Source organism: Leptinotarsa decemlineata, unplaced genomic scaffold (assembly GCF_025532065.1).
Source record: "Leptinotarsa decemlineata unplaced genomic scaffold, Ldec_3_MD MMD2_tig00001393_RagTag_RagTag, whole genome shotgun sequence".
NCBI classification, from domain to species: Eukaryota; Metazoa; Arthropoda; class Insecta; order Coleoptera; family Chrysomelidae; genus Leptinotarsa; species Leptinotarsa decemlineata.
Genome location: NW_027412562.1, coordinates 1,172,679 through 1,436,461, shown reverse-complemented (window position 1 = coordinate 1,436,461; position 263,783 = coordinate 1,172,679). Strand labels below are relative to the sequence as shown.

The window sequence follows — 263,783 nt, the reverse complement described above, 5'->3', positions numbered from 1 at the left end:
CCATTTGTGTGTTTGGAATTTGAACAATCAATGATGTATCCATTGATTTATTGTCTTCTATTGATAAATGGCACATATCTTCACGCCGGCAGGCTCTATATATTCTGAAAATAGTAGCAACTTCCATCATGAAATATTTTTTATCTGGCGCCTCATTTATAAACCTGTAGCCTCATTCAAACGTGGAAGTTTTTGAGCCTACAACTTTCATTTTCCGCTTTAAAAATCCTGTTACCTTGAGTGATTCGCTTGTGTACCGCTGAGCCGACTTTTTTGCTAGGAATTTAATTGAAGCTCTTTTGTAGCCTTTTCAATATCGTCAGGGACCCACAATTCTACAGCATTGTTCTCCATTATGCAAGACATTAAACACCAGCAAGAACTTAAAATGACGCTCTAAATAAAACGCGTGAGCTGTAGACAATACTGATTGTAGGTAACCAGGTTATTCGGCGTCACCAGACACGGTCACTTCACAGCAAATGCGATAACATGAAAATAGTTAATTGACAAGAGATTTCAAAATGTGTTTTTATAGAAATAATAAATTCATCTATTTCCTTACGAAAACAGGACAGTTGTACAAAATAATTTGTATGAGATATGTGTTGAAAGTAAATTTTATTTTGTTCGAGAAATTGCTGCACTCGCTACGCCCGTTTCGCAAACTTTTTTACTTGCCAAATAAAACCTCTTCTTTTAACACCCATATCACTGGAACTGAAAATATGAAAAATATATAGATCTGAAACTTTTCTATGAACCATTTCGACACTCCTACGAATAATATTTGTTTCTCACAATATCTGGAAGACACTCTCCATTTCATATTTCCAATAAGCCATAATATATTTGAATTGGAATATTCAATAGAACAATTCATTATAGATAGATAGATAGATAGATATATAGATTTTATTTGACTACGTTATGTAAAAAGAAAAAACATTTGTAGCAAGTCATATCATTCAATATAAAATGTAAAACTAGGAAGAATGTGTCAGTTTATAGTAAAATACCGACTTAAATAAATATAACTGAAATACAAATTGCCTAAAACGCACGTACAGTCGTGCAATATTTAAAATAGAGGAAGAACTTCTTCATATATATATAAATACAATAAATGTGTTCTGTATATCAACGTACAGTGTTCTATATGTCCATGTGGGAAGATGCAAATTCTTCCACAGAGTAGAAACAATTTTTAAGAAGGTAACATTTTAGTTTTTTTTTGAAATTCTGTAGTGGAAGCTGCCTTATTCTCTTCGGTATTTTATTGTAAAGCCCTAGGGGAAGGGAGTTGTTTTTTGATTTTGTAAGTCGAAAAGACTGTGTTTTCAGGAGATTAGATGATCGGGTGTTATAGGTATGGGACTCTGACATTAGTGTAAAATTGGTTTTGTGTTTATGAATATCAATCATAGAATAGTATATGAACAGACACGGTAATGGCATTATTCCATATTTAGCAAACAAGGGTTTGCAGTGATCATTAAAATTTGCTCCAGTTATTATTCTGACACTTTTTTTTTGCAGTGTAAAAATTTGGTTGGCGGTGGATGCGTTCCCCCAGAGGATCACACCATATGTTAGGTGGGAGTGCACCAGTGAATAGTAACTAGAGAGCAGTGTGTCAATGTTCAAAACCTTTTTGAGTTGTCGTAACAGGAAAATATAACTGGATATTTTTGAGCTTAATTGATATACGTGTTCCGACCAGTTGAGTTTGTCATCTAAGGTTATACCCAATAATTTCGCGTGGTTTCCGTTTGCAACTTGGTTGTTTGTAGAAATCGTGATGTGTTGTGTTTTCTCTCGATTCAGTTTGAGGTTGTTGGAATTGTACCACGTTTCGGCTTTGATTTCTGCCTCTTCCATAGCAGTATTTAGGCTCAAAGTATCCTTGTCGAGGTTAACCAAAGTAGCGTCGTCTGCAAACATAATTAGAGTTCTTGGAAAAAGGTAGAAGAACAGGTCGTTTATGTATATAATGAACAGTAATGGGCCTAAAATAGAACCCTGTGGTACTCCATGCTTCACTGTTCTAAATTCTGATAGCTCATCCTCAACATTAACGCACTGTTCTCTGCCAACTGAATACGAACTCAGCAGCTGGAGTGGTGGACCTCTAATGCCATAGTATTCGAGTTTTTTCAATAGACTATTGTGTGAGACACAGTCGAAGGCCTTGCTAAGATCGCACATTGTGATTCCTGCGTGTTTACCAACTTCGAGGCCCTCTACGATGTTCTGTACAATCCTACAGATGGCATCAATTGTTGAACAACTCCTCCTGAAACCGAACTGATTTTCGTGTAGAAGAGAATATTTCTCAAAATATTTAATTAACCTTTGTTTCAGAATTATCTCTATGATTTTGGAAAATACTGGGACTAACGAGATAGGTCTGTAGTTATCAGGTATTTTATCGTTACCTTTTTTTAGTATAGGAATAATTTTTGAGATTTTCAGTGCGTCCGGAAACACTCCTTCACTAAAACATGCATTTATCAAAGTTGTCATAGGGGGGATTAAAAATTCTATTGACTCTTTAATTATTATACTATTTAGGTCATAAATGTCGAAACTTCTAGTTTGCTTCAAAGAACTGATTGCATTTCTAACTTCAAACGGGGTCACTGGTTCTAAATAAAAGCCTGTTATGACATGTGGAACATATCTAAGGAAGTCAGTCGCTTCCATATTCGAGGGCTGTAGAGAGTTTATCACATTGTCCGCTACAGTGGTAAAAAAATCTATAAATGTGTCTGGCTTCACACAAACGGTCTTGCATTTATTTTTACCAGAATTCCTCTCATAATTAATGAGTTTCCAGCTATCTCTAGGTTTATTGGTTGAGTTATGTATGAAGTTGCTGAATGCATTTCTTTTTGTTTGAATCATAGATTGCGAGTACTTTTGCTTATAGTAGTTGTAAGCGGCCTTATCAATAGGGTGTTTGGTACAATCATATATATTTTTTATCGTAGCTAGAGTATTGCGCATGTTACGTAGTTCTTCATTGAACCACTTCACCGGAGGCTTCATAGTTACCTTGGTTCTTCTCTTTGGAAAGTGCTTTTTAACGAGAGATTGATAGGTACAGATTAAAAAGTTCGTAAGTCGATTTACATCAGAATAGTTGGAAATTGGAAAATGCTCATAATTTATCTGCCCAAGGTCGTCCCGGAACTTTTTTAGACTATGTTTGTTTATGAACCTCTTCCAAATGAAGTTTTCCTTGACGTTGGGTATACAAATAGCAAATGTTATGTATTGACCGTAATGATCTGATAAGCATGGATCAACAATACCCGTATCATACGTATTTTCAGAGAGATTGGTCAATATATTGTCAATGCAGGTTGATGATGAATCAGTCACCCTAGTATATTCTGTCATATTTGCAGTTAGACCAAATGTTGCCATCAAAGATGCAAGATCGGTATAGTTTTTTGATTTCTTGAGAAAATCAATATTGAAGTCTCCCATAATTATAATTTTATCTAAAGAACTAGAAACTTTCAAGAGCAATTGTTCAAATTTATCGAGGAAAATGGTAATGTCTCCATTACATGATCGGTATACTGTTACTACTAAGGTTTTTGTCGAGAGAATCTCAATTGCGCAAAATTCGGCATGGTAAGCTACACAGAATTCGTTCACCTCGATGTATTTAATATTAAAATTATTTTTTATAAAAATGGCAACTCCTCCGTGCCTGTTCATATCTCTACAGAAAAAAGAGGCTAGCTCATATCCTTTTATATTTACTGTCTGAATTTGTGCTTGATCAAGCCAATGTTCGGAAATACATAGTATGGTGTAGCTTTCATCCTCAAGAAATAATGACAGATGGTCAATCTTATTTGAAATACACTGTATATTGATATGTAGGACACTTACATTCTTTGTTTGACTAATGCTTGACTTTTCTACATATTCTACGTTTTTTGTTCCAACTCTTCCTTGGTTTGAAAATTTTTTGGATGTCGAACCAAAAAAAAAATGTTTTCATTCTAAAGTATCCATATTCTGGGCGGGTTGGCTATCCTTGTTCATCTTTTACTGCCTGAACCACTGTGCATGTTGTTTAAGGCGACTGCATTGGCTTGTTGGGATGTGGGGTTGAGCAAACCGGCCATAGGATGCCTGCTTCCACGTAGCCCCGCTGGATATTGGGATGAACTAATCACTTGTGGTTCTGTTATTCCTTAACTGAATGGCATCCCAACGATGGCCTAATCCTAAGGTGTGTGTATCCGTGCCGAGAGGATGAATGACACTAAGCCTATCAGCTGTCTCTACTAGGCGTCCCCTCGTCGAAGCATCGCCTTGTCACGGTAATTCAGGACTCTGCCGTGGTTGAACTTCTTTCTCTAGCTACTCATGGGACTTTCATGAACAGAGTTAACCTAAAAATTCTTTCTGACGCTGAGTCTACAGAGGAGATTGATGTTGAGCTTACGACTCCAACTGACCCTGTAAATTCAGATCGAGAGCGAGAGCTTCTCAACTCTCCAACTCCTGATCCAATAACTGAACCTAAAATGAAGGTTTGGTGCTGCAGCCAGAAAACGACTGAGTTGTCTCCTCAAGAGCGGGTTACCCTGTGAATCCGTCTCAGGTGGAGGAACAAACCATCCATGAGGAGTTTAGCAAACGTTTGCGTTCAAATGATGATTCGCCAGAACAAGAACAGAAAACAAGAACTTCTGAAAAACTCAATTTTGAAAAGGTTTATCATCTTTCCATTCCATTACTAATACCACTGCAGATTGCTAAAAAAATGTTTCTGAGCCATTGTATTTTTTTCAAATTTAAATTTTCATGAATGTTATCGGGATCTGATAAATTAGTTTCATATTTGGAAATATAATTCAGTGATATTTTTTCCTACCCGATACTATCTGAAACCTGTGTCTATACTGTATAGATACTCCTGAAGGAACTATTGTGCAGCGAAACACGTGTTACGGTTTTGTGAATTGCTCAGTGATAATCCCACAATGAAGTATTTCTTGAATATATTTTGTTGTTGGTATTAATCAAAGTTTTTGATCAAAGAACTACTACGTGTTCTTCATGTAAAGCCAGTCACAGAAAATACCTTTGCAAAATCTCATCTTTCACACGTAGAATAGGTTTCAGTTCAGAACCCAGGCAATATTACTACCTACCTGCTCTATCAGTCTTTTCAGGCATATACAGACATATACAGAGGTTGCCCACCGATTCTATGTATGACATTCTCGCAAACGTAGGTAAATATCCTTGTCTCTACAACACTTTCCACTATGACCGAATGAAAGAAGAATAATACTTTACATTAGTGTGATTATCTAACCGTGAAATTGATAATGAATCGAACAATTGATATGGATTTTAAATAGTTGTCAAAATTTTGGCTTTGATTCACGTAGCATCCCTCCAGACTCCTCAGAGGAATCCTAGATATTTGAAAATAGAAAATACAAATTAAAATAATCCGAATTTTATAAGCTACGAGTTGAAATTGATACGAAGGGTTTATTTGCGATCGGATTGACTCGCAAATAGTATAAAATTAAAATGGGTATACCTCCAGGAGAGATTATTTGTAGAGAAAGAGCTTTTTAATTTTCCACTTCCCAATCACTATACGAAACAGTGAAAAACTCCTGGATAATGGAATGGTTTCGAAGTGTTCGAAGACGTATAGAAACATAAACGTTTCTTTCAGATACAAACCGAAAAAAAATCCATTCTGAACAAATACTTTCAAATACGTGAATATTAAATATTTCTACTACTTCAATCTTTTGTGAGACATCCTAATTTTAAAATTTGAGGAAATCCAAATTTGAAAGAAGTAGGCAATATAAAGATCTACATCTTTTGTATGAACAACTACTTTTGAACACATAATTGATCAATGTTAGGAACAATTGAACTCCTTGTATGACATCCGTGGAATATATTGAAACATTGAAGATGAAATGTCTTCCAGATATTATCAAGATATTATAGACAGATGAAAGTTATGAAATTTCCGAATAAAACTGGACCAGAATGAAGAGTTACATAAAATTTTTGATATCGTAATACAACAGTCTCATGTTTCTATTCAAAATGTCACTATCCCTCATACATGTAGAGTATTTTTCTGTTATGCATTTGGCTCCCGTTAATGTTCATCAAAAATTCATCTCACGCTCGAAATTGTACCACACAAGAGTAGAAATACTTGTAAAATTCAGAACAGGACAGTTTAATTCCCATCCGTGCAACTGCGCCACGCTAGATTCAGGACAGGACTGGGGCTTAGGGTAATACTCGTATTTATATGTCGGTTTTATTACCATTTTTCAATGTTTTCCATCGCTTTCGAAAGAATAAAATTTTAACGGTTTTTTTTCCTCTAGACCTCCTCTCTTCCATTTATTCTGTAAGTTCATATATTCCAGTCGTCCTAGCATATAATTCATATAGTTGGTATCTTAATTTTTGTCCAGTTTTCTCCGGATAGATCATTATTCAATAACTGTTAATTCTCGCGTGGGTTGGGCTACCTATAGGACGCGTTTCCAGGGAAATGGCCAGGGGACTGGAGGCCCTATCCGGGAAGCTAATGTGGCCTTATGCCATTGCAAAACATGTCACCGTGGACCAGCCTACCCAAGCTGAAGTGTAAGGAATCGTGCCGACAGCTGAATGGCTGCAGGGTGATATACCGTCACTAATGATCCTCTTGGGGAACTGGACGAAACCTCATGGTAATCAGCCTACCTCTGGTAATGCGGGGCTCTGCCAGAGGTGACCAACTCTTTCCTCGCTACTTTTGCTACATGAATGAAACACCGCAGAAATGTCCACTCCAATCTACTGATTGGAATGAGGCTGGACACAGCAGATCACCTCCAACAGCAAGGGCACTTCCTGCGGCGGGTGCCAAGAGCTTCGCGTTGAATAAAGGCAAAGAACCGGCTGCCCCTGCAGGAAAGCTCTGTCACTTGTGCACCTCCATGGAGGAAACCCCAAGAAGGTTGAAGAAGCCGCGCAATGACAGTAATATCGCCGCACCTTCTAAAATCTTCGCGGAGGCCACCGTAGGACACCTTAAGGTTGCCAAAGAGAGTGAGGGTTCAGCGAGTCTTGGCCTACACCTGCCAATATAAAGAAGATGTCTTTTAGTGACATGTTCACTTCCCTGGAAAAGACAGGATGGACAATGACCTAGGAGGATAACTCCTCAGGAGCATGTACAATGGGTCACATGTGGCCTAAGTGCTGTTTAAATCTGTCAAAAATCAGTTTGAAATATGTACTATTGTAAAAGGTTAATGATGAATGTTTCGAAAACGATTTGCATTGAATACCATACAGCTCAAAAATTACCATCAGATTGCTCAATATTATTGAATAACACTCTAATCAGTACATTGAAGTCTGCAAAATTTCTCGGAACCATATTCGACTATAATCTATCTTGGGAGGCACCAATTAGTAGTGTCTGTAAAAAAACAATCAGTGTTTCTATCTATTGACTGTTTTGAAATCTATGCTAGATGAAGATACTTTATTGGGTGTCTATTATTCGTATGCTCACTCTGCGATATAGTATCATAGTACGGGGACAAGGGCGTGATAAACAAGGGGGGTTTGTTTTACAAAAAAAAATATTGCGATTAATTTTTGACCTACCTTATCAACCTTTATGTCACGATGTATACAAAAACCAAAAAATTCTTAATGTTACTTCTATTTACTTATATAAATTTCTGAGTCATATCTATCGAAACCGAAATAAACTGCCAAAAAATTCTGATATTCACAACGCAAGGTATAAAAACGACTTGTTGCAAAAAAATTGAATCACACTTTCCACAAAAAATCATCTCTGATGATTGAAGCGTCTAGCTTCACTAGGCTTCCTGATAATATAGTACGGAATTTTCAAAAGTAGGTTACAGAACATTTTAAGGAATCATTGTTTTTATAGCTTAGGGGAATTTGATGAAATCTTTTCTAGCAGTGTTAACTGATTTCATAGTATTTATTGTGCGTTATGATTTTTTATATTCATATCAAGATGTATATTTGTTTTTATGTGTCATTGAGTAATATTAGGGTTACATCCTCAACAATGTATTATGTCCATGTACGTATGGGTATATACTCTATTTTGTGTACCTAACCTGTAAACTAGTACTTTAGGAGTAGTTTTTTTTGTAGTAAGTGTGTGGGTTTTACACCTCACCAGACACGTCCAATCCATTGTATAATAGTGAAACGGATTTAATACAATTTGATTTGATTTGATTTTGTTTTTCCGTTAATCAGCTGTGAGTTTACACTCAACATCCCTGCTCTACAGATACAGATACAGAAATGTTAATTCTGTCTCGAATTCCAAGTAACATTTCTGATCCATGCTTTCAACCTGTTTTTATGAATGTCTCAATATTGGAATTTTTCAAGTGCACTGTTCTCTCTCATTGGTTGAAAATGTAAGAAAACGGAAACTGGCCTTCTTTCGGAAAGATCGTTAATTCACTCAAAAATTAATAGAGTATCATTGTCAGTTGAAAGAATGTTTTCCAAATATCAGTTGGAGTATATCTCAAAGTCCTATGAAAAAAATTTTTTTAAAAAACTTTTCGATCTGTTTCTTACATTTGTTCCAACACAATTTTCTTTGAATTGAAGGGGTTATATTTTTAGGAGTGATTAATTTAATCAAATAAATTATTCACTCCTTAAAATATAACCCCTACAATTCAAATTAGATTCCTCTTGGCTGGGATTAAATCAAATAGGTGAATGAATGTCATTACGATGTCATCGATGACATAAACAGATCAAGCTCATTCCGTGACATTGAAAAATCGTAATTCATGAATGAATAGTGTGTATTTTCTATAATGTTATCCAATTTGGTACTGAAGAGCCGTAGGGCAAGTGTCTTAAGGCGAAACATCGATGTATACCAGTGAGGGTGACAGTATTCCATGTAAGTGAAATTTGTTACCATTCATTCAAAGTAGAACTCATGTGAATGATATCTGATTTTTATTCCACAACGAATATTCGAAATACAAACTGAGTAGAGAAAAGTATATTCTGTATTATTTAGTGTTCATATAGAAGTATTCGTTTCAAAAGAATTTTTTTTTCTTTCGTGTAATTCAATGTTTATATGAAAGTAGCTGTTTCAGGAGGACATTCTTTCAGTTTGTGTCTGAAAGTTACTTCTTTGCATAATCTACACATCCATGTATAGAGTTACTTATTTTCAAATTGATTACTTCCTTTCTTTCTTTGGAAGATTCCCTCATCCTGTTTTTGTATCAAAATGGAGTAGCAGAAAGCCAAAAACTTTCTTTCCCAACAATTTCCTTGTATTGAAACATGTTTTGAACCCTTATCGTTCTGAATGATTTGTCATTGTTTTTGTTATTTGACGATATACTTGAATATTTGGAAGGCTTCAAAATCTTGAGCGATCATCAATATGGCTTTCGGAAACAAAGATCAACAGGCAACCTTCTGTCGTATGTCACCCATATTTGGAATAACGCAATCAAGAAACATGAAGAGTCAAAAGCTGTTGCGCTTGATATTTCTGAGACATGTGACGGTGTGTGGCAAGAGGGTTTGCAGAGCTGTCACGCTGGAACCCGCTTTGAAAAAAATCTACCTTTTTTTAGCCTACTTTACCTACAAACGATACTTATAAATGTAGTAATGTTCATTTTTTTGTAGTTTTATCGGTTACTGAGAAAGCTATTCGGGAGGACAGCAATGAGAAAAAGATGTCAAAATCAAGTTTCGATTCTTCTTGATAATGTTAATCTTAGTTTGTCTGAGCGCACTAAAATCTTGGTCTCACAATAGATCAGTCTCTCAGATTTTCATCTCATGTTTCTAATCCTAAAGAGGGGATATTGCAGCTTGAAAACTATATATTCAAATAGGGAGATTCTCAATAGACAGTCCAAGAAATTGCTATGTGATGCCTTGGTACTATCTCACGCAAACTACGCGGATACTGTATATGGCCCAAGTTTGTTACAGTCTGACAAAAAAAAACTACAAACTTTGCAGAATTCTTGTTTGAGTCTAATAACTGGAACAAAAAGGCGACAACCTATTTCTCATCATTTGAGTAGTCTAGGATGGCTGAATATGGAGGCCCGAAAGATATTCCACTCTTGCATTTCATTTCATAATATAATCTCTACGAAAATACCGAGTTATCTTTATGAAAAGATCAGCTTCCGAACCGACGTTCATCACATGAACTTGAGATTCAAACATCATCTAGCCACTCCATCCTATAAAACTTCATTATTTCGATGCTCCTTTTCATATAATATATCTCGGCTGTATAATCGACTCCCTGACTCATTGAAGTCACTGTCGCTTGCAAAATTCAGAAAAAAGCTGAGAGTTGATTTACTTTTAAATGAATTTCTTCTATCAAATTTATTGTCTAGCTGTAAATAATGATCCACTTATATATGTGTGTATATGAATGCCTATGTATATATACAAGCAAATATCTGTTTCTAGGTAAAATAATTAGCCAACATTTTTCTGTTTCTTTACTAGTTTTCATTATCGTTTTGTAAGTAAAACATTATTGTTTTTTCATTGTCGTTCATTGAACGAAATAAGGATAGGTGATAGCATAAGTGGTTAATGATTAGAATTCATTTGTAATTATTGTTATAAAAACGGTTGAATGAAAGAGCAAGTTCTGATTGCGTTACTCATATATCTACTATATGTTGTACTGCTTTTTTTCAATGAAAGCAATAATTATTGTTATTATTATTATTATTATCATTATATTATTCTAACTACGAAGGACGAGTAATAATGTGCCAATAAGTTCTGATATAGGGTCTAAATGGATTGTAGTTTATTGTAGTAACAACAAAATATTACTATATTCCATATTCTTTTGAATATTCAAATCTTAAAATAACAATTGTCCTCAAACTACAAACGATAGAGTTGATTGTAGCTGAAATTAGATGTTTGTAGTTACCATTAAACACATCAAAAATGAATGAAATAAAATTGAGTATTTTTCAACTAAACTAACCTAACATAACCTATCCTAACCAAATATGTTACCTGAAATCTGAAGTATTTTAGAATGCTTTATTTGGAAAAAAAGCATCTACCCTCAACATCAAACCTGACTTCCGAATTCAAAAACGAACTCATGTTAGATGTTCAGGATTGAGAATTACTTTCAACATACTACCAAGAGCTCGTTTTTGAGCTGGCCAAACTTTCATGCTCTGGCTTGTCGGATCATTTTTGTGTATGGCTCTCGAGCTTTTTGAAAGAAAGTTCCCTGCAAATGGCCATTCATGAATATCTCTTGAATTATTCTACCATCAATGTTGGTATTCCCATTGGTGTTATTATTGTATGTGGAAAAAATCAAATATTTAGGAGTAGTCTTAGATCAATGCACGCGCTGGTCAGATCACATCACAAATGTTAATAACCATTTAAGAGTCTTGATGCACAGTTTTTATATCCTAAGAGACGTACTTACCAGAAGAAATCTCCTTTTACTTTACAATTCCCTAGCTGAATCTGTAATGACCTACTGTATTACAGCATGGGGTGGGGCCTTCAATACTACACTTGATTCTCTACAAAAAACACAAAATATTCTTCTAAGAATTATTCTGAAAAAAAATAAACGCTATTCCACTGACATGCTATACCAAGAATCACAGGTCTTGAATATAAAACTGTTATTTACTCACCAGTGTTTAAAAAGAATGTACATCAGACACGAAACATCTATCCAGAGAAAAACTGGAATAACCAGATCCACTAGTAATTATTTGAATCTCAGTATACAACTTTACAGAAAATCTTTAACGCAAAGATCTTTCTTTTTCTTTGGCCCTAAATTCTTCAACTGCATTTCGATTGAATTGGAATGTATTCAAAAACTAGAACAATTCAAAAAAGAAACAAAGAAACATATTCTACAATTTTCAAACAAATTTTATAATATAATAAATAATAATTTAAGATGAACCTCACCTTTAAAAACTATCTGTTCTCCTTTGTAACTGACTCTGCTTGAAACGATTTGGAATCCTCACCATTTGCAACTTATATTATATAATTATTTGTTATCTTTCAAAAAAAGAAAAAAATTCATTGAATCTATCATGTTAATTTTTCTACTAAATTTTTTCTCTACTCACTGCTCAATTATAATCATAAAATGTACACTTTTATAGAAAGTCTATAGATCTAGTACATGGCAGAACAGATAAACATATCTAGGCCAAGTTACTGGATCTGAGACTTTTGAAAAACACGATATGTTACATGTAAATATATAAACTGTACTTCAATATATCAATATCAATCAATATCAACAACTTATTGGATAAAACAACAAAATCCAAGATACTGCTTTGCTGACGACAGCACACTTGTCTCATCATTCCAGTTAGATTCCAGGACATCGCCTACGGAGGCACATCTTCACCGACACCAGGAGGTTGCATATCTCTTTACTCACCTCAGCAACTTTTGATGTTTTATAAAGCTCAGATTAGACCTTCCCTGGAATATTCCATCCAGAAAAAATCATCCGCCTGATTGGAGACTTGCAACCTTGATAGTCTGGAACATCGAAGAAAAGTTGGAGATTTGTCTCTCTCTTATAGATACTTTCACATAAGGTATTGAATTGGCTTGGCACATCTGATTCCACCAATAGCAGTACATATCGGAAATACGCAACGGGCTGTGACTGCTTATCGTTTTGAGATTCAACTCATTACACCTCGAACTCAACTGTTCAAAAAATTTTTCATCTCGATAATTGCATTTATGTGAAATAAACTTACTAATAACGTTTTTCCAAATGTATTCAATCTCCACCGATTCAAATCCAACGTGAATCGCTACTTTGGCATAGACATCGCTCTTAGAGCGCCTGAAGGATTTTCCTGTAGTGCTTGTGTATTCATCTTGAAGAAAAATCAATTTTGATTTCAATGGGCTTGAAAAGCTCAGGTATTTTCTTCGTCCCTTTCATGGAAAATCTGAAATTTGTAATCATCTATCCCATCCCGGTCCTGTTGTTATCAGTCTGGATTAAAACAGATATAAGAATTCCGTAGCAAATATTTGCAGCAGTCGCCCGATATCAATTGAGCAGTTGGTAAATTGGCCACGTATGCCGCTAAATGTCCGTGTCGTAGTCGAGTGATTCCGATAAAATCCATTATCTGCGATGTTCCGAGAACGGAAACTGGAAGTAGGACCTTTTCGGCTCGATTACGTTAAGGTTCGAGGACGGTGGAATGTTTGGTGGAAGATTCGATCGAAATTCAATCGTTCAATTATGTCGATACGCAGGGTTGGCTGATCTTGGATGTACCTTGATTGGGTTGGTTCATATGTGAGACGAAATTGATATTTTTCAGAAGGAAAAAGTATAAATGGCGACAAAGGAATGGGGGTTGGGAGTATCCAAACGGCTAGTTTGAAAAATTCTGATCGACATTTTGAAATGAATGAAACCTTTTTTGGAACCCACAGTAAGGGTGAGTGAATTATGATTCAATAGGCTGAGAAGTCCGGGGCCTATACCACTATACCACTTTTGTGGTATTCATCTATTGCCTCAAAATGGGCCTCTATTTGAGCAATAACCTCTTTATTTCAGCGAAACTTCTTGCCGGTAAGCATTTTTTGAGGTCTGCGTATTGCCAGTAGTCGCTGGGAGCCAAATCTGGTGAATATGGTGGATGTGGAAGAAGTTCAATTTATGTAGTTTTGCCGTTGTTCTGATTGACTTATGACACGGTACATTGTCTTGATGAAACAATGTTTTTCTCTGTCATATGCCAGTCGTTTCTTTGCAATTTTGGTCGTCAAACGCTACAGTAATGCTGTATAATATTCACTGTTTAAGGTATTACTCTTCTCAAAATAGTAGATGAATATTATACCACGCATATCCAAGACCATAACCTTTCCATGATTCAAGGAGGAACTCATCCACAGAGTAGTATGCTTTCTGCAATAGAAAAACCTTGAGCTGCCTTTTAAAGATATTGATGTTTGAGGACTTAATGTCATCACTAAGCTTATTATATAGTTTGATCCCACAGCACATGGGGTGCTATAAGGCTGATAATGTTGAGGGTTATTTTTGGTGAAATGTTCATGGATTTGCTCATTTCTAGGAATAATTGAAATATTGTTTCTTATATATATCAGAGTTTCGCTCTGCGAAATCTCCGATTTTTTTTCGATTTTCCCCGATACGTTCAACAATATTTTTCCAATCTTGAAATTGATGTGTCAGTTGTTTCATTTTTTACCATATCAACTCCACCTCAGACTGACATTCCATTCTTTTTGGGCTTTGTGTGATATATTTTCAGTGATCTATAATTTTGTCTGTTGAACTTTACATTATGAACACATAGTCTTTCAATATTTTTATATTCCATTTGAGGGAACTTTTTTCATTCGATACTTGATGAATGAATTGATTTTTCCTGGCCTAACTACAGAAGATTATTGAAGTTCAAGTTACTTTCAAAAGTATAGTTGAACCCTTTTTGCATGAAAAAATTGATTTATAACTGATTATCGTAACTTTCACCCAATAAACACAATTTACAGTCCATAATTCGGTATCTCTGCTTTTCTGTCGAGTATAATTTCCGTTGTTTTGCTGGAACATAATGTTTCGTTGGATAATTGCGTGCAATGTCAACTGAAGTTATATATGACTAAATTTCTGTAATCGTTCACATTTAAACACGATATATTTCATAGTTTTTATCGGAAAGTATAATGACTTGGAGCATCCCGCTAAACTTTCACGATAAAACTTCTCTGGCATCAGTTAAGTTGACAACCCTTGATCTAGTTTGAGTGGTAGTTTTAATAACTTTCAGGAATCTTTGGAAAGTAGCACTGATTGGATATCGGTGGCAAATGAAATTTTTACTACAGATTGCTAAAACATGATTTGTTATGGAAGAAATAGAAATGTCCCTTTCAATTTCAGATGGAAGTAGTTTCGAATAACATATCAAATTGAAACGAAACACCAGTATAAGAAAAATAATAGGTGATCAAGGCACGCATTGAAAGAATATAAAAAAAAAAGTTTTTGGCTTTCTACTACTCCATCTGATACAAAAAAATGGATGAGAGAATCTTCCAAAGAAAGGAAGGAAGTAATCAATTTGAAAATAAGTAACTCTATGGAGTAGTAGAAAGCCAAAAATTTTCTTTCCCAAAAATTAATCACTCCTAAAAATATAACCCTTTCAAATCAAAAAAGATTCCTCATGGCTGGGATTAAATCAAATAGATGAATGAATATCATTACGATGTCATCGATGACATAAGCAGATTAAGCTTATTCCGTGACATTCAAAATCGTAATTTATGAATGAAATGTGTGTATTTTCTATAATGTTATCCAATTTGGTACTGAAGAGCCTTAGGGCAAGTGTCTTAAGGCGAAACACGGTGTATACCAGTTAGGGTGACACTGTTCCATGTGAGTACAATTTATTACCATTCATTCAAAGTAGAACTCATGTGAATGATATCTGATTCTAATTCCTCAACAAATGTTCGATATACAAACCGAATAGAGAAAAGTATCTTCTGTATAATTCAGTGTTCATATAGAAGTATTTGTTTCGAAAGAATTTTTTTTTCTTTCGTCTAATTCAATGTTTATATGAAAGTAGCTGTTTCAGGAGGACTTTCTTTCAGTTTGTGACTGAAAGTTACTTCTTTGCATGATCTACACATCCATGTATAGAGTTACTTATTTTCAAATTGATTACTTCCTTCCTTTCTTTGGAAGATTCTCTCATCCATTTTTTTGTATCAGATGGAATAGTAGAAAGCCAAAAATTTTCTTTCCCAAAAATTAATCACTCCTAAAAATATAACCCTTTCAAATCAAAAAAGATTCCTCATGGCTGGGATTAAATCAAATAGATGAATGAATATCATTACGATGTCATCGATGACATAAGCAGATTAAGCTTATTCCGAGACATTCAAAATCGTAATTTATGAATGAAATGTGTGTATTTTCTATAATGTTATCCAATTTGGTACTGAAGAGCCTTAGGGCAAGTGTCTTAAGGCGAAACACGGTGTATACCAGTTAGGGTGACACTGTTCCATGTGAGTACAATTTATTACCATTCATTCAAAGTAGAACTCATGTGAATGATATCTGATTCTAATTCCTCAACAAATGTTCGATATACAAACCGAATAGAGAAAAGTATCTTCTGTATAATTCAGTGTTCATATAGAAGTATTTGTTTCGAAAGAATTTTTTTTTCTTTCGTCTAATTCAATGTTTATATGAAAGTAGCTGTTTCAGGAGGACTTTCTTTCAGTTTGTGACTGAAAGTTACTTCTTTGCATGATCTACACATCCATGTATAGAGTTACTTATTTTCAAATTGATTACTTCCTTCCTTTCTTTGGAAGATTCTCTCATCCATTTTTTTGTATCAGATGGAATAGTAGAAAGCCAAAAATTTTCTTTCCCAAAAATTAATCACTCCTAAAAATATAACCCTTTCAAATCAAAAAAGATTCCTCATGGCTGGGATTAAATCAAATAGATGAATGAATATCATTACGATGTCATCGATGACATAAGCAGATTAAGCTTATTCCGAGACATTCAAAATCGTAATTTATGAATGAAATGTGTGTATTTTCTATAATGTTATCCAATTTGGTACTGAAGAGCCTTAGGGCAAGTGTCTTAAGGCGAAACACGGTGTATACCAGTTAGGGTGACACTGTTCCATGTGAGTACAATTTATTACCATTCATTCAAAGTAGAACTCATGTGAATGATATCTGATTCTAATTCCTCAACAAATGTTCGATATACAAACCGAATAGAGAAAAGTATCTTCTGTATAATTCAGTGTTCATATAGAAGTATTTGTTTCGAAAGAATTTTTTTTTTTTTCGTCTAATTCAATGTTTATATGAAAGTAGCTGTTTCAGGAGGACTTTCTTTCAGTTTGTGACTGAAAGTTACTTCTTTGCATGATCTACACATCCATGTATAGAGTTACTTATTTTCAAATTGATTACTTCCTTCCTTTCTTTGGAAGATTCTCTCATCCATTTTTTTGTATCAGATGGAATAGTAGAAAGCCAAAAACTTTCTTTCCCAAAAATTAATCACTCCTAAAAATATAACCCTTTTAAATCAATATAAAAAAGTTCTGGATTTGAACTTCTCCAACTTCAAATAAAAAATCTAGAACACTTCTGATAAAAAACAACTTTGAAATGAACTCTTTACAGTGATGAAAAAATACCATACCTGCTTCCACATGAAAACTGTATTACACAAATTCAAAACGTCTTTTTGAAATAACAATAATTTCTGTATCTGTATCTGTAGAGTAGCGACGGTGAGTATAGACTCACAGCACTTAGGCCACATGTGACCCATTGAACATCCTCCCAAGGAGTTGTCCTCACAGGTCATCGTCCTTTCCAGGAAGGGGAACAGGTCACTAGAAGACATCTCCTTAATTTCGGCAGGTGTGGACCTTGGACACCTTGAGGTGTCTCACGGTGGCCTCCGCGAAGGTTTTGGAAGGTGCAGCGATATTACTGTCGTTGCGCGGCTTCTTCAACCTTCTTGGGGTCCCCCCCTTGGAGGTGTACAAGTGAGGGAGCTTTCCTGCAGGGGTAGCCGGTTCCTTACCTTTATTCAAGGCGAAGCTCTTGGCGCCCGCCTAAGGAAGTGCCCTTGCTGTTGGAGGTGATCTGTTATCTCCAGCCTCATTCCAAGCGGTAGATTGGGATGGACATTTCTGTACCATTGTTATTTATAATATTATTATGTTGACTCATTTACACAGGCATCTAGATGCCTGTTGTTGATAACTTGTCTATTTATTCTCCATGAACTAGAATCTACGCAATGGTTTTGTTGCAAAATATGGTAGGCGACTGCTGATTTCTCTGCTATTCTATATTTCATATGTGCTAAGTGTTCCTTAAATCTAATTTTGATAGATCTTTCTGTCCGTCCATAATATTTTGCATCGCCGTCCATACATTCAATTTCGAAAATAGTCATACTTTTCCGAATTCTCGACATTATCTTTTGGATTTCTTGAAATTGTTTTAAAACACACCTTCATGCCTAGTTCCTTGAAAATATTTTCAGAGTTCTTCGTGTATTGAGGGTATGGAACTAAGATATATTCATCTTGGTTTTCGTCGTTTTTAAAAGTCGAGATTTCGTTGATTCTTAACCTAAACTTTTTTTTCTTTATAATATCATCTATTTATAATAACATCTACAATAGTCCTCGAGAAACCGTTACTGAATGCTAATTCCTATATTGTGCGTTTTTCTTTTGTGAACCTCTCATGTGTGAGAGGAATTCCGATGATTTTCGATAATTAACCTTCGTAAGAACTGTTATGGTGAAGTAGAGAGCCAAAACACATTATTTCCAAAAACGTATTTCTCCTCAAAAATGTTTTTTTTCTGATTTGGAATGGAAATCAAGTGGTAATAACATCATAATGAATAGTGAATAATAAACAGTGGATTCACCAGCGACTTCGCCAAATTACAGTATCGCGTCTCTGGAACCATTAAATAAAACACAAGTTTGAATATGATAAACGATAACTTGATGAAAAGTAGTAATACCATTCAGGAAAATATGTTTTTTTTCTGATTTGGAATGAAAATCAAGTGATAATAGCATCATGATGAATAGTGAATAACGAACAGTGGATTCACCAGCGACTTCGCCAAATTACAGTATCACGTCTCTCGAACCATTAACCAAAACACAAGTTTGAATAGGGTAATCGGTAACTTGGTAAAAAGTAATAACACCATTCAGGATTTTTTTTTTGGAATGAAAATCAAGTGGTAATAGCATATTGATGAATAGTTTATAATAAATAGTGGAGTCACCAGCGACTTCGCCAAATTACAATATCGTGTCTCTTGAGACATTCGCCAAAACACAAGTATGAATATAGTAATCGGTAACTTGTTAGAAAATAATAACACCATTCAGAAAAATATATTTTTTTTCTGATTTGGAATAGAAATCAAGTGGTAATAGCATCATGATGAATAGTGATTAATGAACAGTGGATTCACCAGCGACTTCGCCAAATTACAGTATCGCGTCTCAAGCCATTCGGCAAAACACAAGTTTGAATAAAGTAATCGGTAACTTGATAAAAAGTAATAACATCATTCAGGAAAATAAATTTAAAACTTGAGCATGCATTTTATCAAATCACAACCATTTAAATCGATAATTAGTGATTCATTTCTAAGAGGGAAATCCAGTTCTTTGGAATGTTGATATGTGTACTGGAAATATTCATTTCTGTTTTGAAGAAAATGATTCTCAAAGTGGAAATGCATAACAAATAATTATTTTAACTACAAAAGCACGCTGATACAAAAGCACCCTGGACGAATGAATGATAAGTTGAATTAGATGTTGAAATTGATTATTCTCTGATGTTTTTCTCCGGGACTCAATCTCTTTTTGAGAAATGCCAGGACATTTCTAACAGTTTCAATACAATACGATTCATTTTACACATAGCACATACACATACATACACATCATAGCACTATCCTTGATTTCTTGAGGGTCGGTCGGTAGCCAGGCGGTTCGACGTGGGTGTTTTGTTCACTCAGTCAATCGGACGATATGTGAGTCGCTTGTTTAACCTCCACGCTGAACGCTCGATTTTCACTTGATATCGTCCAACCCGAAATCACACTTTAAAATGTGAGACCTTGTATGAGTTTCGACTTCTGAGGGTTGTCGTTTGTAGGGGTGCGACAGCGGAAAAAACATATTTCGAAACCTATTTTTTATTCCATTGAAAATTCGAATTCCCATCGCCTCTGGAGAATTTATTTCATTTTTAACTTCGAAAATGGAATATAGTAGTTACTTTTTCATGTATGGTGTTCATATTGGTGATGTCATCGACTGTTCTGAATTTTAACTTATTTTGTAATATATGTATCTCAGAAGTGTACAAGAAAGTTAAAAGGCATCACTCCCAATTCCACAAGGAAGGTTCCCGAACAAAAATGTGATAGAGAACAAATTGAAGATGAGTGCTTAACAATAAATTTTCCATGTGAGACAGTCATCAACTTACACATCCAATATATGTTTGAAGTAGCCCAACTACTGAAACAATGTTGTCTTATGTTGAATGTCATAGGTTGACCAATCTCAATGTTTGAGTTTTGCCATTACTAATATTCATTTTTGTTTTTTGCTTTTTGTTTTCATCTGATATTCACTTTCCTCCGATTGAATAAGGCTGTTGTCATCGGTATTTGGCACATTGACATTCGTATTATCATTTATATTGCTGAACAGGACTGGGGCCATCACTGAACCCTGTGGTATGCCTAGGTTCATTTGTACTTACCTCTGATATTGTATAACATATATTGTTTTTGGTGTAGTATTGCAGTGGTTGTTTTCTATCCAACATTCAATATTCAACTTGGTGGTTTATCCCGTAAGATATAGTTTTCCAATTTCATCAAAATTGAGGCAGTTGAATGTCCTACTGAGATCACAAACAAAATGTCAAAGGGCATTCGGAAGCGTCAAAATATGCAATGAAATTAAGGCAGTGTTAGTGAAATTTTTACAATAAAAACCATGCTGATTACTCTGTATGTTACCAAAATCATTTGAAAAACCTGTGAATCTGTTAATGAGGAAGTATGAATCAATTTTCCAACTGTTTTCCATGTGAATTGTTCCATAGTGTGAGATGTATCGTGTAAAAAATCAAAACTTTTGAATATCAGTGAACTAAATGGCCATGCCTACGATCATGCTTGATTTATCCAGGGATTTTTATGCCATCTCAGTTGGAATATTGTCGCTTCAGTCTGAAGTGTGATGATAGTCATGAATTGCAATTCAGTATCGAAGAATTAACGATTGGCATCCACCCTATGGAAGAACTTCACTGATATCAAGTGGCAAAAACTTAAGATACTTATGAAGCAGTAGGTGTATAATGGAAAGTCTCATAAAATTTGCCAAAAAAAATACGTTCAACATTTGAATGTTTTTCATTTTGCTGTACTCAATGCATTATTTTCTTCACAAGCACAATCTCAATATTCTCTTGAACATTTTCTAATTCTGAAACAAAAAACAATTTGATTTATAAAAAATTCCATAGTTTACAGTTGGTGAAGAGTCGTATAGTGAAATTTTCCCAACTATCTTTCCTTACAATTTATCCACGTCTCAGGTTTGATTTCCTTTCAGAAAAGCATGTTTTTGACAAAAGCTGATTTTTCCTGAAAATTCAACCAGATATGAGACATACATGTCTCAAACACCCCGGAGAATGCACCGTTATCAGTGTTCAGTTGATGTTTATAACTGTCATAGCAAGCCATGTTGTGCGCGCGGCGTCTCCAGAGGCCGTCGCGACGCTCCAGACGCTCACTCCGCATCGCGACGCGTTCGTGGAAGCACACTCAGTATACCCTTCACGCGTTTCTCCGGTTGACGCAAGGTTCTCGCTTTCGGAAACATATGTCTCGCGATAGTTTCACTTTTACTCGTTATTATTATTATTGAGGTTTTTCTGTGTGAAAGCTTGTTGAAGTGGTCGTGAACAATGAAGTTTTGAATAGTAGACCGTTTACTTTTGGATAAATTCTGGATTTTTCTGTGGGGTGAGTGAGGGTCCTGATATTGTTTTTGTTTTCATCTCGTGACGTGAATTGCACATTAAAAGGTGAGATCTCGTTAATCCTCAGTTCGCAAAAGTTATGACTTCTGAGGGTTGTCGTTCGTAAGGGCCACAGATGGTAACCGATGAATTTTTATCTCTTCGTCATCACGATATGAATTGTTGAGGTGTCAAGTACTCGATTTGACTTATTTTATTCATTGTGTGATATACAGAAAACAATCATAATGAGCGATTACGATCATATTGAACATCACCAATTAAGTAGCAAATATTGTCATGAAAAAATATATCACTGAGGAATTACAATGTGACGTTTGCGTCTAAGTGGATCACAATAACCTTATTCATAAATTTGGTGGTATTGAGAAAAAAAATTCGTAATAATAAAGTTTGCCAACGAATACGATATATCTTGAAACATTGATTAATTGGTAGATTATTTTGTGTGTTGGTGCTGTGTTTATACGCAGATTGGTTTTTGGTATTGGAACTGTCAGTAATAACATATTTCTATTTCTATAGAACGGACTTCTCTATGAACGAGTTTATGAAAGTTGCATTTGCTATCTCTCTTCTATATTCTAATTTATTCGATTGATCAAAATTTTGTCAGTAATATTACATATGACACATCAAAAATGTTACTATATTCTTCAAAATATACGAGTAGATATTTGAACTTCCTCTAAAGTTTCTCTTTGTAAATCGAGACCAAATTGCCCATGATTATTCTCCTCACATAAGTATCGAACAAAATCGAAACTTTCCGTATCACCTAATTGACATAATTTCCTAGTAGCCCAATAACATTTCATATATGCCTTATTTGTTATATTATATCTATATCAAGTTTCAGTTTATTGTCAAATAGTATTACTAGATGACTTCTCTATCATTATAAAGAGAAGAAGAAAAAAAATTCAAAATAAACTCTCCACAAAGATGTGTAGAACAGACAAAAATTGGAAGGAAAATTTCTCTTGAAACAAATTTTCATATGAATACACGAAAGAAAAAATTCTTTCGAAACAACATATTTTATATGAACATTGAATTATACAAAAAAAAAATTCTATACAATTTATACTTGTGGAACTGATTATGAAAGAGTTGAAATTTCACTTACATTGAACTTTGTGATTCTCAATGATGGACATCCGGTGTTTCAAAATGAGACACTTGGCTTTTTGCCTCTTTAGCACCAATCTGAATAACATCCGGGGTAACACTCAATGTATTCATAAATTTACGACTTTATGTCACGAGTTGAATATGCTCATGTTGTCGATGACAGAATGTATAGAATATAGTGAACTCACGACATCTGACACACATTTCTCTGGACTCTAGCGACTCTAAACCACTCACACCAAATCATTTCTTGAAATGATTGGACCTTCTTATGCTGCAATCTCTTTCGTTGACTTGGAAAAAAGAAATTTCAACCTACTCTCAAAATGGAAAGCATCCCAAAAACTAACAGATATATTTTGGAAGAGGTGGACATATGAATACCTTACATATAAAACGAAGCAAATGGCAACACGAAACACAAATTATTCGAGAGAACGATGTGGTTCTCATAGTTGACCCCAATGGTCCAAGAAATCATTGATTCAAAGGAAGAGTTTTAAATTTTTATACTGCGAAAGTCAACCGAATCAGCTTTCAGTTAGCTACCGAAGTCATTTTAAGAAGATCTGTTTCAAGACTTTGTGTATTGGATGTTAAAAGAAGACATGAAGATTTAGTAATTGTTATTTTCTGCCCTAGAACAATAACTGGGGAAAGAATGTTACTATTTGACTTCCTGGACTAATTGACGTTTATTTGTATCAGTTCTAAGATAAGAATATTAATAAACGATTGTTTTTGACTCTCTGAAAATCGAATTTAAAAAAATTATCAAAACTCGGTCATTCGGCCTGATACAAACATATGTTATACATTTTAGGTGAGATTAATGATTAACAATGACATTCATTCACTTATCTGATTCAATCCCAGTCATAGGAATCTTGTTAGGAATACTTTCTGGAAAAGAAACATTTTGGCTTTTTGCTTCTTCATCTCCATGCAAACCAAATCAACCTTTTCTATAAATATACCCCTTTCAATATATTCCTAGATCTTGCACGTTTTATTTCCCTAGATTATACATTCATGGAATAATTGAAAGATAGGAAAATTTCTCTTTTTGATTTCCCTGAGATGCATTAGTCAATATTGAGAAAAAGTTTATTTTCTTCAGTCCGAAACCAACCGTTGTCCAAATATCTTTGTAGAAGTTTTTCTTCAGAAATATCCTCTATCATATGGAATACCTTGGACTCATTCGCGAATATATTGCAGTTAACAGAAATCAACAATGTTTGGTGATGAATTTGTCATACATAGAAAAAGAGTGGTCCCAAATTAGATCACTGAAGAATTACTGTTCTTGCATGGAAATTATTCGTAATGCCTGTAATACCTGTGAACTACATATACTACGATAACTCATGCACTTCTTCAATGTACAATTTTTGAAAAATATTTATTGAATCTCATTTAGTTTATACAATAAAAGTTTCGATCGAGAGAAGAAATATTTGAGTCAAAAAACATATCAATAAATTTCATTTGCCAAAATTGCAACAACATGAATCGATAATTTAATATCAACTGATCTGGTTTGAACTGTAAAACTGAATGATTATTAATAAAAACGAATTCCAGTAGATAAAAGCATAAATTCGAGTGACACTAGTAATGGCTAAAAGAATTCAGAAATAAGGAATTAACAAAGTCAAAATGAACGTTCATCAATATTCTGGAATTGAAATATCTGATTCTACTAGTTGGAGTAACCTTCTTGTTGGCCCCGTATTGATACCTACTTGGTTGGTGGAACAAGAATATTGTTTTCAATATTTATAGATTCTAACTCCTATAAAATCAAAAACTTTCAGATTTGAATAAAATTATGACGGGGAAATCTATTGAATTCCACCTGCGATATTAGTACGTTTTATTAAAATTGAGATGCGGATTTTTCCAAGTCATAGTGCAAAACTATTAATATATAAACTATACGTGATGATATTGTTATTCCTGAAAATGATTATTTTATTGAAAATTACGGAATCAGACATAGGCCGTGTTAGGAATCACACGTTAAAAGGTAAGGTCTCGTTAGTCCTTAGCTCGCACAAGTTTCTCAACTTCTGAAAGTTGTCATTCGTATGGAGGCGACATCTGATTGACGGAAAAACAGATGATATGAGTGTTAAAGGTGATACGAAAAGGTGAAACATTAGTTATTACAGCTTCCAATGTTTCGGTTGGACGAACAATTTCAAAAATATGAACTGATGACCAAAAAGACGTACATAATCTGAAATTGGAGGGTATCAATTCGAAAACCTTCCGCTAATAACATGAAAAAAAAAAACGAAAAACGTAATTTTTGTTTAGGAAACAATGTGAAAGTATATTTCAGTATGGAATAGCTTCTCTCTCAGAATGTCAAAAAAGATTGAAAAGGATTAAAACTGAACAAAAAATGTTGTACTGAAAGAAGGATAGAAATTGGGTTGCGCCGTTTCAACTCCCAAATAACATAAATGTAGTATTTCGTTTGTTTCTTCGCTGGTTCTTTTCCCTTCACAAAATACCTCATAATGAAAAAAACAACCCGAATCTACCAATCATCTCATGAACTTCTTTAATGTGCTATAAACAGTGACAAAGTCGAATAAAGAACTCATAAATCCATTTCCAGAAATACCAGCTGATACGTTACATTTTTCATTCGTTTATATTGACTTGATTTGTATAAGTGAACATTCTGGCGTGAAATGAATCTGATAAAGGAAACACTTTTCTCAGACCGGAACAAAAAACAGTGCCTCTAGAACTACGTTTCGCTCACCACATTAGCATCATCAGTAGATGATCAAAAGTCAATATCACCGCTGCGTTATACAGCTTGGCTCCAGTAATGGGGGTATTTGAATGAGTGTCATTGAATTGATGCCACTTAACGGCTAGTTGCCTTTATTTTTACTTCCCCAGTTTCGTCTTCTCGATTCCCAAACTTATCAAGGAATTTGAAAGCCTCAATGAATGGCCTCAACAATTTCAAAATTCCCCATTATTTTCTGGCCGTTCTATAAGGCATGTTGAGCGACAACAAACTTCTCTGATCTACGCAACCAAATATGTGAATTGAGTTTCTTGAAACGGGTCATTATCCTCCATCTAGTTTGACCAACGTACTTTTTGTTGCAATCGCCACAGATCATTCCAGAATTTTTCCTTGTCCTGAATTCCTATTTGTGGTTGCATAACGTTTGTTGATGTTTGCGTTTGAAAGCTAATAAATGTTCAGCCTACTAAATTTTGTAACACTGTTATTGGTGTATTTTGGCGCATGAGAGAAGTGTGAATTATGAGTTATGTATAACTTTCATCATGTGGAAGATATTTGAGAAGACCTGACGTTGGGGTCTTTATCAATGCGGAAGAACCCAAAACAATGACTTTTAGATTTCATGTCTGTTTGTCTGAACATTCGTACCTGCTAATCTTTGAATTGATTCAATCGAAACATTGGCTAAGTATAATAGCTGGTTGGAGAACAAATCAGAAAATGATACTTCTCCATGAAAGAAATACATTACTTTTGTCTAATATGATATAGAAATTTGAAAGAGAGAGAAATAGATTTGAAAGATAAGACATATCTAATCTTGCTTTATTGGTGGCAAGATATTTGAGAAAACTTAAAATAAAAAAAAAACAGGTCTGGAAAATGGGTTTGTGAGAAAATGTGTTTGTACCGGATAGATCATCTGCAACCCCAGTTGCCGTCCCTGCTTTACCACTGAAGACGACTGCAGCAGCTCTGGCTGAAACATCTCGGTGTACTACTCAAAAAAGAAAATAATTTCGTAGTCCCCAAACTCTGAAATACTCCTTTTATCTTTAAGAAGTTCAATTCTGTACACTCGCTGTTACGAATTACCCTGTATAAAAAACCACCTGTATACTTGTTGTTTTCTCCAATTCTAATAATGAACCTCACAACCTGAGAATGATTTGTAGATGTCTTAAATCTTGGATAATATTGTACTTTATGTCGACGACAAGGAAAATGTGGGGCCATTTATTTTCTTTTTCAATTTAGATAGAAGTTACGATAAACCACTGGGGATTATACCATTTCTGGATGAACGGTGGAGGTCCAGAATAACAATAAGCTTAAGAATCTCCTTCGGTAACATCATATTGATAATGTTGTCCTTTTTATGTTCATCTGTCTTAGAAAAGAAGAGAGATTCTGATAGCTGATGATGGATCATGAGACTGAAACTATTGAAATGACTTAAATTGTAATTATAATTGAAAGATATATATATATATATATATAATATCCATTATTCGTTGAACAATAAAATCGAATTCCATATGAATTTGAACCTCAATATTTACACTCTCAAAGCGGTGCCTGTGCGAAAGTAGCGAAGTTCTTGAATAGTGAAGTTCGAGGTGTACTGAGGTGAATCTCATAACGATGAGCAGCCACAGTCCGTCGCATATTTCTGATATGTACCGCTCTTGGCTCTACTCAAACAGTTTGAGTAGAACGATGAAGATGATAGCACAGCCTGCTATCGAAAGCGCTCGCATATAATAAGTAAATGTTATCAAAGCTTCAAATCCTTTTTGTGAACAAATGTTAACATTAAAATACTGAAAGTAAAGGACAATTAGTTGCATCAAAGATATATATATATATATATATATATATATATATATATATATATATATATATATATATATATATATATATATATATATATATATATGTTAACTCGAAGATTCTCACGGATGAAGTATGATGAGCTGTTTTCTCGGGTTTCGCTCCGTGTTCTGTGTATTTTCTCCCCATAAGGATTATTTTTCACAACGTTTCGGCAAAGTCTCATTTGCCATCTTCTGGTGATGTCTGGTTGAAAAAACCAGACATATATATATATATATATATATATAATATATTTATATATCTTCTGGCACTCCTCAAACAATATATATATATATATATATATATATATATATATATATATATATATATATATATATATATATATAGTGATATAAGGTAAAATAGATTAACAGGATAGCTCAGTCAAAAAATCAAAAATCAAACTCTGCTTTACTTTGCCAAGCTTTCGCTTCAAATGGAAAGCTTCTTCAGGGCCTATAATTTAATGAGTTGTGAATATTTTCGCCATTGAATAACATTACTAATCATACTTACAGTAGAAATGAGCGAAAAACAATAAATTGAACATTCAAATTGACGAGAAAGTTATACATGTATAGGATTTTTGTGGGTTTGACAAATGGCATACCTTCACATAAATGTCATTTTTCAATGGGTATGATGATTTAATAATTTTTTACTCTGAAGAAAGAATTATTGATTGATACAATTTTCATTATTATTATGTTTTTGATGTAGTTCCAGCAAGTTACTGTATATACTGCTGAGATTATCAACTTCAGTTTTCTTATTCAAACAATCAGAAGACTTATTAATTTCAACTATTTCAAGAAAAAGGCGTTTGGAAATAATTTTTTCTGTATATAAAACTTTGATATTGGAGTAATTTGGTTTATGTCCTGCTTCTATAGAGTGTTATGCTAATGCACATGATTTCTCATTAAGCTTTATATCACTTTTATGTGAAGTTACTCTATCATTAAGAATTCTATATGTTGTTCCAATATAATTCAAGTTACAATTGTTACAAGGAATGACTTTTTTGTAATATCCGTTTTATCTTTCAAATTAGTATTCAAATTCTTTATAGTTTTAATATTTTTTTGGCATATTTTGATATTTTGTTCATTATGAAAAAGTTTTATGATATTTGAAGATGAATTTCCAAGGTTAGGTATAGATTTATAAGAAATATTGATAGGTGAACTAGCATTACATACATTTCCGTTAATTACATCGAAATTTGTATTACTGCCAGTATTGAATATTATTTTATCAAGAAGTTTTCTGATATAAGAATTTTCGATCAATATATCTCTAAGAAGTCTGAGATTTTTTTGCTAGAGGGAAGGGTGTACTAATTTTTCAATTCTTTTTTCAAACAGAGTATTGAATTAATTCCAACTGATTTTTTATGAAAAGAATAGTAATTACTATATCTTTCTGAATTAGTAGGTTTGACATACCAATCTGTAATCAACGAATTATCAGTTTTAAGGACAACTCTTGTATAAAGAAAAGAAAGGGTCTGATTATTTTCAATTTCGATAGTGAATTGTAACTTTTTATCATCTATTGACGACATCAATAATTTCATTAGATTTGTCATAAGGTATTGCACATATGACAGCGTCAACATATTTCTTTGAAAAAGTAATTTCAAAACTCAATTTAGGAAGTATGTTTTCAAAAAGAACGTCCATTACATATAGAGCTATAATAGGATAAATAGTAGCTCCCATTGGTGGACCAAGAATTTGTTTATAGTATTTACCTTCGAAAGAGAAATAACTTGAGTTGAAGATGAAACCAATTATTTCAATAATTTTTTTTTGGTTTATTGAACATTTTTTATTTATATCATTTCATCTTTTGATAATACTTTTCTCCACTAGATTCATAGGTATATTGCTAACAAGTGAAATCACATCAAGGCTGATCAGAATATAACCTGGAGGTAGTGATTTTTCATTTATAAGATTGGAAAAATCGAAAGAATCCTTGATATAGAATTCATTTTCAAAATTATAAGAATCAGTGAGAATTCAAATCAGGTTTATGTATTTTAGGTAGTCCGTAATATTTGGGTGATATGGAATTATAAATCATGTATATTTTTGCTTTATCTTCTGTTATCATTCAAGAATTTTTTAAATCCGTAATGATTTTGTTTGCCTTTCGTTGTATTGTTGAAACGGGATCTCTATTAAGTTCAATATAAGACTCACTATCATTAATAATCTCGAAGGATTTCTCAATATAATCAGATTTTTTCATAATAACTGTCACGTTACCTTTTTCAGATCTGGTAAGTATCAATTCTGGATAATTCTTCAAAAACTTTTTTGTTTTTGGATAATTTTTATTATCATGAGGTTTTTGGAAAAGGTTAGTTACGATATTTGTTATCTTCGCTCTGAAAATATTCTTTTTACTATCACAAAACCCAGTTATCAAGTTTTCAATGTCTGAGAGTAAATTTGGTATATTTACCTCTTTGGTAGTTGGTGGTAAGCTGAAATTGAATCCTAAGGCGAGAAAATGTTTCATATCTTCTGGTATAATGATATCTGATAAATTTTGTATCCAATTTTCTTTACTTTTAATATCTGATTTTGAATTACATTTAAGTTTATTGAGTTTTCGATATTTTTCTTTTTTATATCATGAAAATTTTATTGTATTTAAGAGTTTGTCTCTTTTCAAATTCCAGCCAAATATTGATAGGAATTGATTCTGTAACAAATTTTGTTTGTTTGTTTGGAATGTTCTCTAATTTTTTTAAATCATTATGTGTGATTTTAATTTCAAGATTTAATTTTTTTTTCCAAGTTGTCATTGGAATTATGAATGTCATAAGAATTTTTCCCATTTGTAGAATTGAAAAGGATATTTAAATTTTTGGTATTATTTTCTATATGTGAAGGTACCACATTGTTTTTTCTGCATTGAAGGAGGAAAACTCTTTTGTTCCGATAAGATGCCAGTTTCGTGTTTGTATTACTCCATTCCTTCATTGCTCTGCTGATCTGAAAACCGTAGTTGCGTTCGATCTCTTCGAAGAAGAGTAAAGCAGAGTTTGATTTTTGATTTATTAATCATAATATTCCGGTCGACAGATGGGTTACCCCACTCATGCAATATACATTATATCATATATAGAGTGTTCAGTTTGTTCTGAAACATTGTGAAATGATCAGGAATACTCTGGAATGTTCTAGAATATTGTAAACATTTCTAGAGACCGAAACTTCAGGCCCTTCAGATCAAAACAGAAATAATTTTCTTGGATGGGAGACACAGATCTACTATACCATATGACTTCCTTGACCGTTACATATTCCAGACCATATTCCATAATGTTTTGGAATTTTCTGGAATGCTGTGGAATACCCTTGAACATTCTTGAATGTTCTAGACTATTCCGAAATGTAATAGATTTCGTACTAGAACTAATGTCTATATCTTCATGAGCACAATTCCTAGGTGAAAATATAAACGCCATGGAAAAGCTGTCGAATTAAAAAAAATATGGTGATATATTTTCTACTACCCGTGCAGAGACAGTAACCAGATTGTTAACGGGAACATTTTCAATATTGTTTCGCAGGTGTTACTATAAGTTTTATAATCTTTCAATAATTCTGAGGTTTATTTTGTTAAGTAGTGTCATCTTTCATTCGAATGTGATTGGTTATCCACCGTTCAAATCGTTTCAAATTTCCATATTTCTCTCTTTCAATATTGAATAGTGTAATAGGCAGCATGTTTATTCGTCTGTTAAATTGTAAATGACTGCAATATTAATAATATGCGAAATAGCATATGTTCGATTATTATTATTCTCGTAGGGCCCATAAAAGTGATAATTCGCTAGTAATCCGTGCTGATTGAATTTACGCTGCAGCTATAAGACTAAATCACATAATGAGAATTGAAAATTTCACCGACATGATGAACAATAGAGTATTTCATTGGAAATATTATCTCTATGATTTTCTGTTTGGAAATTCTTTGAACAGTTGATTATATAATATCTTGACAAAAATAATCATTCCGAAATATTTGATATGATGATGAAGAATCAATAAGGCAAGGGCTGAAGTCAAAAATTGTTTATTATGATCTCGATTCAAAGTCAAAATTTAATGATTGAAGCCGAAATTTTGATTTCAGTCTTGAGTTTAAAGCCGGAATTTCGATTTTAAACTTGGGATTGAAATCGAAATTTCGACTGTGATTCCGAATTAAAGTCGAAATTCCGATTTCAAGATTTCAATTCATAGTTCGAAGCCAATATTTTGAGATTGAAATCGAAACTTCCACTATAATCTCAAAACTTCGACTTGAATCTCAAAATTCCGGGCTTGAATTCGAGATTGAAGTCGAAATTCCAACCTTACTTTCGGATTAAAGCCGCAAAATTTGGACATAAATCTCGAATTTGAAATCGAAATTACGACTTCAATTTTGCGATTGAAATCGAGACTTCAAGTTAAATCTTGAAATTCCGGGCTTGAAGTCGAAATTTCGACTTCACACTCGGGTTGAAGCCGCAAAATTTCGACTTCAATCTCGAATTTAAAATCCAAATTACGACTTTGATCTCAAATTGAATTCGAGATTGAAGTCCGATTTCAATCTCCTCTTGAAGCCGAAATTGCGACTTTAATGACGAATTCAAAATCGAAATTCCAACTTCATTCTAGAATTTAACGCGAGATTGAAGTCAGGATTTTGAATTCAATTCTTATTCTAGTAACAAATCTAGTGGCGTTTTGTAGGAAAATAGAGACTTCTCAGGCAAATATGATGAATTTTTGGTCAAATCTAATGCCTTTTCAAGAAAAATCTAGTTACTATTTTGTAAATCTATTGACAAAATTAATATATTGGACTTGCTATATATATTAGAAAATGTCCATGGAAGTAATCAAGGAACATGGAACTTGAATTGAAGAAAACATCACCATGATGAATAACAACAGTACTTTGAAAATTGACACAATTCATCAGGATTAGTACAAAAATGGCGGGAGATTTGAAAAACGTATCATCAACAGCTACAACACAATTAGATCAGTGATACATTCTTCAGTCAAAACCCTTGGGCTTCATGGGTTGAAAAATATTGGCAACACCTTTTCATTGGTTCGGACTTCCATTGACTAAAACATAAAAAAATTAAAACATTAGCTGAAAAATAACAATTATATCAAGCAAAACAAATTGAAATTACATTGAAATCAAATACAAGCAACAATAAAAAAAGTGAACTATTAACACGAGACAAAAATTAAAAATTATTACCAAGAAATGAAAATTAAAAACTGAAAGATTCCAAGCCGTTACTTCACGACGTTCCGATTGTTGGTATCCACAATCGTCTTCGGGTGATAACTGAAATTATTCCTCCGAAATCTGACTATTTACAGGCTCCAAAATCTGACTACTTATAGGTCATTCGAGAGCTTTCACCTATCGCTTCTTTCATCTCTCCGCTTCATCGGTTTTAGCGGAGGCTGATCGTTTAGCGGGAGTTGGTCGTGTTCCGCATGATTATAGATTTCCATATGTTGCGTATCTCTACGCTGGCTTTGCACAATTGGACAACTTATACGCGGCTTTTTTGAATTTTCTCCTGAACCAGTGTGTCTCCTTGTGGATGATTTCAGCTTGAGACCACTTGATGTTATTTCTGATTTGCTATTCCTGATTTGCTGGTTATTCCTCGATTTGTGTGTTTCATGTGCTCCGCAATGCGAACTTTCAATGGTTTATTAGTTTCATCGATGTATAATTCTCCGCACTCGCAGGGTATCCGGTAAATGCAACTCTTGGAACTGGATATTTTTCAGCTGAACTTTTCAACTTTCTATTGATTTTTCCAGGGAAAGTGTCTAGTTCTGCATTCCCATGGTTCCATATTTTGAAGGTGTCGTCAACGTATCTCAACCAGACTCGGGGTTTCTTGTGGGCTTCTTTATCTTGTATTATTAGTTAAATTTTTTGATTTTTTGCTTGTTTCTTGTACTGCATTTCATTGTTTTCAGTTTTTTTGCTTGATATGATTGTTATTTTTCAGCTAATCAATTTCAAATCAATTTATATCATATTAGACAATGGAAGTCCGAAACAATGAAATACACCACGAACATTATCAACCACCTTCAAACAAATTGGCAACACCAGTTTCATGAACAGTGTAATCCAATGTTCATCAAATACGAGATGGTTTCTGGAATATTTGAAAAAGGATGAGTACATGAAAGATATCAATTAATTTCAATTCAATTCAATTCAATTTTATTTTCAGAACAATTTTACATACAATCATTAATATCAAAAACATCAATAATGTGAAAATAAATATTATAAATAAAATAATGGATATTGATTAGTTGTTTGAGTTTTTTTTTGTTTTAATGACTCACTGAAGTGGACTCACGTTAGGCAATGTAATTGTATTAATATGGTAAGTGAAGCTTTCTTAAATTTTTTATAAAATAGAAAGAGAAAGTATAAAAGAGAGAATTCAAAATTAGGGTTCAAATGAGATTGGATAATTTGAATCATTTCGATTGGGGTATAACCGCTTATTGTGGTATTATGGTTAAATGTCGGTAGTGTATGTGTAGTGCTTATATACAAAATATATACAAAACATAAGTGAGTATTTATTTCACTATGAAGTTGAATACTGATATTTTTAGTATGGTGGGTGATTTAGTCAAAGCTTTCACAGAAGTTATCAAGGAATTGTGTTTAGAAGATTCATGTGATAGAGCAATGAACACAGTCTCCTTTGAAAGTCAGATTCAGAGTTTTGCTCCTTGATTCATGGGTCATGCGCATCAAGACACCCAGGATTTCCTCCGTTATCTTTCAGAAGAAGGTTTACATGATGACGTTGATAGAATTAATCAGAAATCTGAACCGATCTCAACGGAGATTAACGAAAAATTGAGCGGCAGTGGAAGAGCACGAGAGTCGTGGCTGATTTGTTTGAGTGCATGTAACTCTGAAAATGTAGCTTATTTCGTTGGTTAATTGAAATCCATGATGAAATGCGAACACTGTGGACACTTATCTGTAACCTTCGATCTTTTCTGGAATGTGTCACTCTCCATACCACAAAGAACTGGCCAATTGTGTCTGTCACAATGCTTGCTTCTCTTCACAAGAGAGGAAACTTTGGTTCAACATGAAAAACCGACGTATTCGAGTTGCAGAGGAGAAGGAAAGTGCACAAAGTCTCAGGACAGAAAGACTTAGAGAAAAGTTGAATGTTGCCATATAATTTCCTCTAGATGGATTAGACTCCTTGTCCTTATAATCTATATGCACTTTCGAATGACTGTGGGTCTACTTACAGCGGACATTATACAGCATCCTGCAGACATTCTTATACTGACACGTAAACAATGATTCACACGTGTCACAATTTCACCAGAATCGCTTGGGAGTGGAGATGCATGAATACTCTTTCATGAAAAGAAGGGAACGAGTTCGTACCTTTGAGCGTTTTGAGAAGTTATTGTTGAACTGTTAATTCTAATGTTATGTTTTAATTAATAAACTATGTAATAAAATGCACTGTTTGGAACCTTTGTTGTAGTAAGGATTAGCACTAGAGTTCTATCTTAACACCAAACCGTTATTTTCAACACCTCAGCACGTGTTTCAATCACCAAGTGATCATCTCCAAGAGAAAGAATGAACTGTTTCACTTTACTTCACCACTTGGTGAATGAAACACGTTTCGAGATGCTGAAAATAACGGTTTGGTGTTAGGATAGAACTTCTGTGATATCTAAGTAACAAGATGTTTGTATTCAACGAAAGTCATTTTTTGTGGAAGAAAAAATCAGTTTTTATCGACCTTTTTTTGGGTAATGGTTACCTTCCACAATCTGAAAAAATATAAAAATTGTAATGGAGAACTTTATACAAGTGTAGAAGGGCAAACTTTTTAGTTTACCCCGATAAGTTACTGCGTAAAAATCAAAGTATTTTTCACAAAGAAAAATCTTCTATTTATCAGTAACTTGTCGTATTTCACAATTTTGCCTATCAAAAAAATATTAAGAAATTATACTTATCTTTACGTTTCGGAGGCCAAAATCTGCCTCCGTCTTCAGAAATGGATAAAAATTCGAATAAATATGCAGTTATTCCTTTTTTGAGAGCTTATTTCTTTACTTCTTCGACAGATGTCAAAGAAGTTTTGAAATATGAAATTATGTCAATGTTGTTGATTGACAACTGAAATATTCGATGTAATACAAGGTACTCTCCGATATCAGTTTGTTGCCATTTCGCCACTATCCAAAGTTTTCTTCAAGATGGGTAGCCAAGTACGATCTATTTCTAAGGAGCTATTCGAGATACAATTCTCTCCAGACATGAGAATATACGCTGATTCTTTTAGCTTACGTCTCTTAGAATGAGGCTCATTGGTAATCTTTCTTGTCCTATTCCATTCCACCCGATGTTCACCGTCTGATTTTAAAATGTGTTCTGATAATTTTGATCCTGTCAATTGTCTATTTTTTATATAATCTCGATGTTCATTCCCACGCACTTTCAATGGTCTTGAGGTTTCACCAATGTAACTTTTACCACAAGAACAAGGTATTTTATAAATACAATTTTTTGTTTTTTCTTCAGTGTTGTTGGGTTTTGTATGTGTGAGTATAGATCTTAGTGTATTTTTTGTTCTGAAAGTAGTTCTAACATCATATCTATTTCCAAGTCGTCTTATTTTTTCAGATAGTCTTGGAATGTAAGGTATAACGTTAGTTGTAAAAGGTATCGTTGGATGTTGAGTCGGTAATTGTTGAGTTGGATGTTGTTGAATTTGTGAAGCTGTTTGTATGTTCGTTTGGTTTTCAATTGACTCTTTATTTTCTATTGAATTTATCGTTGAATTTATGAAAGAATCTGGATAAGCGTTATCTTTCAAAACAGATTTAATTAATGATATTTCTTTATTGAGATTTTCAGTTGAGTTGCATATCATTTTAGCTCTTTTGTAAAGGCAATTTATTATACCTTTTTTAACACTCGCATGATGATTTGATGTATAGTGGAGATATCTATTTGTATGTGTTTTCTTCCGATAAACATTTGTATCAAGTTGATCTGATGACTTCTCCAACATTACATCAAGAAAAGGGAGTCGACCATCTTGTTCAATCTCTATTGTGAATTTCATTGTCGGCTCCCGCTCGTTGATATAATTCAAAAAAGTATTCAGGTCATCGTTGTTTCTATTCCAAATAGCAAAAATATCGTCAACGTATCTCCACCAAACTTTGGGACCATTCTGATAAGTTTCAACAAAAGATTCTTCAAAATACTCCATATATATGTTACTTAAGATGGGAGATGAAGGGGAACCCATAGCTATGCCAAATTCTTGTTGATAGAAATCATCTCTATATTGAAAATAGGTTTTGTCTATACATAATTTTAAAAATTCTAATATAGAATTAACATCCAACTTCGTTCGATGTTTCAAAGTTGAGTCATTTTCCAACCTGGATTTGACAATTTGAAGAGTTTTATCAACAGGAACATTCGTGAAAAGACTTTCAACATCAAAACTCATCAGAACATCACCATCACTGAGTGTTATGTCTTTGAGTTTATCTATGAAATGGGTTGTATTTTTTAGGAAACTATTACTGTTTCCTGAAATTGGTTTCAAAATTTCCAAAAGGTATCTTGCTAATTTCTGACAGGGAGATGCAATGGAACTTACAATTGGTCTTAAAGGAATATTAGGTTTATGTATTTTTGGTAAACCATAGAAATGAGGAGGTTTACTAAAATGAGAAATTAGTTGAGTGCGTTCTGTTTTGGTTAGCATGTCTTTATATTTAGCCAATGTTCTGTAAATTTTTTGTTCAATTGATTTTGTTGGATCATCCTTTAGTTTTTTGTAAACGTTTTTTGTTATATTATGTGTTCGGTATGTTGTGTTCGAAATCAACTGAGATAATTTATTTTCATAATCGAGGGTATCCATTATCACTGTGGCATTACCTTTATCAGCTGGAAGTATTTTGATATTAGTATCCGAACGAAGGGATGTTATTGTAATTCTCTCATACACATTCAATTTTTATATTTTTTCAGATTGTGGAAGGTAACCATTACCCAAAAAAAGGTCGATAAAAAGATGTTTGTCATATTCAATAAATCTAGTGACAAAGTCAACAAGACTTTAACGAATCTAGTAATGGAATCAATAGGAATTCGATGAAATTCCAGTGAATACAATGAATTTCTGGAATCTCTAGTAAGAGAATCAACAGGATTCCAATGAATCTTTTGAAAAAATCAATAGAAACTCAGTTAAATTCCAGTGAAAATAACGAATTATTGATGAATCTAGTAACAAGGTTACCGTAGAACGGGGCTATCCTAGAATTTTTTTGCATTATTTTCTATTTATAAAAAAAAGTATTTGGAAATAATTTATTTTGATAATCGGTTTGGATGTGTTTATATTCAACCAAATATTATCCTATGACAGAAAGGTCACCTTTCTTACAGGGGACCTAAGAAAATTTTTTAGGCCCGTCTAAGATAGCCCCATCGGTAAGAATATCGCATAAATTATAGTTATATCGTATGTGGGGGCTAAATTGGAAGAAAAATATACGTATTTTTCCATTCATAGGTACGCTAACGACAATTTTGGACATCTATTACAGAATATAAGGAAAAAACAACACAATCAACGAGTTTGATTGTTTTTAATAGGTACAAAAATATAAAAACCTCAATTTCACTCTGGCTTCTAAGTAAAATATTACCTCTCATGAACTAAAAGTAAATCACAAACAGAATAAAGATAATTATATCTACCAGTCGAATTTACCACCTTTTCCGGGTGTTTTGTTCCCTTTTTGAAAATGATTTTTTTTGCTCCTATGTTATCCGTCAAATTAGTCTCATCAAAATCAATTATTAGAGATGGATCTGTAGTGGTAAAAGCTTCCCTAGCGTTGTCGAAAAAAACGTCTAATTTTTGTCTATTCATCATTGCCCTCTTGGTGGATATATTTGCTGAAAGGCGATTAGATATTCAACGAAAGTCATTTTTTGTGGAGGAAAAATTAGTGTTTTCATCGACCTTTTTTGGGTAATTGTTACGATTAGATATTTCGTTCTTTTGATAAAATTGGAAGCCCAATCTGGACTGGGCAAATTATTCTTCAGTCTGCTCTCATTCAGACCCTTTTTATAAAGATACGATTCAACCAACAATCTTAAGTCGAGTAAATCAAACGGAAAGCCCCAGGAAGCCACCTTCTGCAAGTGTTCAATTAGCACCCTTTCTTCTTCGACAGATAAGAGATAGGGCCTTCCTACTGTCGGGTACATGCTCTTCTTTTTTATCCTCAATGCCAAGGTAGACCTAGGTACTTTGAAATTTTTTGCCGGGTCATCTAGTGTGGGTCATCTAGTCGGTCTTACTTTGTACGGCTCTTATAGCATTTTCCATAGCTTCATTAGTTTAAATTTTATATGGAGTTTAGTTTTTTCCGTTACGCGACTGGCTCATGGTCTTTCTATAATTGCGAACCATATTCTCTGGAAACAAAAAAAATGTAAATTTACTCACACTAAAAGGTAGGTAGCATTTCAGAAAATGGGGATATTTTAGAAGACCAGGGATATTTTGGAATGATAAAATAAATTCGTCCAGAATAGCCCCGACCTTCATAAAGGTCCGTAAAAAAATTTGGGGCAGCTTAATTTTCATAAATTTATTGCACAATAGTACTAACATCCACACAAATTTTTACCCAAAACTTACCTGCTACAAGTCTCACCTACGATGCACTAGCACTGAAAGTTCGACAGGCTCAAATATTGATTGATTTCCCGCCTCGCTCTCAATGCACAATAGACTACAACCACGCTCTTACGAATACTAAAATCATCTGCTGTTTGATAAGTAAGGTTCTGCACTCTACAATTACAGTGTAGTTCACGCGGGATTGTGTTGTGTGTAAACAGATTTGCCAGATGAAGCTACAGGTTATGAGTTCTAAAATATCCCCTCATTTCCAATTTAGACCCGTTCTACGGTATTATGATTTCGAAAAATCTGGTGACGGAATCGAGAGAAATCGAATGAAATTTCAGTGCATAGGATGAATTTTGGATGAATCTAGTAACGAAATTACCAGAAACTGAATATCTTCTCAGAGAATCTGATAACGAAATCGACACGTTGATTCTGAACCTACCACTACATGATTCATGGGAAAAATCCAGTGACTTTTGGAGGAATATAATGTCTTTCTGGTCAAATCCAATTACTTTTTGCAAAAATTTTTTAATTGTTTTGGATGTCTATTGACAAAGTCAATGTGTTAGATCTGCCATTTGCCACGAAAGTAAATAATAAACATGGAACTCAATGAATGACCTACTCAGAAATGAGCTGAATGCACTTATGTTTCTTGAATTTTTGAATTATTACTCAGAAATTTTGAAACTTTCCACAATCTACAACAGCACTGTTCCTACGTTTTCCCAAATTTCAGTATATGGGCATTGTGCTCTCTTCTGGGCTTGTTGGCCGTAGTTCCCAGGAATTGGTTTCGACAAATTGACTACCAACTGCGAAATCTTACATTCTGTAATCGGTCCTAGTTCACTGATCATTTCTCTAGTTTCCATACTGTATATCAGTCGCGTGACTGCGGAACTGAAGGAAATTTTCCGAACGAATTTTTTCCAGTTCACTTGGAAACGTTTCCAGAGAATGAATAAATCTACAATCATTGTTTTGGCTCTGCTAACCCCAAAAGTGGTTTCAAAAGACTTCACGAAGCAATTTCCATGTTGATAAATTCAAAAGCATCCTGCATTTGTCATATCCCACGAGTCAGCAAACTGCATCAAACCCTTTTGCTCTTCAACAAGCGACTTCAGCCGCACTTTGAAACGATGAAAAATCGCTATCAGTGAGACCAATTCATGAAGGATTCAGGGAGATATAAAACCAATACAGTGGACTATAACATTGCGTGTATTGCGGTAGAGAGACTCTGTGTTGTGAATAATAAAAGTGTTAGGAACTTTATCGGTTTACCTGTTTGCCTGCAAGTTCGTGTCGTTTTGAAATATTCATTACAGGGAAGATGCAAAAAGGAAGCTATGAAACATTTAGTTTTAATCTTTGATGTGTGGCTTATGGGGAACGGAGCAATTCCATGAGGCTTACTCAGACTTCTCAGAATGATGTATTCCTTATGACTGTGGCCTATGTATGAATATTGTATTGTTCAACTGGCGAGAAATTTGCCTGTGGAGAATGGGAATTCAATTGTGATAGGTTGGTAGAAATTTTAAAATAGCTGAAGTGTTTCTCAATGGTCTCAGAAAAAAATCAATCCCAGTGAATGACCTTGATGCATTATTGTACTATGAACTGAACCTTACATGGGAAATGTTTTTCTCCGCTTCTGATTCACACGACATATTGTTAATTTTTGAGAGGCCTACGCAATGGCATATGTCTATCTTTCAAGGATAGCTTATTATGTTCAGAATGTTCATATATACCGTGGTGTTCGGAAATTCATTCGAACGAATACGATATTAATCCTTATCAAATTGATACGTTAGCAATTCATGCACATTTCATATGTCCTTCACACCATACAATCCACTTTATTATCGCAAACTTGGAATTATCGCGCCAGAGATACATAAAAGAATGACTCAACATCGTCTGTATTTATTTGCCACTTAGATGAAAATAATAAACTTTGAACCCGCTTGTTACATGATTCACTGGTGAAAAAAGTTATTCTGATACACATTTACAATTTATACAATTTTGTTACTTCCTGTGACAATTAAAATAATCATCTTACTATTTTTTGGAGCAAATTCTATTATGCAATGACAAATACTGTTGTTATTAATAATAATGAGTTTCTCAATTATGATTATTTTTCAAATTTGCCGCCATTTTGGTGTCAGTCCTGGTGGAAGATCTGTCAATTTTTAAAATAAGGTTAGTATTTATTATGGTGATGATTTATTCAGACTGAGTTCCATGATCCTTGGTTATTTTCATGATAGCTCTAACATACTGATTTTATCACTGGAGTTACAAAACAATTACAACATTTTTGCTATTGGATTTGACTGGATTTGACCAAAAAGTTATTATATTTCCCGGAAAAATCACTGAGTTTTCACAATGATTCATGTAGTAATAACCGAATCAAACGTGTCGATTTCGTTATTAGATCAATCGAAAAGATTTTCAGTGTCTGATAAATTCGTTACTAGATTCACCTAAAATTAATCCTATGCCCTGAAATATCGTCACCAGATTATTTGAAATCATGTTAATAATTCGTTATTTTTACTGATATATTATTGAGTTTCTATCGATTTTCTCAAGAAATTTATTGGAATCCTGTTGATTGTGTTACTAGAGATTCCAGAAATGCTTTGTATTTACTAAAATTTCATCAAATTCCATTGGTGAATTCATTGAAATCTTGTCAATTTTGTCACTAGATTTTTCTAAAAATAATTACATTTACCGATGAATTTGGGACCAAACCGATAAAAAATAAGTGGAATTTCACGAAAATGAAATGGATGATTGGAAAATCTAGTACAAAAATTAATCAAAACGAGTACCTTTTCAATCATTCTAGTGACGAAATTGATAAGTTGGATAGGAATCAGCAAGACAATGAAGTAGCTTTGTGGAATAATCTACTTACTATTTAGGCGAATCAAATGACTTTTTGGTGACTTTTTGGTGACTTTTTGGAGAAAGCGTAACTTTTTCAGAAATCTAGTGATAAAATCCACATGTTGGACCTGCTTTTTTCTCATAGACATTCTCATGGAAAAATGGCCATTTTGGTCCTAAAACCCTCATAGCATATCTTCTTCATACATATGACAGAATATTAGCCAATTCGAATAGTACATAAAAAAAATTCAATTTGATGAGTTCAACATTTCCAAAGGTCCACTTGCTATGGATTCTGGAATGACGAATACTCATCACTTATAATTTTTTGGAATAAATTGTTGTGTGATTACTTTTCGAATCTTTTGCCGCTTTAGTGATGGTGGAAAACCTATATTCAAATCTCAAACATTTACGAGAAATGAAAAACATATCCGACTTTTGTTTGAAGGTGGTTGACAATGTTGGTGGCCAAACCGATAATGAAACAGTGGAATTTCACGAAAATCCAATGGATGATTGGAAAATCTAATACTAAATTTAATCAAAACTAGTACCAAAATTTAATTTGACGTGTTCAACATTTCCAAAGGTCCACTTGCTATGGATTCTGGAATGACGAATACTCATCACTTATAATTTTTCTGAATAAATTGTTGTGTGATTACTTTCCGAATCTTTTGCCGCTTTAGTGATGGTTGAAAAGCTATATTTTAATCTCAAACAGTTCTGAGAAATAAAAAAACATATCCAACTTTTGTTTGAAGGTGATTGACAAGGTTTCGTGGTGCATTTCATTAGTTTGGACTTCCATTGTCTAATATGATATAAATTGATTTGAAATTGATTAGCCGAAAAATAACAATCATATCAAGCAAAAAAACTGAAATTACAATGAAATGCATTAAAAGAAACAAGCAAAAAATCAAAAAATGTAACTAATAATACAAGATAAAGAAGCCCACAAGAAACCCCGAGTCTGGTTGAGATACGTTGACGACACCTTCAAAATATGGAACCATGGAAATGCATAACTAGACACTTTCCCGGAGCACATTAAAAACGTAAGCCCTTTCATTACTTTCACAATGGAGAAGTAGGTCCACAACGAATTGCCATTCTCAAACGTATTGGTGAAGAGGACCGACACTAAACGGGAAACATCTGTATATCGATAACCCACTCACACGGAATCTGAACCAGGAATCGAATCACCATCAATCGACTAAGAGAAGAATCATCGAGACTCTACTAGACCGTGCTTTCGGGCTCTGCTTTTACAAGGGAAATTCTCGAAAAGGAACTGGGCATCATCAAAAATGACTTTCAACGGAATGGTTACTCCAAAGTGATGGTGGAACAGGTTTTAGCTAGAAGACAGCAAGGGCTCCACAAGAAATAGAAGCCGCCACAACCAGTATTTGTAGTTCCCTACATCATAGGATTGTCGGAAAAGATATGAAGGATTGGGTCCAAGTATAACATCAGAACCTGCTTCAGATCTGAGAACACTATCAGTAGCAGTCTCACAAAAACTAGGCCACCAAACGCGGACTGTAATTCCAAGAATTGCATTTACCGGACACCCTGCGAGTGCGGAGAATCATACATTGGTGAAACTAAGAGGCCATTGAAAATTTGTATTACCGAGCACAAGAAACACACACAGCGAAGAGAAACCAGGAAATCCGGAATAGCAGAGCATGTTTGGACTCATCAATATAACATCAAGTGGGCTCAGGCTGAAATCATCCACTGGTTTAGGAGAAAATTCAAAGAAACCGCGTATGTGTTGTTCGACAAGGCATTTAGCCAAGATAGCGTAGAGATACGTAACATATGGAAACCTCTAATCAAGCGAAACAGGACCAAATCCCGCCAAATGGTCAGCTCCCGCCAAAAATCAATGAAGCGAAGAGGGAAAAAGGGATAAGTGAAAGTAGTTGAATGATCTATACATAGTCAGGTCTAGAAGGAATGAGTTCAGTTATCACTTGAAGACGATTGCGGATATTAACAATCGAAACGTCGTGGAGTAACTTGGTTTGGGATATTTTAATTTTATATTCTTAATTTTCATTTCTTGTTAATGATATTTTTGATTTTTCAGCTAGTGTTAATAGTTTTTTTAGGTGTTGCTTGTATTTTATTTCATTGTAATTTCAGTTTTTTGCTCAAAAAAATGTTTTCAGTTGATCTTTTCAATTTTTTACAGATTCTTTCGAGAATTTCAAATCAATTTATATCATATAAGACAATGGAAGTCCAAATTGATGAAATTCCCATACGAGTTTTATAGATATCTGGGAGTGCATTACATAATTTTCCCATTGTAATATGTGCAAAATTCTCTTTTGCGAAGTTATGATAGTCATTGTTATATCACCTCGATTTTCTTTTCCTTCCTCATCGAAAAGTTTTCGACAAAAATCCCCACTTGGGGTCTATTCAGACAACTTCTTCACCAGTAGAACTTCTCCGAAGTTTTTAATAATAACTTGCGGAGTTATTGTATTCTGAGGTCGGCTCGGTCAGCCTCATCCTGAAAAAGGCTGAATTGAAGAAAACTTGACGGTGAAGGAAACGTGAGTCAATTTTTTGCTATCTCCGTACTTCCGAAGTCAGATTAATATTTCAAAGTTGTCTAAGTTCATGTGAGAAATATACGAGAAATTTCAATGATTCACGGCGTTACTTAGCACGGTGTTTCGAGTGATGATAATAGAAGCGTTTATTAACATTATCAATTATAACTTTATCAAAAATATAAAAAATTAAGTGATAAGAAAATAAATATTACGGAATGGAATCTCGTTATATTCATATCCCACAACGTTCCTACACAGTGGATTCTCGTTAACTACTTCCCGGTTAATACCACGCTGGACATTGAATGATATCTGACAGGCAGTTATGCATGATGCATTACATAGGTTAGTTTCTTGTTCATTTAACAGCAGACCATGCTGAAATAAATCGAGTCGATCACCTAGAGACCGGTTTCGCGGTATTATCTCCAATCGGAACAGGAAAAATTCAACCGAAACAGCAGTGTGTCTAAGATTTTTTCGAGAAGGTTATTTGAGTTGAAAGTCTAAGTATCATATTTGACTCAAATATCAGATTCGATGAACATTCAAGGTGTTACAAATTCGATCCTCACCATTGGGATCACGAAAACAATGAGAGATACGAATATGGTTAAAAAGGGACTAAGTTGCTGACTAACAATATGCCGTTGAGAAACATCTGGAATTCCGGGTATATTCGGAGATGTCTGGAGAAAACAGAAACTTCGAAAAACGGTTTTTATTTTTTTCTGGCTTTATTTTTTTCTGACTTTATTTTTCGAAGGATTCGAAAATAAATTGCACTTCCACAGTGACACTTTTTCCCTGCTATATAATGGTGTTTTCAGATTTGCAATTCGACGTTTCGTCGTCTGGCCACCACAATCACTTTATTTTTTCTTATGGGCGCTACATTATATTCTTTCTGTTTTGAATAGAACCATATTTTACCTTTCCAAGGATGTATCATAAGTTATCATTTTTTTTCGAAAAATTGAAGATATTAAAAACAATGTATTCTAAATTTGACTTTCAATTTATTACACTCGATGACATTTTGTTATCTGTTTAAAATCTGTTTTTCCGGTAATCAGTTGTCGCCCTCATACGAACGACAACTCTCAGAAGTTGAGAAACAGTGTTAGGACATCGGAAATGTATTCAAACTTGTATCCCGAAAGACAAAAACCACATCGAACTATGTTCAAGTTATTGATTCGAAATATCACCGAGTTTGGTTCGTTTGAAGAGCCAATGAAAAAATACAACGACAGAATCAACAATGAAAATTTGATGAATGAGGTAAATTACACATTGGGTCCTTGTCAATGAGAATAGAACTTTGAACAAATAATAGTAATTGATATCACTGGAGTTTTTCCCCAACACCAAATCGTTATTTTCAACACCTCGACACGTGTTTCGATCACCAATTGATCATCTTCAAACAGGAAAATTAAAACTAGAAACTAATGCGAGCTAATCCTATTTATGTTATATAGGTAACCCATACAGGTAAACCATCCAGGCGTACCAACCATACAGGTATACCAACCTAAATTAATTTTACAATTTTGCCTTATCTATTATTTTACAATATATGTTTATATAAAACAATTTTCAGCTATATAAAAATTAATTTCACAATATTGCCTATCCAAATTTATTTTTGCAATGTGTCCTTATGTAGTAATCAGTACACCCAACAACATATATATAGTATGCTCTTTTGTATAAGTCCGTCATCGTTATTCATAATATCATTGTGTTTACTTATTTCTACACTCCCATAGGCATCTAGTTGCCTGTTGTTGTTAACTCGTCTAACTAATCTTAATGAACTGAATATGATGAGCGACTGCTGATTTTTCAGGTATTCCATATTTCAAGTGTGCTATGTGTTCCTTATATCTTACTTCAATATATCTTTTTGTCTGACCATAATATTTTGCATCGCAGTCCTTACATTCAATTTTGTAAATTCCAGACTTTTCCGAATTCTCGACTTTGTCTTTTGGACTTCCCAAAAGGCTCTGTTGTGTATGACTTGTTTCAAAAACCACCTTCATACCTAGTTCCTTGAAAATCTTTCCAAAGTTTCTCGTACATTGGTGGTATGTAACTGAGATGTATTTATTTTGGTTTTTGTCCTTTCTGAAAGACAAAACAAAAGACAAAGACAAAAACCAAGATGAATATATCTCAGTTCCATACCACCAATATACGAGGAACTTTGGAAAGATTTTCAAGGAACTAGGTATGAAGGTGGTTTTTAAAACAAGTCATACACTACAGAGCCTTTTGGGAAGTCCAAAAGACGAAGTCGAGAATTCGGAAAAGTCTGGAATTTACGAAATTGAACGTAAGGACTGCGATGCAAAATATTATGGACAGACAAAAAGGTCTATTAAAGTAAGATATAAGGAACACATAGCACACTTAAAATACGGAACACCTGAAAAATCAGCAGTCGCCCATCATATTTTGCAACAAAACCATAGACTTCAGTTCATTAAGATTAGTTAGACGAGTTAACAAGAACCGGCAACTAGATGCCTATGAGAGTGTAGAAATAAGTAAACACAATAATATTATGAATAACGATGACGGACCTTTACCAAAGAGCATACTATATAGCACGTTCAAATAAAATAAAATAATGTTGTTGGGTTTACTTGATCACTACATAAGGACACATGAATTTGGATAGGCAATATTGTGAAATTAATTTTTATATAGCTGAAAATTGTTTTATATAAACATATATTGTAAAATAATAGATAAGGCAAATTTGTAAAATTAATTTAGGTTGGTATACCTGTATGGTTTGTACGCCTGGATGGTTTACCTGGATGGGTTACCTATATAGCATAAATAGGATTAGCTCGCATTAGTTTCTAGTTTTAATCTGCCTCTTTGAAGATGATCACTTGGTGATCGAAACACGTGTCGAGGTGTTGAAAATATCGATTTGGTGTTGGGGAAAAAACTCCAGTAATATTCATTACTACACCAAAGGTTCCAAACAGTGCATCATAAATAGTAGTTAACTAAAATGTAAAGACAAAAATAAATCACAGCAAATGCTCAAAATGCTGGCCTTGTTCATGATAACACATGTGTGCCCTTCTTCTTCATATATATGATCACTGCACGATTCATTTCCCTCCTCCTCAATCTTCCGAACTCTCTAACAATGCTGTGTTGAAGGTCCTCAATATTTGGGTATTTCCTCCGACCATAAACTCTATTTTTCAGTGTATCTCATAAGAATATTTCCATAACACTCAAGTCTGGAGACCTTGCTGGCCACCTCACCGGCCCATTATTCTCTATTCATTCATCACCAAACCTTTCAGTCAGGTAATTAGATAATCGTCTGGTAGTATTCGGTGATGCATCATCATGTTGAAACCAGATGTTATAGTTATTAAAAGATAGATCATCAAAAAAGTCTTCAAGAATCGACATTAAAAGCTGGTGATAGGTTTTTCTATTCAGAATTTCGTCAAATAAATGAGGACCCAAAATTCTATCTTTGTAAATTCCTGCCCATACGTTAATACTAAATCGCACTCGAGGTCGAATTTCTTGGAACTGCCTGGGGTTGTTCATGCTCAAAATGTGTTCGTTGTTTCGGTTGAATATCACAAAATTTGTGAAAGTGCTTTCATCTGCCAAATTACATTTTCCATGAGAACAGGAAATTTGACGGGTAGCTTTCCCCGGGCTCATGTTTATCTGCAAATTATTAATTTTTATCGAAAAGGACACAATGTCTAACTCAACTCATACATACCTCATTTATCAATTTTTTTTAGTTTCCTGGTCCATTCTGTCTCAATATTTTTTCTTCGGTTTTTCAAATGAACCAAACTCGGTGAAATTTTGATCCAATAACTTGAACATAGTTAGATGTGGTTTTCGTCTTTCGGGATACAAGTTTAAAAACATTTACGATGTCCTAACATTTTTGCTAATGTATTTGTAATGAATTTGTATCATGTTTTTTTTTTCATTCGTGAAAACCATTTTTCGCCAAAAATTCAATGACTTGTACGATAACAAAATGTCATTGAGTGTAACAAATTGAAAGTTAAATTTAGAAACTTCAAATTCAAAGCCAATTATAATTAGAATTATTTTGTTTCAATTTCTCCAATTTTTCAGAAAAGAATAACTTATGGTACAACATTGGAAAGGTAAAACTGGTTCTATTCAAAACAGAAAGAATCCAATGTAGCGCCCATAAGAAAAAATAAAGTTGATGGTGGTGGCCGGAAGACGAAACGTCAGATAGCAAATCTAAAACACCATTACGTAGCAGGGAAAAAGTGGCACAATGGAAGTGCAATTCATTTACGAATTCTTCGGAAAATAAAGCCAGAAAAAAATAAAAACCATAAACCGAAATTTCTGTTTTTTCCGGATATCTTCGGATATACTCAGAATTTCTGAACTTTCTCAATGGCATGTTGTTAGTCAGGTAAATGCGCAACTTTGATTGAATTTGACCATCTTCGTATCTCTCATAGTTTTCGGGTTTATTAGAAAGATCCTGCTCCATGTTGAAAATTATTCACAAAAACAAGTTTAAATCCTGATATTATCTTCTTCAATCAGGGAGAAACTCCTTATGGGCCAGATTCAATAAGCTATTTTGAAAAAATTCTGCCTCAACCACCATACTCCTCAGACCTCTCGCCTATCGGCTACCACTATTTCAAGCACTTCGATAACTTTATCACCGGTAGAACCTTCGCCAATTAGGACCAGACATAAACGGCCTTCATCGACTTTGTCGAATCCAGAGCACACAAATTTCATGCTGACGGAATTGATCTACTTGTGGAACGTGTGAAACTGAATAAAATGGCGCTCATTTCGATTGAATTGAAGAAGTGTCAACTGATATATTACAGTTTGAAGTTGACTCAAAAAAACGTTTACCACTTTCTCTTCGGTAGGTACCTCAATTTTATCCATTTATAATTCTTTAAGATGGGATTATTCTGGAACGTTTACATGACCGGCGGACTGTATAAAACCATGATTCTCCCCAGGTGGCTCGTTGAGTTATCAACATTGCTTACCCGGACACGAGGCTGATGACCGAAGCTGTTGATGCCGTTGATATAAAAAAAAAATGAATATCCATCTTCCTCTTCACGAAACGAGTATATGTTTTGTACATTTAATAGTTTTAGAGATATTTCAAAGTTCAGAACCGAAATTTCCGAGGAAACTCCATTTTTATTCAATATGGGAGGATTAATTTGATATTAACGGACCGAAACTGTTGGGATAAATACATCGTTACAAACTAATCTGAAGTGCCTTAACGGCTTTGAAGCTGTTTATCCAATAACATGGAGAGTGCTCTCCTTTGAATGAGGTTTGGAAGCGATGTACTAAGATTTTAATGAGTGGACTTCAAATCTGAAACAACATTCTCGCCCCCATAATTTCTGATTCTCTATCAGTGATGTAATGAAAAGATGCAATTCACAGCCGATTTATTATTGAATTAACAAGATTTTCTTAGCAATACTCAGTTTTTTCAATTTGTCTGATTGAAAGAACGAACAAGAAAATAAAGTTTGCCTTTGAAAGAAGCCAGTCGCAATTGTGGGCAAAATGTTCGACTTTTTTGATACACCACAATTATACTGAGTAACAATATAACAATATGTGGACTGTATTTCCCGTGCCACTGCATCTGCATGAACAATTGTTTGAGTTTGGTGAATATGTAGGAAATATTCTCGTTCTCGTTCATCGTTAGAACCTCGTTCTTGAAATTCTTCGTCACGAACAACACTTGTAAAATGCTACTCATGATTTGTATTACTTTCTTTTTCATTATATTAGATACATTTTATGAAATATGATGCTTTATTTGTAGAAATGGTATATAATAGAAGTACTAATATTATTATTATATCGTTTCCACGCTGTATAGTCGTGGTGCTTCAAATAAAATATGGTACAGCTTGTCAAATGTAGTAAGAGCTTGTTTGATTTTGTAGCTATGTTACCGCAGAGTCATGCAGTTTGAGAAAAATGAAATTAGCCAAATATGGAATGGAAAACGGAATGTACCCCGTAAGAGAATTATAGGGACAAATAACATTTTCCTCCCCAACTGGTTGAAAAGATCAAATTTCTCGCACCTTTTACCGTATTGCCGTAACTTCTTTGCAAATGCAAATTCCGAACAAAAATCCCCTCCCAAGGGGTGTCATTAAAACGGTATATTAATAGGTATGAAATTATATATTCCCTCTTCGAGATAACTTCTGTCTGTATTATTGCACGGTTAATCTTCACAGTATATATAAAACCTGCGACGATTTGCATTTTGGCGAATTAATTCTAAACTCTGAATATTTAAAATATTTTGAGTTGTCAACTCTTGGTTTAATTTCCAGGTTCGCAATATTAAAACTGGAAAATATTGTTTTCTTTCATCGCTAACTCCACTTTGGAGGATGAAAATTTCATTTCCATAAATCTTGGTTGTGTGAGGTTACTTTTCAAATTCTTTGTTATTCTACACAGTGAAACTATTTCATGGATACGCATGACAATCAGTCATAAGGAAGAGAAAAACAAGACAGAGTGGAAATAAACTTCAGAAAACAATGTGCCTGTATAATGAACAACAGGAAACAAACGATATTATAACATTCATCAAAAGACAAGCAAATTAGAAATATTTTCATCAGTTCCCAAGCGCTATTTCATATAATCATTCCAATTGCCTTCATTGGAAATTATGACTGAGGTATCAATTTATCCGTAATTTACGATTGCAGTCGAATTACGCTTACAAATAGTATTCAATTTATATAGAATTCAGTTGAATAAAAAAAAAATTGTTTCTTGCAAATACTTTGAAAATTTGAAATAAAATGGGTATATTTTTGAAGAAGATTGATTTTTAGGAAAGAAAAGTTTTGGCTGTCTTCATCTTTTCTTTATGTGTGAGTCTTCCAAAGAAAAAAAGAAAGCAATTAATTTTAAAATGAACTCTTCACAAATATGTGTAGATCATGTAAGGAAGTACCTTCCAGACACAAAACTGAAAGAAAAAGCCATTTCAAAACAGTTACTCTCATATAAATCATGAATTACACGAAAGAAAAATACTAGAGAAACTACTACTTTCATATGAACATTGAATAGGTAATATAAAAAAAATCTCTATTTTCTTTGTATTTCAAAAATTCGTTATGGAATTGATCCTGATTCACAGAATTGCTATACAATTGTGTAGAGAGGGATTTTTCCTTCAACTATAAATTTTTCTGAGGAAAGGTTGGGTGACACTATCAACTGTTTCTTGAAAAAACTATTTTCTTTCCGCCAACGTTTCGAATCTAATTAAATTCTTTCTCAGAGCTCTGCAAGAATGAATTTTCATAAACATACCTCCCACAAAACGTATACGATTATTATCTCTCAATTTCACAAACAACCATCCTTTTTTCAGAAAAGTTATCGTGAATATTCAAGGTTTAAAAAAAAAATATTCTCGATGACTGGGAAAATTCCCAAAGTAATGTCTATTTTCTGAAATTGTAGCATCAATATCAATAGTTTCAATGGAGCGCTGAAATATGTGAGAATCTTTTACTTCTGATAATATGAAATTATATTTTTCTTTCGTGTAATTCAATGTTCTTACGAAGGTAGTTGTTTTGAGTGGGTTTTTTTATCAGTTTGTGTCTGAAAGTTACTTCTTTGCATGATCTTCGAGTAAACATCTTTTTGAAGAGTTAATTTTGTAATCAATTTAATTCTTTTTCTTTGGAAGATTTCCACACTGTTTTGTATGAAAATGGAAAAGTAGCGAGCCAAAACTTTACTTTCCCAAAAATTAATCTTTACGAGAAGTACACCCTTTTAAATTTAAATGAATATCGATATTTCAATGTTGAATTTATGGAAGAATAAACAATAATGAATGTCATTAGTTCGGACATCCATTGTCTAACAATATATAAAATGGTTTGAAATCCCTAACAGAACGAATACAAATTAAAAATAGCCAAAAGTAACAATCATATTAAGCAAAAAACCGTGAAATGAACTGACAGTGGAATAAAATAAAAGTAAAAAAATAGAACAGTTGAACAAAAAATAAAACGAAAATAAAGAGATTCCGAGCCAAGTTACTTCACGACGTTTCGATGTTAGTATCAACAATCGTCTTCGGGGGATGACTGGACTAATTCCTATTTATAGGTCATTCGAGTACTTTTATGTACTTATCTCCTCTTTCCTTTTTCCGCTTCACCGGTTTGCCGGGGTTTCCACAATATGTTGCATATCTCTACGCTAGCTTGGCTAGCTTGGCTTGGACAACATGTATGCGACTTTTTGAATCTCCTCCTAACCAGTGTTTCTCGCTGTGTATGATCTCAGCTTGGGACCATTCGATGTTATGTTGATGGGTCCAAACATGCTCTGCTATTCCTGATTTGATGGTTTCTCCTCGCTGTGTGTGTTTCTTGTGCTCAGCAATGCGAATGGCCTCTTAGTTTTACCGATGTATGATTCTCCGCACTCGTTGGGTACGTTCCTTTATGACATCCTTAAGCGAAATAGTTATTTTTGTATCAAGGGTGCATAATCAGTATTTGTTTTAATAAAATTTGCAAGAAATGTCAAATTTTTTTTTCAGGCAATTTTGAATATGTAGAATAAACTAAAATAAACGAAACTAAATTGTATTCAAATAAATTATTGGAAGTGTCCACCTTCAGCGAAGATACAGGCAGTCAGTCGTCTAGTCATTGAATCTCGTACCCGCTCAAAAATTATTGGTGTATTTCTTATTGTTTCACAGGCGTCTACTATTCGTTTCTTAGATCTTCCTCGTTCACTACTGGAGTCTTATAAACTAGTGACTTCAAATGTCCCCAAAAATAAAAATCCATTGGGTTTAGATCTGGGGACCTTGGTGCCCACGCCTGGTTAGGTTCTTCTACACCCCTATCGATCCATCGATTCGGATAGACTGTGTTGAGGAATTCCCTGGCTACAACGCTAAAATGGGCCGGAGCCCCATCATGCATAAACCACATGCGGGAACGAATTTCTAATGGTACATTCTGAAGTAGCCCCGGCAATTCATTTTCTAAAAAGTGTTTATAAGTTGCGCCATTCAGTCGGAGTGGAAGAAAGGAAGGACCTATCAAGTAATTATCAATTATTGCCGCCCATACATTTACAGAAAATTGATAATGATAATGCCTTTCACTAACTGCGTGCGGATTTTCGAAAGCCCAAACATGGTTGTTATGAAAGTTTGTGATAGCATTTCGGGAGAAGTTTGCCTCGTCCGTGAAGAGTACATATCTCAACTATTGAGGATTTCCAGCCAATTTTCTCAAAAACCATTGACACATAGTAATGCATTGGGGAAAGTCTGGTGGCAAAAGAGTTTGTACCCTTTGAATATGGTATGGATAAAACTGTTGATCGTGGATAATTCTCCAAACTGTGGACTGAGTAGAATTGACAGCTTCAGCAATTACTCTTGTGCTTGTTTCTGGATTCTCCTCGAGAGCGTTCAAAACAGCTTCTTCCAATTCTGAGGTTCGGACTGCTCGTGGTCTTCCAATAATATCAGCTGCCCTCTTAAAGCTACCTGTTTCTGCCAAACGACGGTGGAGACTAGCAAATGTTGGAGCTGAAGGCAGTACTCGATTAGGAAATCGCTCCTGGTAAATACGTCTTACTTCGCGCGCATTGCCATCCACAAGGCCATAAACGAAATGCATATCGGCTAAATGAGCATTATTGTTTAAATAATCCTTTTTTTCAAAATAAGTGTTTTCTACTTCTACTTACGGAAACTTCAACAAAATATGTCATAAAATATGTAATTACCAAAACTACTCACAAACGTCAAATTTATTTCCAAAGCATTCTTGTGAAAAATGCAAAATATTCGTAATAACTCCAACATGTATCGATTGTCAAATAATCGACTTGAAGTTTTCAAGTCCAAATACTCAGAAAGTATTTGAAAATATTGTGAGGAATCACCTCCTGAAGTTTGTCAAAGTTGTCCAACTTTGTAATCGAATCATAATTGGGAAGCCTATCCAACTTGTTTCTGATTATTCAATCGGCTGACTAGAATCGCTTAGATGTGCGGACTCACATTACGATTCTATACTAATAAGCATCCAACTAAACTATCGGCCAATAGAAAGTCTGTAGTGTGCGGTTGCCCTTAGGTGGTATGATTTTCGTGAGGTTGCTACAAGTAGTGTTTCCGTATCTGAAGCAGGTTCTGATGTTGTACTTGGACCCAATTCTTTTTATCCTTTCCGATAATCCTCTGATTATCGGAAAGGATAGTTCTTTCTCGAGACCTTTCTTCATATTACAGAGCCCGAAAGCAAGATCTGATAAAGGCTTGATGATTTCTCTTTTAGTAGACTGATGGTAGTTGGATTCGTGGTTTAGATACTGTCCCATGTGAGTGGGTTTTCGGCATACAGACGTATCCCACTCAGTGTCGGTTTTCCTCACGTCTAACGCTAGTTGCACACACACCGATTTTGGACGGCCGATTTTATACCGGTCGTCCAAATTCCAATAGTGACCCACATGTGGCAATGGGACCTTGCACACATGCTTACCGGTGGTTCACTATTGGAATTTGGACGACCGGTACAAAGTCGGCCGTCCAAAATCGGTGTGTGCAACTAGCGTAAGGATAGCAATTCGTTGTGGACTCCCTCATACATTGTGAAAGTGATGGAAGGTCTTATGGTGTTGAGGTGTTTCAGGAAGGCTTCTAGTTCAGTATTCCCATGGTTCCATATTATGAAGGTGTTGTCAACGTATCTCAACCAGACTCGGGGCTTCTTGTGGGCTTTTTTAATGGTCAGAATTTCGAACCACTTCATATATATGTTCGCTATAACTGGTAGAAGTGGGGATGCCATTGTTAGTCCCTCATCTTGTGTAAAGAATTCATCCTTCAGTTGGGAATAACAGTTCCGTACAAAGCATTCTAGTAATCTAATAATTTTGTCTGTGGCAAAAAAACCGGAAAATAGTTTTCACACAAATAATTTGAATCTTTCTAGATATCAAAATTGAGTTTGATTCACATAAATTCAATGAGAATATAGGGATGTGTCTTTGTTGTTTCCAAGTGTCCCTATACCAAAAATTATTGGATATTATAGACATCTCCTGAGAGTCAGCGGTCTCAGTTGTGAAGTGATCAAAGACTGTATACAATTTTTATTTGAGGTTTTCGTCGAAAAACTTGAAGCTACTTTGAAATGTGATTGATGAACTGTTTATATTGAGGTTTCCACTGATGGCTCTTTCCGTAGTCGATATGTGGAATTGAATAACAAGTCTTCGAGTAGTTTATTATTATATTGTTCTTCAGACAACACTGGTCGGATTGATTCATTACGTTTTTTGTTTTACCTACTAGTTTACCTCTGTTAGGGCGAGATATGAAAATTGAGGAATTATCTGCGAACATGTAACCCTTTCCATCTTTCACATGTTCGGGACGGTCATTTATAAATAAAAAAAACAGTGGACCTAGGTCACTACCCTGAGGGACTCTTGATTCCACTGGGAATTCATCACATGTTTTTTAGTTGCCTTGCTTCTGATTTCACCATTTTTACAAAAAATTTTTCTTTTGTTTCAGAAATGTGACACATTAACACTCGCCAACACACTAACATTCTCCAAACAACGAATTACTGTCCTCGATCTCACAACTCATAAAAACTCAATAAAAAGTGCCAAACAATGTCCGAAAGCGCCTATAACTCGCCACTTTTCACGAGAAGGCTGAACGATTCATGCTGTAGCTCTCCGGCGAGGAGCATCAGGAGTCACCACGGGGACGACCTCACGGATTCCGACGGGGAAGGTGACCAGTTGTTTACGGAAACTCCAGGATCCCCTGACCAAACCGTCATTTCCGGGTGGCTCAAATTCAGGGACAATAAGAAGGTGAGTTTAGGGTAAATTTTATGATTCAAATGTGCGTGGTGATCACGCATCTATCATTATTTGGTTCACTTTGTTTGTTTGATGGACAGTGTTTAGACAGTTTTTATATGAAACACTGAAAATAGCACGGAATATCACGTGTAGATCGTGAAAGCAACTATCTATCAAAGACTAAAAGGGGTCGAGAGAATTCATTGAATTTTTCGAACTGTCTCATAACTTTTGGTAACTTAGTTCCTATGGCACTAGACAAATTGAAAGTAAATTCATATTTGCAAACAATCTTGTGAAAGTTATCTTTTGGGCATGTTTTTCTACATATGGAAGCTTTCATTGGCTATACTGAAAAGAGTCAAAATAATCAAATATATTTGTGGATGAAAACCTTTTTGAAACTATATGATGGAATTGGCCGTTACTTGATGAAAATCCATAACTGACGTATTCTAAAAACACTTTATTTTGTGATTTTCACTAGATAGTTTTACAAAAACGCAACACGTGTTTCGACATACAATGGCTTCAACGGGTGGGTCTCAATAACTAATTCTACACATTGAATGCTATATATACCTTATTCTACAATTTGAGGTACTTCAATTTCAAGTACCTGATTTTTTACCTATGTTTGTAATGAATTTAATTACCTGAGCTCATGTTCCATTTTCCACATTTGAAAAAGTATTCAGTAACGGAAAGTTATTCAATTCTAATTGATCATTCAGTAAATTACCCGAATTCCTGAATCTATTGATTTCTAAACATTCTAGAAGATTGAGTTTCAAACTCTTCTCTTCTGAATGTAACACATCGTATTCCTGATTGAACTCATGTCCTTCTGCTAATAGGTGGTTTGCAAATGTGGAATTGGTCTTTCTATTTATAAAACTGCTTCTATGCTCTTTAATTCTTTGGGAAAATGTTCTTCCAGTTTGGCCCATATACAGTTTTGGACAAGAGCCACAAGTCAGCTTATATACTCCTGATCTATCCAACAACGAAGTTTTGTCTTCATTGTTTTTAATAAATTTATTCAGATTATTATTCGTTCTGTAAGCTACGTTTACGCCTTCTTTCTTCAAAAAACGGGCAATATTCCTGGTTGGTTCACCCAAATATGCCAATGTCCTATAACTGACGTTATCGCATCTTGAATATGGGTAGACCAAGTCCACGGCTTGCTTTTGAAGTTTTTTTGGTAAGAATGGCGTTTATAATATCTACTTTGTAACCGTTATCAACCGCGATTTGTTTGATCAAATTCAGCTCTTTCTGGAACTCCCTATCAGACAGTGGAATATTCAATAATCTGTGAAGCATACTATTGAATGCAGCAACTTGGTAAGGGTATGTGGAGGAATTATGTTTGATAATGTCTGAGTACGATGGTTTGTGAAAAATTGCAAACTCATGTTTATTGTTATTTTTCGTAGTGGTTAAGTCAAGGTAATTTATTGAATTATTTACCTCCCTCTCAGTGGTGAATTTTATTGACGGGTGGATGGAATTGGCATATTCAATGAACTTGCTTAATTGCCTATCCGTACCAGTAAAACATACTTAGATATCATCTACGTATCTGTACCAGTACAAAAAACTGTTAGCTAACTGATTATTATAGATTTCATACTCTATGCTATCCATGAAAATTTCCGCCAGCAAGGACTGAAAGGGTTCCATTATTAGTCCTTCATTGCATGAATAGAATTTTCCGTCAAACTGGAAATAATTTTGAGTTAGATAAATGGTGAGTAAATCTACAATTTCCTGTTTTATCAGTGGATTCACGTGGTTTTTGTCTAAGAGACACTCAACTAGTTCAATTGTTTCAATTGGCGGAATACTGGGAAATAAATTTTGGACATCAAATGATATTAATTTTGCGAAAGAATTACGTTTTCAATAGTATCCACTAATTGGCTTGAAATTGGTATACGTTTAAATCAATTTAATCAAGATTTCTGAAATTTTTACGGTAGGTGCCGTTACAAACGACACCACTGGTCTAATCGGGAAATTGGTTTTGTGTAATTTAATAAGAGAATAAATACAGTTTCGTTGGTTGTGGATTCATGATCAATGCTCTACACTTATCCTTTCCATTCACAACCAATTCTATTGTGTTGAGAGTTTCCTTAACCTTACACTTTTCATTCATGAATGTATTTAATATTTTTACATTATTGAAAAATGTAGGTTATAGTTATAACATAATAATACTTTTCACCTCGTATTTTCTGAAAATGTCTCAGTATCAACCTATAGTGGCCGTTCGCTTTCAGATCGAACCTAGAATACGACAAGAATCAAATTTGGGCCCCTTTCCCTTTTTCAAAAGTCATCAACGATATCGTTTCGAAAGTCAACTGCACCTTCTTACTTTATGCAGATAATTTGAATATATTAAAACTTAGACAAATGTTTCATATTTTCATATTATTCTGTAATGCATGATTTTTGGAATCATCAGATAGATGAGTTCAACGTGGTTTATGAGTAGATTCTCAAATTCTTTTCTTATTCGAAGGAAACAATCGAGAATCCCACAACCGCTGGCTTTGCGAAAAAACATTTTTTTTTTATTCACAAACTGAAACGAGAACTGTTGATTCCTGCAAATGGTACTTATACTTAAAATTGGGCTTTGAAATTTTGTGAAAGCTGATTATTGGGTATACTGGTCGTGACCTTCAGGCTTTCAGAAGTGACGTTTCGTCTACGACTGCGGTAGTCATTATCAAAGGCAATGAGACAACGGAAATAATGTTCTTGTTGTCCTCAAAACACATACTACATCATTGGTATAGGTCTTTAGTTCCAATCCGTTGGTGGTGAGCATGTCCCGTTCTCATTGGTTGGATTAAATAACCAGATGGGTAGCCACACCTCATTAATGTTGATAGGCCATATCGGACGGGGATTTCATTTGGACACATGTATTTTTCCTATGTTGGCTACTGTGTTCATTCGTCATAATTGTCAGTAGTCACATGTGATTGGTGTTTATATTTTCCATTTCTGAGATAACTTGTGTTTTAATCGTTTTCATTCTTCAATTGGTTTTCTTAGCATTGATTTGGAGTAATTTTGGGAAACTTGTGAAGAGGCTATGTATACAGGGTGATTCAAAAGTACTTTGACAAACTTCAGGAGGTGATTCCTCACAATATTCTAATAAGAATTGTCCAATACTGAAATACTGAACTTGGTAATAGGAGGTTTTTGAGGTGTCGAATTCGAACCTGATGTTATTATTGCTCTTACTTGTAGGGGGCGCCACCTACACGCCTTTTTCGTTTTTAAAGATTCATAACTTTTTTGGGCGTACTTCTAGCCCATTCTTCAGTAAAAAAATCGATTCCTCTATCATATCTACGTAAATAAGCTACTCTTGTTACTAGTCGCTGTAAGCAACCGTTTTCTAAATATTTGGACTTGAAAACTTCAAGTCGATTATTTGATAATCGATGCATGTTGAAGTTATTACGAATATTTTGCATTTTCCACAAGAATGCTTTGGAAATAAATTTGACGTTTGTGAGTAGTTTTGGTGATTACATATTTTGTGACAGTTAGACGCTTTGTTGAAGTTTCCGTAAGGAGAAGTAGAAAACACTTATTTTGAAAAAATGAATTATTTAAACAATAATTCTCATTTAGCCGATATGCATTTTGTTTATGGCCTTGCGGATGGCAATGCGCGCGAAGCAAGACGTATTTACCAGGAGCGATTTCCTAATCGAGTACTGCCTTCAGCTCCAACATTTGCTCAATATTTGAGATATGTACTCTTCACGGACGAGGCAAACTTCTCCCGAAATACTATCACAAACTTTCATAACAACCATGTTTGGGCTCTCGAAAATCCGCACGCAGTTAGTGAAAGGCATTATCAGTATCAATTTTCTGTAAATGTATGGGCGGCAATAATTGATAATTACTTGATAGGTCCTTTTTTTCTTCCGCTCCGACTGAATGGCGCAACTTACAGACACTTATTAGAAATTGAATTGCCGGGACTACTTCAGAAAGTACCATTGGAAATTCGTATCCGCATGTGGTTTATGCTTGATGGGGCTCCGGCCCATTTTATCGTTGTAGCCAGGGAATTCCTTAACACAGTCTATGCAAATCGATGGATCGGTAGGGGTGTAGAAAAACCTAACCAGGCGTGGGCACCAAGGTCCCCAGATCTAAACCCGATAGATTTTTATTTTTGGGGACCTTTGAAGTCACTAGTTTATAAGACTCCAGTAGTGAACGAGGAAGATCTAAGAAACCGAATAGTAGACGCCTGTGAAACAATAAGAAACACACCAATAATTTTTGAGCGGGTACGAGATTCAATGACTAGACGACTGAATGCCTGTATCTTCGCTGAAGGTGGACACTTCCAACAATTTATTTGAATACAATTTAGTTTCGTTTATTTTAGTTTATTCTACACATTCAAAATTTCCTTTAAAAAAATGTTGACATTTCTTGCAAATTTTATTAAAACAAATACTGATTATGCACCCTTGATACAAAAATAACTATTTCGCTTAAGGATGTCATAAAGGAACGTACCCAACAGTAATGACCTCTTCAAACGAGTAGAATGTCAAACTCATTTCCAAAGCATTCTTGTGAAAAAAGCAAAATATTCGTAATAACTTCAACATGCATCGATTATTAAATAATTGACTTGAAGTTTTCACGTCCAAATATTTAGAAAACGGTTGCTTACAGCGACTAGTAACAAGGGTAGCTTATTTTCGTAGAAATGATAGAGGAATCGATTTTTTTACTGAACAATGTGCTAGAAGTACGTCCAAAAAAGTTATGAATCTTCAAAAAAGAAAAAGACGTGTAGGTGGCGCCTCCTACGAGTGAGAGCAATAAGAACATCAGGTTCGAATTCGACACCTCAAAAACGTCCTATTACCAAGTTTCGTTTAATTAAGTTCAGTATTTCAAAAGTTATTTGAAAAAAACGAAAATAAAAATAAAACTTCAACGTTCTATATCTTGGAAACGAAGCGTTTCCAGACATTCATTTTTTGGGACAATTCATATTAGAATATTGTGAGGTATCACCTCCTGAAGTTTGTCAAAGTACTTTTGAATGTGAAAATTATATTTTTTATGTAGAATCAGAAGTTTACTATATATATATATATATATATATATATATATATATATATATATATATATATATATATTCTAACAATTCTTTTTCGCATAGTAAAATACCGCAGAATATCAACAGGAATTATTGGATTCGCAATGAAGAACCGAGATGAACTCCCAATTCACCTTGATTGAGGAGAAAAGGAATCAGGCTGGAGTTACCCCAATTTCAGAGAATTAAAGATAGGAAAACGGCTGAAAATTTCCACTTAATATTTAAATACGATCTTGATAATCCCTCTACCGGCAGTCTGATATAACTAATTCATCGTATCCTGAAATACTTTCGCTAAGTTTATCAGTCTTCTTAGTGAACACACCATAAAATCTACTTAGCGAGAGGATTAACTTGAGTCTGGAGAGTAAAAATAAAGGATTAGCGAGGGAATCGATATACCGCTCTTGTAATACTTTTTTTCCCATTGTCCTCAGATATAATATCACTGGATGCTTCAAACAGAATGAGAAATTAGTTTTTCTTCATCGGAAACAAACCTTCGTAGGATTATCTAAGATTATGACGGTATAATTCAGGGGAGTCTCCAGGAAGCCCGAATTGGTCTGTAAATTACCGTACAGTGGCGGGGCAGAAGTATATGGGGCGAGGAAGAATAATATATTTTGGTTAAGTAGTTGTTGATTGATCTATTGACACTTTTCCTACACCTGAAAAATAAAATGTTTCTCGACGCTCGTTTCGCCGTTAGTATCATCAGAATATGGATTTTTCCAGCTATATTGACATGAAATGGAGACATTTTTTTATCATGTGCAATGTGGTTGATTGCAAAAAATGGTACGCTTCTGATAGCAAATCAAAAAAGAAAACATTGAAAATATGTATCTATTTCCTCTGAAATATTCGAAATGAATTCAATATGAATATATCTATATTGCCACGAAATGCTGAATTTTCCGAAGAGATGAAAATATGAGTGATTTTTTATTTATTTCTTCTTTGAATTTGCTCCTGAACTAATATTTCTCCGCAAGTATTATTGCCTACAGATCACTCGATGATCTAGATTTGATTAGCATTATGTGACATTTCAATTTCTCCTCATTGGGTAAGTGTGTTCTATGATCCTAGGGCTAAATATCTCCTCACTTTCGCTGATGTATTACATTATTGTTGTATTTGGGATCAACCTTTTGTTAACATAGATGTTCATCATCCTGCAGTTTCTATTTCGTTGAAGTGTCGTACTCCTCATATCAATTACTTTGCTATCAATACAAAAGATGCTATTGAGCAATTCAATTTTCGCAAAGCAAACTTTACAGCTATGTATGAACTGATCAGAACAACCGAACGGTGTGAAGTTTCTGGATGTACTGACATTGACTTGGTGTGTTTATTATATTTATTATATCAAAAATTACACAGCATCTTTCTTCAAACAGTTCCACTGAGAATAGTAAAAACGCGAAAATTTTCCTCATGGTTCGACGCCCATGTCATATAAAGAAAAATGAATTAGCATATAAAAACTATAAGAAATATGAAACAGCATTTTATCAAAATCAATTCTCGGATCTGAGAAAAACTGTCAAAACTAAAATAAAAGCAGCATATAGTCAATTTACAAACTTAGCTGAAAATAATATTTTATGTGACAGCTCGACATTCTGGTCTTTCATACACTGTTGAAAAGGATATTCGCGTATACCGGGTATAATCAAACGTGGTGATGAGTTATTTGATAAGCCTGGGGATATTGTCAACGGATTCGCCAAGTACTTTAGAAGTGAATACTTGGTTTCGGACGACAATATGCTTCGTGAAAATTCTCATGATTCTGATTTAGATACACTAAACATCCCTGATATCTCTAAAATCAATATTGTTATTGCTTCAAAAAAATTAAGAAATAAACTCAGCGCAGGCGTTGACAATGTTCCTAGTCTTGTGATAAAGGACTGTATCTGCGTCCTCTCTATACCTCTAATAGGCATATTCAACTTAATTTTAACAACTTGTGCCTTCCCTGAGCAGTGAAAAACGGCTTGAATTTGTCCGATATTGAAAAAAGGCGACTTTAGTGATATCACAAACTACAGGGCAATTTCAATTTTATGTAACTTTTCTTAACTTTTCGAGATATGTGTGCAAAATGTTATGTACTCCTGTATTCAAAAAATTATTTCTCCTACTCAGCATGGTTTCATACAACAAAGATCATGTATGACAAATCTTGCATGTGTAAATCAATCCCAACCAGCAAAGTAATTTTATAATTCGATGGTGTTGCAACAGTTCTATTTTATTAGTATTTCATAATTACATCCAAAATGCTAATTGATTATATTAGATGATCGGTGAACACAATACAGTTGCAGGCAATAAAAATGTTTTATTAGTTTGTCATAAAAACATTTATGGAATAAAATTAAAAAACCATCATAAAACAGTCAGGAAATCATTACAGAAACGTTTTTGCAACTAACTTATAAAAATTATTTTTCTATAAAAGTAAATTGTTATGTACCAGTTTTATAACACTTTTCTGCGAGATTTTTATGATAGTTATGAAACGATTTCAAGCTTATTTCATAACTGTTTCCTGTAGCTTCAATGAAATTATTCTATTAGAATGCTTTCAGATACTATTTTATTTTCATTACCATATTGTCACTTCAATGATAATTTCCCAACTATTTTATAGTATGGTATAATAACTACAATTGAAAAACACTAATATAACTTTTATAAAATCGAATTGCTTTTGCTAATATATATTTGCTGCTACAAAGAATAAAATGCAGCTTTAAAAAACTGAATTATATTTTATAACGCTTACTTGGAACTACTGAAAAACTCTTATAAAACTGTCTTCTGATTATTTTATAGGTATCGCTTGAATATGTTGCAAAAGTGCAGTAAGGGAAGTCTTCACAAAACTACTTTTTGAGAGTGTTAGACAAATTTTATAGTAACTGCCAAAATTTTTATAAAACTGTTTTGTAGTGTTTGTAAAAGGCCTTACAAAATATTGATAATAACTATAATGTTTTATAATACGGTGCCAATTTCCTATTTATATCAGTTATATAAACACATTGAAAACGTTTCTAGAATTAATGTAGTTTTATAAGTTTTTTCTCTAAAACGTTTCCACAACTATTATAAAATACGAAATTGCTAGTTGGGATATATCTGTACGTAACTGCAGAAACAAAAACAAGTCGATGTTGTTTATTTAGACTTTCAGAAAACCTTCGATCAAATATACCAATATGTTCTTCTCAGCAAATTGACAAAATTGGAACTCTCTAACCAACTGCTTACTCTGATTGAATCATATCTAGTTAACAGAAAACAATTCTTTGAATATGAATCTTTCAAATCGGCTCAGTACGTAGTTACATCTGGGTACCACAAAGTTCTAATCTTGGACCTTTTTTACTGCCTGCCAACGTGTACAAAATGAACTAGATGTAATCAAACTTTGGTGTAATAATAATCGTCTACAACTGAACGTATCCAAATGTAAAATCATATCATTTACAACAAAAAAGCGAACTTAAATGTATGATTATCAACTCAAAAATACTACTATCAACCACGTACACGAGATAAAAGATCTTGGTATAACATACGAGAGTAAATTAACACTTACAACACATATAAGGAATATGACTGCTGATGCAAATAGGATGCTTGGATTCATTTACATGAATGGCAAAAACTTCAAAAGTGATTGCCACCTTGAAATTGGTATATTTTGCAAATTCATTCGAATAAAATGAAAACGACAATAAAAATTAATTAGCGCTCTGGCAGCGTCATTGATGTCACAAGGATCGGAAAAAATTGCTGGAAACTAAGACCCAAAAGTTCAGAATTTTGAAGGTGTTCAATCTGTCGATATGGCAATAATTTCGGGACATGCATCTCCATTACCAGGACCATCAAATAAGGACTAATGCTCTGAATCTGTTTCAGCAGGTCCTTGTAACAAAAAACTTGTTGATGAGCAAAGAACCACGGTATCCTTTGATTCTATAGCAACAACACCAACTATTCTTCCAAGCCATCTCAAAGAAAACGAAAACAACATGGTACTGTATTAACTGCGACTGCTATGAAAACTAGTTTAGAGGATAATGAAAAGAAAAAACTGGGAAAACCCAAGAAGACTGAAAAAGATGATAAATCAAAACCAAAGAAAGGTGTCAAAGAAAAGAAGAACAAACAAGTCAAACAGAAATCTTACAAGAGAAAAATTTTACAAGAAAGTTCTTCAGAGACTGAAGATGAAGAACATCTTTGTGATGATAACAGTGATGACGAAATGCATGTAGACGACGAATATTATAACAAATGTAATATCTGCGAAGAATTTGGAAAAAATAACGAGCTGTGGTATCGCTGCACCAACTATGCAATGTGGGCTCACGCTATATGTTCAGGGTGGGATTCGCCGAATGGATATATATATGTGATTTATGTGTTCACTAATTTGTTTTACCTTTAATTTTCATCATTATTTCATACTATGTTATAATAATTGGAGTTTATTCAATTTTGAAGAGTTTACTATATTTGTTGAATTGAAATATACTATTAATGAGGGTAATTGAGGTTAATTGATACTAGTTTGTGATTGTAGACTTAACTTTTATTGTATAAGGTTGATCTCATAAATAGTTGTTTAATAAAAATGTGTCTTACCAATTATATTCCTGGAAAAAATGTGTGAGAGAGTTGTTACCCGTCCCCTGAGCAGCATTACCCAAAGTCCGGGGGAATGATGCTCAAACATTTTTTTTAATGTTTTCCTACTAGTAGTAATTCATAGATTTATGCTTTTGTTGTTGATTTGTATGTAACTCGATAGTTGAAGACTTTGATACTTTTCTCATTTTTTATTTATATTGAATAATTTGAAAAATAAACCATGTTTTCCTTAAGTGAACGTCATTACCCCTGCTTACCCTACTAGATGACATCTATTTGCATACCTCACCGTAACATGAACAAAAATAACCAAAATTAGTAATATGAACTTTGAATAGGTGGCGGCTTTCTGATTATGATTTATGTGTAGTACTACTGTAGACTGCTTAGGAAAATCTCAGATCTGTGAAAATAGAATGTAGAAATTTCAAATAATTAGTATGCTTTCAATCTACAATTCAAAATTGGCAAAATGGGTTTTTTTGTGATCAGATTGTTTCGCAAACAGTATTGAATGAAAAGTGGAAAAATGAAATGTTCCGTCTACCCGTATTGAAATGCAAGTTACTAACCCTTCGATTGAAAATGAGCCATAGTGAAAACAATGTGTATCCACAGTTTACGTTGTCACATCATTCATACGCCAGCACTGCGTTGACAAATTCCGAGTATTTTTCCAGTTGAGGTCGTTGATCCGAGCTTTGCAGAAGCTTTGAGCTAACGTAATTGCTATTGGCACATCGAACAACGGCGAAGTTAAATATAATTAATGAATGATTCGTGATCAAAAGCGATTTCCAGCAGTTGCTGAAACTTTCTAAAACGTGGAGGATAAGCATAATCGTATTATTTATTGAGCTGGAATCACTTTTGTATCCATTTACTGTTGTAACGTAAATGTTCGAAGCTGTAGGATTTTTCAAAATTCTGAGGACGTGAAGAATTAAAACTGTATGAGCGATTAATCATGTGTACAACCAGTATTCTCTATAGGAGGAAATCCTAATATATGAGTACAAAAAAGATCATGTAATCTGAAAGGAATTGTTTTTGTGGAGGAATCGTTTTTTCTTGATGTTTTTCACAATGTGAAAAATTATTGATCAAGATCACCCATTCATTTTTAGTCAAAATACAATAAGTTACTAACTAATTGGGCACCTCAAAAGTTTATATCTCGCAGTAACTTCACAGTTAGATTATTTTTAGGAGTGTTTTGAACACACCTGAGTAATGAAACAGGTTTTTGTGAACTGTTCAGTAAAAATCTATTGAAGTCACACTATATTGTGATATTTTCACTGAACAGTTCACAATATTGCAACACGTGATCCACTATACAAAAACTTCCTCAAGCGTTTTGCAATCTGATTAGTGGTTTATATAATAAAAATTCGAATGATATGACCTTCTACCTACGCAATGACCAATAAACTACGTGAAAATCACTCTAGGTGGAAAAAAAAGGAATCGCTTGGTTCATAGGTTTCCTAATGCAATATTTTTGCACATTCGAACACGAAAACTTCAATGAAGAATATGGATTGTTTGGAGGAATGTTTCATGATGAATTCCATTAGTTCGGACTTCCATTGTCTAATCATATACAGGGTGTAACTGAATAAGTGTAAAACATTTGAGGAGGTGATTTCTCATCGAAAAAAAGATAGGATCTTCCATTTAAAGAAACTCCATTGGAGCATCCCTTGTTAAGATTCAGCCCCTTGAAGGGGATACATAAAATTTTTATTTTTTTCACAAGCACTAGAAAAGTTACAATATTGATATTAACCTGACGTTTTGTACTACCAAAAATACACTCAGCCAGAAATTTATTTGGTTTACCCCGTGGTTTCAAGGGGTGGAAAACGCAACCCCTAAAATTTATTTCCAATGTAACTTCTTGTCTTATCATTTGTTTACCATTTAAAAATTCATTTCCGATAACCTGTTTCATTCGGAATAAAAAATGTCTCTTGGGTTTTTTACCCAAAATAAACCAGTTCGCAGCAAAAAATTACTTTAAGAACAACTACAGAAATACTTCGTCATAAATGCGAAAATACGAAACTAATCTATCTAGTAGGTCGCTATTAGCGACCTACTAGATAGATTAGATAGATTAGTGCTTTCTTCCCTAGCAACTGTGTTTGTGTGACTGCAGACACAATTCGACGTCACCTCCAAGGGTGTTCATCTACTTCCATTTCACTTTGTATCAATGGAAAAATGAACAGGACATTTTGTTTTGTCAAAATTGAGTGAAATACTCATCTCCAAATGTTTCGCAACACAATTTTTTTCCATGAAAACTCCTAGGGCCATTTTTTCATAATTTGATGCGGATAACAAAATTGTACTTTTTTCATTTTGCCAAATTAAGTTCGAGTACAAAGTATTATCGTCTCGCATCTGTGGTATTAATAATACATCAAAATGATTGAGCCAGTAGAATGTTATTAATGGATTTTTGTCACGGAATAGGTGGAAATCAATAGCGGTATACGAATTTGTTGGGTTGAGGTATGCAATATTGAAATGAATCGAGTTTTTGTTTTTGTAACTATCAGGGTGAATTTTTCATTCAACAATGATAACCTTTGCTTATAAATTAATTACTTTACCTATAAAATATTTGAAACATTTATATTAGAACTAGTTGTTGTCCGCGACTTCGCCCGCGTAGAATATGGTTGTCACATTGAGTTTCGTAACCATTTTAAACAAATAGTTACAATATTTTTTCAATAACCCAAAACATCAAATTTTCAACTTCAAAACTGAAGAAATTCAATACAATCTTCAAACTCCTATTATCCCCCTCGGGTTATAGAAGTCCTTGAGTCCCACGGGTTCTCGTATCCAAATTCTCAGATAATATACGATGTACCGCACTTTTTGAAATACCAACTAAGTCTATCACTCAATACTGCCTTGTTGATTTTCTTCACCGTTTCTGGTGTCGTCACCTCATTTGGTCGACCACTGCGATGCTCGTCTTGGCAGCTTGGCCTCGTTTGAACTCTGCTACCCAATATTTCACTGGTGTAAACGAAGGAGAATACTCACCTATACTGGAATCCAGTTCAGCTTTTATGTTGGTTTGATGGCTGCTAAACAAATACTGAATACCGCAGCATCTTCAATCTCAGTATCATTTGCTCAATAGTTCGTGCTCTTTCTAATAAAGTAATATATTTCAACAACTTCTGCCATTTCTAGGTCAGGACGGCTACTTCCGGGACCACCCCCGTATGATAAATTCTGATGTTTCCCCTCAAAACTTCTTTCGGTTAACAAAATCTGATACTGAATGCAGATTTGTAATTATAGAGTTGTGAGTTCCTCTTTTGTATACTGGTATTCCCAACTTGTTGTATGAGTAACATAAATATTGTTCAACAATACGTGGTGTATTCATTATCATATGTTTTCTATCATTTGGACTTGTGACCTTTTTCAGTTTTTTAGAAATATTCAACACTTCATCATGAGCAGAATGACGTTTCTAGTAACCTTCAACAGAAACGTCTCACGTTCATGAAAGAAGTAACGATCGGAAATTAAATCATTTCTCAATCATACGTGGTGAAAATTCATTCAGAAAAATTATTGAATTTCCATGAAATACACTTACCATAGAACGTGTCAAATAACAAAAACTTGTTCTTGCTAACGCAAATCAAATTTGGGATGAGAAAAAGGCGCTTCACCATAAAGCGGAGAATATAATTCAAAAAAGACGAAACACTGACAGCAATCCCACGCATCATGTCAAAAATTCTCTGAACTGACACGAAACATGCGAAGGTGGATTGCTTTGGGTGTTTTTGTAGAGAATCCTGATAATATGAGAAATTGGTTTTTATTCAACCCTTGACACAGTACGCTTCCTTCCATTTCGAGTTTCTTTGAATGAATTATTTTGTTCTATGGGATGATTCCTTCCAGAATATGAGTTTGATAAAATAATATTAGGTTGTTTCAGAAGTATAGTCCATATTTACTAGTCTACTTCGAACTGTAAGTCTCAGTGAACACTTATTCAATTGAATCGAAATAGGTGTCATTTGAGTCATTGCAGTTGTGCCAACGTGACACAAGTCTATCAATTTCGTCGGCATAAAAATTGGGTGCTCGGGATTTGATGAAGTCGACGAAGGCCGTTTTTCACCTGGTCCTGTTAAACGAAGGTTTTACCGGTGAGGAAGTTACCAAAAAGGCGGTAGTCGGTTAGCAAGAGGTTTGCGGAGGAATATGGTGAGTGAGGCAGGATATAGCCCAGCTACCAATTTTACATTTTACAATAGTTGTGAGAACGTTTTGGAAAAACAAATTATGAAACTCTATTTCTCCCAGAAATATTTTCATTGTATTTATAAAACAGGTATAGGTTGGAAATATGCATCCTTTTATAAAACATTATAGTCATTACTAATATATTGTAAGGCCTTTCACAAATACTCGGTAGGCGAGAGGTCTGTGGAGGAATATAGTGGGTGAGACAGAAAATCGACCAACTAGCAATTTTATATTTCATAATATATAGCATAATATTTTTAATGTGTTTATAAAACAGCTATAGGTAGGAAATTTGCATCGGCCTTTCACAAATAGTTGGTTAGCAATAGGTATGCGAAGAACTAACCATTTTATATTTTATAATAGTTACGAAAACGTTTTGGACAAACAAATTATGAAACCGTATTTCTCTCTAAAATATTTTCAATCTGTTCATGAAACATCTATACGTAGGAAATTTGCATCGTTTTATAAAACATTATAGTCGTCATTAATATTTTGTAAGGCCTTTTACAAACACTCGGTTATCGAGAGGAATGTAACATGGATCAATAAGTCCCGAGACTAACAATGAAAACAACATTTTTTTTACAATTTTTTTTTTATTCATCAACATAATCTCCTTTTAGGGTGATACAATGGTTCCAACGCTTTTCCAATTTTTCAATACCATGTTTATAAAAAAATGTATCTTTCGCTTCAAAATAAGTTTCAGTTTCAGCGATGACCTCCTCATTTGAGCCAAATCTTTTTCCCTGGAGCATTTTTTTAAGATCAGCAAAGAGCCAGTAGTCACTGGGGGCTAAATCTGGTGAGTATGGGGGGTGGGGAAGCAGATCAAAGCCCAATTCGTTTAATTTTGCCATTGTTTTCATCGACCTGTGGCAAGGTGCATTGTCTTGGTGGTAAAGGATTTTTTTTCTCTGCATGTGCGGTCGTTTTTTTGCGATTTCCTCCTTCAAACGTACCAGTAAGTCAATATAATAATCACTGTTGATCGATTTACCTTTTTCGAGGTAGTCAATGAAAATCACGCCATGCGCATCCCAAAAAACTGACGCCATCACTTTGCCAGCTGACTGCTGCGTTTTCGGACGTTTCGAACGGCTTTCGCCAGCTGTGCGCCACTCAGATGACTGCCGCTTTGACTCTGGAGTGTAGTGATGTATCCATGTTTCGTCCATGGTCACGTAACGACGCAAGAAATCTTTTTTGTTGCGAGTAAATAGCGATAAACAGCTTTCTGAATCATCGACTCGTTGCTGTTTTTGTTCCATCGAAAGCAATCGCGGCACCCACTTAGAAAAAAACCTTTTTCATGCTCAATTTTTCATGAAGGATAGTAAATACACTTCCATATGATATCTGTGTCATCTCAGCAATCTCACGGAGCTTCACTTTACGATCTTTCATTACAATTTTTGTCACTTCACTCACATTTTCCGGTGTAACAGCTTCCACAGGTCTACCCGAGCGTTCTGCGTCATTTGTGTCGGTACGACCACGTTTAAACTCGGCAAACCACCGACAAATCGTTGCTTTCGATGGACAAGAGTCCGGGTAACATTTTTCAATCCATTCTTTCGCTTGCACGGTGTTTTTACCCATTAAAAAACAATGTTTTATCAGAACACGAAACTCGGTTTTTTCCATTTTTAAACAAACTACAAAACGACTTCACTCTAACCTCGATAACTCAGCTGTTTCTGGTCCGATCGACTTAAAATTTCGACACGTTTCAAGCAAAGGTTAGTACTCTAGAAAGACGTGGTTACTGGTTTACTAAGAGCGCCATCTCTGGGTTAGTCTCGGGACTTATTGATCCATGTAGTAGTGGGTGGAGCAGGACATCGACCAACTAGCAATTTTATTTTTTATAATAGTTACGAGAACGTTTTGGAGAAACGAATTATAGAACTGCATTTCTCCCAGAAATATTTCAAATGTGTTTATTAAACAGCTATAAGTAGAAAATTTGCATCGTTCAATAAAACATTATAGTTTTCATTGATATTTTGTAAGGCCTTTTACAAACATTCGGTTATCGAGAGATCTGCGGAGGAAAGTAGTGGGTTAAGTAGGACATCGACCAACTAGCAATTTTATATTTTATAATAGTTACGGAAACGTTTTGGAGAAACAAATTATAAAACTGTATTTCTCTCAAAAATATTTTTAATGTGTTTATAAAACACCTATAGGTAGGAAATTTGCATCGTTTTATAAAACATTATAGTCGTCATTAATATTTTGTATGGCCTTTCAGAAACACTTGCTTAGCAAGAGGTATGCGAAAAACTAACCATTTTATATTTTATAATAGTTACGAAAACGCTCTGGAGAAACAAATTATGAAAATGTATTTCACGGTTATCGAGAAGTCTGCGGAGGAAAGTAGTGGGTGGGGCAGGACATAGACCAACTAGCAATTTTATATTTTATAATAGTCACGAAAACATTTTGGAGAAACAAAATGTAAAACTGTATTTTGTTTCAAAAATATTTTTAATGTCTTTATAAAATAGCTATAGGTAGAAAATTTGCATCGTTCAATAAAACATTACAGTTTTCATTGATATTTTGTAAATCCTTTCACAAACACTCGGTTATCGAGAGGTCTGCGGAGAAAGATAGTGGGTGGAGCAGGACATCGACCAACTAGCAATTTTATATTTTATAATAGTTACGAAAACGTTTTGGAGAAACAAATTATAAAACTGTATTTCTCTCAAAAATATTTTTAATGTGTTTATAAAACACCTATAGGTAGGAAATTTGCATCGTTTTATAAAACATTATAGTCGTCATTATTATTTTGTATGGCCTTTCACAAACACTTGGTTAGCAAGAGGTATGCGAAGAACTAACCATTTTATATTTTATAATATTACGAAAACGTTTTGGAGAAACAAATTATGAAACCGTATTTCTCTCGAAAATATTTTCAATCTGTTTATAAAACAGCTATAGGTAGGAAATTTGCATCGTTTTATACAACATTATAGTCGTCATTAATATTTTGTAAGGCCTTTTACAAACACTTGGTTATCGAGAGGTCTGCGGAGGAATGTAGTGGGTGGAGCAGAACATCGACCAACTAGCAATTTTATATTTTATAAAAGTTACGAGAACGTTTTGGAAAAACGAATTATAAAACTGTATTTCTCCCAGAAATATTTTAAATGTATTTATAAAACAGCTATAAGTGGAAAATTTGCATCGTTCAATAAAACATCATAGTTTTCATTGATATTTTGTAGGGCCTTTTACAAACTCTCGGTTATCGAGAGGTCTGCGGAAGAAAGTAGTGGGTGGAGCAGGACATCCACCAACTAGTAATTTTATATTTTATGATATATTTAACGGAAACGTTTTGGAGAAACAAATTATAAAACTCTTTTTCTCTCAAAAATATTCTTAATGTGTTTATAAAACAGCTATAGGTAAGAAATTTGCATCGTTTCATAGAACATTATTGTCTTCATTAATATTTGGTAAGGCCTTTTACAAACACTTGGTTAGCGAGAGGTCCGCGAAGGAATATAGTGGGAGAGGCAGGACATCGACCAACTTGCTATTTTTTATTTTATAATAGTTACGAAAACGTTTTGGAGAAACGAATTATAAAACAGTATTTTACCCAGAAATATTCTCAATGGGTTTATAAAACAGCTATAAGTAGGAAATTGGCACCGTTTTTTAAAACATTATAGATTTAATAATATTTTGTAAGGCTTTTTACAAACACTTCAAAACAGTTTTATGAACATTCCGGAACTCTTAAAAAAGTAGTTTCGTAAAGACTTCTTTTACTGCACCTTTGCAAGATATTCAAGCGATACTTATAAAATAATTGGAAGATAATTTCATTATAGTTTTTTAGTAGTCCCAAGTAAGCGTTATGAAGTATAATGCAGTCTGAAATGATAACGGTAAAAAGAGTTGAAAATGGTTTCTTGATGGCCCAGGAAGAAATTTTGTTTTGGACACTAGAAAAATATATTACATATATCACCAACTGAAAACTAACGTATAGAAAGATTCAAGCCATTTTAATGATTTCACTTTTGTCTTTAGAAAACTGTTAAAGATATTGTTTGAGCTTGGCGACAATAAATACATATTCTCGGGAGAATTTCAATAGAAGATAGCTTTCACACAGTTATCTGTGGTCGTGAAAATTCACATTATTTGATTACCTTTTACTCTCCGTTAAGAAGCTGGGTTTATCTGGCCGAGTGTGGATGGGTGTGAGCCACAATAAATTTTTACGGGTGGCGGTGGAGGGTCGAAAGGACCCACTCACTGTTGACCTAACCTAACCCAACCCTTTACTCTATATATCCCCAAGCTTCATATCAATCAATGATATATCTTTTACACCATGAATTTTCTCCCAACTTGACAAAGTATTTAGGTTGCAACCACATGAGAGTTGCGATAGAATTAATCCAATGTGTCGGTCTGAACATGAAAACTATCGAGATCTGCAAGTTTCGCCGAAACGAATATGTGACGTGTGACGCTCGCCGTTCACATGGCATTAACAAAGTTGCAAATCCCACAAACTACACGCTCCAAATGTATCGAGAGAGTGGGAGCAAACCGCAATAAGTTGGCACACCGTGAGACTGATATATGGGGCACAGTCTTAATGGAACAACTTTCGACTGAAAAATAAATAGTTTGAAACTGGGGGACTGGGTAAAGTTTGGATTGTCTCAGGATGAAAATTTAATGAAAATATAAAATTTATTCAAGAAGTTCCGAATGCTAGAATTGGACTTGTTTGGAAGCTAAGCTTCAACAACGGTAGCCAGTCGGTTCGACGTGGGTACTTTGTTCACTCACTCAAATCGAATGCCGTGTTGGTCGATGGTTTAAACCCCAGGCTGAACGATCGATTTTCACTTGCTATCGTTCAACCCGTGTTAGGAATCACACGCTAAAAGGTAAGACCTCGTTAGTCCTTAGTTCGCACAAGTTTCGAATTTTGAGGGTTGTCGTTCGTAGGGGTGCGACAGCTGGTTGACAGATTTCAAACATCGACCGTTGAAAGAGACTTATTCTATGTCTTCCCCTACAGCTTTCGATGCAAACAGCACCGTTTTGACCCATGAAGGTCTCGTCAGTGCTGCTAAGCTAAACCATTCAACTGTTCCAAAAAGGACTAGCCTGAATGAGAAGGTTTGGGAATTATGAAATCAAAGCGTGTGAGACTGGTCACGAACTCACCTGAAAACGATAGAAGTCTTCCTGAAGAGATTCTCTAAAATGATTCTGCAGAAAGATCCAAGATATTCTGGCGATCCTTTTCATTCTGAAACATAGGTGATGGTAAAAATCCGTACTCCATACCATATGAAGCAGTATCAAAACAAAGAAAACTTTAAAAAGGTACCTATATACCCATTTCTATAGATTGAGACGTATATAAGTAGTGAGTAGGATAAGAAGCCAATTACCCACGAGCGAAAAATTTTGAGCATGAGGCTTTAGTCGGGTGCGATAATTCGTGAGTGGACGTAATTGGCCTTATCCTTGAGGTGCGTACTATACTTTTTCTACGACTGACTGTAGAAGGGAATGGTACAAGTAATATATCTATAGCAGTTCAAAGCCATTCCTTATGTAAAAACACGTGTGAATTCGAGTAGATTCATTCTGGACCTTTCCGAACCTCAGCCCCACTTCACACGAAAGGGGCAAAGGTCAGCGCCTTGTTTCTGTCAGACGTTCATTATGTGTAAACTGAGCCTTAGCCTTCAAATCCCACTTAAGACCACCTCCACTTCTTCACTTTCACCGTCATACAGTCGACCAATCAAAAGCTACCGCGCGTACAGCGGGAAATTCAAATCCATTAGATGAACAAGGCGGGTTCCGGCCCAGTTTAAGGTTGTGCGTTGCTGGTAAGTGTTTCAGAGAGAAACTTTAGTGAGTGGAAGAGAGAAACGTGTGACGTAATCGATGCAGAATGGAATGAGTATCGAAGAGGTTCAAAGACTTTGATCCTAATCAAAAAAGGTTATTGTTATGAGAATCGAACCCAGGACGTCGGCGTGGTAGACGTTCTCTTTAACCTCGACATCAATGTAAGATATTGGATATGACTGCGAATGGTTGGTATCTATAGCGTTTGTTTTGTCGGGACTGAAATTGACTCATTCATTATACTTGATCAAACTTTTTCATTTTCGTAGAATGTTAGAGAAATTGTAATCGTCATTTCCTTGTAGAAGATAGGAAAATATACTTAGATTTGGAAAATAATTAATATTTCATATAAAGGTGTGTGTGTGTGTGTGTGTGTGCGTGTGAGAATGGGTGACACGTGTGACGTAATCGATGCAAAAAGAGATGAAGATGGTATCGAAGTTATAGGTTGCTAACGTGGTTTCGGTGTTTTAAAATAAATCGTTGTTTATGGGGCAATGTAGCGTTGCCGGTTTCAAACTTAGGCATGCTATCCAACATGTCAGAAGGAGAAACTTTGTTAGAAGTCGTATCTTTGTTAAACAAGTTAGCATCTTCAGGAGAAAGAGGAGATAACACCCAAAAGTTTCAAGGGTTCACGAGTTGTGAACTCAACGTGGGGCAATGGTAAGTTGAGTATATTCGACAGTGACATTTCAAAATATGTTGTTTGGCATACGTTTCAACCGTTTTGCGAGTGTTTCGACCGTTTTGCGTGCGACCGTTTTTGGTGCATTTTCGACTGTTTTTGTTGGAGAACTAAGGGGGCCCACGCTCTTTGAATCTCTCTGATACTCATTCCATCCTGCGTCGATGACGTCACAAGTTTCTCTCTTCTACTCACTAAAGTTTCTCTCTGAAACACGTACCAGCAACGCATGACCTTGAAGTGAGTCAAAACCCGCCTTGTTCATCTACTTGATTTGAATTTCCCGCTGTACGCGCAGTAGCTTCTGATTGGTCGACTGTATGACGGTGAAAGTGGAGAAGTGGAGGTGGTCTGAAGTGGGCTTTGAAGGGTGAGGCTCAGTTTACACATAATGAAGGTCTGGCGGAGACAAGGCGCTGACCTTTGCCCCTTCCTTGTGAAGTGGGCCTGAGGTTCAAAAAGGTTCAAATTTACACTTGTTTTTCCCTAGGGAATGACTTAGAACTCCTATAGCTATATCACTGGTACAATATGTTGTTGCTTCAGATAATAAACTCATTCAGTCAGTCAGTCAGACCTGACACCCGTTACTGCTGAGCTACTCTGGCTATTGTCACTTTGTGAGTGAAGGAATGAAGTGGAAGAGTTTTAAATAATATGATAATGTCAAATACAAGTGCCAGCAGGTATTTTTTGGTTTGTAAATATTTTTAAATCCTTTTGCTTGGCTGTTATACTTCATAGAATTAAGGAAGTACGCTTTGTTTTAGAGGCGTCCGGCAAATAAAATATGACTGGTTTTGGCTGGTGAGGTTGAATAATTCAGTTTTGAAGTTTATGTTGTGACTCAGTATTTCAAAAATTGTAGCAAAAAGTTCATAGAAAATGAATAGAAGGAAAAAGCGGAGGTGTATTACCTTCGAAAACAAATGAATTGATTCATTTCTCCAGTGGTAAGCGTCGACGATTTATTCGGATTATAATTAGAGAGAGAGAGGATTATAATTTGAATTCCCACATTTTTCAGAGTAATTCTCAGCATGGAGTAAATTGCACATAATGGCGATGTTTTTAAAGTTTTCGAAATAGACGAGAAGAACGTTTTCGGAAACGAAATTATGTTTTTCTTCTCTCTTCAACTCATAAAATTTCAGAAATTATAGTCGTATTTTTCTCTTCATTTGTTGGCAGCAAATCAGTCATTTTTAATTTTTACGAGATACGAGATAGATAATGGTTACAATTAAAACAAGTGGTGCCCTTTCAAATAATATATCACTCGATCCCACTTTCCATTTGAAATTTTAGGGTTGTTACTCACCCTCGCTAGGGGGTTGAAGGCACAGGTAGAAAAATACATCTAAAATGTGGCCCCCTCAAAAGCAAAATTGACCTGTCCGAGCATTTTTGCGTTAAGTTACAAAAAAAGGAGAAAAGCAAGGTGCATACATTTCGTTGGACCACTCGATATATTGTTTCATGAACAATAACTATTAACAGTTAACATATAATTTATTTTTCAACCAACCCAGTCAAACACAAGTGTTTATTATACTTAGCAGACTGTTTTGAAATATTATACATGTATTACCAATTTTTCAATATTTATAGACATTCATTTGATATTGTGAATTGGTTAATAAATTTGAATTTGAATTTGATTCGTTTCATCGAAGTTGACTTTGAGTTCGTGCTGTCAAAACCAATTGCTAAAAATATGAATGAATCAACTCTTTTCTCTTCAAGCTCTCCTACAAATCAGAACTGCAAATAAGAATGAATTGACGTCAACTTGATTAGTGGAACGACCGTCAAGAAAAGTATTGCAGTTTTGATTATACAAAAACTGTTGACGATTGTTGACAGAAAGTAACTTTCTACGGAAATGACAGCAACCCCAGTCTATCATTTAATTCATCTAGAAATTGAAATTCCTGCCATGAGTGGCAAACCAAATTCGCCTTGGAGTTATCCACAATCTCAAACGACGTCAGGAAGTGATTACCACTCCCGATGCCAGGCATACTCGACACTGGATATTATGAATTCTGGAGTCCTGCGATTCAACAGTGCCGAAACACGTGACGTGATTGTCCCACTAATTCAACAAGAAAAAGGTGCCCTGGCTTTAGGTAACAACTTCCGCACTCCGAAGTTTGTGTTTAATCGAGGTTGTTTCCAAAGCCAACTCCTAATGAGCTCATGATTATTATTGACTTAGATTTAATTGCGCCCGTCTGCCGAATGTTTGCAATCGCTTTCCTGAATGTTACCAACACATGAGTGGGTGATTTGTATCACAGAGTATCGATGTTTTTGGTGGAATACGTGCACAACGATAGTATGTAGGTGAATTATTCTGGAATGTTCTGAAGTTTTGACGCTCCCGATTCGTTTATGGGATTAGATTTGGAGCAAGGTTTGCAGGAGGAGTTGAATTTTGTTCCCCACCATTAGTTTCTGAAAGATTGGAAAGACCATTTCTGGATGTAGTGAGGTAAATCAGTTGATCAAATTCATTTATGTCTAACAAGTTTCAAAAGTTTACATTCGCCATTATTGAATGTGAATAATATTTAATACTCTTTTCAGGACATTGCAATGTTCTGATTGTCAATTAAGGTTTGGAAGGATCGATTGCAGCTTGAGAAATGGTTCCGCTGCAGATTCTGTGGAACATTTCTTTCTTCCGAATCAGTAGACAGTTCTTCTGAAAATCTTGCGAAGAAAGCTGGATTAGATAATTTAGGAAACACTTGCTACATGGATAGCATTTTACAAGTGTTGTTCATGACGAAGAATTTCAAGAACGAGGTTTTCACGATGAACTAGAACGACAATGTTTCCTTCTTACTTACAAGAAATAGCAACACTGTTTTACCTAATACTAATGGGGACGGAGTGAATTTACTAAATGATTTTAATGTCCATTTTGTGAACTCTACACCAGCTATCGAGAGATTTCATAACAGGGAAAATCTACCCCTAGCAAAACAAACCACAACTCGATATTTCTTTATCCAGTGAGTGAAGAAGAAATAATCCAATCCAGCTATAAACTCACAAATAAAATAAACAGTGGTGTAGACAATGTGCCATCAAAAATTCTAAAAAAGTGTTTTCCGTCCTTTTATCAGTTCTTTGCCACATTTTTAACGATTGCCTAGTATCCGGTACCCATCTCAAATGAAACTGGCCGTAGTTATCCCCATATATAAAAAAGGTGAACAAAATGACATGAATAATTACAGACCAATAAGTTTGTTAACAGCTTTCTCCAAACTATTTGAAGTTATTACATCAATGAGAATTATGAACTTTTTTGGTACATGGTTTGTTCGATGATTTCCAACATGGTTTTCTTAAAGGGAAAAGTACCGAAATAACCTTGTGCAACTTTTTGGATGAAATTCAGTATTTCACTATTTCACGCTCAGTAAAGCGTTCGACTGTGTTGATCATTCCAGTTTACTTCGAAAGCTTTTCAATTACGGAATAAGAGAAAATGCCTTGGAACTCTTGAAATCGTATTTGACTAACAGGGAGCAAAAAGTACATAGTAAGCAACGAAAAAATGAATTTTTGTCAGACTTAACTGGAATAGAAAAAGGCGTACCACAAGGAAGTGTACTTGGACCTTTATTGTTTATGAAATACATAAATGATTTCACTGAAATTTACAAACAATCAAGTACTAAAGTTGTGAGCTATATAGATGATTCCAATCTCATTGTACCAGTAAACAGGAACCTTAACTTGGAAAAATCCATTTCAAATAGCATTTCTATAGCATCCACATATTTCAAAACAAGAAGTTATTGTTAACTACATCTAAAACATACTGCATTTTGTTCAAAACTGTTCACATGAATATTTCTATTCCGGAGTGTTCTCAGGAATTTATATAGATGATAAACTTAATTAAGAGGTACATATTAACTATCTTGCAAAAAAACTAGCAAATGAATGTTATGCAATTCGAGTGTTGAGACGTCACTTGAAAATGGATGCACTGAAAACGGCATATTATGAAACTGTTTATCCTCTGCTGAAATATGGAATATTAGTATGGGGAGGGAGAACACAACTGGAACGTATTTTCATAATGCAGAAACAATGTTCAAAATGAATTACACAGACACTTGTCGTGGTACCTTCAAGGGTAACAAACTGCTTACTGTATATATGTATCGTTTATTTAGCACAAGCTAATGCAGTTACAATATTAGTCTCAATCTAGGTTAAAAATTTAAATGTCATAATTTAAATTTAAAATTTAAAATCATGTACATTGAAACATATAAATAAAAACAGCACAATAAATAAAATAAAAAGAAGAAAAAAAAAACTGTATTAGAAGGTTCCTGTACTAAACACTTTGTAGGTCTAAAAGGTGCACTTTTAATTTTCTTTTAAATATATTTAGAGAGGTAGCATTCTTAATATCCTCCGGTAGTTCGTTGAATGCTTGAACTCCTTTAATGAAAACTGTATTATTTGAATTGACATTACTAGTCTGACGTATATGAAAGTTATTGCGACTTCTTCTATTGTATTCATGATATTCAAAGTTATACTTTAATTTGTCACGTAGATATACAGGAACATCACCAGTTTTAATTTTAAAAATAAATATTAATGCTAAATAACGAAAGTAATTTTTCACTGATAACCATTTTAATGTATTCAACATTAATGTTATATGTGTTCTTCTATCACAAGATAATATTACTCTATATGCTATATATATATTTATGTTTGTGTACTTTTTGTAAACGAGAACAAATCGAATTTTGAAGATGACAAATATAGACATGAGTATTCCACCCGACTGAAATCCAATTATATTGTTCCTAAATATAGATTGAAAAACACAGAGCATGGGCCGCATTACGCATCAGTTAAATTCTTCAACCATTTACCCTTGAGTATCAAAGAAGATCGGACAAGACAAATTTTTAAAAAACGTGTTTTTGATCTGTTGTGTGACATTGAGCCATATTCATTACAAGAATTCATGGAAAAATAACCATTTTCAGTCTGTATCAAATTTAAGCTTCCCAGTAACTTCAATATTACATATTACATTCTACTCATCAATCTTTATCTCTGATATTTACTTATTTGTTTCTGTCATTTTTATATACTCATTGTATTTACCTAACCACGTGCTTTTTTATATTGATATTAAGTGACATTTGTAATGTTAATGTAATCATTTTTATGATTTGAGTTCTCTCTCTGTATCTGTAGAGTAGGGAGGGTGAGTGTAAGTCTACAGTACTTAGGCCACATGTGACCCACTGTACATCTTCCTGAGGAGTTGTCCTCCTAGGTCATCGTCCACCTGTCCTTTCCAGGAAGGTGGACAGGTCACTGGGAGATATCTCCTTCATATCGGCGGGTGTGAACACACACTCTCTTATTGACGATAACTCCGAGCACTCGCACAGGACATGCCTGACAGTCTCATCTTCCTGTTAACACATCCTGCATGGAGGTGTGTCCACCAGCCCCATATTATGGAGGTGTTTCCTTAGTTGACAGTGACCAGTCAGAAATCCTACTGTTAGGCGTATATTTTTCCTGGTCATTGCCAAATATTTCTTCGGCGCCAGCTTCCCAGGGTCACCCAAGGTGATTCTGGCAAGATTACATCCTTTGGTTTCGTCCCATCTCTTTAAGGATTGAGCATGGATGAAACACTTGACTAATTCTGCAATTGTCGAAGTCATCAGGCCGTAGGTGTCACTGGGTCCTAAAATTCTCAGTCCAGCCGCTTCCTTGGCTGAAAAGTCGGTAATGCGATTACCTTTACTCCTGTCGTACCCTTTAACCCACCTCAGGATAATGTTATTATCTACCGAGGCTCTGGCTAAATCTTGGTGACACTGTAGTACTAGCCCTGAGGTTATACGTTGTCTGTTCAAGGCTAATAGGGCTTGTCTGCTGTCAGTGCAGATTGTTATGTTTCTGCCAGAAATTTCTTTCTTGGTTAATTCTTTCGTGGCGATTGAGATACCAGCCAGTTCTGTTTGGACCACGCTGGTATTTCTTCCCATTCCCCACTTGATTTTTAGGCTAAGTGATCTGGAGTACCTACACTCCACACCCTGAACCTTCTTTGGTTTTTGAGCCGTCTGTGTAAATCCGTTTTCGATCTTTTGTATGACATTGAGCCATATTCATTACAAGAATTCATGGACAAATAACCATTTTCTGTCTGTATCAAATTTAAGCTTCCTAGTAACTTCAATATTACATATAACATTCTTCTCAACAATCTTTATCTGTGATATTTACTCATTTGTTCCTGTAATTTTTATATACTTATTGTATTAACCTAACCACGTGCTTTTATTTATATTGATATTAAGTGACATTTGTAATGTTAATGTTATCATTTTTATGACTTGAGTTTTATCAATGATTGAATTGAAAGCTTTAATAAATCTATGTGTCTATTCATCAAACTCAAACAATTGTTCATGCAGTTGCAGTTTCTCAAGAATGTATCATCTTTCCACCAACCGATTTCCTGGAGACTTTGAAGTCCACCAGATACTCGTTGGGACAACAAGCGGATTGTTCCGAATTCTTCGGTTTCTTATTGAATACTCTTTGTGAGCAGGAAAAAAGCAGAATCAATACTCCTGACCGTTCGTTTACTTTGTAGTAAATGTTCAAGAGTTAGCAAAACCGTATGTAACTTTCTGGAACTCCAACTAGCGTTTCTTAATATAACTGATTACCTGTCCGTGTAAAGCTTATTGTTGAATCATCTGAAAATAGCACTTTTAACGGATGATGATCGACTGTATTGCGAAATATGCGTCAAACTAACTGACTATTATAAGACAAGTATATCTGAGGCACCAGTCAATCTAATAATAACACTGATGATCTTCAAACATGACTCAACCGAAATAGATGAACACTTCAGTCTAGCAGACCAATATTTTGATCTCCATGCAGTCATTGTTCACTGTGGTTCTAGCGTTGACTCCGGTCATTATTACGCATAGGTCAAAGACGAAACTGACTGGTTTAAATTTGACGATAGATATGTCACTGAATATTATCTGGCGAAATCTTGAAATTATTGGAGCCCATTCTATGAAAAAGAAGAAAATGGCAGATCAAGATCTTCAGATGATGTGGTGCTGCAGATTTTTCAGGGTTTTCCTGTATAGCTACAAAAGCTAATGCGCCACTGTAATCAATCAAGTCACCCCGGTGCGTAAATTAATTTTTGTTGTTGTTTCATAATTTCTATTGCTATTGAGAATGTAACATATGCATCTTCAGAGACCTTCTTCATCCGATGATGGAAAAATTCGTAATTATTTCAGTGATCAGCTCTATGGTTTCCAAGAAAACAGTGAACTACTGCCTTGAAACTGTCCCAGTTGATATTTTAACAAAGGCGGAGCAGTTACAATATTTTTTCATCTTTGTTATTGAAACAGATGTCAATAGTAAATCAGGATAATATGTTTTCTTTGAATTTTTACTTTTTATTGAATTCACAATGCAAAAATAACAGTCTCTGTGATGGGTTTTATTCTAATTCTTGGCACTGCACACTTTCTTTTTTACACCTCGGTACCAACTTACAATAAAACTTACCGTATAACCTAATGAATGTTATTATAAAATAGTTATTCGATGAAAAATGAGAAAATGAATTCAACGTCCACAATGTATTTGCGAAAGTTTCATGAGATATGTGGTGCCCATTTGTTGTCTTGATTTTTAACAGGTAGATGGAAGTAAGCTTGATATTTAATTTAATTCAATAAATTAACGAATAACACTCAATTAAGTTCAACAGGTTTCACAATGAGCTACATCACATCACAATTAACTTACTTGCTGAAAGTAAAACTGATTTATAGATAAAAAATAACAGCGAGAAATAAATTTTCTGAAATGTGAGAATTGAAATGAAGATCAAATGAATGATGAGAATATGAAGGTTCAAGATTTGAGGAAGTTGATGTATATTTCCATTTATAATTGATTTCTGAAAGAGCGCAATGCAAACTCGAATTTAGTTTTGTTTAGCGAGGATTCTGACGGGTCAGCAACATTTAGTATTCACTATCAATTTTTTCACTGGTAATACTTTTTTCGATGTGTAATTTGTACTCATGAGTAGAAAATTTCCGAAAAATTATTAAGGAATAGGGGTCTCTACGTCTTTATTGCCGCAGGGCCTTCAGACTTCCAAATTCGGCACTGCCTATATGTCTTCAATGGTGCGAAACTGTACATTTACATGTACTACAAGGGATAATTGAGAATTATTATTTAAATAATCGGTTGAGACTGAAGATAAATTTTTGTTATTCTCATTTTTCATATTGTGAATCATTGTTTTCAAAATATTCTTGTCGAATAATTTGGAGTGGGGAAGATATTTTTTGTTGAATTCTTGTCATCAGAATAAATGAATCGTAAGCTACCAGATCCACGGACGAGAAAATAAGATTTTTATTGTGTCGTTTTCTCGCTCCTCAAATAATTCTCCGAGCCTCTCACGTACTTGGTGTAAAGCACTGAAGCAAAACGACCGAAAGAGTGAGGAAGGCAATGTAATTCTACTTGAAATATTTACTGTCGAAAATTACGACGCAGAAAATCAATGAAACTGGTTAAATGGAACCGTCCTAAATTCGAAACTACTTTGGAAGGTGACTTACATTTATTTCTACCTCTTTGGAAATCGGTTCACATTCTGACCGTGAAAGCAGTTTCACGTGTGCAGAATGAAAAAAGTGTGTACGGCAAAATTGAAAAAACATTACTATTTCTGAATTCCATCCCGCTGATATTTATTTTTCATTTATATTGACGAAAAAAATCGTAATTATGAACGAATTGAGTGTTTGTTCTTATAATGTTATCCGTATTTGCTACCGAAGAGCCGATAAGACGTCTTACGACGAAACATCGGGTGTCTAGCAGTGAGTATTCCATGTAAGTGAAATTTCACTTCTTTCATTGAATACATTGTGAAGGAATCCTGTGAATGATATCTGATTCGATTCCATTACGAATGTTTGGAATACAAAAAATGTTTTTCGTATAGTACAGCGTTCTTATAAAAATATTTGTTCCAAAAGTAAATTTATTTCGTGTAATTCAATATTTACATAAAAAAAGCTGTTTCAGAAGGGCTTTTTTTCCAGTTTGTGTCTGGAAGTTACTTTCTTGCATGAACTACACATCTTTGTATAGATTGCTCTTATTCTTTCCGTTGAAAGATTCTCTACATTTTTTGTATGAAAATGGAGAAGTAGGAGGTCAAAAATTTCCTTTATCAAGAAATAACATTTGAAATTCATCTAAGAAAATCTGACAGTACCACTTCAAAAATGATAATTACAGAAAAAATGAATGGAAAATCGAACGAAACATCAATTAATACAGATGTGACATCATAAGATTATTTGTATCTGTAGAGTAGGGAGAGTGAGTCTAAGCCCACGCACTTAGACCACATGTGACCCATTGTACATCCTCCCGAGGAGTTGTCCTCCTAGGTCATCGTCCATCCTGTCCTTTCCAGGAAGGTGGACAGGTCGCTGGGAGACATCTCCTTTATTTCGGCAGGTGTAGGCCAAGACTCGTCGAACATACACTCTCTCATTGACGATAACTCCGGACACTCGCATAAGACATGCCTGACAGTCTCATCTTCCTGTTCACACATCCTGCGTAGAGGTGTGTCCACTAGCCCCATATTATAGAGGTGTTTCCTTAGTTGACAGTGGCCAGTCAGAAATCCTACTGTGAGGCGTAGGATTTTCCTGGTCATCGCCAGATATTTCTTCGGCGCTAGCTTCCCAGGATCGCCCAAGGTGACAATGGCAAAATTACATCCTTTGATTCCATCACATCTCTTTAAGGATTGAGCATGGGTGTAACATTTGACTAGTTCCGCAATTGTCGAAGTCATCAGGCCGTGAGTGCCACTGGATCCTGAAATTCTTAGTCCAGCCGCTTCCTTGGCTAAAGAGTCGGCAATGCGATTACCTTTACTCCTGTCGTGCCATTCAACACACCTCAGGATAATGTTATTTATTATCTACCGAGTCTTTGGCTCAATATTGGTGGCACTCTAGTACTAGCTCTGAGGTAACACGTTGTCTGTTAAAGGCTAATAGGGCTTGTCTGCTATCCGTGCAGATTGTTATTTTTTTGACAGAAATTCCTTTCTTGGTTATTTCGTTTGTAGTATACATAATCTCAGGTAATTTTATTTATTACAAACCCAGGTACTCGAAACCCAGAAATTCCTTTCTTGGTTATTTCTTTTGTGGCGATTGAGATACCAGCCAATTCTGTTTGGACCACGCTGGTATTTCTTTCCATTCCCCACTTGATCCTTAGGCATAGTGAACCAGATTACACTCCACATCCTGAGCCTTCTTTGGTTTTTGAGCCGTCTGTATGAATCCGTATTGTATTTGTAGCATCTGACTCTGTGTTCTGCTTGATTTGTATTTTGTAGGGTTAATTGAACACAAACCTGGGTTCAATTGCATCACTTGTTTCCTGCAGCAGAGGTTGCGCAGTGAGCGCTTCCCGCCATAGGCCCAGCCTCAATTGACCCATTTCTACTTCGAGGTTTACACCAGCCGTGCGCAATCGTACCATGACCGTTAACGCGATATCCTTAACGAACAGATCCAGAGGGGTCAGACCCGTGAATAATTCCATTGCCGCGGTTGATGTTGTTCTCATGGCTCCTGTGATGTTTCAACAAGCCAGTCGCTGTATTTGATATAATTTTTGGATGGCCGTTGCTTGTAAAACTTTCGGTCCCCATGCAATGGTTCCATACGTTAACATAGGTCTTATTATTGCAATGTAGATCCAGGTAACCACACGTGGTGAAAGACCCCTCGCGCGTCCCAGTGTCCTCCGACATTGCTCATAAGCCACGTATGCTCTTTTTGCTCTACTCTGTAGATGAGACTTCCATGTTAGCAACTTGTCGAGGATAGTACCAAGGTATTTCACCTCTTCAGAGAAGTTTAGTTTGCTTTTGAAGATTTCGGGAGGTTTCAAGCCCGTTAAACTTCTTTTCCTGGTGAAAATGACCATCTCAGTCTTCTTGGGATTGATCGACAGTGAGTGTTCCTTACACCATGTTTCTATTAATTTAAGCCCATCCTGCGCTCTATCGCACAGTGTGTTTTCAAATTTGCCGGTCTGCAAGATAACTATGTCATCTGCGTATGCAATTGTGTAGAATCCATTTTTGTTGAGGTGATTAATTAGGATATCCAGAACTATGTTCCAGAGAAGAGGTGATAAGAATCCTCCCTATGGACATCCCCTCATGACCAGTCCTTTCACTGTTATGTCTTCTACAATAATACTTATTACTCTACTAGAGAGTATCTGGAGTATCCATTCTCCTACTATCAGGGGTACATTCCTGAAGTGTAGTTGCTGGGTAATTGTTGGAAAGGTTGTTTTATCAAACGCTCCCTCGATATCTATGAATATACCCAGGGTGGATTATTTGTTGTCCAATGATCTTTCGATTCTGCCAACCACATGGTGAATGACTGAATCAGTAGACCTTCCCGGGGTATATGCATGCTGATTTGGATGAAGTGGGTTGTTAACAAGTACTCCATCTCACATAGCCTCTCCATGGTTTTTAAGAAAAACGATGTGAGATTAATTGGTCGGAATGCTTTTGGTAGGGTGTAGTCCATCCTACCTGATTTGGGTATAAATACTACTCTTACTTCTCTCCACTTACTGGGACTATACCTCAGAGCTAATCATAAGATTATTCTCAATATTAGTGAGGAGAATTGTGTTTTGTTTTTTCGAACGAAGAAAAATTTCATCATTTTGTCTATAGGTTTTCACATTCTGAGGCAGAGAATATCTATAACATGTTAAATATCAGTTGAGTTATAAACATATATACAGTCTGACCAGTAAAGTTCGCATCGTGTGGATTGTTTTCATTGATAGCTTCATTCATAATTTGATTTTAGTATCAATCTCTTCTTCAAACGAGAAGAAAAGTCTCTGTTCGATCCAAATCCAAAGCACGAATTCCAAAAGTACCATATTTTGAGAAATCAAGTGAAAAGAATCCTAAATAAAATTTTTAACCCTGACGTAAGATTTCTGTTGAACAATTTTTTTATGTTAATTGCGAAATGAAATTTGGCACAATCTACATAAAACATTGACAATGCCTCATTGGATGTGTGTTTGTAAACAAAATTGAAAAAGGGTTTGAAAAAAAATTGATCACAGTTGAGTTCATTGGTTTTTGACACTGCCAAAGTAATTTCATCAAATAACTATCTAATGAAAAATCATAATATCTATAAAAATCATCTGAATTGACTTCCTCAATTAATAACGAATTTTTCGAACTCCAGTCGGTTGAACTACTTTTTCAATATTGATGTACTACTTGTCGAAACAAAATACATTTTCAAAAATATATTTTTCTTGAAGTTACCTTAATATGATCAAACACAGTTGAAGAAACACACATTCAATATCGCGTTACTTCAAATAAAACATTGCCGAACATTTTTTTTCACTTTAGATTGCATTTACTCCCATTTTGTAACAATGGAACAATTTACAAGATGTGAAATAATTGAAAACATATAAAAAAATTTGTACTGACTGAAAATTGTTTTTCAAAAATCTTGTTCAAACAACTTTCTTCTTTATTTTGAGAAGTGACCCCGCCTTTGTGTTCCTTTTTAAATTGAAATTTGACAGATACTGCATAAAACTTCTTGAGTTATTTTACACCTTAAATAATAATATCAACATGGACTATTTCCCATGTCTCAAAAAATATTTATTTATTCATCAATTTCGATTTTGTCCCTTTCAAAGTAGTCCCCCTCAGATATAATATACTTGAGTCAGCGTTTTGAAGTAGTTCTGAAGTAGTAGATCCCCCAGCGATTCCGTTTTTATATCCCCAATCATCGCAAAACGCCTTTTATAGATATCTACAATCTTGGAAATAGGTAAAAGTCGCAGGGGGCAAATCTGGTGAATATGGTGGCTGAGACATAATTATGATGGTATTTTTGTCCAAAAAACTGCGAACAGGCAATGACAACTGAGCAAGTCCTTCATCGTGATGTGAAAACCAGAATACCGAATTTTTTCTTCGTATTTCTTTTCACAAGCGGTGCGGAACTCCAAGATAATATACCTCACTGACCGTACGACCATGTGGCATGAGCTAGTGACGTATAACGCCATGGTAATCGAAGAAAACAGTGAACAAAACCTCAAGGTTTTGATCAAACTTGGCGTATTTTTTAGTTTTGACTCTCCTGGATCCTTCCATTGGGACGATTGGACTGTGGTTTCGAAATGGTAAAAATTTATGACTATTTCAGACAAATCTGAATCGCCGTTGATGTCATTCACCAATTTCTGAGCAATGCTCATGCGACGGTTTCTTTCTGACTGACTCGGCCATTACTTCATGGAGATCCATAGTAATTTCACAAATTATACCTCACGATTTGAATCAAACTTCATTTTCGAAAATGTCACATGCTTCATATGTTTATATGCTTTCTTCCAGTTTGTGGCTGACAGTTACCTTCTTGCATGTAGGACACATCTATGTATAGAGTTTATCTTGGAAATAATTGCCTTTCCTATCCTTTGGAAGATGCCCACATTTTTTTGTATAAAGTTGAAACAGTATGAAGCAAAAACCTTTCTTTCCTATTAATCTATTTGGATTCACTGCTGATCTGATTGAGCTTCTTAGATCCTACACAATTAATAGGTATTATGATGTGTTGAAATTGATTGCCATAAACTATCAATGAGTTATTCAGCTATATCACAGGGTTTCAATCTTAGCCATAATAGACAGGGAATCTGAATGTTTGCATCTATGAAGTGATAGTCATTCAATTTTTCAGTAGGGTCGCCTTGCTATCAGTGATATCAAAAATTATGGAGGAAGCCGAAACCACCATATCTTTGAATATCTGGAAGACTCCAATATCTTGAGCGATCATCAATATGGCTTTCGGAAACAAAGATCAACAGGCGACCTTCTATCCTATGTCACCCATATTTGATATTCCTAAGGCTTTTGACCGTGTGTGGCATGAGGGTTTGCTGACCAAACTTCGATGCTATGGCTCAGCTTCCAGAAGAAACGTTCCCTGCAAGTGGCCGTCATAGGATATCTTTTACCATCAACGCTGGTGTTCCCCAGGGAACTATATTGTCTGCAACCCTCTTTCAATTGAATAACAATGACTCATTGGAAAAAACCAAGAATCCAATATATTGCTTTGCTGACGACAGCACACTTGTTCCTTTTGGATTCCACGACATTGACGGAGGATGCACATCTTCACCGGCAGCAAGAGGTTGCATATCTTAATGTAAATCTAGAAGTAACTTTGAATTAAGGTGAGAATAATCAGGTTCAATTCAATACCACAAAAACCCAGGCATCGGTTTTTCCCAAAAAGATAAATGTCTCCGAACTGGATATGACAATGTCAGGTCAGACAATTCCACTATCTGCTTCGATGAGTTTGTTGGGGGATGAAATGGACACCAATATGCTGCTTTTCAAGAACTTGGAACACTTTTCCGAACCAAAGAACTGTACACAACTCAGCAACTTTTGATGCTTTTGAAGCTCTAATCAGACATTCTTTGGAGTATCGTTCTCATGTATGTAGCTCCGCCCCTAAGCATATCCTGAAGCTGCTGAATTTCACGCAGAAAAAAGACATCCACCAGATTGGAGACGCGAAAATCACTTGCAACCGTGATAGCCTGGAACATCGAAGAGAGGTTGAAGATTTGTCTCTCTTCTATAGATATTTTCACTAGAGTTGTCCAAGTGACTTGGCACATTTGATTCCACCAAGAGCGGTACATATCAGAAATACGCGACGGACTATGGCTGCTCATCGTTTTGAGGTTCATTTCAGTACACATGAGTGGCGCCAGAATTAAAATGCCCATTTATCGCGTTGGGAAGATGAGATAATATGCTTTAGAAATATGTCCACGAAAGGAATGCATCTATATTCAAATAAAATGCATTCAATGTGTAGTCCTTGAAAAACAGAGACTGAAAATATACTGATTTGTATTCTCGACAATGGAATCCTCTTTATCCTCTTGAATATTCACATTCAATGTGCTTCCAGAAAAAGCGATACATAAATATTCCCGGGAATCCCATTATTCACACAATTTACCGAAAATAAAAAAGCGAGGAAGACTTTGGACGTACTTCGGCAATGTGCAGGCTATAAATTCAACTTCATATCCCTAACGACTTCATTTATTCCAACTTTGGAATGTTTGGTTTCTACAATATGCAAGGGATTCCTGATGAAGAATGATCGATTTCAAATGTACAAGAAGACCAGAAATTTTCATTCTTGAAAAAATTCTGATATATATATATATATATATATATATATATATATATATATATATATATATATATATATAATATATCTTCTGTTTTACGGAAATTGATCGTTTATCCAATTGAGCTTTGAAATTACCTAATGATAGATAAAATAAATTGTAGAATTCAATATCAATTCTACTGAAAAAAACATGAAATTCACAATGAAACTAGAAACCAATAATTCGATGAACTTTTTAGACCTCAGAATTATGTGAATCAATAACGAACATGAAAATATATGATGGAATTGGACGATACTTGATGGAAATATATAACTAGATGGAAATATAACATATAACTTCAAAAAAACACTTCATTGTGAGATTTTCACTGAACAGTGTTACAAAAACGCAACACGTGTTTCCCCATAGAATGGCTTCTTCGGGCATGTCTACTAATTGTATTCCACTACTACACTTTGATCTCAGCCAAGGGCCGAGAAGCTATTCCACATACTAAATGCTTTATATACCTAATTTTACAACGTGAAGTACCAACGTTTCGAGTACCTGGGTTTGTAATAAATAAAATTACCTGAGATTATGTATACTACAAACGAAATAACCAAGAAAGGAATTTCTGTCAAAAAGATAACAATCTGCACGGATAGCAGACAAGCCCTATTAGCCTTTAACAGACAACGTGTTACCTCAGAGCTAGTACTAGAGTGCCATCAAGATTTAGCCAAAGCCTCTGTTTACGGTTCACCTTATCATATTATTTTTTGAGTTTAGTATTATTTTTGTTTTTTTTTTACCTTTCCTAAATTCAAAGGTTGAGTGAGGAAATTTTCACTTTTATTTTTTGGGTATTATTATTTTTTTCCCTGTAACCACACGGGATTCTTTCACCGCGCAAATGCAGTTGGGGAAAACTCAGACATGCGCGGGGAGAAGCAGAAGGAATACGGCCATTTTTTCGCTCCGCAAATTGGTACTCCGCTTTAAAAGTATTTTTCCCGCATTTTGTGATTAGCTATATGATTGCTATATGTGTAAAATCGAAACTCTAGAGTGTTGTGCAGCAGAAGAACACACATTCGAAGCCTTGTGGACATCCTATCCGTCGACAGAACAACAGGTGAGTGGACCCAACTGTTCGTCGTCATTCTGCATTGATTGGGAGTGATCTCCCTGGTCCTTTAATTCTTATTATTCTTATAATTGAATGAACCAGCGCCATTAAAGATTTCACAGCCTCGGTAGATAATAACATTATCCTGAGGTGGGTTAAAGAGCACGACAGTAAAGGCAATCGCATTGCTGATTCTTCAGTCAAGGAAGCGGCTGGACTAAGAATTTTAGTAATGAATCGAAGAGGTTTTTTTGTATTGAAGTGTATAATTTTTGAAATTCTTGCAAACCGCTTTCGACTTTCGTCATCATCAGAGCTCACCTGAAAGTAAATGATTTAATTGAAAAGGAAGTTTAGTGGAAATTGAAGTTGTAAAATTTTTTTAATAATCTTTAAGGTTAAGAAATTTGGAAAAATTGAATATTACTCACTTGTCAGGCAACAGAAAGTATCAAATTAAATACATTGCACATTTGTAATATTTGACTGTGCTGTTTGCAAACACTATGCCAAACTAGACCGTACTAATGTGGACTTGAAAATTTGTTATGACAATCTTATCTCCAATAATTCTTCATTTTTACAAAATTTATTCAATGATATTGCAGACCAAGTAGCTTGTCAAAGTGATTTGAAATTTAAAAAAGGAAGCAAGAAGCTTAACTCTCTCATTCTCACTAGGAACCAACTTAACTCTCAACCTTCAGTTGAAAAGTTTTCTGAATTTAAATTTCATGAACGTATTAAGAATCTTTCAAGTGCTTCTTTCAATGATGACGAGATAGCCCTTCTATCTTTAGGTCTTAAATTCTCCTTGAATTCAGACTGGTCTGAGAAAGAACTCACTTCCTTTTCCATTGAACTAAATGTCTTGTCACAAAAAAACCTCTTCGATTCATTAATTCAACTAAGTGTATTCAGCTTTTCCAAATCTGTTTAAGAACTTTAGGACCCAGTGACACCTTCGGCCTGATGACTTCGACAATTTCGGAACTAGCCAAACGTCACACCCATGCACAATCCCTAAAGAGATGGGATGAAATCAAAGGATGCAATCTTGACAGGATCACCATGGGCGACCCTGGGAAGCTGGCGTAGAAGAAATATCTGGCGATGACCAGGAAAAATCTCCGCTTGACAGTAGGACTTCTGACTGGCCACTGTCAACTAAGGAAACACCTCCACAATATGGAGATGGTGGACACACCTCTACGCAGTATGTGTGAACAAAAACATGAAACTGACAATCATGTCCTATGCGAATGTCCGGAGTTATCTTCAATAAGACAGTGTGTGTTCGGCGAGTTTCGGCATTCACCTGCCGATATAAAGGAGATGTCTCCCAGAGACCTGTCCACCTTCCTGGAAAAGACAGGACGGACGATGACCTAGAAGGACAACTCCTTGGGAGGATATACAATAGGTCACACTCACTCTCCCTACTCTACAGATACAGATGTACTAGTTTCAACATTTGAAAACATACTTAATAACGCGGAAATATTCTATTTTGATTGATCACTCTCTAAATTACCCGAATCCCTGAATCCATTGTTTTTAAACATTTCAGAAGATTGACTTCTAAACTTTTCCCTTCTAAATGTAACACGCCGTTTTCATGATTGAGCTTATATCCTTCTAAAAGGTGGTTTGCAAATGTGGAATTGGTTTTTCTATTTACGAAACTACTTCAATGCTCTTTAATTCTTCGGGAAAATATTTTTCCTGTTTGACCAATATACAGTTTTGGGCATGTGTCCCAAGTTGGCGATCATCGACATATAGTGCTCGCCGTTGACAGTGATAACTTGACCAACGTCGTTCTTGATGAGATATGGACCGATGACGCTGCCAGCCCAAAATCCACACCAAACAGTGATTTTTTCGTGATGCATTGAACGCTTTCGGCTCTCATGTGGATTGATATCGTCCCGAATTCAATAATTTTGTTGGTTCATACAACCATTCATGCAGAAATGGGTTGAGTTGTCATTTGCTTTAGAGTCCTTTCAGCGAATACACGTCCATTCTCTATGGTCGTTTATCTTCAGTTCCTGGGTCAGTCACGACGTAAAATTCTCAAAGTTGTGGCCTGCGAAAAGTCGAGTTCTTGTGAGCGACGCGAAATCGACTGCTTTGGATTCTCCTGCATACTCTCACAGACAGCGGCAATATTTTCGGCAGATATTGCGTATTGTCGATGTGCTGGTGTTGTTCAATCGTTTACTGAACCAGTGGACTTGAATGTATCCACCACAATTCGAATAGTCCTTTCCGGAGGACGAATATAGCAACCGTAAAATGGGCGAAGCGTGGGATATGATGCCCGAATAGAACACCCATTTTGATAAAACCTTTTTAGTATTTGCACGTGTTGTTGAATACTATATCGTTTCATGGTGAGCAAAAAAGACTGAATAAATGACAAGTAATTTTAGAGATGAAGCTTCAACAAGGAGACCGTTATCAATCGTCAATGTTGGGAAATATCCGTTGGAAGACCCTTCATTTTTTATACTTCGAATAATGATCAAAATATTTCTTTGGGAAACTCACATGACAGTAACTCAGTAGCTCAATAATATACTGCATAGTTTCTTCAATCACATGTATTCATTTCTCTAAAAAATATTTCGAAAACTCACTGAAAACTCAGTAAATGTTTTTGGTAAAGTAAATTCAATTGTCAGTTCAGTTTTCAAAGGATGTATCGTTATTGATACTACAGGTTTTTCATTTGGAAATCCTAGATAAATAATTATCAGCTATTCATTTTTGGCGACGTTTCATGAAATTCATTTGCATGCTCAGGTCACGGAAAAACGAATTGTCTGAATGAATCAAATCACTCACACGGTTACATAAGAAATTTGATGATTATTCATGTCTATAGACATGAGAGAGAAAATTAGTGTCACCAAAAGATCCGATCGGTACTGAAAATCTACAATATAAGGGATATACCTCATCAGTGAAAAAAAATTTAAAAACTCGTAACAATGACAATCATCGAAATATGAATTTATCTTATTGGAATTGACAAAAATCACTTAAAATCTTTTCAGTTCCTTCAATGTTTCAGTCCACTTTTTTTTTTCGTAGTATTGGTACCAACTGTCGCCAGGACGGTACCTGGGGATGTCTGTTAAAGATGACACCCGGCTGGGCGTGGAGTCCTGAGACATCAGGACAACTGGCCACCACGATGGCACTAGGCCGGGCCCGAGGGTTCCCTACGATCCCTACTCCCTAACCGACACACACTTCGCACCTTGACCTACCTAAATTCCCTATCCCCGAAGATGAGAACGGCCTCCGGAGGCACACCGGCGGTTTTAAGCCCCCAGACAGCAGTGCAATGGAGCAACTCACGTGAGCTACTCCGTAGTTGTACTGGATCGGCGTACCTCCAGATGTATTCGGGCCTGGGTAGGTCGAATACGTCGAAGGAGGCCGGCTAGTTAGTCCCTCGATGACGAGGCGTTGGAATCGAATTCGTTTTATTGAAAAAGTCCTGAAAAGGACAGGTTTGAACTGAAAAGTTTAAGTTTTATTACTATCTGCAGCTCCTGGTATACGTTATCTCCTCAGTATAGTCCTGAACAGGACGATCCACAGAACTACGTCGTTCTATTATAGTATCACAGCAGCGTCCACGTAGAAATGGTATACACACCTCCAATACCTCTGAGATGTTCTCCTTTGCAATTTTATTAATGGCCTTTGCCTTGAAAAAGACAATTTTTAGCTTTGATTGATAAACGAATCCACTTAGGAAAGTATCTTGGGGATTTGTTTGTACTTCCCTAATCTCTGAAAAAGAAACTTGCATCAGTCAGAGCCCGAGTCTCAGACTGAGTTCCTGTCCATACGATGGACAGATCACCTGGTAGACTAGCACCAGCCAGCTCTGATATTGGTGCGACAGGCGGCCTGGGACTCGATGGTGTTTGGAAACTCCACGCCCAGCCGGGTGTCATCTTCAACCGACATCCCCAGGCGACAGTATACAGAACATTGGTGTCTAACTGTGAATATTTTTTCAAAATGTGAGTTATATACATATCTATGTAATTTCCTAGAGATACGAAAATTGCAATTCCTTCAATTATAAACATAAATCTACTAGATTCAAATTACTTTTTTAATTTTAGATCATTTATTGTGATGATTTTTGTCACTGGATAGTGAGGATGGAAAAAGCTGTTTTTTATATGAACGGCGACCCTCAGGAATCTTCATAGGATTTGTCCGAGCTTTGACGAGATCTGACTTCGATTCGGACAACTGATTCAACATTATACTTGTTAATTGTGAATAGTACTTTAAAATCCAATACACGTTACAGAATTTCACTTGAGAAAATCCACAACACCACACATTCATTTCTAATTTATTTTTACATCAGACCTGCTGTACTGACAATTTTTGTACGTGCCCTCATATTTCCACTCATCAAAGAGTTCCCTTTCATTCTGTAAGATATACGGCTAAATTCGGCGGATGAAAGTAAAAAGATTTCGCAACAGCCGCTTTTTTCCTTTTTGGTGCTTTCCCATTCCTCTTTCAGTAATACCGGAACCGAACCGAAGCTATTTTCATGAAAGAAATTGCCATTTCTGCTCATTTACTTCTGCTGGTACGGATTGGATGAGAGGCTTAATTGGCAATTCTTGACTTACACTACACGATTTTTCACTTATTTCTTACTCTCGTGGAGAGTGGTGATGTAGAAAGTCAATTTAAAAACTTCAGGGTTATATTCCTTTGTTTGTATGTAGGCTCCAAACTGGAATATTTGTTTTGTTTTGTTTGTGATTAGACGGTTATGATATTGATTTAATGTTGTTGTCGAGTGTCAAACATCAGGGTTTTTTCTCACTTCTATTTCTTCAAATCTTTCCTTCATCCATGCCGGTAATGTACAATGTCAATTGAAAACTGTAATTGATAGAGATTATTAAGATTGGAGACTATATAGGGGAAAGGTGTACGAGATGATCCATTGAGGGAAGATGATCCTTTTATATTGCAACGAAACTAGTAGTGCCATCTAGTTGTGTTTATTGGTAAAATGTAGTCCCCGATATTCTCCCGCCACAGTCAATCGTGATGGCGTCTTGAGCGACAGTTGAATTTTTTGAGGAAGGAAACAAAATTTATGTGACTTTAATCTGAGGTGAGGTTGACTAAATGTGTTCTAACGTACTTTAGTGCTGTGGCTGATGTATTAGTTCGCTTTGTATATTACTCTTTTATGATTTTTTAACAGTATGGAAACAGTTGAAACCACATAGGGTATGTTATCGATCATTGAATAAAAAAAGGTTGTGTGTGGGGCAAGATGATCATGTTACCGGTGTACAAGACGATCCGTGTGGATCAGATTGTTTCAGATTATGCCTCGTAATTATAAAAGAAAAACTAATCGCGGGTCGTGGTTGGAAGACTCCATGATGAAAGCGCTGGATGCTGTAAAAAATGGCATGGCATTTAGAACAGCAAGTGAACAATTCCGAGTGCCTGTCAAGTCGCTAATAAGGCGAATGAAGTAACTGTCGGTGGAATTGAATATTTAGGTGGGAAGAAAACAGTTTCCACGGCAGAACAGCAAAATAAGATCGTGAAGCATATTAAAGATATGGAGATGAGGATGTACGAATTAACACGACAAGATGTTTTATTTTTGGCGTATCAACTTGGAGAAAAAAATAATATTACCAACCCTTTCAAAAGAGAAAAAGCAGGATATGATTGGCTGAGAGGATTCCCTCAGCGGCATCCAGATATAGGCCTTCGTGCACCTGTATCCACTTCTGCTGCTCGAGCACGGGCCTTTAATAAACCAGTTTTATTCCACATTGAAATGTATTCAAGAGATAAAAAACCATCCGTGCCACCGTATCTATAACGTTGACGAAACTAGCATTTTTACGGTGCCTACCAAAAATACAAAGGTGTTTGCAGGAACTGGACCTGAACAGGAAGCTCGAGTTATGCTAGTTGCACACACACCGATTTTGGACGGCCGATATTATACCGGTCGTCCAAATTCCAATAGTGAACCACATGAGGGAACGGGACACTCACTCTTGCATACTCACCGGTTTTTTACCGATCTTTCCAGTCTCGAATGCTCGGTGAAATTGTAGTTACTACGCATTAACTTCGTTTTGGTAGTGCGTGCTAATTACGACAACAGAGCAACTAATTGTTTGACCGATAAAAATCCGGTGAGTGTGCAAGCACCCGCTACCAATAAAATATCGGCCGATTTTATACTGGCCGTCAAAATTCCAATAGTGAACCACATGTGGGAACGGGACCTGGCACACACGCCGACCGGTGATCGTCACCGGTAAAATACCGGTGAGCAGCCGTCCACTGCCACTGTATCGCCGGCAGTACCGGGAAGTAGTAGCGTACATGATTAAATACACTCTTGCATACTCACCGGTTTTTTACCGACCAGTCCAGTTTCGACTGCTCGGTGAAATTGTAGTTACTACGCATTAACTTCATTTTGGTAGTGCGTGCTAATTACGACCACAAAGCAACTGATTGTTTGACCGATAAAAATCCGGTGAGTGGACAGGAACTGGACCTGAACAGGTAGCTCGAGTTATGCTAGTTGCACACACACCGATTTTGGACGGCCGATATTATACCGGTCGTCCAAATTCCAATAGTGAACCACATGAGGGAACGGGACACTCACTCTTGCATACTCACCGGTTTTTTACCGATCTTTCCAGTCTCGAATGCTCGGTGAAATTGTAGTTACTACGCATTAACTTCGTTTTGGTAGTGCGTGCTAATTACGACAACAAAGCAACTGATTGTTCGACCGATAAAAATCCGGTGAGTGTGCAAGCACCCGCTACCAATAAAATATCGGCCGATTTTATACTGGCCGTCAAAATTCCAATAGTGAACCACATGTGGGAACGGGACCTGGCACACACGCCGACCGGTGATCGTCACCGGTAAAATACCGGTGAGCAGCCGTCCACTGCCACTGTATCACCGGCAGTACCGGGAAGTAGTAGCGTACATGACTAAATACACTCTTGCATACTCACCGGTTTTTTACCGACCATTCCAGTGTCGACTGCTCGGTGAAATTGTAGTTACTACGCATTAACTTCATTTTGGTAGTGCGTGCTAATTACGACCACAAAGCAACTGATTGTTCGACCGATAAAATTCCGGTGAGTGTGCAAGCACCCGCTATCAATAAAATATCGGCCGATTTTATACTGGCCGTCCAAAATCGGTGTGTGTGCAACAAGCGTTGCATCAGTTGAAAAATGGGAGACTACAACAGCTGTAATTTGTATGTCTGCTTCTGGAACTTTTGTACTACCTATGTTTATCTTTCGAAGAGTTCGTATGAAGATAAAACTAATAGATGGTGCACTACCAGGGTCCACATGGGTATGTAATTCCTCTGGATAGATGAATTCGGAAGTTTTCACAAAATGGTTTGACCATTTTACAAGCTACACGGAACCTTCTGCAGAGGACCCTGTTCTGTTGATTTTAGATGGCCACCTTTCACACACAAAAATTTGGAATTGATATTGAAAGCCTGAGAAAACCACGTCACTACTGTCTGCGTGCTTCCACACTACACCCATAAACTGCTGTCTTCAGATGTCAGTTTGATGTATCCCTTAAGTATCTACCACAATCAGTCACTCGAAAAATGGATGAACAACAATCCTGTCAGGCCAATAACTGTATTTCAGATTGCAAAGATTTTTGGAGGGGCAAAAATCTTTGCTATCTGAAATACAAAGCAGCGGCCCCTTTAAATGCCATCAATGGATTTGATGGCATTAGAAGATGGATTAGAAGAAGAAAGAAATAAAAAGACAGATAAAGAAAATAGAACCAATAAAACACAACAACATCTGAAGATCAGATGTTGTTGTGTTGTGTGAAGATCATTTTCTCAATGACAAAATTGCACTCACTTTTTTGATTGTTTTTGTCATTGATACTAGTCTGAAATTTCATGTAGAACTGAAGAAACTAACAAATTGGAATGAATTTACATAATATTGGGTGCTGTTATATGGAACATTTACTCCATATACGAATCCTATACTAGAATCTTTGATACATAGCCAGACTCAGAGCCATCTGGAAGAAGAACAAAAGAATTTGCTCATGGAATTGGTGATCATTTCAGAATAATTACTGAGCTACTGATACGACATTCAAAAAACACCTGAACAATGGTAAAAACTGATCATACATACGGATTATTGAAAGTTAGTTGAGGAGTACCCCAAGGATCAGTTTTAGGTCCATATCTATTTCTTCTGTACATAAATTATCTCTTCCACTTAGATATATCTGGTTCCTTCACCTCATTTGTCGACGATACTACTATTTTATGACACTGAAGATGTTACTTTGCTTCAGAAAAATGTCGCGAGAGACCTCCAAGAATCAACTCGTGGTGCGAGGCAAATTTTCTGTGTTCAAATTTCAATAAAACATAATTTTTTACATTTGAATTTCTTCTTCAGGATATAGAATTAGGTGCTGACTCTTTATCATCTGACAACAATATAAAATTCTTAGGACCTAACATAGATACCAATTTGAAATTCACGAATCATATTACCATTATCATCCGGCTGTTATGCCCTCAGGTCCACAGCTTGAAAGTTAGGTTATGCTGCGGCAGAAAATGTCTATTTTGCTCTCATTGAGTCAAACTTGAGGTACGCAATCCAGTTCTGGGGTTCGTGTAGTAATGAACTCTTTGAGAGTGTATTTTTTCTGCAAAAGCGAGTTGTGCGGTATCTGTGCCAACTAAATAGGTTGAGTTCCTGCACACTTTTTTTTCTGGAACATGGAATTCTGATACTAACCCCAATCTACGTTTTAGAAGCTACATGTCTCATTTACAAGAATACATCTTCAAATGAAAATAACAATCGCACTGCACGGAATGCAATGAATTTATCATTAGTCATCCCTAAATCCACACTGATCAAAGAGTCATTAATTTACGTCGATGTCAAAATGTATAATAAACTTCCTGAAGATATAAAGAACATGGATTCTTTTGAAACTTTTAGGAGAAAGTTACATGAAAGACTGGCGTCTAAAGCCTATTACAATCTGACAAAATATTTTAATGACGAAATGATATGTAATTGACGGTGCTCATATGTAATAATATATGTGTACTTTTACGTAGATGTGATCATTTACATGTATTATTTTCATGTAATTGTATATTTATCTGGATGTAGTTATTTATATGTTCTCTTTTTGTGTTTTTTGTGTTTGTCAATAAGGTTCTGTATCTTGGAAAATTAACACATACTCTCTCTCTCTCTTTCTCTCACAAAATTATGCTGTCCGAGGAAGACTTAAGCGCAGGCTATGAAACAAAAAAAGCTCGAGTTATATTCAATGCGCATGTGTCGCATAGATTCACGGGTGCCAGGCAGTTTATTGACAGTCCAAATTATATCCATTAGACATCAGAAACATGTCTTAATTTAATACGTTTTTGCAGAGATAGGTAAGATATAAATAAGCAGCCAGACTGTCAGATAGAGATCGTGAAAATAGCCTCTTGGAAATTTGGGGAAAATGAAAAAGGGACCGCTTCCGAAAAGAAAATGAAAATTTTTTTCGAGAAATTCGAAACCACTGAAACAAGTCCTATCTTTACATTTGTAATTTCATGGTGAATATTTATTTTTTCTGCATACGCTGAAGAAACTCTGATTTATTTGAAGGTTATTGACATGATAAATTTCACTAGTTTAGACTTCCATTGTCTACTATATAAAATGATTTGAAATCCCTGAAACAACTGAAAAAAAATAATTAAAAATGAATATTTGAAAATAACAATTATATGAAGCAAAATAAACATGAATTGAAATGATAATGAAATAAAATACAAGTAAAAATAGAACAATTGAATAAATAAATAAAAAAATAAAGAAATGAAAAAAGAAAATAAAAATAAAAAGTGGAGAGTTTCCAAGTCACGTTAGTTCACGACGTTTCGATTGTTAGTATCTACAATCGTCTTCGGGTGATGACTGGACTGATTCTTCCGAAAGATGACTACTTATTGGTGAGGCTGCTACGGATAGTGTTACCGGATCTGAAGCAGGTTCTGATGTTGTACTTGGAACCAATTCTTCTTATCCTCTTCGATAATCCTCTCATGTAGGGAAGTGCAAGCACTGGTTGTGGCGACTTCTCTTTCTTGCGAGGCTCCTGCTGTCTTTTAGCCAAACTCCAATTTCTTTTCTGAAAATGATGGACAGCATCACTATGTTGTTGCCATGATACCCTTTTCCTAGTGAGTCCCAATTTTCGGGGTTGTATAAACGTAAAATAACCAAAATCATATTTACGTCTCGGAAAGTACGTACAAAATATGATGATTTTAAGTATAGTGAAAGACGTCATACCAACATCATGAAAAATATGAACAGGTGAGGAAAAAAAGCATCCATATATATCACTGAACTAATGTCGTTGAACTCACAATACCACTCCCCACCTATATATTCACATTATACACTACCTTGCTACGAGTATGCGAAGGGTCGAAAAACAATATTTGAAAATCAAACTCCTTCTACTATTATGGAGCGAACGCTCAGTATAGTTTTATCAATTCCAAGGAGAATTATTGAATATGACAGATTACTAACTTTCCGGGGTGAAATTTTCAGTTTGCCCTTCATTACAATTCAGCAGATTGTGGAAGGTTATATATCCAAAAATACATTAAGAAATATTGAGTCCCTCACGAGAAATGTATCCCAGCAATTATCAAATTTCTCAAATATTCCACATCTTCCACTGAAGTAGTAAAAACTGATGACTTCAAGTGGCCCCATAGGAAAAAATCTGGGGGATTTAAGTCAGGTGATCAAGCAGGCCATACGTGAGGTCCGCCTCGACCAATCCAGCAGTCTCCCTATGTTACTGTTAAAAACTCTCTCTGGGCAATATGCTGATATGCACTGGTGCACCATCGTGCATAAACTTCATTGCATTCCTTGTAATCAAAGGTAAATTGAACCAATCTGCGCAAAAGCCATTGACAAAATGCATGAAAGAAAATCTGCAGGAAGAAGTGCCTGCACTCATTGTATGTGGTATGGGTACAACAAATAATCTCTAAGAATCTTGCAAACCGGGTCGTTACTTACATTTGGAGTATTTGCAATTTTTTTATTAGAGGTACCTGAAATGAAGGTACCTTCATTCACTGCAATGCTTCTGGAAGGTTTTTCTATCAGGCACATTACGATTAGGATATCGTTCACTGTACAACCACTCAGCTTTCAATGAATTGCCATCAGCAAGTCCATAAATGAAATGCATGTCAGCCATCTCTGACTTACTATAGCCATTCATGATAGAGGACTTTACTAACAAGAGTTTAAATATGGAAGACAGAAAATGCACGTCAAATATGCAAAATCAATCAGTACTGTTATCTTCAGATGTATGTAATCGGTCATATTACTGAAATGCAATATTACGTTTCTGACGTTTCCAATTCATCAGCTGATTGAAAGAATATTTATTTTCATCAGCTCAAAGATAGTGATTTGATGTGAGACATATTGATGAAGTTCAGTATTCAAGCAAACATTTCAATCGCAAAAAGAGTATATGACATCCAATAACATACATATTTGATTGAGTATTTGAATTTGAAGTTGCCTACCACTATACTTTGTCAAAGCTATTTTCAGATTCATTAGTCAGAGTCTGCAGGTTTCTATACTAGACGTTTCGTTCATAACTGCGATATACATTATCAGAAGCGATTACATCTCTTCACCGACAAATTGTCAGCAGTTGTATCAAACCAAAATTTGTCGAATTGTGTTAGTTTTGTGAAACCATTCACACCTATTGAAATGATGTACAATGAAAAAATACTGTCGACGGAACAAAAAAACTAATATTCTCCGAATCTGTCAACTGTTGCGCGAAACGACTTCTTTGTTTCCAGTTCCACATTTCACTAATACACATCTCCTCATTCTCTCTTTCCGAATCCAGACAACATAATGGACAACGGCTCTCTGCATGAATGTCCACTTCAGCAAATCTCTGTTCTTGTCAGGGAGGGCGGGATTATTTTGCACTGTCGGGAAAAGTCTCACCGAACACTTGAGGGATGCGCGATATAAGAAGATTGTGTTGAAGAATAATTGCTAATGGCTCAGTGGGAAAGAACGTTGGAGAATAAAAACCTGAAGCATTCGACTGATGGATCGGTGCGTATGTTGAACAAAAGTGTTGATGAGTTGGAACACAGAAATTATAAAAAATACTGATAGTTGTCGAAAAAGTTTGTTGAAAATAAGAATATTCCTAGGAGAAGTTGTTTTTTGGAAATACTTTTCTTGCTGTCTACTTCTCCATGTAGAGGGGGGAATTATTGAAGAAAACTGTTCCGATGTAGAGATTCCTTATAAACTAAATTTTGATAGTGTCAAAATGTCAAGGTGAGACAAAATTTACGTCAAAGGTATAGTTCAAATGAACGATATAGTGCAACCTACCTTTCAACAGTTCCCCTTTAATAATATAGCTAAGAGAGACTGAGGGACCCAGTTATTCCATTTTACTGTACATTCCTCCAGTCGCTAAGCATTTGAAGCTTTATAACTTCTGTTCAAATATCTGCGAGCGCTTTCAACAGCTGGTCGTGCTGTCATCCTCTAGACCTGGGGTCTCCAAACTACGGCCCGCGGGCTAAATCCGGCCCGCCAGTGTCATCAATCCGGCCCGCGACAGCCAATGATTTACTGTCATTAATCTGGCCTGCGACAGCCAATGATTTACTGTCATTAATCTGGCCCGCGACAGCCAATGATTACATAATTGTTGTTACTATTGCTGTTATAAGTTGAAGAAGAACACACAGAATGATAATCACTCGGTTTTATTTACTTGCAAGGTGAAAATTAACGACAGAAATTATGACAAAGAAAACTTAAGTATCTAAGTTTAAGCGTATTAATAACCAACAAATAATTGAAATGAATCACAGTAAAACAAAAACACTAATGAGATTAATGTAATTGTGATTTTCCACCGACAATACTTTGTAGTTGTGGATCAATTTTACTTGTACCAATTATCAAAAGATATTTGAGATGCTCATCGGTTAATTGAGATCTGTAAATATTCTTTGTGTACTTTATCTTGGAAAACGTTTTCTCACACAAGTAAGTAGTACCAAAAACAGAAAACAACTCACGAGCAAATTCATGCAAATTATCAAAGTGTTCCAGTGGAAGACTCTCATAAAATTCCAACAAAGATGAATTTTGATATTTGTTCTTGAGCATATCACTGCACCGTAAATCAATAATTTCCATTTGGACTTCCGAAGCCAGGGTTTCAATATCAGAGTCAAAAGGATTTTGAAAAAGCTTAATTTTATTCGTAATGACATCAAAATCTGAAAAACAAGTATCAGAATTTATCTTCAAAGCACTCAAAGTTTCGATTGCAAAATTGACGGGAAATTCAGTCTCTGTAGTGTGGCTGAATATTTCACATGTTTCAAAATGTGGGAAACACTGTTTACGTAATTGCGATTGAAATAGTATTATTTTCTGCCTGAAGGATTTGATATTGGTGTATAAATCAGGGAGAAGCTGATTTTCTCCTTGCAATCTCAAATCCAGTTCGTTCATATGATTTGTCAAATCGACGTAGAAGGCTAACTTCCACATCCATTCACTATTTTCTAAATCGGCAAAATGGCGCTGCTTCTCATTCAAGAAAATTTTTATCTCTACCCGAAGTTCAAAAAAGCGCTTAAGTACTTTTCCGCAACTGAGTCAGCGTACGGCAGTATGATATGGTAAATCATTTTCTCCAATCTGTTGAATGAACTCGCGGAATTGTCGGTGAATCAGCCCAGTGGATCTGATGAAGTTAACAAGTGAGGTGACTGGTTTTAGAACTTCAGGCATATCCAACCATTTTCCGCATAAGGACTGTTGATGAACGATACGATGTAAGACTAATGGTTTTGAACCACCATCAACTTTTACAGCCTTCGACGCAAGTGCAACCACTCCTTTATTTTTACCATACATATTTTTGCCTCCAAAGAATGCCCCCATAACCATTTTCATCTGAAGGACCTTTCATGTTCAGCATACTGTTTTGAGAAATTTTGGTCACATTGTCCCTCATAAATGCTATTACACTCCGGACACTTAAGCTTATTAATTCCATATTTCTCCATCTTGTCCACTTCATCTTTGACATCGGGGAGGAAAATAGATAACCCGGCCTAAATGCCACTTTCACAATTTTTTTCTGAAGAAAAACCACCAAAACATGTCACACTAACAACCTCTTGATCTATGAGTGTTTGATCTGGGTGTATATCAATCTGTATCTTCTAACTGACTTCTGGATTATGTCTGCTGAAACCACTATTTTTCAGATTGTTAGCAGACAAAGGTAACAAGAATGCTCTATAGGCTGCTAATTCATGACTGTCGACAGTCATAGTTATTTTCTAGTTACTTTTGAACTAACCCGAACTTCATTTTGAAAGCTCACTGGGGTATGTCAATTATTTAGACGTGGTCCCTCAGAAAGGCCTTCAAGATCACCAGTTATGACACCACTAGATGTTTTTCATGTTTTTCAAGGGGAATGTGACATATGAAGTATATGATACACAGCCGCAGCTGTCAATGAAATCATCCCAGAAACATAACAAAATCACTACAGGAAAATCTTGAAGGCATTCTGAAAGCGGTGCTTGTGCGAAAGTTGCGATTCACGTCAGATTTGGATTGCTGGAAATTAAAGTCATTTGGAAAAACAGAAAGTTCACAGGAAGTTTATTTCACAGGATCGCAGTACTCCAAATGAAAGAGTTTTTGAACAGTGAATCCAGGTGTACTGAGTTGAATCTTAAAACGATGATTAGCCACAGTCCAGAGGGGAATTTCTGATACGTACCACTCTTGGTGGAATCAAATGTTCCAAGTGCCTTGAACACGTCCCGTGAAAGTATCTATGAAAGAAAGATGAACCTCCAACCTCTCTTTGATGTTCCAGACTATTGAGGTTGCAAATAATGTTCGTGTCTTCAAAGAGGCGGATGGCTTTTTTTCTGGATGGAACCCAGTAATTTCAGGATATGCTCAGGGGTAGAGTTCCATACATGAGAACAATACTCCAAAGAAGATCTGATCTGAGCTTCATAAAGCATCAAAAGTTGCTGAAGAGTGTACAGTTTGCTGGTTCGGAACAGTGTTGCAAACTTTCGAGAAGCAGCCTTTGATATCTGTTCTGACATTATTATGTCCGGATTGGAGATATATACCTTTTTGGAGAAACATGATGCCTGGGTTTTCGTATAATTGAATTGAACTAAGTTACTTCCACCCAAATTCAGAATCGTCTCTAGATCCACGTCAAGATATGCAACCTCCTGCTGTCGTTCAAGATCAATTTTTTAGGATTAAATATATTTGTAAGAAGAGAGAAGTCACTATTTCTTGAATGTTCTTGATATATTTACTCTTCTTAAATCTGGGAAATAAATAGAATCAATAGATAATCTGCGCAAGTATAATAAAGGAAGTTATCAATGGGTAACTTGTCTTATATCTATGAATCTTGTATTCACAAAATTGTAATATTCGTTTATTTTGAGATATCGAGGAACTCATCAACTCGAGCGACTGTTGATGATTTTGGAAACAAAAAAAAAATACTGAACACGAGAATTTTTCAAAAAATCTGATTGCACACACAGAAAATTAGTTTTTCTATATTTTGGCCAAATTTTTTGAAAAACTTTTCTACACAGATGACTTTCATATATGGAAAAACTCAATATGTCCTTAAAATAACACTTTTTCTGATCACAAGTGAATCACCGAATTGGGAAAATGAATATTTAAATAACATTCACTGTTGATGATGTGAATTTTGATTTTCTCTTTCCATTTCATTAAATAATAATCATTTTTCTATTCCTCATAATTCTTTTTCAGCAGGACAATCCAATGCATATTGAACAAGAATGTAAATCCACTTATGCATTATACATAATCGTATTTATATTTTCCATGCGTTACTATCTTGTTTTTGCACTCAATCCTGTCTATTCGAATAAGATGAAAGTTGGGGTCGGGCTATGTTGGAATGAATATTTTAGTATTCTCAGAGACTCTCTACGATGAACAGTTCCACTTCTAAGATTATAATCGATTTCAAGCCTAGGACGTGAGGAAACAGGAGTTTTGGATTCGAAGTGACATCGAACATTGGAGAAGGATGAAAAACGTCATCCAGTGTTTCATTTGATGAAGAAAAGTGGTATTGAATAACCGTGTCGATAATAATATTCAGATTAATTTTACTAGTTGGGACTTCCACTCTAATATGATTTGAAGTCTATGGAAGAAGAAATTAATGAAAATGAATTATCAAGGAATAATATGAGCAAAATAAGAAATAAAACGTGAAATTAAAATACATTGAAATGAATGAAATTAATAATCAAGATGAAAGATGAAAAGTAACTTGGTTTGAAAATTTTTAATTTTCCTTCCGAAGTGATAACTTCTTATGACAGGATGAACCACTCCGTTACGTAACGCGTTATGGCGCCAGTCTGTCTGGCTTCTCTTTCCCACGCATACGTCAGCGGCAGGCAAGCTCCTCCTTTGTCGTCTCCTCAAAATTGCATGGCAATTTTTTCGAAAATTGTTATTCAATTCAATAACTGATAGTTTGTGTCAATATCGATGCAGGCCGCAGAGAATTTTTCAAAAAATGATCTATGTTTATACCACTCGGATTAAAAATTTTCTCAGATGAGTTGGCATTGAGACTGGTCTCAACTCTCTACACTGTAGGTTAATGGACTGACACCTATCAGAAAACAACTACTTCCCTGGCTAATACCACGAATGGCGTTGGATAATATCAGATAGGTGTCAGTGCAGTATTTTTCACTGAAGTTATTCCTGCATATGCTGCTGGAGATACAACTGCTGCAATAGATTTTCAATTATTGGAATACATTTGTAGCTGTTTGGCCTCACGTCAGTGCAAGGTATGTCTATCGTCAACATGAAGTCGATTATTTTCGATTATTGAAAATCTAATTCGTTCAGAGTATCATTCCTCGAACTAGGCTGAAGTGAACAACAAACAACAGATTTGTCATCGCCCCATTTGCCTGTGAACGAGGTAACCAACCGCATATCTATATTTGAACAATGCCAATCGAGCAACCAGCAGAAGACAAAACTACTCGTGCTACCAACTCGTGATTTGAGATAAAGTATTCTTGTTTTAAAAAGGCCACTTTAACTAGTTTGTTACTACGTAACAGGCCGAGTTTTCCAGATAAATTTTTCACATATGGGATTTTATATTTTGTGTTTGCCATGGTATTTCGTGAACATAATATATTTCTTCTTCTCAAGGAAATTCTCGATTAGTAGGAGATTTTTGTCATGGAATTCAGGATTGGAATTGGTAATTGCTCTCGATTCCAAGTTTCCCTTAATGTTAATATATGTTTCATAAAATTCATTGTTACAAAGTCCTGAAAAAAAAATTAATTGAATTTGGAATGTTCCTAACTGTCTCTGATACACTCCACTTGGATCCCCAGACACTTTTTGGTATATTGTCAATCAATTCGCTTCTATTCGATTCAATCTTTCCAAGACAAAACACAACACAAGCACTATAGGAAAATCCATAAGGCACTCTCAGAGAGGTGCCTGTGCGAAAGTAACGATTCACATTCGATTTAAAGCACTGGAAATCAAATTCATTTGAAAAAACGTTCTCAGGAAGTTTATTCCACCTAAATGCAGTTCTCAAAATGGAAGAGTTGTAAACATTGAAGTTCGAGGTGTACTAAGTTGAACTCGAAAACGATGAACAGCCACAATCGCGTATTTCTGATATGTACCGCTCTTGGAAGAGATGACAAATCTATAGAAGAGAGACAAATCTCCAACCTTCCTTCGATGTTCCAGGCTATTAAGGTTGCACGTGATGTTCGCATCTCCAATCAGGCGAATGGATCTTTTCTGGATAGAATCCAGCAACTTCAAAGTATGTTTGGGAGCAGAGCTCCATACATAAGAACGATACTCCAAAAAAGGTCTGATCTGAGCTTTAAAAAGCATCAAAAGTTGCTGAGGTGTGTACAGTTTTCTGGTTCGGAACAGTGTTCCAAACTTTTGAGAAGCATTCTCTGCAATTCAAGCAACATGTTTGTACCAAGACATATTGATGTCCAATTCAACCCCCAACAAACTTATCGAAGCAGAAAGCGGAATTGTCTGACCTGACACTATTATATTCGGTTCGGAGACATCTATCTTCTTGAAGGAAACCGATGCCTGGGTTTTTGTGACATTGAATTTAATCTGGTTGGTTCCACACCAATTTGAAATCATTTCTAGATCCTGATTAAGATATGCAACCTCCTGCTGCCAGAGAAGATGTGCATCCGTAGTCGATGTCCTGGAATCTAAATGGAATGACGAGATAAGTGTGCTGTCGTCAGCAAAGCAATATATTGGATTCTTGATTTTTTCCAATAAGTCGTTGATAGTGAGAATATTCGAGAGATATTTATCGACGGCCACTTGCATGAAACGTTATTTCAGGAACCTGAAGAGTCATACACAGAAATGATCAGAGAAGCCATAGCATCGAAGTTTGGCCAGTGAACCCTCATGCTACACAAGCTCAAAAGCATTAGAAATATCTAGCGCTACAGTTCTTGACTGTCCATATTTCTCGATGGCGTTATTCCGAATATTGATGACATACGATAGTAGGTCGCCTGTTGATCTTTGTTTTCGAAAGCCATATTGATGATCGCTCAAGATACTGAAGCCTTCCAAATATTTGAAGATATGGTGGTTTACGAATTTCTCCATGACTTTTCATATAACTGATAGCAAAGACGCTTTGTCTGGCCCTGATGCTGTTTCAGAATTCGCCTGACAAGACACTGTCGAAAAGTAATTTCCGGCATTGTGGATTCTAGTGAGGAGAAAGTGGGTGGTACCTTTCCCAGGAAATCGACTGTGGAGAGGGACACAAATTGTTCAGCTAGTAGATTTGCTTTTTCTATGGCTGTTGTTGCAATTGAACCGTCCGCTTGTGTTAGTGGTGGTGAAAACGTAGATTTCGTAAAGTTTTAATCAACAGCTTCAGCTACCGACCAGAATGATCTAGACCTGTTACAATTGGCAAGCAGTTCATTCCTAATCCTCTGATTGTGAAGTCTTGCTCTCATTTATTTTGCAGTTGTTGCGAGCAATAACAAACCTAGTTCGGTTTTCGGTACTGGGATTTTTGCGCCACTGCCGGTAGGCAAGATATCTAATAACTACTTGATGGTAACCATAGAATTACAACAACTAATTTGATCCTATTTAACGTCTTTCTTCAATAACTGAATTTTTTTAAATTGGTGTTGAATAAATTGCCCTAGAATGGATAGAATATTATCTGCACGCTCGTCGCCAGTACGACATTCTTCCAGGGATTATTGAAAGAACGGCAACTACTTATAATTCGGATCATCTTGACATCAGTGTAGGTGTTCCTCAAGGGTCAGTAATGGACCCAATAATGCTCATAATATGATATGTAGATGGCATAGTTAGAGCGAACCCATTTATATATTTCACACTGTATGCGGACTGTATACGTCCATACTTATTTCCGAAAAATCTAATTATTCTCTAGAAAAAAGATGCAATAAAGTTCTTTCCAATATCTATGACTGTTTCTGCATGAAGTGGTTGCATCTAGATGCAGAAAAAAGTCAGTGAATACATTTTCATGAAAGGTGAAAACCATGCCTACCATTCATGTAAATATTATCAATGAAGTTTTGGAAAATGTATCATGTGTAAAATTTTTGGGCCTATATATCGATGAGTGTCTTGAATGGAAGAGGCACTGTGGGTCAGTAATTTCGAATCTTGAACTTTGTCAGATATCTATTCAGAAACCTAAGATCAGTTCTGATGGAGAAAGAACTGATAATGTTATATTATACACATGTCGAATCCCGACTAGGGTACATAATATGTTTTTGGGGGTCATCCACTTGTTTCAATGAAGTGTTTATATCACAGAAAAAATTGATACGTTGTATAGCTGGTGTCTCTCGTACCACTTGTAAAATGTCTTCAAAACTTATCAAATCTCAACCTTGCCGTCTGTTCATATATTCAAAGTGTGTGTTTTTGTAATCAAAAGAAAAATCTGCGAAATAACCTACATGTGCCAATTTTGAAGAGTGATATTTTATATAGGTCAACCCTTGTCGACGTCGGTCGAAATAAAATCATGTGTAACATTGAAGTCATTCAAACAATGTCTTAGTAAAAACCTGTTGAAAGGTAGATTTTACTTCCTGGAATAGTTTTAGTTTCAGTTCTCAATTGATAATTAATTTTTTCTTCTTATTGACAAATTCTGTACATGTTTCTACATGTCACTAAGAAAATAAAGTATTATTATTATTATTATTGATGTGATCTCTCGATACTTAGTCATTTGATGATGCTAACTTGGCAAGCGAAACGCACATTGAGAGACAGTACTTTTGTTCTATATGAGAAAAATAATGAAAGGTCAATTTTCCACCTCTTCCCAAATTCATCTATGACTGTTTCAATTCAAAGTGCTAGTTGAGTGATGACTGATATATAAAAATCTCACATTACACAATACCATTATCATTCCACCGTTCTTATTTCCTTCCAAAGATACCAACTAAAACATTCTCTGCTGATTGTGTAACTTCTCTAATCTCCAGAGACCAGAGTTTCTCCGCCCCTGTACTCCCCCATCAAAACGTAAGAAAGTTTCTGAATTCCAGTATTTCAACATAAAGACGAAATCCTTTCAATTCGTCTTCAAGAAATACGTTCTATTGTTTATTCGAGGATAATTGGAAATCTTAACGTAGATAACTGAATAATCTCGACTTTATTTACTTAACGTAACAACGTCTTTAATTTTGTGTGCGTAAAGGTTAATGAATATGAGTTTCGAGAAATGAATTTGATTTTTTGCGAAGCAGCATTTCTGGGAGTGATTACTCTCCTGAACTGTCTGGCGCTGAAAAGAAAATACATTGAGGGAGTGGATTTGTAATTGGTTTCGGTTCGGTTGAATGTATTTTGTTTTCCGAGTTCAAAAAAAATTTATAAAAGAGTGATTCGAAGAGAAATAAATTATTATTCAAGAAATAATCTTCCTCAAATATCTCTTTCTGTACCCACAAAAATTTCAAGTAAGAAAAATGGATAAAAAGGTAGATAGATAGATAGATAGATAAATAGATCTGTTAAAAAAAATCTGTTTAAAATCTGCTTTTCCGTTAACCAGCTGTCGCACCCCTACGAACGACAACCCTCAGAAGTCAAAGCTTGGGAGAGCTAAGGACTAACGAAGTCTTACTTTTCAACGTGTGATTACCAACAGGATTCATAGATAGACAGATTCATTTGACAACTTAACAGTTGAATATTTGGTTTCAAGTCAGTTAAAATACAGAAAGAAGTCACAAGTTGGAAATATTAAAGTATAAATTACAAAACGGAATGAAAGATAATTTGGTCTGAAATTTTTAGAAAGTGTCAAAAAACAAGTATTATGTATTGTAACGAATTAAGGAATTAACTGTCTTAATCAAATTTATTTTCAACAATATTCCACTATCACAACTAATTTATATACAACACTTAGTAACTAACGCTTAATTAATCTTCACAATTAGATTCCTTTCCTTAAACGCACGATTCGCTTTCTAAGTACAGACTGCTCCCGGACGGAGAGCGACCTTTTTAAATCTTCAACGAACGCTCCAGATTTCTCTGCGGAATTCGGGACCCATCCACACCTTTCCCGCTGGTTCGCGATCAGACATGCGTTTGCTGACTGGGACATCGGTCAGGGCCGGCTTCAGATTCATTACATTATGAACATGAGCTTCACATATCTGATGAAATGAAATTGAAATCTAAATCGCTATACTTGAAGTATTTCAATAATCCTGAATAATATTAAAACAGTTATGCAGGAGAATGTTTTTGAAGGACCTTCTACAATCATCTTGATAGTGCTCAATTTAAGATGATTGTAGATATTGACATCCAATGTATTTTTAATAGACCTTGTAAGTTTTCATAGGGGCTGTATGAACAGATCTGCATTTCTTGTATCATGATGATGAATATTATGGTGCTGCGACTAAACTAATTTCTTTCTATAGATTTCAAGTAATTAACTGTATACAGTGTGACTCATTTATGATGGAAGCACCCTTATAAAATCTATATTTCTCAACCGATTTGAATGATTCTATTTCCATAAGGCAGACATTCAAAAAGTCTATTAGGACACCAAATTCCATGAATCATTCGTCATTTTTAGGGCCAACTATTTTTATTTTTCAAGGCCGAAATTTGACTACATCACTGGATTTGTGCCGTTTTCAAATGTACCATGTTGAAGTTACAGAGAAATGCTTCCAATAATGAAATAGTTATAAGTGAATGAAATTTGAAAAATATGTTGTTTAATCAACCCAACACTTCAATTTCAGAAGTTTCATTTAAGTTCTGTCTTCACCACTGGATTCAGAAGGTCTCGAGATATCACTGTTGGAAATTCCAACAAAATCTGTTCATCAATAAAAAATTATAAGTGAGAAAAATTTGAAAAATTTGTCGTTCGATAGAAGTTTGACTACACCACTGGATTCGGAATGATATTTAGCAAAAAAATATTTTATTAATAAACTTTATAACAAACAAAAATGACAATACTCTTTTCTATGAGTCATATAACTAACCATAAATTGAATTTGTAACAGTATAGCTACACCGGCAAGGACCCATTTTAGCGCTTTTTCCTTAGTTTTCAAATTGAATGTCCATACAAATGTAGGACCCTCATTCTTGTTTTATAAACCGGACAATCATACATATTTCTGAGATCTTGTTTATCCTGGGTAATAGCTTTGATGAAAATTACTGGTACAACAGGAAATAGTTCCTTCAGTTTTGAGTCAGCTAAGCTATTCAGTTGAACATCCCACCTTCCTCCTTCCATGAAAAGACCGTGTACATAGGCACCCTCTCGGGGTGCAGAAGTAAAATCATCCTTCTGCTTCTTCGTTACATCAGTCATTAGACACATTTTGTCCAAAGGCCATTCGTTCTTCCTAGCGGTTTGTTGCATAATTGCTGTCAAGAACGACTGTGGATTGAAAAATCCTTCTAGCCAAACTGTTGGAGTCATGGAAAAATCAGTTGTCCACCCTTCTAGTTCCTTAATCCGTAAAGTAAGGTCACCAACCCACTGACCCAGCGGTAGTAAACTAGGATAAGCTTTTGCCGCCCAAGAGTCTGCTACTTGATCCATGAAGATGGACTGCTCCAAACTCTCCATGTCGGATGTTATCGTTAATTCTCCTTTCATTCCTAAGTCTAATTCATGCAGGGATCTTCTCATTTCTGATGTTAGTATGTTCATCCACTCACATTCCTGGAAAGCAACTATGATGTAGGAAGTTCTATCTTCAACTTTGGCCATCATTTCTGCTACAGGAAACTTTTCTGGAAGTTTGTCCATTATTTCTTCCAAACCACTTCGAACCTTTTCTTCCCGTGACATTCCGCTACCAGCAGCAGAATCAGAATCTCTTGGTTGCATCTCAAATATAGTTCTAAACATGACTTCCGACGTATTGGCTTCTCGGCGTTGGGGTGCAACCCGTATAGATACGGACTCTCGGGCGGTAACCTCTCATCTATGTATCGATGGTATCCCTGGTAATCAGTATTCGGCGGGGCTTGGAATCCTTGGGCGTATTGCAAGTCTCCTTCAACGAGTTCCGGCTGCATATAACTCATCAAGTAGCTGCGGCACAATCTTCTGTCCCAGTCATCGGTAATGTGCCCTCCATACATGATTTCACCAAAGAGATATCTCAGATCTTCCCAAGGTACCTTCTGATTATTTTCCAAGTAGTTGTAGAGTACACTAACACTGATTGTTAAGTCTCCAACATTGAAAGGGTAGTTTCTGTTCCACCCCTGCGGTCCAAATTTTCTTCTTTCAGCTACAACTGCATGAAAATAGCACAAGGCAAAAAGGATAGCCTTGAACTCCGCTTCTTTGCCGCTCATCTCTAGTGTTTCTTGATTGAAATTATCCAGAGCTTTATGCAAGTTAGCAAACATGCCCGTAGGAGGTTCATTTGTGATTTTTATAGATGATTCCAAAATTCCCTGCGGTATCACACATTCTTGTGGATCTGCAGATGGTTCCGCGCTCAAATATAACCTGTAATTAGCATTGCCAGTATCAGCGCACTGTTCCATCTTCTTTTCTAAAGTTGCCAACCATTTTTGCACCAGATGGATATTCTGCAAGATCACCCACTGGCCTTCAGCGGCAGCTTGATCCATTGCATTTTCCGCTTCAATTTCTTGGCCCTGTCCAAGAGATATACTATGGAAATTACCTTTATCGAACATAAATCCCAATTTCCTTCCTAATTTCTCTACATCTTTCAGAGGATTCACTCCTGGAGATAATATGAAAAAAGTTGGTGTGGTAGAACTCGTCTCTTCATAGGATTTTTCGAATTCTACACTTCTTGCAGTTATGTATTTATTACCAAGCTTCTCGTCAATGAAACCGCTGACTGCATACGTCATTCTATCCGGCCGTAAACAACGCATGATACAAAGTCTTTGTAGAGTGGTTTTGTTTTTCCATTCTCCAGGAAACTTTTCTTTCTCTGGGCACTCACTGTCCACAAATTTTCTCCATCTCTTAGCAGACCCTTCCAAATCTTTGTCCAAGCTTTTGAATTCATCCATTTGTGACAAAGCTTTGATTCCACCCCAACATACGTTGTTCAAAAAATCAACTGGAGACGTTAAATTAGCAATAGAAGGAAATCTCAAGAGGAAATCCAGTTCCTCTGGGTTGATTTCATTCAGTTGGCCAAGAACTTGGAAAGTTATCTGGGCTGTAAATATCAATTTGTCTCTCTCGAACAAACCTCGGGAAGTGTACATAAAAACAGAAAAAGATATGCTATCCAATAAGTTCATCACTCGTTCTTTGAGTTTCTCTGCTGGCAATGCTTTAGATAAAGCATCTTTGAATACTACACTGAAAGCCTTCAGAGAGAATTGGTATATGGCATTTATTCTATTCAAATCATTCAGCATGAAATATAAAAGAGATGCTCTTGCGGCGCATGGACGGTATTGTTCTCTTGCCTCATCGATTTTCACCGAAGTAACCTTAGCTTCCTCTACTTTGACAGCTATTTCATTTGCAGTCTTCTTAGTTGTTTCCAAATTCAATACCAAATCAACATCTTTCAGTATGTTTCCTGTTGCTGACGATAATTTATATAGCAGGTTAGCCTCACATGTCTTGAGGGTGATTTTGAAATCGTTCTGTTGTTTCGTTAAAGAAGATTTCAGAGTTTCCAAATCAGGTCTTTCAGCTTTGACAACAGCTGCCAGAAGTTGTTCTTCCAAACCGTCACGAGTAACAGTGAAGTTTATCAAAGTAGTTTGTGCCTGTATCTCTGGTTTGTAGTGAGGATTCGCCAATTTCGTGTGAAGAATCAATCTGAATGCAGGATTATAATCAACATCTTTATCCCCTATTTTTATAGCTCTTCCCTTTTTTATGAGCACCCTTCCAAGTACTGGATCTAAAACTGCGTCCAAAACCTCACCAATATTTTCCAATAATACCACCAGCCCTTCTGAAATACACCTATCAATAGTATCCAGATAGGTTCGCTGCGTTAATCGTACAACGTTCAAGGAATCACCATAACGAGTTTTGATCCATTTGATTCCCTGAATTTGCGGATCAATCATTAGAGGCCATCGAGAAGAATTATTCAAAATGCAAGCATTTTCTGTAGACATGCGATCATTGGGCAGTACTTCATTATTCCATTCAGCAATCTTTGCATCATCAGTTAGTAAAGATAGGGGATCCAAGCTTTCCGTCATAGGAATGGGTACTGCTAATGTGGTGAGAAATGGTTTCCAATATTTATGCAACAAATCTATACGATACCTTCTCGTGAAGCACCCTACATAAGAAATAAATGCTGTCACCAACAATATATCACCAGGTAAAGTAACAATTGACGCTTTATATTCTTTCACTAACTCTCTCCATCTCACGTTTTCTGAAGCCAAACCGTTAACCAGTCGATTCGCTATATCTATTTTTTGAGCAGTTTCATCTGCCTGTGCTTGGCACCTCAGTTTTTCATTAATAACATCGTCATACTCGCTCTTCAGAATAGATAATTGCTTCTCCAGTGCTTTCAACTTCTCATTCAGCTCTGCAAGTCTACCGCGAGCTTCTGCCAAGTCTCTGTTAGCTGCTGCTAAGGCTTTTCTTTTGGGCTCTACTACAACAAAAACTTCGTTATATTTCAAAATATTTATCACCCAAGCGCATAGTCCAGCAGCTGCGAATGATTTGCTGATCACTTTTTCTGGAGTGAAATCTGGTAATTTTGTATATTCTTGAGTTGCTTTCACTACTTCAGGTAATATATTATCTTTGTCATAGTTGATAAGGTCATTGAGAAACTGATCAACCCTTGACATCATTTGTTTAGACTCCTTCCAACCCCTATCTTTAGGAATTTTTCCCTTTTTGGAAAACAGAACTAACACTGCAGCACAAACTGATACTACTGCATCTGGAGGTGTGGCGAAAGATTTCAACTCTGTTAAATTATTTTTGTTTAAAGTATTCAAGGCAGCCTGTGCTGCTATCAATGCAGGTTCTGCTTTCATTAAATCGTCCTGACAGACCTTTGCTTTCAAAGTTACATCTTCTTCAATAACTTTCACTTTCGCCTCCTCCTCGCTAGCTATTTCTTGTTCTTTGCCAACTTTCTCATTTTCTGCTGATAAAACTGCAATAAGTTCACTTGCAGCTTTATTTTTTTCTCCTAAGACTATCTCTAGTTCAGCTAAAACCTCCTTCAATCCATCGACGTCCTCAGAGGTAGATGCAAGCTTGGTTATTCCATTTGCAAGTCGTTCGATATTGTCCTTGATATGGGCAGTTTTTTCCCCAGAAACTTCGAATACAGGTCGATTTGTTCCAAAAAGGACTTGGGAGTCGTGTAGTTGTATCGTTTTTCATTCGTTAAGTGAACTTGTGACATTTCATTCACTAAAGTGTGAACATATGACATGAACAAAGATACCGATTGCATGAGTTCCTTCTGACGCCCAAAGGAACTTCCTCCAGCAGTCCTGGATGCACTTCTCTTAAAAATTTAACGTATGCCTTTCAATGGCTTTCTGATCGAGCAGCGATGAGATATTTTTTGTAACAGCACTTACATGAAGAAACCTTACTAACTATATATTTTTGTGGAGTATTATTATACAAACTATTATATTATAACTGAAGGATCGTTGATGTCCCGATGTCCCTAATTGATTTATCTACAATATTGTACAATTTTTTACCGAGATAATTAAAATTGTATCTAGTCAACTTATAGTTAAAGGATGCAACTTGTATGTTTGTATTAGACACAGCTCTAGTTGTAACACCATCGTAAGATAATGCATTAGATGGATTTCGAGTTTTGTGGGTAAATATCAATAAGTTTTTGAGGTACAGTTCTGTAAATGTTAGGACTCTGAATCCTTTGAAGAGAAGATCAGATGGATATCTTTTAGGTTCCTTAGGAACTACGAGGAACTTTACGTCAGTTCCTTTGATGATACCCTGTATATTCCTCTTTTTCTGAGACAGCAATTTGAACAGAGAGCTTGCGTGGTTATTATGTCACAATGGAGGACATTGGATCATATCCGTAAGATATCCATGACAGATATCTCACAGAGATTACAGTCTCGTAGATGTTCCTTTCCATTAAGCTGATCAGTTTCAAGGTATCATCTCTCATCAGTACAGGAAAATTCCGAGCCTGATAGCAATCAATGTCTCTGGAACTCTATACTGACTCCCACGCGGCTCAATTGCGTGTATATAACTTCCGTCCAAGAGGAAGATTTATTTATTATCCACACAAGCTATTAGAGCCTAATTACATGGATAAAAAAATTAAAGTTCATATAATCTTTGAAATACTTATGAATATATAAAAATAAAAATATAATAAAATATGTACCAGAATTGTAGAGGGAAATACTGCTAAAATAGGTGAACTCAACATATTTTCCAAGAATTTTTTGCTGAATGCTGATTGGAAAAGTGTCCAATCAAAATCTATTGATATATTCAAACTATTAACTAACTTCAGTGAGGATATTAGTGGTGCTTTCGTTGCGGTACTTACGGTTGGAATATTGAACATGAGCGAAAATCGGGTGTGACGGGGAGGTACGTGAAATGGTAACATACTGAGAATTTCTGAAAAATCAATGTTGTTATTCAAGAGTTTATGCATGAATATCATAGCTGATGATTGTCGTCGCTGTTCTAAAGTTAATATTTTAAATTCATGTCGTAGGTCCAAAGACCTTGTTGAGTTATAGTTTGGCCACCTGTGATATCGTTAAAAAAATAGATACCTCAAGAATTTGTTCTGGATTTTCTCTAGTTCTTTCATATAGGTTTGGTACTCCGCTAACCAAATAATAGAAGCAAACTCCAATTTCGGTCTTACGAAAAATAAAGTAATTTAATAATGTCTATATTAGAAAATAAAGAAGTTTGTCTGATTACAAAACCCAACATTCAACTACCAGATTTCATGATATCTCGTATATGATCATCAAATGAGAATTGTGTATTATACCTCAATCCAAGATCTTTAGTATCAGTTTTTCTTTCAAGAACCACAACATCAATCTCATAACTAAATATGATTGGCTCTTTTATGTGAGTTATTGAGATGACTGAACATTTATTAAGATTGAAGTATAATTTATTCTTCAAACTCCAATCTTAGATGTTATTTATATCCCTTTGCAGATATGTACAGTCTCGGACTGTTTGGACTGATTTATAGAGTTTCAAATCATCAGCAAAAAGAAGACGAATATTTCAGAGTTGATGGTAAACAACTAGCAGCTCCATCTCCTGAGCAGTGTCACAAAAGTGGAGAAGAAACATCCCTTGTTTACGGAGCTGTAACACATTTCAGATTGGTGTTTCATAGATGCAGTTGCAGTTAGATGCAGTCAGTAGAGATCGAGACACATTGATGTTCACTGTGTGGTCCACTCACTTGATTCCAGCGTGATCCTGCTTAGATGAACAAGAAACATCTGCAAGATTAACCTTTGTGAGGTATACTGCATGGTTATTTGTCGGATATGGTTCAACGTCCATCGTAATATTAGCTGGAACGTCCTGTTTTTACCATTAAAAATATACCATTTAAAAATATTCATTTATCTGTAAGGCTGTAAGGCTAAATGATTTGCTTGAATTTCATCGCGTGAAACGCGCGTCGGAAAGACTGTGTTTTTGAGGGATACCAAATGAGTGTTTTTTCCGATTTCTATCCACGTAATAATGAGCTGATGTATTCAATTCCGTTCCACTCCACATTATTCCACTTTGTCGACTCCACACCACACGAGCGAGACTACTTTAAACCGAAGAACTTTCACGGAAGAGAAACTGAAACAGAAGTGAAGACAATGAGATGCCGCCTGTGCGGGGGAAATGAGTTTCTCGAAACGAAGGCTGAGTGGCAAGAGTAAATTATGAAATCCCAAGGCCTACGTGATTATCAAGCAACAATGACAGACTTGAGGACTTTTGCGTTTTCAGATGTTTGCGGAAATGTGGAGTAGTTCTCAAGCCGTGTTCGTTTCAATTTATTTTATGAAATTAATTCCGTATATTATTGTAATGTTACGGGAGTTCGGGGCGGTGGATGTGCGTCGTATTTTGCGGAGACGGTGTAATTTTAATCACAATGGATTTGTCAAGTTTGTGTCGTGAATTGGGCGGAGGAATTTGATCAGGAAAGAGATAAGCGTATGAAATATTAATTTGAATTTGTCATCGTAATTCATTTTCTCATAATACAGAATATTCTGACGTGAAACATGTTGGGAGATGTCTTCCCTGCTGTGGATTTGCAGATTCGTTATTGGATTATTCTGACACCTCGAAATAAATCTTCAATCATTCCAGATATAATAATAATAATAATAATATGTCTTTATTCACACTTAATTATAATACGATACTACAATACTATATCCCATAATAGTGTGTAAGGGCGGAATTCAGTCGCCCCTATCCAAGGATACTGGTGACTGCTCTTCCATTCAACCCTTAAAACAAAACTGAAGAGAACGAGAAAAGAGAGAAAAAAAATAAGAGAAGAGAAAACAAATCTAAATCTAGAGGTTCACAGGCTTTACAAGTGTAACTTGAAGTCATGAAAAAATATATATTATTTACAAATCAAAAATAATAGTAATATAAATGTTTTTAACTGCGTGAATGAGAATCAGATTAATGCTAGGGTGCTAACAGTAATTAGATCATGAAGGTTCCAAAGGAAGTGATAAAAACAAAACAAGAAAACAAAGGGAGAGGCTTGAAGGCAGAAAGCACATCAATTATTATTGATCAGACTTTTAACTCTTGCTTTCGTGGCACAACACTTATATTTGAAGTCTATCCTCAAATAACATGTTTCTCAGTGAGTACTTGAAAACAGATTTATTCATGGTTTTTAACGAGTCAGGAATGGCATTATAGATCTTTGTTAAATTATAAAGAAACGATCTTTCGTATAGTGAAGTATGGTGTATTGGAGGGGTAAGGCGGTATCGATATCTGGTATGAAATGCGTGAACGTCGTGTCTGAATAAAAGTTTGTTGTATAAGTAAATAGGTACTTTCGTTTGAATTACATTATGTATAAAACAACTTGTCTGTAGTAACCATTTTTGTTTCATAGTTAACCAATTCGATTCTTTAATTTTATGAGAAATTGAATTACGTTTCCTTATTCCATAAATGAACCGGGCACATGCATTTTGAACAATCTGAATACGATTTTGATCGTGATTGGTTAAACTAGAGTAATACACCATATTTGCAAAGTTAAAGTGGCTCAACACTAAGGTTTCACACAATATCTTTTTTGTTTTAACATCTAAAATTTCTGAAAAATTTGATACCAGTTTGAGGTTACGATATGCATTTTTGATGCATTTCGTTACATGTGCACTGAACCTCAACTCTGTGTCCAGAACTACACCTAAGTTTCTTGTTGAGCTCACGGCTTCAATGTCTTCTGTACCAATTTTGATGTTAATTTGATCAAGTTTATTCTTGTTGTTCCTGTTACCAAAAATTAATAACTTGGACTTGACAGGATTGATTAGCAGACAGTGATCCTTTGATATGTTATTCAACCTATTAAGGTCTTCATTGAGAATAGAGCATGCCTCATTTACGTTTTCTGGATGAAATGTGTAAAAAATTTGCGTGTCATCTGCATAGTAATGAGATTGACAATGAGATAGACATGCTGACAGATTTGCAGTATACATCATGAATAATAAAGGTCCCAAAATGGAACCTTGAGGGACACGGTCGAGAGACTTAGAGGTATAGAACATTTATCCCCAGATTTAACTAGCTGAATACGATCTGTTAAGTAACTTCTGATCAACATTGTTGCACTATTGGTGAAGCCATTAAAGTGTAAGATTGCTAATAGTAGTTGATGGTTGATGCGATCAAACGCCTTCGAATAATCCAGTAAGACAAGAGTAGCCGAGTTGTTATTGTCAAGAGCAGTAAATAAGTCATCTGTAACTTTAAGAAGTGCTGAAGTACAACTGTGATTGGGTCGAAATCCGGATTGATTATCTGGTAGAAGATTATGGTATTCTAGATATTCTCTTATTTGTACGTTTAAACTTTTTTCCAATATTTTTGAAAGTGTAGGCAATATACTGATAGGTCTTAAGTCCTTCAAATGTTTTGGCTTATTTATTTTCGGAAGGGGAAGTACGTGTGCGATTTTCCAACAATCTGGAAATATAGAATTTTCTATACAGTAGTTCACAAGATGGGTGATGTATAAGATTAAGCGGGGACAACAAAGTAGAATCATTTTCAAATTTATATAATCTGCTCCTGTAGCATTAGATTTAATTTCGAAAAGATATTTTTTTACTGTATCAATATCAACTGTGCTGAAATAAAATGTATCGGAAGCTGCCTTGATATTATTGTTGTAAAATTTCAAAGCATCTTCATTTGGTTTATCATTTTCGTGGGCAGATTGTACGAAATGTCTGTTGATAATTTCGACATCATTTAATTCTTTTATAACTTTTATATTTTTGATAATAATAATATTTATATAATTACTAATGATTGCTTTATTACTCAGCAGTAACCCTTTTATAGGAAGGAGGATGCTGGAACTCATGACTAATAACCGTATCGAAGACGAAACTTGGTTACAGGCATCACTTCCAGTTCCTAGAGGAGGATTAGGGATTATTTCAGCCACTTCACTCGCTTTGCCATCGTTTCTGTCCTCGGTTTGCATTGTTTCTAATGTGATAGAAATCATCTTACAATACCCAAAGCCAATATCTGATTGTGTTATTGATCGGGGCAAATCTCTTTGGGAATCTGGAACTGGCCAAACAATGAAAATTGAAGACATGAAAACCCAGAGGGCATGGAATAAACCATCACTAGATCAAGCAACTAGTATTTTACTGAAGATAGCTTCTGACAATTTGAGAAATAAGGCTCGTCTTCACGCAATTACTGTGGAAGAATCTGGTGCTTGGTTAAATGCTGTTCCTGTAAACTGAAAACTTGGGACTCTATTAGATAACGACTCTTTCAGACTTGCGATTAGATTTCGACTTGGTACACCACTGTGTGTTCAATCTTCCTGTAAATGTGGTGCTTGTGGATGAATCAGGTACTCCTGGGGACGTTTTAGCGCTGGTCGTTTATCTCGCTACTGTGCAATAAATTGTCTAATCAAGAAGGCACTGATTTCAGCAAAAATTCCAGTGATTTTAGAACCCATAGGCACAAGTCGAGACGATGGAAACTGGCCGGATGATACTTGTTCCGTGCAAAAACGGTAAATCTGTTGTTTGGGACTTTACTTGTGTGAATACATTAGCAACTTGCCATCTGCCTGCTACTTCTGTGAAAGCCGGTGCTGCTGCATCTTTGGGAGAAAGTTTCAAAGCACGAAAATATCAGAATTCATGAAATGATTATATCTTTTGCCCGATAGCTGTCAAAACTTTTGGTGTATTTGGCTCTGAAGCCTTATCTTTCATCAATGAAAGGTAACCCACGAATCAAGAGCCACATCTTTTCTCATTCAGAAATTAGTATAGCCCTCCAAAGAGGAAATGCGGCTTCGTTTTTTGGAACTCTTCCTGATTCTAAAAAACTTGATGAAATTTACATGTTTCCTGGAAACCTGGTCTCGAAACAGAAGCAAATGGTAAAAATACTTTCCCTCAGCAAAATTCTGAAATGAATTTCGAAGATATTTCGAATTTTTCAGTGATACTACAGTCAAAACCTTTAGGCTAAATGGGTTGAAAAATATTGGTAACACCTGTTTCATGAACGATATAATTCAATGTTAATCAAACACGAGATGGTTATTGGAATATTTGAAAAAGGATGAATTCATGAAAGATATCAATACTATTATTTTGCAAATGCTTTAATCAAAGGAAGTCCAACCAGAAAATGGATTCGATGACGAAGAGGAATTAGATGAGGAAGATAATATTGAAGAAAGGTCAGAGGGAGGCGAAACAGAGGAAGAAGTTGAGGAATTAGAAGTTAGGGAAGAATTATCTTTCATTCGTGGACCGTACTTTATTGGAAAAAACCACAAAACAAAATGGGCCACACATAGAGGACCTGAAAATGTTAGAACTCGAAGAGAAAATATTGTTTTGCAACTTCCAGGATCAAAACCATGTGTTAGAAATATAACCAATATCTGAGATATTTGGAATAATTTATTCGATTCGAACATGTTACAAATGATCGTTGATAACACGAACACTAAAATTGACGCTGAGAGGCACAAGTTTAGCTGTGAACGAGATATATATCCAACAAACATTGACGAAATTCGTGCATTGGTAGGCCTGTTATATTTTGCAGGTGTGAGAAAAGCAAGTCATTTGAACACCCTTGATTTATGGAAAACAGATGGCACTGGTATAGAGGTATTTCGTTTGATAATGATCGTAACCAGGTTCGATATTTATTGAGATATATAAGGTTTGACGACATCACTACTAGGGACGATCGACGTATTCTAGATGAATTAGCTCCAGTGAGATGTCTGATAACAAAGTGGAATGATAATCAGAAAAAATGCTTTTTCCATTCGCAATATGTAACGGTGGATGAGAAACTAAAAGCATTCAGAGGTAGATGTTTCTTCCGTCAGTACATTCCCAGCAAACTTAACAAATATGGAATAAAAATATTTGCCTTATCCGATGCAAAATTATTCTATACCAGTGTACGTCGGGAAAAATCGAGCAGAAGGCCCCTATTATCAAGATACTAGTACCAAAGCTGTGACTGAACGAGCCTGCCAACATTTTTATGGTTCTAATAGAAATGTAACCACTGACAATTGGTTTACTAGCACTGCGCTTGGTTTGACTTTGAAACAGAATGGTTTGACCCTTCTGGGAACGATAAAAGGCAGAAGAAAAAAAATACCAATTTTTTTCTCACTAAATTCAGGACGGTTTATTGGTTCTAGTATGTTTGGCAGAATCAATTATTAGATACTGCATTACAGCATGGGGAGGCTTGAGGAAAACTTATCTACATAACCTACAGGTCATGCAAAATACGTTATTAAAAATATTACTTAAGAAAAACAAGAGGTACTCCACGGAAGCAATTTATAGGGAGACAGGATTATTTGATGTAAGAAAACTATATACCTACCATTGCTTACTATGGATGATGAAATCTCAATTACCAGCTTTACCACACTTTCACAATACTCGTGCTAAAGCCAAGCGAAACACAGTGGTACCATTATGTAAAAAAAAATCATACTCAAAGATTTATGAGTTATTACGGTCCCAAACTCTTTAATATGTTGCCTCCACATATGAAAAATATCACTGAGAACTATAAGTTGAAAAAAGAACTAAAGTGCTTTATAGAACAAAATCATGAAAAAATAAAAGACCTATTTCTAAATACATATTGACCTAAACAACGTAGATTTTGTAACAAATCCTCTAGACCTGCACAGGGTTGCTACTAACTATATCTCGTCATTCTATGTAATACGTGTTATAGAATTTAAATTAGACGTTTGAATACTGTACTATATAAATATTATATATATATATATATATATATATATATATATATATATATATATATATATATATATATATATATATATATATATATATATATATATATATATATATATATATATATATATATATATATATATATATATATATAGTGATCTGACAAACTCTACAAAAACAAGAAGACAATTTCTGACAGAGTTGTCTTTCAGTCTTATGTATAACCATCAGAAATGCCGAAGTATGAATGCAAATATTCCAAGGACAATAAGGATGCGCTTGAAAGAGATATGCCATTTGGACGATGATTCAGTACCCGTTCAAAGAAATCCAGGAGAAATTGGGAGATGTAGCTATTGTAGTTGGAAAAAAAATCGTGAAACAAAATATTTCTGTGCGTTACGTAAAAAATATTTATGTTTAGAGCATGTCATCCCGATATGTGAGGATTGCCACAAATAACATATATACCTAAATTTAACATGTAATTTCATACCCTTCTTCTAGTTCTACATGTATAATGCAGTTGAATCATTTTCTATTGGTGTCGATTTCAGTATATTTCAGAATTATATGTTCGTTTTTTTTCTGAAAATTATGTCGTAGGAATAAAATAAATAGTGATCAAAAAGTCGTTTATTTTTATACTTTTGCAGAAAATCAATATCTAAATGAACTGTTGAATAGTAAAAAAAATGTGGAAAAAATGATAATAAAACAATATCAATTGAAAAATTTGAAAAAATTATTCAATAAATATACCTATATTATTAAACTGGTCTTGTGAACCATGTGCGACTATTGCTGTGTAAAATGTTACTGCGTCTACTGAAGGGTTAAAAAATCTGATTCAAAGTTTGCTCCCCAATTCATGGGCAATACCCATCAAGACGCCCAGGAATTCCTTCGTTATCTTTCAGAAGGTTCACATGAAGACGTTAATATAGTCAATGAGAAACCTGAACCAACCTAACCTAACCTAACCTAACCTAACCTAAACCAATCTTAACGGAGATTGACGGAAAATTGAGCGACAGAGGAAATGCAACAAGAGTTGCATTTCCTCTGTCGCTCGAGATTGTAGATAATTTCGATGAAATTCACACACTGTGGACACTCATCAGTAACCTTTGATCCTTTCTGGTTTTTGTCTCTCACCATACCACAAAGAACTGAGTTTGTGGTAATGCTTGAATTCGTTTACAAGAGAAAAAACTTTGGATGGAAAAAACCAACGTATTTGAAATGCAAGTAAAGGAGAAAATACACAAAGTCCCTATCCATTAACAATTTTCCTCATGTTTTAGTAATACATTTGAAATTATTCTCTCAAATGTAAAGATTTAGAGGCAAATTGAATGATATCATCCAATTTCCTCTAGAAGGATTGGATATGGACAATTTTGCAGCAGAAAATGTGGTTACTTGTTGTTATGATTTTTGAGATAACTAAGGAAAAGCTTCTTCATGCTCCTGTACCAATATATTTGATATTCATATTCTAAAATGTAAATGTATTTGTGTACCTGATAGGTTTAATTCATCTTATTTCAAAGTAATTATATATCATCGAAATGAGACAAAAGAGACCTCATTCGCGATAAATATGTTCTTCATATATCTGTCCTTCATTCATAGCTGGCGCTGCAGATAATATCATTTCGAAAAAAGGAGGGTGAAAGTTGAAATGTAACTGAACCAATTTTCAAATTATTTTTCCTCAAAGCTTTCTTAATCTACCAAAAAACCCTAATCTCGCGATGGGGTGTCCCACCCGGTTCACTCTAATTAAATAAAGATCGTTCACGTTTTCACCTTTCTTTTCAAAGTATCTCTCCGCTCGTAAAAAGCAACATCTTTCCGCTCATCCCGTTGCCCTTTTACGTACTTTTTATTTACGTTTGAAGTGAATAATCCGAGCGTGCCCTTCAAGTTTTCAGGCTTATAATTCGGGCTAGACCCTAGGGCATACGCTGTTATTATCGACTGAGTTACAGACCACAGGTCAGAGGGCTCGTCCGCCGATTCAATGCCTCGTTTAGGGCCTTTCTATAAATCAGCGCCATTCTGTGCATGATTTGAGAGGATTTTTGGATGACGAGGTCCGAAAGTGGATGGAAGGAGGTCGGCGGAGGTGACAAGAGTTTTGATTATGCGACAGATCGGATGAGGTTAGTTTAGATCGGTACGACATTGGCCGATATACGGTGTCTGTCCAAAAAAAGACGGATTTTCATTTTTCCCTATGAATATTTATTCAATAATCAACTTTTATTTTGTTTCTCTCAAAGAAGTCCCTCTCAGATTCAATTCACTTGTGTCCTCCAAGCGATTCTGACAGGCACTTTTTGGTATTTCTTTGAGCTTGTAGCATTTAAATTTGAAATGACATAAAAGTGGAATGCTATTCGTTTTTTCTTTCTTGATATGTGCATTATTCATGTTGAGGAATTGGTTGCAGTGGTAGTGCGCCCGACTCACGATCGGAAGGCCGTGGGTTCGATTCCCGCCTCGATATTTTTCTCGAAAGAATTTATCTGGTTGAAGCTGGGATTATTCTGCAACCGTGTTAGGAATCACACGTTAAAAGGTAAGACCTTGTTAATCCTTAGATCGCACAAGTTTCTCAACTTCTGAGAGTTGTCGTTCGTATGGGAGCGACAGCTAAATGACGGAAAGAAATCTGTTGAAAAAAAATCTGTTTAAAATCTGTTTTTACGTTAATCAGCTGTCGCCCCCATACGAACGACAACTCTCAGAAGTTGACAAACTTGTGCGAGCTAAGGACTAACGAGGTCTAACCTTTCAACGTGTGATTTCTAACACGGTTGCAGAATCATCCCAGCTTCAACCAGATAAATTATCTCGAGAAAAATATCTGGTCGAGGCAGAAATCTAACCCACGGTCTTCCGATCGTGGGTCGGGCGCACTACTACCGCAGCCAATTCCACAACAGATTTCAAACAGATTTTTTAAACAGATTTATTATCATGAAATTGAATTCAACAGCATACATTTCACAGATTTATTTGTGAATTGATACAATGTCACTATGTTTACCTCAATGTAATCAAATAGTTGAATGAATGTCATTACGATGTCATAGATGACATGAGCAGATCAAGCTTATTCCGTGACATTGAAAATCGTAATTCATGAATGAATTGTGCGTATTTTCTATAATGTTATACTATTTGGTACTGAAGAGCCTTAGGGCAAGTGTCTTACGGCGAAACATCGATGTATACCAGTGAGGATGACAGTGTTCCATGTAAGTGCAATTTATTACCATTCATTTGAAGCAGTTCCCAAAAATTATTCACTCCTTAAAATTTAACCCCTTCAAATTCAAATAACAACATATTTTTATGATCTTACTGAATCCCAAGTAATCTTTCCGGAGCGGTGTTAATTGTTTACATTTGAATCACAGGTTATTTACATTCAAGGTTAACCCAATCTAGTTGACAACAATTATCTGTCCCGTGAAGAGTTGTGCAGTATCTGTTGAGAGATGGATATTAATCCATCTGTTTATTTGTTTGAATATTATAAAAACTGTCAGGTGAGTACTAAATATACGCAGAACTTCATTAACACAACGATAAAAATGAAATTAAACAACAATAAAAATGGATTGGCGCTCCGGGGCGACTTCATTGATTCCAGTGGCGCATTTGCTTTTTCAGCTGCAGGAAAACCAGGAAAAACCTGCAGTACCACATCATCTGAAGATCTTAATCTGACAATGTCCTCACTCTTATAAAACAAAATGTAAGGTGTCTCCAGAGGCTCCAATAAATTTAATGCATCGCCAGAACACTTCGTGACACGACTATCGTCAAACTCAGACCAGTCCGTTTCTTCTTTGACCAAGGCGTAATAATGACCAAGTAGGTCAAATTAAACTTGCAAGGTTTGTTAACATACATACAAGTCAAGTTAAATAAAAGCTTCAAAAAAAAGAGGTGAGTCAGTATGGGGAGAATGAAAATGAACGAGAAAAATAATAATTCGGGACATGATGCTCATACAGTACAAAGAAGATAAAGTGCTAGAGTGAAACGCATTTAATTTGCAGTAAATTGCAAAATTCATTTATATATTTTTTGGGAAAGTAACAATTGTGCAGATTTTCATAGTGAGTAAATAATATAAATTTTGTTGAGTATTTCTGTTATAATTTTTCTACACATAGACACTTCACCATGTTTAATGGAACGAACTCAACGTTTTTCATTACGGTGTGGCTTTAAAGAATTTTTTTTTTCAAAAATCTTTGGAAAAATAATTTTACCTAGAGTCCAAAATTTACTTGAAGTTCCGATCCATCTCGAATTGATTGGATAACATCGTCATAAATATCTGCAAAACTTCAAAAGGGTACATTTTCACAACCCTTTTCTCTAACTCTGAAATTCCCGGAAATTTTCAGCAAACCATAAAGTCAACAGGATAAAGAGTTTTGGCGTTTGTATATTCGGCAGCAAAGTTGAAATTTCAGGAATGCGTCCTATAACATTGACATAAGCTTGGAATTCAACTCGAGTTCGTTTTAGATGTATAAGTTTTCAGGGAAATCAATTGGATTCAATAAAGGGCTGTTTTTTCGAATCCCAAGATGAGCTTTAAAACAAGTTTGGTTACGATGTATGAATGGAATATCATATTCCTTCTGGTAAATATATTTTGGGTACGATGAAACTGATAAAGGTGGTTTTTTCAATGTGAATTCTTGGTAACTACACATCAATCATATAATGAACGTAAATCAATACATTTTGTCGTTATTGGGGGTGATTTTTACTACGAATTAGTTTATGAAGGAAGCATATTTTACGTATGCTCAACTTTTTCCATATTTGACATATATCAATGAAATCAACAAGAAACTTCGGAAAATTCGTGTGAATTCTGAAGTTGGTGATTCTGAACTTGGTGAAATGAAGGTTATTGTGCTACAGGAGTCTTTTCTAGGGCCATTATGTAATATGAGTAATATAACAATAGTATATTATGCAACGATCATGTAATGATGGTTATTAAGACACGAGTTTCAACCGGGATACGAAACGAGCCGAAGGCGAGTTTTGTATGGTTTATGCGAGTGTATTAATAACCATTACATGAGAGTTGCATACGCTATTTTTTTTAAACCCGATAAATAATGAAAAACTATGAATATTATATTTGTATTGAACACATTTACAGTAATTAACTCATATTTAAAAAAAAAACACAAACTTAATGGTATTATCATGGATATATGAAAACTATAAAGATTCTAATTATATTTATATTGAATATAACAACTGTAATCAATCTGATCTTATAAAAATATTAAGGTTATTAATTGTGCAATTTGAAAAGTTCATTCCAGGTACCACTGATTTGGAAGTGGAAGGAATATTTACATTTATCTCATTGTTGTTACTCTCAATAGAGTTCAATATTGTATTGGAAATGCTGATTTTATTTTGAAGCGAATTTTCAATGTGGCCTTCCGCCACTGAATTGGATTTCCAGCCACCATGACGTTTTAATGCAGTAATATAGCCTCCGGCATCAACTAATACGGTTGCAGATGTCCTTCGAAAACAATGTCCTGTATATAAATTCGGATCAGGCAGATTTAAATATGTTGCTATTTTCTTCCCTAAATTTCCAAATTTATTAATACCTATGTTTTGAATTGTGCATTTACCATTAAAATAATTAACGAAAAAAGATGGGGTGGGGCAAAATTTTGGCCGTATATTCATATATTTTTTACTAATTTCGTAATATTTGCCGGTAATTGTGAATGTTCTTTGTACTTTTGTTTTAGTTTCTACCACATTAACAATTAAGATTCCATTCATATCTTTGACATTTTCACATTTAAGGACATGTAGTTCATGCCTTCGACATGCTCCCATTATTCCAAAAATCATTGCTACCTAAAACAAAAAAAAATAATTATAAAATAAAGAAAGAAATGAAAATAAAAAGATTCGAACCGGCGTCTTGCAAAGCCGTCAAGATCGAAGTCAACTCCTTACTCGCTACGCCACGAGGTACCTTAATAAGTTTCGCGAAATTAATTAAATACATCATGCATATGTCAAATAGAAAAAGTAATTATGACAAAATGAGTATTTAAAAATATAATGTTAGGTAGATATGTACTTACTTTTATAAATAAGTATATTTCATCGGGTGCTTCGTCGATAAACGTTTTTAATTGTTCAGGTGAAAATATTTTTGATTTTTTTCCAACATATCCTTCGGACTTTCGCTTTAATAAAGCTTGTAGCTTCTTATATTTTGAAATGTCTATATTATGGTTAATGTTTATTACCGATTTTATTATTGAGTAATGTGTCCATATACTAGATGATTTCATAGTTTCCATCAATTCTTGAAAATAGGCAATCAAAACATTTTCCGAGAATGTCGAAATATTATTTGTATTTCTCCAGTCCATAATATAGTTTTTCGTACACTTTCTTAGATTTTTGGGGTAAAATATTTTTTGTTGCATTTTCTGCTGGAGGAGTCGATGGTATTCCTTCTATATCGTTGTTTTCAGACATTTTGATAATATAGGTAGGTAATATGAAAACTGATTTTGACAAATAAAGCAATTAGTTACTTAGGTTAGAATCTAGGACAAACAAAGGAACAGGATTCTTGATTGAAAAATTATGGGTTTCTATTGGTTGATAATCTGTATCGTTATGAAAGATCTGTATCATAATGGATATTATTATTGTAACGTGCCTTTTCAGTTACGGGTTTATACAATCACGATTTTTATGACAAGCATCTATCGGTTCACCACACTGGAGACGGGGTGGGTTCAAAGTATGTTGATAGCAATATTTGGGCGCCAGTTAAATTTAATTGCCGATATAGAATGCCTGAGTATTAAACTATTCCCCAATTTACCAAGTGGAATAAAAAAAAACAAATGACAAAGTACCAGTACCAAACTTGTATTACAAGATCTCTTATTATGGCTTTGTACAACGGTGTGACCGATTGATAACATTTGGAAACAAAACAAATAAATTCACCGGAATATAATTTCTATAAAAAAAAATAACAAATGAGCAAAAAAAAAATTCACGATTTCTGCACATCAACTCTCGAAGGAGTTCTCTCAAAATAAATAAACTCCCGTTGACAAAAGAACTAACTCAATATATATACACAAGGACATGAAAATATAGGTTTCAATACCGTACAACCTATATAGGTTTACACGATAATATTGTGCATTAATACGTCAGAAGCTTTGGGCTCAGAGCGCAGACGCCGCAAAAATGTTTAAACACACATGTATAAATACAACTATTTATATAGGTTGAACACAAAAGGTTAAATTCGATATTTCTCTTAAAATGAATAAGTAACAGTAATCTATAGGTGTCTAGCTTTTCCCACTACTTGCGCGTCTTGATGCCTCCCTGGTCGTTGAATGAACTGTCGTGAAGGCTGGTAAGTTCCCAGATTCCCTTTCTGTCTTCCAATAATCAGTGTCATCCAAAATCTAGCCGTACCAAACAACCCTTATGAAGAACCAAAAACAATGTATCAGATAAGTATCGAACGTTTGCAAAACAAACAAAAAAACTACTGGAGGTCAAATCTCCAGAATTATTGATAACCAATTTTGAACTATTAAGATTTATTGAGATGGTCTGGTCTTCCTAAATTTATTAAATTTTAACGTTAACGGAATATAATAAGAAAAGCCGAAAGTGATTGAATGTTTATACTGCCCCCCGTATATAAAAACGAGACATTATGATCTATATATCGGTTACAAGTAAATTAAGAAGCTAATAATGATAGTAGCAGATCGGTCTAGATTGGAGTCCAATCATAACACTCCTGAGGTCCATCCGGTATATTAATGCATTAGAAATAATAATAAATGGGAACGAACGAATATAAAGGCCATTGAAATGAATTAGATAAAGTAACTTTCTCAATCAATTCCTTAATTTTTTTTTCATGGCAAAACAGGTAAATCTCTTATTTTCAATATATTTTATGATAAGAACACATCGGATATCCAACTATACAATAAAGTACCACCGTTTTACTAAAGCCTGATTTTGGAAATATTACTTGAAAAGAAACACAATCATGAAATTCATGTGTACAAGCAACCATCTGTCTACCAGAAAGAAGATGTTGCTTTACACTTGGAAATTCTTTGACGAGTTTACAAATTCCCTCTTTAAAGTGATTACAATAACTATGTCAAGGCAAACCGAGAGTACTTCATCATATACGTGACCTACCTTCTTTTCAGAAGAGTTGTTTTTTTTTTCCTCCTTTCTGTTTCTGATCGTATACGTAACTTTGTAAATGTTAAGAGGCAGAACCTTGCGCCTTTGTTTTGCTGATCTTCTTATGATTTTATGTAAACGTTAGAATTTCGATAGCCACTAAAATTTAATGAGAAAATTAGTTTGAAGCATTGTTTTTTTCATTCGGGAGGTAAAATGGCTTCATTAATCCTCCTATGAGTGCGGAAATATGGGTCATCCCTTCCAAATTCGCAACGATATATTTGGAACAATACCCAATACACACTTTCCACTTATTATTTATCCAAATGAACCTACTCCCGTCAGGATCGACTACGTTAACAACTTTCTGTCACTATTTTGGACCAATAGGGTAGCAAGATAGAAAATAAGTATTTTTGATCGTAGGAAAATCTAATAGAATAGTTGGATATCTGTATAATACACGAGATACAATAGAAATGGCGGCGAAAACACCGTTGTTTTTAGAGAAAAATCACGGAAACTCTTTGAAAATGTAGGTTGGGCACACTGGCAAACCAGGTGTGTCCCTAGCTGTGACGAAAAGTTCGTCATCAATAAATGACAATTCTGTCGATTCCATAATAAATAAACGAACAATATCTACAATATTTACAAGTAAATTTAGACCGTTACATTATGAAACGGATCATGGTCATATAAGTGTATTGTTAGAGTACGGGTGTAGAAAAAACACGATACGATTTCATGTACAAAGTCGCATCTGCAGAAACTGATGAGGGTATTTTAAGTAAATTGAATTCGAAACCTATCAAATTGCAATTTTGCCAAAATTTATTGGCGTCACATGAAAATTCAGTAACAGTCATCAAAAGAATTACTAGGATTCATAGGTACTCAGTTAGTAATAGGTGAATTACGTTCGGAAAAAACCGTTTACAAATATTTTGCAAAATCAATATTTACTATAACACAATGGACTCTGTACCCATTTCATTAAATCAACAAGAGAAAGATGCTGTCAGTGCCTTCAAAATATTTCTCAGAAGCGTATAATGCGTCAGCTTCTCAATTTCAATTATAGCTGATTTTGAAAGATATCAAATTTATTTCAAATTTATATCGAATGAGAAACATGGAAAAAATTTATCCAACCAATCAGAAACGAACATCATATTTAGATTGTCAAAGCACTGAACTGCATCATTGAAAACTTATCTAGTTTACGTTGACAGAGAGCTCTACTTTGTTGCCAGGTCAAAAAGAGTGCTGCATTTTTGAAGCTGGAATTTGAATGCCGGAGAGAGATGCTGGGTAGAAAAATTTCCAAGTGAGAATTATATAATATATTCTTTGGGAAAGAAAGTTTTTGGCTTTCTACTACTCCATCTGATACAAAAAAAAGGGATGAGAGAATTTTCCAAAGAAAGGAAGGAAGTAATCAATTTGAAACTCTATACATGAATGTGTAGATCATGCAAAGAAGTAACTTTCAGACACAAACTGAAAGAAAGTCCTCCTGAAACAGCTACTGTATCGTCACCACCTCCCTGTATAGTGTGTTTTTCTGATTAAGTAGAGTTTTTGTTTTCATTTTTTTTGTTTATATTCTTATCGCGAGGAGACTGTGGTTTTCTGTCTGCCGCGAGAGGAAGAACATATAGACAAAAGGTTCGATTCCGGAGAAAGAACCGAAAGTGCTCGAGAAAACTGCAGTTGTACTGGAAAAGTGCAGTTTCTTATCTCTCTCTCTCTCTATTCACCGATTCCTCAAGTGCCGTTGTGACCAAAATCAAGGTAAGGAAATCACAGACACGTTAAATTCTCTCTTTTTGATATCATTATTATTGTTAGTTAATTCTCATTCATTAGCACCACTGAACAGAACGAACTACTCGATAATTTTCAAAGACCCATTAAAACAGTCCACTAAGTTACCCAATATATAACAGCTACTTTCATATAAACATTGAATTACACGAAAGAAAATAATTCTTTCGAAACAAATACTTCTATATGAACACTGAATTATACAGAAGATACTTTTCTCTACTCAGTTTGTATTTCAAACATTCGTTGTGGAATAAAAATCAGATATCATTCACATGAGTTCTACTTTAAATGAATGGTAACAAATTGCACCTATATGGAACACTGTCACCCTCACTGGTATACACCGATGTTTCGCCTTAAGACACTTGCCCTAAGGCTCTTCAGTATCAAATTGGATAACATTATAGAAGTATTTGTTTTGAAAGAATTATTTTCTTTCGTGTAATTCAATGTTTATATGAAAGTAGCTGTTTCAGGAGGACTTTCTTTCAGTTTGTGTCTGAAAGTTACTTCTTTGCATGATCTACACATTCATGTATAGAGTTTCAAATTGATTACTTTCTTCCTTTCTTTGGAAGATTCTCTCATCCCTTTTTTTGTATCAGATGGAGTAGTAGAAAGCCAAAAACTTTCTTTCCCAAAAATTAATCACTTCTAAAAATATAACCCCTCCAATTCAAATAATATATTCCCTTCGACACGGTGGTCACTACAAGCTTGTAGCCCAGAAGTATACTTTTGGGTTAAAGTGATAAGATAGGTAAACCTTAGTTGGTCGCAAACTCATGAATTACTCACGGTCTTCCTTTCAGCATCCAAGTTCTACCCTTTATTGACGGGGACAGATTCATTTCGGTTTCTGGGTTCTATGTATGATTCTTGACGAGTATAAAAGAGTGATTTTTATTCATTGAAAACTAGGAATTTTGCTCCTAGGTTGAGCTTATCTAAATCCCCTTGAGAACTTGACATCAAGAAATGATCAACTGAAGAATTGCTATGAATTTATTGTACAGAGTAATTGTACTTATTATCAGTATTGGATACAATTCAGTTATTGGTATATATTTTGTGCAATATTAGAATGAATATACTGAAATATGGTACGTGTGTTGGTATTTTATTTTGAAATGATACATGAAACTGTAACACACGGCCATAAAACTCAGAAAATTTCCCAGACACAGCCGGTAAAATTCACACTCGTTACAAGCTGCTCATATGTTCGAGTATATATTTTGACTTTTCTACATAATGAGAAAATATAAAAAGTTTGAATGAAAATATTGAAATCATCCAACATGATAATCTTTACTGAATCCCTGAAAAATTTCTTTGTGAGGAATTGATTGTGTCATTCCCGATAAGCCAATATTCTCTTCAAAGTGGTAACTTCAACTTCTTCACAAAATTGACTTGTATGTATCGTTAATTCATGAAACAGGTAGATTTCAACTCGTAAATACAAAAACACTACGAATTATCCACACGTAACATCCACTATGGGGAAAAACAAACTGGCGTTTGTATGCATCTCACCCTCAGAAATATTTTATCAAAATTGTGCAGTTAAACAATTGATTCAAGTTAACCGCAACGAAAATACCTGATAAAACTCCTGCGGGTACTGTGAGACATGCAACTTTGGTGTATCATGATACCAGCAATTCCACGTTCAAAAATTCACCGACTCTTTGTATCTGTTAAGCCCAATTACCGTTTTTTACGTGAAAGAAATGCGGGTTACCACCGTCTTGGAGACTATTCATTAGACAATATGGTTTAGACTTTCGTTTGCTGAGAAATTTGTGAGAGAAATTGCAACCTGTACCGAAGTGAATTTTAACATTCAATATAAATCAGTTTGAACAGAGATGTTTTTACTTGAAAACAAATTGGAATCATCAAAATAATCAACATACAAGCGGTGAATCAGAAATATCTGAATATTCTGTAGTTTTTTCAAAGAATACAAAATCGCAAAGTCGCAAAGTCTTATTATATTTCATGAAACTAATTTTCCAATTGGACATGAAGTGTCGTCTTTGAGGGCTCTATTCGTGGAAATTTCAGAAATGTTCATACAATCTATCGGAACTTTCACTAATTGCAAACGCTGATTTGATATGGATAGTAGATGCCAATCAGATTTCCATGAAGGATCATGAAAGAAACTGCAGACTAGGCCAAACGGACAAATCGGCTGTGAAAGAACACGCACTCAGTGAAAGAAAACCACAGGTTTCTGTTTGGAAACACGGAATTTATTTTCCCCGACCAGAGATACTACTTGTTATAGCCGACTGGTTGGGGAGGCGATAGAAATCCACACACACATGGATAATTTCAACAGAAAGGAAGAAGCTGTGAACCTCAGTCGAATTTGGAATCCCATTCTGAGAGGTTTAAGAAACAGGCAATCTACTTACTTGTTGGCCTAAACATTAGTTTCACGTCGTGTTTCACTATCACTAAGACTCTACCAATCTGGGCCGTGACATTTTTGACACAGAAAGGAAAGCTTTTCCCTGACTGGCCCAGCTGGAGTTGCTTTGGTGTTCTCTTTCCTGGGTCGTATGGCGCGCTCGAATTCTCTTTCTCTGTACCAATTACATTCAAATGCATCCTTCAGGTGATTGAGTTCTTCAGGCAGACCTTCAGGTTCACAGATTTGTCGTGCTCTCTCAACCAACGTTTCAATCACCCATTTCTTCTGTTGTGGCCGATGGTTCAAGTTTTTGCATTGGTTTTCTGTACATTCGATGGCCCAGTGTACCGTCTTCATATCTATCCCCAAGAACATCCAAGAAGGATATAGTCCCACGGATTTCTAGTTCCATTCTGAATTGAGTTTTTGGGTTGAACGAGTTAAGCTGTTAGTGTATCTTCCCCATCTCGCTATATCACAAATGTGTCGTCAACATAACGTAGACAGCAATATGGTTTCAAGGCCTCTTGCTTCAAAGCCCGTTGTTTGGAATTCTCCATAGAAAAGTTTGCCACCGCCGGACTTGATGGATTGTCCATTGCTGTACCGCCCGTTCATTTGTAAAAACTCCATCCCACTGATAATAGGATGATGATTCGCAGTATGTGAAGATGGCGGTGATATCTGCTGAAGAGACCTCGTTAATGAGCCGTATCGTTTCCTTGGTCGGCACCATCGTGGATAAAGAGACCACGTCGTAGTTCACTAGTATGTCTTCAGGACCTAACTTCATATCTCTAATCTTTTCGATGAAGAGCCCCCAGTCCTTGATAAATGATTGTGACATTGATAATCTCAGCAATATATATATATACAGTAACTTACTGGAACTACATCGAAAACATGATAATAATGAAAATTGTATCAATCAATAACTCTTTCTTAAAGTCAAAGATTATGAAATCATCATACCCATTGAAAAATTACATTTATGTGAAGGTATGACATTTGTCAAAACCAAGAAATCTTATACATGTTCAACCTTCTCCGTCAGTTTAAATGTTCAATTTATTGTGTTTCTGGCTATTGGCCTCATCAGCGCGGTGCAGCCAAGTGTAAAGATAGGCAACACTAAAACAGGAAACAACACATATGCACAGAGTCAACAACAGGAGCCAACCGCACATTTGTGGTTCCAGTTAGAAGACCTAGAATTCCCAGGCTACATCTAATATGACTCCGTGCATATGTGTTGTTTCCTGCTTTCGGCAAACAAGTGTTGCCCATCTTTACACTTGGCTGCACCTAGAAAATGTAAATATCGAAATCCATTGAGATTTTCATTGAAAAAGTAAGGTCCTATGATGCGGCCATTGAACAATCCACACCATACATTAATACCCCAAGTAGTTTGAAAATTACTTTCGCGGACCCAGTGGGGATTTTCTTAAGACCAATAGTGACTGTTTTGTCGATTCACAACTCCATTATTGTGGAATCGCGATTCATCGCTCCACAAAATTGACTGAATATGTTAGGACTTTCATGTAATATTACCTGAATACAAGCAATGAATTCAAGTCGTCGTTCAAAGTCCGTGGGTTCAAACCTTGTACCAACTGAATTTTGAATGGGTGGTATTTATTTTCTTTCAGAATTCTCTGTACATTAGATTTACTCACACCGACTTCTTCTGCAAGAGTACGGATAGAAACATGTGGATGAATAATAATATAAGCCAACACATTGATCTCTAAATCTTCAGTTCTAACAGATCTCGTATGATGACGATGCTTTATAGTAGAAGGAAATGACCCAGTTCGCAATTTTTCTACAACTCTCGAAAAAGTCATGCGTGACGGAATGGGTCTGTCTGGGAAACGTTCTTGGTATAGACGTTGTGCTTGACGGCAGTTTTTCTGACATTCCCCAAAAATTAATAACATATCAATGCAATCACTTGGACTAAACGCGAAAGGCATACTGGAGTTTTCGCACAAAGGACACAGTTACTGTTTTGCAAAGAATCACTGAATCGAACTGACAAGTAGATACAATTCAACAACATTTGTTACTACGGCATATATATATATATATATATATATATATATTATATATATATATATATATATATATATACTTCCATGGTTGCCATGAACGAAGGAAATAAGGAGTCATAATTCTAAAACACATCAGTTCATAGGCTGGCAGAGTCGAGTTTCCATTGAAACTGTAACAATACCCGTTCGACATACATATGTGAACAGTTAGATAACTCAGGTTAGTGTAGAATTCGATCGAATCTTTCACATTGCATTATTATCTAGTAATGGCCTAATCTGAAACACTTCATTAACTAATAACTTTCGCCATTTCATAGAATCCAGTATTCTCTATGAATCAATAGTCCATCATTGTTTCCGAACCAACAATAGAGAGACGTTCGTTTGGAGTTACGATGACGCTAAGTTTGAATTGGGTCTCAAAAGTTTCACTAATCTTTACTGACTTACTGATTTCCCTGAAGTTTGAATATTGTTGCCAACCTGGACTTTGGTTGAGACAATGAGGTGTGCGCCGATTAACTTTATAGAAACTTTTGTCAGTTTCAAGTGCAGCTAACGTGGTAATGTCCTTTATTTTTTTGGGATCTCATGCTTTAGTTTTCTTTTTATAAACGGTGAAAGGTTATTCGAGTCATATTCTTCATCAGTTATAATGACATTTATATGTTATCTCGCTTTTTATCAAGTGAGGTAACATATAAATGTACTCAATTCATGAGGTATCATCGAAGATATGTTGAAATCGATCAGCATGTTACATCAGTGTGGAAACAAGCATTTGTACTTCCCTTGACAAAGTATGAGCCTTCCACAGAATTGTCCCACTTGAGACTTTAGATAGCTAATTTAGTAGTAAAAATTTCGACATTTATATCTGCTTTTGTGTTATTGATCACATCTTTAATTTTTTGTTCAGTGTTTCGATTCGAACTCTCATGAAACTTTAATTATTAGGATTAATTTCCTTCTGTATGAATATTTCTGTAATTTGCTTGTTGATGGTTGGTTTCATGGCAGAACAGCGTCAGAACAACTTGGTTTGATAATCTTGGCTTTAAGTTTAGATTCGGAATGGTTAGGCTCATTTGATTCGAAATATTGTCTAGATCATCGTGGTAAAAATACTAATTGTTGATAAAAAATTAAAAAAGTTATAAACAATTAAAGACTCTTAAAAACAGTGTTCGGTTTTGTTGTTCATAGTTCGTAAACTATAATTAAAAAAGATCCTCGAAGAGGGGGAAATTTACTGAAAAAAAGTTGACTCTAGAAACGGTATCTCTATTATTCATAATTTTAATTTAACGCTGAAAATAGCCGTCCGTGCGCCATTTTTAGGTTGCGCGCACGGTCTCTAAGCGAATACGTAACTTGAAAATATTTTTTTAAGGTATTTAAAGTGAATAGAGAGATTCAATAAAATTATGATATAATCTAAACACCATAGAGAACTGATACACGTTGAAAATTTTCATTAAACTCAATTTTTCAATAATATAGACAATTGTTAATTACCAAAATTTTCTTAAACTTCCTTTTTCTTCCAAAGTAAAATGAATATTCAAATAATCAGCGTAAAAATGTTTCGCTCCGTGGAGCCCTTCTTAGATACATACAAAAGAATAATACAATAATGTAAAAAAATATTTTTCTTCATTTATCATTATTTTATCAATTTAATGTCAATGAAAGACATTTATGAACTAAAACAAATAATTTTTATTTGTTTATAAAAATTTATAAACAAATGTACTATTTCAATATTAGAAAAAATATTTCTACAACTTTATAGAGAACTGTCATTTATGATTAATTTTTTTTTTTCAATAAAATAATATTTAATTGTTTATAATAAATTTTTTTATATATCTACTGTTTAAATGATTAGTTAAGACATTTTTTCTTTTCTGAAATCATAATTAGTAGTTCTACAGAATGAAAAACAATTATTAACAATTTGTTATAAACAAATTCTCAAGTGAGCTTTATTTTTTCTTGGAAGTTATAAACATTACAAAAACAACCACGAGCATAAAAATACCGATTTTTTTTTTCATTATTTATTCAATTTGGAAAATACACGTGTCGCAAAAGTTGCGGCACGTGTATTTTCATTTGTTGACTTTATTGCTTATATAAATTTTAAACTATTAGAGATACGACAATAAACATTTAGGTCATTTTTGTAGATAATTAAATTATATTTCAAGTGTCATCTTGCATATGTTTTTTAGTTAATGTTGATTTGTTGTTTTAGGCATTTGTTTATAAGAATTAACGATTTACCCAGGTTTCTCCAACTTTTCAGGCTTACAGCTCAGTAAATAATTCGAATTCGGATGAGCAATTTTGTTAAACTGTAGATTATCTTACAGTTGCAGTTGGTTATTTGTTTATTTGTTCCGTTTTTTATGAGCTATTAATGAATTTTACTGATACATCTCCAAAAAGTTCATAGATTGTTAATTATTTTCTATTTCCATATGATATTAACACTGTTATGTTTTTACAAATCATTAAAAATTAATGAAATGAATTGACTGCTTCATTATTCTTGAAATAATAATGACGAATATTATCGACGCTAATTGTAATATTACGTAGTGGTAATAAACTTCTTTCAGTTAAATAAATATCATATCTACTCAACAACATTATTCTAACCTGGTGTGCTTATAGTTTTCAATGAAATTATTGCATGTTCAAAGCATTTTTTTCAATTGTAAACTAGAATACAGTGAAATAGTAGTATGCAATTAGGTGGGAATATAATAATTCCCAAAATTTAGCGAAATTCGTTAATGGCTTATAAAAATATTAACAAATAAACAATTATCCAACAGCAACTGTGAGATACAGTTTTACAGTTTAACAAGCATTTGTATTTTCCTTGCCAAAGTATGATACTTTCACTTGTGACAGTAGATAGGTAATTTAGTAATACAAATTTCGACATTTATATCTGCTCTTGTGTTACAGATCCCATCTTTATTTTTTTGTTCAGTGTTTCAATTCGATTTTTCGTGAAACTTAATCGATTCATTTCCCTCTGTATGAATTTCTTTGTAATTTGCTTGTTGATGGTTGGTTTCATGGCAGAAAAGCGTCAGCTGAATGATGCGAATTAAAAAAAATCATACAGAACAACTTGGTGTGATATTATTGAAGTGAAATATCACCTATGAGTTTCTGATCAATTTATTTTTATATTTTCTGTGTCCTAATAAACCAAAACCCAGTTCGCCAACCAAATTATTGATACCCATTCTCATCGCATTGGATGAACCTAAAGAGAAATTACTCAATTACGACCTGTCATGAACTTTTCAGTTCAACTTTCTGGAATTTGAATAGCTTCTGTTTGAGAATAATACACAGTTCTCAACATTTGTGGCAATCCCATACCATCTAATTTATATTACCTTCATCTGCTTCCATTCTGTCCAAATCCCGTCGAGCATATTTCACTAAATCCGAATTTTGATAGCATCTCAGAGCGGCGTATATATAGTATATATAATGTATAACGCGATGTTGTCTCGACCTCGCAATTCAAGTTCAGAACTCTGCGCCACTCCAGCAAAAAGGAATTTATTGCTCTCAAGCTGACATTCTCCCATGAAAGGAGCTACGTTAGCGTCATACTGAACACTTTACTGATCGCGAGGGTTTCCAACTCCAGAATTGTACAAATGCAAGAACAATGTCGGGTGCAAGCAGTTGGAATGGAAGTGTAATGAAAACAGTGATAGCTGAGCTAGTGAACTATTTATTTATAACAACAGCATAGGATTCAACCCCAACAGATATTATAACATTCACGTCACAGCTATCTTTATTTCAGTTATGGGTATATAGAGAACTGTCACCAAAATGTCATTAATTCTTCTTGAAGCTTGACGCATATCAGTAGATATTCAATGGAGGTTCTGTGCCAAATTCCGGTGATCTACAACCAGCATAGGGCTTTTTGATTATCTTATCATATCAATTTTTTGGTAGTCTCTTGAGAGGATTTATTATTGGTGAACTAGCTGTTCCCCGAATTGGAATGGAATATTGTACATTTGAATATACCAAACAGAAATATATACATTTGAGAATCAAATGAAATTTCTAAGCCTAAATGATATTCTTAAAATTGGTCAGATTTTCTGTTTCAACATCTCAATATGATTATTCCAGCAGAGACGTTCATCAAGTATAGTCCAAAATTTTTTTATTTTGACATATTTTTTCATTTTGTTTTTGAAAGCCAAACTTTTTGTGAGTTTGTTCTTAGTTATCGACATTAAAGAAGAATTTTCATATTTCAAACTTAATTTATGATAATTGAACCAAAAGGTTGGCAATATAATGTCATTAATCATGTTATTGTAAACTTCTTTACTATTACTAGAAAAATCAAGTAATGTTGTGACATCCGCTTATAATTTGATATTTCCTTTCAACACATCAATGCACTTTGTCGAAACCAATTCCCCTGATATAATAAAAATATTTTATTTCCCCAATTTTTCACAAAAGGAAAATTCAACAGGTGTCAAGTTTTCGAATCAACTTCATGTGTAAACCACTTTTGATCACAAAATGCCTTCGAACGACTCAAATATCACTCCGAATCGCGATCCCTAGAATATTCCATCCATCAAACCCCTCCCCAATCAACATTTCATTTCCTGATAATTATTCAATAATTCTACCCATGAATCATGATTCTCAATGAATAACAAACAACATTTGATATCCCTATATAACTCCATTCATAAATCAAGGCAGAAGCGATGGTTATCGATTGAACCCTGAATTTACTAATCTTTGAACTCTTCAGTGGAGCTGTTAAACTTTAATGACATTCTGCATATAAAACTAATAGCTTCTGCCGTTCATTTATCACAGTTATTGGACGTCGTTTGTTTTCTCTTTTTTGATAATGAAGAATAGGCCCATTAAGGGGTTGAATGATGAGTATTGCAATATGGGAATCGAGTTGAGGGCAAAAGTTTTTAATGTTCATTGAGAATTGTGATAATGTCTGATTTGGTTGCAATATTTTATGTTGAACTTTGCTTTTGTGTTACTTTTTTTAACGTTGAAGAAAAAGTATAGTTTCCAACAATGAGCTGAAAGTATCATATATAGAGGATGAGAACTATAGAACTGATTTTTCATCAACCTCTTCTGTCAATTTTCGTTTTTCAAAAGCTGAAAAAAAATCAATTAGCATTAAAGTCAATAGCAAGGTCTATATAAAAATACAGTACCAATATTCTATCTTTCTATTTTTCAACAAAAAATTATTGTAATTATTCTTTCTCTGGAGAATCCTTTGAAATATTTTTTCATGAAGGAATCAATGTCTTTCTGATATTCATCGAATAAAAATACATCTATTTCAGATCAAGGAATTCTTCAAAAGTGATTGTTTTTGTTTCGCCAGAATTATTGATTCATCTAATCTAGTTGTTTTGAATTGATTTTATGAATTGTCTGTTTTCTTAGAAGTGAAATTGTACTGTAAATATTCTTTTATGTATACCTGTTTCATCAGAAAAAATCGTTCATCATATTGAGTTTTTCAATTACCTCCTGTATAAAAAAACCTTGTAGAATAGTTTGATGCGCCTGACCACAAGTGATGGAGATACCGTGTAGCAAAATTTGTCCTAAATAAAATTTATTGTGGAAATTGTTCAATAGATTATTGATATATTCAACGAAAGTAATTTTTTGTGGAGGAAAAAATCAGTTTTTATCGACCTTTTTTTTGGTTAATTGTTACCTTCCACAATCTGAAAAAATATGAAAATTATAATGGAGAACTTTATACAAGTGTAGAAGGGCAAACTTTTTAGTTTACCCTGATGAGTTACTGCGTAAAAATCAAAGTATTTTTCACAAAGAAAAATCTTCTATCTATCAGTAACTTGTCGTATTTAACAATTTTGCCTATCAAAAAAATTATTAAGAAATAATACTTATCTTTTACGTTTCGGAGGCCAAAATCTGCCTCCGTCTTCAGAAATGGATAAAAATTCGAATATATACGCAGTTATTCCTTTTTTTGAGAGCTTATTTCTTTACTTCATCGACAGATGTCAAAGAAGTTTTGAAATATGAAATTATGTCAATGTTGTTGATTGACAACTGAAATATTCGATGTAATACAAGGTACTCTCCGATATCAGTTTGTTGCCATTTCGCCACTATCCAAAGTTTTCTTCAAGATGGGTAGCCAAGTACGGTCTATTTCTGAGGAGCTATTCGAGATACAGTTCTCTCCAGACATGAGAATATACGCTGATTCTTTTAGCTTATGTCTCTTAGAATGAGGCTCATTGGTAATCTTTCTTGTCCTATTCCATTCCACCCGATGTTCACCGTCTGAATTAAAATTTGTTCTGATAATTTTGATCCTGTCAATTGTCTATTTTTTATATAATCTCGATGTTCATTCTCACGCACTTTCAATGGTCTTGAGGGGTATAATCGTATCTGTTATATTTAATTTTGATTAAACATATATATGGAGTATTTTAAAGAATATTTTGTTGAAACTTATCAGAATGGTCCCAAAGTTTGGTGAAGATACGTTGACGATATTTTTGCTATTTGGAATAGAAACAACGATGACCTGAATACTTTTTTGAATTATATCAACGAGCGGGAGCCGACAATAAAATTCACAATAAAGATTGAACAAGATGGTCGACTCCATTTCCTTGATGTAATGTTGGAGAAGTCATCAGATCAACTTGATACGAATGTTTATCGGAAGAAAACACATACAAATAGATATCTCCACTATACATCAAATCATCATGCGAGTGTTAAAAAAGGTATAATAAATTGCCTTCAAAAAAAGATAAAATGATATGCAATTCAACTGAAAATCTTAATAAAAAAATATAATCAATTAAATCTGTTTTGAAAGATAACGCTTATACAGATTCTTTCATAAATTCAACGATAAATTCAATAGAAAATAAAGAGTCAATTAAAAACCAAACGAATATACAAACAGCTTCACAAATTCAACAACATCCAACTCAACAATTACCGACTCAACATCCAACGACACCTTTTACAACTAACGTTATACCTTACATTCCAAGACTATCTGAAAAAATAAGACGAATTGGAAATAGATATGATGTTAGAACTACTTTCAAAACAAAAAATACACTGAGATCTATACTCACACATACAAAACCCAACAACACTGAAGAAAAAACAAAAAATTGTATTTATAAAATACCTTGTTCTTGTGGTAAAAGTTACATTGGTGAAACCTCAAGACCATTGAAAGTGCGTGAGAATGAACATAGAGATTATATAAAAAATAGACAATTGACAGGATCAAAATTATCAGAACACATTTTAAAATCAGACGGTGAACATCGGGTGGAATGGAATGGAAGAAAGATTACCAATGAGCCTCATTCTAAGAGACGTAAGCTAAAAGAATCAGCGTATATTCTCATGTCTGGAGAGAACTGTATCTCGAATAGCTCCTTAGAAATAGACCGTACTTGGCTACCCCTCTTGAAGAAAACTTTGGATAGTGGCGAAATGGCAACAAACTGATATCGGAGAGTACCTTGTATTACATCGAATATTTCAGTTGTCAATCAACAACATTGACATAATTTCATATTTCAAAACTTCTTTGACATCTGTCGAAGAAGTTAAGAAATAAGCTCTCAAAAAAGGAATAACTGCGTATATATTCGAATTTTTATCCATTTCTGAAGACGGAGGCAGATTTTGGCCTCCGAAACGTAAAAGATAAGTATTATTTCTTAATAATTTTTTTGATAGGCAAAATTGTTAAATACGACAAGTTACTGATAAATAGAAGATTTTTCTTTGTGAAAAATACTTTGATTTTTACGCAGTAACTTATCGGGGTAAACTAAAAAGTTGGCCCTTCTACACTTGTATAAAGTTCTCCATTATAATTTTTATATTTTTTCAGATTGTGGAAGGTAACAACTACCCAAAAAAAGGTCGATAAAAACTGATTATTGATTTATCTTTCTGCTCAGAAAACCCGAGTCATAGGTTGGAAACAGTGCTTAAGAATTTCAATCTAATCTTTTTTTGTCCTCGTGACATTTTTGCCGAAGGCACCAAATGACAAACGTTCATGATTCACTACAAACACGTTTCTCATGATGAACAGCTAGTCTCAAGGAAATTTCTGCCATTTTTCTCGTTTTACCTTCCGCTGTTTTACCCCCATTCCTCCGCTACCCTTCCTGCAACCCGTCCAAGCATTTATATCCGCGCAACAATTTCTCTCTGGGAAATTTACATATAAATATGCACAGTCAAAATTTACATTTCTATTGAGTACATAACTCTTCTTATAGATGTTTTTGCTCGCGTATGGGGCCTGCGAATCTCTGCTGCCGCGTAGACTTGGTTTCGGGATACAGTGAAATCTGTGAGTGCTGCTGGCTAATGGATCTGTAATGTGCTCACCGAATTCGTGTGGTGGGTAGCAACCATTTTCAGTTCGAAATGCACAGATATAGGGAGAGATTGGTGCATAAAAACGGTGCAGACTCATTTACGAAATTGCTCCAACTACGTGAATGGCGATGGGAAGTGATATTAAGTAACAAAAAAGGGTTTTTGATGTAATCGACAGTGTGTGCATATGTTATTAGTAATGATAATGATGATAATATTCATGAAAACTCATTGATCAGATAAGCCAGAAAAAATGCCTTTTTGGTCAGCGTTATTCTTTGTATAAATAGTTACTGGACTTGCGTATTTTTGTCTATTGATAAGAAATTTGAAGTGAAAACTTGGCACTAGGGTTCGTTCCCAGAAAAACGGCCTTCTAAAATTAAAAAAAAATACTTTTTTCATGAACTACACCTTGAGATCTGATCTTCAACTATATTATCGAAAAATATATCACGACATATTCCGCTGTCACTAAAGCTTTTTCGTAGCTCTACGAAACATGTCGTGCTATATTTTTTGAAAAATAAGTTTGTGAAGATCAAATCATGAGGTGAAGTTTATAAAAATTGCTATGGATCTCCATCGAAATTTGTACTTTCCTGTTCAGACTGCAAGTCAAACAAATATAGCTTTTGTCCAGTTGTCACAGGAAGAGTTCATACATCACGTCACAGCTATTGAGATGTGATAGTACTAAAGTATCACAAGCCACTATTTCATAACTTTAATTTTCCAACTATCAGTTCGCAAATATTTCATCAGGTTGTTGTAACCGTGGCGTAATATTCTGGAAATATGGAATGGATATCTTGAACTTTTTTAATAATTGAATAGAACTGGCCGATATTTGATGAAAGTCCATATTAAAAAAACTAATAAATAGAGTTTATAGAACCTCAACCTACTTAGGCCAACCCACTACAGATATTTCAGATTTTCTGCACAGCTAAGGTGTAAATACTGCTTTCAAAACCAATGACAACTTGGGCATGTACATTGAAAATAACAAAGATAAAAATTCAGTTTCAGAAAAATCGGGAGTGTATAAATTATCGTATGGGTCACGTCCGATGTTTTATATAGGTCAAACTGAAAGAACGTTTAAAACCCGCATGAAGGGGCACAAATATAGTTTTCAGAACGGAAAAAATAAATTCCACATATGCCAGTCATCTAATCTCAGAGGGACATGAGTTCGACCATGAATACAAACCCCTCCATTTCCAGAAGAAAGGTTTGACACTTAACCTGTTGGAGAGTATGGAAATAAACAAATTCAAAAACTTTCACCATCTTATGAACTATCAAACTAAATTGAATAATTCGCCTTTATTGAATTTGTTCACACGCAGGTAATAATAGTTAGGTATATTTACAGGTAGACTTTCGAAAAATATATTGATACCTGACTTTTTCAGGTATATTTTTTCAGGTAGATTTATTACTTAGGTAGACGAATAGTTACTAGGTAATAGTATATGAGGTGTAATTCAGAAGTAACTTTAGTTATGCTTGAAGAAGCTATTGTATAGCGAAACACGTGTCGCGGTTTTTGTAAAACCCTTATAGTGAAAATCAAAGAATAAACTCTATTTATTAGTTTTTTAAACTTCTTTTCAGATTCATATCCAAAAATTTCCATGTTCCACTGACTTCCAATATTTATTTCTGCAAAATTTCTCGATCTTTATTTTGACAACAGTTTCTGAAGCCTAGTCTACCAAATAACGTAACGTAACCTATAATCTAAAGGCATTATTATTCGAATTGATTTAATTTGATGTAGTAGGTAGATACTGCAGGTTATCATTTACATGCGCAGGTGCAGTGTCGAAATCAAATTCTTCGTAGGCTTTATAAATTTGAGACATTTGCATAGAAATTGTAAGGGCAGTGATTTGATGCCTTACATAAATCACTAGTGTATATAATGAACTGGCAACTCGCCCCTGCTCCGCATGGACGCCCCTTTCAACACCGTAGCTGACGCCCCAGTTGGAATATTTGAGAATCCTTTTTTATTGCACATCTACAACATAAAACGAACCCACATACAAAATTTCAGCCTACGAAAGTATAACGGTACGAAGAAACAATGAATGCATTCCGAAAAAGTCACTGATTGGTGTGGATTTTGAGATGGCCGCGTCACCGATCGATATTTCTTTGAGAACGACACTGGCCATCTGGCCATTCCTTTCAAAGGTGAGCACTATAGGTCGATGATTACCAATTTCTTTGGTCTGAATTGGATGATCTGGACACCAATAACATATGGTTTCAACAGGACAGCGCTACGTGCCACACAGCTCATGTAACATTTGAGGTGATTAGAACTGGCCACCGAGATGATGCAATTTGACCCCGTTAGACTTTTTCCTGTGAGGTTTTCATAAGTCGCAGGTGTATGCGAATGAGCCACAAACCATAGCGGTCCTCAAACCCTACATAACCCATGCCATCTGTCAAATTCAGACTAATTTATGCGTTTCGGATGTGCTCCAGCCAGAGAAGCTATTGCGGACATTCGAACGATGTTATATTCCACACATAATGGCATCAAAAGGCCATTCAAATGAATAAAAAATTTCAGTGATATCTTACACACACTTTGTTTTATTATTCTGGTGCCACCATGTTGAATTTCCCAATTTTGACATGGGAATCATAATCTCCTACCCCAAAAACCCTTAGATACCAAATTTGATTCGAATCGGACTATAATCACAAAAACTCGTTCGCCATATGAAGCCGCCGTTTTGTTTTTTTTTGTTAACAAAAATTTCATAATGCATTGTCACCGGGATTATGTACACCAGCAAAATTTCAAATCAATCGGATGATTAGAACTGGGTCAAATTCAACTTGCAAGATTTCTTACATTGTTGTTCAGTTTGTTACCTGCAAGTGAACCTTGCGTATAAATAAAAAGCTTGTCTAAATACACGTTATGAGCTCTAACCCGTGATTATGACTTTGACCACTTCCTGTGAAATATCCAGTCCTAAATATTCATTCCCAATAATTTCCGAATATTCCATTTACATTTTATTGGAGAAATATTAAAATATGTAATCGCGCGCCACTTTTCTAGGGGCGTGACTACTACCACAAGTTTCTTTCATTATTCTATCGCGCCTGAATTCAGTCAACTAGCGATGATCTGATGTGAATAATTTGCCTAACTAGTGGCGTTTGTATAAATTAAATTTTGCAAAATATGATCTTACAATTTATTTTTTTTGAAAACTGAGTGTTTTATTGTAAGCTACATAGGCATTGTAAGGTTCGGACTGAGCCATTTTTAGTAAGCATTACCCTGTGCAGAAGTTCAATAAATCTCCTTCAAACAAGACATTTCACACAATAATATCTAGAAACGTATTTTATTTTTTCAATAGTATATGAGGTGTAATTCAGAAGTAACTTTAGTTATGCTTGAAGAAGCTATTGTATAGCGAAACACGTGTCGCGGTTTTTGTAAAACTCTTATAGTGAAAATCAAAGAATAAACTCTATTTATTAGTTTTTTAAACTTCTTTTCAGATTCATATCCAGAAATTTCCATGTCCCGCTGACTTCCAATATTTATTTCTGCAAAATTTCTCGATCTTTATTTTGACAGCTGTTTCTGAAGCCTAGTCTACCAAATAACGTAACGTAACCTATAATCTGAAGGCATTATTATTCGAATTGATTTAATTTGATGTACTTGGTAGATACTGCAGATTATCATTTACATGCGCAGGTGCAATGTCGAAATCAAATTCTTCGGTTGCTTTATAAATTTGGGACATTTGCGTAGAAATTGGAAGGGCAGTGATTTGATGCCTCACATAAATCACTAGTGTATATAATGAACTGGCAATTCGCCCCTGCTCCGCATGGACGCCCCTTTCAACACCGTAGCTGACGCCCCAGTTGGAATATTTGAGAATCCTTTTTTATTGCACATCTACAACATAAAACGAACCCACATACAAAATTTCAGCACCTATACACCAAATTTTAGCTTCCTAGGAGTGTAAAGTGACTTCAGCATTTATAAATATAGATAGGAGAGGGCCCAAAATGGACTCTTGAAGCATACTTCAATTCACATCCAGACATTTAGAGCTATCTGTGACGACATTAACATCCATTTATAGTTTTTTTTCTTTTCAATATTTCCTTCTTTCCCAAATGCATCCTTTCAATCACTGAAGTGCATCCACTAAATATGCATATGCAAATCCGTTTTGTTTCGAATCCCAACTCCCGCAGTCCTCCTGCTCTTAAAACTGTTGCTGACAAAAGATCCATCGATATTCTCCATCCCTACTAAGCTTGCCGCTCTTCGCCCTTCCTGCTAGCAGGTCAGTGAAGAATGTTCCTGGCATGACGAATATGTCCTTTGTTACAATCCTTTCGTGATCTTGTCTATGACCTCTTTCACAATGTCCCTGATATGCGACACGGAAACTGACAAATAGTTTGGGCGGAACAGCAGATTTCTGGAAAGGATATTATAATGAGTTCTCTGTCGGCATAATTGGTTTTTGTGCAGGATTTACTGTTATATCCCGGTGTGCAGCTGTAAGTGCCATTACTCTCAGTTGCCAATTTACTGGCGCGGTTTTGTGTGATATTTTTTCGTTTTTCCTCATAAAGAACGAGCGGGTTTCCGCATTATTAGCAGTATAAGGATGTGTCGAATTCCGCAGGATGAGGAATTTCAGAAATTAAAATTGTTTTATTGGCTATCTATGGAGAAATATTGAATGGCCTTCGAAAAATACAAACAACATTATTGTCGGTGTGCAATATAATTCATTCAAGGGTGAGAAACAATAATTCATCAGAAATCAAAATCAGACAAAATGAGACACAAGCGAGACATGAGTGGAACCAACTATTAATTGGTGTGACATCCAAGTCAACTTGCCAAATTGTTATGTCAGTGTTGGTGGTTTGACCAATCAACTGACAACTGCGGTAGCAGGAATTTGGGAAGCTAACATGAAATGCCAACGGAAAACACGTCCATATGTTTCTAGAAATGATAATGCAGACAAGTTGCTGGAAAATAATTCCATGAAAATGAAAAGATAAGTAGATAAATACTATTCTGGTCACTCCCATATTGATTTCAATCTAAGATCCACCGGTAGACAGCTATTTCAGTCTATTGGGCATCGTCAGTACCGGGCAGGCGGTCCTCGATTGAAGACAAAATGTGAATACCAAGAAAAGTACTTAATACACGCATCAAAGTCAAAATTTAACAGTAGTGTAAACGTTGATGTAAAAAACAAGCGTCTATCAAGTTCAATATTCGATTATCCTCGTTATTCCGTTCCTGCGTCCTATTAAATTTCAAAATTGATAACTCATTTTAAATAATGACTGAACGTTTCGGGATTTTTTTTATAGTAACTCAATTTCAATCTGTTACAGGAATTGTATTGTCAACTTGACCAAAATTTTTTGTTGTACGTATAATAATAATAATAACGTTTATTGTGCAAAAACAAGTTTTATACAGAAAAGGAAAAGGGTTAGCCAGAGGCTATCTTCCACCGCTCCTATAATTAAGTGAAAAAAAAAAATAAGCATACAGTAAGACTATAAGTAACAGTTACAATAGACACAAAAATAATATAAAAAAAAACTCTTATGAAGATAATATAAAAGATTACAATCATTTTTGAACATCAAAGAAATGAATTTTCAAAGTTTTTTTGAATTGATATATAGACAAATGAATATACGGAAATAAATTATTTAGATACTTCGGTCCAAAGTAAGAAAAACATCCCTCAAATTTGGTGGTAACATGATATGGAATGGTAAATGTATCTTTTCTTAAATTGATAGAATGATTATCAGATCGCTTACTAATTAATCTGAATAAGTAATTAGTTTACATCAATTACTAAGTAATTAGTAATTGATGATTTTTCCCCAATTTCCATACAACCTCGTGAACAATGGAAGTAGTTTTATCGAAACTAAAACATTATGTGAATACACATTATTACACATGTAGTTTCCCTGATGATGACAATAAAAAGTGTCGAAATATTGGAATAAATGTTCTAAGAGTATTCTTTTGCAAGCTGCGTACCCCAATAGTTTAGTAAGTTCGCGACATACGGAAATTGTTTTTTATAATAGATCTAATAAAAATTTTATCATGCAGTTAATTTGTGCTAGAAAATTTATTGAGAAAGAGCTTCCTTACTTCTGTCATATTCTACCCTGAACCTGTCAAATTTGACATTTTTTTTAAAATCCTCAAAACATCTGGTTGTTTTTGGAAATTTCGAAAAATGCCAAAAAAAATTGATCAGTTTCCAATTTACGGAAGCACAGCAAGGCCACATATTTTTATTATTTGTTTCTTGGAAATTACGACTTTGAATCTCGAAATTCCAACTTTTATCTCGAAATTTCTAGTTCAATCTCAAAATATTGACTTTCATTTCGAAATTTCAATTTTAATCTCGTTATTTCGAAATTACGACTTCAAATTCGAAATTTCGACTTTGAACTCGAAATTTCGACTTTTATTTCGGAATTTCGACTTTAATCTCGTAATTTCGAAATTACGATTTCAAACTCGAAATTTCGACTTTAAAGTCGAAATTGGGATTCCAAACAAAACGGATTTGCATATGCATATTGAGTGGATGCACCTCAGTGATTAAAAGGATGCGTTTGGGAAAGAAAGAATTGTTGAAAAGAAAAAAAAAAACTATGAATGAATGTTAATGTCTGTTAATGTTGTCACAGATAGCTCTGAATGTCTGAAAGTGAATTGAAGTATGCTTCAAGAGTCCATTTTGGGCCCTCTCCTATCTATATTTATAAGTGCGAAAGTCACTTTACACTCCTAGGAAGCTAGTTGCTTTTTAGGTCTAAAATGCGGCCAAAAAAAGGATTTTCTGATATTTCAACTAGGACGCCCCGTGGGGATAGAAATGAGCGATTTCATATGAAAATCACCTGTTTATCACTGTTTTTCCTTACCGTTATGCTTTCGTAGGCTGAAATTTTGTATGTGAGTTCGTTTCATGTTTTGGATGTGTAATAAGAAAGGATTCTCAAATATTCCAACTGGGGCGTCAGCTACGGTGTTGAAAGTAGCGTCCATGCGGAGCAGGGGCGAGTCGCCAGTTCATTATATACACTAGTGATTTATGTAAGGCATCAAATTACTGCCCCTCCAATTTCTATGCAAATATCTCAAATTCAAAGTCGAAATTTCGTGATAAAAGATTCGAAATTTTGAGATTGAAGTCTAAATTTCGAGATAAAAGTCGAAATTTCGAGATTCAAACTAGTGATTTCAAAGAAATAAATAATGAAAATATGTGGCTCTTCTGCGCTTCCGTACTAATTTAACACCTTGCTCGAAATGTGGACTCTCTGTTGTTATAATCCGACTGTTACGGGCTTTTTCCTGGCTCAGAAGGAGTCCTTATATACTGTGTAAGAGTTTTATCAGTTGTCACTCTGAAGGGTGAAACCGTATCAAAATTTTATAGTGCTCTACCGAAAGCCAGTATTTGAGGTAGGGTAGAGCACTGGTTAGCTCAGTGGAGACGGGTGGTTCGTATTTCCTAAGAAGTTCAATTAATGCAACCTTTTCTTTGGAGAGAGAGAGAACGTCTATATTGAGTGACTTTACAAAACTCACTTTCTAGTATACTAATACCTAGCACAGTACATAATAGGGGTTGAAACAAGTCTAATTTATTTATATAGTTAAACAAGTTAGCTTGAAAATAATTACAAATAATTTGGCTGGTGACGAAATTGAGTGTCAGAAGAAAAAGGCAATGATAAAAGAAATAACGGTGGTACTCATCCGATTCGTTAGCTTTCCTCCCTTTTGGCTGCAACCTGGGAAATTGAAACTGCACTCCCCTAACTTCCAGTAAGTAGTAGAACTGTCAGGCTTTCGAATTTCAGAAATTCCTTTATTACGTTATCCAACGGCATAAAACGAAAAAGGTCTTTGATGAAGGGTGGCCTTAGAGTCTGATTTCAGCTTTGTATCCCCTTTAAAAGAGGTAATAACAACTAAGCTCACAACACTAGTTGTTAAAAAAAATGGAACACGGCAATTCAATCCCCAATCGTAGTAATGAAAAATAATCCAGAACTCGTATTTTCACATTCACTGAATAAACACACTGTGCTCCTGCCTGAAATCTTTTACTACTGATTCACATTTTGAAATGTTGGAAAGGGTCTAAGCTCCCGTTCACGAATCAAAATATTTAATATCATTGTTGAACTTCTTTGTCCCACTCATGAGAATATTTCATCTAATTTTGCAGCTAATTGTCGGTGATTGATGCGGAGCGATATTTAAAGTTGAAGAGACAACGAGAAAGGTACCTAGTTGCGAACTTTGCAGAACAATGACCTTGATATAATTTATCGAATATGCGAAACAGACAGACAACCACTCTAAGAGAAATTATACTGTAACACGACTTTTTTCCAATTTTAAATTTTTCGAATCTCGATGTTTCACATTTTAACCCTACTTTTCCAAAAATACACGCAATACATGTGGCACATCGAGTTACAAATCCACACGAATGTTCCTAATGCTCCTAATTTTATCTTCTGCAATTCGTATTGCAATGACTAATTCCGATTTTATATACGCAATTCATTTCCGTTCTCAGCCTTCCATGATGAAGTGGGCATTAACCGAACAACAGTTTGTTATAAGCTTATAACTAATTTCTCTGTTGTTGTTTCAGTGGAAGCAGAGATGGGGTGTCATCACTAAACTGTCACCAGCCGCAGGTGAGTACACAAATTAATTATGTTACTAGCCAGTGGTGTAGACTGAACAAATAGTCCCACCGAAATTGATGTTATTTGAATTGTGGAATTTTATGACAAGTAGTGTTCATTTCGACTGTGGAAGCTTGATGAAAAATACAGGGCGTTGTTCATGTTATTTTGAGGAGAGTATTCAATTCAATTCAATGCAATTTATTGTTAATATACAATTTATTAATATTATGGTTAGGGCCATTAGGAGTTTGAGAAAAGCAGCCTAAGCGCAGGTGGCTCGTAATGTGCTTCCGTCTGTCTCCCCGTGGAAGTACTTTTAAAAATATATCAGGCACAAAAGTAATAAAAGATTGAATAAATGTTGCAGTTGAATTAGTGAATAGACAGAGAAAGCTGGTATATTTTATGAGAATAAGTACCTATAATTATCTATACATCTAGGTTTACATAATATTGGAAATAGGTACACATACACTGAAAGACACATTGGAAGATTAGGAAATGTACTGAGTGATATTTCTGGGTTATTGGGTATGTTTGAATAAACTGTTTATACGGGTATTATTTACAATTATGAATTCTTTTGTATTTTTTTATACTTTAAAAATGTGGTATTCATCTTTATTTCAAAGGAAAGCATGTTATACAGTTTTGGAGCGAAATAGTAGACTGAAAGTTGGGTATGACTTTTTTTGTAAAGGGGTATATCAATGGATAATTTATGTACATTTCTGGTGTACTTTGTATTTGCTTTAGAATAATTGATATTGTTTGAGTATATCCACATAAGACACTGGTGTGCATACAAACTTCTTATATCAAGCAGATTAGTTCCAGAATAGAGTTTTTCTGTATCAAATTGTCTGTTTATTTTTTAAACCGTATTCTGGAGCACCTGTACAATATTTAGCACATTCTCAAACATTCCACCCCACACTGTGATACAATATCGTATAACTGACTCAACAAGAGATTTGTGAACAATAATTAAGTTTTTTTTTGTGAGTATATCCCTGAGTTCATCCATTTTATAGCTGAGATGTCTAAGTCCTTTTACTATATATTGCAAATGTTCATCCCATCTCAGATGTTGGTCCATTACAACTCCTGAATACTTTAGCTTAGTTACTTTTTCAATATATGGACATTCACAAATGGTTTCATGGCATATGTAAATGAATTTTTTGTTGGACAGGTTGGTGGTTGCTCAGAAGAGTGAAAGTAATAAATTTCGATTTTTCAACATTAAGGTTGAGAAGATTGTTACTTAACCTAATTTGTATTTTACCCAAACACTCTTCTGCTACTGTTGCCATGTATCACCTGTACAGATAATTGCAGTATCGTCAGCATATGATATGATGTGATATGAGGTGACTCAAACTATTAATATATGCTAAAAATAGTATTGGGCCTAAAACGGTACCTTGAAGTATGTCACTAGAGATTTTAGCCAGTTCACTAACATTGTTACATATTTTGACCCGTTGGGTTCTACAAGAAAGATAATCTGTAAAAACATTATTTGCTGGTCCTCGTATTCCATATGAATTCAGTTTATTTAAGAGTGCTTCATGAGAAATTGTATCAAAGGCCTTGGCCAAATCAAGAAAAATTGCAACCCACTTTTTTGAATTGTCTAAGGCATCCGATGCTTGCTTAAATAAATCTAAACTTCAAAACTAACAATATCAAAGACGTTTAAAAATTTTTGGATATGAAAGGTTTTCCTTTCACATATCTATCTTTATACAACGAATAACTGTGAATATCTACCAGAAAAAAGCCAATGATTTCAGAATGAACTGTCCACGAAGATCTTGCAAAGAAATAGGTAGGTAGGTAGGTAGGTAGGTAGGTCTAAAGTGAGTGGGTCTATTCGACCCTCCACCGCAACCCATAAGGGTTTATTGTGGCTCACACCTATTCACACTCGGCCATTCATAAAGATCGGGGTCGGTTACCTGGTTTTTCGATATCGATATTTTTCCAATAAAGTAAGCGTTGATTTTAATTCATGATTGATGCACTTTGGCGGCATCAGTAATGTTATGTTTCGTTCAGGCTAGACTGAACAAACGTATCCTGCTGATAAGTTGTAATACTGGGAATGCGAAAATGCAAGCTACGAGTTTGCATTTCAGCTTTGTGGATAGAAAGTTCGGCCATATCTGAATAACTGGGCTCGAAAATGTATTTAAAATAAAAACAGACCAATGACTTCGATGATAAGAAGATAAACGTCTTGAGTAGCAAGGGTTATGGAAAAATTCGGGAATATCAAACAGAGATCATATCAATCAGGGAACGGTAAAAGAAAGGAATGTTAGGGAAAGTTTTTCGGACTTGGGAATACTAATTAGGCGGTTAATTGGGACAGTTGCGAAGGGAGTCGCGAAACGGTCGCGGAAGAGGGTTGCGAAAAGTGATTTTGCGAAAGGGGATTTTGCGATAGAGGAGTTGCGAAAAGAGAGTCCGTGGCGAAAGAGAGTTGCGAAAGTTAATTGGATGACAGTGGCGATCGTACAGTTGCAGAAGAAGGTCGCGAAACGGTGGCGAAAGTCAGTTGCTGAAGAGGGTTGCGAAAACAGATTTTGCGATAGGGGAGTTGCGAAATAAGTTGAAAAGTCAGCGATAGTGGAATTATGGTAAATTGCGATCAGTGAGTTAATTGTTGTTTGTTTTGGTGACACTTAGAACGGATTTGTATTTCACATGGATACCGTACCTGAGAGGTAAACCAGAACCCAGTATTGTATCTAGAGATGATTTGAATTTTTCAATAACCCCATGTCGGTTTAGAGAGAGAGGATGTCATTTCAATTTTGTAATAAGTATCTTATTGTTGTTACTACATCTTGGGTACAATATTAGAAAGGGCACTGAATTACACCACACCCCTTTCATATGTGTAAATATCAAAGAGTCATAGCAATTGGTACACACGGGTTTAAACCTAAAAAATAGTACGGCAGCCAAGAAAGTTCGAATATTCGCTTCAGAATGTCCGCCAAGTTCGAATAAGGTGATTTAGGTTCTCGGTTTCTTTGATAATCAGCTATATTAGACGTGCTTTCTTGTTAGATTCAGATCTTACCTTTCGAACATTTTTGCTTATTGGTTTTGTTTTACTCTCATGTTATATTTTCACATGGTGATTTGTTATGGTCTATAAGCATACCCATTTATTCTTTTTTATTTGTTATGTAATACAAGCCTGATATGAAGCATCTTGGTGTTTTTAAGTCCCGCACTATTTCTGAATAGTTGGCCTTTAGTCTTAAGTATTAGTCTCCTGCCTCGTTCCGGAGTGGAACTTGGAAGGAAAACCATCTCAAAAAGGTACACGGTGTAGTTAGGTTTCAAAAAAAGACCGGCCTTCGTGCGATCGGCACGAACCCTACAGCTTGTTCCGACCTGCCTTGATGTTCAAAATTCAATGTGGAGAAATCTGCATCTGGTGACAGCCGTTGCAAAATTAATTTTAGAAAATAAATGAACCACTACACACACTAAAAACGGTCACTAAAAACGGTCGGTATATTCAATAAATAATAAATAAAACGATAAAATCATGTATACATACTTGTATCGGTTATATCACAGGTCCTTTCAAAATCACTACTTTCATTGGAATTGGCCGCGGTGGTAGTGCGCCCGACTCACGATCGGAAGATCGTGGGTTCGATTCCCGCCTCGACCAGATATTTTTCTTGAGAGAATTTATCTCGTTGAAGCGGGGATGATTCTGCAACCGTGTTAGGAATCACACGTTAAGAAGTAAGATCTCGTTTGTCCTTAGCTCGCTCAAGTGTCTCAACTTCTGAGAGTTGTTGTTCGTATGGGGGCGACAGCTGATTGAAGGAAAAACAGATTTTGAACAGATATATTTAGATAAAAACATTGAACTACACGAAAGAGAAAATTCTTTCGAAATAACTAATTTTATATGAAGATCGAATATTCTTAACTTCATCTTTTGCCAAATTATTTGAAAAAAATCATGAAATATAGATTCGTGAAGTATTTGGACCGAAATAGCATTATTGCGGAAACACAACATGGTTTTCGTAAAAGCAAGAGCACCCAAGACGCCATTGCATAGCTTACTTGTATGATATATAATGCTGTTGATAGCAAGAAAAGTTGTTTGGGTGATTTCAAAAGCTGACAAAAGCTGTCGGCACGGTTAATCACGAGCTTCTTCTAGATATATTGAAACATTTTGGTATGAGAGGAGTAGTGTTGGATTTATTCAGAAACTTCCTAACATATAGAAAACAGTGTGTTGAAGTGAAAGTCATGGGTTCGGAGGAATCAGTTTCATGTGGCATCGTGGATAACCACGATGTAGAACTCACAACATCTGTAAGTTTCGAAATAACAAGAACGTGGAAAATTAAAAGAAAAAAAAATCGGCCGATCGGATTCAACTATTTTGTTGCTGATACTCAAGGTATATTTGAGTATACTTTGGTGAGCAACAAATTTGAAACAGTTTTTATATTAAGGAAAATCAGTTTCAAGATAGCAAGTACGTGGGAAATAAAAAAAAATATTGAAAATCGGCCGATCGGTTTCAACTATTTTGTTGCTGATACTCAAGGGTGTATTTGAGTTCACTCTTGGTGAGCAACAAATTTAGAACATCTTCGATTCCAGAAACACCAGTTTCAAGATAGCAAGATCATAAAAAATTTTTAAACAAATCTAAAATTTTTCGCTCTATCTAAGGTTTTGCAAATGAATTGTAACTGAATATTCTGTAAAGATCAAAGGAAAAGTATATAATTTATTGAGTTACCTTGCTACCTCTATATCACGATAGCATTATTTGCGATTTCTAGGGATCGGCACGAACGACAGAATCGTTGTTTTGGCAATTAATTAGCAACTATTTAGCTACAAATTGATGTTTTTTTTTGCAATTTTGCTGGATTCGCCATGCTAGCCTGATAGGGCTAAACAATGCATCAGCTGACACGGCCACTTCACAGCAATTGACAAGAGATATCAAAATTATAGAAATATTGAATTCATCTATTTCATTATGAAAACAGGACAGTTGTACAAAATACTTTGTATACAGGGTGATTCAAAAGTACTTTGACAAACTTCAGGAGGTGATTCCTCACAATATTCTAATATGAATTGTCCAAATGAATAAATGTCCGGAAACGCTTCGTTTCCAAGATACAGGATGTTGAAGTTTTATTTTCATTTTCTTTTTCAAATAACTTTTGAAATACTGAACTTAATTGAACGAAGCTTGGTAATATGAGGTTTTTGAGGTGTCGAATTCGAACCTGATATTCTTATTGCTCTCACTCGTAGGGGGCTCCACCTACACGTCTTTTTCTTTTTTAAAGATTCATAACTTTTTGGGCGTACTTCTAGCACATTTTTCAGTAAAAAAATTGATTCTTCTATCATATCTACGTAAATAAGCTACCCTTGTTACTACTCGCTACAAGCAATCGTTTTCTAAATATTTGGACTTGAAAACTTCAAGTCGATTATTTGATAATCGATGCATGTTGAATTTATTACGAATATTTTGCTTTTTTCACAAGAATGCTTTGGAAATGAATTTGACGTTTCACCCGTTTGAAGAGGTCATTACTGTTGGGTACGTTCCTTTATGACATCCTTAAGCAAAATAGTAAATTTTGTATCAAGGGTGCATAATCAGTATTTGTTTTAATGAAATTTGCAAGAATTGTCAACATTTTATTTCAGGAAATTTTAAATATTTAGAATAACCTAAAATAAACGAAACTAAATTGTATTCAAATAAATTGTTGGAAGTGTCCACCTTCAGCGAAGATACAGGCAGTCAGTCGTCTAGTCATTGAATCTCGTATCCGCTCAAAAATTATTGGTGTGTTTCTTATTGTTTCACAGGCGTCTACTATTCATTTTCTTAGATCTTTTTCGTTCACTACTGGAGTCTTATAAACTAATGACTTCAAATGTCCCCAAAATTAAAAGTCTATCGGGTTTAGATCTGGGGACCTTGGTGCCCACGCCTGGTTAGGTTTTTCTACACCCCTACCGATCCATCGATTTGGATGCATAAACCACTTGCGGATACGAATTTCTAATGCTACATTCTGAAGTAGTCCCGGCAATTCATTTTCTAAAAAGTGTCTGTAAGTTGCGCCATTCAGTCGGAGTGGAAGAAAGAAAGGATCTATCAAGTAATTATCAATTATTGCCGCCCATACATTTACAGAAAATTGATAATGATAATGCCTTTCACCAACTGCGTGCGGATTTTAGAGAGCCCAAACATGGTTGTTACGGAAGTTTGTGATAGCATTTCGGGAGAAGTTTGCCTCGTCCGTGAAGAGTACATATCTTGAATATTGGGGATTTCCAGTAATGCGTAAAATAGAAAACATACATCTTCGTTTACTCCTCCAATACCATCATTTCAAAATTCTTATTAATTCACCGAATAACATTTGCATCGAATTCGTTGAAATCGAATGCGCTCACAGATATTTCCATTGTTTCGTATTCGCTTTTGTTGTAGAAGAACGCTTTTGCTTCGGCCCAATCGATGGAAAGATAAAAACGGCATTTTATTTGCGCTCTGTTGGTTGATTCGAGATAAATAAAACTAGATAAAATCGCAATTCAATTTTTCCGTGTTGAGATGATTGATTGTGAAAGGTTGATAAATAGAAATGTTCTTGGATACGAAAGGTAGGAAGAACTAAATTCGTGAATATCAGTGTAATGGATTCGGTTTCCATCTGAATAAATATTGACCTATTTTCAATGCTGGTAATACATTATTTCTGAACAGTAGAGTGAATGGTAAATGAGAATTGAAGAGATGACCTTACACTCTGTTCGATATGTGATTAACTTGGAATATGTTTATCAAAAAACAGGCTTACAATGAAAGATATCCTACCTTATTTTTTCAGTTCGTCAATATCTACCGGAATTTTTCAAAAAAAATTCAAAATTTTTCGACAATGAAATTGAGAGTCATCAATAAATTGATGGATGTAGCTGGTGGAAAATCATAAAAAAATTAGAATAAAAACTTTCTATGTTTTTAACCACTTTTATTTGTAACTAACGTTACTGCAGTTTCATCCTATAAGGACATTTTCAAACTTATACATTAAACTAAAAATGTTTGATTACATTAGCCCTTTATGTAACAACACTTTAACTAATAATAGAGGTACTTTGCTTAGTTGAGTACCTGAATTTTGTTTACTTGTGACAATGTGGATATATACGCTGATTTCCAAACCAGTGGGTAAACTAGATCGATTTGATCCGCGATGTTTATAATAATAATAATAATAATAATTTTTATTAGTCTCAAGAAACACACAGTTTTTAGACACGTCAATACAATTTCTAAAATAGGTTTGAGAGGGTAAGGTTTGTCAATATAATTTTAAAAAAATGCTTGTTGATAAATTAGATTTACAAAATTCCAATCTTATAAGACTTGACTAAGATGTAAAGCCATGAGCTTTTACAAATTATAAATCACATAGCTAACGTATTATATATATTCAGTAAAAGTTCGGGAGGTAACCACAAAAGTGTCTCTTTCTTCTTAGATAACTTCGAAAAAGTGATCAATTTCATTCAAAGGATGTTTGGTTAATATTTTCTTCAATAAGTTTTTGAATCTTCTAAATGGCAAGTTACGAAATTCGGTAGATAAGGCATTGTATAGCTTAATTCCTATATTATCTGTTCTTTTCAACCCATTAGCTGTAGGAACAAGGTTTGATTTATTTCTTGTATCATGTTGGTGTATATCTTTGTGAGCAACTTCTTTCAACAAGTTTTGTTAAACAAGAAGCAGATTGTCATAGACAATAACTGAATATAGGGTCATTATTTTAAGTTTTTCAAATAGTGATCGACATTTTTCATCATAATTGGCAGATATTATGCTTCCTACTGCAGATTTTTGAATGACAAATATTTTATTGAGATGTACCTTTGATGCATTATTCCAATTGATTATACCATACCTAAGGGCTGAATGAAAAAGAAAATGATATGTTGCAAGTGCCGCACTTTGATTTACTATTTTTTCAATTCTTCTGATAGCAAAAACCGTCTTACTAAGTTTATTACACAAGTTATGGAACTCGTGTGACCTCAATGTCCTCTAGAAACGCCCACCACAGCGACTTCCCGGACGGATGCTGTATCAGCCCTATTTTGATAAGCATTTGTATAAAACTGTTTGTAATGACGCCTCTCGTCACTCTTTACTTATCCTTTGTACAACACTGAATAAAGTAATTTGTCATTCTCCAATTTCTAAGTTTTTCAACTCCTTTTTAAAAAGTGTTTTCGCTAAGCCACGACGAAAACTCACATGTTATTTAGGTGATCTATTCATTTCAGGTTGGAATCTATTTGTACCCCCAAAATTTTGGTAGAATTTTTGTTATCTCGATTTAAGCAAAAATTAGAGTTTCTGTTTTTTGTTCATCGAGAATCAAATCATTTGGTGTGAACCATAACCGAGCTTTCTCTAATATGTCGGTATGGATCATACAAGGATCATCTATTTTATATATTTTTTTGCCCAAGGTTGCATCATCTGCATACAATATAGTTTCTATTAGAAACAGAAGTGACCCCAATATTGATCCTTGTGGCACCTCTTAAAATTTTTCTTTTTTCACTTTTGGTATTTCCTAGATCAACAATTTGATATCTTTCGTTAAGGTATGACTTCATCATGTCCAGGCAGACACCTCTCACTCCGTAGAAATCTAATTTGGCCAATAAAATCGAATGATTTACCGAATCGAATGCTGAAGTAAGATCTGTAAAAACGCTCACATATTTTTCTTGGTTGTCAAAGGCGTCTTTTATACTATTTGTGAGAAAGTTTATTGCATCAGAAGTCGATTTTCCTTTCCGAAATCCAAATTGATGAAGACTCAGAAGATTATTTATATCAAGGTATTTTACTAGTTGTTCGTAAATTATGTGTTCGATAATCTTTGAAAAAGTTGGCAGTATTGCTATCTGTCGAAAATTTTTTGGTTCAGATGTAACACCTTTTTTATGAATTGGCAGGATTCTACCAATTTTTAATTGCTGAGGGAAGTAGCCTTCACTTAGACAGGTATTGATAATATCTGTTTAGGGTTGAGTTATACATTCGATGGCACTTTCCATGACTAAATCATTCACACAGTTTATATCTTCCGTTTTTATATTTTTTAACTTAGTTATGATTATTCTCACCTTTGTGTTTATTTTTTATCCATAAAAGCAATAGAGTCAACATCAGATTTGGGGTAGTGCAGTAGAGTTGTGTTTATGTTATTGATGAAGATGTCATTCATCTGGTTATCTGTTAGTTTTTCTGGTTCATTTAAGATTTAGTTTTTTCGACCTGTTTCGGAGTTAATGATTTGCCACACAGTTTTGCTGTAATTATCTGTTTTACTTAATATACTGTGTTAATGTGCTTTTTTAGCCTCCAATAGTGACTTCTGATATTGTCGTTTACAAGTTTTATAGATGTTTTTATGTTGTTCAGATGGATTTTGCCTTTGTATATCATATGCAGGCATTAAAATATCTTTTGAGGTTGTACCCTCAGGGCTTATCCATTTTGATGCTCTCTTTGATTCAAATTTTGCTTCAGTGAGTGGAAAGCTGATGTTATAATAAAACATAAATGAGATTTCAAAGTTACTGAATTTTTCTTTAGCATCATTTCTTGTATATACACAGGACCAATCTTCTTTTCGCAGATATGACTTCAGTGTTTCTATATTATTGGTTGTATACTTTCTTGATAGTTTACTTTCACTGTGTTTACTAGACTCCACTTCAACTTTGGCTATCAAACCAAGGGATGATCGGATAGTCCTGGAGGCAACATGGATACTTTGGCAAGATCATTATTACTAAATATGTTATCAAGACAATTTCCTTTGATATGGGTTTTTTCGTTTATCATTTGATGTAGACTGAATGACATGAAGAGTTGTGTTATCTTTTGAGTACTTAAATCATTGATATCATTGAAATGTACATTGAAATCACCTACTAAGTAAATGCATACATTATATGTAAAATTATCTGCAATTTCTAATATTTTGTTCATCAAAAATAGAAACTGATCCAGATTTTTATAATCAGGAGTCCTCTATACATTTATTGATATCAGATTCAGATGTTTCACATAACATGCTGAGACTTCACAAATCTGTTCAGTTGAGTATTAATGGCATTGATATCTTTTTTTTGTTATTTCTACAAAAGTGACTTATGCTTATGAATTTCCAAGAATTCCAAATAATTAAGTTTGCAACCCTTCCTTGCATAGTGCAAAATGTCTGTGTCGTTTAGATTCGGGGACTTGTATTTGCATGCCAAGGAATGGTTTGGAAACGTCGAATCACTTTCACCTAGCCTGAAGGACCTTTTATGTTCAGCATACCGGTTTGAGAAATTTCGACCACATTGTCTCACATAAACACTATTACACTCCGGACACTCAAGCTTATAAACTCCAGATTTCTCCAACTTGTCCACTTCATCTTTGACATAGAAAGTTTCAATTCTCATTTTTCATGATAATTATAATGATGAATTTCACTTGTTTGCACTTCCATGGTCTGATATCATATAAAATGATTTTTTTAAATTCCTAGAAGAACTAAAAAAAAAATTAAAAATTAAAGAAGAAGAATAAAAATGAATAGCTGCGAAAAAACAATTATATCAAGCAAAAACATGAAATGAAATGAATACAAGAAAAAATGCTCTGCTATTCCTGATTTGCTGGTTTCCCCTCGCTGTGTGTGTTTCTTGTGCTCGGCAATGCGAATATTCAATGGCCTCTTAGTTTCACCAATATAGGATTTTCCGCACTCACAGGGTACCCGGTAAATGCAATTCTTGGAATCGCAGTTCTCGTTTGGTGGCCTGGTTTCCGTGAGGCTGCTACGGATAGTGTTTCGGGATCAAAAGCAGGTTCTGATGTTGTACGTGGATCCAATTCTTCGTATCTTTTCCGATAATCCTCTGATGTAGGAAAGTTCAAGCACTGGTTGTGACGGCTTCTTTTCCTTTCGTGGCTCCTGCTGTCTTTTAGCCAAAGTCTGTTCCACCATCGCTTTGGAGAAGCCATTTCGTTGAAGATCATTTTTAATGATGTTCATTTCCTTTTCGAGACCTTCCTTCGTATTACAAAGTCCGAAAGATACTGTCCCGTGTGAGTGGATTTTTGGTATACATAGGTTTCCCACTTAGTGTCGGTCCTTTTCACCAATACGTCTATGGATGGCAATTCGTTGTGGGCTTCCTACTCCATTGTAAAAGTGATGGAAGGTCTTACGCTGTTCAGTATTTGCATGGTTCCATATAATGAAGGTGTCATCAACGAGGTGTCTTGTGGGCTTCTTCAATGGCCAGAGTTTCAAACCTCTCCATATATAAGTTGGTAGCCTCACGAAAATCAGGCCACCAAACGAGAATTACGATTCCAAGAATTACATTTACCGGATACCCTGTGAGTTGAATGTTTGCGTTGCCGAGCAAATCAGGAATAGCAGAGCATGTTTGGACCCATCAACATAACATCGAATGGTCCCAAACTGAGACCATACACAAAGAGGAACATTGGTTTAGGAGGAAATTCGAAGAAGCCGCATACAATGTATTCAGTCAAGCTAGCGTAGAGATACACAACATATGGAAACCCATTTTCAAGCGAAAAATGGCCAACTCTCGCTAAACGATCATCTCCCACTAAACCAGTGAAACGGAAAAAAGAAAGCAGAGATGAGTTGAAGTACTCAAATGACCTATAATTAATCAGTTCACGGAGGAATCGGTCCAGTCATCATCCGAAGACGATTGTGGATACTAACAATCGAAAAGTCGTGAATTAACTTGGCTTGGAATCTCTTGACTTTTTAATTTCATTTTAATTATTTTTTGTTCAATTTTTTCCATTTTTACTTGTATTTTATTTCACTATTATTTCATTTCAGGTTTTTTGCTTGATATAATGTTTTTTTTTTTTCTCAGCTAATCATTTTCATTCTTCTTCTTTAATTTTCAATTTCTTCTCTTTTAGTTCTTTCAGGGATTTCAAAAAAACGTTAAAATTATAATAATATCTTGTGACCCCTGTGATGATTGTTGGGTACTGTCATTTTCATGAAAATATACATGAAAATATATTGAAATTCCTTGAAAGTAATCCTACTACTTTGTCAATAGCTACAGGAACTTTGATATAATTCGTCCAGATATGCCAAATTGTCTTCAAATAGTCTTCTAATTTGCAAAGAAGAAATAAGAGAAAAAGTAAGCCTCTCAGTGATGAATTCTAGTTTTGGTAAATACTGTGGTATTTTTATATAGTGAAATGAATTATGAACAGACGAATTGAAAATGTTATTTTCATCTGATGCTGATTCACAAGTGAAGCAAATTCTGAGTGCATTCACATTTTGCCCACTGAATATTGTGTTAATTATATTTCCGGATGCAGATAGTTTCTTCAAATCTCTTTCAAACCATAATTGATCGCAAACTGAGCAAGCATGTCCAAATTCATTATTTTTTAAGTTATCGTTGAAATATTCATGAGCTGATTTATGGTATCTGAATTGAATGTTTTATTCGGAATTCCTGTTACATTTGCACTTGATTAGGCTCTTTCTTTTTGCGGAAATACTTCAACAACTACATGCTGCATTTCCTTACAACCAGCTACACTTTGAAATTCCGTACTATTTTCATCTATTTTTGGTTCATTGATTATTTCTATGAATTCTATATTTGGAAAAGTAGACGCCTCCTTCACGCTGCTTCAATTTAGGTCTGTTCTGCTCCCTCTATCTTTTTTCTCTTAATTTTCGGAAAGCATTAATTTCTTCATCTTGCTCATTTCTCTAAATTGATGATGGCGGTTGTGTTTTTTCCAAATCAGATAAATTTTGAGAAATAGCAGTGCTTCCCAGTTTTTCGAATTTGCTACAATGAATAGTTCCTAGACAACATCTAAAATATATGTCGGAAAGTGAAATACTAACTGACTGCCAGTTTGGCTTTAACTCAAAATGAAGTACAACAAATACTACCTTTTATTCACTAGAAATCATTAGTATGACATGTTTTTTGAATGAAATAGTAGTCGATGCAAGTCTGGTTTTCACAGATGGCTCAAAAACCAAAAAAGGTTCAGGATGTGGAGTGTACTCCAGATCACTAAGCCTAAGGATTAAATGGGGAATGGGAAGAAATACCAGCGTGGTCCAAACAGAACTGGCTGGTATCTCAATCGCCACAAAAGAAATAACCAAGAAAAGAATTTCTGGCAAAAACATAACAATGTTCACAGATAGCAGACAAGCACTATTAGCCTTGAACAGACACCGTGTTACTTCAGGGCTAGTACTAGAGTGCCACCAAGATTTAGCCAAAGCCTCGGTAGATAATAACATTATCCTGAGGTGGGTTAAAGGGCACGACAGGAGTAAAGGTAATGGCATTGCCGACTCTTTAGCGAAGGAAGCGGCTGGACTAAGAATTTTAGGACCAAGTGGCACTCACGGCCTGATGACTTCGACAATTGCGGAACTAGTCAAATGTTACACCCATGCTCAATCTTTAAAGAGATGGGATGAAATCAAAGGATGTAATCTTGCCAGGATCACCTTGGGCGACCCTGGGTAGCTGGCGCCGAAGAAATATCTGGCGATGACCAGGAAAAATCTACGCCTTACAGTAGGATTCCTGACTAGCCACTGTCAGCTAAGGAAACACCAACATAATATGGGGCTAGTGGACACACCTCTATGCAGGATGTGTGAACAGGAAAATGAGACTGTCAGGCATGTCCTGTGCGAGTGCCCGGAGTTATCCTCAATAAGAGAGTGTGTGTTCGGCGAGTCTTGGCCTACACCTGCCGATATAAAGGAGATGTCTCCCAGCGACCTGTCCACCTTCCTGGAAAGGACAGGATGGACGACGACCTAGGAGGACAACTCCTCGGGAGGATGTTCAATGGGTTTCATGTGGCCTAAGTGCGTGGGCTTACACTCACCCTCCCTACTCTACAGATACAGAAGTCTGGTTTTCAGAGGTAAGTAATTGTAGAGCCGGTTTGCAAGATGAATATATGTTCTCTGAACGATTGTTTATGTTGAGCATGTCGTATTCAGTTGCACAGTGGTTCTTGTATTATGCTTGTGATCTACAAAGTTCAATTTTGTTCATTTTCTGTGTTGTTCCATAACAGTTCCTAGGAAGTAAAGTTGTCTGAGGTCGAGCAATTTCGAGTCTTTGAAAAGTGTTTCCGATGAGTATTGTGTTGGTTTTCCAAAGAGGATTTTTACAATTTTTTTCTTAATACATCTAAATTTTTCAAAATGTGATGTTGCTACTCCACCCAAACCTACTATCCTATTTGCAAGACGAGACTCCATAATTGCATAATAAATTATTTTCATTCTCGAGGTATCTAGTATATTTCGTAAGTACTTGAATCTCTAAAGTGTGCTCCTCAATGTTTTAGTCACTTGGTCAACATGATAGTTACATCTCAGGTATCTATCACTATTCCTAAATAATCGATATTTTCTGCTGATCGAATTATTATATTGTTTCCGATATTCAATGTATCATATTGGGGTAGTGAGTTGTCATAGCACCAGAATGGTGAAAAAAATGTTTTTTCGTGAATTATCGATAGGATTTCATCGGCAAAGCATTCAAAGAGTTAACTCATGCCATCTTTTACTTTTGTTTTGAGGTCATTCCAGCTATTAGCACTGTATAATACTGCTGTATCAGCGAAGCAAACGATACTGTCACGAGTATCGTGTCGTAATATGTCATCGATATATACTGTAAAGAGAATTGGCCTCAAAACTGTTCCTTGCGGTACTTTCAAAATTCTTTTTTCACTGATGACGATATCGATTTTCACGTATTGCTCTCTGTCTTCAAGGTAGCTCTCCATGAGATTAAATGTGTTTCCTCTGAAACACATATTTTGCAAGGTCGCCAACAGTTGTGATTGGTTCACGGTGTTGAAGGCCTTGGCAAGATCTAAGGAAACACATAGTCTTGGTTTACTCTTTTCTAGATTTTCTACTATTTTGGATATGAGAAAAATACTAACATCTTGAGTAGAAATCCCTTCTTTGAATCCATACTGGTTATTTGAGGTGAAATTTTTCTTGTAAGGGACCGTTTAGTTTTTAATCATTTGATTATTTGTTTGGAATTAGTGTAATCGGTCTGTAGTTCAGAACTTCATGTTTGTTTTCTTTTTTAAAAATTGGTTTGATAACCCTCGTTTTCAGTTCTTTAGGAGTTTTGTTCATTTCAAGAGATGAAATGAAATTGTTTCAAAAAATCTTTCTTTCTGTTGTTGGTTCAAGAAATATAGAGTATACAAAATATGTTTTTTAGGGTATTGGCAACATAGACTGGAAATGAGGAAAATGTTCACTTTATTCTCAGCCCGTTATGCATCAAAGATTCCTAGCCGCTAATTTAAAAAGCATCAACAGCTCTGATGTCCCAAGAAAATAATAATAATAATGAAGACATAAAATACAATGTCACAGGCACGCGTAATATGTGAAATACATTGATACGATACATTGGTTACAATGATCCTAATTCATTAAGAACAAATTCAAAAAACCCACAAAGGAAATTATGTGCGTGGGTATACATATCTGCTCAACTTTGAGCAGATATGTATGCTCAAAGACTATGGATTGCATTGCGCGGTTTACTCATTAACATTTGCGTACTTTGAATAGAGATATCGAGTTGAGTATCTTAAATGAATATGGCAAAATATTATAAATCTTTGGTGCAAAATATAAATTACATCTTTGTCCTATTGTTTTCAGCATACGGGGTATACTTAGGGAACATTCTTTGTATCTAGTCGGATAACTAGGTTCAATGTTTTTGGTGTTATATGCATTTCTGTGTTGATATAATGCCAGATACAGAACAAATAACTGATGAATATCTGGTACTTCACCATCTTTAAAAAGCTGATCACTGGAATATCTGTAACCGTTTCCAGTGATTCCCTTTAAAATCCATTTTTGTGTGATCTCCAAGTGTCTCTTGTATAAATTTGTGGCTCCACCCCATACTAAGGTACCATAAATTGAATGAGTTTATACTTAGGTATAGTACATTATTTTTGAATGTTTAATATCAAAAAAAAATTAAAATATCGAAATTTGGATAAGCACTATCTTACTTTTTTATGACGTTTTCAATTTGATCATTCCATTTTAGGTGGCAATCAATATATATTCCTAGAAACTCAACTTCCTTATCTGATTTGATTAGCATCATCTCATCTCCATGTTCAAATTCTATTTTGAATGGGGGTAAGTTCGATTCATAGCTTGTGAAGGGTACATAAATGGTTTCTTTCAAATTAATGGTGAGTAATTTTTTCCTTAGGAAATCTACTACAATAGGAAATGAATAAATGATTTTTTGTTCGAGACTGAACATAACATAATCTAAACATAATCTGCAACATCAAAATTCTACAGCCATAGTCCGCGAAACCGTTCCAAGTTATTCACAGCTTTATTCGCAAGGGGACGAAAAATTGCATTTTCGGACTCTGCATCTTACACTCCTACTCTTTTCTGTCTCTTAATTTCAACGTCAATACGCGACTCAGCCCATCTGTTTCAGTTGCTCACACATATCATTACATCTTTCCATCCCGTTTTGGGTTTACGGCCCCCCCGAGGCCGATACAGTTCGTACGTGGAAAATGAATGGGACAGATTAATCTGGCCGTGTATTTTTGTACCTCCGCGATTTTTACACCAAAGGGAAATGTAGTCGGCATTCCATTGTTTTCTAATCAAAGAAAAATCAGGTCCGAATTGATTAATCACCATGACATTGCAAAACAGTGGAAAAGAGGAGAGAAGGTGAACGACATCAGGGAACTCGGTTTTGAGGAAAAGTTTTTCTCGAGATCTTTGTTGGTAGGCCTTTAGTCAATAGTTGCGAAAAAGGAAATGGGATTCGACAATGGCGAGGAAAATTGAGGCAGACGTAAAAATAATGTTTTGTTCCAAGTTTGAAATGTTTTTCATCGTCTTTCTCAATGCCTGCTTCTCTCCATAACTCAGGACGTCGCTTATTTTTGATAGAATTCGCGAATGATTCTGATTTTTTCAATACCTGATGATTGGATCAAGTAAATTAACAAGTTTATAGGTCTAGTTGATTGGTCCTGCGCGGGGTTATATTATGTTGCACACCGTAGATTTTCCGTATTAAATGACATACTGAAAATATTTCTATTATATACATCAAATTTTCATCTACGCCACGTGATGATAAGTAAAAGATACCTACCTAGGTACTTATTCGATAATAATTACCTAGAGCACCTCCTCAACTTTCATATTCCTAAAATAGATCCTCAAATTATGATAACCTTGAGCCTACAGCATATTATATCATTCGTCTTCAATAATACAATGTCGGTTTCTAAGAAAACAAGTTCAGTAATCTATTCAAATTCAGTTGATCATTCAGTAGAATGTTTGAATTTCAAGTTCATCAATTTCCATTGTTTTCAAGAAATGTAGCTTCAAACCTTCATATTCTATGTGTGAAATATCTGAATCTCCGTTAGATATATGCTTTTCATGTAAAAGATGATTTGACAATGTTGAACTTGTCTTTTCATCGACATAGCTCAGATGATGTTTCTGAATGCGATTCCTAACTGTTCTGCCAGTTTGACCAACATACAGTATTTCTCACTTCTCATGGAAACACCCACGTATCATCCTTAACAATAGAGGTAGAAAGATGAAACTTTCAGGACTGATGGAAAAGCTCAAAATGCACATACCACCTAAATGGAGTAGGCCAAAGTTATATACACTGCCCGCAACTCGCGATGAAACAACTCACTCTTACGGTAAAACATACTAAGGGGTAAAATAGGCTCAAAATTCCTTCAGATTCTTAATCAGGACTACCAACTTACTACGAATACACTTTTTCTCTGAAAAAATTTCAGTTCTTGAAAATTCGAATTTGTCTCACTTTTCATAGAAAACACCCCCTATCTTCCGTAATTATTGAATTAGTTTCATTTTGTTTTTAACTCAAAACACGAACCCGTCCTAAAAAAAATTTTCTACATAATCAATCAATTGTTAAACAGAAAGTTGACTTTTGTTTTCACATAAACAATTTATTTTTCATTTTGGTGTCCGGAAATTTATTTCTTTTCGCAAGTCAATGAGAGAGGAAATAATAATTTTGTAAGTGGAATGGAAACATGATATCAGTGAAGTTTTAGGATGGTTAATGTTGAATCAGTTTCTCGTCTTCCCATTACTTTTTGTGGCGAAAAATTGTATGCAGTTCAAAACTCTTCCTAACTAGTACTTTCAAAACCACGATTCCAATTGAAATACAAAACAATCAATTTCGATTAATTTCAACGTTGAAAATTTTATATTTCTGTGCCTTCTATCAAACTTTCCTTCGTGCAAACACATTTTCCTCTACGCCTTCTATCCTTGAACTTTTCTCAGTTCTCTAGATGTGATTTCTCTACACGCCAGTACAATTCTTGAACGGTGATCCTCCCTATTTGTGGCCTATCCTTATAAACCTCATTTCTCAACGTTCTCCATGAATAAAAATCCATTGGAGTTAGATCTGGGGATCGTGATGACCATACTACGAGAGTGCTATTGGGTTCTATCCATTTCATAGGTAGGTTCCTATTCAACCAATTATTTGTTTGTTATGCCACTATTGTCAGCTGGTGAACCATCTAACTGAAAAATCATGTTGTGTCTCACATTTGAAGGTATGAATTTTCGAGAAAACCAACGAATAGTCGTCCGTTTAGATTTGGGTCGAAAAAAATTGCCCGATAATATTTTCGTTCAGAATACCACACCACACATTGATTTTCTAAGACATTTGGTTTCTACAATTCACCACCCAATTTGAATTTTGTTCAGCCCAAAATCTCAGGTCCCGGGAAGATACAACACCATTCGTGGTGATGGTAGTCTCATCACTGTATAAGATATACTTTAAAAAATTCCTGCCATTGAGATCATTTTTCTGCATCTATAAACAATACTCCATACGGCGGATTTCATCTCCTTCGTGAAAGTATGTAGAAATTTGGGTTTGAACGCATGCAATTTATGCCTCTTCAATACCTTCATATTTCACTGCGGCTCATATTGAGTTGACGATAAGTTTCTCAAACTAAGTCTATGATCAGCTTGATAATCCGTCAATATGGTATCTCCTTCAATATGTTGTTTTACAATTTTTCTGTCTTTTGTTCCTTGGCCGGTGCTCACAAGAAGATTATGTGGACAGCTACAGGGTGTACAGCTAGGTGTTTGCTATTGAATTCAGCAGCCGCTTCACGAAGATACCTTGCGCATTCGCCAACAATTAAAACAATTTCAATTTTTTTTTGAAGTGCCATATTGGACTTTGTTAATCAAAATGAGCTGATATCAGTTGGAATAGAAACTTCAGAAATATTGAAATATGAACAGAAAACAACTGGAACAATACCCGACACAAACACAGGAACAATGAGCACAATGGGAACAAAATGACGACAGAAATAACAGGAACGACAAATGCAAAGCAACCACATGAATTTTATCAAGTGCAACTGATCCAATTCAATCCCTTCAAATGATTTCAGACAACAATTCAGCTAGTGGGTAAAAATTAACGGTTGTTATTTCTAATAAGTATGTTTCAATAAATATGAAGATTAATTTTGTTTGGGTTGTCAAAATGTTTCCTTAATATTTTAATAGAGGACCCCGCACATTTCTTATGGCAAAGAGCCTTGCTGTGAATTTTGCCGAAATTTTAATTTGTTGTAATTTTTGATGTGCTTATTGAAAGTGTCCACAGCCAAATCTCAGAAATGTATAGTTTTCAAGATGTGAACCTTTAAAAATAGATTCTTTTCACTTGTTTATAAAGTACCCGGTACAATATGTTCGAGTTGGTCATTTATCCATCTGTTCATCGGATACATCATATTTTATCTTCAACTGATTCATTCATATTGATCAGTAAAATTAATTAAAAACTTGCAGACGATGATCATGCATCTTCTTTGATACTCTTTTCTGAACATAACTGAACATAACAAATTTCTGTCTCTCCCTCTTCCTTCTTGTCTTGCGTGCCTGATGGTTTTATAAAACACCTGTTTTTCCGATATATCGGTTATCCCTCATAATTCATAAGGAGGCGTACTTATATGGGGTAATATTGTTTGATGAATTGTTTCTTCACACACGACAACTACTACTGATAATTTATTTCTGAAAAAAGCTTTTCAGATTATGAAGGTAACATTATTTTTGAAAGTATATGCGATAGAGAACTTTGGCACATTTTGAACTGTGAAATGTGAAAAAAATTATCAAAAATTGATGTGGTGAAATTTAATTTCACAAAAGTGAAGCGATGAGATACCCGGGTATGAGAATAAAATTCCATTGTGGTTCCTCAGTATACTATTTATTTTCTCGTTTCGTATTCTCATTCTATCTTCGAAAGAATTTTGGACAGGATATAGAACACTGTGTAACGGAATCGTGAAACCAGAAGCTCTAGCAAAGAATAGGTTGAAATCCACATACTGTTTCCAAACATCAAAACTTCAAAACTCCTCTCGATGCTCATTTCACCAATCAAGTTGGCATCATCAAGAGAAAAAGTCTACCTCATACTGTTTTTTTCTGAGGATAATCCTTGAGAGCGGTGCCTGTACGAAATTAGTGATTCACATTGGATTTGAATCGCTGGAGATTAAATCCATTTGGAAAAACGTCCTCGGAAAGTTTATTGAATGTGAATTCTGATATGTACCGCTCTTGGTAGAATCAAATGTGGCAAGTCACTTCAACAGTGCCTGTGAAAGTATTTATAGAAGAGAGACAAATCACCAACATTTCTTCGATGGTCCAGACTTCCAGACTATCAAGGTTGCAAGTAATGTTCGCGTCTCTTATCAGGTGGATTACTCCAAAGAAGGTCGGATCTGAGCTTTATGAAGCATCAAAAGTTGCTGAGGCGTGTAGGTACGCACTTATATCTGGTTCGAAAACATTCATCTTTTTTGGAGATAACCGATGCCAGGGTTTTTGTTGCATTGAATTGAATTTAGTTAGTATCCAACCAGCAAAGTTGTTTCATAATTCCATGGTGTTGCAACCGTTTTATTTTATTAGTATTTTATAATAACTTCCAAAATGCTGATTGATTATATTAGATGAGCGGTGAACACAAAACAGTTGTAGCCAATAAAAGTGTTTTATAAATTTGTCAAAGAAACGTTTATGAAATAAAATTAAAAAACCATTATAAAATAGTCAGGAAATTATCACAGAAACGTTTTTGCAACTAACTTATAAAACTTATTTTCCTATAAAAGTAAATTTTAATGTAGCAGTGATATTTAGAGCTGAAAAGTACATAAATATCATAACATTATATTATTTAGAATGTAGTGAGTTAAGTTTGAAACTAGAAAATTAATACGTCGACAGAGTGAATTTTTGTATAATTAATAATTGTACCGAAAACATTTATTAATGAGTGGCGCGCTTAAATTTTGCTAATGATAGGCTATATATTTGTCAATAAAATTTCACTTGCAGTTAAAATATCTATCTTCGAAACATAAACAATGTCTTCAACAGTTTTATGAGTGCCAAATTGAAATTTTAAGATGGCTTCAACCTTTTTATTTCTTAGTTTTCAGTTGATGATATATCAATTATATTTTCCTACTGTCCAATACAAAATTATTTCTAACGTCCTCAAGAAAATATTTTTAAAATTTTTTTCATTTTATTTTTAACGTTATTGGCTGTATTATATAACGCCTACTTGGAACTACTAAAAAACTCTTATGAAACTGTCTTCTGATTATTTTATAGGTATCGCTTGAATATGTTGCAAAAGTGCAGTTAGGAAAGTCTTTACAAAACTACTTTTCAAGAGTGTTAGACAAATTTTATAGTTACTGCCAAAATGTTTACAAAACTGTTTTGTAGTGCTTGTAAAAGATCTTACAAAATATTGATAATAACTATAGTGTTTTATGAAACGGTGCCAAATTCCTATTTATAGCAGTTTTATAAACACATTGAAAACATTTCTGGGAGGAATGTAGTTTTATAATTTGTTTTTCCGAAACGTTTCCGCAACTATTATAAAATACGAAATTGCTAGTTGGGATGTCCTCCTTAGGATATGCAACCTCCTACTGCCGTGAAGATATACATCCGCAGCCGATTTCCTGGAGTTCAAGTGTAATGAGGAGCCAAGTTTTCCGTTTTTACCAATGAGTCGTTGATATGCAATATTTCACAAACCATTTGCGATGTGAGAGTCTACACCAGGTATCTCAAATCCTCGTCCTGGATTACTGTAAGTCGACCACTCCGAGGCTAATCTGTATCTGTACCTGTAGAGTAGGGAAAGTGAGTGTAGACTCACAGCACTCAGGCCACATGTAACCCATTGTACATCCTCTCGAGGAGTTGTCCTCCTAGGACCTGTCCTTTCCAGGAAGGTGGACAGGTCACTAGGAGACATCTCCTTTATATTGACAGGTGTAGGCCAAGACTCGCCGAACACCCACTCTCTTTGGCAACATTGAGATGTCTCACGGTGGCTTCTATGTAGGTTTTGAAAGGTGCAACGACATTATTGTTGTTCTTTAACCTTCTTGGTATTCTCTCCGTGGATGAGCACAAGTGAGGGAGCTTTCCTTCAGGGGCAGCAAAGTTCCTTCCCTTTATTCAAGGCGGAGCTCTTGGCGCCCGCCGCAGAAAGTACCCTTGCTGTTGGAGGTAGAGTGGGGAAGGAGGAGGGTGCACTCATAGTTGCTGTCACTTGTGCCTCTATCGCTCTCTTTCTTCTCTTGGCCTCGGCGCCGCAAATGCGCCTTGGTCTTTGTAATATATCACGAGGTGATCTGCTATGTCCAGCCTCATTTCGAGCACTACATTGGGGTGGAGATTTCTGTCCAGCCTCGAGATTTGTTTTATTTTTTTTTTTGTGTCTGTTTTTGTATTGATTTCATCCATGTGTGTTGCTACGTGTAGCAGGGGAATAGTTGGTCACTCTGGCAGAGCCCCACATTACTAGAGGATGGCTGATTACAATGTGGTTTTGCCCGGTTCCTTGGGGAAACCACATATCAGCCTGCGGCCATTCAGCTGAGGCGCCATTCCTTACATCTTAGCTTGGGTAGGCTGGTCCACGGTGGCATGTTTCGCAAAGGCTTTTGAGGAGTTTTGGTTTACCTTACCACACTTATTTCAGGCAATGACCAGGAGTCCGTCGACCCCGTCTATAAGGCCACATTGGCTTCCTGGACAGGGCCTCCAGTCCCCTGGCCGTTCCCCTATCCGCCACCTGAAGATGCGCAAGATAGGTAGCCCAACCCACGGGTTTTCGAGACTAAATCATCATTGCCAAACGCCTGGTTGATTTTTCGGGTTCAATTTGAATTCGCATTGAAACATTGACCAAAAATCTCCAACGACATCATATAGTAATGAGCTGAAAAGAGGCAAAAATGAAAATATGGAAAAATTGAACAGCATCAATGTATAGAGTACAAAATTCTCTATCGATCGGCATACACCATGACACTGTTACAATAAATATTACTTGAGATATGAAGCTGCAAAAACACATGACATTTAAAAGGACATTTTTGAAACCGAATAATAGTAAATCATTTGCGCTTGAATAAAAACATTCATAATTGACACTAATCCGATTTTGTGTCTCTGTTTCAGTCATTTTTTTAAAGTCAGTCAGTCGTTGGCGAGGCCTTCCAAAATTCTTGACTGGCTAACAAATGAGCATGACGAAAATCTATATTCAATTCAAAAAATATATTTCTTAGTGAAAAATTACCGGAAAACTCGGATCCTATTTACATGGAAACTTCATAGCAAGGATAGAATCTAATTCGATCAAGTTGATAGAAAATAGTCCCCCGCTTGTATTGTGTTAACGAGATTGTAAATTTACATAAGTAATCCTAGTAAGCCGTGTTAGGTAAACAAATTGTGTTTGGTCATGTGTTTAACTTCACCACTGGATCATCAAACGAAACAAATTCAGCTATACAGGGTGATTCTTGAATATCTCGTTTGAAATGAAGAGAAAGCCACAAGGGCAGTTTGAAATGATGTTATTTTTTGTATATTTGTATTGTGACGAAGCTTTTGAGCGATTCTTTGAAGTTCTCTTCCATGATTTTGTGATTAGCTTTCCCAAACAAGAAATATTTTTGAAGGATAATAAAAATAATGAATTAACTGTGGATTATTTCATTTACGTTGCGTAACGTGGCTTCCGTGTAGGTAGCTCGCTGTTTATTCCAAAATCAACAAAGTAGCTCAACACATTGAAGAGGTTGGCGACCACTGCGTTAGAGTATAAGATAACTCAAAGTGCACCAAAACGCATAAGACCTAGAATTTACAACTGTTTACCAATTGAAGTCAATATGCAGCCCATCGTTGTTTGGAAAAAATTGAAATAATTTCTGATAGAAAGATGTTTCTATACTCTTGACGAGTTTTTAAATACAAAAATATGATTTGCTACTCTGTGTATTTTTCATTACTTGAATTTGTGAAACTCCAAAAAGGAAAAGAAAGGTATTGGCATTCTACTTTCCCATTCGAATACAAAAAAAGTTTTAAATCTTCCAAAGAAAGTTTTTGACTAAAAATGACACCCTTTTCATGCTTCAGCCACCGTATTCACCAGATTTGGCTCACTTTGACATTTTTCTGTTCTTAAGATTGAGAAGACCCATAGGAGGATAACGTTTGGCGATGACGATTGAGGAGATAAAAACCTAATGGCTGAGCGACCTCAAGGACATACCAATTAGTTCATATCAGAACTGCTTCGAGAATTGGATAAAATGCTGGCACAAGTGTATTATATCTGGAGACAACTACATTGTAGAAGACGAATTATGAATTGATGATTAAATGAAAATCACCTTAGGTTCAATCCTCCTCTTGAAGGAGGATTGTCGAGGTGTTGAAAATAACGGTTTGATGTCAGGACTGAACTCCAGTAATATTTATATAAATGTTAACAAAATTATAAAGGTCCACTGTATTGAATGGCAAATTTATAATAAGTTGCCTGGCATGATAAAGACCCTGCACAATAAACTTTATACATTCATCAAAATAATTCATAGCCAACCAAAACTAAGTTCAGGAGTTCATGACAAGCAGAGACCTGCACAAATTAGAATTGGAAACAAGTTATTGCTGTTGAAAATTGCAGCAGCAACTAACCTACTTTCCTGTGTTCACCATAATTTACGTTCGATCTGAAATCCATAAACAGGAATCCGAAATGGAAATCGTTCCTTTACCATACATTATTCGACCGAGACTTTTCCAACTTTTTTCTCGCTGCGAGTCACCATTTGTGTAGTTTACAACAAGTGAAGTTTTCACATTTCCCTGATTGTGGATGGGACGTAATGTATTCGGTAAACTCGAATAGAACGTCGGGATTATGCTTATCCGGCAACGGGATCGGGAATGTGCGAAAATACAGACGAATCACCCTTCGCAAATTCGGAATTTAGAATTAAGTCCCCCTTAGATATAAAATGTTAACGGGTCGAGCTGGAGCAAGAGCAAGTAATTGAAAAAATAACAAACTGGGAGTGGTTGCCCCGGTGAATTTTATTTATACTTGGGTTAAAAAAAAAACTCAGGGAACGGTTGAAGCTAGAAAATATGGACCTTTCTGGAATTAAGTGTGCATTCTCTATAAACCACAGAGTTGAAAAGTTCATCATTGAATCTTCATCATTGAATATTCTCCTCTCAGAAATTCTTCATTCCAGTCAATAAAATTGTGAAACTGCATTCAGTAAACAAACTATTCATTATATTGATGATAATGAAGCGGAACAGTGCAGTGATCAGAATGATTTATTTGGAGAAAGATTTGTTGGGTAACAAAATACAGTTGTTTTCTTGTGAATCGAATTGAGCTCTCTTTTATGGCTCTATAACAAGGAATCCTAGGAAACAAACCTACATCAAACGTTATAACTGATTTTTCATAAACCACACCGGAAACATCTTCACGAAATTTATTTCTAAAAATATCACAAGACTCGTTATCACTGTAAGTTTTTTGTACTGAATAATATACTGGAAACGAATTATTCACTTTACGTTTCATATATCCACGTAATCACTAGCGGGTACATATTTAACGATAATTAGGCAGAGTATATATCATTTCTACATCTACTCAACTTTTATAGACCTCAGGTACCTACTTAATTAGAATCACCCAGAGTACATTACTTTTACTTCAATAATAATATGTCTACAAAGACTAAGATACTTTTTCCAAACTTGTGTTTCAAACCTTTATTTTTTATGTGCAAAATTTCGAAATTTCCGTTGAACTATGATTTTGTTCTAAATGCCGACTCGAATATGTTGAACTTGTTTTTTTATTTACATAGCTTATATGATGTTCCTGGATGCGATTCATAAATATTCTGTCGGTTTGACCAATATATACCCTAGGACTAGTTCCACCTTTCAAATTCATATACTTTATTTTTTATACTTAACTTACTTACTTTATACTTTATTTTATTCGTGATTAGGATTCTAGAATCCTACTTGAGCAACCGAACTTTACGTGTAGGACGACACCGCGATTTACGCGCACTCTTTCTCGAGCGAGGTGGCGAAGCAGCAGCTTCAGATCCACCTCGATAGGCTAGTAGTGCCGTATTCCGAACAAAATGAAATCGAAATAAATCCCGATAAAACTGAACTCGTAAACTTCACGAGGAAATTCACGAATGTGAAGATCTTCAGGAAGTTGCGAGTTTAGGATAAGTGCATTGACGAGCAGAAGAGTGCGAGATATCTGGGAGTGATCCTGGACAAGCGCCTGAACTTCCAGGAACAGTTGAGTATGGCGATCCAACGAGCGGGTGCGGCGATAAAACGCACGTATCCGCTCATTGCACGGAACTCTAAGCTCAGTGTTGACAACAAGTTGCTTATTTATAAACAAATAATTAGGCCTGCTATGTTGTACGCGAGTCCTGTTTTCTGCAGTCTCAAGAAGTCCCCTTTAATGGGACTCGAGAGAATGCAGAATAAGGTGCTCCGTATTTGCACTTACAGTGACAAATACATTTCATTGAACAATCAGTTAGATCTGGCAGAAGTGGAGTCAGTCACCGACCATATCAGGAGACTGGCTCAGAAATTCTTCAAGTTCTTTCTACCGAAGAGCCCGCTGACGAGGGACGTCACGGCACTTAGAAGCTATCATGGACAGCGCCGTAAGCACGGGCTAGTCTATGAAGAACTGGAGATATACCGTGAACGGCGCGAATGCGATCGCGCTTAGTTCATGGAAAAATTGGATAAAAGTATTCACGTACACATGATGACGTGATAGCAGAAATACCCTCACCTGGTTTTTTGATGAACTTTTTCCAGGGGGTTATCGACAACTGCTACCAACAAACAGACGATTGATTCTCTGAGAAGTACCGAAACGCGACAGAATGACAACTTCCGCGTAAGCCTCGGCAGGAAGCGGAAAACTATAGATGAGGCTGATATGAGGTTGTTTTTGAGTGGAGAGCCAACCGCCAACACCAGCGTGGGCGTCTCCCACTGCCCCATCGGGGGGCTGTGTGGAGGCGCTTTTCTCTTCCGTGCGGAATTCTTGAGAGCGCAAATGTATCGGGGTCTTTTCCTGCCACTCCCTCTACCCCATTCACTACCCATCCCAATCCTTCCCACTGTCCCACTCCATAGGGGAAACCCTTGTGTACATTTTGTATATCTGTATATATTTTTTTTTGTATATATTTTATAAACACCACAAAAAAATACCTTAAAATTGTATGGAGAATAGTCAATAAAGAATATTTCGATTTTGAATTCATATACTCTCGATTTTTTTGAATTAGGATGTTCTGTTTTTACTATTTTAGACTAACTTTTCTAATGTATTACCTGTTCTATATACAATTTTGATATATTTTTCATTCAATCAGAAAATATATAACTGTTTTCGATGTTATTAAAAGTAGTAATGAAAATATACCAAAGTTTCTTAACGCAACTATACTAAATTTAAAATTCATAAAACGTATCAGTTGTATGAAACGAATGGCTATATCTATGATTTTGATAAAGTGGTATCTGTTTTCATTGATGTACAAAAAGATCATGAATTAAAAAAAATATTCCTGTATTTCACTAATCAATTTTAATATGCAGTATTGGGGTCATCGACGTCAATAATGATCATTCCACGCAAAAATCTCTTAGATAAATATGGTTGGACTTCTAGAATCGTTGGACATTCAAAGTCAGCCCTGTTGATCATCTGTCTCCTCTCTGATCAGCAGAATAACTATGAGAAAATTAATATTTCGAAATGAAATTTCGAAGCATTCATCTCTCATGAAGTACCTACACCGAAGGTTCTGGTGAATTCCTGCTGAAAAATAACTACTTTTTCAGCCAATGCCACGCTGGATATTGAATTATATCCGAGAGATATTTATACAAGATACCTTACAGCAGCAGGATCATGTTGAAATTATTGGAGTAGATCACCTACGACCGGTTCCGATGTATTACCTCTCATTAGTGCAGGATAGATGACACCCAAACAACAGTATGCTTGCTTATTTCAACGGGTTTCTACTGTATGTGAACTTCCGTCTAAGAGAAAGATTGTTGACTAGTAACAGCTCCATCTAGTGAACAAAGTTGCAAGCGAGGCTTTGCTTCCAGCCTCAAAGCCTCAAATGGGGCTACTGAAACATTTTAACTAAGCCGTGAAGCAGTTTGACTGTTGAAATTCGCGAATCAATTTGCTGCAGATGAAGGAATCGCACTTGAGGTTTGCCTTGTCCAATCTTGTCAGATATACTGTTTTTGCAATATATCTTCTATTTTCACTCCCAAACTACTGTTCTACTGTTTGGAAGTTAACATCTGCCAATGACCCAGTTCTGTTTCAATAATAATCATTATATGACTGTGAATAGTAAAAATCATCGTGTATGTAGTGGGTATGTTCCTATAAACTTTATAGTATTACCTCTTATATTTTTTTATCAATCTACTGTAGGTATTCATATATACAATATATAGATATTCATTCAATTAACAAAAAAAAGTATTGAATATGATGTGATAGTTGATGAGAAATGAAAATCAACCAAATTCAAGTGTTTATCAATATTCGATAAACTTTATATGGCGTGTATCTGTCCAGGACTAACGGTTGACGTCCAATTATGTTTGAGAAAAGTTTTCAAACAAAAGTTGACGGTGATTTCATCCTCTACAATATTGATGACGAATACAAATTTTGAAAAATCCATAAGAAACGAGATATTTTCAGAAAATAAACAAAATAGTATATTGGACAACAAGTGAGAAAAACGACATATTTCTCACGAGCGCAGAACTTTGTTGTTTGCTGCAAATCAAGCGAGTGAGAAATATGTTATTTTTTCACGCATTGTACACTGTACTTTTTCTACGGTTGAGTTGTTTTCAAGTATTGGAAATTAAAATAAATATATAATAATACTTGTATGTTATTAACTCATTTTTATATAATATATTCACACGATTCACACGTGTTCCCAATTTCGCCAAAATCACTTGTAAGCAATGAGGCATATGTTCTCTTTTATGAACAGGAGGGAACGAAGCAGCACCTGTTGTGATTTTTTTTTCTTCTTTCCTTTTTTTTATAATCTTTGTTCTTTGAATTGATTTGTATTTCATGATTGTTCCAAATTTCATTTTTTATTCTTTGTGTATATTTACGAGTCTTCCAAATATATACTCTTAGGTATAATATTAATGCTTATTTATAAATATACAACAGCACAAGATAGTAACATGTAAACAAAGCAATACAAACAAACATGGAGAAACCCACTAAAACCGAAGTTGTGCGTGGGAATTCTTTAGTTGCGCAATGCATAACTAATGATGTGCAGGATTGATTTTACATTTAAACAAGGCGATGTCAAAAATTCAATATTAAACTAAGACTGAAGGACACAAATGAATGATTAATTTTTCAAAAAGAATGGTATGTTATACATATAAATGAAAATACATTTAGCAGTAAACGAGTATGAACGAACAATAACAACGTAGATATTTTATTTTAAAGTACAAACGAAAATTATTTATTTATTCATGAGTATATCATGAACAATAACTCTATTATATACGTACTTTTTGAAGATGGTTTTCATCAGGTTGATCTAATTTATTTTATGAATGTATGTTTTGTACAGATCAGGTAAGTAATTAAAAATTTTTGCACTGTGGTATTTGTAAGAGTGTTGCCCAATTGACTTTTTTGTTGCATTCAGCTGTACAATTACCTTTTGTTTTAGTGCCAGTATTATAATCATGACCGATTTGGTGAAGAGATGTTTGATTTTTGAAGATATACAATATTATATTATACGTATATAACTGTCGTACATCTGAATCTCTAAAATTATAATTCTTTCTATTGTACATAATTTTAATTATTTTTTTTGTAATACCTCAGCTTTTTTCAGGTGGATGTCTAATATGCATAATATTCCATTTAAAAAAGTAACTAATAGTTATATTTGAACAATTTTGTAAAGTAATTCCTGGTAGGTCAACATGATTTCGGTAACTGAAATATTCGCTGCGGTCGAAGTTGAAGTTGATGAGGAAACGTACTGAGTTTCCAAAGCATTGTTTTGTTTAGATTCTAATGGCGCTGAAGGCTGAAATTTTCATTTTTTTAGCTATGGAGTTGTCGATATGAGATTCAGCAACATTACTGAATTTCCAACCCCCATGGTGTTTTAAAGTTAAAAGATCTTCCCTGCATTAACTAAAATAGTCGCAAATGACCTTCTGAAACAGTAGCCAATGTATAATTCAGGGTTTGGTAATTGCACAGATTTTCATGCTTTTTTCGCCATGGTGCCAAATTTAATTATCTCCACAGGATGTTTGGTACGTTTGCTATTTTTGTAATTTAAAAAAAAATTGTGTTTCATTTGTGCATGGTCGAAGTTTCACATATTTTTTGTAAATTTGGTAGAATTCACCTGTGACTGTCAAATTTCTAGAAACCTTGGTTTTAGTATCGAGTAATTTTATTGAAAGGGCCAAATTAAGATCTTCCATGTCATCAATACAGGGGCAATACAGGGGCCTTACAGGGGGTAAGGCCGATAGCTAAAGGAGCCTGAAATCAAAACCAAACATTCATTTTTCGATAACAATTCAGAAATTTTCAGTTCATATATTTATCAGCAAATACTTATCAGGTGCATCTTTTAAAAATTGTTGAATTTCTTCAGAAGTTGATGTTTTTGACTGTTTCGGAGCATATTTTTCAGATTTGCATTTTGAAAATGCACGTAGTTTTACGTATTTTGATATATCAACACAGTTTTTGATAATTAAGGCACTCCTCAGCATCGAGTACTGAGACCATAATGTTGATGATTTCAATCTTCTTGACAACTCTTCAGAATGAACTAACAAGGTATTTTCGAGAAAATAATTTACCTTGGCTTTCATTTTCCAGTCCATAGTTTTTGTGAGCGCTTTCATATTTTTCTCTTGATGCGCTTGGTAGCAAATCATTGTAAACATCTATTGCGTTCTGAACAATTTCTGGAGGTGTATTTTCCAATTTCAAATCTTAGTATTCTATTATATTCCAAATTTAATAAATCTGAACTGTTCATACTATAACAATCAACTATTAAACTATTATCGTTGGGTGAGTTGACAGCAATAATTATGCAGTGTTTCGGTTTTGTCGTTATGGAAACGCCGACAATGGGCTACTTGGATATTGCACGCGAATCGTCGGCGTAGCGTTGTCAACATGGAGAACGTGTCATATCAATCTGACATGCAACAATTCATGACTGACTTGGGTTATCCTGATAACAGTGAGAAATTGTTCCTCACTGCGTGGGAAATCTTTCGTTTTGAACGTATGAAAGCGAAGCGAGAAGTGACACAATGTATAACATCTGTAGAAAAAATCGATTTTTGTGACGTTTGACCTCAGATTTTGATAATCGCTCACATCCTAACATACGTAGGTTTCAAGACAACTTTCAGGATGTTAAAATACAAGTTCATACACGTTCATAGAGATACAATTCTGCAATTCCGAGATACATACTTAATTTTGCCTATAAGATGACGGGACCAAAACAAACTATTTGTATTTGATTTTATTATTTTCGAAAATGAATAAATGTATGATATCAACTTTGTTGGTGGAACGAGCACTGACGTTTTTTGAAGTAATTTTATGCTGTCGTGATTTCAGATATAGTCAAAACTGTGTCGTACGTACGCTTTCAATATTTACAACATCCATTTCATTACGAGTTACTGCAATCCCCAGGACGGGGTTAAGGAAATTGCCCGTTCGTATCTGTTCCAGAGCAGAATAGATGAATATCGATATTGAATAGAACAACCGCCCCGCGCCGTGAAATATGACGTCATTTTCAGAAACTCATCGTTTATAACATCGTATCCGGGGATCAAGCAGCGATACAAATCAAATTGCGTTGTATCATGGAACCGTTCAGAGAGTGAGCTGCGGTCAGAGGTCGCTGTATCCACTTTTATCGAAACTAATCTACATATTCCCTTATTAATTTTATAGACAACAATTGCCGGTGGGGGGAGAGGTTTCGGTAAGGCACCAAGTTCCCTGAGTTGCTTGAAATGACTCAACATATACCAATTTAAAATCTGGATTTATAATTATTTTAGTAGATTCTAGAGATACCAATTCTAGAGACCCAATTATACTGAGGTCTGAAATATCTTTGCATTATCCAAGATCAAAAACTCACCTGGAACGTTCACGTGGAAATAGTTTTACACAAAGTCAGACTGTCCCTATGGACATGTCGAAGGATTCGTGGTAAAACTTGGGGTTAAGGTCCCAAACGAATCCATTGGATTTATGTCATGATTGTTAGACCAATGATCACTTATGGCGCAGTTGCCTGGTGGACGGAGGCTTTACAGAAAACGGCCTAGGCGAGGCTCTCTGGCTAACAGAGACAGGCTTGTCTGGCCATCAGTTGTGCCATCAGTATTACACCATCGGCGGCCACAGATATCCTTCTAGATCTACCTCCTCTGCACATTTTTCTGTAGAGTGTAGAGTGCAACAGGCTGTTGGTAACACTGAAAGTCACAGCATCCTGGAAATGACCTCTGACTTCATACCTCCAACTGTCAACTACGAACTGCCTTATAAAGTACTGTTCCCGAGTAGAGAGGAATGGATCCTCTAGGAGAAGGAAATGTTGAGAGCAGTTAGTTGTTAGTTCACAAGTGGATCAAAAACACCTTTCGGTTCCGGTGCAGGTATTTTCAGTCGCAGATCCAGAATACTATGCCAATGTATTTCAAGCGAAAATTTACGCTATTGAATTGTGAAATGGGCCAAATGGCAACACCGCCTTATGGAAAATACCATGTAAATTTGGAGAGAAAGACAAGCTCCGTTTTGCAAATTTTTGTCCCAACATGGGAATCTCCATAAGACAGTGTTGCCAGATTTCCCCAGATCCACAAGATTTCATACACCATTCAAATGTCGCACGATCCAGTATATTGAAAATGAAAATAAAATAACTCTGCGCGCTCAACTCAATACTATCTGGCATTGAAGATGAAATTCAGTCATTGCCACCCTCGTGTGGGTTGAATAATTTCCCAAACTACCTGTTCCATATTAAAAAGTAGGGTCTGTGTGTGTGAAAGGCCGAAAGCCGTGATGTTGTAATCGATTCAAGACAGGTGTTGAAGTAGTGTGAAGTGAGAAGATTGAATAACGTGCATTTGAAAAACAATATTGTGAAATCTCGTGAAGTATTAACTTGAAAATTATCAACTTGAGTTGTGTCAAGGTAAGGTTAGGACGAATTGTAATTTAGTATGAACTGAAGAGAGTAAATAACGTGCATGTGTAGATATTGTCGAATCTCGTGAAGTTTTAATCTGAAAATTATCTACTTGAGCTGTGCAAAGGTAAGGTTAGGGCGGATTGAAATTTAAGACAGGTGTTAAAGTAGGGTGAACTGAAGATTCAACATGAATCAAACCAATAAAGCACAAGTGATAAGAAATAAGAGTTCAGAGAGTGAATTCTTGTTGTTTGTAACTATCCAATGGAATTTAAGATCTGAATCTTGTGCAATTGTGATACACAAGTCAATAAAACTATTCCGGACAGTCATGCAACGTTGGAAGCTCTTGGCTCCTACCGAGCGACGTCTAAATTGGTGGCAAATTGCCTGACTCTTCTCAATAGAAAGACTCAACAGATAGTCCCTAGTCTGAATTCCTTGCCATACTGGCCTGGAAGTCAATGAGGCTGCTGACTCCCTTGCAAGGGAGGGTACTATGAGCAGCTTAATCGGACCAGAACCTGTCATAAGCATCACTTTAGGCTTTGCCTAACAAATATTGAACACCTGGATGGCAAGAAGATTTATAGAATTCTGGCAGAATCTTCCAAAATTGGCTCACTTCAAGGCGTTTATTCACCCTTCGAGGCTTGTTGGACTACAGTAGGGATAAACTACGATGTCTAACAATCCTTCTTACAGGTCACTGCCATCTGAATCATCATATGCAGACACTCTAACTGTCGGAAACAGTGTGTGTCATTTCTGTTTGGAAAATGATGAAACACAGAGCATATACTTTGTGCCTGCCGAGCTGGGAACCGAATCAGGTTTTTAGAGTTTGGCAGAGCCGTACTCTCAATATCTGACCTGGAAGACCACTCACCATACAAACTAATCGGTTTCGTTAAGAATCTGGATATTGGGTAAGTATTTCCCCGAAAACTTGACTGTTGTTGTCACTCCAATAACGAAAATTTTGCCTGTGAAGATTGCCGTTTGAAAAAAATGTTCATTCGTCACTAAAACCAATATTGTGGAAACCATTGCAAGGCAATGGTTTTCGCCATGATTTCACAGAATTGTGTTCTTCGATCAAGGTCATCTTCAGTTAATTGGTGTACCATTTCAATTTTGTATGGATGATACCTATTCCTCTTCAAATATCTTCACACACTAAAAGGAGACACCTCACAAACATTCGCGACGGAATAAGTAGACTGTTCAGGATTTACTACCATCTCATCAATTATCTGCACTTGCTGTTCTTCCGGAATGGACGGATGACCTGGAGCTTTATGTTAGGTACACTACCGTTAGTTGTGAAATGGAATACAAGTTTTCTCAAATATTTTCTACAGATAGGACGATTCGGAAAACGTTGATTGAAAATCCGTTTGGTCTCGTGAAAGTTAAGCGTCGCAGCGTAAATAAAAATCGCTTAAATTGTTTCTTTCAATGGACGAGAATTGACCACTTTTTAGATTGTTGACGTGGTACCTTTCTGCTAGTAAAACCAAAAACTCAATGAGAATATTTTGGCTGAACAATGATCATTGTCGTACTGACATTTTTTGTTGTTTTTATAAATGAAACATAACTTAACAAACCTTATCGGGTTGCTGGAATTGCCATATGGCAGATAAAAATTGATATTTCGAGAAAAATCAGATTATTGTATTTTTCTTCAGGAAATTATTAAATGTTCCGCCATTTTGTAGTAGGTGAGGATATTGACTTCATATTCTAGGGTTGTGAAGTATTCGTCAGGAGTTTTAAAACGATGTATCCCAAGACCCCCCTTTCAATTCAATTTTTTATTTGCACTTCCAAGTAAAGTACCTATGCATTAATTTTATTATCCTGAATGTCAATTTTTTGAGTTGACCAGTTCAAAAAATAACCAATTGAGAATCTGAATAAATATAATCAAATGAATTTCAACAATCAATTGAATAAACATATATTTAATTAGTTACCAATTCACACATTGAAGAACAGATTGAACAGAAGGGGAGAATTCATTTCAATTGAGTCATTTGGAATATATCTCAAATATTCCAAGCATTCCAAAAGATTGATTTCCGAACATTTCGCATTCAAAGATAATATGCCAAAGTCGAACTGATCCACCTCTGCCAGAACATGTTAGGCAAATGTGGAATTGGTTCTCACGTTCAAGGAACTACTTTTCTATGTTGTTCCATTCCCTGGGAAAAAGTTCTCCCCGTTTGGCCAATATAAAGTTTTACGCAAGAATCACAAGTCAACTCATATATTCCCTATTTATCTGTCACTGAAATGGGGTTTTCATTGTATTCAATGAATTTGCTTGATTCGTCATTTATTCTGTAAGTCACGCCTCAGTTTTTCTTTGTCAAAAAACACATACTTAGAATTTTCATTGTCATGATTCAGACGAAAATTCTTTTGGTATCTATGATAACTGCCGATAAAATAATTTGGTTTAACATTTTTCCTGGTACTTCATTCCATTGCTATCGGCGAAGATATAAGATAAATACTCCAATTTCTCATATCTCATATGACTCAATCGAATCGGATTGAAGCCGGCAAGAAATAACTCTTATTTAGCCCATATCTTCCGCAAATGGCCCAGAGATGCGTTCGTCTTTTTTCAATAAAATCTGGCTCGGACGGATGCCAATCTTCATCCAATGTAAACCGGAAAAAAAACTCCGCAATATCCTGCGATTCTATATGAAGTCTCGCTTGTTGGAACGAAAGCGTCGAAAGTGGGATTTGTCGAAAAGAAATGTATTTCTTCAGAATATATACAAGACAAAAATATTCTGATAAAGAAGTATGGATTGGATCTTTTGTACATTTAGGATTTGCGAACGGAATCATGATTGGGAATTTGATGGTTTTTGAATCGATTGTATGCGAACAAGTAAATATTACCAAAAAACTGTACTAAATATTGTGAAAAATACCAAGGAAAAAATGTGACTACATTGTGTCGCACAAATTTTTAGGGATTGCTGACCGTAGTCCACAACTTTGTTCACTCGATGTCTCATCTACAACTGCGGTAAAAATTATTGAACGTGATCACACTACATTTACAGTTATATACTTTCTTCTATACACCCTCTGTTGGAAAAATCTCTCAAAATCTTGTGCGAGCTGAGGACTAACGAGGTCTTACCTTTCAACGTGTGATTCCTGACACGGGTTGGACGATAGGAAGTGAAAATCGATCGTCCGACCTTGCGGTTCGAACCACTAATTCACACAGCGATGGATTGAGTTAGTGAAACAAACCATCCACGTCAACCCATCAGGCTACAGTCTCTACCTAAATGTATACATTCTAGGGTTTGCTGAACCTCCTGCGTTGGTATTGATACATACCACTAAACAGTCATGAAATTTGAACCCTCATTCACAATAACAGACAAATCAGAGATAGATCTTCATGAAATACATGTGTATTGAAACATATCCATTTGAAAGAAATGCTTCAGCAGGAAAGTTCGATGATATTGTATCTCAGAGTCAAAATTGTGACTTGTGAATTATCAAGTTGGTTTGTAATTTTTCATCCCAGTTAATGTTTTCATCATTATCTTGGGTCCATTTTGTGGAAGTCTGGCAACAATGAAAAATAATGAAAAAATGTATACATTTCTAAAAAACTGATTGATACAGTTTATTATATGATTTTCACTAAGAAGTGGTTTACAAAAACCTTTTATTGTGAAAAATAAACTGTAATAATTAGTCTGGAAAAGGGTTAATTGGGTAACAGGATCAATTTTTTCTTTATTGTTTTCTTGCAAACCTTTCGAATTTAATTAAACTCTTCTTCAGGGCTCTGTAACAATGAATTTTCATAAACATGCCTTCCACAAAACTCATACGATTATTATGTTTTCAATTTCACAAAATATTATAAGTTCCTAATGAAATTACTCACCGAAAAGTAGTTTTTTCGAGTTGATAATATTACTACTTCAAAAACCATCAGACATATTAGATACATATTTGAAAAAAATAAAAAATATTGCAACAACCATATTTCCGAGACAACACCAACACAAAACGACATGAAACAAACGAATGGCTTCATCTGTGATTCTGATAAGGCGGTGTATATTCTTTAATCAATGGCGGAAAGAAAAATAATGAAAAAAGGGTAAATTATTGAGGTATTCAACTTATAAAATTGAAATATTGAGTATTAAGGCCATCGACATCTCTGCTAGTGTTAATACTAACGCAATCGGATGTGTATCATTTCGTTCAAAAGTCTTTTGTATAAATATGGTTGAACATCTAGAATAGTTGGATGATCAAAATCAAAAATATGTCAATATTCTTGTTCTTTATGTTCAACGAGAGCTGTGGGGTTTTTTATATTCAGTTTCTTGGAGTCTCTCATGTATTCTAAAACTGGTGTTTTAAGATACCGTCCGGTTTGACCAAAATAGCATTTGTGACGGCTTCCACAGTTCAATTTGTACACTATAATGGATGTCAACAGGTTAAGTTTCAAACCTTTCTTGTAGAGTGGCATATGTGGAATTTATTTCGAAAACTAGTATTGCTGTTATTTTTGATGTGCATACACAAAGCAATATTCACTCCTTTGTTGGGCAGAAAATTTGCACTACAAATATTTCAGATTTTCTGCACAACAATGGAGTAAATACTGCTTTCAAAACCAACAACAACTTAGGCATGCAAATTAAGGATAAAAAAGATAAAAGTTCAGTTTCAGAAAAATCGGGAGTGTATAAATCAACATGTGGGTCATGTCCGATGTTTTATATAGGTCAAACTGACCTATATAAAATGACATTTTCAAGGGGTGTTACGAAAATTTCCAAACACTTTTGCTCAAACATTGGAAAAAATGGATTTCATGCTGCGCGAAGTCTTGCAAAATCAATTGCTTCCGAATAATATCTCCCTTTCAATTCCTGATAGAGAACTATTGCTTGTTATACTCTGACATAGTTTGACACAGATCATATAGTGTTTTGAAAAATTTTGCTTGAAAATTAGAAAAAAGAATTTCATGGTCAGGGAAAATTGCGTTTAGGGCTAATTTTTAAGAAATCTAATTGCAATTTCCCACGTATCTTACATTATCAATCTTCGTTGCCCAAAAATGGTGTGGAGAATCCTTATTTCTCTTTTTATGGTGACTTTTTCACTGGTGCAAGGTATGTTGAGTCCATGAGTATTATGATAGAGTGAACAAATGATCTGCGTTTATTTCAACAAGAAGGATTGGACCAAGTTCTGTTCCCTGAGGTATATCTACATTGATTTGTTATGTTGCACTGATGCTGCTACCAATTTTGATAGTTTTTGTTCGTTCCTTTGAATAATCTTGTATCACTTGCAAAGCATGACCTCTACTACCATAGGGACACGATTTTTTGTGTAGAGTTCTATGCGACACAGTATCGAAAGCTATTGATGGGTTCATAAATACCGCAAGGCATTTCAAAGACTTGTCCAAGGCCCCTACTGTTTGCCCAACGAAGTCGAGAACGACATTTTCCGTATTCGATATATTTATGAACCTGCTTTGTTGTTGTGTTATTATACGATGTTTACTAAAGAAAGTTAGTTGTCGTTTTCATGAATTATACCTACAAATGAACAAGAATCATTTGAAAAAATAAAATTTCAGTACTAAGCTATTTTTTAGTGGTCGATGTTTCGAAAAACAGTCTCTCTCCGTTATCAAGACCGAAATATCACTTCAAAATCGCTGACTCAAATTGTAAATAGCTCTAATTTGTTTGACTTATGTCACTTCAGCAGATGTAAATGAGTGATTGAATAAGTGATAAAATCAGTTCAAAATTCTAACACAAAAGTAAAAATAATGCATAAATATTGTGAAAATCTTGTTGGAATCATTTCAGTGGCACTAAAATGTATAATTCCATCCCTGGAAGAATAAAATCTATTCTCAACAAAAGAAAATTTGAATCGCATATGAACAATTTTTTACTGCAGACTCCTAGATTATATTTTATTACCATGATTGAATCGAATGGTTGATTCAAATAAGTTTTGTTCAGTCTATTGTATTATATCGTATTCAACTGTATGTCATTGTCTTTTATTGCATCCTATTTTATATCACTTATTATATTCGTAGTATTTACTTGGATTTATTGGATCGTAAATTATTTTATCGTAGCATTATTATATCTTTTATTACATTTTATTATTTTCCTTATTATATTATTCTTATATCCATATTATTATATCTTTATGTACCTGTAATCCACACTGATTGTTTCCTCCACACTGATTCATTCAGAACAATCATCTGGCCTGTTAGTCATCATCTAGCCTTATTTTCTTGTTACTCCGAATAAAGTTATTATTATTATAATTATTATTTAATTTGATGGCAGTCTGTATAACTACTATCCATAGAAAACTTTATGAATATGGAGAATACTGTGGAACTGCGTTCAAGCTTCTTATATTTCCATTGTATTCTGAAAGATTATTCACGTTACATTTTTTTTTCATCTATGACATATTCTGAATATTTTTCAACCCCGCTGCAATCACCAATATTTCATAAACGAACAAATCCATGAACAAGTTCAATGAAAAATGAGTCTTCCTCACAATTTTGATATCCAATCATTTTATGCAAGTCAATCGTTTTCTCGACAGTAATATAGATATTTCAATTGGAATAAGCTTTTAAAATGAAATTTCTGCAAATTGAATTTATCACGATGTCAGCATTCTGTTTTATTTCACTAACGACGTTGTTAGCGACAGGAAGGGGGACGATTCGTCCGATTCACATGGAAAGAAGGGTTTTTATCATCGTTTGAGGTCGTGGAGGGCGAGTTTATAGAAAGAAGGTGAATTTTCTTCAAAATATTCCTGTTAGAAATATTGGCGGAAACCGCAGTTAATATATAGGATCTTTCTTTGAGAGCACCGGAATTATTTATTCGTTTGAAAGACCTATTGCTGCCATTATGTGTGCTTCTCTGCGTGGAGAGCACCCGAAACAACCAATTTTCATGACTCTAGCGCATGAATCGGGCTGAATTTGACCGATAGCATGGAAGTTGGTTCTGAGGACCGCTGTGGTTTATGGCTAATTTGCATACACCTGCAACTCAAAAAATGTCCACAATAGAAAGTCTAACGGGGTCAAATTGTGGGACCTTGGCGGCCCATTTAATCGCTCTTTCAGAATATACAATCAAATAGAATGTGACATGTCAAAACGGTTGATGAACAATTTATAAACACTTCCTGCCCTGCTCACCCCAATACATTCCTTACCAACCTCCTGATATACATTTAGGGCGATTGGTGTTTAAACTACGGTGACCAACTGCGACAAGTCAATATTGGGAAGTGCGTTCCGTACAACGGTGGTTTTCCCACAGCGATACTAACTGATGCGTTTTTTTGGGAATTCTTGGTTATGACCGGAGTTAGATTATGTTTAGACTGTGGTAGTATAGTGAGGGTAATGCTTCATTTGCTTCGTTAGGATATAGTCGATTATTTGGGTCCAAGTAAGTTTTGGTATTCGTAAAGAATACGCAACTATATGGGTACTACGAAAGAGATCCGTTGGTAACACTACTCAAAGTATCATGCAATGGATTTTGGAACTGGGAGGTTTCTGATTTGGAGAGAAAGTCGAAGAAGAATCGTAGAGTGAATAACTGAAGTCGTTACGCAATATCCATATCCAAAGTTATCTGCAGGTTTCGAAAACCATCCTATGTTGGGGATTATCTGGATTTATTGCTGGGTTATAGTCTGGGTGAGGCGTTGTGGATTGTGGATACATCGTTTGATTGTTGTGGAATTTTGTGCAAATTGCTCACTCGGCACTCGATCAGGGAATTACAGCTTCTGACACACCTTTTTCATTGTATTACCACTCCTGGTTTATTGACAGGAACCTTTGTATAAAAGGTTCAGGTCCGAAACACATCGTTTGGAAGCCGTAATTGGTTCGGAAGCTCCTTTGGAGGACCGTATCCCTTTTTGAGAGACTGAGTCCAAGTGCCGAGGTCTAGTTTGAGACCCTCCCTACTCTCGAAACCTAAAGTCATACCGACTTGCCGCACTAAGGCAGAAATCTTAGTCGGTCACATCCAGAAGGCTGTCATTCTTGGCTCATTGCATTTGCTCAGGCCACATGTTTTTCGGACCCATTGATTACTTACCTCACAGTTTAGGAAGTGATCGTTGGTTGGTAATGCTGGCGCGCCTTTCCGAATGTATCGGGGCTACGGGGGATAGGGCCTGACCGGCACATACTACAGTAAAAAAAATGAAACGTCTATATTTACCATGGAAAGTTCCAATAAAACCTACAGAAAAAAACTTTCAGTATAAAAATTTGTTAATTGATAACTCTTTCTGAATTGAAAGTTTATATAAAAATCCCTATAATCATCAAACTAAAACTTCCGGTGAAGTTATCCTCAATAGGCATAAAAAATAGATTACCGTTGCCAAAATGAAAAAATTGTTAATATCTATTTTTATTGACAATTGAAAATTATAATTTTATAAAGAATACATTACATTTTTTTTTTATTTTTCATTGTTTCAATGTCTCATGACTGAAAACTAATTGATAATATTTTTTTTTCAATTTATTACAGCTATTGTTAATAAATTTATAAACAAATATATTGTTTATGAGCAATTCAAAAATTTTTTTTGCATTATGTGAATTGGAAAAATCTTGATTTTTAGAAAAAAAAATGGTTTCTTAAAAAAAATTCTTTGTTGCTGAAAAATGCGTTTGTTGATTAACAATCGTTTTTTGCAACTAAATATTAAAATTGAGGAACCGTTTTTTTTTCAAATCATAAATTCTATTGTTCTTTAAGGTATTGGAAAATCTTTTTTTTATTCCTTTTTTAATTGTTTATTAAAAAATGGTTATGAACAAATTATTTTTTAATTTTTTTTTTCGAAACTTTGTTCTATGGTAGAAGTAACTATGTGTTTTTTCAATTTATACTATTTTTTATGAAACTTTTAATATTGTGATACTTTGATACTTGTCTTTTTCATTCGCTCCTTCGCTTTCATAATTATAATAACTTTCAAACTATTGCAATTATGATAAATATGCTTCAAGTGTTTTTTGTTCATTATGAATTCATCAAAAATTCAAGCCTTTTACTAAAGTTGTAGTAAAAGTTGTAGTCCTAATTGAATGAATAATTATTCATTCAATTATTGATCGTTATTTATTAAAGAAAGAAAAATTTTCAAATCTTTCCAACATAAACTTTGTGTCATGTAACAATAAGTCATGAGGAATTCATTACTTGCACTTTTAGTAGTTGTGAGATCATTAACATTCACTTATTGTCATATTTGTAAGGAGTTTAGGAAAATTAAATGAAGCAATCAGTCATTCTGTTAATTTGATTTAAAGAGTTTACTCATTAACCTTCTTTGAATTTCCGATGCTCACAAATTTTTAAATTACTTTCAAATTCCGGTTTATACCTGTATGCGATATCCTTTTGTTACATGGAAGAAACATCTGCTTACGGTTTGGAGGGTTGAATAAACAATTCAAAAAAAATGAAAAAAAAAGTTTTTTAAACCTTAAAGAACAATAGAATTTATGATTTGAAAAAAAACGGTTCCTCAATTTTAATATTTAGTTGCAAAAAACGATTGTTAATTAACAAACGCATTTTTTAGCAACAAAGAAATTTTTTTATGAAACCATTTTTTTTCCAAAAATCATGATTTTTTTCTATTAACATAATGCAAAAAAAAATTCGAATTGCTTATAAACAATGTATTTGTTCATAATAAATTCATTAACAATAGCTGTGAAAAATGAAAAAAAATATTATTGATTAGTTTTCATCCATGAGACATTGAAACAATGAAAAATTCGAAAAAAAAGTTTGTAACGTATTTTTTATAAAATTATAATTTTCAATTGTCTATAAAAAAATAGAAAATAGCAGTTTTTTTTTATTTTGGCAACGGTAATCTATTTTTTTGCCTATTAAGGATAACTTCACCAAAGGAAAAAAATGCCAGGGTTTCAGTTTAATAATTATAGGGATTTTTATATTAAAGTTCAATTCAGAAAAAGTTATTAATTAACAAATTTATAATTAACGTTGAAATTGGGATGAACATTTTTTGAATTATTGCGAATTATTGTTTATTGATGTATCCCAACATCACATGAATTTTTTCATTCCTCAATATTCCCATTTGATATGTTTAAATAATTTTTTTTTATGTCAGAGTGACGAAAGGCGCGCGGAAGCCAGACTACCCGCTTTCGGCTCTATTTTCAGGGCTCTGTAAAAATTATAAATAATCGAGATACAGTTTCGGCAGTCGTGACTTTTTTTACGCAAATTCATTGATCTTCTCAAATCTTTTTTCAAATTTCCAAAATTTTGAAAATTTTTCGAGATATTGAGAAAAAAGTAAAGCCTAATTTTTTTCACTTAAATGTTAATAACTTTTGTAATTTTTATCGGCGCGTTTTCGGACCTTTCCTCAAACTTTCTAGGTAAAAATACAAATCGAATGACACCTTGGTCGTAATTTCTGGACAGGGCTAAATCAAGTACATGTGAATCAAGACTAACTGAAACAGGTTAAAAGATGTGTTATCCAAATAATAACCATTGCCAACACTGCTGTACTATCTCTTGGATATTGTCTCTCCAATATACACTTATCCAAACTTTGCTATGTCCTACTCTTGAGAAAATTAAATGAAGTAAAAAGGAAAACGCTCTTGACGACTTCTTTCAGTGAAACGTAATGCTTCAAGTTCATTGTGTTTCATTAGATGAAATGGAAGGAAATGTTTTGTTACACGAAATTGCAGCTATTTTTCTGAATTGGTGGAGATGCTTTATTGAAAGCGTGTTTAAACTCTGAATACCTCGAGGAAATTAGTACCACCTGAAAGGGAGGAGTTTTATGATTAAAAGTTATAAACGGAGGAAAACCGGGTGTTAACCTATTCAGATTCTTCCATATAACTTTCCGTCGCTCCTCGTATCAAAGTGGAATTTTTCTGGTCCAAATGGTCTCACAATTTGCATTGACTGGATCAGAGACTAGGAAAGATCCATGAAAAAGTCTGATTGTCTCCACCAAAGGTGAGTTTCGTTCAATAATTTGATAAATTTTTCATTGCTCAAATCAAATTCATCCACGATAAAAATCAAGACATTTTCATGAATGGAATTTTCATTCTAAATACGTTTTCCCAATACCGTAGCTTGATAGATGGCTTTACTATATCTTCTTCGTATATGTTATAACTTAGCGAACCGCCCCGACTCCGCAGAATGTCTTTATATACAACGTTCACAGTTTTTTTTGTTGGTAGACAATACAATACTCTTGAACGAGCGACATTTAATTGGCCAGAAATATAATTGGTATTGAAGCAACCGCTATGTTTCTGCATTTCGAATCTGTAATGTCTTCGAAAATATTCATTCGAATCACATGCTTCAAAGGGCCATTATGGACAGATAAGACAAAGGATTTATTTACGATATTTTTAAAAATGCGCTTTTTCCCGCAGCTGACGTCTTACTTGAAATAAATATCGCACGTTTTTAACGTAATACGAATCTACATACAAAATTTCAGCCTCCGAAAATTAACGGTATGGAGAAACAGTAATAAAAAGGTGATTTTGATATGTAAACTCTCCCCGGTGGGGGTGTTCCACTTAGATCACATAAAATACTTTATTATTGCATATCTATTACATAAAACAGACCTACATACAAAATTCCATCATCATTATCATAACTGAAGTCCAATCAGGTCTCCGCACTACTACAGCACTCATTAACATCACCCAGTATTTATTCCTGGGCACTGATAAAAGTAATCTAACATAACAATGAAACATTTCATACCCTAGATCAGGGGTCTCCAAACTACGGCCCACGGGCCAAATCCGGCCCGCCAGTGTCATCAATCCGGCCGGCGACAGCCAATGATTTACTGTGATCAATCTGGTCCGCGACAGCCAATGATTACCTAATTGTTGTTACTATTGCTGTGATAAGTTGAAGAAGAAAAGAGAATGATAATTACTCGGTTTTATTTACTTGCAAGGTAAAACTTAACGACAGAAATGATGAAAAAGAAAACTTAACCTGAGTATCTAAGTTTAAGCATATTGATAACTAACAAATAATTAAAATGAATCACAGTAAAACAAAAACACTAATGAGATTTATGTAATTATGATTTTCCACCGACAATACTTTGTAGTTGTGGATTAATTTTACTTGTAACACTTATCAAAAGAGATTTAAGATGCTCATCGGTTAATTGAGATCTGTAAATATTCTTTGTGTACTTCATCTTGGAAAACGTTTTCTCACACAAGTAAGTAGCACCAAAAAGAGAAAACAACTCACGAGCAAATTTATGCAAATTATCAAATTGTTTCAGTGGAAGACTCTCATGAAATTCCAAGAAAGATGAATTTTGATATTTGTTCTTAAGCATATCACTGCACCGTAAATCAATAATTTCCATTTGGACTTCCGGAGCCAGGGTTTCAATGTCAAAATCAAAAGGATTTTGAAAAAGCCTAATTTCATTCGCAATGATATCAAAATCTGAAAAACGAGTATCGAAATTCATCTTCAAAGCACTCAAAGTTTCGATTGCAAAATTGACGGGAAATTCAGTCTCTGTAGTGTGGATGAATATTTCACATGTTTCAAAATGTGTGAAATATTTTTTACGTAATTGCGATTGAAATAATATTATTTTCTGCCTGAAGGATTTGATATTGGTGTATAAATCAGGGAGAAGCTGATTTTCTCCTTGCAATCTCAAATTCAGTTCGTTCATATGATTTGTCAAAACGACATAGAAAGCTAACTTCCACATCCATTCACTATTTTCTAAATCGGCAAAAGGGCGCTGCTTCTCTTTTAAAAAAATGTCGATCTCTGCTCGAAGTTCAAAAAAGCGCTTAAGGACTTTCCCGCAACTATGCCAGCGTACGGCAGTATGATATGGTGAATCATTTCCTCCTTCAATCTGTTGAATAAACTCGCGGAATTGTCGGTGATTCAGCCCAGTGGATCTGATGAAGTTAACAACTGATATCACATCATTTTCTACAGACTTTGACACAAGTGCAACCACTCCTTTATTTTCACCATACATATTTTTGTCTCCATCAGTTGTTATAGATTTCAAATTTCTCCATCGAAGGTTCTTTTCATTAATGGCATTTTCAACCTTCTTGAAAATATCTGCCCCAGTTGTCGTGCCGTGAATACTATCAATATCAAGAAGTTCTTCATACACTTCATAGCTTTTATCTACTCCGCGAATAAAAATCAACACCTGAGCAGTATCTGACACATCCGTTGACACATTCAATGCTAGAGAAAACCACTTATAATGTCCATTTTTGTCAGACAGTTGATATCTTGCGATATCTTGCACCCTCCGAGCTATAGTGTTTGCTGGCAAACTGACACTTTTAAATAAATTTACCTTTTTGGGGCATATTTCTCCGGCTACTGCAATCAAGCATTCTTTTATCATTTCTCCATCGGTGAATGGTTTGCCACGTTTTCCGATTTCAAGAGCCACACGAAAGCTGGCGCGAGTTGCAGACTCTTGTTCAGTATTCGCTTTGGTAAACAAAGATTGCTGCGATTTGAGTTATAAAACAAAATGTAGGGTGTCTCCAGAGGCTCCAAAAGATTCAATGCATCGCCAGAACATTTCGTGACACGACTAGCGTCAAACTTAAACCAGTCCGTTTCGTCTTTGGCCGATGCGTAATAATAACCAGATTCAACATGCCAAAACCACAGTGAATAATGACTGCATGAAGATTATAATAGTGGTCTGCTAGATTGAAGTGTTCATCAATTTCGAACCTTTGTATTTTAGGTCCTGCTTTGCTACAATCTGACGCCATGCGCCTTTAAAAAATACAGAACCACTGCATTCGCTTGTCATATGGGATTCATAAATACGACCACATTCCAGAAAAATTCAAATAATCTGATTAGTTGACACTCAACAAAATTCTTGTGGCAACTCGAAAAATTTTGCTGAGACAGAAACCAGATTATCTACTAAGGAGATATGTGACATTTCCATCCCAGAATAAATCTCACACTCGCAACCAGAATACTCTCATTATTCCTAGACACTCATCCTCTCCATTCATGCGCAGTTTTATATATAATTCAAATGAAAATACAACTCTACTCCCAGTGAATTCAGCCACTATATCATTTTCAATTGCAAGAATAAATTGAAAGTTCATTTTAAATCAACTTGATATGTTTTCAAACTGAAGAAATATTTTTTCAACCGGTTTCCTTAATGATTATTGATTTCCTTAGTCGAATGTTTTTTCTACCCTATCTAATCATTCATTTTCATAATATCCTTCAGAGCTAACTTGTGAATTGTCAATATTCACTTACCTAATTTTTTCTCTTTTTATATGCGTTTCATTTTCCCACTTCAAGTATAGGTTAAGCTATAAAACAGCGTTAGCTGAATTGTTCGTTTCATCAGCAATTTTGTAACTTATGTACGATGAATAATAACTATTTACTATTATTACCATCATTATAAAGTGAGTGACTTCCGTATTTATGAGAATAAATATAAACTATAATAATATCAGAAGTTATTTTGTAAATACTCTTCTACACTATGGAAACATAAAGATTTGAAATATTGTTTAATTATGATTTTGAACTGATTGAAATTAGGACTTTGGTTTTGCGTAATTCTTTTATACATATGAATTTAAGTTAAATAAATTATTTCGAAAGTTGTCAAATGCAGTTTGTGCATTTGCAATAAGTCGCTAGATCTGATGTTATATTATTGATTGTGAGAGATATTTTTATAAACGAATATCTCCTCACACAGATTCTCGTTACAACTGGACCAATTTAACGAGTCGTCTAGTTGTATTCCCAAAAGATTTACAGAACTTTCAGTTCCTGTATTATTATGGCTGAAGACGATAATGATTTGAGTTTTCTCTCCATTCAGTTCAAGCTTATTGTTAGTATACTATACTCCAGCTTCATCTTCAATTTGGTTGATAATGGTATGAAGCCTATCAATAGTTTTATGTGATGAGAAATGGGTAGCATCATCCGTATATGACACCATACCATGATAGTGTATAATATATATGATAAATGAGAGTGGCCCCAAGACAGATCCTTGAGGGACAACATGTGAATTTCCCTGAATTTTCCGTAGGATGCAGTTACAATTTTCTGAATCAAGCATTTGAAATATTGTGGAAGAATATAATTGTTTCAACATTTCTTGTTTTTGTTTTCAAACATATTTGAACCACGTAGACACAGTTTCCGTACTACACATTACCGGAGGAATTTTCAACTGGCGTAGCGTATTTACCTAAGCCCGTCTCTGAACCCAGTTAAATCCACTTATTCAGCTACTTTGGGAGTTTGGTAAGAAGAACAAACCCTCATAAGATAACACGTGTGTGTATAAACAGTGTTCCAAACTTCGTCAAACCCTCCAAAACGGAAAACAACTGCGACGAGTTCCATGTTGGAGCTCTAGGAAACGAAAACAAATCAAGAGCTGTTTTCTCTAGAGTCTCTTGACAGTTTGGTAGATTGTGTTTTTTTGAGCAATCCGCTGTCTATATTTTCGCTGAATATTGCGATGAGTTGGTTATAAAAGGGTATTATGAACGTTTCTCCATGTTATGGTTCCGGATCAATCGATACTCAGCGGGAATGAAATGAGAAGTGTCTCTTTCAATGTATAACTGTTGTTTGCTGTAGTTGAATCAGAACAAATTCATTAAAAATGTTGCGGATTGGAGGTTTGATAATATATCTAGTTCTTTACTTTCTATTACTTCAATCAGTTATAAAGACAGTGAAACTTTCAGAAAGGAAAGAAACATTCCATATGGAACTAGTATACTATAACAATTTTCAATTGAATGTGATTCATTAGCAACGTCGCACTTGAATTGATCAACGGATAATCCTCTTATCAACTCTGCAGAGGTGTACCAAAATGATATTTTTATTCATTTAAACACATAGGTATTTACGTAAAAATTGTTATAGTAGGTGGCGCTACCTGGTATCAATGGTGAAACTGATTACATTTTCTTATTATGCCTACTACAGTACCTACTTCAAAAAAACAGAAAAAGTCACAAAATAATCATTATATTCCTTTTATATAGGAAGAGAACTACAAAGTAAAGAAATAATTACTTACGTTATGCTCATGAAGTTTCAGAATCCATTGACTCGTCCGAAGAGGAATCCCGAGTCACACTTAAATATATTATTATTTGGTCGAAAACAGTGTCTACCATTTCGTCCAATCTTCACATTTTCTCTTCTTCCTTGATCACATGGGCTACAGCATTAGCCCAATCTTCTTTCCGTATCTGTTTCATTGCGAGTTCTAATACACGTTGGACATCAGAAATTTTTTATGTCACGTTTTCACGAGCTACGTAACCTTTAATTTGAGCCCCGAATAATTCTATCGGGTTAAACTCGCAATGGTAAGAAGGAAGTCTCAAAATGGTGATGCCTTCTGCACGAGCTATTGTATCCACCACATGTTGGCGATATCTGTCACGATGCTGTTCAATGACACTCATAAGCTCGGCCTTAACCATGTCCTGGGAGAATGGAATTCCTTTTTTTCCTAACCAACTCTGCATGTCTGCTTTTCTGGTGGTCATACTTGGCGGCTGTTCTACTAATCGGCTGTGATATGAAGTGTTATCCATTACTATTACTGAATTTGGCTCGACTCGTGAAAGAAGGGACTCAAACCATCCTTCAAAGCATTGGGCGTCCATGTCTTCGTAATAATCCCCCGTTTTTTTGGATGAAAAAATTAGTACACTATCGTCTAAAAAGCCACGCTCGCTACCTATATGGGCGACAATTAGTCGTTGTCCTTTACCCGATGGGCGACAATTAGTCGTTGTCCTTTACCCGTTGGTCCGCGTAACCCTGTTGATAAACCGTCCACAAATGCTTGACGATAACTAGATACAGTAGTACCTTGCCAGATCTTATATACTGTGTGACCAGCATTATAAATCTTTTTGTGAGCAGAAAGCATTTCTCTAATAGAGCGAAGATATCTCCGTGGCCATGAGACTATATCTTCTCTTTCTATTGAGACAGATTTACGAGATTGTTTGGCATATATGAACTTTAAATCTTCTTTTATTATTTTCCTCAACTTCTCTTTGCTCATTTTTGGAATGAGATCATTATCCATTACCTTTGTCCTAATGGGATTGCACAATCCCAGTCACCTTTTTTTACGTACAATGCGTTCAATTGTCGACACGGATATTCCCATTGAAAATGAACACTGGGCTACAGCTTCCATTGTACGGAGTGTTATCTTTAAATTTTCGTACACTCTACAGGCAATCTGTTTTTCTTCTAACGAAATAAACTTCCGTTTTCTTTGTACATTACTTGGACCTGCTACGGCATCCATCTTGATACTATAAAAATAATAAAATTCAATCATATTATTCAGCTATTTATCAGTTGTTTACTTACCTCAAAAACTATTTTGAAGTTGATGTATTTTGGAAAACACTATTGTGAGATTTCCACTAGAACAGATTAACAAATCCGCAACACGTGTTTCGCTGCACAGTCGCTTTTTCAAGCGTGTTCACTAACAAACTGACTTCTACAATCATTGTAATTATATATATATATATATATATATATATATATATATATATATATATATATATATATATATATATATATATATATATATATATACTTTTTGAAATATTACTATCTACCTTGAAACTGATAATATTCTAGAAATTAATTGATGACAGTTATACCTGAGTTTAACTAATGACTAGGCCAACTAATTATCTCACAATAAAGTGTGAATGTGATGAAAATCTATGATAATGTATTTTGAAAAACAAGTATCGGCCAACTCTATCTTATATTTTAAAGGTAATGAATATAACAGTCTAATTAATAAATATAATAAAATATATTTAATAGATACAAAATAAAGTCACCTTCACAAGAAACAGAACATACTACGCCTATGCAGATAAGGACGCTTGATAATGAAGAAACCGAATGACTAGCATTTCAAGGATGTAAATATAACAGACCTGCGAAGTGTTGATCAGTTTACCGATGTTTCAAAGTATTTAACAAACTGGTTCACCTATTCGCTCGATATGCAGAAGCTATCTTGTTACGGGGGGCAAATTTCTTACTTTTCAATTATTCACAATGGAGATGCATAGAGAATAAAAATGACCCCGGTAAGGATTTAGTTCTAACATTTAACATTGTTGCCGTTAGCTCTTAGTTCAATTTGTATATGAGTTACCTTCAATTGAAAATTGTTATACTATAGTGGGGCTTGGCAGCAAATAAGAGAGAACCCTTTAAAATCTATCCAAGATTTCGGAAATTTAATAACTTGTTTTCACCATCAGATATAAATGGATGGTTTGACTAACAACTTCGTTGAGCATGTTTAATACGAAGGTTACATAAAATATTGGACACATAGTGTTGGATGAACATTGGTACAATACATTTACAAAAATTGGAAAAGGATGTACAACCTGTTTCTATTTAAAATCTGTTTTTCCGTTAATCAGCTGTCGCACCTCTACGAACGACACAGACTAGGGCTTGAACTAGCGACCAACACGGCAGTCAATTCGAGTGACTGAACAAAGCACACACGTCGAACAGTCTGGCTATTGACCTCCATACGTTGGGCTGGGGCCGCACTGCAGGAAGGTTGGTAGGATGGTGGATGGTAGATAGCTGCCTATTTTCTTCCTTCCTGCTATTCACAAACGTGAGTAACAGAACGACGGTAGCCGCAGTGGCCCCTCACTACCATCTAACCTCCAGAAACCATCCGAAGGTACGCCAGGCGTATATCCAACCTAATCAGTCGTGTTTGATATTCCAGCCAGGTAGCCTTGCTAGGGAGGAAAGCGTAATGCGTTTTGTGTGCTAAAAAGGGCAAGTTGGGACCCAGCAGACCCATTGAGGAGAAATTCAAAAATTTTGACGACATTGCTGATATAGCTTCTCTGAAGTTCTTTGCAGTTTGCATTCAGTCAACTTCAAAAGTAGGTAGAATGCCTCAACTGACATCCTTAAATACAAATAAAATTTCTCAGGGTGTCTAATTTTTTTGTAGACTCTCACGAATTCTTCGTCCTGTTGACGCCTCAAATTGTAAGTATGCATCCACGGTTTCTTTATAACACTATTTGCCTCTATAATTTTCGAATATGAACTATTAATTTTTTTCGCAACTTCAGAAAGAGGCATGCTTGTTACGTTTCCGCTTCCAGATGGATGCTGGCTTGATTTCACTGCGTTCAGAATGCATTGCCCCTCCACCATCCACCATCCACCTTTAGCATCCACCCTCCACCATCCACCTTTAGCATCCACCATCCAAGCGACCATCCAGCATCCTGCAGTGTGGCCCCAGGTTAACAGTTCAAAATTATCAAAAGAGGATCTAATCCACATGTGGAAATTTCACAAGTCGTCTCTATTGGGTAGGACTGACAGACAGTTAACATGCCATATGTTAGTGGCAATAATGATAATAGTTGTTACCAACTTCAATATGTGTTCGTAGTTGCCTGAAAGACTTGTACTGTATGAGAACTGACCAATTTCATATAGATATGTAACTGGGAGTCTTTATGACTATTGGTATTGAAAGAGCTTGATGCCTGTTATTATATTGAACAAAATTATAAAGTTTTCCTTGAGAGTGTTTACCTGTGGATAGAATTTTCACAGCAAGGTTGGGATGATAGCATTTAAATGAAATTCATAAAGTACAATTATGCTAAAGGTTGTTCCTTTCCTCTCATGCAGACCAACAACTTTGTGGGTACTTGTAGCAGATACCCAACGGAAAAACAATAACTAATCCAGTTAATGCCGCGCGGAGTAATACCATGAGGCACCTGTGCAACGTCTTCGCAAGTTATTTTCCACTATGAAAAGCATAAACCGATAGACCGGTTTCGGGGTGATTGCCCCATCATCAGTACCGGGCATGGCCTCTTCAAAACGGTGTAAACCGTCTGACAATCACGACCAAACAAATATAATTCTAGCTAGTTATATAATCTCTCTGCAGTTGATTCAGTGGAATTTCCACTGCGCCACCTACAGACAGAGCCAGGAAACAACTCCACAAGCATACTCCGGGTGGGATTCGGAATCACTGAATCAATTGCAGAGAGATTCTGTAACCCCTCTGATAGATTTTAACTCTGTATTTATAGCGGAAGATACTTTCTGATAGGAATATTTATTTCCCACACTAAGTCGCCATTGTAGCAACGCTAGGCTTCAATTTCATATCGAGGAAAACAAAAATACCATTGATCTTTATATTTATCAGACAAATATAGTTTCGTTTTGATAGGAAAAACTATAGCCGAAACTTAAAATTAGAGCAGCCGCTGTGAGCATTTGAAATTTAGGAATGGAGAATGATACAGAAGTGATCACCCTCCAAAGGTTTGGCTTAGCTTCTCCTTCGTCGGGATATGCCATTGATACCTCTTTTATAAACTTTTCCTAGGGAGTTTCCTTATTTGTGTGAGATATGAATATACTACGTTCCCCTTTTCCCCTGTTTTCCCTACCAGTATAATTACCGGCAATAATACACTGTATTCAAAGTTTAAAAGTTTAATAAAAATATAAGAAATGCAAAAGTTACAAATATGATGTAAACGACAAATTAAACAGGAAAAAACCAAACCACCAAAAGGAACACATTAACAACCAGACCATAAGAGAATGCTCAACCGGCATTCGATTGAATATTCATACACATGCCCTTTATTCAGCAACTCTATATGAGACGAGCTATTTAAATGAATGTTCACCCACAGTATTCCAATAAAAGTATATGGTTAGCCACCAGACGAAAAAACTCTCAAACTTTCTTACCAATAGCTCTCTTCCTCCGTTTAGCTGTAGATAGCGGCTAAACCTTTTATGTTTTACTGAATTTAACACAAAACACCAAAACTATATTTCACTAGGTTGAACTGGCAACCAAAAAGGAAAAAAAAGAAAAACCGGGTTTTGCCCCTTTATTTCGAATACTTTATTAGTTTTTCGACTTTATATCCCCACAAAAAATTCTCCTCTATTTTTTTTTCTCAACTCGACCTTTCGACGACCCAAAACCACCGACGGACGCCTCTCGACTTCCATAATAAAATCCTCTAATTCTTTTCACTCAATTCAACCTCTCGACTTCCCAAAAAACCCACTTTCTCGCATTCCATCCATACATCCAATCAGAAAATTCAATTCTATCACTTAGGTCTTTTGGCCGTTTCGTGATTCGTTAAGTATTTCGGCCATCTTTAATTTGTTTTTAAAATATCGTTCCCAGCTTATCGCTGACTTTTCAAAAGACCCAACTGTGTTTCATAACCAAAGTGTCTCGAGCTATCAATAATAATGAGTTTTTTCGTCTGGCCCTTACAAAGTAACTATGAATAAAACCCACTGGATCTTGTGGCCAAGAAATATGCCTTTATCATATATACATCCATTCAGTAAGATATCGTTTCCTTTTTGGAAATCTTCCGACATTTCTCGATTCCTTATGAGCTTTAATTTTTCCTATTTAGACAAATATGTGAGTCCACAACATTGAAATAAAAAACAGGGCGTCTTCTCATGAGGCGAACTGTTACAAATCTATGATTAGCTGGAATCATTTTCATTTGGTCGTGATACTCAGACGGTTCACACCGTTATGAAGAGACCATCCCCGGAGCTGATGATGGGGCAATCACCCCGAAAACGGGATGATTGCTTGGCTAGAGCCAAAGCTCTACTAGAGCCTTGATGATGATAGCACGACCAGCTATCGAAAGCGCTCGCATTAAATAAATAGGAGTTATAAAGCTTCAAATCCTTTTTTTAACATATATTAATATTAAAATACAGAAAATTAAGAAAAATTTGTTGCGTCATCCACGGTTCTCATCTGATATTTCTATACATATAATATTCTATGCTGTGAGCAGTTTCGTACACTTTTTTATATATTTGAAGTAAGATTAAGTAATTGCTTTTGCTATTCTCCAAAACTCAATGACCATCTTATATGCAGGTCAGTAGTTCAGCTCGTTTAGTTTTCGCTTCGTAATAGGTCTTAAGATTGTTACAATATATAGTGATTGAGAGGTGATCAGTTTTTTTTTGATAATATTGATATGACTTTGTTCACTAAACTCAAAATTTTCGTCATATCTTCTACATAACTATGATTCAGGTTATTTTACGTTTATTTAACGTCAGAAAGAGGTCCTTTAGTCTCCAATAGAAACGTTTCACGCCATTAAGAAACTTTTCATTATTTCCATAACGAAAAACAGACGTTATTTACGTATAAAGAATGCAATTGTATACTTTATCTGCAACCTATATTGCATTGATATGACTTTGTTCACTATACTCAAAATTTCCATCATATTTTGTACATTACTATGATTCAGGTTATTTTACGTTTATTTAACGTCAAAAAGAGGTCATTTTGGCTTCAAAGGAAACGTATTACGTCATCAAGAAACTTTCTATAATTTCCATAACGGAAATCAGACGTTATTTACGTATATAGAATGGAATTGTATACTTCATCTGCAACCCATATGGCATTGATATGACTTTGTTCACTGTACTCAAAATTTCCATCATATTTTGTACATAACTATGACTCAGGTTATTTTACGTTCATTCATCGTCAAAATGAGGTTGTTTTGGCTCCAAAGGAAACGTATTACGTCATTAAAAAACTCTCCATCATTTCCATAACGGAAAACAGACATTATTTACGTATATAGAATGGAATTGTTTACTTTATCTGCAACCCATATGGCACTTATATGATTTTGTTCACTAAACTCAAAATTTCCATCATATTTTGTACATTACTATGATTCAGGTTATTTTACGTTTATTTAACGTCAAAAAGAGGTCCTTTTGGCTCCAAATGAAACGTATTACGTCATTGAAAAACTTTCCATAACGGAAAACAGACGTTATTTACGTATATAGAATGGAATTGTATACTTTATCGGCAACCCACAGTATATGAAAACCTTCTTAACATTCAAACAATAACTCAATCACATCTAAAGATCGCAACATTTGCAATTCGAAAGATTTATGTTGAGCCTAGACACCAGATAAGTGCTTGTTTTATTTTTGCCGAAGAGAGGCAAGAAATCCAACTCAAACTCATCTAAACTTCGGACCATTTGAATATTTAAATGTGTTCCGTACGAGCCTACATGCATAATTCTGGGAGCATCGTCAAGTTCTTGAGCTTCGGTATCATTTAAACTTTTCCGCAAGTTTTATACGAAACAGAATCGGCAGCTGCCAACATTTCGGGAAAGCAAATAAAAGGTGGTCCCAACCATCTGGAATCAAAGTTATTACAACCGAACTAATGCAAGAAGTGTGATTTCATCTTGGTAAGTTGTGGATTAGTTCCGGGCTTCATAATTTCCTTGGAGTTATTCAGCTCGTATCTGGCTGAGAATTTTCAACTGTCAAAAGGAAAGTGGAAAATAAGAATACAGGTTTTTTTGAAATCACGAACGAAAATATATTATTCTGTTTCGATATATTTAAATTGATTAGAAAGCCTTGAAAACTTTGAGACTTTATTATATGGGGGCTTTCAACAGAAACTTCCGAACTTTGACAATTGACAACGACCATTGTTGAAGCTACATCTGTCAAAGTAGTTGTCATTTATTAGGTCTGTTTTGCTAAATCACCATAGATGGACATAGTACTCAACAGCACCACGTGCAAATAATGAAATTGTTTTATCAAAATGGGTGTTCTGTTCGGGCAACGTAACGTGCGCTCCGCCCATTTCACGGTCGCCATAATCGTCCTACCGCAAGAATGTGGTGGAGTCCACTGGTTCAGTTAACCATCGACCAACACCCTTACGTCGATAAAAGTAAGATGTGCCGAAAAAATCGCCGCTGTCTGTGAGAGTGCGCAGGACTATCCGAGGCAGTCGGATAGTTTTACAGAACGCAATATCAAGTTCAGGTCAGTAAGTATGAATAAAATACGCATGAGCTAATTCAGTTTTTCTCGAAGGGACAAGGGCTCGCTCTCTTCCGTTCGGACGATGGTCTGACCAACATCGATGAGATAATTGATCGCTTGAATTGTATCACGTTTATTGAATATCTTGATATAATATTCCTGTTCCACTTAGAGATTTCATAAAGTGTTTAAACAGAATCTCAGATACGTGAAAGAAGAGTTACTAGAATTATTTGTTACCTTAACTTAACATTTTTTTGTTATCAAAAAACGGCGATATGCATGGTTTCATGCAATCGTTTTTTTGGTTTATCTTTGTAATACTTCAGTATTTGAGTGGCTATCTCTTCCGTTCATGAATGTTTTCAGGTTATTTATCGTGAGGGACATATCCATTTTGTTTTCACAATTTCGTGAAGCTAAAATTTCTGATTTTCAAGAATTCGACTGCGTCTCTATTTTCACAGCATTTGGTTGCATGACGAATGAAATTCCAATAGGAACTTGGTTTTCCGCAGACCACAACTTGACTAAAATTCATCTTCAGCAATGAGGCTCATTTGTGAATGAATGGTTACGTGAACAAACAACATTTTCGAATGAGATCCAAGAGCGTCCAACCCGAAAAAGTCATATTTGCTGTGGATTTTGGATTAACGTCGTCATCGGTCCATATTTCTTCAAATGCAATGTTAGCCAAGTCATCACTATCAACGACGAGCACTGTAGGTCAATGATTACCAACTTATTATGACATTAATTGGATTATCTGAACAGCAACGACATGTAATTTTAAAAGGGCGGCGCTACGTAACACATAGCTCATGCCATATTCTGCAGGATATTCTGTTCATCCATCTTTTGCAAGGTCTTCATTTCTTTTTTTTTTGCTAGGGTTTCTGTTCAGGACAATTTTTGTTGGACTGGTCAAACTTATCCTCACAGATGCCCCAACCATCACATTCCTTAAGCAATAGCTGCAGTGATTTTCGACTCCTAGTATAATCAATGTCTCTTTATCATCTGTTACCGATATTTGGTAATACTCCCCTATATGTTATCCCCAATATTTTCCATTCTCAATGTTCTGAATCCTCATACTCTGTCCTTTCAGTACCCAGGTCTCACTTGCTCTGATTTCGTTTTTCTCGACACGAAATTGGATTGCATCATTGATCTCAACATGCTATATTTTTGGTTTTCTCTGCTGATTCTTATCGTTATTTCTTGTTTTTCTGTCCCAATTCTTTTTAGTTTCTTCAACTTTTATGTAGGGCAATTCTCGTACTCTTTCGAATGTATATTCGTAACCTTCTCCTATTCTTGCCTTCACTACTATTTTTCTTACCACCTTCTGTGATCATGTTTCTGTTTTTGCTACTGAAATCATCTTCAAAATTTCGCTTCAAAATATCGTTTCCTTCGTTTCAATTCGACTTCTTTTTCTATTCTCACCTCAGGTACCAATTCGATAGAGTCGCTGATATAGGTCTCCTTGTCTTTGGCTCCTTCTATTGAATTGACTTGACAAGTGTCCTTTCCATGTTACCTCTGATATCTCTTTCAGCGTCATATTTGTTAGTTTCATCAACTTTATTGAATGTCCTTTCTCATTCATTGCAAGGTGGATTTTATCGACATCTATTTGGAGTCAGTCTATAAAAAGCACGTTGAGGTCAAATTAACCCATTTGAATTTCTTTCAGTTGAAATAGTTGAAATTTTACCGATCTATTGAGCTCTTGTCCAGCCCTCTGGTATAATTTGCCCTCTCAATATTACTTTCATCAGTTGATATAGCTGTTTCAGCAGTGCTTTTTCACCGGCTTTCAGCGTCTTCACTGTAATCTGTATGACTTCTGGAGCTTTGTGGTTTTTTAAGTTCTCAATCATTCTTTTGATGTTTTCCCCTGATAGAGCTTCTACTTGAAAGTTATTTTAACAGCTCCACTAATTGAGTTTTTCTGATAAGAACATTCAAATTCCGTATTTTCTATTCGTTCTTTTATTTTTTTCCATCCACAAGTTTCTCATTTCCCTTCATTGTTCTTGGTAGTTCATTACTCACTTCTACGCCTTCATTTATTGGTGGCACAGTTTTTTTTTCTTTTGCATACACTCTCTGCGCTCCTTGTCAAACCAGGTTTGATCATTCCTTTGCTCTCTTCATGAATATCCTCATCTTTTTTTAAAAACAATTTCATAATCTTCACGTGTATGTTTATTTGTAACCGACTCCTTTGGACTCGAATTTGACTAACTTCAAACGAACAGATTTATTCTGAACTTTGTACACTTATCAAGAGTCGGTAACAATACAATAATTTCATAAGTTCATCTCATTTTCCTCATCAGTATCACCAGGATTGAATGATTTCCTCACACAGAAACCAATATGTCTTGGCACGAACGTGTAGCTGGAATTGCAAAAGCTGCTTCGCAAAAGCTTGGAACACTGTTCCGAACCGAAACACTGTACACACCTCAGCAACTTTTGCTGCTTTTGCTCTAGAGTATTGTTCTCAGGTATGAAGCTCCGCCCCTGAGTATACCCTGAAGATGCTGGATTCCATTTAGTTAAGAACCATCCACCTCATTGCAGACACGAACATCATTTGCAAGCTTGATAGTTTGAAACATCGAAGAAGGGTTGGGGATTTGTCTCTCTTCTTTCACGGGAAGTGTTCAAGTGATTTGGCATATCAAATTCAACCAAACGCGCCTCATAAGGATTTTTCTGTGGTGCTTGTGTTTTGTCTTTGCCGGATTGCAAGCCGCTAATTAGTGACTTTTCACACCAACACCTAAACAACCCCATACCACCACCTCATAAGGTACCATGTATCCATGTTAATACTCTGAATAGTTTTCTTTACACTCAGTTGAAATCTGTAAAGATGTCAATCATACCTATCAGTTTTTCATTCCGGATGAAACCGAATTCCTGTGAAGCCCCTGTGTATCTGAGAATCGAGTAACGTGTGTAGATTATATTGCAAAACTTGCTGCCGCTTGAAATGTTACGCCATAACCACAACAAAATGGGAGGGTAACTCGCGTTTTTACCGCATGCAGTTCCCAACTTCTTTTATCGACTTACTGAACGTAATTTAGAAGTTTAGTTAGCTCTTTATGACTCGAGTTGGTAATTTAATGGTCATTGTAGCTTATAAACAGTCTCGAGACTCGAATTCACTGCCTGTTCGAGTTCATTAATTAATTATAAGTATAGTCTCAGTGCTAACCTTCATGAGTAATTTACGGGATGAGAACTACTTAAAATGAACTTTGGATGAGATGAACACTCCTGAATAGGATCTAACTACCCATTATTGAACACAGTTATTATGAATAATCATAGAACGAATGGCCTTGAGACAGAGCCTTATAATATTATTACTATTGGAGGTGGAAATTGGGTATTCCAAACAATTCACCATTTTTACCAACCATGAGCATTAACATCAATAAGACATGCATAACATCACTTCATAATACATAAGTTCTTTGAATAATCGAGGAAATATCAGTCATTTGACTTGCATCAAGTGGTTGAGAAACCAACTCGCAAGTAGCAAATTATTAGATGTCATAATTTGCTTCCAAACGTTATAGACTGTACTGTGGTAGATTATTCCACTTTCTCCGACCACTGGTTGTCCGTTTATAGAATAGGATTCATCTCCAAAACAAGCACTGACTTTCTTCACACATTCAGAGACTTCAAACATTTTGACAAGCACGCATTTCAATATGATCTTTGCAGCTCTGACTTAAACTGTATTTACACTTTAGAAAGCATAGATGAAAAGGTTGAAAAGTTCACTATTATTTTATTAAATAAGTTCAACCGGCACGCACTTCTGAAATTTGTACGAATTACTGAAAAAAAGCACCAAGGTTGACAGATAATTTAAAATTTTCGATGAAGCTTCGTGATAAGGCTCTGATTAGATTTAGAAAAAGTGGCTCTACAGTGCATTGGAATTATTATAAACAACTGATGAATCTCACTAATCGTACCACCAATCTCGAAAAAAGGCTCATTAGGAGTTCAGGCTTCGCAATAATGAAAATAACCTTTGGAAGGAACTTTCTGATTTAGGGCTTTATAGCAGAAAGTCTGTAAATTTAATTCCCAGCCACCTCAGAAGAGCTCCCGAAATTACCGAGTTTTTTTGTAAAAATAGTGAAACTACTGAATTACTCGACGATGAACTTCTGTCGTTTTTTTCCCATAATAAAATGTATGCGAACTCGATTTTTTTTCTGTGAAACAAGAGACCAATAGGTCTTCAAGGTAAAGCTCTCAGTGAAATCGAACGCTGTTGGTTCTGATGGCAGTAGTATGAGAATGCTTTTGCATTGATTTTTCCAAATCATCCCAGGTGATTCCTCTAGCCAAAGTCAACAATCTTCAAAATTTTAATGACCTTCGGCCAATCAATATATTGTGTGTTATTTCTAAAATTCATGAAATAAACAGATTCACAATTTTATCGAGAAACAAAACGTTTTACCAGTGTCTCAATCGGCCCTACTGAAAGTAGTTGATGATATTCATACATCAATAGACGATAATGAATCAACACGTCTTGTTTTGATAGATCATTCTAAAACATTTGACAAAATAAGTCACCGCCTTCTGATTGCTCTGTTGAACTATATGAGTTTCTCATACTTTTCTTCTACACTGATTAATAAGTATTTGAATGGAAGGTCTCAATGCGTAACTTTCAATAAAACTGTCAAGTTTCTTGAATATATCTGCAGGTGTACTTCAAGATCCAATTCTCGGTCCGACGCTTTTCGTAATTTACACATCCCAATTTCCAAAGTGTCTCCATCACACCGAAATTCATAGCTACGCTGATGACACCCAAATTTATGAACGATTCTCGGAATCTTCTGTAGCACTTGCGTGTGAGCAAGTAAATGCAGATTCAAAAGCATTGCTCACATCCTCAAAGAAGTACTGCCTGACAATTAATCCCTCCAAAACAGTAGTAATGCTATTTGGTTGAACAGCCATAAGGAAAAGAATTGAGAGAAATATCGATATCGTTCAGGACGAGCATCAGTTGCCTTTGATAGAATCTATGAAAAATCTTGGTCTCATAATTGACCAATCCCTTAAGTTCACTCTCATGTCTCCCAGATTATAAAATGTAGCTATAGTAATTTGAAATCAATATTTTAACAATTTGTAATGAACAAATATTGACCAACGTTATATTTTTTTATGAAGCAGAAAAAAATTGCAAATTTTTCACCCACACCAAAATCCTTCAAGAACATTTTTCTAGAGGTGATTCCGAATCGACCTTCATCTCTATTTTTCATATTTTTGAACTTATTGATTAGAGTAGTAGCGCCCTAGAATCAGTAGTCCCTACTAGTTTCAATTACTTTCATCTCTATGATTTAGAGGCATTTTTGAAGAATAAACTGCTCCAAACAATTCTTTCCATTGCAGCGATACGAATCCAGCTCAACTCACGATTTCCACCCAAGTAAGTATTGACAATTTTCAAACGGTTTCATTTAGCTTTCCCTGTTTGTTTGGGTCAAATTTAGTAATTGAAGTTTGTCCCCTTTCCTGTTGACAGATTAATCTGATATTTAGTAGGGTGGCTAAAAATGATACGTCGTTAGCGATACACCACCCAAGTTGTGGTAAAAGGTTGAACGGTGCCGACAAATGTGTGGCATTAAGGTGGATACAAATTACAAACTGAAAATTTGAAAAAAAATGTCAAACGGTTTCATTGGAAAGAAAAAGATAATAATCAGCTAGATAACATACTGGAAGCTAACGGAAATTCGGAAGATCCTAGGTTGCAATCATCACACCACTCTTCTGATCAGATAAAAAAAATGTTGGGCGTTACGTAATCTGAGTTAACAGAAATTACACATGTAGTGCTAAAAAAAGCAAATCTTGATTTCGTTTTACGAAATAAAAATTCAAAATCAACTTGGAATACTTTAAGGACTCTTGATATCCTGAGGAATAATAAAAATACAAGCATTTCTGTGAATTGAATGAGGTCAAACTTATTAACCAGCACTTCAATTCCATATCTCAACCTTTCAGATCAGTATACCAAATGGCATTAGATCATTATTTATGGTTCCAAGCTTCTTAAGACGCATCAAGAGCAACTGCTTTGGGCTTAGACTGGATATGCCTCAAAATGATCAATCTCATTGATTATTTTTCGAAAAATCATTTCACCATCCTCATAAACTCCTCCATAATCAGCTGCCAATTTCCAGAAATTTGGAAAGATGGATTGGTTATTCCTCTACTGATAGATCAAAATAAGGAATATGTCAATGAAAATCATATTTTTTTAACATCTGTTCAATCATGATTCAGATCACAGCACAGTGAATTACCGACGATCTTTTTAAAGCTGCAGTTGTACCGGATGTTCTACCGATATCAGAGGGAGTGCCACAAGGATCTATCCTTGGGCTCTTGCTTTTAGCTTTTGCATTTGTGATTTTTATCAGTTTGTTGAAAATTATATCTTTTTTCCGCCTAATGATTCTTCCTCTGCCCAGTCATATATTAATAAGGATCTCCAAGCCATCTTTGAAATTTCTACGACCCATAAGCTCACGATAAATCCTGATGAATATGCAATAATGATGTTTGGACCCAAGGAAAACAGAGAGCTAACCAACCTCACTTTTCAAGACAGCATCGAAAATGAAATACTTCCCTTTGTGACCGAGATATGGTTCGATCTAGAACTTCGTTTTACTGAACATGTCAGCTATCTGAATCAAACTTCTTTTAACGTCCTCAGGCAGCTGTTTCAAAATCATGATTCGCTCAACACAAACTGGAGAATAAGAATATGCAAGTCACTGATCATGTCAAATATCTCTTATTGCGACAGTGTTAATGGACTTACTTCAAGACAATCGGATGCTCTTTGTCTACAGGGTATTTAGAATAGCTGTCTACGTTTTATGTCTGGCATCCGGAAATATGACCTTGCAGAGTGGTCCAACGAAAAGTATGCACCTTGCTTTTCTCCTTTTTTTGTAACTTAACACAAAAATGCTCGTACAGGTCAATTTTGTTTTTGAGGAGGACACATTTTAGATGTATTTTTCTACCTGTGCCTTCAACCCCCTAGCGAGGGTGAGTAACAACCCTGAAATTTTGAATGGAAAGTGGGATCGAGGGATATATCATTTGAAAGGGCACAAAATTATCTTCCCAATGATACCTAATTTGTTGTATTTCACTCAAACATGTAGGTATTATGAAGAAAAACAACTACAACCCAGTACTTTGAAATGTGTAATTGACTTAGTAGAATCCTACTTCAGCAAGTGCTGAAAATGTGACCCATTTGCTTCCATACAATAATACAGATTTTGTTCAAATCTATTCCTAACATTCTGTAGCATATCAGGTGTTACACTTCTGCACTCTGCTGTAATTCGTTGGCAAAGATCTTCTATGGACTCAGGCTGCGTGGCAAAACATTTATTTTTCAAGATTCCCCAAAGGAAAAAGTCTAAAGGCGATAAATCAGGTGACCTGGCAGGCCATTCGATGGGGCCTCTTCTTCCAATCCACCGTTCAGAAAAACGGGCATCTAAAAACTCTCTTACCGGAGCAACATAGTGAGGAGGTGCTCCATATTGCTGGAAATGAAGCCGATCATCATTATGATTTTGGTCATTTTCAATTATTTCTGTTATGAGAGAATCAATTGTATCTACAAGCATGTTCAGGTATACCTCACCAGTTAAATTTCCAGGAATAAAAAGTGGCCCTACGATATGACTACCTAATATGCCACACCAGATATTGATTTTTTGAGGGTACTGGGTATGGACCTCTCGGAATAAGTGTGGGTTACTATCATCCCAGTAACGGCAATTATGCCTATTCACAGCTCCATTCAAAAAAATGTACTCTCATCGGAAAAGCACATGTTGAATGAAAGGTGCGGATCATCAATTAGTAGCTGGCTTAGTTGTTCACAAAATTGCAGCCTTCTATCAGGATAATCTTCATTGAGTTCCTGTACTGATTTAATTTTGTACGGATGAAATTTATAGGCTTTTAATATCCGTATTATGGACGAACGGGAGACACCTGAGGCTGCAGCAAGCTGACGGGTACTTTGAGTATGATCCAATTCAACATGTCCCAAAATAGCGACTTCCACTGCTTCATTTCTGATCGATTTCCGTGGCTGGTGTTTCACATTACAGACAGATCCGGTATGGACAAACTTTTGGACTAACTTGGCAACGTACGAATCATTCACATTTTTACCGGGATGACTGTTATTAAAGAGGTGAGCAGTAAGTCTAGCACAACTATTATGTTGATAATGAAGTTTAACAATTTCAACTCGTTCAGGAATAGAATAAACTATTTTTACAGTAAAGTTGAAATAATTTCAAAAGCAACCGAACTGAATCAATGAACGTTTGCCTAAATTCTTTTTGTACACTTATCTGCTGTTGTTATTTGAACCAAAAAACGCACGAGAGAAATTGAGGAATGTAGTAGTGATAAAAATGCCTTTTTTTCCGCATTTTCATTAACACCAAAAATATCGAGCAAATGTTCTTGCTTTTTTTATAACTATTCAAGTAAATACAACAAATTAGGTATCATAGGAAAGAGAATTTTGTGCCCTTTCAAATGATATATCACTCAACCCCACTTTCTATTTAAAATTTTAGGGTTGTTACTCACCCTCGCTAGGGGGTTGAAGGCACAGGTAGAAAAATACATCTGAAATGTGTCCCCCTCAAAAGCAAAATTGACCTGTCCGAGCATCTTTGCGTTAAGTCACAAAAAAAGGAGAAAAGCAAGGTGCATACTTTTCGTTGGACCACTCGATATATCTTCAGTAGGTATACAAGAATCAGGATAGTTAAAAGTTGAGAAAATTAGAAAACTACATCTACTCAACAACATACATAATTGATATCTCGTCAGTCGATATGAATACTTACTGAAGAGGCTTACAACATTCTCAACAATACATAGTTTTACCACAAAGAACAGTTCAGTTTCAGTCGTCTTCAAACATAAATCTTCCATTTTCACCCGCTATTTCTCGTATAATGAACAAATAGATTCAAAGTTTACAATAAACTACCCCGTGACAGTCATGCGGAGTTGACAGCATTTGGCTCCTACAGAGAAACGTCTAAATTTGTAGCAAATTGCAAAACACGAATCTCCTCGATAGGAAGACTCAACAGATTGTCTCTGGTCCGGATTCCTGACCATACTGGCCTGGAAGGCAATGAAGCTGCTGACTCCCTTGCAAAGAAGGGTGCTGCAAGCAGCTTCATCGGACCAGGACCTGTCATTGGCATCGCTTTAGGCTTTGCCAAACAAACATGGATGGCAAGAAGATTTATGGACTTCTGGCAGAATCTCTCAGAATTGGCTCACTCCAAGGCGTTTATTTGCACTTCGAAGCTTGATACCAAACAGATTTTGGACTGCAGTAGGGATGAACTAAGATGTCTAACAGGTCTTCTTACAGGTCACTGTCATTTGAATCATCATATGCAGAGACTAGGGTTTATTTGGTCGAGTGTGAATAGGTGTGAGCCACAATAAACCCTTGCGTGTTGCGGTGGAGGGTCGAAGAGACCCACTCACTTCAGACCCAACCTAACCCAACCAAACCCGGTAAGTTTGGATCTTGAACAATAGAAACCTTCAAAAAACACTTGTTCGTTCCCGACCTCGGCATTACAAAAAGGAATTTTCCACAGCGGTTGCATACATATTCTGATCTCATCATGACAGTATTACTGTCAACTCGCCTTTTCCAGGTTGCGTTGAAAAATAGCCTTGGCTTATACTCCGCCTATTCACTTTTATACTGGAAGTTCAATTGTACTTTCATGGTGAATAAATACGTATTATTATCATTATTATTATATTATTTTTTTATCTGATAAGTACCGTAGATTGCTGAGGTGAATGGTGTGATGACTGTTACTCAGGACCCTCCGAATTATTTTCTAGATTTCAGTACATTATCTACATCATTATCATCTCACTTTTTTCAACAAATCCATCAGTATAATACTAGAATAAAAAATAATGTATGTAAATAATCAAACGAAAACGTTCAACACTAAAACAATAATTTTTAAAGGATTTCAATTTAAAGAAATGAACTTTAAAGGTTCAAGTCAGTCTCGAATATACCTACATAGTGGATTGAATGGACTGACGCCTATCAGAAAGCAACTACTCCCCTGGCTAATGCCACGAATGGCGTTGGATTATATCCGACAAGCGTCAGTGCAGGAATCTTCACAGAAAATGTTCTGCATATGCAATTGGCAATACAACTGAAAGAGTCGACCTTCAATTTTGGAACGGGCAAACTTGCAGACCGGTTTCGGGCTCATTAGCCACTCATCAGTGCAAAATAGTGACCATCATCGACCTAAAGTCAATAATATTCCATAATTGAAAATCGGGATTCTTTCAGAGTATTTCATTCGTCTTCCTAAGTTGGACTCTCCTCCAAGATTGGAGCCTCTTCCGAAGTTGTGTCTGTAAGTGTGCAATATTGTTGCGTCTGCAAGAGTGAAATATCATTGACTTTAGGTCGATGATGGCCACTATCTTGCACTGATGAGTGGCTAATGAGCCCGAAACCGGTCTGCAAGTGTGCCCGTTCCAAAATTGAAGGTCGACTCTTTCATTTGTATTGCCAATTGCATATGCAGAACATTTTCTGTGAAGATTCCTGCACTGACGCTTGTCGATATAATCCAACGCCCTTCGTGATATTAACCAGGGTAGTAGTTGTTTTCTGATAGGCGTCAGTCCATTCAACCTACTGTGTAGGTATATACGAGACTGGCTTGCCAGTTTTCAAGCATAGCCCACTGACTAATGAGAAAGTTAAAGGATTTATTAATTATAACAGTCTACCTGAAAATGTTAAGTCTTCTAACAGTCTTATTCTGTTCAATAAAACATATCAGACCACTTGAGAGACCATTAAGGTGATACTAAGTTACTATGTATTATTTTTTTTGTATTTTCAATTATCGTAGTTCAAACTACTTATTATCACATATCAGTAGGTCTTTTTTTCCTATTATTGTATTCATATATACATTATTGTTAACATTAATACCATTGTTGTATATTACGATGTGTCTGTCCTATTTGAATAAAATAAAGCAAGCATTTCATAAAATAAAGCATTCCACAAAACCGTTCAACATATTTTTTTTTTTTTTCACTTATTTCATCCACAGTGCTTATGCATCTCCATAGAATGAGAGTCCTACAGAAGAATTTCTTTCTGCACAAGTGCTTCAAAATGACGACCTGCATTTCCACTCGCCCAAACTTTTCTGGAGAAACCCATTCCATGAAATTAACTGTCTTATCCTCAGATGTATCTCGACTACACGAAAAACGGCAATAGGAAAGCCGAAACGGGTAACATTTGCTTTGTATGGTGCTAATGTAAGAGATGAGAACAAAAATTACATTTTTCATTGTCTGTTCCAATCCCAGACAGGCGAGCCGGGAGTCGAACCACTTGGGAAATCGGAGAAGGAGCTCTTTTTTGCAAACTTTTAATCCCCGTTTCAGTTCGTTAAGGCCCACCGTTTGGGATCTAATAATGGAGATTCCTATATAATGATGTTTAATTCGCCATACCATAACTTTGTTAGCTTAATGTGATCGTGGAGCGTTTCATAAATGCTTTGTGCTGGAGGAAACTTTTAGTTGAGTCGGAATATGAAAGGACTTTCTATTCAGAGGGTATAATTATTGTAAACACAGGACTTTTAATTTTTATTTGAACGTTTCGCTAATATTTCAATGAACTTTCTTTTCTGGGAAACTGCGGAAAGTACAGGAAAACTCATAGTAGTCGAAATATTCATTTTTTTATATGTAAGTACCTATCTTCGATACAGTCTTCAGAATCATTTTGATTTCTGTCTTGGGTATCAGTATATGGAATATTTCTTTTTCGTTTTCAAAATTCGTCTACAAGATGGAGCTGTTACCAGTTAACAATCGTTCTCTTAGACGTAGGTTTCATATATGCAGTCGAGCCGCGTTGAAATTATTCGAGTCCCAGGCACACTTTCCTGCATTGACGATAGTTAATAGCTCTGTGAGGTATCTTTCGTGAATGTCTGTTGGATATAATTCGATGTCAAGCGTGGTATTAGCCAGGGATTCAGTTGTTTTTCGGCAGGTACTTACCAGAACCCTCTGTGTAGGTACGTTGGGAGATATAATAATTAATAATAATAATAATAAATAATAATAATAATAATAATACGTCTTTATTCACCATAAAAATACAAATGGAATAGACAAAAATAAAATAGAACAGAATACAGGAACAATAACAAAAACAAAGAAAAAAAACTTCCAGTATATGGTGAATAGGCGGAGTATCAGCCAAGGCTGTTTTTCAACTCAACCTGGGAGAAACTATAGATAAATAATATGAACACAAGTCGAGTTAACAATATCAAAAAATTTTAGTTATTGCTTTACTTTAGAAAATTCATTTTAGAAATGCCAAGGTCGGGAACGGGCAAGAGGCTAATGAGATAAATAAGTCTTCAGTCTTTTTTTAAAGTTTACGATGGTGTATGATCGAAATTCGCAGGGTAGTTGATTGTAATATTTGGGTGCATTATACGAGAAGCAGCGGGTGAAGATGGAAGATTTGTGTTTGGGGATGACTAGAACTGAACTGTTCCTTGTAGTAAAGCTGTTAATCGTAGAGAATGTTTTAAGCTTCTTCAGTAAGTAATCAGGTTGTCGAGTTATCAAAACTTTATGTGTGTTGGTAAGAAGGTGTAGAGTTCTAAGTTTCCCAACATTTAACCATCCTGATTCTTGCATTGCTGGGATATATGGTCATATTTCCGAAAACCAAACGAGAAACGTAGACAGCTATTCTGAATACGCTGTAGTCGGAGAGTATCCGATTGTTTCAAAGCAGGTCCATAAATACTATCGCAATAGGAAATTTTTGACATAATCAGAGACTCGCATAGTCTGAGTTTTGAGTTTGTGTTGAGCAAATCACGATTAGGAAAAAAGCTGTCTGAGAACGTTATAAGAAGATTGGTTCAGATAACTGACATGTTTAGTAAAGCGGAGATCCAGATCAAACCACAATCCTAAATTTTTTATCTCGTCCACGGAGGGAAGTATATCGTTTTCGATGCGAACTTGAAAGGTAGAGTTGGTAAGCTCTCTGTTCTTCTTAGCTCCGAACATCATTATTGCGGATTTGTCTGAATTGGGCTTGAGCTTATGGGCAGTAGAAATGTCAAAGATGGCTTGGAGATCGTTATTAATATGCGACAGAGCAGATGTAGACTCGCCTGGCGAAAAAGAGAAATATAACTGCGTGTCGTCTGCATAGTGATGTATATTGCATTTTTTCACGGACAGATAAAAGTCACAAATATACAAGCTAAAAAGCAAAGGCCCAAGGATAGATCCTTGTGGCACTCCCTTCAATACCGGCAGGGCATCTGAAATAACTTCATCCACAACAACTCTTTGAGTACGATTCTTCAGATAGTTTTCTAAGAGAGACACTGCTTTCCGACAAAAACCGAAGTAGACGAGTTTGTCACACAATATCACATGATCTAGAATGTCAAAATGCCTTGCTGTATCTAGGAGTATTAAACAGGTCAAATTTTGTTCATCTGCAGCTTGAAAAATATCGTCAGTAATTGACAGGAGAGCCGTGGTAGTACTATGCTGAGGTCTGAATCCTGATTGTACAGATGTTATAATATGATTTTCATTGACGTACTCATTAATCTGATTTTTCAGAATCGATTCCACTACTTCAGAGAGATACGGTAGAATTGTAATTGGTCTTAGGTCAGAAAGGACAAAAGGTGAGTTACACTTAGCCAGAGGGATAACCAATCCATCCTTTCAACATTTTGGAAATTGGCAACTGGTAATGATAAAGTTTATGAGAAAGGTGAAGTGATTTATCAAAAAAGAGTCAATGAGATTGATCATTTTGAGGGATATCCCGTCAGAACCCAAAGCGTTGCTCTTGATGCGTCTCAGGGAACTTCGCACAATCTCACAGGTGACTGAGGTGAAGTGAAAGGAGTTTTCAGTTTCCTCCGAATTAACATATCGATCTAATAAGGACAATTGGCGAGCAGATCTGATAGGTTGAGGTATGGAACTGAAGTGCTGGTTAATGAGATTGACGTCTTTTAATTCATCAGGGATATCTGATTTTTTGTTGTTCCTCAGGATATCAAGCGTTCTTAAGGTATTCCAAGTTGCTTTGGAATTTTTATTTCTTACAACAAAGTCCAGATATGCTTTTTTCTCGCATCGTATCGTACTACATGTATAATTTCTGAGGTCCTTATAGCTATTCCAATCGGCGATAGAGATAGATTTCTTGTATTTACTCAGAGCTCGGTTAATATTTCGAAATATTATTTTTCCCAGCGAAGAGAGTTGATTTGCCAGCTTATTCGAAGGTTTCTGATTTGACACTGCAAAGAAGCAAAGATTTGATCTTCCATTAGCTAAATTTCTCCACAACTCCATTCACAGTACGGCAAAATCGAGTATTATTGTCAAATGGAGATTAGATACCCTAAAAACCTTCTTGCTAAATGCTCTTTGGAAACACTATAACTAGGGTGATATCTCTATATGATAAAATGTTTGATTTTTACATTTCTGTTCATTACCTGGGGTTCAGTCGCACGAATACGTATTACTTCCTTGGAGATACTACAAAGAAGGTTCCTCGAACTGATCATGTCAAAAATCTCAGGGTATCCGTCACATCTCTTATATGTAGAATGGATATCACACAATTATACTCCTTCTGTACCAACGTAAAGTACCTGTGAAAATAAAGCAAGCCCTAGAAGCCACCAATATAACACCCGAAATCGTGCGCAAGTCGCTCACACCCACTCTTGTGAAAAAAAAACATTTCACACATTACCGCAGAATGTGAAAAATATAACATCAAAACCATTGTTCATAAAAAACTAAAGTCGTTCGTTTCTCAGATATACAGACAATTTGTGGGAAATGGAATAACTGCTACCTAATAATAAATATTATTTCCCCTTTCCGCATCACCCCAAAACTGTGCTTCCTGTATATATACAGAATTGTGGTTATGAACTATTGAATATCATTCATTATACTATCACTCGCTATATTTTTTCCACCATTCTGTGTTGTATCTCATTTTATCACCTTCAGGTCTGCAATATATTAACAAACATGTATATTATTGTTATCAATATTATACCTGTTTTCATTTAATTGTTCATTACATAGGCATCCGTAAATTGTTATAATTTTCACATTTCATACATATTATGAAAATTTGTATGGGAAACAAGTGTTTTGAACTTATTCTTCAATCGCTTCATTCTTTCACTCTATGTTGTATCTTACTTGTATCTGTATTTGTATTTATCTATTGTGGATAAAGTTATATTATTAATATTATTATTATTATTGTTTTACCGTAGTATGCGCTGGTCGAACCCTATTCCCTGAAGCCCCGATACATTCGAAGGGACGCGCTGGCATTATCAACCAACGACCACTCTCCACATCGTGGATAAGTGATCATTGGGCCCAAGAATCATGAGCCCTGCGCATTGAGTAAAGAATGACAGCGTTTTGCATCTGTTCGTCTAAGATTTCTGCTTTAGTGCGGCAAGCCCTACTATGTATGTCACTGTTTCTTTGAGAAAGTAGCATTTTGTCCACTTGCCACAAAACAGCATTTTCCAGACTGTTCTTGTGAATAAATATTTCATACCAATCAAAATACCTTTTTAATTCTTTTGCGAAATCGAATGATCCAATTTCAGTTTCTCAAAGTACTTATAGTAGATAATCCACTCATTTACCATAGTGGTAGACGTTTTATTATTAATGATGATAATGATAATAGTAGTAAAGCATTTGCTGTCCAACAATGAGTAACTCAACATGAATTGTAGGCTCTAGACTCACTTCTTTGACTCAACTATGAAACAAGAAAGAGTATGACAATAATTAACTACTTTGTTATAGTTCATGCATATTATATAGATTGGAGCCTCAAGCATCATGTTAGTTTGCTCCCGTTTTACAAATAATAAAGGTGCATTTCAGTCGAAATGACTGTCGAAAAAAATATACATTACATATGAAAATAACTCTCACAAATCAATTTTGTTGTTTATTAGAGCTTGTACAGAAATAAAACAATTTCAAGTCTATAAATGGGTGTCAGTTCCATCAATTCTGAAGCTGAAAATCTTCTAACTTCCCAACATTAGAAATAAATCGACTATGGTTCCCCATCAGAGGTCCATATTCAAATTCAGATCGGATTAAAAATGATTGTCATTGTCATTAGAGCCGACTGATTTGGAAAATTCATAAAGTTCCTTGAAATGATATCATGAGCACGATATGCTGCATCAACTGTACGATTGATATGTCTGTTGAAGGTGAACTGCGTATCAAACGATTTGCAGATTACAACAAGAGAATGAGAAACAAAACCTCTAGAAAGACTTTTCTGTTTATCTTCTGTTGGAAGTAGTTCCTTAGCATGAATTGAACGTTCTGTGTATTTGGATTACCTTGCCGACCTTTCGAATTGAATCAAATTCTTCTCGAAAAGTAGTTTCTTCGTGTTGATGATAGAACTATTCTAAAAACCATCAGACATATTAGATGCATATTAAAAAAATGAAAAACATTGCAACAGAAAAACGTCCGAGACAACACCAACACAAAGAAAATGACACAAACGTTTGTTTCATGTCGAATAGACAAGCGTTTCATCAATATTTTTCTATTTCTTGTCACCATTCACCATTTGAATCCAAGTTCATGAATGTTTTATTGCAAAAGCTTTTTGCTATTCTGATAGTAAATATCTTGGAATATTGCAAATTAATGTGGCCTCAACTACCCGTTCTTGAAAATTCAATGTGAAAATAAGGTTTGCGATGTTACCTATCATTACTTTCACTTTCTACCTTCGTAAAAATAATTTTTATTCGAAATGCTGATGTTTTTGCTGACATAAATCTCAATAAGTTGTTCACAATTTCTCTGTTTCGTCCATTGATAACGTTGTTGTTGAGTTCATCGTTCGATGATGATATATTTCTCCACTTCATCATTCGACTGTCTCGATATTAATGAGGTCTGGCCCACTCCGCCAACTGATCTACTGCGCATATAATATTCAATGGCACAGCTAGATTTGCCAAGCTGTTTTTTCAAATGTCTATTTCTCAAGTCCATAACTCTGACTGAATAAAGTCTGCACGCGAAATCCAATAAAGTAACTGGCTTACTACTCCTCGAATTCATATCACTGGAAAATATCGAAAATAAAAGATGTGGATAAGAAAATATCCACCACCTGGCGTCTGCCATAATCAAGTTATATCATCCCAAAAACGATGGCCCGACCCTTTGAAAGGACAGCTGTTGTCCTATTCTGAGTCCTTCGCTCCATCAAAAACCCAAGCGATGACAGGATGCAGTAAACAGCTCCCTTATATGACATATTTATGCAAAACGTTCACGTTCTTTTATCCGGAAACCGGAAGGAGGAAGAGTACACTGGACACGCCGGTAAAGTAAATGTCGCTTTTACGTTCGGGCAATAAAAATGAGTTGTTCGTGCTAGAAATTGATATCGTTATTTATGGCATGTCGATATCCCTGCCTCGGAGAATAGAAAACCGTTCTGGATTGACGAATGTTTTCTGGAAGGCAGAGAATGGTAGGGTCTGTGTCACTGTCTTATGTAGATGAGTCTCTTCGCTTTCTTATCGCCCATTCTGGAAATTGCTATTACAAACCGATTTTCATAAGACGAATTGTTCGAGTCATTATGAAATTATCGAATATTATAATGATCAGACATTGAACACGTGTATTATCGATGAATAATAATATACAACGTGACTCACGGTCGATGGTAGGTTAGACGTTTCTGGAAAACGCAAAGCATGATTTTTCTGAGAATTCCACCTCTCACATTTCCTTACCTGTTCTATCGATCAAAAATATTTTCAGCATTGCGGCGTTGCCACTTCTATCAAAAAGTCCTAGCAATTATATTTTTTCAATGGAACACCCCGTATATTAATACATTCTTGAAATTGCTCTAGTATTTTAATACTTTTTTTGTTGATAATGTCCTATACCTATCTCTATCTGTTTTCGAGATAAAAAATAAATTTTGCTAAATATGGTCCAAAACATAGCCTTAATTGAAATTAAGTACATCAGTACTCTCAATTCATGAAAAGTTGATATTTTGATGATAGTTTGGACAAACTCGAAATATTCAAATAACACCAAGAAATCGATTCCAAATCATACAGGGCGTGCTAAAATTACTATTATTTCCATTGTGCATAAAAGTAGTCGAAAGTTCATTTTTTCAAATGAAACCCCCTGTATATTACTCGATAAATTGAAAGATCGTGAAAATGCTTCAAGGTGATATACATGTCTCTATACCTGAATCGTCAAGTTTTCTTAATAAAGCCGTTTATGTGGAAAAATAGTTAATCACGTTTTACCTACAAGTGTTGAAAGTGGCATTTTATTTTGTGAGTGGGGATTATTGCAAAACGAGCGTCAGCAAGTGGAGCAAACTCACGAGCAAAATAAAATTATTTTTAACAAATGTATCATACAAATTTTTTTGTATAACGTTACTGCTGATAAATAAAGAAATTATAGGGTCCATGGGATTTGAACACACCATCTTTGGATTATAAGGCATATGTTAACAACTACATACGCCAACTCACATTATTTTAAGGAGGATTATTGGTTAGTTATGAAGGACTTTCTACAGTTGGACTGAATACTACTTCGTCATCGTCAGTAACTTCACAGAGATTTAATATTACCAATAGCACGAACTGCATGTGTGAACTTTTCTAAATGATTTTTTGGTAGGTGTTCTTATTGAAGTGTTTCTATCAAAGAGATTTTCAATAACAGTTGTACAAAAAATAATTTTTAAAGAATTTGATTTCTAGATAGCCGTAGAAATATCAAGCTTATGACAGTTTGGTGACTTTTATAAGTAATTGATAAATGGTCATTGACGGTGTTTCAAAAAAAATGCATGCAAATATTGATTATTCAAACGAGGTTCTAATGAAATTATTTATTATACACGGACAGTGTGATCAAATCATTGCCAGAACTTGTAGAAAATTCAACCAAATGTATCCTGAATTAACACCAATGAACAAGAAGAAGTTTGTAAAATTACAAAATAATTTCCTTAACTATGTAAAGTATGTAACTATTTTGGTTTTGGTATATTTTCATACATATCCAGAAGCTTCCATTCGCAGTTCAGAAAAAGATTTAGGTGTATCACATGCTTCAGTACAACAAATTTTGAAAAATCACGGAATGCATCCGTATAAATTTACCAAAGTTCAAGCTCTAAAAGTAGAAGACTTCGAACGTAGAATGCATTTTTGTGAATCCCTTTTGATTCATACACAGGAAGATCGGGAATTTTTGTCAAAGATAATTTGGAGCGACAAATCAATATTTACGAGGGATGGTATTTTCAATAGAAGAAATAAACATTTTTGGACTGATCATAATCCTCATGTTACAAAAGAAATGGGTTTTCAAGAAAAATTTGACCTGAATCTTTTCTGTATTCTGAAGAACAATAACATTAGCTTTTTCATTTATGAAGACACACTGAATGCAGAAAGATATCTCCAAATATTAAGGACGACTGTAACCGATTTTCTTGAAAATTTGTCTTTAGAGGAATATAGGAATTCGTGGTTTCAACTGGACGGAGCGCCAGCTCACTCCACCCAGGAACTTTCCAGGAAACTTGACGAACTCTTCGACGATCGTTGGTTTAGGTGTTTAGGGCCGTGAGATTGGCCACCGAGATCACCCGATCTCACGCCATTTGACTTTTTCTTTGATGTGTTTTAAAAGGAAGGGTATCCAGTGCCTACCAAAGAAGAATTTCGACGGCGAATAGTGCGGAGTATTGAAGATCTGGATCCCCAGGAAATTGAAAAAGCAACCACAAGTCGCGTACAAAAAACATTTTGAAGTGTTTAAAATGTAATGGACAACATTCTCAGCATTTATTGTGAAAATGTGATATTTTGTTTACAATTTTGTTATTTTGAATCATCCTATTCTGTCTGTACTTTCACATGTTTTAGCCCACAAAATCTTACTTTTCACCTAGAATTGACTGATTTTTGGTACAGTTGTTCCCTGGAAACTTTGATCCATAGTTGAGGAAATTATTTTGTAACCTTACAAACTTCCTCTCGTTCATTGGTGTTGATTCAGGATACATTTGGTTGAATTTTTTACACGTACAAATAGAACAATTATATGAGTAGTGCTTGAGAGCTGAATAAATGAACAATAAACAATGGCATCACTGAAGAGACAATCGCAAGATTGCTCCTTGTGCGTTGACATAGTCTCTAGAAATGATAAAAATAATTTTACAAAAATCTTTTATATAGCACATAACACAAAATTTATATTCTCACAGTCCAGGTCAATTGAATAACACAATCGGTTTGGAATCTCAGTAAACATAACATTCTCATTATGTTCTCTGAGATTTCAGTTATTCTAAGACTCGCCAATAATAATAAAAAATGATAAAATATCCATATCACACATTCCCGCATTGATAGACAAAATCAAAGGTTACCCAAAAAAAAATGTTTAAAACAAACAACCACACGGAAGTTCATACTTGTTTGTGAAGATAAGAAATATTGAAGTTTTACACATTATATATAGGTATTGATAAACTAGGGAGATACAAATATTGACTAAATTAATTATATTATTATTAATTAATTATAATATTGTCTTGTGTTATTGGATCAAATTAAATTATGAACACTCTCTCTAGGTTTCTCTATGAATCTGACTAGTTTACTTTTGAATTGGTTGATATTACGTATAGTTTTGGACCCAAGTATTGATGACATTTCTGGCCCACCGATTTATGCATACGAGGACATTGGAACTGCTTACGATGCCTAGTACTACAGTTATGGGTGTCACTAACTGATTCTTGTGTTTATGTTGTCTTATGTTACAGTTTTTGTAATACAAGTGTCTTACATCTAGTAATCCCGATTCTTCATAAAGTGTATCACTTGGATATCTCAAGTTCTTAGATAGCATCAGTTTTAGAAATCGTTTCTGAATAACTTCAAGAGAATGGATGTGACTTTTAGATATACCTGCCCATCCGAATAGTCCATAAGTGATGTGACTTTCCACAAGACTGTGATGAATTATCTTTTTTTGTTTCAGGTCAAGAATATCATTCAACTGTCGGAACTTATAAAGAACAGATCGAAGTTTTTTCAGGAGGAAGTTGATGTGATGGTCCCATTTCAGATGTAAATCTATAACTATTCCAAATATTTTATTATATTTGCTGACATTATTCGTGTATTTTTTTTCTAGAGATAGAGAATCAATTTCGGGCATTGTTGTTTTGTAATTAGAAAAAGGTAAGAAATGAGTTTTATCTATGTTGATAGTTAGAAGCTTGTTGTCAAAGAACGATTTGATTAGGGAAAAATCTGATTCTACATCTTCTTTCAAAGTAGGCCATGACTCGCCCTTATAAATATTGCAGTATCATCTGCAAAGCTGATTATTTTTCCTTTGCTCTGAATGGAAAATAAGCTGTTTATGTATATTGAAAATAGTATCGGCCCCAGCATGGTACCCTGGGGTACACCATATTCTATTCTTTTGAAATCACTATTAGTTTCAATTAATGAATCAAAGAGGTTCAATACAAAACCTTTTCGATTCATTAATTCAAATAAGTGTATTCAGCTTTTCCAAATCTTTTTTTTTCTTTACTATTAGTTTCATTTATTCTGACACATTCTGTTTGATTCTCAAGGTAGTTTTTAAATAACAGTAGACAATTGTCTCTTATCCCAATTTTTTCCAGTGTAGATATTAAAATGGTGTGGCTTACGGTCTACGAAAATGACAAGACATGGTCTACTTTCATTCAAGGCTCCATAAATATGATTTGTCAGCTCAATAATGGCATCTTCCGTTGATTTGCCCTCTTTGAAACCGTACTGCCTATCAGAAAGAAGTTTATATTTATCCAAATAATTGGATAACCTGATTTCTATAATTTTCTCAAAGATCTTACTGAAGTTCGTAATGAGACAAATCGGTCTATAATTGGTAGCTTCCGTTGGGTCCCCGTTTTTGAATATGGGACATATGACAGATTTTTTGAATTCATCAGGGAACTGTCCAGTTTCAATGCATTTATTGATAATATAAGTGAGAGGACTAACTATCTGACTCGCAATCTCCTTGAGAGTTTCCGCTTTAATATTATCTATACCAGGCGACTTCCGGTTTTTGAGATTGTGACTTCATCTTCTGATGTTGGACTCAGGAAAATTGAATTATTTGTTGATTTTTCTCTGATTGGATTTGAATTGTTTTCCAAAATTTTCTTTGCCAATGATTTTCCTAGATTAACATATGTTTTATTAAAAAAGATCGCCATTTCTTTTTCATCATTGATGACATAGTCTCCTAATTTTGTTCAGATTATTCATTGAGACCTGAGACTGTTTGAAAGTATTCTTATGAAAATTCTTACGGAAATGTACGTTGAATTCGTTACTTGTGAATTCACTTACTGTATATTTCATTCTCCACCTGGTTTGACACAATTCCAATACAACATGCCCCTGCAACCTGCAATAACTGCCACAAATTCAATACAGAAAGTTTCTGTTTGTTCCTCTTGCCATAAGCAAACTTTGAACTTTGTTTCACCGGATTCGAGTCTCCAAACTTTTCGATTTTCATTTCACTGATATTAAAATTCCCTATATGCTTATCCATTAATTGGAAACTCTGGACATTCGAACAATGGAAATCCATAAATTGCGATATAAAATGTGTCTCTGTCTCTTTCTCCCACCAGGCCAGACTTACATCGGGCTCTGTTGGACGAAGGAAGTTTATGACCCTCATTAATTTTGAAATGTCTGCCCTTGATGTAATTCGACCTCAGCGCAAGATATAAATATTGTTGGACCGTGTTGCGGAGGTTGTAAAGAGTGTTTCATGAGTCATATTTTGAAGCTTTTCTTTGGAAATATATTTTCATTTCCACCCTTACGACATTGTGAAAACTCATTGGTGGAATTCGATTGAAAATCAGGACTGAAGCTATCCCTAATCTACAGTGGTATCCTTGATTATCAGTGTGCCTTCATTTCGTTTGTGTGCATGACGAAGAAGAGACAGAAAACTGTGAAGAAATTTAACAAAAAAAATTAGGAAAATTGTTCCTAGTAAATACCGGTGTGAGTCCATTCTTTGAGTATGAAAACCTTCCTCGATATGTGACTGTTTTGATCATTCAGCTCACAACCAACATCCATTTTCATTTGTTCTTATTTATACCACATATGTAATAATGAGGAACAGTAGTGAACAGATCCTTGTTTCAGACCAGTTTTGGATATTAGTGAAGTTTTTCCCAACACCAAACCGTTATTTTGACACCTCGACACGTGTTTTCGATCAGCAAGTGATCATCTTCAATAGGAAGATCAAACGAAATAAACAATGTTTTCCTTATGTATACCAGATACCTCTCCTAGGTACCTGCGTCTCAAGTGTCTTGAATTAATTTCACAATATTGCCTTATCTACTAGTCTTGAATCAATTTATGAACAAGAGGAGGGGACGGCTTTAGGTAACCTCTTGTCCACCTATCTGGTAAACATATTTATGAACAGATTCGAAATGGAAAAGGAAATCAAAGTGAAGTCAAAATATTTTTCTAGGATATGTCTAAGTTATGTGGATGATTGGATAACAAAAAATATTGAGGACTTTGTTTTTTGTAATAACAAATTTCCATCAATTAAATTTTCACGTATGAGTTAGGAAATAGAGGACGCCTTTCAGGTGTCGTCCAGCAATGCTTAAGCTGTTGTGGTGGCGTAAGTAATTGTTTCCAACTCGATTTCTTCGGCACCCGATGTAACATTTCCGTCAGAATATTCCAGACCAGTTGTAATGTCTGTTAGGGAGATGTGATGTAGAAGCTCCCCCTCGTTGTCATGTTCCACTGCGTCAACTGCAGCCGTCGTTCTTCTGTCGTCGAGTTCAGCACTGCATCCACTCGAGCCGTTGATATATTGGCTGTATCAGTATTCCCGGAGTTACGGTTTCCGGCAAGGAGACCAGTTAAAGAGTTCCTCCTCACCGCATCCCTGGCTTCCGCCAATAGCGTGGCATATAAGGGTTTGCAACGCTTATGGCGGATCTGATCTTTTGTCAGCTTCGTTGCACTCTCCATATACGATATAAATTGGCGGCCTGGCGGTGTGGTTGCTTCAATAGCGGCCAGGCGTCTCATCACAGCTGACTCTTTCTCAGGGATCCGTACCTGCAACTCCTGATGGTATTTCTCGGGGTGAGCCCTTCTCTCGTGTAATCTGACTCCCCCGTAAGTTTCATAAGATTTCCCAGTGCATGCAGTGCTGCCTGTCTCTAATGCCACAAGTTTGTTTGTGGCGCAGTAACGCTCGCTGTGAGCCACTTACTTGTCCACACTTATCGCACTGGTGTGGCTCCAGTGGAGCCCTGTCCACCGGTTTGGGTCACGGCAACAGTCTTCTTCATACTTTGCTCACTCCTGAGTGAATCCGGGCCGGAACCCGGTGTTGTTTTGCTCCCGGAGCTGCGGGGGAGCTTCCCTCCTGAATTCATCCCAGCTGATGGATGCTGGTCCGGAGTAGTTTTCGTCAACGTGGAGGCCCTCATGGTTGTTTCTCTTGCAGAAACAGGCGTTATCTGACTTGTTCCAACCGTTTTCTTCATGTTTGGCGTTCTATTAATAACCTCTAGGCGACCTGGTGTTTCTTGAGCTGCTTAGTAAACTCACTAGAGTTCCAGGGGATGCGATTATAGTAAGGAGTACACCCCCAGTCAAACGCTAAGCAGCTAACAAGTAGAATTTTCTTGCACAAAAATCCCGGAGATTCAGTTGTTACCTCCCGGCCTGCACCGAGCATTCGCCAAAATATTCCTTATCAGAATACACACAACGATATATTTTGGAGGTTTTCGTTGCACCGAATGGCTCCAAAACTGCACTAAAAGCTTATGTTCAGGCTTACCTTCAATGCAGGTGATCGATGTCACTGTTATCACTATACTGGTACAGCCTGAGATAATTAAAAGTCGCTAAAAACTGCACAATTTGAAATCTCCGGGGACGATCTTCAAAACCAGGCCGCTTGAATTTCTTCACGTTGACATTGTTGACTTTGTGTCATTCAGGAATATATCTAAATTTTCATGTTCCTTCCTTGTTGTGTGCAACAGTATTGAATTTGTTTTTCCAGCGTTGAAGTACAAACAAATTTCACTGAACCATGCAAAGAGTTGTTTCAAATTAGATACACAAGTTTCAAATGTATCTGGATTTTTATGAGATATAAGTAGAATATCATCAGCATAAATTGTGAGTCCTGTGTTTGTGAACGATATCCTAATTTCATTAGTGGATGAAATGAAGGGATTCGGGCACACGTCAGTGCCCTGAGGGACACCTATATCAATTCAAGCCTTGAAAGATTTGATGCCCTGAAGTGAGTTGTTGAAATATTTGAAACTGACAAACTGTGAGCGGATTTTGATGAAAGACTCGATCCAACTGAGACAAACACCTCTAATATCATAGTTGTATAGCTTCGATATCATGAGAATGATGATCAACACAGATCATGATTAGATACAGCAACTGTGATATTTAACAGCGGAACTTGCATAATAAAGTCATTTCGGAACGTCTTTGATATGCAACGTCATTATCATTCAAAGAAGCATCTGTCTCATCGAGACTCCCGAGACTGTACCTGTGACATCCCAGTCTATTAGAAATTCAATACAGACAATTCAATACAGACAACAATTTCCGAGTGATATAATTTCTATTCCATTTCAATCTATGCACTGGTCGATGATTACGACTATATTTCCAAAAATGTTCATTACATATATATGGTCTATCATAAGGCGCTTCTTTTCTCGGTGCATCAATCAGGCTCAATTTGACGGATGGCATAGGTTATATGGGCTTTAAGCACCGTTGTGGTTTGTGGCTTATTTGCAATTCAAGTAAACACCACAAGGGAAGTCTATTGGGGTCAAATCACAAGATTTAGATGGCCAGTTTACATCACCTCTACCTGAGATGGCCATGCCCTCAAATGTCTCGTACCTACATAATATCCAATGGGATATGAGTTGTGTGTTACGTAGCGCCGTCCTGTTGAAACTCCATGTCGTTGGTGTTCAGATCATCCAATTCAGGCTGAGAGAAGTTGATAATTATCGATATAGTGCTCACCGTTGACAGTGATAGCCTGTCCAATGTTGTTCCAAAAGAAATATGGACTGATAATGCCACCAGCCCAAAATCCACACCAAACAGTGAGTCTTTCGGCAAGCTTTGGACGCCCTTGGATCTCATGATTTTTTGATAAGAATTGGGTTCAGTTGCCAAATGCTCCAGACTCCATTCAGCGAACACAAATCTATGGTTGTCTATGGTTGTTCACCTTCAGTTCCTGGGTCAGTCGAATTCTATATGGATGCAAGCCCAATTCACGACGCAAAATTCGCCAAATTGTGGTCTGCGAAAGGCCGAGTTATTGAAAGCGACGCGAAATCGACTGCCTTAGATTCTCCTGCCCACTCTCACAGACAACGGTGATGTTTCCGGCAGATCTTGCATTTCGTCGACGAACGGATGTTGGTTGATCGTTTATTGAACTGGTGGACTCAAATTTTTCCATCACATTGTAAATAGTTCTCTCGGTAGGACGATTATGGCAACTGTAAAATGGAGGTGACGCGCGGTATGTTGCTTGAACAGAACACACATTTTGCACGTGTTGTTGAGAGATATATACGTCCATGGTGATTTGGCAAAACAGACTGTATGAATAACAACTAATTTGACAGATGTAGCTTCGACAAAATGACCGTTGTTATTTGTCAAAGTTCGGAAATCCCTTCTGAAAGACCATATATATACATGTGAAATCTCGCATGTGACATCTTGACTTTTTAAAACGTTAACTATCCAAAGGAATCTGTGTAAACGAATGTCATTTTTTGCATTTATTGATCAATTTGTAGACAAAATATGTGAATACGAGTTACTGGGTGATTGGACTCTTGAATTGACCTAACAAACAGCACAGCACATAAAAAATTCATTGCGTTTTCATTAAAATCATATCCAATACTTATTTTCATGAATAATGAATATTCAAACGTATTCGATAAACACGTGTTTTTCCATACAATGGCTTCTTCGGGCATGTCTTTACGAACTGTATTCTACATATTCAATTACCTGATTTTATAATATGAAGTACCTACATTTAAAGTACCTGCGTTTTACCTGAGTTTGCAATGAAATCACCTGAGCTTATGTCCCAGTTTTCACATTTGGAAACATATTTAGGGTGTCATCAGTGATCATTGATCATTCAGTGAATCACCTTAATTCTTTAATATATTGATTTCTAAACATTCTAGAAGATTAAGTTTCTAACTTTTGTCTACTAAACACGTCATATTGGTTATTGAACTCATGTCCTACTAAAAGGTGGTTTGCAAATGTAGAATACGTCTTTATATTCACAAAACTACTTCTATGCTCTTTAATTCTTTGAGAAATTGTTCTCCCTGTTGGGCCAATACAGAGTTTTGGACATATAAGCCGACTTATGACTCACAATGAAGTATTTTTTGAATATGTTAGTTATGGATTTTCATCAAGTATCGACCAGTTCCATCATTTATCTACCTGAATATTTATTTGAGTAATGTTTTGTTTTTAAAATTGTTGAGGGTTGATGATCTCCAAACGCTAATATTTGGAAAGTGAAAAACTACTTCATTCCGAACAAAAATATTGATAAATATTTCTTTTGTTTCAGGTAAGAGCTTTTTCCGCAACTACCACCGAGGTGAACAAAACGACCAGTAAGTGAAACTTTCAAGCCATATTCACCTCTTACCTCCATCAAATGATGGAGTTGCATACGAAAGTACTCTTCTCTAAAATATTTTTATATCGCAGTAAAATTTTCCGCTAGTGAAAACTCCTATAACCTCCTAGCATTCACCGCGTAGTTTTCACATTTATTGGAAGAGAGAGAGAGACATTTCCAGAACGTTAGACTTCGGATCCGGCAAAATGTCCAATTCTCATTAGATTTTCATTTCCAAACGAGTTCGGATGAAGCGGAATATGAACGAATGGAATATTCCACCAGCAGCTTCAGAAATTTATTGCTTCGAGGTTTTCCCTATAAATTTTATATGAATAGTTTTTGTATACCGACATGTGGGGGTAACTCGGAGCTGTGACAGGGATTCATTGTTGATTTATGGGAAATTTATGTGACGCTATTGTTCAACTGAAACAAAGGGAAAATTCATAGCGCTAACCAGGTGACGAGTGATTTTTCCATTTCAATTTTCAGAAAAGGAACTCAATTTACAAAAAAAGTGTTTTTGCATTGAACTTTCAGTCATATAAACTCCATTGAAGTTTGGATTACTTGTCCATACTTGGGGGTCATTCTGGAAGAGGAATCGCAAATAAATCAATGATATAAACACGAGAAACCTTGGAATATCGGAGCTTGAATTTCTTTATTTGTCACATAAATCAGTAATTTCAGTAATTTTATTCATTCAATCATTGAATAGGTCTCTAAAATACGCAACTTTGCCACATTTTAACCGAAACTCTATCTCTTATTGTTTACGAGATCCCCTTGTACAGAAACGAATTTGAATAGCCCTGTATATATAAGAATTATCTTGCGGATACACCTAGGTATGAAAAATACCTGTATTGTGCTGTCCCATCTATTCAGCAGGATTATAAATCATGTAGTTACATCAAAAATACATAAAATGGAGATGCTTAATAAATACAATGAGTGAAATCGGAGGTCAGTATAATTCTAATGGATTTAGTGAGTTGTTGGCCGGAGAGCTAGGAAAAGCTGTATTTCAAATTTAAAATATATTGATAGGTGAATGATAGTAATGGTGAACAGTATTTTTTTACAAACGGATTGGGTTTCTTTGTATATAACTTTTCAAGGCAATTTTGAATTTTCATATACCATTTATAGTTTTCAGGTTTACAGGGAGAAGGTTGAAAAATTTTGGGCCATAATAAAAGAGACTTCTTTGAGAATGGGTTTTCCTGAAAAGTGAAATTTGTAATATTGTGAATATACTCAACCTTGTTATATAATTTTCATTCATTTTTAATTTACCGATGTTTAAATAAATCCAGATAATGCTTCTGTAAATATATAAAGAATTAAAATTCATTATCAGTGTATTGTTGTAGAGTAACATGGTTGAGAATCGTCTTTCTTTCTGGTAAATAATTTTTAGTAAAGAATTTCGAGCAATTTTTACAGGGTCGAGAATATTATTAAAGGCGCTGCCCCATGCTGTAATGCAGTAACTTAGGACAGAATCAGCTAAACTGTAATGTAGAGTTATTAGATTATTTTTGGATACGATGTCCCTCAGATTGTAAAATCTATTCATCGGCAATCGTATTCTTTTGATCAAGTGATTAACATGTTCGTCCCACCTCATGTGTTGGTCGAAAAAAACTCCATATATTTAAGGGACGATGTCTTTGTTATTTCGTGGCATTGGCACTGTAGACTTGAGCAATCTGGTTTATGAATTTTAGTTGTATTTTTATTGGGTTGATCGTTACATCTGAGGGAAAAGGTAATAAATTTTGTTTTTTGTATATTATTACTCAATTTGTTATTATTTAGCCATAATCCAATTTTCCTCAAATCTTGTTCAAAGATTAACAATGATGATGTATGGGTTTTCACGGCTAGTGTCCAACAAATTGTCCGATGTTTTCCGGTTTGTTAGCTATAGTCTGCAGGTTTTTATACCTTACGCTTCTTGTAATGCCCTGTTTGGAACTTTTGGTGTAGTAATGAATATTACTGGAGTTTTTTCCCGACACCAAACCGTTATTTTAACACTTCGACACGTGCTTGGATCACCAAGTGATCATCTTCAAGAGGAAAATTAAATTGTTCAATCTTCCTCTTGAAGATGATTACTTGGTGATCGAAACACGTGTCGAGGTGTTAAAATAACGGTTCGGTGTTCGGAAAAATCTCCACTAACATACCTCACGGTTCGTTTGTTACTGCGGGAGGCATTATGAATGGCGATGCAGCAACGATTGGACGCTCAAACTGATGCGCATTTGAAAACTCAAAATGGTCCTGATGCGTTTATATTTTCATGCTAAAAAATACGCTGGGCATGTTAACGAAACCTCTGGTATTTATTAATAATTGAAATTTTTGCTTCCTGAAAGATTAAGAACAGGCAAAGTCGTACTTATTCACAAAAATAAACAGTTAATGAAGAACTACAGACCTGTGAGGCCTCTTCCACACGGAGAGCTTTTCGTCTCGAGTTTCACGTCACGACAGAAAGGAAGGATCTCAGCGTCAAAAAGCAACGAGCCCAATAGAGCTTCCAGACGAAGAGCGGGAGCCGCCAAGTCTCTTCCCTAGTCGTTGAAATTTGTGACTACGATAGGGAAGGTACATGGCAACAGCTCACGTGCGATCCATTCTACGACTGAGCTCAAGGAGCCAGGAACTGAAAAAGCTCCCGGTGTGAATGAGCGATAGATAAGAGTGATAGTCGCTCCCGTATAGGAGCGAGAGACGTGAAGCTACCCATGTGAAAGAGGTCTAACAGTGATATCAGTTTTCTCAAAATGTTTTGAGTATCATTTTCTGGCATTGCTTCGGATACGCAACATTAGTTCTGAAGTGGAAAATCTACTAATACCGCACGTCAATCCATATATGACAGTTTAGCTGAAACATAGACACTGGCGATTTTTTGCGATCTCAGAAAAATATTCGACTGCGTCAACCCTCAGCTACTCTCAAAAAAAGTCACATGGGACTGTGGGAAATTTGGTATAAGTGTTATTTATATCTCGCAGAAGCCAATTGGTAACCATTACCAATGTAATTGAGGGTAACAAAAGAACAATCGGTTATCAACGGATATCTCTATCACTCATATTACCACAAGGTTCAGTCTCGAGACCTGTAACATTTCGAGTGTATAAAGATGTAGTTGACGAATCAGTTCCTGATGGAAAATGCGTGATATTTGCTGATAACGTTGATACGATCATAACAGGCTCCGACAAAACGATTATACAACGAAAGTGCGAGCAGACAATGACATCTTCGAACTGGTAGTTTTTCAGGTACTTGATTGTTTTCAAGTCTGATAAAACAGTAGTTATTCAACTTTTTGATTATCAAAAAGATCTTGACCGACTATACAGTGTGCAACAGATGGGAAACTTTTTTATTATCAATTTCTCAGAAAATGTTATTCTTGACAAAAGTTGGTGCATATTCCAAAACTATACCGAGTGTACCTGAAATGGCTTTATGACAAACACTTTACAGGATAGGCGGAAAAATATAAAGTTCGTTCAAGAGTAAGGTTCCCTTATTTCAAAAAATATAGAAATATGTTAAAAAGAAAAGTTGCTTGGAATTAAAAGTTATATTTAGATACGAAGTTATGGCCTGCTATTCGGATTTTTTTCTTTTGGAAAATTTTGAATTACCACCGTATGATACATATTTTTACTATTTCGATTTAATATGTATTTGAAGTAGCCACAATCAAATCAAGTTGGAGTATTTTTTTATCAAATTGAAGTGTATTTGTAAAATCAATTTGGATTTGTATTTTTTTAAGTGACCGTCAACTTCATGTTTGTTGCAAGGATAATTAACAGAACTCTAGAATAAAACCAATACTCTTTTTAACAAGGCAAATACTTTACTAAGTATAATGTTCATATGAATAAACTGTCAAAATCTATCGCGGATAGCCATCAACAAAAAAAGAACCAATAAGCGATAGTACAGAAAAATACAGTAGGTAACTTAACAACTTAACAGGTGACAACCATAAAAATTATCGAAGCGTCTTTGTATGTCCACCTTCTCTTTCGAAGCATCTAATTGTTCGCTCATAAAATTCGTTTACTGTAGATCGCAATACATTAGCGGGAATATTTCTGCAATGAACTCGTATTGAAGTTTCAAGCTCATCAACATTATTAAAGGGGCGATCTCTGTAAACTTTTAGTTGTAAGTATCCCCATAATCTAGAGGTGTAAAGTCTGGAGAACGAGGTGGCCTTTGAGGATCGGTATTTCGTCCTGATCATTTATTACGAAATGTCCTATTCAGCCACTGAGGAAAATTTGTAGTAGAATGGGCAGGACATTCGTCATGTTGGAACCATAACTTTTGCCGTTCTTCTAATACTATATCATCCAAAAACTCTTCTATTTCAGTTTCCGAAAAGTTCAACTACCTGTCACCATTCAAATTCTCGCAAAAAAAACGGACCTAGTGATTTATCATTTAATATACCACACCAAACGTTTGTTTTCTAATAGTCAATAATAATGAATAATAAAATTTGGGTTGACATCTGACCACCATCTGCAATTTTGTGATAATAGAACCCCATTTGTTGTAAAAGTAGATTCATCTCCAAACAGAATACATCAATGAAAATCTCGTTGTTCTTCTATTTCACTCTGAATCTCAATCATAGTCTCTTTATTGAAATATACAAATGAAGGTAGGTTTGTAAGCATGGTAATTATTTTTGTTGAGAATACGCTTCACAGAGGTTTTTTTATGCCGGTATAATCACTAATTTCTTGGGTGGACCTTCTAGGATTTTCTATTACTGCTTGAAGTACGTCAAGCTGGTTTGCTTCTGTGCATACAGGTTTCGTATGTTCCGTATTATGTTTATATCCTGTGAGCCGGTCTGTTTGGCATTCGTACACTTGAATAGCAGATTTTCTGAGAAATCGATAATAAAAAGCTGGAGTGGAGGCTCAATAGAACATCATCAGAAGTATCACTGTTATAAGTGATATAGAGTCCTGTAAACCTTTTCTCTACATTTACACCCAAACAAGAATATAAAAAAAATCCTATATGACCTGAATTCCAATATGCACATTTGTTCACGTGAATTTATAATCATAGATCTCTTTCAAATTATAATAGGGTCGCCTATCAAAGAGAAATGTTTCAACCCTTATTCTAAACATTTTGTTGATCAAATTTGCCTATGTTATATCTGAGAGCAAGTGATCGAACATCTCAACTCCATTGTAATTAATAGAATTCCTGACCAAATTTGTTAAAAAAATTGACAATTTCAACGCGGTGAAACAGGTGCTATAAGAATTGCATGAAGCTTCAGATAGGGACATATTTTTGTAAATGAAGCAAACCGATTCCAAAGTGAACGAAACAATTAGTGTTATAAAAATCTTTTGCTCAACTAATTTGTGTTAGCATGAATCACGAGGTTCAATATTACACATATACCTGATAGCCCGTTTCTGCAGAACTGATATAAACAGAAGTGCTGATGAATTGCATACCCCCCGAAACGGTATTCCATAATGTATGTGAGATTCAACGAGGGCGTAATACACCGTTCTGACAGTTTTGATTCCCAGGTGATCAAAACACATCTGAATGATGAAATGTTTGTTTGAATCAACGTGCATATTCAATGCAAAAGTTGAATATAAATTTTTGACGATTGAATATGGAAACGCTTCTGTATAATGAAATGAGTTTTGTCATGAATTACTCACACAATTCCATCAAATCTTCCCAATACATCAAAATAATTGTAAGAAAACTCTCAAAAAATATAATATTGAAATTTTAAAATTTGTACAAAATAAAAACAGTTTCATGTGAGAAATTAACCCATCTCTCATTTCCAAGCAGTAAAACGAAATCAAGGCGACCTATCTCATGCATTTTGTCCGAAAAGTATATTCGAAAAAATGTTCAGAATATCCTGTTTTTTTGTGGCACCCCGTGTCAACTCTTCTGGTATGACGAATAACGTTTTTCCATTTCCTCTACTCATCCAGAACCAAGTTTTTGTCACTTACGGAAACGCTGCGGGTTTTATATTTTCACACAAGATAAATTTCTCATCTTAATACTTGAGTTCTTTTGTTCACTGGGCTATCAATTCCCTCGTGTGGTCCATCTCCCGTCCTGTCCACTCTCGGTTTCCATTCTTTCCCTGTGACATATCCATCTGTTTCCCGGACTCACGCCCAAATAGACACGAGTGCAAGTCTATTTGCCCCCATTGACAAGAACCGTAAACTGGGGAAATATATGAGGTATCAGTTTTTGATTCATTACACATTGTTCAGAAGGTGCTATAAATACATGTTCATATGGGGATCAACACTTTCATTTTTGATGGTGTCATGCATCCATAAATTATTGAAGAAATCAGAATTAATTTTCAGTAATGGTCCAGCCATCTAAGTCATCTTACTGATAGCAGACAGGCCCTATTAGCCTTGAACAGACAACGTGTTACCTCAGGGCTAGTACTAGAGTGCTAACAAGATTTAGCCAAAGCCTCGGTAGATAATAACATTATACTGAGGTGGGTTAAAGGGCACGACAGGGGTAAAGGTAATTGCATTGCCGTCTCTTTAGCTAAGGAAGCGGCTGGACTGAGAATTTTAAGACCCAGTGGAACCTGATGACTACAACAATTGCGGAACAAGCCAAACGTCGCACCCATACTCAATCCCTGAAAAGATGGGATAGTATCGAAGGATGCAATCTTGCCAGGATCACCCTGGGTGACCCTGGGAAGCTGGTGCCGAAGAAATATCTGGCGATGACCAGGAAAAATCTACGTTTAACAGTAGGATTTCTGACTGGCCACTGGAAACTAAAGAAACACCTCCAAAATATGGGGCTAGTAGACACACCTCTTTGCAGGATGTGTGAACAGGAAGATGAAACTGTCAGTTAAGTCCTATGCGAGTGTCAGGAGTCGTCATCAATAAGAGAGTGTGTGTTCGGCGAGTCTTGTGCGACACCTGCCGATATAAAGGAGATGTATCCCAGTGACATGTCCACCTTTCTAGAAAGGACGGGATGGACGATGACCTAGGAGGACAACTCCTCGGGAGGATGTACAATGGGTCACATGTGGTCTAAGTGCTATGGGCCTCCTACACTCACCCTTTCTGTTCTACAGATACAGATCTTAGTCAAAGTTAAGCAAATATCTCGGAATTCAAAGAGACAGCTATAAACTCGTACAAACGTGTGTTTCAACATCCTTGAAGTTGTCTCAAAACCTACATATGGTAGAGTGTACGCGACTATCAAAAAGTAAGGTCAATAATTTTCAATTTTCTGTAGTATCAAAAGAAGTTAACAAGGATTTTGATGTTCTGATAGTGATAACCGAAAGTCCATAAAAAAAGCTTCTGATTTCAAAGGCCTATTATTCTATAGACGAATTCATTTCAGAAATAAATTCCAACTCCATAAACAACTAATTTTCATTCTTGTGTTCCAGCACCTACCTGCAAATATTTAAAAACCGTGTTACTATTTTAACTTTCAGTAAATACAGCAAGCGACAAACGTGATGACACAAACTCATGCGCACAACTATGCGCACAAACTCATTTTCAATGTAATTCCTACACAGCTCTTGAAAGACATACAAATGCTCTATACAGGGGCGTATCATTACTTGTCGTCCAATGTGTTGGTGTTTGGCGTTGTCTGAATAATTTGTATTGTTTTTGAAAAAATATCATCGCCTAACAAAAAACCATTCATCAAGAATAAGGCACGTGAAATAATTATTGGAGAGTTCAATTATTTTCAAAGTATTAAATGTGAGTGAGATACGTTATCAAATGTGAAAATTAAACATCCCTCGCTACAGGTAACAATAAATAAATTTTAAAAATGTCTTTTTCAACACAAATCTTTATTTTGTATCAGGTATTCCAATTAGAATCATTGAAACATAGGCGAGCAATCAATTTCTTCAAATAACATGGAAGTAAAATTTTCCACCCCAAGAAAGAAGCGGCCTAGAAGAGCATCAGTAACTGATATTCCCAAGTATGAGCATTCCAATATCAGACGGATTATTTGCGACTTTCATAAGACGAATCAGTGTCGTATTACGGTAAAAAACTTCTATTCGTAGAATTTTGAAAAAAATAGATTCCAAATGAAGAAGGACTGATAATAATAGAAGAGTTTCAATTAAATATATGGACATTAAAGCATTGAGAATCGAGTATTTACAAAAAATCTATTATTTTCATAGTCAACAGCGACCAATTGTGTTTCTTGATGAAACATACCTTCATAGTGGACATACATCTTTCGAGACCTAGACATATGAATCAACCATAGGGTTATTTGAAAATATTGCCAAGAGATCAAGACTCATTATTGTCCATGTCCCCCATGCCCCCTCCCGAGTTGAGTGCCCTGAAGTAAAAGCTTCCCCCCACGAGTAGTTTGCGAGGAGAACCTAATACCTCACTTCATCAACCCCCGCTCTCCGAGCGGACCTCAACTTACTAATGGGCACTTCAACAAGATTGACATCTGACCTCTTTTGGTCGAAAGTCAGCCTTTAGGTGTTTTTCTTTCGCGATCGGTTATATGTTTTGTCATGAGGAGGTGACATGGGTTCTATACCTATTTGTCGGCTTATATTTGAATCATCAAGGGATTATTAGTCAGAAATGAATTCTGAAAATTATAGTAAATGGTTACAAGAAGAGTTAATCCAAAATTTACTCGTGAATTAGGTAGTCGTGACCGATAATGCTCCATACCATAATATTCAAATTAGTCCAGCCTTTTAACTCAAATTCCGGGAAGGCTGACATGCTGAAGTGGCTGCACAAAAAAGGTATCACGTTCGTTCCTAACATGCTCAAACCCGAATTATTTGTGTTGATCGAGGTAAATAAAAAGCATCAATTTAGATACCAATTTGATGAGGTTCTGCTTGAACACGGACATAACGTTTCGCGACTTCCACCCTACCATCCTAATTTGAATCCCATTGAACCCATTTGGGCTACTGTCAAAACAACGTGACCCAGAAGAATGTGAATTTCAAATTGGAAGTTGTGGGGAAAATGACGGAGCACGAGTTTGATCATATCACTTCCGAGGAATGACAAAAGTGTTGCCGACATGTAGTAGATATAGAGCTGATATATTGGGGAAATGAAATATTCACAGACGTTCAAAATGAGGTAAATCCAGTGATTATAAATCTAAATGACGATAGCAACAGGAGCACAAGCAGCAGTGAAAATAAAGGAAATATCTATTCAGATAGTGACTGATTGAAGTGACTAATTGAAACTAATTATAGGTATGCCACTGGCCGTCAAGGGGCTTATCGTAATCCAATAGTAATTTAGTTGGGAGAGTCTATACTTGTGCTATCGATTGCCGACAGCCGTGGGGGTACTGTTCTTACTTTTAATTTCTATTCATTCACTTTTTATATAGGCATAAGAATATTTACTATTATTTTTTTTAATATGAAGCGTATAAATTTTCACTTTCTGGTTGCTATTTTACTCCAATTGGTCAAGTACTACAATGAGATAACATTCATCTTCAATTTCTATATCATATATTTCTTAGAATAGTAATAAAATGATATTTTATCTTCGACAATGAAGTACCTTTTAATTTGATTTGATTTCATAAATAAATAAATGGAAATCAACAATATTATTTCCTCCTTTTCCGTATTATATACATAACCTGACACATATGCCTATATAGAACACTATAAACAAAAGTAGATTACCAGAGGAAATGAAAGTCTATCATGTCTCAATATCATCCTGCATCAGAGTGCTCTAAAAGAAATAATAAAACGCAGTAATAATACTGAAACTTTATTATTTCATATCCATTTTTATTATTCGGAAATGAGATTCAGTGCCACAAAAGCACAATAAAACAGAAATCTAACGGAATATAATCCCAATATAAACTGAACGCAATCCTGGCATTTATTTAAGTCACGCGTTGAATCTGATTTACAGGATACCAGTAAAACTGAATACGAGGGTTCTGTCATATGTCTGAAATCATTTCAATAGCGCGTGAAAGTCACAACAAAATAATCAAAAGTCAAAATAGAATGAAAACATGCCATAATATCTTTTGATGAGACATACATAAACTTTCAGTCCTGTGTATACGGTACGGTGTAGCTATAGTTTCTGAGCCACAATTGGTTGTGAAGCGTACTTATGATATTTTGTTGAACTATCTAGAATGTGTAGTTCAAACGACTGATTTTCTGGTTTCGAACGATAATAGCTCTGAGTTTTTGATGGAATGATGGTTCGTAACACTAATTTCAATAAGATTTAGGCGTCCATGGTAACCATGTCAGAAGATATTGATCAGCATTTTATCTTGGGTCAAATACTCTTCCTCGTCTGAATAAATGATTTGGAAGAGTATGTGAAAAACGTTCAGATTTTACGCCGACGATACTATGCTGGTCATCTTCGATAAATCAGAATCTGTTCTCGAAGAAAAAGTTGTTAAAGCTTTCGATTATATTTTTTCATAGTTAACTAACAACTTTTCATTTCTGAAAAAGACCAAAACACAGTATATGAGATTTCGAATGGGTCAAAAATGAGTAATAACCTAACAATTGATAGTGAACATAATTGCCAATTTATTAGAACATCTAACATTAGATTCCTTGGACTCAATATAGACAGTAGTTTGAACTGTTTGCTTCTGAGTTTTATCTTTCAACTCAGGTGATATGTTCAGTGCCCAGAAACAAATTATAAGAACAACGATGAACTATCCTAGTACTCAACAGTTGTAGAAATCTCTCCAAGGGGCTCAATATTTCGACTGGTTTACTTATATTGGAAACTTGTATCTACATTTTTATCATCACCAATCTTGGATCTGAATACCAGGATCCAAGAAAAATTCATCCTTGCTTTCACAAAATAATCAGCAGCATACAAGTGACCTACTAACAAAGGTATCCTCATTTCGAATGAACTACCTTAGTAAATCAAATCGTTTTTCTCCGTTGCACTTTTCAAGAATTGTTTGAAATAATTTCTGATCCATCAAAGTTGTATTTGTTTGTATAGTGTGTTGATAAGGTATTATATATTTTCAGATTGATATTTAGGTTAGGTTTTTTGATTTGACAACTCCTATACAGTTATTATTGTCCTTGTGGAGGATCGACGACGGAAAAATAACAATTTCCAATCTATCATGCATAATTTTCAGCGAACATACCACATGGGCTAGTCTTATTTCATTCATTGCTTTCTCAGTTTTAAATCTGTTTAAAATCTGTTTTTTCCGTTAACCAGCTGTCGCACCCCTACGAACGACAACCCTCAGAAGTCGAAACTTGTGCGAGCTAAGGATTAACGAGGTCTTACCTTTTAACGTGTGATTCCTAACACAGTTAGTTCTAACCGGCAGAAGAAAGCTGCTGAAATTTCATGATATTCTACCCATGAGTGACAGTACTTTTGTTATTTCTAAAACAATGGAGTTGTCCTCCTAGGTCATCGTTCATCTAGTCCTTTCCAGGAAAGTGGACAGGTCACAGAAGACATCTCCTTCATATTAGCAGGTGTAGGGCAAGACTCGCCGAACGCACACTTTCTCATTGACGATAACTCCATACACTCGCATAGGACATGACTGATAGTTTCATCTTTCTGTTCACACATCCTGCATAGAGGTGTGTCTACTAGCCCCATACCCCGAAGGTGTTTCCTTAGTTGACAGTGGCCAGAAATAAATCCTCCTGTTAAGCGTAGATTTTTCCTGGTCATCGCCAGATATTTCTTCGGCGCCAGCTTCCCAGGGTAGCCCAGGGTGATCCTGACAAAATCACATCCTTTGATTTCATCCCATCTCTTTAGGTATTGAGCACGTTTAGCTGGTTCCGCAATTGTCGAAGTCATCAGGCCGTAGGTGCCACTGGGTCCTAAAATCCTTAGCCCAACCGCTTCCTTGGTTAAAGAGTCGGCAATGTGACTACCTTTACTCCTGTCGAATCCTTAAATCCACCTCAGGATAATGCTATTATCTACCGAGCCTTTGGCTTAATCTAGTTGGCACTCTAGTACTAGCCCTGAGGTAACACGTTGCCTGTTCAAGGCTTGTCATGTTTTGGCCCGAAATTCCTTTTCTGGTCATTTCCTTTGTGGCGATTGAGATACCAGCCAGTTCTGTTTGAACTACGCTAGTATTTTTCCCATTCCCCATTCAGGTGTTGAATTATGATAGCGGAAGATTTTTCGAACTGATATTTTATTCACAAGCTTCGAAACTTCCTGGTGAAGTTTCATATGCCTCAATATCGAAATGGCTTGTTTTCTCATGGAGAGGAAATTATGTTGACAGAAGGAGGATAACGGTAGTATCTCTTGATCACCAGGATGGACCACATTGTCTTCTTTGCTTTCTTTCTCTCCTGTAGGCCCTGTTATGCCTACACTGGTGGAAGTTGGTTTGGGAGTGGAGTTTGGTACTGTATGGATGGTAATTATGTCCTCAGGTTATTAAAATGTAACACGAGAATTCAAGCAATTCAGTTGTTTCAGGGGAAGCTGCAGCAACCTTCAGTCAATGTCCGGTGTTGAGCCATCACCCATTACATATCTAACAGACTAGAAAAGTTGAAGACTAGGCCAACTCTTCTGCGACTGCATTCACCTGCATATCCCTTCTGCTATTTTCATGCTATATGCTTCAGTAGCTTATTGGGTGCTGAAGACTTTGAGTTCGTGATGAAGGAATGTGGAGACCAATTCAACATTTGCAAGAGACTTGTTTGAAAGTAAATCTTTTGGAATAATCCATGAATTCGAAAAAAATCACTGAATGACGAAAATGCGATTGGATAATTTCCCCCCGTTGAATCGTTTTCTGATGTGGAAATTGGTAATTACTTCATTTCAATGGACAATCAGTGTCCAAAACCTGTGGGCTGTGAAATGATCAGTAATTGAAGAGGTTGTTTTTTTCATAATGCCCAAATCTTCAATTATACCTGGACTCTGGTAAATTTATTGATCATCAATCTGATGTATCATATAAAGCAGTAACTACGTAGAATTTAGTTAGTATGAACATATCGGAGAAAGCTATTTTATAGAGGTTCAAGGTTCCAAAACTGTAAGGATGAACAAGAGGATGCTCTAAAACAAAAGATGATCGACACTGATTTCGAGTGCTCACATATGACCCCCCTTCAAGCAAAAAAGCATGAAGAGACATGCTCTACTTCCTTCAAGACGAAAATAAAAGTGTATTTAATATTATATGCATGCTAATCTGAATGTATATACATTTTCTAACAGTAGCCAACTATTCAATCAATATTTTCATTTATGAGTTGATGAACTATTCGATAAAAATATATTGCGAGAGAGACCAAACCAGAAGTATGCTAGCGTCTTTGTTAATTGAGAATTCTGCTCTTGCTTTTCCGCCTCCTGATTCACCTGACTTGTGTCCCTATAACTTTTTCTTCACCTTTACTTGAAAAGTTGTCTCCCGTAGTAGCAGTACCCGTACTGTATTATTTATTCGGCATATTCGACACGTTTTCACTTGAAGCGGGTTACATCAGACCAAATCAATCGGATGAATTGAAAACACAGAACACTGACGTTACGGAAATTACGCGTATTTCTGCTTTCGAGTAACGTATTTGAAATTAAATTTTTGTCATCGGACATCCCAATGTTGACGATGAGGCTTCAACGTAAACAGACGTATGAATTCATGTGTGATATGGCTTTTTTTGGTTTCCGTCATTATTTTGGAATAGGAAGGGAGCTGATAGTCGTAATTCTAAAGATGAAAACTTTCATTCAACTGATAATCTGCTAGGCAGAAGTGACTTTCATAATGCGGTTCTCATTTAAAATGTACAGATATCATATGAAATAGTTTGTACTGAGTGGCAGAACAGTAAGAAGCAGAATGTTTCACAGAAATCATTGAAAACATCAAAATCGTTTCCACCAAATAACTCAACAGTTTCTTCCCTCAATTTTTTTAAAACGAGCAAGTTAGCGCTAGAAATTTTATACATCAATCGTCCTTATTGTAATACAGTTTATTTTCCAGAGTTCAAAATTATATTTGGAATACGTGTGTTGTCAATTCATAACAAACATCGACGTAACGGAAATAATACAGACTCAATTCCGGTGTCCAAAAAGGCCACTCAGTCGCACATCCTATCCAACGACCTCGAACCTGCCGATTTTTTTTCCATTTTTATGAGACTATTGATCATTTCAAAACTCCATAGTTTACAAATGTCTCGGGGAGTTGAGCTCCCGAAGACATACGCTTTCACTGTGTGCAGAAGCTAGAATTTTGAAAAGTCCTCAACCGGTTGCTTAGCACTTCAGCGATATTGAAATATAACCCATTCTGATTGTTGACTCTGGAACCTCTGGCGTGAAATGGATCTATTGAAACAGTTTCTCCACACCAGATCACCCTGTTTGATTCAAAGTCAGCCTTTGGTGCTTCGACTCCTCATAATCTGTTGTTTGATCTCCTGGTTCTACCATGTGTAGCGTTTGTATGTTGATTCCTTGAGTCCGACTGGCAATGAGTGAGTGCTTACATAAATTAACAGATTTCGTGTGTCTGGGTTTCGAATTTTATCATACCTAACGGAGCCTCCAAATAACGAATGTGGTAGGTGCTACTTCCACCTCTTGTGATTGCCCCTCTTGCAAAATCTGAGATCATACCTCTTCAGTGCGTTATAGAATTTATGCAGCACTGGATTAAGGTGTGACCGAATACGCTTGGGAGTTGTTTCTGTCGTGGTTTCCCAGGATGACATCCACAGACTGGGTGATAAGATCCAGGTCCTGGAATATGTAACGGTTGATTGTGTATCTATGAGTGTCCACAGTCATATGAAAGCAGATACTCATGATTGTCTTTATTGGCACCGAAAATCTACGGCACTTTCACGTTCTATGTTGAGATAGAATTTGTGTTTAGCAGCTTTTGCTCATCTCCCAGAGATTGACACACTTTTCTAATATGTTCGCTTGTTGTTGCAGATTATCTGTGACTAGCTGGTGACTGGCGTATCTGTTTAGCTGTGCTGTTTTAGAAGTATTGAAAGCCAACTTGTTGAAGTTTTCCTTTGATATGGGCATAAGTCTCGTGTACTGCGACAATGAGTGGGGTGGAATGACTGTTCCTTATGGAGTTCCAAGAATTACCCAATGAAGAGTTTTTGTCCCATTCCGAATTGGAACCATCTCTTGGTTAGAAAAGAATTTGTCTCACCAGTGTTTCAGTTCAACTATTTTGGGCACAAATCCGTCGTGACTGGGGAGCTGCACGTGCATTCGTATTCAAACCAGTGAAAAATGACGAGGGTGGGATATCCATGACAATTCTTGCCTGTACTTGGTTGTTTTGATATATGGTTGTATTCTAATCCATTTTTGGACGTCTTGAGTACTGGGCATCACATTCTGTTGGCTGTTATACCTTTATATTTTCTTTTGAAATTATTGGAATTCTTATAGTGAACTTCAGTTCCATTGTATTCCATATTTTGGTCTGTTTCTCCTAATTTCTCTGGATACAAGATGCAG

General features: G+C 35.3%; 2 protein-coding genes across 2 annotated transcripts; one reads left to right on the top strand and one right to left on the bottom strand.

Annotated features, from left to right (window-relative positions):
- The first annotated feature begins 21,313 nt into the window (after positions 1-21,313).
- On the top strand, positions 21,314-189,138 carry LOC141482555 (uncharacterized). Its single transcript, XM_074176047.1, has 4 exons — positions 21,314-21,793; positions 56,607-56,917; positions 161,571-161,616; positions 188,942-189,138. Exons 2-4 carry the CDS (start codon positions 56,711-56,713, stop codon positions 189,136-189,138), a joined length of 450 nt encoding a protein of 149 aa, XP_074032148.1. The 5' UTR covers positions 21,314-21,793; positions 56,607-56,710.
- LOC111511873 (dynein beta chain, ciliary-like) lies at positions 117,233-121,613 on the bottom strand. The gene is given in 3 exon segments (XM_074176064.1): positions 117,233-118,083; positions 118,086-121,469; positions 121,472-121,613. Coding segments are annotated over 3 exon segments (4,362 nt in total). The 3' UTR covers positions 117,233-117,247.
- Positions 189,139-263,783: the final 74,645 nt, after the last annotated feature.

Excerpts from the sequence above, each read along its gene's own strand:
- LOC141482555 (XM_074176047.1), top strand. The coding sequence starts at position 56,711 with ATGTCCGAAAGCGCCTATAACTCGCCACTTTTCACGAGAAGGCTGAAC. Across the intron at positions 56,918-161,570 it reads AATTCAGGGACAATAAGAAG|TGGAAGCAGAGATGGGGTGT; the intron begins GTGAGTTTAGGG and ends TTGTTGTTTCAG. Across the intron at positions 161,617-188,941 it reads TAAACTGTCACCAGCCGCAG|ATCTGGCAGAAGTGGAGTCA; the intron begins GTGAGTACACAA and ends ACAATCAGTTAG.